The 235,489-nt window shown below is 43.6% G+C and overlaps 3 protein-coding genes across 8 annotated transcripts; 2 read left to right on the plus strand and 1 right to left on the minus strand.

Moving 5' to 3' along the window:
- The first annotated feature begins 71,272 nt into the window (after positions 1–71,272).
- NPAS2 (neuronal PAS domain protein 2) lies at positions 71,273–170,060 on the plus strand. Of its 5 annotated transcripts, XM_040535913.1 has the most exons (22): positions 71,500–71,598; positions 100,808–100,906; positions 118,484–118,537; positions 123,243–123,391; positions 126,624–126,715; positions 129,868–129,957; positions 136,105–136,225; positions 137,232–137,345; positions 145,993–146,111; positions 147,748–147,830; positions 148,530–148,636; positions 149,871–150,018; positions 150,657–150,738; positions 151,426–151,567; positions 152,289–152,395; positions 152,570–152,662; positions 157,962–158,108; positions 164,159–164,353; positions 164,867–165,045; positions 166,011–166,103; positions 167,332–167,518; positions 168,990–170,060. In XM_040535913.1, exons 3-22 carry the CDS (start codon positions 118,506–118,508, stop codon positions 169,239–169,241), a joined length of 2,532 nt encoding a protein of 843 aa, XP_040391847.1. In that variant the 5' UTR covers positions 71,500–71,598; positions 100,808–100,906; positions 118,484–118,505; the 3' UTR covers positions 169,242–170,060. The 5 variants fall into 5 exon arrangements, with proteins under 5 accessions (XP_040391804.1, XP_040391814.1, XP_040391824.1 ...); XM_040535870.1 differs by lacking the exon at positions 100,808–100,906 and having other exon boundaries at positions 71,273–71,598; XM_040535880.1 differs by lacking the exon at positions 100,808–100,906 and having other exon boundaries at positions 71,273–71,598; positions 152,588–152,662.
- A 2,311-nt stretch (positions 170,061–172,371) lies between these two features.
- RPL31 (ribosomal protein L31) lies at positions 172,372–178,185 on the plus strand. The gene is made up of 5 exons (XM_040535952.1): positions 172,372–172,478; positions 173,042–173,158; positions 174,576–174,701; positions 177,479–177,591; positions 178,119–178,185. The coding sequence occupies exons 2-5, from the start codon at positions 173,052–173,054 to the stop codon at positions 178,148–178,150; spliced, it is 378 nt and encodes a 125-aa protein (XP_040391886.1). The 5' UTR covers positions 172,372–172,478; positions 173,042–173,051; the 3' UTR covers positions 178,151–178,185.
- A 469-nt stretch (positions 178,186–178,654) lies between these two features.
- Positions 178,655–227,124, minus strand: TBC1D8 (TBC1 domain family member 8). 2 transcript variants are annotated; one of them, XM_040535927.1, is made up of 20 exons: positions 226,886–227,124; positions 215,175–215,285; positions 211,070–211,188; positions 208,655–208,883; positions 204,971–205,211; positions 197,333–197,540; positions 195,936–196,130; positions 194,573–194,755; positions 193,990–194,140; positions 192,890–193,104; positions 191,918–192,035; positions 186,406–186,691; positions 185,768–185,897; positions 185,352–185,450; positions 184,728–184,796; positions 183,111–183,351; positions 181,790–181,855; positions 181,085–181,174; positions 180,820–180,920; positions 178,655–179,634 (listed from the first exon to the last, which is right to left on the minus strand). In XM_040535927.1, exons 1-20 carry the CDS (start codon positions 227,010–227,012, stop codon positions 179,176–179,178), a joined length of 3,438 nt encoding a protein of 1,145 aa, XP_040391861.1. In that variant the 5' UTR covers positions 227,013–227,124; the 3' UTR covers positions 178,655–179,175. The 2 variants fall into 2 exon arrangements, with proteins under 2 accessions (XP_040391861.1, XP_040391872.1); XM_040535938.1 differs by lacking the exons at positions 178,655–179,634; positions 180,820–180,920; positions 181,085–181,174; ... (4 more) ...; positions 185,768–185,897; positions 186,406–186,691 and adding an exon at positions 189,013–189,367 and having other exon boundaries at positions 226,886–227,098.
- Between the last annotated feature and the right edge of the window lie 8,365 nt (positions 227,125–235,489).

Below are 235,489 nucleotides of genomic sequence, written 5' to 3' on the forward strand. Positions count from 1 at the left end.
CTGAAGACACACCTAAGCATAATCAGTGGGACTCAGAACTGCAAAGATAAGTCAAATTTAGTTGCTGCTGTAAGATTTTCATTGCAAAACTCAGATGTGGAGGAAAAGGACACCGAAATGGAGTTAAATATTCACATAAAAACCCAAATCAGGATTTTTTTTTTTTCAGATAGCACATGTTTTTTCACAATTCTTCTTGCAGCCAGTTTGACAGTGTACCAGTGCAGAACTAACGCTGTCAGAGCCAACTACGTGTACAGCAGCATACAACAAAGTAAGGCACTACTGTGAGAAAGTTTGCCTCAAGGCTGTGTTTCTAATAGACATTAAGGCCATAAGATGGAAACAAAAATCTACGAAACAAGCATTAAAGAAAAGTATTCATAGGAGGAAAAAAAAATAAACTGAGGGCAACATTTTCAGTGCAAGCAAGGGAGAATACCAAATGCACTGCACTGAATCAGGCTTCTGGTGTTCCTTAGCTTTAGCTATTAGTCTCTTAGCTATAATATCTTTCTGTGAGCTCATTTTCTAAAGCCACCCTTTCCCCCTCCCCGTTGCAGGGCAGAGCTAAGAGCTTCTTGATTTTCTCTTCTCACCCTTCCCCTCATGTCCATACAAGAGCAGGCTTCATCACTATGAAGTACTATTGCAGAATAACTAGTTTATAGTAACATTATGCTTCTCAAGATACAGAATAAAGTCCCTGCCCCAAGGAAATGCCAGACTGTGGAAACACAATGTGGGAAATCAGTGGAGAGAGAAGGAAAGCCACGTGAATGTGCATAGAGGGGACAGGAAAAGAAGAAAGCTCCCCAGGGCCCAGCTAATAGGGCTATATTTTGGTAGGACAGATGCGTCTTTCCTCTCTTCTTCTTTCTCTCACTTTCACACAAACACACTGATTTAATGATTGCGGGCAAAGACAAGCACAGCCCTTCTTGCAGGACCAGATAGAAAGAAGAGACTGATTATGAGGATGCTATTGCTACACCTTCGGCTATAGCAAAAGGAATAGTGAAAGCTGCTGGCAAAATAAATTGCTTTTTTGCATCAAAGTTCCCGTATATTAAAAATGTCCCACTGTGCAAATTCCTCTTTGAAAAGAAAGCAAGAAAGACTGAGGCTGGAATTAGCTCTGGTAAACTGTAAAGAACTGAGGCTTTCCAGAATTCAAGTGCTGAGGCGGATGGCAGCGTGAGAAGGATTATGCTAAAAAAAAAAAAAAAAAAAAAGCAAAGAAACCCACTTTCAATCTAGCACATTTCAATTACTGAAATTATTTAATATTGAACCTAATTTATTTAAGCTTCTTACTTTGACAAGAAGTTACTATACACCAAAAGATTTTGAGCGTACAGTGTTCCTCATGCAATGACTTTGTGTTCGTTGGTATGTGATATGAGGAGCTTCCCATGCTCCCTTATCACTGGGAAATCCACTGGAAAGGAATCATTTTTCAGACATAACTCTCCACAGCAGAAGTGAGATCAGTCTCTGTATTTTGGGGCTGTAGTTAACGAGCAGAATTAATTGCATTAGTCTTGTAAAGACCTCATCTTTCCCAACCTTATATTCACACTTTAATGATGTTTTATGATGTGAAGTCTTCTGATCTTGAATAGCACCGCAGTTAAAAAAAATCCTCCTATTATCACTCTAGCTGTCAGATAACTGCATGCTCAAGACACTTTCACTGGGGAGAAGAAATTGGGGAAGTGATGATAGAAATAAATTATCTGTATGGATGTCACTTTGCCTGCTCGATTAGGTACCTGTAATAGAAGAGATGTTGGGGAGTCTGTGCTCATACATATTCAGACAACTTCATGCTTCCTTAGGAAGTAGAGCTGAATTTCAAGGGTCAGGATAAACTGCATGGGTTCAAGGCACAAGGCTTGGTAGGGTAGGAAAGCCCTGTAGAGGGATCTAGATAGGCTAGATCAATGGACTACATCCAGCTGTATGGCATTCCATAATGTTAAATGCCGGGTCCTGCATCTGGGTAACAACAACTCCATGCAGCAGTATAGGCTTGGGGAAGAGTGGCTGGGAAGTCACACAGCAGAAAAGGACCTGGGGGTGGTGGTTGACAGCTGGCTGAACTTGAATAAGCAGCATGCCCAGGTGGCCAAGAAGGCTGATGGCATCCAGGCCTGAATCAGAAATGGTGTGGCCAGCAGGATGAGGGAAGTGATTGTCCCTCTGTACTTGGCACTGGTGAGACTGCACCTTGAGTGCTGTGTTCAGTTTTGGGCCCCTCACTACAAGAACATTGAGTTTCTTGAGCCTGTGCATGTAAGAGCAATGAAGCTAGCAGAGAGACTAGAAAACAAGGCAAATGAGGAGCGGCTGAGGGAATTGGGGCTGTTTAGTCTGGAGAAGAGGAGGCAGAATGGAGATCTCATCTCTCTCTACAACTACCTGAAAGGAGATTGCAATGAGGAGGGTGTCTGTCTCTTTTCTCAGGGGACAAGTGATAGGACAAGAGGAAATGGCCTCAAGTTTCATCAGGATAGCAATTTTTAGATTGGGTATCAGGAAGAATTTCTTCATGGAGAGGGTGGTCAGGCATTGGAATTAGCTGCCCAGGGAAGTGGTGGAGTGCCCATCCCTGGAGGTATTTAAGAGATGTGGATGTGGCACTAAGGGGCATGGTTTAGTGATGAGACAAGGTAGGTCAGGCTGGTGGTTGGACTTGGTGACCTCGAAGGCCTTTTCCAACCTAGATGACTCTATGATTCTACAATTCTGTGATTCTAAGCAACCCCGTCAGTCTGGATTGGATATTGTGACAGTTCAGTGCATTATTTTTAAAATTCAGCATGTGTATGGCTTTATGTACCTAAGTGCTTGGCTAAATCAGGGTACCTTTGCACAGCTCTCACATTCAAGGCAAGATGAGCCTCAGAGCCCCAGACAAAGCCCCAGAAGGTGAAGGCACTAGTGACTAAGAGACAAATGCTTTCTGAGGCTCCCTGCTTTCCCTGGTGATCTTGCAAGACTGATAAACACTTTTTTTTTTTTTTTTCTTTTCCCAAGGAGGTGGTATGCAGCCTCTCCAGCCAGCTGGCAATTCACTGGGAACAGCTGCATGTGGCAGCCCTTCACCCCACGCCACAAGGAGGTGGAAGAATGTGCCAGGTAGTCATTCTGCCCACATACAGATGAGAGATGGAGGATGATGGCTACCACTGCTCCAGTACGATGCCAGGTCACCTGCAAGCAACCTGTGAAGGGCACACATGCAGATGGGTGTCCCAGCAGGCTCCTGTCCTCATGACTGCCTTGTGCTCTCCACTTCTTAGCAGGTCTCATTAGCCAGCTGTAGCCTGAAGCTGAGTGGATTCCCCTTATCTTTCTGTTTACAAACCTCAAATTTGCTGCTATAAAGGGATATTGCAGGCTTAGATATTACAGGCAGGGATATTACAGTCCAGACAAAACACGATTTGTTGGACCTCATGATTTAAGATCCAGAACACCCAAAACAGAGAACAACATATGATGGTCATGGATGTGGTGAATGGGGAATGCTGGCAGGGAGTGAGGATCCAACTACAGCTTGGGCAAAATCTAAGAGGAAAAGCACAGCGGGCTCCTGCTATCCATGGCTGCAAAGCCTCCACCTCTTGCAAAGCCAGCAGAAGGAGATGTGTACCAAGCCAGAGCCATGGCTAGCATCCCTGGTGCTGCCAGCCACCAGTGCAGGAGCAACATGTGGCCCCTGCAATTCAGGGGGTCTCTTCCTGCAGCTGGGGAGCAAGGATCCCCTTGTCCCAGCACTGGTTGCCCCTTTCAGTATGCGAGCAACAGCTTTTGCTAACTGTGAAAAGCCACAAGCCTCTCCGATCTGCAAATATCAGTGTACCTCCTGGCTACAGCACAGAGGTCACTTTCAGAGAGATTTCCCAACATCTCTCAGTATCAAGGTTCATTTTTATGCTTTTTTTTTATTATTTTTCCTTTTTAAAGAAGATTGGAACAGTTAAGAGCTTCATCTGAGCTCAAAATGAGCTGGAAACAGAGGAAACAACCAAGCAAAGTTCAAGCTGTGTTTTATTCTGTATCTAGAAGCAATGTTTTCCAAGGAAAATTAAGATGTGTGGAAAGCTCATCTCACTATTGACAGCAGAAGCCTCTGAGGCATTTCAGGAGCTTTATAGTTTTCAGTTAACTCAAGCAGGGGAAGTTAACAATAAAACTGTGGCACGCAAATGTTAAGAGTGCCAAACTCCCCCACAGAAATGAAAAGAAGTTAACACAGCGGGACATACAGGTAGTTCACAGAAGCTTGCTGTTGCTGTAATGCTTGTTCTAACCAGATGAAGGGACACAAATATTTCTTGAAATTGTGAACTGGAGAGGTGAAATTTATCTGTACTTGAATCACTTAAATCAGTAATCTTCATAAAGATGTCCAATGAGCATGAAGTATGTTAAGGTATGGAAGATGTCAATGACAGCACTGGCTGCTCTGAGGTATCAGTGAGAGCAAAGCCTCATGGACTGTGGCTGCACTTCAGCATGGGAGCATGGTGCAGGCTGGCATGCAACTTCACAGCAAGTGGGAGGTGAGATGTCAGAGCACGCCGCTCTGACACCAAGTCTCTGACACCAAGCTCTGACAGCAAGTCCCCTCTGGCTCCTTCAATGGCAGGGAGAGCGAAGAAGTGGTAACATCTCAAGCTCAAGATGTGCTGTTTCTCAGGAAAAGCAGTGGAGGTACTGATTTGGTGAATATGCACCTTAATGTCTGCTGGGGAACCAAGGAATGGGAGATCTTTGGTCTCCACGAATGAGGTGTCTCTGACAGGTGAATTACATTCTCTTCCAAAAGACAACATATTCAGTTTAGAAAGGAGAAATAGGAGTACAAAGCAATGCCTGCCTTTATTTATGGAGAAAGCCGAAAATGGGCACATGTCTTGAATAGAAACTGGGCAAAATCAGTTCCAGAAAGCACAGAATATATTTTTTTTTCAAGTACAAATACAGGATTTGGAAATTGAATGCAACCCTGGAAGAAACAGGGTAGCTGCAAACATGCTGTCCAGAACGTCATTATCCGTAGTTTTGAAGAGTACAAAGCTGCATGTTGCCTTTCCTGCCTACCTAAAAACAACCCCCAAGAGCCTCAGAGGAACACCTTGACCTAGTCCATGGACAATGACTATGGAGCATTTGATAAAGTTGCTTCAGAACAGTCCAGAGTTAAAAGTTGTGAATGTGAAATATAACCTAAGAAGACAGAAGAGCCACAGGCCAACACTACTGTGAGGAGGAAGAAAGTCATAAAGTACTTGGACATCCTGCCAGGATGTGTATGGCATTCTTCTGCCCTCCAAAAGAAAGCTTTCAGCTCTTGAGAGAGCTCTACTTAGAGATGCCAGGATGTTAATCCCCTAAGTATCACAGGAAATTGTGTTTAAAAAAATGCTAGGGGTTAATTTAGAGCCTTAAAAATCTAAGATACAGTTCTAGTGGATAGTAACACTTAAAAAATCCACTGCTCCCTTGGAAAATGTTAAGCATAGATTATTATTTTTGTAATTGTCTGGAAAAAAGTACTTATTCTAAACTATTTTGCTCACTCCTTTGATTTGACTTTACTAGTGGATATTAGAGTCCAAAAGACTTCTTTACATGCCAAGTTCATTGTCAGTCGACATGTCTGATATGTTGTTTAACAACGGGTTACAATATAATGGCATGAGTTCAAGTGGTTTGCAGTGGAGCAGTGGTTCGGACATGAAACCTATGGTCTGTATCACATCAGCCCAGGGGGGCGGTGAATATGGAGTAAAAATAAAGCACCCGGTAAAAGATGGCAGGATCAACCACTGATCCATATTTTATGTAGTAGAATTACAGGATGTTGCCAGTGAAACACACTCTGCCATAAGCTGATGATTTATTTTACAGAAAACTCAGGGTCAGAATGCCTATAACATCAGAAATTCATGTCAGAGGAACTGGTATTTGCAAGTGTACAAATAAACAGATTAGGACATTCAAGGGAAATCATGAGTGGGGGTCAATAAATTTGGGCAACTGTCCAGGTGTAACTGGGCATGGACACTAATGTTTGCAAAGAGAGACATGGCTGTTTGGAGACTGTAAAAAATTGTCAGCCTGCTGGGACATTCAACAGCAGATGACACTTCTCCTTCTGGAGAGGGTCTCTTTGGATGGCACTGGGTCAACCCTTCCATCTGGAGGCTCAGACAAGAGCTGTTGCATATGGCTAAGGACAAGAAGCCCTTGGACAAAGTTCTGGGTTAACTGCCTTCAGCCCATAATGTATGAAGAAAGACCCAAAGGTTCACTTGACTATGTAAGCCACCTCCAAGGTTAATCTGACCCTGTCAGTGAGTTTGGTGAAGAGTTTGTCTCTGAGAACTTGGCAGGAGTTGTTATAAACCTTGTTGCCATTAATATCTTGCTGGGAATGGCAGATGTAGTGTTGCAAACAGCAACTTCAGAGGATGAAAATTTGGAGACAAGAAGGGGAAGGGCACAAGGTGTCTAGCATGTGCAGAGGCAGGCAGAGGGACATAAGCAGAAGCACCCCAGGCCCAGGACACATCAGACCCTCAGCACCCTCCAGCACAGACAGCCATAGTGCTGTGGGGCTGGGGGCTTATTAGGGGCATGGGGGCTTCCCATGGGGGTTCTGGGCAGGCCCTAGCGGCCAGACCTGTCCCACCACCGTAGCCAGCAGCAGGGCAGCTGGGAGCACCATGGCAGCCCTGGCTCTGAAACTGGGCACCTCCCTGGGGGTGGGCCCATCCTGGGCTAGGACATGGGGACATGGGGAAGGGAATGGGGATGGGCCTGGCTGGGAGGGAGCCGTGGCCCAGCTGTGGCCTCAGTGTGGCAGGAGCTGGTGGCCCCAAGGCTGATGTGTGGCTCTGGACCTGGGGAAGGCCTCGGGGGCTGAAATGGAGTGCTGGAGGTCCTGGTGGGGCTGGCCAGTGACAGTCAGGCCTGGTGGTACCTTCAGGGCAAGTGACTGCTTTCTACTTCTCAAGTAACAGTGGTTCTTCTTCTCACGTAATATTATGTTGCTGTACAGTTTTTTCCTTTTATTTACTCTTTGTCTGGCATGCGGTCAGATGGGTTGAACAAAACCTGGAAGGTCACCCCAGGTTTCTGGTCCCTTTTCTCCCCAAGACTAACATTACAAGTGCTGCCATGCCAGGCATACTAGCACAAGTCAGAAGCCTGTTTGTACTTTCAAAACCTGAAAATCTTTGGAAGAGTATTCATTTCTTGTGGGTTTACCAATAATATAAAATACCAAGGACAAGTCAAACAGCAAAGCATGATCTATTTTATTTCTCCCCACTTTCTATTGCTAAAAGAGCATGAGAAACACTCGAGGGCAGTTTGTGGAGTGCATCTACCATCCAATATGACAAGTAGGTTAATTGGAATGAAGGAAAATGTGACCCTTGACTACAACTGCCCCTTAAGGGTATTGAGTTTAATGTTGTTGTTATTGTGTTCTGAAACATTGTGAGGCAAAACACAGTGACGGGCTCTTCTCTGCATAGGAGCCGTTCTTAACAAATAGAGCTGCACCGAGTGACTCGGATTAAATTTGACTAAATCTTGCCCTGAGAAATCTTTCCGTAGAAAATCCTGTAGCACTCACAAATATTTTAGGAGTGACAATGCTGGGTGTCCAGCTCAGCGGAAAAGCACAAGTGCTATAAGGGAGCAACACAATATGCATCTGCTAGGCATGAGAATGCGCGTATCACCTGCTGGTTCTGTTGCTGGCTCTGCGTGCAAAGGAATCAGCCCTGTGACTGAATGTTGAGGGGGAAAATAGCCTCTTTTTTTTTTTTTTTTTTTTTTTTTTTTTAAGAGGGAGAAGGCATTGAAAGAAAATGTGTGCAAATTAATGTTAAAGAATAGTGATTTTTAGTCTAATTCACTTGAATGTTCTGCTTTGTTGAATGCAGACAGTCTCTATGGAAATTCAGACAGTAAGAGTTGGGGCTACATGCATTCAAATTTGAATTGGCCTCATTACAGCTCAGTGTTAAAAGCTGTTGCTAATATGGTTGGAGCTTATTCACATAAATTGGCCCTCCAGTTTCTATGGGACTACTCCTTGGAACCGGATTTTGAAGAAGGAAACAAGTTGCACTCACAGAGCTGGAGGTTGCTGCAAGCCTTGCTGGAATGCATGCAGAAATGCCAGTAAGCACAGGGCAGATTTTGCTCCCTGGCTGAGGCCCACTCAGGCTGATGCCACTTCTCCTCCAATCTTGCCCCCCTGCAGCATCAGCGCAAGGAGGGCTGCACTGGCCTGGTGCTTGGTGAAGGAGGATAGTGGAAAGTGGGGTACCACTGCTTTTGCCCCCAGACCTGAGCAACTTCACTTGGTCAGGCTTGTAATTGAGGTCTGTTCTTGGCTGTGCACTGAAGACCACTAGGAGCCAGATCTCAGCTCTGGCAGGAGACCCTGCCTGGAAATGCCTTTCTGTGGCAAAGGGTCTGGGTGAGGGCACAGCTGTGGATAGAAAAGCCTCATGCAGGGATTTAGTATTCCTGGGGAAAAAAAGAAAACAAAAAAAAGGAAAAAAAAAAGGAAAAGAAAGCTAGGTGAAATAGCAACAGGGGCAGTATTAACAAAAGGAAGAGAAAAGACCATGGTCTTAGGAGGTCCTGAGATCAGCTGGGCTAGGTATACACAGATCTAGCCAGATTGGGCCTGATCTGGAACTGCTAGTGGGATCTTATTTTTTCCAAGCAAAGGCTATTTTTAATTGGGGTTTGTGAATACTAATAGAATATATGCGTTAAAAAAAAAAGTCTCAAGAGCAAGTTGTGGGCAAAACTGAAAAGTAAGTTTGTAAATAGAAATCAATCTATTTTAGGTATGATTTTCTGTATTGTGCCTGCTATAATAATCCTTAACCAAAACTGAAAAAAAAAAGATTGCTCACCTCTGCATAGGAGATGCCAGAAGAAAAGGAAGAATGAAATTCCCTTTGAAATGGGCATACCTGTGAAGACCTGAGAACTGGACTCAGGGAAAGGGAAGCATAGTCCTTGTTCCCTCTCTTAGTAACAAAGCAGGATTGACCCAAAACGTGTTTTTATACATCCATTTGCATATTAGCTATATTATTTCACCTTATACAAAATCTGTTCCATATGTTCAGTCCTACAGGTGCCACTGGCTTCGTTGGGAGCAGGATTGGTTTCCTGTCTTGGACTATCTGAACAACAAGCAATAAAACTGTGAGTGTGTCCTAGACCCAAATCTGTTCTCTAGTAGCAGAGAAAGGTTTCAAAAGTCTTCAAAAAGTGAATTATTAAGTGAGAGGAAAGCATTTTTCAAACCATGGTAGAAGTTGACCTGTGACCTAGTGAATGGTGATTTGAATATTTCAAATTATCTGAACATTTTTTACATCATTCTTGGGTTTCTTTGGGATTCATAAACCACTTTGCTGAAGGGTGCAATTGCAGAGGAATGTTAGTAAAATCGCAAAAGGCACTCGGGCACTAGCCACCTGTTGAAATATTACAGGAGATGCCGGCCTTTCCTCGACGCAGGTTTTAAGGGAACAGACCAGAGATGCTTATTTTTCACACCTCTATAGAGAGCAGGCTGACAGCACAGTCTGATAAGCTGTTCATGTTGTTGATGTGGGTTACCTCTTCTGCCCCGCTATAGCTGTATGTTACTCCTTTACTTTCCCGGCCGCACAGCACCTCAGTTCTGCTGCTGTAGCTTTGCCCAATCACTCTCTAAGCCCATTCTGTTCAACGATCCTGTTTGCCTTTATCAAAAGCAAAAGGAATGCCCTTTATAATAGGAGGGGGCTTTTAAACTTGAGTGTTAATGATGCTATCAGAGGAATGATTAAACCAGAAGAACTAATTTGGCAGCAATATTGGACGGTGACTGGAGTAAAATAATGACTGAACTCGTATCACCAGTACTCTACTCTGTCTATATGGGATCCCAAATATTGTGGGTGCTACAAGTGAAGTTGTTCTTGAACTGTTTTCTGCTTGCACCTTAGAATCTGTCTGACAGTACATCTCTGTGAGCTGTTCTACCTAGCTGTTCCAAGAATGAATTTTTGGTTTGATATTTGCAGCATACAAATTGACTGGAAAAAAAGAGTGCAAAATAAACTGATTTTTGCTGGTTCCTGAAGAAAGCAGAAAGGAAATAAATGTTATTGTTCTTAGATAGACCTGAAAGTAATAGCTTTGTACAGATAAAGAAATATTTGGAAACACATTAGTACTACAGTATTCCAGCTGGGACATGGAAATAACTTGTCTTGTTGGTGCTCATTTTCAGACAACAGAAATGAAATCATGTCTCCAGCACGGAAAGGTCAGCCAACAAGATTTTGCTAAATTCATCAAACTGTGCTCCCCACTGAGTAGATACCACTGGTGTGCACTAAAGTAACAGAGGGGCTGATGGTGTGTTCACCCAAACAGCACAATGTGTCCAGAATAGAAGCTGAAAAAAACGCATTGATCTTTTCATTTCCTGTGTACTGAGAAGTAGGATTCCCTAGCTGAAACTTAGCATATATCTTTCTTTCCTCCCCCACCTTTTGTCTGGCAAAAAAAACACATAATGGCTTCAGAGAGAAACCATTGTTCCAGCCAACATCACCTGGCAGTAACAAGATGCAAGAAAGTTCTCCAAGATTTCAGTTCAGTATTTTTATTGAGCAATAAAAGTCCAACCTGCCTCTTCTCATGAAACAAAGAAGAAAAAAACCATTCAGTACAAAATTGTGTAAGGGTATCTTTACACGTTTCGAAATTGGTTCAAAGCTACAGCCATAATTGTCACAGCGTCCGCAGATTAGATGACATTTACATCAGTTTTTAATTAAATTTACTTAATTTAGATATTTATCAGCCAGAATCCATTGGCATACTTTCTTCAAGCTTTTTTAAAGGTTAAATGAGCAATATGTGTAATGAGGTCTTTAAGGGAATACAAATTGTGTCAGTCTGAAATTATCCCGAAACCCAGTGCTGTGCTGAAGGATTTGTAGAGTCCTGGCAGAGGGGAGAGTGTCTCCTGTTAACTCTGCTCACTCTGCTGACACCAGAGTGCAGTGTCTGACCTTCACACTGGCTGCTCCTGTCCAGGTCGGAGTGTGTGATGTGATCACCGCACTTCTCTGTGGCTCCAGGATAATAACACATCCATGGCTCCAGCTTCTCATGAATGGCACTCATATTGCTGCTTCCGGGGATCTTGAAGATGCTGCGAGGTAGTGGTTTTGTTAAAAACTTCCTAGGAGGCACTGAGCTGGGACAGGGCCTTCTGAAGTGTGGCAGAGTGGCAGTAGTGAAAGAGAAGTGCAAGCCTGGCTGGCTGGGGAGGTCCCTTGCATCTCTGGAATAGCTGAAGTGCTTTGGTGATGTCAGGTTCATGGGGAGGAGAGCAAGGAAAGGAATGTGCTCTCTTCATCCCCAAGCTGAACACCAGTCCTCCTCTTCCTTTACATCATAGTTGAGCTTTCTGCACGCATCTACTGCACCATTCAGCGTGGCACTGCTGCACCTTTTAAGGAGTATATGGTGAAGCGTGTCTTGGAAAGAACATTATCACAAGCCGGCACAAAGCAGAATGAAATGCACTACTCTGAAAAGGGCAATTACAGCGAAACTACATATGAGAGCTGCAGATGGACGCAATATGTAGTTGAATGACTAACAAGGAAACACAGTAGATGGCCTCCTAACAGCACATGGACCATATGGTATAGCAAAACTTGGGGAATCATTCTCATCAATGTGGCAGTTTTATAAACGCCAAGGTAAAAAAACACATAAGCTCTTTTGAAAATCCCACTGAGTATCTCATCTCAAGCTGACAGATTTTTTTCAATGCTATCCTTATGGGTTCAGACACTACAGCATTGAATACAGTAAGAGTAAGATAGGAAAGACCAGAAGACTCCCAATGAAAGTCCACACAGGATGGTAGGCTTCCACTGAGTTCAGCATCACTGAGTTTACTAAATCCAGCATCAGCACTGTTTAGGTTTTGGTCAAGTTATTTGCAAATTAGTTTTTACTTCTTCACACAATTTGGTGACAAGTTGCATCTCAAAACACAGGATACTTAATTACACTATATGCAAAAAATAATCAACCCTGATTCTTTCTGCCTGGCAGTGTATTGCAATTGTGGGGACGATTGAACTGACCTTGAGAGAATTAGTGGCAAAGAATGACTGGGGAAAAGTGAACTTTCTTTTGTGTTACCCATCCATGGGTAAAATCAGAATTATAGGTTTCTGGGCTTTTTAAAGAAAACTTGCAGGCACAATGGAAAGAATATAGATGACATATCCTTGTTTTGGTCCCAGTTGTTGGTCCCGTAATGAGTGCTAAGCAGCTTTACTTCCACTCCATCTGCAGAAAGTCCCTGGAACAAGAGAGAAGCATTCATTCATTCCTTAAGACTGGTGTCAGTAGGATATGATTAAACAAGCAACACATGCTGAAAACTTACTTCTACATTTCTTTTGCTGGGAGTTTTCAGAACTGGTGGTAGACCTGGGTCCTCCAGCACATGACACCAGGCTGATTTACGTGCCTCTGCTTGGGCATGCAGGCTGATTGCTGTTGTTCCTGACCATATCTCGGTGGCAGTCTGTAGGTGTTATTGTCTGATAGCAGAGTTCTCAGGTGGTATCGGGAGCTTCTTGTCAAAAGCTGTGGCTGAAAGATATGAACCAGATCTTTGTGGTGGTTTCAGCAGTGCTACCAAGCATCTAAGTCTTTGCTCAGCTTGTCACTTGTCTTTGGCAGTGTCAAAACCACTGATCTGAGATCTGAAGTCCTGAGCACACCGTGTGTGTCTTATTTGATCCTGATTATCTTAAACAGTCTGACAAGACACTGGGAAATGGAAACATGACATTTATTATTCTGCAGAATGAAGGATTTTATGTTCTAGCATATTTTTGGCAAAATGCAGTAAAAGAGTCACATTTAGGGATCTAGCAGACAGCTCTTAAGCAATATGCTAACTTATTTCTTTCTGTCCAAACCGTAAGCTATATGACAGCTGCCTTTCTAATGAGAAAAATGCAGTAATCATTACTTGTGTGTAGTAGTTGGCAACAGTTGTTTGAATTTCTGGTGAGCATAACTCTCTGATCTGTTTTTCTTGTGGTAGTTTACATACAGTTTCTAAAGTTTGCATTGTTAGTCATACCTATATTTAGAACTTTCATTAGCGATGACTCAATACAAGCAGAAAAAAAAAATAAGGAGAAAAGATATGACTGTAAAACTCAGTAGTGGTGAGAAAAAAATCGTATCCTAAATTTCACTCTGTGGTAGCGTGCGTCTTGATTTCCAATTGGAATTAATTTCAGCAGTCAAAAATGTTTTTAAAATAATTGGCAATGCAGAGAAACTCATTTATAAGCTGATTTTTATACACTGATTTTTGCTTTAATTATTGTAAGTGCTTTCTTTCCCTGATTAAAAAGGAGCTAGGGTAGCTTAAGGCAAATGTATTCAGTTATTTACTTTGAGTAAAGAGATCAAATTTTTCAGGTAGAAGGGGAGATGGGATGTCGGTTCAACTTATCTTCAGAGAAGGGATAGTAAGTAAAGTCAGGTTTTGCTGAATTGTCAGTTTGGTGGTGGTTTTGGTTGTTTTTTTGTTTGTTTGTTTGTTTTTGAGAATATGTAGCATTTGCATAGAAAAGAAAATGTATATTCTTCACCCCTGCTCTCCTGAATACTCCTGAGAGTGGCCTTTTTACATTGGCTTTGGAAGGCCAGGAAGGTTCATGCTAACAGGTCCTTTCCATTGCTGTCCCAAATATCCCAGCAGCATTCAATCTGAATGAGCCAACGTGTATGGATTTCCACTGTGATTGTAAAGAAACTGCAGGTGGGATGGCATGGCTGGCTTTGGTTGGCCTGAGCCCTAGTTCGTTGCATGAAATTGGGTGCCCTGTCCAGAAAACTGCCTGTGATCATTGTTGCTATCCCTTGCCTTTCCAGAAAAGCACCACGGTCCTCCCTGTGGTTGCACTCTCTTGACTCTCCTGTCAAGAGCTGTGACCTCCAACAGATAAATGAAACATAGGTGGCTTAAGAAAAGGTTGCAAAGATCTCTCTTGCAGACTCCCAGTCTTTATGTAGCCACCTGCATCTTTGATCTTCTGCATTTCGTATTAATCATCAATAAAGTATACAGAGCGGTTATTTTATTGTTTTATTTTATCCAGAAAGAAATCATCTTTGAAGGGAAGGAAAAAGTTACCGTGAAAAGAAGGGAACAAGCAAGGAGAGGAAAGATAGATACCGTCAAAAATACTGTGTTTCCCTCATCCGTATCTTGAAAGCATTGTGGATAAATTATAGTTAGCAGATGATGTAAGACACTGACCTAATTCTGCCCTCATCTTTATTCCAGTAGTGCCCTTTGACTTACTCTGTGAGGGTGGAAATGTGAATTTTCAGCCAATTTCCTAAAAAAGGAGTTCCCCAATTTCTGCATTATTTTGAGGGTGGGAATAAATTCAGTTGGTTGGGTAGTGCAAGGTCACTCGTAGACATATTTCACAAGAAAAGATGAATTTATAGTCGGTCTAAATTAGTGCAGCTTCAGTGAAGTCAATTGAATTACTCTTACTCAGTTCGGGTCTTGTAGTCAGATTGCCTCTGGAATACGAAGTATATCTTGTCTACTATCAGTAGCAAAGCAAATTTAGTCTTTCTGGGTGATAAAGAAGAGAAGCCAAGCCTTTCTTTCAAGAGGTAAGAAAAATGAACATGCATTTGGAGGTGCACTGAGGAATATTTAAATGACAAAATCCTGCAGAAAACACCGTGACACTGATCTAAGGAAAAAAATGCATCTACTCAGATACCCCAGGGCAGACAATGGGGGCTGGAGGTGTTGGTTAGCTGGAGGGCAGCAGTACCTGGCACTGGGCTCTGTTACTGTCAGGAGGTGCAAGGGGGCAATTGACCTCTTCTCTGGGCAGAAAGCTCCCCAGGAGTGGGAAGGGGGAGTGTGGACGATCACCAGCATGGTCACAAACATGCTGGTGCAGAGCAGCGCAAGACTCCGTGGCCTTTTTTTGACCCAGGAAAGTATATTTAGAAGGACGTGCTCTCAGGCTCCCCAGTGATTTGTTCATGCAGCTAGCTCAGTTTTCAAGCACTCTTCTCATAGCTGAGGACACACAGTAGACTTGCAAAAACTCACAGCTTATGGGAGGTGCCCGAAAATTACCCTTTGCAGACTATTTCTTTTAATGAAATGTATCTGCAGCACAAATATCAAAGCACCCAGAGATGGAAACAGTCGTTATCCATCTACCCATCAGCAAATTCAGCATTAAAGGGGGACTAAAGGGTTGCATATGTATGCGCACACAAATCCAGACACAGATGTGAGTGGTGCCTAGCTGAAAGTTCCCAGCTTGACATGTATTTTGCTATCTTAACAGAGAAACAAACACTCTGGGGCACATGAGTGTACTTTCCTGAATATTTTCCTGATCAACTCAGTTTCCTTGAGTGCTAGGCTTTAGTGAAATACCATTTACTCACCAAGTGCTCTTTGTGAGGGCTGTGTGGCAGAGAGGGAAAACATTTTCCCTTGCATTTATGTATAACAACATTTTCTGGAGATTATGAATGGCTTCTGATACTTTTATGCTTATTTCCCTGAGATGGATGAGTGGAACGTGAAATAGTTCCTCATTATAATTTAGTATGTCACTCCAGAAAACAAGCCAAAAAAAAAGAGGGTTTGCCTCACTTTTGAAAAGGCTTTAAGACTACCACAGTACACTGCGTTTGCCAGGAAAGGGTACACAAAATAAAAAAGCAAGAAGAATATGCTAGAAATTATTTCACAACATCTAACCCATCTGCAGGAAACACAGAACGGGCCAAGAGGGTGCCCTGTTTCATCATGACGTAAACCTCGCTGTTGTGAATTAAATCCAAATGCCTGTGTTTTCATATGATACATTGCAATTAAACAAAGGAAGAGGTTTTGTGAAATGCTGCACCCAAGGAAATAACTCTGAACAGGAATTTAATGCAAATATCAAAGCTGCCTCAGAATGTGTTTTGTCCAAAGTATTTATTTCTTGTGGAAGCACTGTAGGATTTTGACAGTGTTGGCAAATCTCAGATTTTGATTTTGAGATCCAAGAAGTGACTAATGAAATAGATAACAGCTGTACATTTTACTACGCAGACTACCATTACCATTCATTTGTATATTCAAGGTGGACGTTATTTACCCAATAAGTTTCAAATCTCTTTAAAATACAGTTCATATTAAAAAAAAAAAAAAAAAGAGGACTTTTATGCTGTTATTCTGGGGCTTGTGCCATTCGAATGATATCTAGCTCAAATATATTTTATTTACCAGCAAGAGAAAAAGGTTTCTAGCTGCCAGCCTGGACTGGGAGCAAAGTGGTGGCAATGGGAGAGTGCGTGGGTCACCCCTGGGGTCGGTGGCACGTGACAGCTCTACAAGGAACTTTTGCCCCAGGGTAAAGGAAGAAGATAAAATTCTCAGTTTGTGTAGTTACCAACTTCTCTGATTCCTGCCCTTTGTTTTATGCCGTTTCCATGCAACATAGGATTCAACAAGCTAGAAAGATGTTGCTATTGAAGTGCCAGCCCTTTTTTTCAGCAAAGCCACTGGGTGAAGGTCTTTTGCTCAGCTAGTGGTGACTGTTTTTTTCACAGACATTAAGAAAGAGATTCTTTAAAAGAATAACACTGTTTCTCATTTAGTATTTCCTTAAAAAAAAAAAAAAAAAAAAAAAGAGTTTATTCACATTTACCTCTATTTCTGTGTCACATTGCTTGGCTTAACCACACTCCATGTGCCAAAATGTCACCTTGCACTGCTCTGCTGAAAAAAAGGGTGAAAAATCAAACCTACTCTCTACTGAGAGACTCCGAGTGTATCTTTCTCAGCAACAGGGAGAAGGTTCTATCAAAGCAAATCGCATCAAACACCAGCAGTGTTACCCTTGCTAGACTTACAAGGTCCTTTCAATCCCAGCTGATGAGAGCACCTTGGAGTACATACTGATACGTGCCAGGATACCTAGAATGGACTTAAAAGCCAGAAGACTAAATTGTCCCTCAAAAAAAAAAAAAAAAAGGCACAAAAATAGGGTAAATCTCCAAAGAGACAGAACAAAAACAATCACACCTCAAGAGGTATTAAATGCCTCTGCAGGTCTGAAGAGGCTGTGTCAACCCGTGTGGGCTCCTGGGAGCAGCCGGTGCTGACTGCTCCTCCTGGGGATGGCTCTGGGATTGGAGCTGTTTTTCTCTTTTTCAGAAGAGAATCAATATCTGATTTTGGTACGAAGTGGGATGCCTTGGCATGACTCCAGCCCCATGTGTGCTCCCCATGGCCCTGGCGCAAGGCCCCCATTTTCAGCACTGAGCTGGATGCAGGGGCCAGGGCCACCATCACAGAGCTATGCCACAGTCGTAAGCCTCCAAAACAGTGCCACCAGACACCATCAAGGCAGCTCCACAGCTACTTTCCATGTCTGGTATAAGTTGGCAAGGAGGGGGATGAGAAATTGGGACTTACATTTTAGCCAGCTCAGGCACGCAGCTACCCTGTGTTGCAATTAGCCTTTCCCTTTAAAATCCTTCCAGGCTCCACTGGGGCAAGAGGCAAGCCACTGTGCTGCAGCACGCAGCTGCTGGGGTGGTTTTGGCACATAGCATGTCCCAGAGCTGAGGTCTGTGGGAAACTCCTTTAAAATCATGGGTTTTTTAACACAGCAGAGCTGAGACTTCTGGCTCCCCTGGTTGAACCACAAAAGCGAGGACGTGCTGTTGCTGCTCACGCAGCGCTGCAGCCCCGCTCGGTGCAGGCAGGACCGCGTTCCTCGCTTGTGCTCCCAGACAGGGTGCCTGTCTTTGAGTGCGTAATCTTTGCTGAGTGCCTGGTACCGCTGAATCAAACTGCAATCATGTCTCCCCACTGCGTCTCCGCAGGTTGGTAGCCACAGACCTCGATGCAACGAGGCGTTGCTAATTAGGATGGCTTTCTCCTCTTCAGGCTTAATAAAAATATGCTCCATCCGCGAGTGGAGCTGAGAGAAGCACAGTTCAAGTGGGGAGGGGGAAATCTCCCAAACAGATTTGACTACCTTCATTGGAAGAAAAAAAAAAAAAAAAAAAAAAAGACAGAACAAAGCCTAGGTAATTAAAAATTGCAAATTAGAATGCTTTGAAAGGTGTTCGTTTCTTATGGACTTGAACCCACTTCAGCAAGCCAAGAGGATAATATCTCCTCTTCTCCCAAACTTCTATACATTTGGCGTGTGTCACTGCATATCCAGGAGTGGGCTAATTAAAATTGTTTTGTTGCTAATGATAGTGCATCTTCTTTCACTAAAGAGTTCAAACGACAGCGTTCCTCTTGATCTGCTGTGAGATTTTTTAATCTCTAAATTAGAAAAAAAAAGCATATGCCCTTTTAATGCCTATAAGAATTTGAGCTTGTTAATGCAAGAGGAAAAAAAAAAGTAGGATTTCTATTATAGCTGTTCTTTAATTATGGAACAGCATGTGCGAGAAGACTCTTTACTCATAACTGCGTCCTCAATTCTATTACACATTTTAGTGGAGAATGCATGTAATAGAAAAACAGCAATGGGCTGTGGAAATTGTCCAGAGCCCTGCTCTCCTAGGGAAAAGATGCCAATGGTATTTTTGTGCTGCTGCTCCTCAGCAGCCTCTTTGCACTTTCCTCCAGGTTACATGCACAGCATGACTCACTGCCTGATGGTTTCATTGAAACAGAAAAATATAGACACAGTAATGATTGCAGTCAATCATAGACTACAATCAATACAGCAGAGTTTAAATGTTCTGTGCCCTAGTAGGCCACTACAGGGTCCCCCCCTTTCCCAATCTTATTGCCCGAAGAAATGATTTTTCATTTCTAAAGGATAACAGTTGTTCCAAGTGATCTAGCAGATGTAGCTGAGTCTCTCAGAATGAAATATGTAGGTCAGAGCAGGAGGCATTCATTGTTTTCTTTGATGTACCTTCATGTCAGCCTTTCTTTGGATGGAAAACCACTTCGCAATACTTACGGAGTGCCTTGCAGGAGTCCGACTGGAGGAATCCTGCAGTCACCCCCCCCACAAGGTTCATCCGGGGGCAGCGGGTGGGCAGGGATATTTGTGTTCAAACCAGAGACTCCGTGGCCCTTTATTTATGGACACTGGGGCGTAAATCTCAATCTGGTTCTTGAGTGAACATAATTATCTCAACAAAATCTTGTGTGTGTGTGTGTGTACATCTCAGCACCATTGCAGAGTTTGGCAAACCCACAGTCTCTGATGAGGAACTACTCCCAGGAGAGCCTGGTGAGACACAAAGTGGGACGGGGGAGAGGGGGGAAACACAGCCAGGTCAGGATGCAGAGAGCCTCTCCCGGAGAAATAACACACTTGACTTTTGGCCTTTAGAGCCATCACACATCCCATTGCGAATCACGATTCCCTGGACGAAATATCCTCTTTTCAATGCCGGTAAAAAAATCTGGGTTAGTGTTCAGGATTACCTGCTTTTTTGCAGTATCTTGAAATGAGGGGAGTCCAAAGTAGTCTCGTCTTCCCCACAATTCTGGTGCTGTAACGAAAAGGCACGGCTGCAGCATCCCCTTCCCATCGCGGGTCGGGAGGCATCCCCCACAGTGCTCTGATTCGCATCCCAGCAGGCTCGAATTCCACCTTTCTTAATAACCACACTGCACTAGGAGCTAACAAAAAAAGGTTTTCCCTTTTCCTGTTAGCAGTGGTAACTGCCTAAAGATGAAAAATAACTCCCAGAAGGCCAGTATAAAATGAAATCATGCCAACAAACCCTAAATAAAGGTTGCAGTTCCAACGTGTCTTCTGTTACACTTGGGATGTGCGGTAAGTGACAGCTGAATAAATCAAACCCCTGGAGTTCCATCATAACGATCAGGTTAAAAATGTTATTATCTCATTTTAGCTAAAAGTTCTGATTCACACTTTTTTTTTTTTTTTTTTTCTCAAACCTGGGAGATCTTGGATTGTATGCCACTCGTATTAAAGCAGGAAAAGGACTAGTGTAACTTTCTAAAAAACAGCCTCTCTTTTTTTTTTTTTTTTTGTCATAAATCAGTGTTCCTACTTCCATTCGGCTGCCTGTCTCCCTTTCTTCCTCTCCCCCTGTTTCCTCCTCCCACTCGTTAGTCTGTTCAGCACCTTCGGTGAGTCACACAGAGCCGGCTGACAAGTGAAGTCAAGTTCGACTCCACATAAAGTTACTGCAGAGCCCTTCTGCCGCGAGGTCTGCTGAGTGCAGCTCCGGCTCCTGCTCCCTCCTCTGAACCCAGGCTGAGATGGACTCTGAGGATGCTCGTTTGGGACCACGAGTCCCCGGCCACACCTGGAAATCTGAACTGTGGGCATCGGTGTGAGTCAGCTAGCTCACGCAGAAGACTGTACGTGGAAAGCTGTAATTTACCCCCCTTGCCAAAAGGCTGCGAGTATGGGTTGAATTATGTCAGGCTAATTTAAACCTGAGGGAATGAAGGAAAAGCCCCGGTACTGGTTAACTCTCAACTCCTGTCTCTCTCCCCCCTAGCTGAATTATATACCCTTAAAACTTGCAGAATGGATCTTTCCTTGTGACATGGAATGTCAGGACAGGGCACGATATTTAGGTCACGATAGCTCACTGTACAACAGTTCCCGAAGCAAGGACCAGGAGACACGTTCTGCAACCCCGCTTCAACAAGGTCTGTAAGTGTGTGCCTAACCTTAGGCACACAGTGATCCTTAAAAAAGAAAAACAAAAGGCTATGCCAATCCTTGTGCTAATAGATGAGAGGTTTATGGCAGCTTTACTAGCTGCGTAGAGCTGTCCTAAACCAGATTTTAGTGCATGAGGCAGACTCCATAATTCTAAGTGTCTGGCTTAGATTTTGTGGTGTCTCAGCAACAGTTGCCTGGCCTCAGGGGAGGCACCTAGACTGCCCAGTTTGGTAACTGGCAATCTGATTCTGCCAGTGGGGAGGGTAACTGGTGCTGAGGGGCACTCCAGAAGTCCTCTCTGTTGAGCAAAGAGCTGCCACGATGCAGGCAATGGTCGAGAGACCTCCTCTATAGCATAGGGACATGATTCCTGACCAGACTTACCTGCCCCTTTGCCTTGCAGTCCTCTTTTACATCCAAGGCACTGATTTTCTAGGAGCTGGGGAGGTGCTACCCCCTTCATGGTGGTCATAGGTCTCATCTGGGAGGGTCTTGCTCTTTGCACCCCGCATGTTTTTTTTCATGTGACAATTAGTGGGGGAAATCAGAAACAGTCTTGGGAGCAAGTCTGGGGCCTCCCTTCTGCCCCTTTTTAATGCAGAAGCCCTTACACAAGAGTTACCTACCACAACATTTTCCTATTGTATTTGCTCTGTTTCCTCTTTAGCCTGGTGCTAAGCCAGAGCTAGTGGGTTCAGACCTTTATCCTGGTAATGAAGCAGTCTGGATCTTGCCTTTAGTGCTCAAGCCTTAAACAAATCTAAGTCTATTCTTTCTGCTGCAGAAATGGCAGTTAATCTTCATTTCACTGTTAGCAATGATGTAATTTTATGACTCCTATAGGTACAGCTATTAACAAGGCTTAGAGCAGTCTTAAATACACTCCTTTTTCCACAGACTGGGTAAAGGCTGGTTTGTTACCAGGAAAATAATCTTTTAAGTCTGGGATTGATTACTGCTCGCTCTTTTATGTACATTTAAGTATTAGGTCAGTTCTGAAAGATGCATAAATTACCGAAACCAAACTGTTGAGTTAATAAGAATGATATTTTCAAACTCTTATGGTTCCATTTTAAGTTCCCATGCTATTAATGCCAGCTGAATAGCTTACTGCAACTGAAATGCACCGCATTCAGGGCTAAATTATGCTAAAATAGGTCAAGCAGCAGAGAAGGCAGTTATTTTGACTGAACTAGGGTTAACAAGATGCATGTAACAAATGCCTCAGGAGAACAATCACATGCGCTTGCTGCACATGATACCACAGCAGGATACCCATAGCTTCAGGTTCCAGCTAAATGGCATCATGGTGTGCTCTTTCGGGCAAGAAAATAGTTTTACAATTGTTTGAATATGATCCCCTCCGTTTATGTGATGTAACCTGACAGTTTAAAGGGTCCCGTAAGTACGTTTTCACTGAAGCCTATGCAACTTCTACATACTCAACTAGGCTGTTTTTAACATAAAGCAGAGGGAGAGCAAAGAAGTAATTAATGAAAGAGCTGATACCTTCTGAGACTCCTGGCATGACAGCATGCCCAGCTGTCTTTCCACTTCCTTCTGAATAAGGAAAGAAGAAGTCAGGAGGCAGAAATTAGCCTGAGGTATTAAAATTGGACACAAGCTGAAGTAGTGCATGTGAACACCCTTGGATTTTGTGGTGAAAGTAATGAAATACACATCTAGTATTAGTCAAGAAAAGAAAAGAAAAGAAAAGAAAAGAAAAGAAAAGAAAAGAAAAGAAAAGAAAAGAAAAGAAAAGAAAAGAAAAGAAAAGAAAAGAAAAGAAAAGAAAAAAGAGAAGGTCTTTTCCTGTAATTTCTTTGATTTTTCATCAGTCAGTTCTATACAACACATATGGAACAATCTACAATGTATATCTTCCCTTCCCTTCCCTTCCCTTCCCTTCCCTTCCCTTCCCTTCCCTTCCCTTCCCTTCCCTTCCCTTCCCTTCCCTTCCCTTCCCTTCCCTTCCCTTCCCTTCCCTTCCCTTCCCTTCCCTTCCCTTCCCTCTTGTTCCTCTTTCCCTTTCAAAAAGCCTCTATTATGAATAGCTGCACTTGCATTTTGAATACTTTCACCACATCTCTATGTTAGGGAACAAATACCTTACAGTGGAAAAATGAAGCAGAGAAAAACACATAGACATATTGATTGAGTCTGCTCTCACCAAGCACCTGGGCCCGAATACTTGTATATATACACTCTGTGCATAAAGAAATGCTGCATCTAATATGCCAGATGCACATCCTTTTTCAGAAAGTTGACATGTACACTGAATATTAAATTTAGGAACATTTATGAATTTGCTTATCCAAGAGCACTGGATGTTTTTCTGTAAAGCTATTTGCTGATACTAAGTGCCAAAATGTTAAAAATTTCCAGTCTTTACAGCTGTGTCCATTTTTATGAGGGGTTCTGAATTTATTATCTATCTCAACAGAGAGACAGAGGAGACAGAGAGGGAACAAACACATACTCTAGAAAAGTCTCTTAAAGAAACTGATTATACAAAGAAATAAGCTTTCTACTGTAACCAAAAAGATGTTTTAATCTATTTTCTTCGCTGAGAGTTTCTGTAGCTTTCTCACATCTGGCTGGGCTGCTTATAATACAATGTATAGAGAGAGCAAAGAAGGCATTGGTGAACAATCCTTCCAACTCCAGCTTCAAGTGATGAAAATCAATTTCTAAAATCCAACATAACTGTTTTCCAAATAGAAATGCCGACTTTCGGACAAGAGGGGAACTCCACGGTTTGGACACAGGAAATTCAGGAGGGTGGTTACTGCCTGTGACAGCTTTGTTTAATTTTATTGTTGAAAATAGTTCAGAATGAGGGTTTCAACATTTCAGTCTAGGATCAATTCAATATTTCAGTCTAGGATCTTGCAAAAGACCTTTTTTCTTTCAGTTTAGAAGCTATCTCAGTCTGTCTTTGATAAACCAAACTGGATTCACCTACCTTGAGACAAAATTTCCTTTACCATAAATGAAATGTGCAAATTATCTATGATAATTAGACTTGACCCAGTTACTGGATTTGGGAACATCCTTCTACCTTGCCTGGAGCTGAATGTCCCTACAGAAAGCAAACCTCACTGTTAGGATAGGGTATAATCAGGGTTAAAACCCTTTCATTGGAGACACAAGAAAAGACGTAACTGAACTAGCACTATTCCGTTGCCTGACATTGTCTGTTGCTTGTTTTCTGCACAGTGAATTATTCATTACTAATGATTTTGTTATCTGCATGATGACAACTCCTCACACCTCCTGCCCCATACACACCCTGCCATAACAAGAACATTTATGACAAATAGTGATGTCACATCCTTAAACTTATTTAATAAGTATCAGCTGTGAATCAAAGGGCTCAACTAATCCTTTCTCACCCGTCTTACATCTTCAGTGAGTTGCAGGGTATCAATGGCTGGGTGTCACCACCTTCGCTGGGAGATAAGCCCTGTGTACACAGCAGTGTAATAACGCCTGATGGGAAACACATGCCCAGGAAAACCCCCACAGCAAGATTGCATTGTACTAAGAAATTCCATTTGTTGGCTGGCTGGCTTCAGAAATGTTATTTATCCCTTTTGAGCTTCCAAGTCAAAATGCAGGGGCTTATCTGCTGGGAGCGTAATCTAGTACCGAACCAGCGAGACATTGAGATTCTGTTGAACTCTCTGAGAGTTTCCATCGTGTTCTTAGCACAGACTTAGGGATTAGCTGACGTATGCTCCCTGAACTTGCATTTTGGGGGGTCAATAGAGGAAAGAAAGCAAATATTGCTGTGCTACAAAATAAGTTTTTTTTTGTTGTTTGATTTTATTTTGTAAGAAAACACCTAATAAAGGATAAAATGCAGTTTCTTTCAGTACAGTATTCTCTGGGAGTTGCAGCAAAATACTAGGATTCTGTCCAAAACTACAATATTAACGGCCATTGGTATAAAGCGCAGGTTAGGGACATCCCTGTGATAAAATATAAATATTAGTAAATCTCCTACTCTATCTACAGTTCCCAGAGGCAAAAATGTGCTTTTGCGAATAGAGTTTGCATCAAATTTGTGATCAAAACCAAAAGGCACATCTTCCAGGAAAAAAGCTGTGGCTATGGAGTGAGATTGTGTCAGCACATGGATGTACCCATGCTGGCAAATCCTCTCTGGTGTGGACTAGACTTGACTCCAGAACAGTGTAGCGCAAGCAGGTTTTTATTTACCTATTAATACAACTTTACAATAAGGAGAAAGTGAAATAACTCATCTTTCTGAATTGGAAATTTAATGGTTAGCCTGAAGGAGGGAAAAAAGAAATGTGTGGTGAAGCTCCTCCAGGCTGGGATGGGTGCTGGGAAGCTGAGACAACCCACTTTGTTCAGCCAGCTCTTACGCCAGATGCTTGGCATTAGTACACTCTCAAAAGTACAGTTTCAAGCTAAAAACTCTATTTTGAGGCTGTTGAAGTAAGGGAGCCTCTCAACATTTTTTTTCATTTATGATTTATGAGGGCAGTTGAGCCCTTGGTACAAAATTAAAGGCTGAATAAGAGAAACTGGAAAGAGGCAGGACAAATGAACTAAGTTCATGATGAAGTGCCAGAAACCTCCTGAAGCCTAATTCCCCTTTTATATTAACACGTCACTTGACCTTGGGCAAGTATTTACCTTGCAAAAGTTTCTTTTATTTGCTGATAAAATTTGCAACACTAAATATGCCCAGGAATGAGGATGCATTCATTTCAATGTGTAAACCATTTTGAAAGCCAAGACCACTTTTTATGTGTATTATGCAAGTATTTCAGTCCAATTCTTTGTATAGTATTTGAAGAATCATAGGCTTATAGCAACTAACCCCGTCATGGTGCCACACTGCAGTAAATTAGACCAAGGCAGCAGCTTGGATCTCCTTTTCAGCTACCTGACATCCTTGCAACCAAATGAAAATGCCACAAACTAATTCATTTACCAGCTGGAGAGATTAATGTAGGAACAGTGATGTCTTTATGCATTAAATCAGGCTGGAGTTTGTCTGTAGGGTTTGAAAAATCTGTGGTCACTGCTTCCATTCCTGGTTTTAGGAAGCTGGAAAAAAAAAATCGAGGTAAATTAACAACACTTTTCCCTTAAAAACACATCTCTAGGTCGCTTTCTTTGAGGAGACATTCTTGGAAATTAACTAAATGGAGCAAGATTGCTGGAGGTATGTGTTTTTTTCCATGAGCAATTAGACTGCAAGCCACACATGAGGCTGGCTCTGCAGCTAGCCAGGGCTTGCCTTCGGGACTCCTCTTTTCCCCAGTCTCCCCAAGCAGCATCCAGCACACGGGGGTGACAAACCATGCCACCCAGGTGCTGGTTGGCAGTGTCAGGATCAGGATCAGCTCCCTTCCAGACAGATGCCCAGGTGTTCAGGCTGTGCTGCTGCACGGCCAGCTGGTGGAAGAGAAGCCAGGCCCTGCCATCAGGCGTAGGCCCGAGCTTCTCTCACTGCAGGCTTTTTTGTTATGAATGCAGTCACTTGGACTTTTCAGCTCCTGGGCTTTCCCTTCTTTGAAATAATCAGAGCACCTTGGTTCTTTAAATATTGGTATTTATTCCCCCAGCTGATTTGAACACCTCAGGAAGGTGCTTCCCTGGGACAGGCTGGGCACTCGACTCCCAGGAAATCATACTCAGCAGAAATACTACTCTGTGCCTTACACGGTCAGGCTCTCTCTCCATCCCTCCTGCAAGGCTTAGCACATGGCAGGACCCTCATGCAACCCCTCTTCCCCCCCACCCCAACAAGGAGCCATATAGCAGCTTCCTCCTGCCCTCAGGACCCCTCAGGTGAAGCCTCGCTACACTGACTGTCTGGGAGTGACAGATGAATGGAGAGTGCTTAAACCAAAAGAAAAGAAGTACAAAGCAAAAGATCATTTACATTTTTTCATTCAAAATGCAATTAAAAAAAAAAAAAACTCATAGAAAACATCTATCAGTTAACTACATCAAACCAATTGTCCTTGAATCCTTTAAAAAACAAACAAACAAACAAAAAAAAAACAACAAAAAAACCCACAGCCCTCTTTGCTTTTAAACTCCTGTCACTGGCAGGAGAAAAATGATAGGTTATATAATCTATGTTCTACTATTTAACAGATACTAAATATAGTGCAGCAACTCAGAACAGTACAAAACATAATGTGAGAAGCGATGCCGAAGAAGAGAATACTGCCATTCTACATAGAGGCATTTTTAGTGTTATGTTCCTCAGGAAGAACATCAAATATTTTTCTGAGTGACCTAATTTTCTTTGTCTGATCAAATGTGCCAGATGCTTCCTTATTCAGAGTTGCCACTCTAAGTGAAAAACTGTTTTCTGGCAGCCACTTGAAATCTCGTCTTCAGTTTTCTGTTAGGGATTATTATACAATCATTGCCCGGGCAGACTGAAAGCATATGGTAACGGGGCTGACATTATCTCTGCTATTTCAAAGTTCCCTAAGGATGTGTGGGCACAGCTACAGTCTCAGGTATCAGCCAGCCTCCCCAGTGCATTCAAAATGCCACCCAAATTCAGCAGTGACCACACAAGCTGGAATGGAGAGCTTGGCAGCCTGGTTTCCATCCCCTCCCAGGGGTGGAAGGTTTTTTCTTCCTTTTGCAGGTATGTCCATGACTTGACCAGGAGAAAATGATAAGGGAGGCTCAGTTAACGTGCAGGTCCCAGGTATAATTGTGTCCTTTGCAACCTGGTTGAAAGGCTATATTTTGGTTATAGCCACTCAGGTCTTACATACTGTATTTGATTCTTGCTTTAGTGATTGACTTTTATTGTCTTCTTTCTTGGCGGGCTGTGATGATTATAAAGATTGATTTAGCATTTCCCAGTATTCCTGATGCCTACGACAGGGAATCAATACTTGTAGGAATAAAGAGCCAAAAGGCTGTGAGCTATCCACATGCATCCAAACTCATGCTGATGAATTTTCCTGACACACAGGTTACCTGTGGTGGCTTCCAGCGTCCTCTGGACCTTCCTGAGCACTTCTGGCCCTCAGAGGGGATGTCTGCACCACTAAATAAGATGTACACAGGCTGAACTCAGGTACTCAACTTCAGTGTAGATGCTCAACAAATACCTTCAGCTTGTTGCACACCAGGAAGGCTACGTTCATGCGTGCAGATGAACGAGCTTGCACATGTCCATACATCAAAAGGTAAGAATTTTTATTTTACTGTTGTTGTAATTTATTTTGTGCTACCTTGTCCCTGGAGACCCCAAACCCCAACTGCTCAAAAGGCAACCCTTAAGGTTATATCTACTTCTGACTGAGAGAGGACCAAGAGCAATGGGCAGTAGCAGAGGGGCATACATTCCCAGAAGGGTTGGATAGGGTAGAGGAGGTAAAACCTGGTGCTTTCTTATTCATACTGATTTTGAGGAGCAGACCTTGGGCTGACTGGTCCCCCAGTTACAACAGCTCAGCACCAGGCCATGGAGCAACCAAGCAGTCAAGCAGCCTCCATGACTGGGATGCTCCAACAAGAGGCACATGGCTACACACATCTCTGGAGTAGTTTAACTACAGGTGTAGATTTAAACCAGCATAGGCAAGGGACTAGAACTGTGGATGTTCAATAAACACTTAAGTACTTAAAGCTACTTTATTTCTGCATGGCTAAGTTGATTAGAAATTGATCTAAGATATAAGAAAATGAGTTGCTTTTAAATTGTATTATCTACATAGCCAATACATTCCTCTAAGAAATCAGTAAAAGGTTGTGCATTGACAAAGCCGTCATGGAAATTATGTTTCCAAGCCATTTAGATTTTAGTCTCTTTAACTTACTCTGAAGTATCAACTATTAGTAGTATCTACTGTCTCAACAAAAACAAGTGGATCAAAATCCAATCTCATTTTGTGAATTCTATGCACAAATATAATTCAACATACATCCTTTTTTTTTTTTCCTTTCTGACTCAAATTAGCACCTATATACAGCTCAAGGAGCCCTGCAGAATTTTAAACAGGCAGTATTGAAATAAATAAATCTGTGAGATAATGCATTCTACAATATTCACAGCTGAGATTGCTCATTTTCTTCTAGACAGTCTGTAATTTTACTGTAACTTAATCATGACCCAGACTGTAGTACGGTTTCTTAACACATCACTACAAGTTGTCCTATTCACACCCCAAATGAAAAGAAAATTCATACTAAAATGCCAACAACTTGGAACAGAGACATCATCTCAGTCATACCTTTAGCATCACCAGGATCTATGAGACAAAGAGAGGAGCTACAGAAAGAAATTTAAAATCTAAGAAGTTCCAACAGTGCTGGTTTTAACAAACTCTATCCCAGGGCAGGAACCCTGGGAGCGTAATGATTTTAATTGCCTAGAAGCATATTAATGGAATTATATTAATAATTCCACTCAGCCCATCAGGTATAATATGAAAATCCTAATAAATGCTTCCCAACTGTGAATTTGCCATTTTGCTGTGCCAAATTCCTTACTGGTGAAGGCAATTGATTTCCATTTCTCCCCTCAAATCTGTCACTTACTTCTGATACCTTGGGGCCTTACTCAGTGCCTCAACCACCCTTCTTCAGTACCAAGCAAGCAAAGAAAAAGAATCAAGCTGCTCCCGAATGTCACTGCTAAACATCACTCCAGAACTTTAACAAAGTCATTTTCTTTAAAATTACCCATCATTAAAAGTGGCTCTTGGGGTTTATCCTGATTAGCCAGCTGTGCTGCAGAAGCTTGCTGTTACCTCAGCCTACTCCCAGCTGCCTCCTTCCCAAGGTAACATTATCTACATGGAAGTCTTCGCCAGACTTTCTGTAATTATTAGTAATTTGCAGTGCTTTTCTCCACCCAGTGTTTGTATGAGCAGAGGATGGCAGGGAGGTCTTGGAAGACTTTTTCCCTTTTCAGATCATTTATTTTTCCAAGTTCAAATCCTCATTCAAATAGCTTGGTGTCTTTTTTTTTTAAACAAACAAAACAAAACAAAACAAAACAAAAACTTGGTGTGTAAAATGTAATTTTAGAGAGGAAGCTGCGACCTGCACAGATACTTTTCTCCTTGCTCACCCCAAACCTATACTCTTGGAAAGCTCCTATCATTGTCCTACCCACTGCTTTCCTTTCCATGTGTTAGGCATTCCCTGTAAAATCTAGTATTGTCTTTTTGCTATGTGCTCTGCCCTGTGTTTCATCCCTACTACCTGCTCTTTCCAGCTCCCCTATCAGCTGTGAATCCTCTGTCATCAATAATCCACTACTTTAACTGGCTTAGAGTTTCCTTCTCTCTCTCTCCCTGTCCCGGTCAGATGCCAGATTAGAGCCAGCAGAAGCCTGCTACTATCTCTGTTGTATGCGTTAATCTTCTTACAAGTATGATCTGTTCTGTATTTAACCTCTCCACTCCGTGTAGCCAGGTGATACCAAGAGCTCTAGCAAAGTTATTTTCCTTTGCATATTAATGAGTGAAGAACCCATTAGTAACACACAACTGTAATTTTATATAATAGGTTTATCTGAAATTGCTCAAGCCACTAATCCTGGACTACTACTCGGTCTGTTCTTCTCCCAACAAGCATTGATGCTGTAGGCATTTGAATGATTTGTTTGGTGCTGTGAAGCCAAAATCCATCAGGTGAGCGATTCCTTTGAAATCAGTGAGTTATCTTGCTTAGCCAGGGCAGTAACATTTGACTCTGTGTCTGTGCTGCAGAGCAGTACGAAGCTGCATTAAAAGTGAGATAAATCTTTGATTTTGGATTTCCTTCCCCACGTGGATTTCAGCATACAGCTGGGGATGTGCCTAGTGGTAAGAGAGCAAGACCAGAAACTGGGAGCCCTGTCTTCTATTCCTGGCTCAGCCCCAATTCGCTCTGTGACTGTGCGCAAATCGCTTAAGCTGTCTCTGGGATAATAATCGACACAGCAATTCTAGGACGCTTAATTTTTAAAGTGTCAACTCATATATTTTCCCTGATGTGCCTCAGGAGATGTCCTTTTCCCTTCACTGGGAGCAGGAGCAAGGCCTTAGTACTGACAGCAAGATTTGCAACCCCTGACCCCTTCTTCCCCAGTCTGCCATAACTACTTCATACAAAATGTTTAATAATAATAGTAATGCCAGAAACGCTGTCCTGGAGCTCTGAAAGCCTCTTATTTTCTCCGATCCTAAAGTACAGTGTACAGAATCCTGTGTGATGGTTTTCTTTTCACTACTTTTAGCATTAATTCTTCTTTCTAGTTATGTCAGCAGATGTGTAATTCTGCTGCTGATATTTTTGGCTTCGGTCTTGCTGATTGCATGGCATAGTCACAGACCAAAAAAGTTGGATTTTGTTTTTTTCCAGTGTGTTTCTGTGTGCCTGAAATCCTAAACTTGCAGAAGTGGCAAGTGATGGACTGTAGCTTCGTTGGGGTAGGGATTGCAGTTTACATGCTCTTCTTTGGGGAAGAGCCTACACTGCACGTCCACCTTTTAAAAAATCTACTGTCTCAAAGTGGAAGCCCAGGAAAGACTAATCACCTCTGAATATCCAGCACATGGTAGACTCCTCTCAGTCCTCTCAGTTTTTTTACAGGGTGATTCAAATTCAACAGCAAGATATGTAATAGACCATCTCCCCCCATATGGACTATATCTCCTTCTAGTCATGATGGCATTGGATCCCTGTGGTAACTATGATAAAGCAATTATTATCACGGGTAAAGAGCAGTTGGAAAGTATTTGGTGTGTTTCTCTTACTGCTATTTAACAGCTGGAGACAAGCGAAGGGAGTGGAAACTCATCTCCCTGCAGTTTCAGCAGCAGTGACCAGTGGAGCACAATTTGGAAGTTGCCCTTCTGAGCACCTAGAGCAGGACGGACGCCAATAAAGTCAATGGAAAAGCAGTCATTCAGACTTTGTCAGGGTTTGAGTCAGATCCCTGGATTCAGCAGCAAAGATTTGTATTTATGTAGTTTGCTACATCACAATATGGTGTCTCAAAATGTCTGCTACCACTCACTTTTAAAGCGTACATATAGCACATACAGTCTTGTTACAGCTGACACCTTTTTTTGATTTTGCTACATGAGAGTACTCTGTTGCTGATGAATCAAGCTGTTTTCAAGATTGGTTTATTTCTGAATATTTTGGGGGATGAAAGCAAAGGAAAAAGACTATTTTTCAAAGAACTATTCCCATCCCTATCTTCTGAGCATTTTTTCTATCAGAGACTTTTTTAATAGTTATAAATGCAATGTAAGCATCCATTCTTCTGATGATTTATGAAGTAAAAAACTTTACAGCCAAATGGCTTGGCTCAGGAAAGCATCCTTCTTTAGGACAGCATTTAGTATAGGCCAAGTCCATCAGGTCTCAGCTCAAGGGAAGAAACGATGCAGTGCTTTATCACCCAGAGTTGGAAAGAGCAACAAGTGGTCACCCCCGCCATCACCCCTGGCCCATGGCAGTCCCGGTGACATCTCTGTCACTCTTTTCAGAAACATGCTGAGCCCATTTGTCCAGGCCCCAATATGCTCATCTGCCAGAGACATCCCCTTCTTTGCAGGACCTGTCTGCAAAGGCATCAATTTAAGCTATAAGAAGAGTTACAGTTTCAGTCTTTACAAAAAAAAAGGAAGAAAAAAACTCTGCAGGTCATCAATGTGCTAAATAATTTAGGCATGTGTCCCTCTCTTGTTGCAGAGCACTACTGTTAGCAGCAGCAAGTGCAATATGCACACTGCAAGAAGAGAAGAGGCAGGCTAGGCCAAATTCTGCCCTCAGAGGCATACGCACAATTTCCAATGACATCAGTGGGAATTGTGTGTGTGGATTGAGGGCACAATCTGGCCCTTTATTTTCAGCTGCTGTATTATGATCATGACATGCTAATTTCTAATTTCTTTAGCAAAAATAACACAGGAAGGCTTAAATATTAATGTTGCCAAATGTCAGAAACACCTCTGAATACTCTTGAGCAAATTCATGAAAACAGATTTCAGGAACCATGGCCATGCTCATTATTGGAACCTGACATCTTCAATCAGTTAAAACTCTCCTTATCTTCACTGGGGTTTTGCCAAGCTAAGAACTGAATAAGGGCTGCGGGATTTATCTCAGTGGTAGCTGCTTTGGACATCGGTCTCCTGACAGCCATGGTCACAGCTTCCCACTCAGAGGGATGGATGTGAAAGCACAGATGTCATTGTGGGATGCTAGACATCGAAGTAGGGCACCTATCTCCTCAAAAGCATAAGCAGAAATCAACCAAATGCAAACCGATAAGATGAAAAGTGCTGGTGGAGATTTACTGGAGGAAGGAAAAAAGGAGAGCTTAGCCCCTCATCAATCCCCAGCACCATTTTCCTGGCCACTGCTCACATTCATGGGGAGAGAGAGGAGGTGCTGGAGTTAACAGGAAGGGTTGAAACCTCTGCAGTTGTGAGCCTGCTGTGTGGGGCTGCCTTTGGCAAGAGACCATAGGTGAGTGAGGACCCCAACACCTGCATCCTACCCCTGCCCATGTGGGAAGGTCACATCCTTCCTGGAGAGATGGTGAGTGCCTGGGCCTCCAACAGCAGGGTTCACTGTGTGAAATGAGCTGCTGAGGTCCCTGGGAGGGGAGAAGAGGCAAAATGATGCACCTGAGCCTGGCGTATGTCTGCAGGGAGTTACTCAGCTGGGACAAGTTCCCCGTGGTGTCACAGGACCAGATTGCAAAAGAAAAGTGGCTTCTTCATCTGAGGGAAAACGAGGTAGTTTGCAGGTGCTGCCACTTGGTGTGGCAGCCTGAGCTGTGCGTTACTGTCTGTTTAACCTTACACTGACAGGAAAAGATCTCTGTGGTCTTTGGCCCCTTTTGCTGCTCCAGTTTTGGTATCACCACAGGAGCACATCCCTCTCTGCTTCTGCAGCCTTGGGCAGGGCCCTCCTGTTGGGCTTACGGTATAGCGAGCTGCCAGGTGAGATGGGCTAGAATAAACATGAATAGTCAACATAATGAATAATGAGATAGAATAAAGATGAATGAATGACATAATTTTCCTGGAAAGGTGATGGAAAAGTTCATTCTGGGTGTCATCTCTAAGCATGTGGAGGAAATGAAGGTGATCAGGACTTGTCAGCATGGATTCACCATGGGGAAATCGTATTTAACCAATCTGATAGCTTTCAACAATGAAATGACTGGCTGGCGAAACCAGGGGAGAGCAGTGGATGGTGTCTACCTTGTTTTCAGCAAGGCTTTCGACGCTGTCTCCCACAATATCCTCATAGGCAAGCTCAGGAAGTGTGGGATAGATGAGGGGCCAGTGAGGTGGATTGGGAGCTGGCTGGATGGCAGAGCTCAGGGGGTTGTGATCAGCGGTGTTGGAGTGATCGGGAATCCAGCTGGAGGACTGTAGCTGGAGGTGTCCCCCAAGGGTCAGTACTGGGCCCAGTCTTGTTCAACTTACACATCAGTGACCTGGATAAAGGGACAGAGCACCCTCAGCAAGTTTGCTGATGGCACAAAGCTGGGAGGACTCACTGAAACCCCGGAGGGCTGTGCTGCCATTCAGAGGGGCCTGGACAGGCCAGAGGGCTGGGCCGAGAGGAACCTCATGAAGTTCAACAAAGGCAAGGGCAGGGTGCAGCACCTAGGGAGGAATAACCCCGTGCACCAGTACAGGCTGGGGGCTGGCCTGCTGGTCCTGGTGGACAGCAGGTGAACCATGAGCCAGAAATGGGCCCTTGTGGCCAAGAAGGGCAATGGTGTCCTGAGGTGTATTAGGAAGAGCGTTGCCAGCAGGTCGAGGGAGGTGATCCTGCCCTACTCAGCCCCGGTGAGGCCTCACTTGGAGTATTGTGTCCAGTTCTGGGCTCCCCAGTACAAGACAGACATGGAGCTACTGGAGCAAGTCCAGAGGAGAGCTACAATGATGAGTAGGGGACTGGAGTGCCTGTCGTATGAGGAAAGGCTGAGAGAGCTGGGACTGTTCAGCCCAGTAGCCTGGAGAGGAGAAGGCTGAGAGGGTTCTTATCAGTGTATATAAATGTCTTGAGGGGGGGTGTCAAAAGGATGGGGCCAGACTCTTTCTGATGGTGCTCAGTGACAGGATGAGAAGCAACGGGCACAAACTGAAGCACAGGAAGTTCCAGCTGAATATAAGAGGGCACTTCTTTACTGTGAGGGTGACAGAGCACTGGGACAGGTTGCCCAGAGAGGCTGTGGAGGCTCCTTCTCTGGATATATTCAAAATCCACCTGGATGCCATTCTGTGCAACGTGCTCTAGGTGACCCTGCTCGGCAGGGGGCTTGGACCAGATGATCTCCAGAGGTCCCTTCCCACATCAGCCATTCTGTGATTCTGTAATTATGCTGATTGAATATGCTGCTGAAATGTGCAGAAAACTGTGGAATGCAGACCAGCAAGCTGGATTAAACACAGCAGAAAAGGGGCAATAAACCAAAAAGGTCAGGGAAATCAAGCGGAGGGGAGGGCAAAATGAGGGATACCGCAAGACCCTGCTTTTGAATGTTGGTCTAAGTCCCATGAGCCCTGCCTGTGACCTGGGAGCCTGCCCTCGTTTTGCTCTCGACATCCTGTTTCATAAAGGCAGTGAGCTGCCTGCAGCACGGCATGGCCAGGAGCCCTGCGTCTCCAGCGTGAGCTCACAACAGCACTGCCAGCCTGCCATCGTCCTCCAGGACCACGCAGCCTGTCCCTGCTCTTTGCTGGATGCTAAACTGCTTGTTATAAATAAACATGGTCCTAATAATAGCTTGCCTGACCTGACTCGCTGTAGGAAATGGCCCCAGAAACGAAAAGGATGACTTTCAAGCATAAGAGTTGTAATTTTACATGAATAAAAAATGAAAAGGGCAGCTCAGGATAGGCTGGGAGAAAAATGTAGGGAGTTACAGGGAGTTACACAGGGAGTTAGAAGTACAATCCCAGGGTGTTAACGGGCTTGTTTGGTTGCTAAATCTGATGCTGTCTCCCCTTGTAAGTTGGCTAGAGTTTGATGGATGGATGTGGAGAAATATTACTTGAATTGTCAGATAACTGTTAGTCACCCAGATTAAAAACAAATTCCATTGACATTGTGTCATACCTTGAGAGCCCAAAACAGATATTGATGTTTTCATCTTGTTGCAGGGAGGAGGGAGATGGGAGTGGGTAAAGTAAGAAATCAAAATTGCCCAGATAGAGCAAGTCTTTCAGCTTTGGTTGAAAAATGACACTGCAGCTCAGTGCACCAAGCTGAGGGTGAGAGATAATGCAATCCAGCCTATCTCTCTCACCCTCTGATGAAGGAGAGACAAAGGCAGCATTATCATTAAAAAAAAAAAAAAAAAAAAAAAAAACTACAACAACAAAAACGCCTTCTAATACCTGCGCAGAATTTTAAGCAAAAGTGTAGAAAACAGAATCAATCTGTGCATGTTGCAAGATCCATCTCTCAAAGCACCCTGATGCTAGTGGGATGCATGAGGGCTCAGCCCTCCACTCCCGGAGGAGGAATGAAGTGCTTTTGCTCACCTTCAGAAGATGAAACAGTACAACTCCTGTGCGTCAGCATGTGGGGCATAAGGAGCAGGAGGAAGCTGGACTTACTCAGCCTGGAGGAGAAGTGGTTCAGGGGGACCTAATGGCCCCCATCAGCTAGCAGGGGTTGTCAAGAAATGGAGCCAGGCTCCTCACAGGATTGCACAACAAGAAGGTGAGAGATAATGGGTGTAAGCAGAAAAAGAGAGGTTCAGGTTCGATATAAGGAGAAGATTTTGCCCATGAGGACAGCCAGGCAGTGGACCTGGTTGCTCCAAGAGGACGTGCCATCTCCCTATCTGGAGGTTTTCAAAACCCAACTGGACAAAGCCCTGAGCAACCAGGTCTGAGCTCAGGGCTGGCCCTGCTTTGAGCAGGAGGTTGGACCTGAGACCTCCTGAGGTCCCATCCAATGTGAATTTTCCTATTATTCCTACAATAAATCCACAGGCTGTTTCTGCTCAGTTGACCTCAACGGTGGCTATGCTGATTTACATCCACTGAAGATCTGGTCTTGAGTCTGTAGTTAACTTTCCCAGAATCAACAATAACACAGGGATATATTTTGCATTAATTATTAAGTGGTATGAAAATATCCTGAAAGGCCCCTTCATGGCATACTTTTAACAGCAATGAAATGATAAAATACGCCATATACATCTTGAGACAAGAGAGATTTGAAATGATCTTGTCTTTGGTCAGTGTTATGTGTATGTACAGTGCTGACTAAGTCTTATGCAAGCTGCAAAGTTCTGGGAGGTGGACTGAGCCTTTCTTGACGTAGAATTTGGCATCCAAAATTATACATACATGTCTGGGTATGTTTTTTATGTGTCCATGCATGCTGTACATACATTGTAGACGTAGATATGGGTAACATGCACATAAATGCACTTTTTACACAACTTATAAACAATATTATACCACCATTACTGGCTTTGCAAAATCGAGCTGTCCAAATTTTGATAATGCCTGTTCAATCTCAATATATCTCACTTAAAAGTGATATGACAAAGTTGTATACTAAAAACCCATTGGGTTATACCAAATATTATATTGTGTTATAAATGTTTGCATACCTTTTTTGTTTTTTTCCCTATAGATCACAAGATAGCTGAGCAGATAGCACTTGCTCAATTAAAGAGAAGCTGTTCTGAACCCTTACAGTCTTCTTGTTCAGTCGGTAGCTCTTTTTCTGATTTAGTGAAAATTTTTCAAACTTCAATATGCATGTGATGTAGGAACAAGTTAAAATTCACCATGTCCTCATGAAGTGATCACAGACATACCAACAAATGCGTAAAGAGGCTACAGTGACAGCTAATTGGAGGGGGGGTGATGGGGGGTGCTCAGTTTCGTTAGCACAACCCCATAACTTTGGTGCCGTCTGATGCTGCTAGTGCTCAGTGTTCCTGGTGATAAAACCTCAGGGTCTCAAGTCAGGGACTAGGTGACCACCCAGAGGGGACTTGTTTGACTTCTCCAGCCTTTAGCAGGCTCTCTGAGGAGTCAGGGAGAGAATCCCTGTCCCAGGCAGGACGCAGCTGTCTCGCTCATGACAATCTTCCTCACCATATACAAAATGAGAGGGAAGTGATGTCCTGTATACCACTGATTGTCCCTGGAGTGGGTTTAATGTATACTAAATGATGCAGGGACCAGAGAAAACAAACAGTGGCTGATCACATAATTACAGACATTATTGCTGTTCATACTTACAAGAAGTCCAAATTAAATTTGCACAGGGGACCGTAATTGTAGTACTAACTTTTGGTTGTTAGATGCTACACCTTACTAATATTCTTTCTCTACAGTGTGTGTAGGTATGTGTTTTAAATTTTCTAAGTTTATAAAAAAGTCAAAGAGGAAGACTGAAATTCCACCCTGGGACATCATATTGATTACAACATGGTTCAGCGCCGCAGTTTGAACCGATACCCCACACGAACACTCATCATTTGAGATGGCAGAGAAAAAGATATCAGAAGTGACCTGTCATCCAAACCAGGTCCTCATTCACAGATTCACCACATCCTTGGGGAAAGAATGACTTGTTGTTATCCAGTTACCTGAAATCACACTTCGCTCAACACAGGTTAAGCTAAAAGGCAAATACTGTCATTTATTCATAACATCCCCAGCAGGCAGCACCATTACAGGTGCATATAGAAGAGGCAGCCAAGGAAATGAAAGAGGAAGGGGTGCATCTGTACTGGGAGGATGCCCCTCGGCCAGCAGACCCAGCAAGTTTGGCTGGGGCTTCAGATGCTGTGCGTGTCGCTGTTGGGTGCCTCTGCTGGGAGGCCTCCGAGGGACCTTGCCTGGGGGACACCACAGAATGGCTTGGGTTGGAAGGGACCTTAAAGCCCACCCAAAGTTCCAACACCCCCACCATGGGCAGGGACACCTCCCATCAGACCAGGTTGCCCAAAGCCCCATCCAGCCTGGCCTTGAACACCTCCAGGGCTGGGGCATCCACAGCTTCTCTGGGCAGCCTGTTCCAGGGCCTCACCACCGTCAGAGTAAAGAATTTCTTGCTAACATCTTATAGTTTAAAACCATTCCCCCTTACCCTATCACTATCTGCCTGTGTAAAAAGTCGCCCTCCAAGAGCCTCCCTTCACCTCAATTCACCTTTCCTTCACCATCAAGTCACTTCTTGTTCACAGTCACATTAGCTTGTATGTTCAGACTTCATTTTGAGATCTTCCAGGGTCCAGGGAGGTTTAATCTTTCATCCTGAAGCTGACATTATTCCTTGCTTTAGCAGGCTGCATTCTGGCCACCTCATAAGTTAAATAACAGATTCTCCTGTCTTAGATATGGAAATGCCTCTCTGTTAGCTGAGAATCATCCCCTGCATTTAACTGGCTAGTGAGCAATGTTGTGTCAGCAGTCTCCTTCCCTGGGTGGCTGCTTGGCATTTCTCTGGCCATTATATCCTGTGGCACGCTGTTTGTGTAGCAGGAGCACACGACACAAACACCTCAACAGGATAGCTGCATACAGCTCTCTGCAGGCTCTTGACTGAAACCAGACACAAACAGTAGTTCGTCTTGTTGGGATGCTGACAAATTTCTCTCTGTTAGTCTGGGATGACTTTTGAGCAATGCAGAGTTTGATTTTCTCACTAGGCTCTGGCAGGGCTTGGGAAGGGTGACAAGAAAATACAAAGTCTCTCCACGCAGAAGAGAGCAGCAAAGGCTTTTCTCAAGGTGGGGTTCAGGTGGCTGTCTCGTGCTATCAAACAGCCAAGAGACAGCCAAAAACACAAAGGCTGGTAGGTGAATCCAAAGCAGAAAAAGACGGTAGGTGTGAAAATAGAATAACTTGTTAAATAATTGAATAGTTCCATTAAATTAGGTGGAAGAAAGATGTGAACGTTTATCTTTCATGTTACCAAAGACAATAGTTCTCATTTTCTGTTGGGGCACAAGGCAAACAGCAGCAGCAGCAGAACTGTGACATACCACATACAACTTCAGCTGCAATGTGAATCCCAACAAATTCAAAACTGTTGTGTGGCTCCAGTGTGTGTGCTTGAAATGCCTGCCTACACCATGACAACTGCTTTTCAGGCTAACTCCCTGCCTCCTTTTTGTCTCAGTTTCTTGTTGGAGCTGGATTGCAAATTAAAAGGCAGGCAGGCTACCTTGCCAGATAGCCTTGACTAAGTAACACAGAGAGCAGAGCACTTTTTCCTTGCTTTCTTCTCAAAGCAAATCTGCAGCATCCCCATAAAGGCTTTGCATTGCTGAAACTAATCAGACCTCAAGATGTTTGGCACCCGTTAGTGCCTTTAAAGTCTCACAGAGACCCAAGCAAATATCATAGAATAGAGAAATCACTCCTATATATCTCGTGCACATCACACGTCTTATCTTTTTATTATTATTATTATTTTATTTTTTTTTAATGGGAACCAGGCTGAAATCTACTCTGTAAGTGGACATGAGTGTTCTGCCACCAGCAGCGTTATGAAGATATTTCTGTTTGAGCACGGACTAATCACGCTGAACTTGGGGTGTTGGAGAGATCTAAGATGGAGCCCCTGGGGGGCTTTCTTTATAGCCAGTGGCGAGAGCTGGGCACTCCCCCAGGGCAGCAGCTCTGACCTTGCATTAAACACGGACATGGGGATGAGCTGAACTGCCCTCTGCAGGTGTCGGCCCCTTCCTTAGACTATAAAGGGAGCCTGGGTGACTAAGTCAAACTTAGATGTTTGACTTTCAGATGCCTGAGCTACAGCAGATGTATCCTGCCTAGACAGGGCACGGCTGGAGGGAACCATATAAAATATGTTGGAAGCTTAATAAGATTTAGTTCATTTCCAAATTTGGAGCTCAAAAAGCCACAGTGGTGTGTGTCTCCCTGCCCCGGTAGCAATTCATCTTGAGGTAACGCAACTCTCTCTCTTTTTCCATGTTTATGTATCTTGTCATTCTATATTCAGGGAGAAACGCCTTGGGTTTCTTCCATAGTTAGAAGAATTTATGAAAAATAAGCGTATTTTTCCTAGTAGCTGAAGTAAAACAGACTTTTTGGAAACAAAATACCTGACTGCTGGCAAATTCACCTCCTCCTCAGGAATTTCAAGGATCGTGGTCCATGTTAGATGGAGATCGCTTGGTCAATCAAGGAATAACACAGTATTTTCTTTTCTGTGCCATGGGTATAAATATTAATTGTCATAGCACACATTCTAAACACTGACTGTAATGATAAATAAATATCACCTGAGGGCCACAGGAAAGGCCTTGGGACATGACAAAATGTTCCAAGTAAAAAAATTGAGGACAAATATTAATAATCTCCAAATCACTATTATTTTTGTACCTCTGGCAATACGTTATCCAGCTGTATCCGAAGAAAACAGTCGTCTCTTTTTATTAAACTGCACGATTTTTAAACACGAGCACTGTAAATCTTATTTGAAGAGCTCTCCAGAAGGAAAATTTTGAGCTGCTCTGAGGCATTTGTAAACTATTTCGTTTTTAAGCCAGACGATAGCATGGTTTTGTAACAGGTCACATGAGCCTGGTCCGGCCACGGGAGCGATGCAGGCGTGTGGTAGATGCTCGGGCACCGACCATGGGTGGCTGAAGGTGGGAGCAAAGCTCAGCGTGTGGCGATGTGGCGGAGGAAGGAGCAGCAAGGCAGCGTGGGGAGGGATGGAGAGAGGTGAAATTGCACTGCCCGCATCCTGTCACCAGCACCCTCCCTGCCATAAGATGCATCCCCCTCTGTGTCTGCCTACACCGCCTGGTGAGCAAGGTCCTCGTTCAGGGATAACAGGCGTTCGCATCCCTTCCATGCATTCTTGGATTAGCTATGTTAATACATGTCCCAGGAGCATTAACAAAGTATGCTTGTCGGTCCCTAGAAATAACATTGGGGCCACAGGAAGGAATTATAAGCAGTTTCAGGGCTTTAAATCCAAGCTTACAATCACAGTTTGATGGAACAGAAGTTCTGTGACTGCCAGCCGGAGAGGTAAGCATCCCTCACAACTCAAAAATCATTAATTCAGCCGAGAGTAAAGATAGCACCATCTTCCTTCATTATCCCCTAATTTAATTGTCACAGATTAAAGCCTGGCATAAATCTGGGCACAGATTCCTGTTGTCAGACTTCAAAGAGAGCTCCTGAAGTCTTCTGCCAGAATCAATGATCATCGCTATATCCTTTTCTCATGCAGCATCTGTATCTTCCCTAACATTAATGAACATTATTTTTGCATGCTTCTGAGCAGACTGAAAAATACACTCTTGAATCACATTTCCCATGTGAGGGGAAAAATGAACCTTCTACATTTGTTATTCTCCTCTAACAAGGATTAAACCACAGTGTGGATACTAATGAGTGACTTGCAGTTGCCCGCCTCTCACTTTAGTTCAGTCCTCAGGAATATTGAAGATGAAATTTCTCAGCTGAAATCATAACGTGCTCTATGGATTAAATGTTTCAGACCTGTTCTTATAACAAATAATCAAGTTTTTGAGCCTGCTTGCTATGCGGACTTCCAGGCCTCTCAGGTCACTGTTGCCAAGGAGTAATTTTCTTTAAAGTAGACTCGCTTGTCCATTTTATGAAAAGGGAAAACAGAAATAGTGGGTTTCAAGGAACTTGGTGCGAATGATACACATTAATTTCACATCAATTTGCCTCCTCTATGTGCTTTTTCAATATGCACTGTAATTGCTAATTACAAAGAGAATTAAGCTCCAGAGCTGAATTAAGGTAGAAAATACCTGGAAGAATTTCTGATGGAGCTGTAACTGACGATAACCTTGCTTCTAAAAGTATGTCTATTTCTGTTCTCATGGCTATACAACAGTGAAAAGTCAATTACTGCCATATTATCATTGTAAAGCAGAGGTCACAGAGATGATTTTCCAGTGTGTATACGTGTATGCATATCAGTGTCAAGGAACTACAAGATAAATTAATATCTTGTCTTTTTACTGCCCTGTTGCTATTCCCCTCAGTACTACAGCAAAGCTCATGCATCTTTATTCCTTTTTCATCCAGTACAGCTTTATTTATGGGGTGGTATATCTACTTCAGTGCCAAACTGGTTGGCCGCAAGGCAGAGGCTATAAACTAAGAGATGTGATTCATTAGACAAGATGCTTTATGCCCCTTTCCAAAAAAAAAAAAAAAAAAAAAAAAAAAAAAAAGATTTCCAAACCTGCAACTGGCTAGTTAAAGGATCTACTCATTCAGTATGAAATAGCGAAAAAGATCCATTGGATGCAGGTCACTCGTTTCTCACCAGTCTGCCCACTAAATGGGAGAAGCATGGTTCCTGTGGTGCCAAGCTGTTCTCATTAGATCACTGCCTTCCGAGGCTCCAATCGCCAAAACAACCAAACCTCGCTTCTCCAGCAATTAGACGACAGGAGCTAGGAAAACTCTCCAGGAACTTTTTACATTTTTCAGGAGGACATCTATAGTAGCAACAGTGCAACTGGAGGAAATCAGCCACTGTGTTCCCATCAGAACAGAGATCGCTGGGCTCCTTTAAAGTCATGGTTTCTGGGAAAAGTGGCTCTTCAAGAGGATATCAGGAGATCACAAGATCAGCTGATGTGCTCTCTAGGGTGTGCCAGAATTTTTTTCCCTTCAAGGCACGGTCAAAGGACAGCTGAGGTCAGATATGGAGGGGCAGGCATCCCTGGCAACTATCTGTGAGGGACAGCTCTGGTATAAGGGCACGCCATTTCCCCTCAGAGCTTGCCAAAAGCTAGAAACACCTCTGGAATAAGACAGCTTCTTCCTGCTTCAAAACCTGTGGCTGACTTCTGGAAAAAGGACTTTGGATCAAATTATAATTCAGGTTTCATTTAATCTCCCTACCGGGGTTATCCGCGTGTTGGTTTATGACTACCTAAGAACTAGTTTGCAAGCCACAGGACACTGTTAGCATTCAGCCGACCCGTGACTTTGTCATAAACTTGCAGAGGTGCTGCCATGGAGATGCACTTGCAGAGGTGCTGCTGTTGGAGCAGAGGTGTTTGGGCAAATAGGCAAAAGGGGCAGGATCCTGGTCGCACAATTCATAATGAACTCGAGGAGCCCATTACCAGGGACTGCCGCAGGTACTGGGAACCTAGCACAGTGTAAAAAAAGCAGAAAATACAAACACACATGTCTCAAAGGGGATTTAAAGCACATAGAGACAATGAAAATGTCAGAAATGGAAAGAGATAAACTATAGGAGAAACAGACACCCTCAAAGTTTAGCACATAAGATAAACACTGGAAGAGAGAGTTTCCCTATGGTAGGTCTTTCCATAGTGATCTATTATGTGGTTGCTTATGCTTTCTTCTGAGGTTCATGTTACCATCAGCATGATCCTCTCTCTTTTTTACATATGAACAAGCAATTATGTGCAGATTTCAAATGTTCCCTATGGGAGGATTCATTAAGCTCAGGATCCATCTTTAGTTTTCATTCTTCCTCAGGTGTTGCATGAAATAGATGAAAATAAATGACAATCCCATAATGATACTGAAAAAGTGAACTAAAAGTGCTCACAGCTGGACAGGGTATTTGGAGCTGTTTAAAAAGCTAGGTAATAATAAAAGAAACCAACAGGTCTTCCCTGTGTCTTAGCTTCTAATGTCCACATAACAGTATTCATATCCAACAATTTCTACAAGTAAATATAGTCACTTGCATTTTAGCACCAAAATAGACATATCCAGAGACTACAGGAAGTCTGGGCATGATTCAGTTAGATAAGGCAGTCGGTCAAGGTCACAGGAAGCCAAACATTCAATAGAATTACTCATAAAACTGCTCGATAAGGTGGAATGCACAAATAAACTGCCCCGATAACCCATAGCAGCTGAAAAGGATCTTTGCCCTTACCTCAAAATTATCACAATTAAAACACCAGTTCATAAGAAAAAAAGACCGTATTTTTTAAATGAGAAGACCCCAGAGAGAGGATTCTTTCAGCAAAATTTAAAGGGAATATTGAAGAAAAATTATAATTGTTTCTTCGTGCGTTTTGTTTCTTCCCCAAAAGCTTTCACACTTTCCCACTGCAACCTGCTGAGATGATGTGAGACAGGGCTGGTTACCTCAAATTCGGTATTCAGCCCCATAGAAGAGTGCATTGTAGGAGCTGCCTACAATGCTCAATTGCCTTGAGCACAATTTATTAATGTTGTCCTTAGGGTTAAGTTGTGTTACATGGTTCGTGCCAAAAGAGAAGGACTGAGCCATTGCACATTGGGGCATCTTGGGAAAGGGATCCTGCGCGCACCAAGAGCAGGTTTCTGTCTGTGGCTCCCTGGCTTTCCTCCCCAGCAGTCTACTTCATAGTTTTCTGTCTCCTTTACAACTCAGACTGGTGGATGCCTTTATGGGGGTCATTCCCCACCCACTGATATGGGGATGAGCCTAATGACACTCAGTATCTGTTACTTTGTGCAAGAATAATAGGGAGGAAATGACCAAACCTCCTGTAATACAGAGAATGATTAAACCTTAAATACCAGCGGAAACGCTAAGAAAATCATAGTGCTCCAGTGCTGCTTAGTTGTGGGCTCATTGGGAAGAGCAGAAGGCTCAGACCTTCCCGCTGCTGAGGGTCTCCTCCGGGAAGCCCAGGGCCTTGACTTCCCTTGCTTGACTGCTCCCATCCCAACAGCCCAGCGGTGAGCACGGTGCTCGGCTGAGCTCTGAGCCACGTTATGGGAACAATCACCAGGAAAAGTTTTCTGCTCCCGTGGCCGTCATGAGGCTGAGTGCATTTTGCCATGGGAGAGGGAAGATTTATCTCTGGGCAGTCAGAAATACTCATGCTGGACTACATACATCACCCACCGGGATTTAGAGATGCAGCGAGTGCTGCTCAGGGACCAGAGGGTGTGCCAGCACACACAGGGCTCCACATCCCACAGATGTGGGGCTGCCACATCTGCTCCTGCAAAAGCTGGGGAGGAAGAGGCTGGCACTGAGCGAAGGACAGCTTCGGCAGAGACTCAGGGAGGAAGGGGTGGAGGAGAAGAGGTGTGTTTCTATTGCTGTGCTGCACGTTAATGTGACCTGATGGCAGGCACCATTCCTGCTAATTCTGTGGCAGTGGGCAGGGGCAAGTAGGTTGTGCAGCACTTCACCAAAGTGCTTGATCGCTGCTGCCCTCCTTCACGTCAGCCAGGGTGGTAGGATTCCAGTGACATGATTTCAGGTCTGGGATCTGGCCCAGCTACTCCTTCAGTTAATAATACAGCGTCCACTGGCTTCAGTGGCTGCAATATCGTGCTCCAGATAACGCAGTGATTAAGTAAAACTCTGCCACCCAAAAGTAGGCAGGTAACAACTTTCCCTTCTGGATGATCACTGGAGTTAGTAAGGAGACGAAAACCATTTTAGTAAACCTTTCTGCCTGTATTTATTTTGTTTTTTTCCTCTTCCTTGTCTTTGCAAGCAGAGATGGACTCTCCAGGTCCTGGTGATCACGGAGGAAACAAACAACCTCCTTGAGAAGAGAAGGTGCAGGTTTGCATAACAAGCGTGGTTTGGCTTGTGGCGTAGCATGGTGCCTGCCAGACCTGCATGATGAGGTTGCAAACCTGCCTTCAGTGTGTTTTCCAGAGTCCTTTAGGCAATCTTTGTAAACAGCTGTAGCTGCTATCTAGATCCGAGGCTGCAGGCACCTGACGTGGATGATTCCTGCCTCCTTAGGACCTGTTATCTCTTCTCTCCTATCCAGCACCATTTATAGATTTGGGGGCTGCTGGAAGGCTGGGAGCCAAAGGTTGCATCCGATGTTGGCTGCTAAAAGGAGGTGGAGAGGGAGGGAATACAAGTCACTGAGCACTTCTGCTCTCTTTTCCCATGGCACCTCCTTGGAGAGGTTTCTCTCACTCTGGGCAGCCCACTGTGCAGAGAGAGAGCAGCCACAAGCACCGGGCTTTCGTTATTGAAAGAGTTATTTCTGACCCAGAAAGAGGAGCATTTTCTGCTGTAGCATATCTCAATGAGTTCACAGTGCTTCCTGAAATCTTTTTTTCTGGGTAGAGTCCTGTGGGAAGAATATGCAAGTTCCTCCGCCTCAGCTCTGCAGTTTTATTACAGCTCAGTCAAAACACCGCGGTGCCAGTTCTCTTCCATTTTTCTGCTAATTGTTAAAGGAAATATCTTAATTGTGTAGAAGAACGTGCAAGTGTAACATATGACTTATTATCGAGAACCCATTTTTTTATGCACCGTAAAACTCCATCTGTCCTGTCATCTGGAGTTGGCTACTTCTCCTGTAGCACACAAATGCAGATCAAGAATAATAAGTTTTAAATATCCAGTGCATTAACCATAGCAGGCTCTGATTTTATTTAACAGAAAGTGTTGGAATAGCAGTTTTATTGCTGCGCTGTGAGGGTAGCACGTAGGAGTTTCTGTTCCTGATGTCGAGTAATTTAACCCCCAAATTTGTGAAACTGTGGACAGTTCTTATGGGATACACGAGATCCTTTGATCACTGGCCGGGCACTTCAGGTCCTCATGGTCCCACGTCTGCGCTGCTTGCTGTCCTGGCCCATATTCTGCCATGGGAAGGACCACGTTGACTCTGTTATTCGTAGCATCTTCTAAAGTTGTGTTTTTAGCAACGCAAGCTCTCTTGTTGCACGCAGGTTTTGATCAGCTGTTAAGGGTTAGAGTGACTTAGATGTACGCGAAGGAGCCAAAATACTGCCCTTCCAGGAAGATCCGTTTAGTCTTGTTACACCATATATTCTCTGATAGGAATCTGAGAGGGAAACAATGGGAAATATTTAAGAATAAAAACAAACAAACCAACGTATTTATTTTTTTTCCTGAGGCCGCACATGTAACACACCTGAAAGACAGGTAATTCTTCTAGTGTAAGAAAAAATAGAAAACAAAACAAGAACACAAAACCCAACAACAGCAACAACAAAACCATAAATAGATTTGAGCAGTAGAGTACATCGAAGGAAATGTTCTCTCTCTTCAAAGCCGATGTGAGTTTTGCCACTGCTTTTTACCCTTCTGCTGCTACCCCCTGTGCATGGCTGACTTGGCCGAGGCTTCTTGGGTACAGGCACAGGTGAGGGGACCTCCTCCTGGTGCCACCTTGCTCTCACGGGACAGCTCTGGGCATGCACGGCAGCAGTGCTGGGGGGGTCCCAGCAGGAGAAGTGACAGTGGTGGGAGATGTAGGAGATCCAGCCAGCCAGGCGTGTTTGTACATATAATAACTATGAGCAGAAAAACAAGCTATTGGGAGAGAAGTGATGTAGATGGTATAAATACTTTTTTCCTAGAAGGCTAAATATAGAAGACAAAGATACCAGGGCTAGCAAGGAGAAATGCACCCTCTTTCTCCAAAACGAAGCAAAGATGCATTCTGCACAAGGGGTGTGAATTCTCAGACAGACTCAAAAAGGAAAAGTGATGAGGTCCCAGCCACCACCAGGCAATTCTTGCCAGCACAGCACGCTTGTGCTGCTGCTGACGGTCGCTCCACCACTGGACACCAGCCTGGTGTCTGGGCAGGCTGGCTGGGCTAGGGCTTTTTGCCGTGTCCCAGTTTGTACCAAGGGATGGAGGAAGGACCCTCTGAGGAAGGAGAGGATTTTCAGGGATAAAAGAAAGACAAGCAGAACTGGAGAGGAGTGTATAAATAAGCACCCGGCGCAATGAAACCATGAATGCAGGCAGTCCCTGGTGTGGAGGTTGTGGAGGGGGCCGGTGAACGCCGGCTGCCCCCGGATTAAGAGCAGCAGGGATCCGTAATCCCACGCAACTCTCACAGTCCCTGCCTGCTGGGGTCAGCTGAGGACTGCAGCGGCTGGGAAGCACGGCCAGCATCGCCAGGGTAATTCCACCTTCCTCCTCCCTGCCATCACTCCGGAGGCCAGGCGGGTCTGCGTGCCTCCAGCCGTGCACATTTCGGGAGGTTCGCCGAGGAATAGGGGAATTCGGAGGGAATGCATCGGGATTCGAGCTGCGTGAGAGCGGTGACCTGCCACAACCCCTTCCTTTTGCTGCTGTCAGCTTACCGAGCGCGGCTGTCCCCTCGGTTGAACTGACACCGTTCTGTCAGATTTGGGGCTGTTTGATCACGCAGATGTGTGTCCTCGGGATGCGCCCAAAGATCACTCTTCGCTCGCGACTCAAAGGCTTTCAGGAGGAAAAAGAGTGCATTTGAGGCACTGTGGTGCCTAGCTCTTGCTCTTAAATCTGGGTTATTTGTGCTGGAGTGAAACGCTTGCTATAAACTCGAGCAGAAGCTGGATTTGGTCAGCTGGCCTGCACCACACATGCACACGTGTATGTGGAGGTTCCCAAATGCCACAGGATCGCTATGCAGGGAAATACAAGCAGCAGAGAAACATTCACAGGGGGAAGTAGCAATCATGGAAAAGAAACAAAATGCAGCTTCCTAATTCGTAAGCTCAGTGCTAGCACTAATATATAAATTGGCCATAGCAGGGATTTTTTCTTCTTATTGAGAATAAATGGAGCACAGTGGTGCCAAATCCCATCATTCCCCCTAGGGGTAGCACCCAGCTCTTATAGGACTGCCACAATGCAGAGGGTAAGTTTGCAGCTCAAAACCTGCCTCTGCTCATTTGATTTGCTTTTGCGTTTCCTCCTTTCTGCCAATACTGCCGTGCTGCGTGGAAAGAAAGAGCTAATTTAACATGGCGCTCAGCCGCACGCTGCCTGCGGAGCCTGGGGGAACGCTTTCCTGGGGGGGTTCTGGGGAGGTGAGCCAAAATTAAGGCGAAATGGTGTATGCTGCAGCACAGATTCAGCACGGTTTTCTGCCTCCTAGCAGCCACTCGCAGGGTTCAGCTGCCGGAATTGCACAGGTGAGGGGGATGGAGCTGCCTTTGATATTCTGGAATAAATTCTCTGGTGTTATTTTCCCAGCCTGCCCTTTCTCCCTTCCGAAAGGAATCAGCAAACACCACGCTCACGGTGCTCAGCTGTCAGGAGTGGTTTTCCTGCGGGCTCAGGGATGCAGGCAGCGCTTTCATTTGGAGAAGAACAGAGGTGTTTAGATGGTAGAGAGACCTTGGCACTGGCTGCCCAGCTCGTCCCTCTGCAGGGAGATGATCCTGCTCTGCTCAGAAGGAAGAAAAGCAGAAATTCTCATCATGTTGGGGCCTGCTACGTGCATTCTAGTTTTTAGTCCCCCATGGCTGTCCCAGCTCTTATCTTGGGTATGTCTCCTTCGCAAAAGGAAAAAGCATCAGGAACAACTGTCAAAACAAGGCAGAGTTTTGCCTGCAGGAAGATGAGTGATGTTGCTGCAACCCACGGTCTGAATGCCATGTGAAATACCAGTTAAAATAGAATTGTTTGCATAAAATAAAGCACAAAGTTTTCCTAAAGCCTGATGTTATTTACAAATAAACATTCCCTGAATGAAAAACCCTGGGCACATATGATTTGTAAAATGACAAAAAAGTCAAATGATCACACAAGCTTATTTTTCACAGAGGATTTTTGGCTTGCTCGCTGTCCCGAGTATTAAATAGCACCTCTGTGCTTCTGAATGTTATCAACAACTACTGTTTCCTTGACAAAACCATAAGAGAGAAATAAATCTCATAAAGAGATTGCTAGGCAGCTGTTCGCCAATGGCTAAATGCTTGCAAGAGTTACACGGTATTATCTCTGTGTTCGTGCAGCTCAGCACTTGACTAGGGATCGGGGGATCTGAGCTCAGCTTCTGCAGACCACCTGGCTGCCTAGCAAATTTTGGTGCATTTACCAGCATTAGATCCCATTTTGAATGATTTACATCACCTGCACCAGCATACAAAACCCAAATCCTTCTGTATCAGGGGAGGAAAGAAAAAAAAGAAAAAAAAGAAAAAAAGGACACAGCTAGTAATATGCAAGTGCCTTTCTGTGCAATAAATGAATAAATTTTATTTGGCATAAAACTCTCTATGCCTACCATGGAAAGATGCTACACACTTTCTGCTGTCAAGAAGCTGATCTTCCCTCCTACTACCCAGAAAATACATAGAAACAAGTATAATAGGGCATCTTTTGGTGTGGTGGTTTTTTTTTGGTAGCACTCACGAATAATGCCCGCAGAGCTTTGACAATGCTGGCAGTGAGGTGGGACTGGAGAGCAGTGCAGATGTAGACGCACCAGTGCTGATGGGCTGCAGTGCCCTACAAATGGATGGGGACAGCAGGGCACTCAGCCCACCTCCGATGGGGAATGTATCCCCGCTAGCACCAGTGCTGCCGGCAGCAGATCAGCCTCACCACGCACCATGGAGCAGACCCATACCTGAAGGGGACATCTCACCTCCAGGCACAGCAGGCAGCCTGGCTGCAGTCCCACCGTCACCTCAATCTGCATCACTGCTGCCTCGTGTGAGCTGAAAGTGCTTGTCAGGAGATGCTGGATGAGAGGTCACCACCTGGGGCTCAGCCTCTCCATCGCTCCATGCTGACCCAAGCTGGGGATGCTGCCCGCAGGGCCATATATCCCTGCCCCATCCCTGGCAGCAGCACCAGTGTGTGGGTGGCCGGCAGGGATCCCCGTGCAAAAGCAAACCCCACTCACTGTGCAGCCCCCTGGAGCTGGTCAGGGGACCCGGGGAGAGCACATGGCCAGTGAAACAACACGTTCGTTCATGGTCGTGAAATTGCCCCTGCTAAATGAGGTTGCCAGCTCTCATTGTTAATCCAGTGATGGTTGTGAGAGGCCTGGATCTACAGTGTCAGATTGGGATGCTCTGCATGGGGATGCTGTGAATCCCCCTCTTCAGAAAATGTTAAGAGCAGACTATACAAACCTCTGTTAAGGTTTGTTAAATGGTTAAAACACTGAGCTGCAGGGTCTACCTACGGTGGAGCTAACCCCATCACGGGACTAGAGGCAAGACTGGATGTCTCTTATAGCCATTCCTTCTATGCTGGAGCCCAACAAAATGTTCATAGAAACAGACAGGGAAGGAAATCACTGTACAAATAATTGTGGTGTGTTACTGTTCCCTTAAAAGCATAGCTGCAAGAGGAGACTTCAAGCAGATTTGGGTTAATCAAGTGAAGCTATGCCAGTCTCATGCTTGACATATGCATGCACTCAGGCATGACTCACCTTTCAAACAATGATTCATCATTAGTTTTTCCTGTGGGTTTGTATGTCTTTTGTCCATCCTCGTTACAGTCTCTTGCCATCATCTCACAAATGCAGTGATGGTTAAAACAACATTAAAATTAGACTTCTAACTGGGGCCGTCTCTGCAGCACACGCAGTGAGGGCAGAGAGGTCGCATGCCTGTTGTTCTGATGAGAAAGGGGGAAGTGGGCTGCAAGTGATCGTTAAAAATGGGGAAAAGGGAGAAGGAAAGGGGCTGGGGCGGCTGTAAAAGTGGTGATTCTGGAAGGACAATGTTGCCAAGCAATGTGATCGTACATTCAGTTACTGCATAAGGAGCTGCAGCAGTTGGGTGAGCCTGTGAGGAGTAATACTGGTTAAAAGCCTCAGAGTTTTGCATGAGCATGAGTTTGAAGAGCTGAGGGTCACACCCTCTGCCCCTGCAGTGCTCAAGTGCATGCCTGGTAAGACAGCATTAGATATGTTGAAGCGTTTGGCTTATTCCTTCCTCGTCACAGCACAGTTTACAGCCTCCTGTGCTGTGCATGGCAGGAAGGAGCAAGGAGCCTTCCAGGGAGCTTGCAAGAGGCTGTGCTGCCAACAAGCAGATCTTTTGGGCCACCTTACCACTTGAAAAAGAACTTACCCTCTGCCAAATTGTTCAATAATCTTCCACATGCCACTCTGAGGTAGTAAACAGAATACAATTCTGCATCACAAATAGTGAAGATCAAGGAAAACTATTTTCTTTTTAGGTAGACTTTGCAGCTCAGTGTTTTAGCCATTTGTACTTTGGCAATTGAAATTTGGCCAGAAGATTGAGGATCTCTGCATGGAAAGAAAGAAAATACAAGTCTCCTTTCATTTCAAGCACCAGGTCTGTTTGTGTAAGCAGAGGATAAGAGTTTATAGTGGATTACAGGTCATCATTTGTAATGGCATTTGCTCTTAAACGGTTACCAGCTTTATTATCTGTACCCATTAAAAGCGGATTTGAAGGAAGGGATATTAACAGTAATGCCAGACTATACATATGTTTCGTTTCATACCGTAGAGTTCTAAAGGGAGAAATGAGCTTGGCAATAAGAATTTTTTTAATCCAACTTTTACTTTTAATAATGTTTTAAAACTACATTACTTGCCCTGTTTCCCTTTGTTCCACCTGCTTCCTTTTTCTACTTCATTTTCTTTCTCTCTATATGGTTTATGCCTCTTCTTTTGTATGTCAAGCTTGTAATGTATTTAACGTATTTCTTCAGAATCCAGTACTTTTCTCCCTTTTGAGTCAGTCTGCTCTCATCTCTCTTTCTCTGCAAGGAAGTCTCCTCTTTCTGATTATGTCTTTCTTTAGCTGCTTGTTCCCCATTTCTTCCCTATTTAAAACATTGCTAAGACTTCCCTTTTCTTCCCTTTGTTAAATGTCTCTCTTAAGGCACTGCTCCTCTTCCCGTGCCTATCTGTGCTCATTCCCTCATTTACCTGCTCTTTCAAAGAGCTTCTCCCCTTTGTTCTCGGCTTTCCATCCCTTCCACTCCTCACCTCTCCTTTTTCTCTCCTCACCCGAGTCTCTCCTTCCCCTCTTTTCACCCTTCTTTTGTCTCTTCAGCATTGCATACACTCTTCTGCCCATTTCTCTACTTTTTTTTTTTTTTTTTCTTCTTTCAGTCAAGGGGATGATCAAAGCCTGAAGACTCTATTTCTGACTCCCTGGGGACTGTTGGGGAATAAATCTCTCTTTCCAGGAGACCCCAAAGAAAGAAAAACTGGGAGAGATGGTGGGATCTTCATTGTATTGCCTGGGACCCCAGGGGAGGATAAAAACTTTCATGGCTTGCAGGGAAATTTTCTTCTCTAGGTCTGTGGTCTGCCAGTGCGAACAAAGTCACGGGCTTCACTGGGCTAGCCTCCTACCCTGTGAGAGCACCCTTCTCCACAAACCTTGGCCATCCCCTCCATGCTTCCCAGCCAGTGAGGCCAGATCCTGATACCTCCCCTCCCGTGGTGTTGGCACCCCACAGACATCCTTTGGCTCTATTGCTCTTTGAATACTATGGTGTGTGTACACCAGCACCTGTCGTGCCCTGAGCCCTCCTGTGGGGACCAAGCCACTTCAGGCCCATCAGCTTGCTCATTCCCAATGTCTCTTCCAGACTCTGGTCTATGTCTGTAGGCTGCTGGGAGGAAATCTGATCCCCACAGGCCTAGGTCCTTTCTTCAGGGCAGAGATAAGGAGAGGGAGACCTCAGGTTGTCTTGTGTTTCTGTAGAATCACAGAATGGTTTGGGTTGAAAGGGACCTTAAAGACCAGCTGGTTCCAACCCCCTGCCATGGGCAGGGACACCTCCCATCAGACCAGGTTGCCCAAAACCCCATCCAGCCCGGCCTTGAACACTTCCAGGGATGGGGCATCCACAGCTTCTCTGGGCAACCTGTTCCAGGGCCTCACCACCCTCTGAGAGAAGTATTTCTTCCTGATACCTAATCTAATTCTACCCTCTTTATTTTATAGCCATCATCCCCTGTCCTGTCACTGCCCTCCCTGATAAAGAGTCTCTTCCCAGAGAGCTGAGGTCTGAAAACAAAGCTGGCAGACCTCTGGGTGGTAAGGCCCTGGCAAGTGGACACTGGCTCCTGCTCTGTGCTCTGTGCACATGGAGTGTAAACAAGTCTTGGAAGTGTTTCTGTAGTGGTAGTAATCAGTAATAATTGGGAAAGCAATTATTTATCACTGCCATGCTGCTAAAGAAATTTACCACACTGAAAGCTCCAGAAGGGACCGAAGAGCAGGAGGGGAGGAGGACCATAGGAGGACATGGAGAAGGGAGGCATGTGAGGACGAGATGTACAGGGCACCACTGGCAGAAGGGCACCAGGCCCTGTCCTGCCCGGCCTAGGAGAGACAACACGTGTTAAGACCAAGCAATTACTGCAGGACTGAGCCAAGCATGACATAGCGTTTAGTTAAGGCCAGCAGTCTCTGGTGCCTGGTGGGGCCTGGAGAGAGCCCTGTTACCGTCTGTGCAAACTGGCCCTTCATCACTGGTGTCCTGGTGCATTCAGCCCTTTGAGAGTGGCTGGGAACAGTCCTGTCCCCTCAGCGGTTTTCTGTCAGGCCTGGTGTGAATATTACAAATTAAGCAGAAACACGCGATGAGGTTCCCTGCAGACTCCTAATCAGCCATTGTGTGGTGGCATTTCTCATCTGACTGCTCGATGTGATGAACATGCTGCAGCAGGGCTTGCCCTTGACAGGCTGTTTGTGGGGTACTGCCGGTGCCATCGGGGCTGCCCTTGCCCGTGGTCCCCTTCCTGTGCCACCACCTGCTCCCAGGACAGGCTGAAGGGCAGAGGGTGGCCCACAGGTGGCTGAAGGAGAAAAGCCAGGTTCTTCAGAGTCTTTTTGACTTATGGGATCAATATTTGTGTAATATTCCTGTCAAAGGACTAAATGTTTGTTATGGGATTAAATATTTCGGCGCTGCTGTAGTGACTTCGCTAGCCTTCAGCGCCCGGGGCTGCTGGTAATGAGCCGGAGTTGCACACCACGCTGAATTATTATTGCTAACACGTTTAGATGCAGCCTCGTACCTGATGAATGACACCTGCTGTGAAAACTGAGCGATGCTATTTTGGGAAGGTATTTATCTGGTATTTGGAGGGTAGCTTTAGACGTATGCAATTCAAACGCATTTCTTCAGGTAGGATAGTGATTCTTACATTATCATATTCGATAAAAGTGTGTCTGCAAGTATGTCTTCTGTATGTGCCGTATGTGTGCAAAATATGTATCCTAGATACCTAATGGCAATGGCAGATCTAAGCTGTAAATAAACTGATAAGTCAAATGCGTATTATTGGGCCCAGATCACTAAAATCGGTAGGAGCTGAGTCTGGAAAGGAGCGCAAGATTGGATCACCCATAGTAAAGAAAAACATTATTATTTCCTTTTTGGAGATTAAAGCAATATTACAGATTTAAAATTGGATGACATTTTGAGCACCATTTGGAAAATCATGTTACAGATTTGCCAAGGCACTTTCAGCTTAAAAATGCCTTCTGGAAAAGTTCTTGGTATTTCTTTTGAAATCTGCAGGTACTTTCTGCCTCTCCATTCTCCCTTCTTCTATTGCCCTTTCTCTTTCTAATTGTACTCCACAAGAAAAACAAAATAAACTGATAAAATATTTATGGACAGCATTTACTCCAGCAGGTTTTTTATTGTTTTTGTTAGTCTGCTTGTTTGTTTGTTTTTACTTTTCCTGACTTGCAGATGAAAGTAGGAATTTATAGAGGGTAAAAGTGTGTTTGCACATCTGTCTTGCTTGATCCTTATTGATGTAGACGTTACCTGGACAATATTTAGAGAAGGCTTGAAGTTAGATGATGCACATGGCTTTTGGGATTTCTTTTGTCATGAGACACCACCTTTTTTCCCAGTAGTGTCACTTACCCATTCAAAACAAACCAATGAAAAAAAAAAACACCTTTCTCTCTTTCTTCCATGAAAAACAACTGAAGTTTCCAAACAGTGAGGTTTGGCGTGTCCCAGGGCTTTGTGGCAGGCACATGCATTGCTGTCACTGAAAACATGACTGGCACTGCAGTAAGCAGTGTCCTGCTCCAGGACGAGTCAAGGAAGCACCTCAGACCTGCAGCATGCAAGGGACACTACCAGGACTGCACGCTGGGAGGACTATGAACTAAAGCCAAAACAAAGCCAAAGACTAGCCTGGTTCTGAAACTTCCATTCCTTGTGGTTGCATTCACGATTCTTCTGCCGATGTCCTGCAGCACATTTCCCAGGCAGGTGCCCAGCTCCTAGGCTGGCTCCCTGGAGCAGTGGAGCTGAGACAGCCGGGTCTGGGTAAAGCTCTTGGGCTCCTCTGTCCCTCTGTCACCAGACACACCAGAGCCACCCAGACTGTGCAAGATGAGAGTGCTGGGGGTGGGAGGGATGTACCTGTGCTGTGCAAGAGCATCTCCCTGGCTTTTGACCGGGGCTGCCTCTCCGCTGCACTCCCAAGAGCAGGCAGAGCCCCTTTGCCTGCAGTGTGATGTATAGGTGCATGTTTAAACCAGCTGCCTGAGGCCATAGTGCTGGCATCCCAATCAGAGCCCATAGTTCTATGCCTAGCAGACCACAGGTTTGTTCTCAGTATTTTACTTGGTAGCACACTTCCACATGAGTTAGAGTTGCTCACGGACTAAGATTCATCAGCATGCTTTTGAGATGCACATGGTGCTCTTGCAAATCTCATTTCCCTTTTTCCCTCCAAAAGGCAGCTAGACTTTTAGTTCCTTTTTTTTAAAAAAAAAAAATCCCATCAGCATAGCTCAAGATAATCACTTTCCTCTTCTTAATTAGCAAATTACTTACCAGTAAAGTAAAAATGATTTTACCCAATTTTGTTGCACAATTTCTTCTTCTTAACTTCCAAACTAAATACCTTGCTTCACAAAACTCTTTTTTACAATACCATAACGGTGTATTATGGGATCTCAGATTTCTCTAAACAGCCTTAGGTGCTTAACACATATATTCTTTAAACAGCGTAATTTTGCTCCTCACAGTGGGAAGCAGGCATCATTCATAAAGTTCCTATTTCCTCAGGAGATCAGCACTGACTAATGCTCTGCACAATTAAGCATTTTAATTGTATATATGAAATGTTGAACCTGGAGCTTTTTCCAGACCAGGTCTTGACTTGAAAAACTATAAGGAAGGCAGGTGCTTCAGGAAGCTAATTTGTTTAAAATGGTTCATTTCCCCATCCCACTTAAAATGTATTGGATAATATAGCATGTCCCAAAAGAAAGGGTTCAGCGAAAAGCTGTGATTCACTGATAGACTGAACATATGCACCGCACTAGGAGTCATGTGGGAAAAGCAGGGCTTTCGCATTAGCACCCAGAGTTTGAGATCCCAAGTTTTTCTTCAGACATGATAAGGAATCTGCTCTAAAGCAAAGTGAGTTCTCTGTAATTTATGTTACATTTATTGGTACTAATTTCTCATGCTCATCTATCAGTTTCCAATCTTCCTCTCAGTAATCTGCACTCAATTTTTCAGTGCATATTCCTGTTGATGGTTGAAATTATCTCTCATAAGTACTATTCAGCAGATCTATTAAATACATAAAGAGTATTTACTGTGAAATTCATCTGAAAATCTTCTAGTTAATTTCCCCAGGTTGCGTTAAGCAATGTGTGAGTAATACAACAATAGAAGCAGAGTATCGTCTCCTTATTTTATCACTGAATAACAAAATTACCTACTAAAATGACCTAAAATAAGTATACTTCCATCAACATATTAAAAAAGGCATGTATACCCTCTATCTAGAACTGCAAGGTAATGACCATTAGGGTTGTGCATTTTATTATGGCTGTATTAAAAACTGCTGTTAAACATGATATTCTGTGATGACTGAAATACTTGTTAAGGCTTTAAGGTAACATGAAATATATAGACAAGCTTTATCTAAACTAGGGGTTCACAATATACATTTACAAATATTTATATTTTAAGATGTACAAATATTCATTCCTAAGTAACAAAAACTGAAGATACCCCTAATAATGCATTTGACTTGAGGGGTTTTGTGAATGGTAAGGATTTTAAACTTTGGATCTCTTGTGAGAATTCAAACAAATGGAGAAAGAGATTCTGATCATCCTACATCTTATTGTTTTACAGGAACTGACAAACTCATGTACTAAGAATGTCTGGCCAAATCAAAGGACTCTGTTGGGTGAATAGCCAGTATTAGATCTCTAAAAAAAATTTTTTTTTCCTTCCCAGATATTTTATATTCATTAGGGACATCTTCCCACACTGAGCTCTCACTCAGGTTCCTGCAGCTGATTCTCGTATACACTAATGTCTCTTCAAACATTTGCAACTCATTATAAATAACATTTGTTCTGGCAGAAATAGAATACAATATAAAGCTATAAAATCAGAAAAGTGGTGGAGAAATGAGTCCGGAATGACACTTTACTATTTCTCATGATGCTAGAACAAGGAGATACCTCTGAGAAACACATTTGAAGCAAACCAAAGGAATATCTATTTTTCACAGATTAAATTGAAATTGTGGAGCTTACTGTCACAGCAGGAGGTCCTGAATTTCACATCTTGAAGAAACACATGTTGAGACCATCCAAGGGATGGACAGATTCCAAAAGGGTTTGAATGGCTTCATCAAGGAGGGAGCCCACAGGGACACTACAAAGAGTTTCTGGGATGTGCCCAGACTTTTGATTGCTGGAAGTTGCAAAGGGCACAGAAAGGGAAGGATCACTTCCTCTTGAACTATTTCCTAATCGTCTGTGTTGAAAACTGGGTGTGAGGTTAGATGGACCTCGACTCTGGCCTAATTCAGACTTCTTAAGCCATTATGATACATGATGGTGCCAATCAGCCCCACTATTTAAGGCAGGCTATTTCAGGATCATTTTCTTTGGATGGTGCATTCGGGTATTCTGTAGCACATTTAATTTTAGTTCTCAGGAGTCTGAAAGATCAAATACGTTTCATCTATATGAAGCATATTCTGAAGCAATTTATTCTGTTTTGAGACCTGTCACTTCAATGTTCAATCCTGACGGAATGAGAAGTTCTGCACTGAAGTAATGCACGCAGAACAGAAGGCCAGACACCTGCCCAGATGAGTTTGACCTAATAAGCCTGATAGAGAGGGATTTAATTACTGATACAGACACCTAAATTTAGGGGACTGGAGTAAAGATATCTGTACATAATCTAGGTGTCTAGGCTCCCATTGTAGTCAAGGGAAATTAATCAATAGGTAATGGAGTTTAGAGAGACAATTCTTTATAGGGTCATATAAGACATTATAAGATAAACTCCCACATTTTCCTAGCTGGGTTACCTCAGGCTCAACTGACCTTATCCATTAGATGTCCAGTGACTATAACAGAAGCTCAGACATCCAGCTGACATGTAGACACTGAAATTTGGAGCTGTTACTGGGAAGACGGACTCATTCATAATTTCACTTAAACCCTGTGGAGTTATAAATAATTAATCTGTGCTGAATGGATTTGGTATTTTCAGGAGCCCCAGACCTCCCTCATACCAATCAATGGCTCTTTTTTCCATGGAAAGGAATGGTTATTTCAGGAAAACAAGGTGCTTTAAGATGCATATCGTTCATTGGATTTCTTCTGTAACAGCAGCTAGGAGCCTGGGTTAAACTCCCCCTTCTTGGTAGACAGAGGGGCTGTACCTTGCCAGCTGGAAGCACCAAATGAGTTCTTGAGATTTGCAGGTAAGTCTCTTTTTCTGACTTTTTAGAAGATTTTCAAAGCAATGGATACTTTCTGAAAGGTGATACATTATGACTGTGTCTACATAGACAGCTTGCAATTTCCAAAAGGCTTGGAGTCATCATCTCAATGTCTCCAAAACTACTTAAGACTTGACTTGCAGCCTTGATATCCACCTCTGAGGGGATGTGGGTGAAGCAAGCAGGACAGGAGTGCCACTTTGTGGGGCCATTTGAGTGGAGACGGTGGTCACGACTCGAGGCTGGGACTGCAGCACTTCCCGCTGGGCTGTGCTTATTCCACACTCAGCCTCTGCAGCCACGCTTGTGCAAGCAAACTAACCCCCTGGTGCGTGATAAACTGCATCGTCACAGGCGTGAGATGTGAAAACAAACGTGAGTATATCCGTGAGGACACAGCCTATCTGATTTTAATTATTATAACAAAAAATACTCACAAAGCAGCTCTGGCATGTGTTACTCCTAGAGCACTCTTACAGAGGCCGCTTGGCTCCCTGTGCTCTGCCCTATCACACGGGAGGGGATGCTGAACGCCCTGCCTTTCTTTAGCAGCCAAAGACCAAAAGAGCTGAGCTTTATGTAATTCAGCTGTCCTACATTTATCTCTACCTGGCAACGACTTTGCCGTGCTGGCTGCGTGCTGCACGTTCTGTACCTCATCCGTAGCAGCTTTCTCTTTGCATTTAGAGCTGAGAACATAACGATGTCAGATCTTCTGCTTAAGATCTAGCTGAAGGGAGCTGACGTCATCTCTTCTCTTTCCCCTAAACAGCCTAAACAGCACAGACTCATCTCGCCTTTGTCTCAGACTCGGGCTCTCTGTCCTCATCTTTCAGTACCAGCACAATTTATCTTTCCTTCCTCAACTCTTGGCTCTTCATCACTGATGCTGATTTGGCAAGCAGTGTTTGAAAGAGATGGGGTGAATATTTGAGACGTGGGGAGGTGAAGTGACTTGCCAGAGGCAATAAGGCAGCTCCCTGAACGTCAGACTTACCCTCAAGTCTCCAGGGTCTCAGCAAAGTGCCCACATCACTAGGGCACACTGAGTCCCTTAAGGTAGTAGCCCATACCTCCCACCAGCCTTCTGCATCTCATGCTGACTGTTCTCCTTCTCTCCATGCCCCATTCCAGGCATCTGCTGGTGGCTTCTTCACCCTCACCTCATGCCTTGCCAATATAGCACCCATACTCTTCTCTCTACCTGCCTTTTCAAGAGTTTCCTTCTCTGCCAGGTAAGAAGTGGCTCCATGCCATCTTTCCATGTCCATCTTGTATTGTTGCAATTCTACAACAGGCACAGATTTCTGTTTGAATAGCAAACTGCTACTCAGCTTCCACTGTGAATAGTAGCTGCCTAGGGCAGGCATGCTCACAGAAAAGATCTTTGCTTTCTCTCTTGCTAAAAATAATCAAAGAAAGGGAGAAGTCAAAAGCTCATCGCACCCCAAAGAAATGTCTGCATCACCATGGAAAACTTTCAAATGTCTAAACCAAGACAGAGTGGCAGGGTAGGAAATTTACAGATCAAAGGTTTAGAAAAATGCAAAATTCTGTTTGTGTGATGTAGAACCAGAGCTGTTTGCCCTCCTCAGAAGTAGTGAACAGGCCAGTACACTCCTGCCAATATCATGTTGCCATCAGCGTTTGAAAGCTGAATGCCTCTCCTGCTTGTTGCAAGCAGAGCTAGGGCAGGGATTATTTTAATTGAAATGAAGCTTTCTGGCTGTTTTGCTTACTCCCATAAAGCAACTGGGGATACTTAGGCATAACTTTGGAGAGGCATTTTAATGTACATGCTAAATATTTGGCCTTGCATACAGCAGCATGGGTCCCCTCATATCAAATCCTCATCAGTGCATCTCCATCACTTTTTTACAGGCTTTGGTTTCACCAGGCAGAAACTGAGACGTGCTCCCCATCACACTGCCAGACATGTGCTGTGTGTCATGCACAGCATGCGCTCCACAGCATTTTGGTGGTTTGTTTGGTAAAGCCCAGTGAGAAGTATGTTTCCCTGGAAGGAGAAAAGGTCAGACTGAGACAGCTTAGGCCATTGCTGCTGGTTTTCTGTAGCACCATATCAATCTTACTTAATAGCACCAGCGCAGATTTGTAGGACATAAAGTCATATACCTAGCAAGGATTGCGAAATCAAAAGGAACTGGGTAATTATGATATTTACAACAGTTTTCAAGTAATACAAACATCTGACTACATCTTTAAGGGCAAGGAGGATATTTTTAAATAAACATGCTTCCTTCCTGCAACTAATAGATTGCAATAGCAACTGAAAGAAGGACTCATCTATTATTTTAGTTGTCTTCATGGTTTCATGGGTTTTAGCTCTAACAAAAATATTTAAAAGAAGGTAGTACCTTCTGTTGTAGGGAAATTGTCAATGTGCTTTTTATTATTATTATTCTAGCATACGTTTATTTTCGGAAGCCCAGCACATTTTGAAACATTTCCCTTTGCTGTTCAAGTTTTCTGTGATGGATTCCCCTTTCCCCTTCAGAAAGGCTCTTTTTTTTTTTTTTTTTTTTTTTTTTTTTGTGTACATATCTTAATATAGCCCCTCCAGAAATTTTGGAAGTCACAATGAATAAGAACACATTTTCTCCTTAGCAATCCTAGCCATTCCTTTCTTTCCATAAAGCTAAATATGTAGATAAGTTATAACAAATTCATATTATTTTGGGTTGGATTCAACAGGGTTATTGAAAAAAAAGAAATCTTGGGCTCATGTAGCTGAAATGTACCATGAATCTGAGAAGATCTTAAAAACACAAGAGCCATTGAACCATATTAGTAATTATTAGGGAACGAAAAGAAAGTAAAACAGAGGAGAAAAGCAGTGAGGATGATCAAAAACATGGAGGAGTTTCCATATGAGGAGCAAAGAAGGGGAACTTTGGCTCTTCAGCTTGGAAAAGAGATGATGGAGAAGGGATATGACATGGGTCTATAAAACTGTGAGTAGCGTAATGAGGGTGAAGAGGGACTGAGTATTCCCCTTCCCTTCCAGCATGAGAATGAAGGGATGCCACATAAAATGAGCAGGTTCAAAACGAGCAAAACCAGATGGCTCTTCATAAAGCGTATAGTTAAGCTGTGGGGTTCCCTGCAGGAAGATATTGCCCATGGTGGTTACATGGGCATAAGGGGAGCTCCTGAGCATAAACAATTGATGGCTGAGAGAGCACCCCAGGGAAGTGCATGCCTGTGCTGTTCTTACTCACTCCCTCACACATCTCTTTCTGGCCACAGATAGAGGCAGCATACTTTGGTCTGGCCCTGCATTGCTGATCTTATTTTCATAATTGCTTCCTGATAGAGCTATCTAAGTCCCTTTCTTTGCCCCATCTGCATGCACAGTCTTAGGAAGGGATAGGGCTGTTGTCACAGATATGTCTGTAAAGAGGTGCTGATGTCAATGATTTACTCAAATACACATAGCAAATCTAATCAGCAAACTGCTTTGGCATTAAGAACAGGGGAAGATGATAAGAGTGTCAAGAACGAGGGAACAATTCAGTTATTTTAGGGTCTTGCAATGACTGGCACTGCAATAACACAGTCTGTGAAACTCTTCTTTTGGAAAGACAAATTATTCTTTCCATGTGAAGCTCAGGCCTTGGCAATGTAGATAATGGGCCGCTGTCTTCTTCAGCCCATGGTGGCAGAAATATGCACTTGACCAATGTCAGTACTAAGAAGGGTGAGACTCACTCCTCATCCAGACCACAAAGGAGCAGATTTCCCTGCAGTGACCTGCCTCCAACACAGAGCCTGTACATAGCCCTTTGGAAAATATTTTGCTGTATTTAGCATTTCATTAAATGCATTGTGTAAAATGAATTCTCCATTATGCTGTGCTGTTCATCTGCATGTAATACCGATGGTAATTGATTTTCTGATGATGCGTGAACTACTAATGTAAAACCTCTGCGGAAGACTTACAGGTGAAATCTCTTTTCCCTACAGACAGCCTACTTAATCTGGTTTTATAAAGGAGAAGGACATTTAAAGGAACTGGAGGGACTACAGGTTGGGCATCACAGTTCCCCACACCTGTGGGGTGAGTTAAGACCCTCTGCACAGGATGCGGCCCCAGCCAGGCACTGGTACCAGTTCACCTGTGGCCCTGTCTTCATGCCAGCCTGTCTGATGTCATCGGTCAGGCTGATAATGTCAGAGTGAACCTGTGTCCCTCCGAGGGGGAGCAGTACACAACCTGGCTCCCAGACACGTGGTACCCACAGCACCACCGGGCCGCAGCTGGGCCACGAGCGAGAACCCGCCTCGAAGCCTCTTTTCGAGGCCTCTTTTCAACACGTTTTTTCAATACGGAGTTGCTAACACAAACTCGCGGGCAGCTCCGTTAGCTGCATATTCTTCCACTTAGGCAAGAGAAACAAAAGGCGCTGTGTGTTTGTGTCCACACACAGCTGTGTTTTTGTCTCTCCGCCTGCCACTTCCCCGGGCTGGAAGCAGCCAGGCCTGACGCTGCTCCCGCTTCCAGTCGCATCGACGGCGGGGCGGCGGGCTCACATCTGGGTGTAATTACTGCAGCAATGTCAGGATCAGGCCCTGCATGCTGAAACAACTTCGCCTGCTTCTCTGCGAACGCAGCTGAGGGCAAATATTGCCTACAGTATCTGCTGATGCTGGAACACTGCAATTACTTCTGAAATCTAACCTAATTACAGTTGCTGAAGAATTTTCTCCATCCTCTCTGGCTCATTTGCAGCTCTCCCACATTCTCCTTTATGTCTCCTTTCTTTGAGTCAATATTTACCTCCTCAACGCTCTCTTCCTCTGCTTCCTCCCCTCCCATAAGGCTCCGTGCGAGCAGAACAGCCCAGCCTCTCCCACCAGCCTGCACTGACAGCCGCCGTCAGACACGTACTCCAAGGTTTAAGAGTCAAAGCTTTTGACTTTGAAAAAAACAACAGAACACCTCACCGGATTTCACATTGGCGAAGTTGTTTTCTAAGGTTTTGTTTGCGTATCAGCACTGTCCCGGAGTACTCACAGTGAAAGCAGAACTGTGTGTTGCATGAATATCACGGAGAGGAGCTGACAGTGACAAAAATGAAGGAACAGTCCATGAAGAAGCTCGTTGCCATTGACAAATAAAAAGGAAATGAACTAGTCCAAAGGAAAAAAAGAAGTTTTGTAATTTGTATATATATATACATATATTTATATATATACTGGATGACTATGCTCAAACCAAGTTTAAAAAAGCAAGGTAATTAGTTTTTAACTGCATGTTTAAATTCAATGTATTTGTTTTGTTTGTTTGTTTGTTTGTTTTATTACTACCAAGAATTTAGCCTCTCTTTGGGCAGGAGAGAATACCTTGAGGAACATTTCTGTTGCCTCATTGACAGTACCTGCTGGCTTCCGCAGTATAGGCAAAACCAGTCAAAATATTGAAAGAGATGCTGAAGAAATGATGCTGATTTGGATTTTTTTAAGTCAAGACCAACATCTTTTTAAAACAGGCTTCAGGTTAACAATACCTGATACCTGACCAGATGCACTCAAGAGAAATTCTGTGCCCTGGAGGTGCAGGAGGTCAAAATCAATGGCCACAGTAGTCCTTTCTCACATGCAGGGCCTGTATAAGAGAACATAATGAGAAAGATCTCAGTGTGTATGCTATAAGCATTCTGGAGCAAAATCTTCTGAGCTAATTTTTTTCAAGTTAAGCATCTAAATTCAGGCTAACACATTCTCTTGATACTGATAGCTTCTTAATCCTTTGAAAGTCATAGATGGCAGCATTTACATACAAGGGCAGGTCCATATGCCCCTAAGTCTGAAGATTTTTTTACTACTTCTGTTATTTACTTAACTTTCACATTTAAATTTTCCATAGTTTTACTAATTTGCGTTAAATATTTTGAGCTGAAGTTAAGTGCAAGATCAGAGTGCTGCACAGAATTAAAGAAAGCTGAGAAGAATTTGAAAGAACGAGCGTGGCGGTAAGTAGTGTGCCAACAGGGTTGTGAGAAGTACGGTACTCAGAAAAAGGAAAAGGGAAAAAAAAAAAAGAAAAAAAAAAAAAGAAGAGAGAGCACTTAACAAAGAATTTGGGAAAATGTTCAGAATCCTGAAAGTGATGATGAACTACAGGCTTAATCCATCTCCTCCTGAAGTCAGCTGAGAGGGGAACCAGGCTGCTGTTGCAAGGAGAGAGGCAATGGTTTGATGTACCTTCCTGCTGATGATCAAGAGCTTCTGGAAGTGGTAGAAAGTCTCTTGAAACCTGCCCGGAATTAAAATATTTGTACAGATCCATAGATCCATTAATGTGGTTGCTTTTCTTAGTCAAGGTAAAACTGAAGATGTTGCGTTTGCATTGAGGCTTTTCCCAGCTGTTCTTAACTCAGTTGTGGTGCTGCAACCCTTTATCTTCTGTCTCACTGAGACTTCCAGAGAAAAATAACAGATCCTTTACTGCCAGCTTTGAGCTTGAACTTCATTTTCTTGAACAGCTCTCAAAGCCAAACAAGCTTGATCAGCCTGATTTCAGACCAAAGCCTTTCTTCCAGGTACAGCTGTAGGGTAATTCCTTGTTCATATGAACCAGCACAGGAACAGGACTTTGCTGCAAGATGTGCTCCCAGCCCAGCACGAGAGCCTTGTGTGGGCCAGGAGGAACCAAGGCCACTGCCAACCAGAGGATAAATGGATCATCTTGTCTTTCCCACACGAGGAAGAATTATTTCCACAGCCTTGAGCTTGGGCTCTCCAGGCTGACACACACACGCCGTTTGCTCTGCAGCAATTGAGTGCATGTGTTCAGCTCACACCGTAGAACAGTTTTGCTTCACAAGAAGGTTGCAAATGCTCAGCCTCAACATTGCCAGGCAGCGGTAGGCTTTAGGGCTTTCTGTACATCCAGCAGCAATTTCAGCCCTTCCAGACATGAAATCTACTCAATGTATAGTCATGTTTTTCAACCCATGCCTTTTTCTCCCCTCCTCCTCGCATTAACCACTTCAAGAAAATCTGCACACCCTCCTTCGAATAAGCTGGAAAAAATCAACCCCTCAGGAAGGTTGTACACAAGGCTGAGTTCTTCCATGAAAACCCTGGGCATGGATCCAGTAGGATGCATTTGTAGTCCATTTCTCTGTGGCATCTCTCTGCCTTCCTCTGCTTCAGCAGCAGTGCTGCTGGTTGATAAGTATGCACTACCTCTCCCTCCCTCAGCCAGTTGTAAGCCGTGGAATGAAAAATAATGCTGATCCTCTGAAGACCATTCCTCTCTGCAGAAATTTCTACCAAAATTGGTTACAGAGGTGTATTACACAGAGAAGCAGCTCCCCACATCTGCCCCTGCGCTCCCACCAGGTTTAGCTGCTGTGCAGTTTTCCCTGTTGCCGTCTCTTTCAGCACAGAGGGCAGGGAGATAAGTGGCCCAAGGTCTGTCCTGCCCCTGAATTAATACAGGGTAGAAATAATTAAATTAATGCTTGCCCATCTCCTTCTTACTGGAAAGCTTAAGAGAATAGCTTCATATTCAGTGTAAATTGGTCTGTTCTTTGGGGGTCCTTTATTCTTTTCCATAATGTCCCCTCTCCCACCATGCCACCCAGGACTGTTGCATCACTTCTGCCATTTATGTTGATAAGAGGATGATTATTTGGCGGATGATTATTTCGGGACCGCTTTTTCCTCCTCCACAAACGCTGATCCAAATGTAGGTTTTACGTGTAAGTTATTGGCTGCAAACTGCATCCTACTTCCCCACAACGTGTACTTGCACCCACTAGAGGTTAAAAGCACTGGCATTGCAGAGGTGATGCCCGTGCTTCTGGGGTGCGGTGGCCGGGCTGTGGCTCTGGAGCTTCTACTCCTGCCTTGAGGGTTGCACCACGAGGTGGTGGTGGCACTGCATAACCCGAATCCCTGGCAGCGAGAGAAAGCAAAGCCAGCGGGGTTAAGCCCAGCACGCCCCAGCTGAACTCACACCCAGCCCCACGGCCCACCCACCGGCTCGCCACAATGGAGCAGTGGGGTCCCGGGGGAGACACTGTCCTCTCCCGCTCCTCACCGCGGCCCTCCGCCCTGGGAGGCACCTATCATGTGGTCGGCGGCCCATTGAAAACCCTGGTGTGGCATTTCTGAGCCGCGAAGGTTGGCCAGCCCATTCTAGTCGAAACAAAAGGCATTGCGACTCCTGATGCCTGAGAAGTCATTTACCAGTATCTTGCGATTATAAAATGATTTCATTTTTAAAATTGAATGCTGGACTCTTTCCCTAGTGCCCTTGTGTGTGGCACCCAGCGTAGTCCTTTGGTTAACTTCCAAGCCAAGCGCGGCACTGATAGCATTCAGTTATTTTCCATTCGCCACTGGACTGGAGGAAGGTCTGCGCGCCTCGAGAGGCTGGTGTTTCACAACGGGGCTCAGGTATGCGCTGGGAAAACCCTGCCTCACCCTCAGCCAGCCTGCTGGTTGGTGCCCTAATTAAAGTTTATGCTGGTAACCTAGGGAATGAATGAAGAAACACACCTCAACCAGCTTCACTTGCCCACTTGTGCAATGGAGTCCTTGCACATTCACAGGGAAAGCGTGAAAACATGGTACAGATGTGGTTTTCCATGCGCGTCCCAGTGCCTCACCGATTGCCCCTCAGCTCAGCGTTGTCCTCAAGGCAGTCCTCTCCCCAGCTTTTGAGCCTGTGCTACTGTTTCGGGGCAGGGTTTTGGTACATTTTCAAAAGGGCTGGACTATCAAATCCTGTGGTATGTAATCATGGGAAGTTCCTTTTCTCTAACCTTACAAGGCTTGAAGATTTGATGTTATACTTCATTGTGCAACACAAGAAAAATACCTCAGGAACAGAAATGTCTTTTATTCCACTCCCCATGTATCTGATGCTTTATTCCCTCGGGCACTACTTGTTTGCCAGAGGATTGTTTAACCACTGTTTGACAATTTCCAAATGGGGAAAAAAAAAAAAAAGAAAAAAAAAAAAAAACCACGCTGGGTTTCATCCAAAGGAAGGGAGGAGCTTTGCGAAGTTTTGTATTTAATCTTGCTTAAAAGTAAACAACTTTACCCTTTCAACATTAGTCACGCCTGCTGTATAAAGCACAGCGTAAAGGCACTCAGCAGAAGATCGCGACGGTTTTCCGTAGCCTGTAATTATTAATTAATTATTCGCAGTCGGGATTGAATGCTCCCGACTAAGCAGCTGCTTGTGTCGCTGTGCCCGGCCGGGATGGAGCAGAGGGGATGGTGAAGAGAGGATGGAGAAGAGGGGATGGAGCAATAGGGATGAAGCAGAGAGGATATAGCAGAGGGGATGGAGCAGAAGGGATGAAGCAGAGGGGATGAAGCAGAGGGGATGGAGCAGAAGGGATGAAGAAGAGGGGATGGAGCAGAGGGGATGAAGCAGAGGGGATGAAGCAGAGGGGATGGAGCCGTAGGAATGAAGCAGAGGGGATGGAGCAGAGGGGATGGAGCAGAGGGGATGCCCACAGCAGCCTTCAGCCCACTCCTCGCGAGCCCTCTTTTGTCAGGGCTTTAGAAGGGAGGCAGGACGGACGGGAAAAGCCCCTTGCAGGTGGCAGAGGAGCCTGCTCCCGGCGTAGCAATGGGACAGGAGGTTTTGGGGCCGGGGGCAGCCCCCGTTTCTTGCCTCCCTCCCGGATCTTGGAGCCCCCAGACTGCGCTGCGAAGCCGGCAGCAGCGAGGCGAAAGCAGCAAAGGGCTGCAACACGCTGCCTCATCTCCCACTGGCTACTCTTCAGGAGGAGAATTAGGGGAAAAAAATAAAATAAAATAACGTAAAGTGGGGAATAAAAGGAATGACCTACTTTGCAAAACGGGAAAAAAAAAAAGAGAGAGCGAGCTGTGTGTCGAGGCTCTGCTCTAGTTGCCGGTGTGGCGTTGCATAACCGAGCCGGGAGGTACCGCCGGTGCCCGGCGAGGCCGGGAGCCCGCTCGGGGGTCGCCGGGGATCCCGCTGTCCCCGCACTGTCCCCGCGGGCCGTCGGGCGAGGCCGGGCCGTGCCGGGCCGTGCCAGGCTCCGCCTGGGCGCTGCCCGGCCGGGGGGGACCCCGGTGGCTCCCGGGGTGGCCCCGTGCAAAGCCCCCGCTGCCGGCTCGGGGCGTTGTGCAAGCAGCCCCGATTTCGGGGCTGGGTTTTTCGGTCGAGGTTTTATTTGATTTTTTATTTGATTTTTTTTTTATTATAATTTTTTTCCCTGCTTCCCCTTTCGTTCTCTTTCCAGCTTCTCCTTTTCTTGGATCCTCGCCTGTCTCCTCCCACAGAACGAGAGAGAGAGAGAGAGAGAGAGAGAGAGGGAAAAAAAAAAAAGGTCACGTATGTTTGGAAAAATATGTAGGTCAGTGGAACATTCCCTGCACTTGTGCAAACGGAGCCGGGGAGGGAGAGCTCCTCCGCAGCCCTCTCGCTCCCCACCTCCCAGCCCGGCCCTCCCCGAAGCCCGGGCGCTCGGCGGCGCGGCGGGGAGGGGGGACCCGGCGGCGGGGGGTCCCCGTTACCCCCCCGGCTCCGCTCCTCGGCGAGCGGCGGAGGGAAGCCGGAGCGGGCGAGGAGCCGGGGCCGGGGCCGGGGCCGCCCATGGGCGCGGGGCTCGGGGCGCGCCCCCCCAGCTCCGGCGGCTGAGCGGCTCCGGGGCGGCGGCGGGGGCGGCGATGCGGGGCCGCCGGGGAGGATGCCCCCGCCTCGGCCGCCGGCCTCCAACTTCGCGGCCAACTCCCGGCCCCGCAGCCCCCGCCGCCGCGCGGCCAACTTGATGCCCCAGCGGCAGCCCGAGCCGGCAGCCCCCCCGGCCCCCGGCCTCCTCGCCCCCCCGCGGCAGCCCGGGCTCCCGGCGGCCTCCCGCTGCCGGCGGAGCCCCTGGCCCCGGAGCGCCCGGGTCCCGAGGCGCCCGGGGCGGCGGCAGCAGCGCGGCATGCGGCGGCCCCGCGCACCATGAGACGCGGCACCGGCACCGGCTCCGGCACCGGCACCGGCAGCGGCTCCCCGGCGGCGGCGGCGAAGAGTTTGCCGGCTCCCGAGGCCGGCCTCCTGCGCGGCTGGAGCAGCGGCGGCCGCTGCCGCAGCGGCACCGGCAGGCACCGGAGAAGCGGCGGCAGCCAGACCACCGGCACCGGCACCGGCACCGGCGGCGGCTCCCGAGCCCAGGTGGCCACCGCGGACAGCAGCAGCGGCAGCACCGGCAGCAGCACCGGCGGCGGCACCGGCGGCGGCGGCTGGGGCATCCCCGCCGCGCTCCCGCAGCAGCGGCAGCCCAGGTAACGCGCGGCGCTGCGGCCACGGCCCTCCCTCCGCCCCGCGGGGCGCCCACCCGCGACCCCCCCACACCCATAGGTCCCCGTGGCCACGCGTGACCCCCCCCCCCCGCGCTCCCAAAGTTTCCGCGTGGAGCGTGTGCGGGGCTGGCTGTCCCGGTCCCCCCCCCCCCCCCCGACGGGGATGTCCCCTTTGGGGACACGCGAATGTGTCCCCCCCCTCCCCCCCCGCCCGGCCTCGCCTTGGTGCGGCCGCAAGGGCGGTGTGGGGTCTGGGGATGGGGAAGGTCCCCGGGGGGAGCAGAGGTCGTGACACCCGCTGGAAGAGCCCTGCTGCTGCCGCTGCTGCCGCAGCCCCGAGCCCGGCTCCCGCTTGCTCCCCGTGCTCCCACGAGGGGAGGCTCGGCTGCGCTGCCCAGAGGCAGCTCGGGACGTCTCCGGCGAGGAGTTGTGCCGCCGTGCTTTCCCCTACGGTCACCGGGCTCGGCTGTCAATTAGCAGGCACGCTCGCCCATCATAAACTTTCCTCCGTACTCCTCGGCTGTCTGCAGGATGGCAGTTTACTTTCACTCGAGTGACTCAGAAATAATTAGCGGTTATGAGCGCTGCAGCCAGCAGAGGAACTTTCATCCTTTCGCCGTGCTAAATCTCCGGGAGGGCTGCAGGGCTCCCCAGGATGGACACGGCTCACCCCAGCTTTCCGTGCCCGCTCAACAAGTGGGCATATTTCACCCTGCCTTTTCTCGAAGCAGAAAATGATCGCCCTCTCCCCCTTGCACGAAATGTTCCTCTGTGTCCCATGGTTTTAGTTTGTTTGGTGGTACCGAATAATTAGTGTTCACGCTTTCCAGGCGTAGCCGGCTCATGTGCTGAGCCGTGGCTGATTTCCGAAAGCTGGCAGCTGGCGAAGGGCCCGATCCTGCACGCACTTCTCTAGGTGAATGTTGACACGGAGTCGCTCCACAGGGATGGCCTGGGAACAGGGAATCTCCAGGGGATGTGATTCCTACACGATACACTATCTCCACTGAACATGTGAAAGGAAATTAAGGTTTTTCCTGATCCAGGTATCCGATTCCAGGGTGATTCCCCAAGCTAGCCACACTTCTGTGCCCTGCCCCAGATCGTGGAGGCAGTAGGCTTGCCTAAAATTGCTTTCCCTCATGACTAAAGGCACACAGGATTGAACCCATAGACTGCACTTGACAGAATTGCAACTGTTGTCCCATTTTCTAGCCCAGCACTTGAAGGCGTTGCTATTTTATCCTCGGCAGAAATGTTATCTACGGTTAAAATTACCTAGTGCTTTCGAATACAATGCTCTGCTTTCAGGTGCTTATGCATTTGCTAAGCTTAAAACTGGGCTGACATTTTCCGGGTTGAGTATTTGCTGAAGACAGAATCTCTTTGGGATGTTTCAGATAAAATGGTTCAGCTGTTTCTGAGAACGTGGTGAGAGGAAAATGTATTCTTTGGCCACATATCTGACAAAGATGGTTTAGGTATATTTCATCCTGCATAGGGAGACCTCAATCTTTGTTTTTCTGTGAATCTGCATTTTTTGGCTCCGTTGAAAACACTTTCATTGAGACTGTTGAATTCTTGTGGCTTTGTGCTTTGGAGCAGGAAAAAGATACTTGGCTTGGGATCAACCTTGTGGCAGGGGTGTGCGTTACGTTGAGCCTACGAAAACCTTCTAGAATTTGCCTCAGTTATCATTTCATCATGATGCTCAGGTTGCATGCTCGTGGTGGTTGGGTGTTGATGGTTTGACCGTAGTACTCATACAGAGGATGCTGAATGACCCCACTGCTACATGCTGAGCTCATCCTCCTGGGATGAGGGGACTTTTCACCACAGGTCTTCTGACACGTTACTGCTGTGGTGAGCCCCGTAGGCAGTGAAGACTATCTCGGCTGTGTCCTTGGTGGCTGGGTGTGCCTGCTGGCATGGAGACAGTGTGGAGAAGGAAGAGGAAATGGCTTAATTCGCGTGCGTTGGGACAAGAAATGGTGGGACTGGAAGGGAGAAGCGGCAGTGATGGAGATGCGGTAAAAGTGAAGGGCAGGGACTTTGGGTTAAGTGAGAGGACTTGAGGGGGTCATTATTTGACAAAGCTTGGGAACAATGTGCAGGGGAAGGGCTGGAACTGTAAATAGAGGTGGAAAACCCAGACCAAGAGAAAGAATGGTGGGCAGAAAAATGTGGAGGGAGCCTTGTGGTGGATAGGGGCAGGAGATCTGAGCCTGCAAAAACAGCAGTTTCCAAGCTTTCAGCAATTGAATCGTGGCACTACTGCTTCTTCATCCTTCCCATCTCCCCCCTCACACTGCCTTCCACGGTCCTCAGCCCCTTCCTCCCCTTCTTCACCCCTCTCTCCGCTCCCCCACAGCAACTGTCTTCATCTCCTTGCCATGAGGGGCAATGTTGATGTTCCAGTTGTGCACCTTGGACCTGGAGAAGGGCCTGTGGAGCCCAGGAGTCACTGTGAGCACATGTGGCTGTTCACCTCCTCATTCTCTACCCCACCAGCAGGCGGCACCCCAGGGACCCATCCTGCTGCCTGCCCACCTTTTTCTGGCACTAGCTTTGCCACAGAGAGGTGGTGACTTTATATGCCCCACTTAAGTAACACAAGACTTTTCTGCTGTGGACCTCAAGGAGTCAACCCAGTTGGTGACTCCTGCCGGAAGCTTATATGGGTTTTCCACTTTTTTTAACTGGAGGGGGAATTTATAGCTCACTATATTAAGAATAAATCAAAATAGCGAAGTCCCGTGGAAAAAAAAAAGTAAATAACCATGTAGCTGGTGTTGCATCATAACTCATTTGCCTAACGTAGGAAAATTAAGATCAGCAACTGATTGCTTGTAGCTCTAGCATTTTTTAAGGATAGGACATTTTGCACAGCAAACATAATAATTTAAATAGTTGCCTATGTTCAGCCATAAATTTTGAGCAAACAAATTTCGTCACTATACAATTGATAATTGGTAAATACAAAACAATTGAAAATGTTTATTTCAACTGTTTATTTTATGAGTACTTCATTTCTTTCCTTCTTAAGCTGGATGGTATAGAATTTAAGTAACTTTCATTTGTTTATAGTTTTGCTTTCAGGCTCTTAGGGCAGATGCACTTGAGTTGCAAATTTTGTAGAGATCGTTATCTGTATAAAAACCAGTCATTTTCCTGTATTTAGCTTAGCTTTCTGTTGATCCTTGGTCTTATTAAGACTTGTTTTAGAAAAACTAGGCTGAGGCCATGCAAATATTTGTATTTTAGCAAACTTAATTCAGGCTGCAAGTTTAGGAGAAATCAGCATCAGCTGAGACTGGCTTTCTGGTTATGAGACTGATACCAAAGTTTGAAAAGGAAATACCATGCAATACTATTTAAGCAGAACATACAGATGTTTATGTAGCAATGCTTTTGACATTACAGAGTATGTTTTTTCTGTTTGTTTATTTGTTTGTTTGTTTGGGGATAGGGGGAGGCAGGGGTAAGATCTGCTATGTGCCACATAGGATATATATCCTAATATATCACCATCTGAATTCAGAAATGCAAGAGTTGTGGTGCAGGAAGGACAATGATGTGATGTGACCCTGTAGGTTTGTGTTAGAAGCATCTGAGAAACTGGAAGCATGGTTCACTCTCTGCTCCTTGCATTTATCTTGTGGTGGCTCAGGGATCTCAGCAGATGAGGCTGGGGGGTTTGGGGGGACACCTCTATTGGACTCGCACACATAAATTCCATATACATTTGGGTGGGATGGTTAAGTGCTGTTTTTTATGCTTCACTTCTTGCGTCTCTTCCCCTGAAGGCAAACCATGATGCACACCTCAGTCCAACCCAAATGTTGCGTTTAACAACACTTTGGTAAAGACACTTCTGTTCCTTTATCCAAGGACCATGGCAGAGACCAGTGTTTCTTGCATGCTGCCTGCCACAGCTGGGAGGAATATCCTTAGGCACTCCTGAAGCTAGGCTGAAAAGCATCAGCCTGACAATTCACTTGTGGCTTCGGAAGAATAAAGCTCTCACAACAGTTAGGTCACCAGTGAGCTTGGACCTTTGTCACTAGGAAATAGCACTGCCACACACTTTGCTCTCTGCTCTCTCAGTACCTGCCTGTTGTTCCTTGTCCTGTTCTTCATCTGCAAGCTCTTCGAGGCAAGGCCACTGCTTTATTCTGTGTATGTACAGCAGGTGCATGCCCAACTCCATACCAGGAGCTTCAGGATACTCCAGAAATGACCTTGTACATGGTGCATACAGGGAGGTTCGCTCACCTTCTCCTGCTTGGGCACAAGTGTGTAAAACAGGTGGTCTTCTGCTAGCCTGATAATGACAGAAATTGTGTTTCATCTCCTTAACACTATTCTTAGGGATCTGTGCCTCAAAACCACAATTGCTAGACAAGTCAAATGATGATATGGAAAAAAAAAATCTAAGGATGTTTATGCGGGTTTGAGATCAGAATGGAAATTTGGAAGTTCAGGTATGAACCCTCTTTGTCATTTCAAAACTTGGAAGAAGTGCCAGCATGACAAAGTGTCATCAACCTGGACATTTCAACCAGCCTTTCTCTTTGAGTATCTTTGTGTCAGGTCAATGTAATATGCATTGCATTCATACATAATGTTTCATGCTGGAAGTTAATAAAGTGTGTGTTACTTGAGGCAAAATCATAGAAATTCATTGCTACAAGTCACTGAAGATGCAAAAAGTTAGATTAAATCTTCTATAAACAACTCAGAAAATATCAATGCAATGTTCAGATGTGGGTTTAGGGAAAAAAGGGGGGGGGGGCAAATAGAACATTAGGAGTTTCTAAGAAAAAAAATTGAAATAATAAAAAAAGGAAAATCATTATTTCAATGTATTAACTATGGTATACCCATATCTTCAATACCATGTGTTGTTGATCCACTGATTTCAAAAGTGTATGGAGGGAGAAGATTCAGGGAGGGGCAGCAAAAGTGACCAGAGGAACAGCAAGGCTTCTGCACGAGTAGCGACAGGGCTGATAAGGCAACGAGGGGCAGGAGAGGCAACAGAAATCCATAAAATTATGCATAGCGTGGAGAAGGCAAGCTGGGGATGACTGCTCACAGAGAGGACATCGGATGAAGTAGGCAGTTGTCGGGACTGAAACAAAAGGAGGTGGCTCTTCATGCAGCGTGGCCAGGCTGCCGAGCTCCTCGCCACAGGATGTGGATGCTCAGAGGTTACATCAGCTAATGAGGTGACTGGATGAGTTCATGGAAGAGAAATCCATCACGGGCTATTAAATACAAAACCACTGCCTCTGGCTTAGGAAGTTCTGAGCTGCAAATTCTTGGAAGCTTGGTGAGTCTCCTGAGGAAATATCGCTGTTGGTTTGCCTTATTCTTGTATGCGCTCCTTGGCACCCATGGCTGGGCAAGAAGGTCCCTGTGGCTGTGTGTGCTCTGCTAAATGAAGTCTGTCAGGGTCTGGCCCCCGTAGGCTCCCCAGTCCAAGTGACTTGTGGTGGCGTGCATCTTCGTGCTCAGGGCTGGCCCCATTATAGCATATTTGCCGTGGAAAGAGCTGGTTTGAAGAAACTAGTTGAAATGCTCCAAAGCAGAGCCAGGGGATGAGCTAAAGCTTACGCAGTGATGGAAAAAGCAGGGTACAGGGCTCAAGCTCGTTCCCTGGTGTCCTATTATTTATCCGTGCAAACATGCCAAGCATAGACAGTCTTATCTTCTTGGGTTCGAGTAGGTTCAGAAAGCAATTACGTTCACGGAAGCAATCCCACCAAGAGGCATTGAATACTGAGCTACAATGCCTGGCTGAAGAAGTCTCTGCTGGGAGACTGTAATATTGCCACATGCCTACCCTCTTCGCAAAACCTTCCCAAGCCTTTGCTGCTGCCTGGTGTCAGAGGGAGGATATGGGGAGAGATGGTTGTTTTTCCTGACCTGGCAATGCTGTAGTTATGGTTTTATCTGTCCATATGAGAGTAGGCTTTGAAATTCCAAATAGAAAATAGGACTGTGTCTTGGAAATTAATTTTCTTCAGCTATCCACAGTACTTAAGCACTGGTTCAAACAATAATGTCTTGTTGGCTGCTAGTTACTAAACTAGACAATTTTTTTAATCACCCAAGAAGCAGATTTAAACTCCCTAGATCGTGAGCACCATGGCTGTTCTAAAGCAAAAACTGTGTATTACTGATCGCTGAAGCAATGGTCAAAGTATAATGTATTTACATGTTTGTGTGTTTCCTTGCTAGCTTTTAGATGAGATCTAGTGATGTTAAAACAGCAGCAACAATCTGAAACTCAGCAATGTGCAAGTCCTTATGATAATTTTTTAAAATTTCTGCATGCTAGCTGGTAAGAAACTCAAATGCAGCACATAATTGAACTGTATGAATGCCTATATGTATTTTAGGTCTACCTCATGCAGTCAAATGGCAAGTCCTTACACTGAGTGTGTGAGTGGTGTTGCATAAGCAACATAAGCCCAGGGAACCAACAGGAGCTCCAAGAACACTCCTGGATCCTGCAGTTCTTGCTGGATCTCATTTAACATTATTTATTAAGCAATATTAACCTCTCTCCCCAAGAATTATCTTGGAGCAGTGGTACTGATTTCATTTCCCAACAAGCCTTGCTTTTTAGAAACATCATCAAACTTTTCAGTCAATTGAGCAGTCTAATGTCCTGATAGCCTTGAATTTTCTGTAATCAGCACTCAATCAAGTTAAAAATAAAAACACATTAAAACGAAAACCTTGAGCAGGAAAATACTTGTTTTTCATTCTCGTTTCTAATTCGGTAGCCATTCTTAAAGCCCATCACTATGATTTGTTCTATCTTGGGAAAAACAAGTTATTATTCAAGCGGCTTTTATTTTCTTTAAAAATAGACAATGCTGTTCCATCGTTAGGAAGAAAACCAGAACAAGAAAATCAACTTTAACAAGCTTACAGATGGCAGTGAATTTCTTTAGCATAATTTTAGTCCTGCAGAAAACAATAATTGAGTTTGATTATTTTTTATCGTTCTGTCATTGATGAACCAAACCAACCATTTTTCTCTTGATTCACTCTTAGGTGTGTCTAATCGTTAAGATGGAGGGCTCTTTTAAGAAGGAAGCTCCCACCTGTAATCTCTAAATCAACAGGTGAATGTGACCGTGCAATACCTGAGAATTCCTGGCTGTCTGTCCAGTCAGCAGCTGAATGAATCCAGCTTTGAACACGTCCTGGACTTATTGGTTTGGGTGGGATGACTCTTATTAATATGTCAGGGAGAATTGATGCAATATTTCCCGTACTGTGGATAAGATTGGTATTCTTGCAAAGTCTTTCAAATAATAAGTATTATTACTGTATGCAATGTGATCAAGTGGAGTCAGGATATTTTTCTGCTATTCATAGTTCTCACACAAAATATCTGCTTTGTTGTTTTTATTGGTAATTCTTCAGATTTTACTTGTGGTATTTTGTCTGTTCCCGGTTTTGACATCTAAAACAGTAAAAGGTTTTAAACTGGAGGCTTTGCATTTGACATACCCACAGTCCAATTATACTTCCAGTGAGAGCTCCTTTAATTTATGATTTATAAACGGGAAATCAGTTATGTGATTTCTACATGGACCATTAAGGCCACTACTTAGACAAAATCTTCATCCTGTTCACCAGATGAGCATCTAGCTTTTAAAATTGGCTTTATTTTTGCTACCAAGGTCGGAAGAATATTTTCAATCTAGTTATCTTATGCTTGTTTTCAGTATTTTAATACGATACCTGTGTAAGATACTTTCTCTGTCTTTCTGCCTGAAAACAGCCTAATCAAAGAATACTTCTGTGAACCACATGAGTGCATTTCCAACAATTTCAGCAAGAGCAATACAGATACAAAATAAATAGGTCACTCATATTCACTGTTGTAGTGATAGTATTTTTTTTTAATAAGAAGGACTGAAGAATCTTATTTGTTTTCTGAGCCATCACTGAAGTCAATGGAAACTTTCCTGGAATAATTTTGGACCTTTAATTTGATTATTTGCAAGGTGGCATGAGTCTGTTTTTTCATCTTTTCTCTTTCTTTCCAGCACAAAGGGCCTCATTGTCAGCTGATGCACACTGATGTATCTCAGCTGGTTGTGGCAATTACACTTACACTGCCTGGACCCTAATATCCATATTCCTTCAAAAATGCGGTCTTTTTCAACAACAGAGTATCTTGCTATACCTTGCTGTTATTCAAGTATAGGAAATAAAGCTGCATTTGGTGCCTATCCTGCTGTCCTCATTAAGGCAAAACTCCTACTGAAATCAAGGGGAGTTTGGCTTGACAAAGAATTACTGGCTTGAGCTTTTGAAAGGACTAAACTTTCTCCGTCCCTTTTTATTTTATTATTATTATTTTGTATCTCACCTTGCACTTTAGCTGTTCCTTCTCCTTCTTTTATATTTTTTCATCTGTAACTTTCTTCATAAGGGTCTTTTTTATTTTTTTCTTCAGTCAGATCTTAGGACCTTTTGGTTATCACCTTTCCCTCTCTTCCTTTCTTCTCCCCTCTCATTATCTCATTCTCTATTTCAGTTGTCCTTCTGTTATCCCCACATTCACTGACTAGGGTACCGTAAAAAGTTGGTATACATCATGCATGTGTCAAGGAATTTCATTGGCTTCTTTAGGCTACTTCTACGTAGAGGTGCCTATATCAAGATACTTACCTTAGGGTGAAGAAGCAGATTGGTGATTTAGGCAGAGGTTTATTTGCACAAAATTTATCTCAGTAATCTTTCCTTGTTTTCTGGGCAGGATCTTAAAAGTTTCTCTGAAGCATTTGTGCAGGGTTTTAGCAGTAAATTGGGTTTTGAAGTGATAAAATAAATATTTGGCACAGTATCGCAGTCAGAAGAAAATACTTCATGATTTTAAAGTCCGTATAAAAAGGGTTTTGTTGATGGCAACAAAACTGGAAATCTCAAAAGAGATAGATTTTGTTCATAATTCTTCTACTGTGCAAAGATAAGAGCTTAGCCCACATATACAATATCTTTATGCATCACTCCTCTGATTTACAAACTAGGGCAGCTTTACTGTGTAATGTAAGCTCTGATCAGCTATGGGTGCCATTCAGAGCCAGGTATTTGAGGGGGCACTGAGCAGGAGACTCTGGCATGCTAAATACGTCACTGGCAGAAAGAGGAGTCACAGTGAACCCTTTCCTGGGTGTTGATCCAGGTGGTTAGGCTACATTAGGAACTTGTGAACTGCGGGGATGTTGCTTCCAGCTACACTTGGGCTTCCCTTGGATGCCCAGTCCCCACTGGTTACCTGTCTAACCTCATGCTTTCCCCCCTGCTACCTATTAATTGTTCTCGTTTTTAAGATGGAAGACATTTTGAAAGTGCTAAGTAGTGCTATTTTCTAGCAAGTTTGACTAAAATTCAAATTCTTTTCCAGAAAATCTTGTTCATGCTTGCAAAGTAAATAGTAAACGTGTGCCTTAATGGGTGGCATAGAATTTCAAAATAATGTCACCAGCTTACAGATTATTAGCATCTGGATCCCTCCAGACATATTTCTTAATGTAAAAGGCATAATGCTAACATTACCTATTCTTTCTTAAATAGCAAACATCTTCTCTTTTTGCAGTAGCTACAAACATTGTTTCAAAGAACAATTTACACTACATCTGAACAATAGATTTGTGTTGCTTACCTAATGGGAAATTTGATAGTCTTTTCCACATCCATTCATATTTTTCGGAGGAACTAAGTTCAGTTTTTAACTTTGAAATACACTTTTCTTTTTTTTTCTTTTTTCTTTTTTCTTTTTTCTTGGTCTGTAATATATATATTTTCAAAGTCATAATTGCATTAGATTTGCCATAGTTTTCTGAAGATTTTTTCCCACTGTGAAACTACTAGAGGGTCATCATGCTGGTTAATGAAAGAGTGATGACATTCTTTGTAAGTTGTATTTAAATATTCTTCTATGCAAATTTTTCCTTTTCATGAAAAAGTTAAAGAGACATCTTAAAAGAAATCCCTTCGAGTTTGAAAAATGCAGGTTAGATTCATTCAAAATCTAGATATCCAGCGGTGGAGTAATGAGACATTTCAAAATTGCTACTGTGTATTGAGAGGGGATTCCAGACATGAGATGCAAGCATAAAAATTGGGTATAGCTCTTCACAATGCTACTCATTTTGCAGCTGAATTCCTCAGTACTGTTCTTAGAGTGTATAATCAGTTACGCTTGTGCTGATTTAATCAATTATTCTTGTGCACAAACAAACAAACACAAAATCTGGCTAATTTCAGGCTGTCTTTGAAACACCAGACCTAGAGATTTAACTTACAAAGAAAGAAATATTATTTTCAAGCTTCTAGAGTGATTTTAAAAATGGCAAAGTTATATTTGGGAAGTACCATACTTTTTGGTACCGGCAGCTGTGTATCCTTATGCAGAAGTGGATTTGGCTGAAAGACCAATTCATAAATATTGTATCCAAAGACTGCAGCAAGCTTTCATATTTGCAAGAGATAATGTAAAATGTGCAACATTTTTCTTCACCCGAAGAAGTCTCAGCTTAAACAGCCTGGTCTCCCAAGTATAGTGAATAATGGCCAACTAACAAAAGTATCCATGGCTTCTTGAATCACATAGACTGGAGACAATTCTGCCTGCCTCCCCGGTGAGCCAGCACATGCAGGAGAAAAGGTCAGCCTGCGGAGGTTAGTCTGAAATCCCCCCTGCACACTGGGAATCTGTGAAGAGGCTTGGAGGGTGGAGATGTCAATAAATAACTTGACTCCTGCACTCGGTGACTTCCCATCTCTCAGTCTATGAGCTTCCAAGCAAGCAGCACTCGCTGTGTTACGGACTGCTCGGGGAAAACAAATGGGAGATGGGGTAACCTCTCATTGCTCCTTTAGAAAAGTCCCTTTTTTTCCCCCTTGTTCCTAGACCTTTGCTTTAATCTGTGGCCTGGGGAAGCGAGGGATGTAGGGGGGAGGCAGGCGTTATCTTTGGTCTTATGGCTCCTCTCATTTAGGGCTGCTCTCCAGGAAGAAGTTTCCCCCTTGGGAACACAACAGTTTCATGGCAGGGGCTCTGTGTGAAAGAATGCCAGGGAAGAGTCTGAGCGTGCCTGATGTATGCTTGACATCTTAGCACAGATTCAGCAGAGCAGCTTTATTCAGGTAAACACTTAGGCACATGCTTTTCATTACCCATTTGCTCAGAGCTTCATCCGTCTTTTCCTGAATACGGAAAGACTTAAGCACATATTTAAGGGCTGACTAGGTCCCCAGTCTGACTCACACATATACTGCAGCGAGGATGGGTTGGATGGGAAGGAAGCAATCATCACAGTGGCACGGCAGCTAAGAAGTGAGGTGTACTGTCTGAAAATCAGCATGCTAGCAAATGGCCTCACTTTGGGAGGCACTCTGTATCTGGATATGACCCCAAAGAGACAACCTAGCCTGGACTTAATCTCATCTATCCATTTGTTTCCCATTTGTTTCAAATTCCTCTGCATATGGCTTGGATGATCCAAAGTAGGTTTATAATTAAAACTAGTTTGTTCTGCAACCTCACGTTCAGTAGTTTTAAAACTCACCCACCCAGCAACCCAAGGAGAGGACAGTGTCTTCTGCAGAATACTTTGGGTCATCTGTATGTAAAGCTTTCCAGGAAAAGGTGAGGATTTAAGATAAGGATCACTTAGACCGCATGAGCCATGGGTGCTTTCTGAAAATTATTACGTATTTGTCAGCACTGAACACGTACCAAATGCTTTTGGCTCTTTCTAGTTACTGTATTCATGAAAAGCTATGGTTCACAGTTTTGCCTGCAAAATTTAAACTGATCAGGCACTGATGTGACCTTTTTGCTTCTTTTGAATGTTCTTTTGAGAATTGTGAATCTACATTAACATTTTGCAACACGGAAAAAAGGCACTGAAGAGCTAGTTCACAAATGCTTCTGCAGGTGGATCACTTTTGACTAGGCGGGCATTGTCTGCTGTTAAAGAGCTTTGCTGAAAATAATACGTGCAGAGGCACAGTGGTAAATTTCTCTAGCAGAGATTGCTAGCAGAATTTATTACAGTTTGTGTGAAGTTCCTTTACTGGCAGAACTAACCTTTTTTCACAAAGAGGATAAGCTATCCCAGCAAAAAGATGTTTGAGCGGGAGCGTAGTAGTGTCAGCACCAATATGTTTCCCACGTAGGGTTCATTAAAGTTTTCTATATTCCTCACTGACAACACCCCTTGAAATCTGTAATACAGGCTACACCTAAATCGAAAATGGATAATCAGTTCCAAACCTGGTCTGATTAATAGTCTTAATTGTTATTTCTATTCACACTTTAATCAGGGTGTGTCTATGATGGAGGTAGCATGTGTTTTTTAAAGATTATAATGAATCCAGAGTAGGAAGGAGCTCAGCTCTGGCCAGCCTTTTTTCTGCATTTTAATCTGGAGTTAATAACTTGTTGGATGTTCTCTCCTAGTCTTCAGCTAGTCCTCTAGGTTTCTTTTGGAGAAGTCTGTTCAAGCGAAACCTCTCTTACTCTGCCAGAATGCAACACCTCCTGCAAGACAGTTGTCTTAGAGAACAAAGTATAACTGGGGATTTGTGAGATGTTTTCTGGAATGAACTCAGGCAGCACACCAGCATAGCATATTCTTCCATTTAAGACCAATTTTCCATTGCTTTATCAAATGTTACCCATTAGTACTAAAGCCATGGTTGCAAGATTGCTTTAATCCGTGTAAGTCTCTACTGCTACTGCAAAAGATGATCCTGCCTTACTTCCAAGTCTGGACACTCATTTCTGTTATTTCCCTTGTCCTGGAGCAGTGGGCCAGACCAGGAAGCTGATCTTGCTGAAATTTAACCTTTCTGTGTGTGGATGGGTTAATTTTCAGCTGTTATGTTTTCCTAAGCTGGTTGATGGTGCAGCCATACTAATGGTAGTGGTGGCATTAAAGGAGGAAAGCAGGATTTTCTTTGGAGCTGATGTGGGTTTAAGCCACTTTACAGTGTTCAAAGAATGTTTTTCATGTGAATGTCCTGGAGGACAAGAGAAGTGAGCTGGGTTTTGTCTTGCAGGGAGCTGGTGAGTGAAGAGATGAAGACAATAAAAATATGATAATCAGAAGGAGAGGGAGTGCAGAGACTGAATGAGGAGCAAAGGAGACCAGGAAATTTGAGCTGCAAAGTGTGTCAGTGGGGAGAAGTGTGAGAGGGGGGGTGGAGAAAGAGCCCCCAGTATTAGATGGGTTGAAGAGAGGGTTTGTGGCTAACTGGAAGAAGAAAGAGGCTGGAAGAAAAGCCACGGAAGTCTTTCGGCTGAGCAAAGACTGGAAGTGAGGTTGGAAAGCAGAGTTGCTTGGGAAGTACTTGGGATTTGGAAAGCCAAAAACAGAGATGAGCACATGCTTGTCCTGAAGTGCAAGGCTGGACTTGGGGGTCTGAGGTGTGCAAAGAGCAGTCAGGCTGGAGATCAGAGGGACAGGCAGGCTGCTTGCTCACATAGGCACCTGGGAGGAAAACCTGATGATGGCAAATTTAGCACACCTCCACTGCCAGCAAATGCCCACAAAGCCCACAGGAAAGCATCTCATCCCTGCATCTCACAGCTTCCCCTTGTTCCTACATGCAGCAGGACCCTGTGACCACTCCAGAGCTTGTTAGCTGAAGTGACTGGAAGTCTGCTGATATTTTGGAAATGCCAGAACAATGCCAATAATGATTTTCACTTTTTGAAAGACCTAGCAAAATCACATACTCACAGAAGCTGCATTAAACGCTAACCGCTACAGATGCAAAGTCGAGCACTCAGAAATTAGGAAATAGTATAATTAAGTCTGTCTGTGTAATTTTAATTTATTCACTTCCTGCATATTCATTATGATTCACTACTTAATGATTTAATGATCACACTACGCTCAAATAATTTTTTGTTTCTTGTTACCGGTCATTTTAAGTCAGGTTAATTTGCTGGCAGTTCCCAAGTTCCCTGAGTCACTGCTGGCATAAGCTGGGGGAAAGGGAAAGCATGGGACCACTTTTGTGACGGCAATGCTGACTTGTCCTGGCCTAAAATAATTCTGAAATGATGACATTAATCTGCATGCAGCAGGGTAAAAACTTCTGTTTTATTAAATGTCGGCTATTCTGGGCCGATTTGTAAAGTGGGATATTGTTGCTGCAAAGACCAAACACCTGCAAAGCAGGATGGTCAAACTTTTCTAAAGAAGATAACAACTCTCCTGTTTAAACTCTTTTGGCTGATATCAGGAATAATTATAGTAATTCCAAGGCAGACACCAGATTGGAAACTTTCAGCCCATGTGGTTTGATTGTGGAAATGTTTTGTGTGACCAAGAGAGGTTCTCATAGCTGGAGGAATCAAGCAAGGCTTCTTGGCCAGCACTGTCCCCAAGTCATTCTCTAGAAAAGGCAAGAGGTGAGGGAGGTCTGAGAAGGCTAGCCCTGAATAAAATTTGTATTTCCTGCAGCCAGATATATGAGCCTTAATAAAACCCTCAAGACTTCTGACGTTCTTCTTTTCCTTCTCTAGATGCATTTACTGAGCAAAGCTTTTCTTAGATGAGTTTCTCCCTTTTCTCTTAAAATTATTGCTTCTGTATTTGGGGGGGGGGGAGGGGGTGAGAGTTAAAAATGAAAAATTAAGCTCATGCGTTGTTCTCAGTTGCAAAACCTACTGGATACAAGTGGTTATGTACAAAAACGGGGCTAAGAAGGGATATTTTATGCACATCACAGACAGATTGTGAAGGGTAGCGGCAGCGGCAGTGTACCTAACACAGGTAGGGAGGGGGAACAATCAACAGCCACCACTGCTAGCAGCACTGTCCTGTTCAATTATTGTGGCTGCTGACAGGCCCAGAAGATGATTTGGAAGAACAGGATGTGTACCACATAAAGATATTTCTGAGTCATGGCCAGTTCCCTTACATCCTCAGTGCAGTAGCAGGAAGGGGAGGTGGCACATGGTGGCTGGCTGAGCTCTTCACACCGGGGCATTTCGAGTGACTGTCTACTAGGTTCGGATCTACTTTGTACCAAGCAGGCAGCAAAAAGCACATTTCAGATGAAATGCTGACCCCTTGAGCTCCAACGTGGCCAAAATTTTGCCTTTGTCACCCAGAGTTTTGGGGCTGCAATGAGGCTATTAGATGTTGTTGCCTGTCACACTCTGCTCTCTTCAAAACTTTCCACTACTTTGACTCAGCACACATAATTTTTTGGACTCTTTATCTGCTTTAAAAGTGGGGTCTTTATGGTTCAGCAAGCTTGAGGTAGGTCAAAAGAGAAAAAAAAATCATTTTGTTTAATTGAAAATATTTCCCTGGAAACTTTGTTTCTAATAGGTTGTACAGCTAAACAGGCAGTTTAAAAGATTAAATTTGATGTAGGATTTCTCATTTATACTTTGAAATGTATGTAACTGAGAAATGATGAATATTGAGCCCACAATGCTACTTTCTTGCTCATTTTCAGATGTTTCTGATGCTGTGATGTGTTGTGGTATGGTTAAAACAGCCTTTCAAGATTTTAAATTAAAAATGTTAACTGGTTTAAATAGACTAATAAAGATTTTTTCTTACTAATAGCTAAAGTCGTCTTTATGACTACCACGATGATACAGTTCTCATTTTATAGAATTATGCACTATTTTTATATCTGAGAAAATATCAGTTGTACATGTTCAGAGCTATATAAGCTTCAAAAATTCTTCTGATATGAATTATTTCCAAAATTGTCAGTATGCAACCAAACTCTTGAGATCAAACAGGCTTTTTAATTAGTTTTCTGATCTTCTAATTGCATCTTTTAGGAGCAGATTGACAGGCATTATTGAAGCTTTTTATGTATATTTATAATTTAATCTCTACAAAACCTTGTGCAAAAGGAATTTTATTGTCTATTCATAAACTCCTTAAGGTAAGAAAACACAAACTTTAAGACTCTTGCTCTAACGAAGTTGCTTCTCGCTTGCTGAGCTGGAGTTACATGTGCTGTTCTGTATTGTGTCTGTAATTCGATAAGGTATAAAGCTTAGGCTTCGCTTGGAAGTTATTTTTGTTGTTGAAGTGACTTGATTACTCTCATGTATCAATGTCTTCAGGAGCATAATAGGTCCTGTTTCTATCATATATTTTTATGCTCCAAACCTATACGCATGCAAAATATCATCCTTTAGTTATGAACTGTTTAAGAACAAAGCCTTACACAATTTATTTATTTATTTATTTATTTATTTTCTGTGTAAGGCTGGAAAGCTCTGAAAAGAATAATAACATAAACAGTAAGAATAAACACCTTCATGGTGTCTATGCGTCACATCCTGTCAGACTGATGCATTAACTTGTTGGATTACGGGCTTCAGTCAGCAAAGCACAAAGCGAGCTGATAAATAGAAGTTTGGCCTGTTTTTCATATAATTAAAAGAGTTGGTGGATTTAAAACTGATGGAAGGCAGTGGGCATTGCTGAAAGAACAGGTGAGATTTGAAAGCAAATGCAAGTTACCTGTCAACTCTTCAGTCAAGAGAATCATTCTTTCATTTACTGTGGTATACGGAGACCAAAGCTCCCCCACGGACTTCCAAGGGACCCAGCTGACATCTGAAGTCCATCCATTATAGCTACAGTAAATACATTGTTGTCATGGTAATGCAGTGATCAAAGGCTGAGGGAAAAACTCAGGCATTTCTCTGGTTCATAGTGTGGGATGAAAGGGAGGCCTGACAAGAAATAAAATAGAATTGATAAGTGTTTGCTTTAGGTTGGCTTCGCAACCCTCCAGAAAGATATTATGATTTTTAATTTAAAATTTGTCTATTTCAATGTATTGATTTTGTATAGCTATTAGGATATTGTTAGTACTGAGAATAATGCCGTGAGAGTCATCAGGGTAAAGTGGCTGTATTTGTCCCCAAATCTGTTTCCAATGATATGGGGCAAAATTGACAACTGCCCCTCGTGAAGCCATGCAGGGAAGTAGCTGTGAGCAGCTGGGATCTACTGAGGGGTGGGAGGTGAGTTTTCACAACAGACTAAAGCTCATTTAAGTGCACTCTACCACCACGTGCCCTTAACAGTAAAGGACTGCTCCTATTTGCACCCTTAGTTGCAAATGGCCTTGAGCCAACTTAGTAGTTGGCCTTGAGCACCCAAGATGCAGAGCCTGGATTGCTTACTGACCGAGCAGGAGAAAGGCATGTCCCTGAGGAGCATAGCGGAGAAGGGTGGCTTGAAACCATACCTTACTTAGGGCCATGCATAAGATAGGAATACAAAGTGCCAGTGTCTTCTGCATTTAGGCAGCAAATATTTCGCTCTCAGTTGTGAATCCTCATCCAAGGCGGCCCGCTTTCCCCATTATATTGCCTGGGAAATTGGGACACCACTTTCAGGCTTCTGATTTCCACTCCAGAAAGAGCTGCTTGAACATCAGGCCTGGCTGCACATAATATTACCCAGCTCTGATCCCTTGTCAGAGGAATCATCTCCTTTGCCAACATGCTCACAATGTGTTTCTAGCCCAAGTCTAATATTACTTGCTCACAGTGAATATCTCGTTGTTCCAACGCTGCGTCCTTCACTTCAGTAGTGTAGCTTAATGGGGTATACGCATGCATGCCCATAAATCTTGATGGATCAAGCTGTGCAAGCTTTAGACCCAGTGAAAGGGGATGACTCACCTGATGAAGTGCTCACTAGTCAAAGCAAAAGCTGCACAAAAGAAATCTTAAGTGTTAAAATAATCTTTTGTCAACAGGGACAGATTCTGACCTTCTTAATCACAGTGACTGCATCTCACAAGTAGTCCCAGTGAATGAACTGAAACTACCTACAGAGTAATAAAGCAGCTCGCCTGGGAGAAAGGGTACCGAATTCCAGCTATAGGTCATCCACCTTGTGCTAAAGTCTCGATCCATTTAGGTGATGTCTCACGGCTAATGTTCCATAACGGCCCTTTAATACACAAGAAAACAGCTTAATCTGAGAGAGCCCTCCTGGCATGTTATAAATTTCATCATATTGAAGGGACCATTGAAATTACAATTACAAAAGAAGATGTGAAATGTCATGTGACATGCTGATGATAAAATGCTGATCTCTCTCCTAATTTATTTCCTCAACACTGGAGGAGGTCCACAGCCCACTGCCCAACAGGCTGAGCTAAAGGCATAAATATGGAAGGAAAGGCAAGCACAAGAGGAGATTCAAGGGAAAATGTACAAAGCTGAAAAGGACAGTAATCAAGAATTTCTCTTCCAAAGCATGTGGTTATCTGAACAGAATTGATCAGAGTGTTGAAACCATTATGGTGACTTCCTTGCAGGATCAAAACTGCTTTCACTGTGTTTTTTAAACATAAGCAGTACAAAAATTAGGTGCATGTGAGCCATCACAGATCAAGCAGAAGACCTGTATAAACACCATGACTACAAAACTGGAGCCCTCCCTGTCTTTTTAAGAAAAATCCCATGCAGGAAGGAACGGCAAACTTTATATTATTTTATTCAACAATTACAGTGTCAAAAAACAATTTAACTTTGCAGACCTAAATAATAATAAACTCTTTGTTTTGAGAATATTACTGTCTCATGCAATCTTTAACCTAAACAAAGTAAATAGAAAAGTAGTTTTCTCTGAGTAAGGGCTTTATGATATGCCCCAGAGGAATTAAAACTCCAGGAAAGGAAATGGAAAAATCCAGAAAATGAAGAAAAGCAAGTACTACAATTTAATAGCATGTTTAAACCATATGCTTATTTTAGAACATGTGCTTAACATCTTCCCTTATTGGGTTTTCAGTAAGTACAAGTAAGTACCAGCTGATGTATATTACTAAATCACAATGGAAGGGTCAATAAACGAATCCGCAAAACTTGCATTTTTTCCTGGACTGCCGCCTGGATATACAAAAAAAATTAAAAGGAAACAAGGAAATGAAAGTGATAAATGCACTTTTTCACCTCCAGATAGACTGTAAATCAAGCATACAGAAGTTTTCATCAGTCTTAAGGCAGCTCTTGGCTGTATGGAATATCAAGTATCCAAAGAAAAGACCATAACTTCCGAGATGCGCTCACTGTTCTCATTTGTAATTTATCCTGTAAAAGCACAGCAGCAGAATGCTAATGCTCTTTGGTTCAGTTTTTAAAACTAGAGAAATACAGAAGCCAAAGGGACATTCTCAATCTGGCAGCCTGCTATTTTTTTAAGAATGAACTCAAAGTGACTTCAGAGACTCCTCTTACTCCTGAATGGCTATCTTGTGCTTGTACAGTTCTGCTTCTGAGTGTTTCATATGTGTTTTTTTCTGTCTGTGTCTGTTAGGCCCATCCAAGCAGAGAGCAAGACCAAGCTAAATGAGAGGCCATATGTATGAAAGAACAATAAAAAGGTTATCCGGATATACAAAGTCAATTTTAAAAATACACTTTTTTCCCCATCAGGGAACTGTCATTGTACATTTTTGGAGGTGAAGAGAAGAACTGCTGACCTAGACAAAGTGGCTGAGGGGAAAGAGGACAGAAGAGGAATTCAACAAGGCAAAGAAAGAAGCATGCACGTGAAAAAGGCTGAGCAAAATGGAACCTGAGAGTCAATGTGATTGCTCTCCGGAGATGTATGAGATGATAAGGAAACATGAGGAAGAAAAGTTATTTAAGCTAAAGCACATTACCCAGAGAGCAAAATGGTTTAAACTTTCAATGCTTAGATGAAGAAAGTTTAGGCTACCTGGCAGAGGAGGTCCTCTAGCCTTCAGCAGAAAATACTGGAGCAGTTTCTTCCATAGGGTTCAGGGTGGAGAAACCTAGCTAGTTATAGGACGGCACCTGTAAAGTTTCTGACAGAGATGCAGTTACGTAGTCTCCTGGGATAGTGGGGGGCTAGAGAGAGAGAATGGGATTAGCCTGAACCTGCTCCTTTGCTATCAGTGGGCACTTCTCGAGCATGATGTATTTGATTGATTTTGATAACCCTCTTAAAAATGGGTTACTTGTACCCTAAGCGTTTCTGTATCTCTCCACTGACTACAAAGGCAGTTTTGACAGTTATCTCTGTTGTCAGCATCTGTACTGTGAATACCTCAAGTTAGGTGAGATGAATCACAACCCAACTAAAAGTTAGATGTTGTAACCTCTAATTTTTTTTAGTTTGTAAATCCTTGCAGGATCTAGTCCTGAAAACTTGCCTGGATTGAGTTAACAACAGTGCTTTTTTTTTCTCAGTTTCTTAGGGGAATAAGGATTATGTGGTCATGTTTTTGTTTGTATGTGTGGTTGTGTCATGCCTGTCTGGCTATATTTTGAACCTGCTGGCCAATTTCAGTTAAGTTTGAGAGAAAGGTAAGGATCTAAAAGCTACGGAATATCTTTAAGCTTTGTGACAATATATATCTGCCCTATAGATGCTGGATAACCTACGCAAGAGCTTTCTGACACAAACCAGTAAGAAAATTGGTTTTACTGCCCACAGAACTTTTATTATGTCCTTTTGGGTCTGGATTAAGTGGCTCACATCTGCAGTGAGTTGTTCCATACCTGTAAAATTGCTCCTAATGTCAGATTTAGGAGTAAAATGAAATGGAGATGCTTGCTGCTAGTGCCTGCGTAAGACCAAGAGTGGCTTTCACCCTGGTGTTGCCACCACGTGGGCCAGCTCTTGGACCTGTGCAGGACTCGTCTGTGTCAGGCTGCAGGCCAGTCTGCACTTACGGACGTCATGCCTAGGAACACCATGTTTTCATGCATTTAATTTTAAAAGATAAACATTTTAAAAAGAAAAAGCAATCAGGAAAGAAATTAAATAGAAGCCATTTGAAAATTGGGAAAGGTGAATGGGCTTAGGGCCAGGTTTCCTGAATTCATGGTGGTTGCTCCGGAGAGCTCTTTGTGTGGTGACTGCACACTTCGTCCCCCCTGGCCACAAAGAAAAGAAATCACAAGTGGGAGGGATTACTAATGGGAAATAGTGTATTATTTTCATAGGTCTCATAGATGATGTGAAAGGGTGAATTGTCAGGGGAAGCCAAGATCATTCTGAACACTACAGCATTTAGACCTACACTTGCTAATTGCTGTACTAGAGATGTACAAAAAAAAAACTAGAAACATGGTGCTGTTGATTACATCAGCAGGATCCACTGATGTGGGGGCTCACACACAGCCAGCTGGCTTCTTTTTGAACTTCCTGAGGCCAGCTTTGCCCCTGGCATGTGAGCTGGGTGCAACAAGAGAGACAGGAAATCACCGTGGAAAGGGAGGAGATAAAGAAACTGCCTGCTGAGCACCAGGATTGCTGCTTGCAGATGAATATCTCAGATTTTATCTGGGAGGACTGAGGTCTTCCCTGCCATGGTTTTGTAATTTTTCTCCTCCTCCACTGCTCAACATTACAGTGCCTCTCAGAGCAAGCAGGAGCCGGCTACTCGGATTGCCCTAGATGAGTCACTCCTCCAGATAAGCCTGACTGGCTTCAAAACTAAAGTTACTCTGCATCAGGTGTAAAACACTGAGACAGAAGAAAGCAGATTGTAAATGAGGAATTGCTCCTGCCAAATCCCAGTCCCTGTCACATAAAGCCATACTACTTCATGTGTGAGGTGAAGTGCTGTTTTGAACTGACTTCAGCTGATCGTAAAACAAATGATGTTGTAATTGTCACATAAAGGCTCCTGACATAGCAGGGGAGAAGACTTCAATCTGTCACAACCTGTTCTCTTTGAGGAAGAAAAGGTGACTGAGAGACTGTTATTTGGCACAGAACAGTGAATCAGAAGCAGAAATATAGTCCTCTTTCATTTTTTGGATGCATTTACACTTGCTAATATGCCACTTGGTGCTCTTAAAAACTCAACTCTTCTATCCTACCTGGCAGCAAACTAAGAATCTACTTTCCTAGAAACGTGCCAGAAAAATGCAGCTTCTTCGCAACCAAAGATTTCAGTCAAATGTGCAATACATAGGTTGAGACAGTGATTCTTTCACTGCCCTGCGGGCGGGCTGCTCTCCACATGGGATGTTCCAGTCAGGGAATTCCTGCACAGGCCCAGAGCAGAAATATCACCTTTGCATTTTCCCATCTCTGCACTCCTAAAAGTATCCAGTCTGTTGCCAGGAAGCTAGTTTATGTGGCAAACAGGGCTCAAGCAAGACATAAAGGTGGCTATTCAGACCCTCAGACTTTGGCTGTAACACCTACTTTATCTTTAGGGAGGCTGGGGAATGCCCACATAGGACTGAGAGTGAATATCCATAGGAGCCTCTTGTCACAGAGCAATAGCGGTGTACAGCCCCGGCAGTCAGACAGCACCAGGCAGCCACCTTGCCATGAAGGATTTTCAAAGGAATTCTCCAATGGGACAATAACTAAGTGACATTTATTTGATATTTTTGCAGACGAAGAAGAGAAATGATCTGTATAAAAAATCTCTTTCACATTCTAAGCATAGCCATAACCAGACAACAGCATATCATTCTGGATCAGAGGGATAGTAATAAATTTAGCTCTTCAGTCTCTGTCTTTACTAATCCTGAGCACAGGCCTATCCATAGCCATATGGCCTTCACCCTCACCATGAACCTCTTACAGCATGTCAGTGAACATAACCCACTGAACCCAAACGATAAAGGCAAGAGGGGCCCAAGTCAATAGAGCATACCATAGAGAAGCTACTATCAGCCCTTTTCTACACCTGGACCAAGTCCTTCTGCTCGGCCTTGGGGTAGAGAAACTTAAATCTAGGATTAACATTCAGGCTGTTCTTAGAAATCACAGGGGCAAGACACTTCTGCTTATTGCTACAAGAGATCACTGGTATATTCTGTAATGCTGGGTGAGGAGAGCAATGATTCGTTACCGACTGAAGCCCATTTTTGGTGCTGTAGGTGCAGAGCCAGCTGTAGGGGAAAGGAGGAGATACCAAGCAACTTTTACCCAGTGTTTGTGGTAAAAGTTGCAGTTAAATATTAGATGTGGAAAGGCCAAGTGAGGACAAATATTCCTGGGTTGCACAAGGCCAGAAGGCTGCTATGAAGGAGGACTGACAGGACTAAATGTGTTAAGCTGAGTTTTGTCCCCAGGAAAGTTGCTGCAGGACAGGAAAAGAAGGCTAGGGGTACATGTAGAGTGAGGCTGAGTGGTAAGAATTACAGAGATGGACAGTTTAGTTTTATGCTGGATCCCACATCTGTGGGGGCATTGGCAGTTGAGGTAAATAGTTTCCACTGGATTTTTTAAGGGCTAGGAGTTTTCAGGTGATAATTACAGCCAGGCTTAGGATGAGGCTTAGGGTTAAATGCAGCTGGGCCTGAGGTGCTTGGTCTGAAGCTACCTTCATGTGAATCCTCATTATCTTCCACATGCACACAGCCAGTGCATGATAGGCCTCACCAGAACATGTATACTTGGCGAGACAGGGAATCCATACTTTTTTCAGGTCACTTTGTCCTGATTTTGTATTGAAGCTTTTGATATCAACAGCAGTTTCATTTCAGTAAGCTAATAATAGCCCTTAAAAATCCTGTGTATCAGCAAAAAGACTCCCCACAGCTGCAAATTGAATTGAAGAGTTTATGCTGCACAAGGTGAGTAACGAGGAAGCCTGTGCGTTGGCCCAGCCTAAGGCACAGTCCTGGGTTTACATAGGAGGCCGACAGCAAGTTTTCACCATTGTCTGTAATTGGGATCGCAGTAAGTCCTGTGAGATCCAGTAATAAATTCAGCTCTCTGGGTCTGAGCTCTAGTGTTACCCATGGCATTAAACCTGAAACTAACATAAACTAGAGTATATTATTCCCATCTTCTCAGGCTGGTCATGCTTTACTGCACTCCTACTCTCTGAGCTTCCTTAACCTTGTTCTTCCTGGCAGTACCACTTGCTTTTTATCTCCAGCAGTCCCCTGCCTTAACCTCAACTCTGGCTCTGTCATCGGCAGACTGGAGCTAAATCTGTAGATTTAGTGAATGTCAGCCTAGATCAAATCACAGACCTGCAGGTCTGGAGGAGCTGTAAATATAAGCCAGGAATACAGCCCTGAGTTATAAAAATCCTGTATTATTTTCTAGTTCTTTTTATGCAGCATCAACTGCATGTATGAATCATGAAATGTTTGTGGATAAAGATTTTTTTCTCAATGTCCCATTGTAAAATGGACACCTCACAGCACAGATATAAACTTCATGATATTGTTGGTATTTTGGCACTGAGTCTGAGAAAGTGAGAATGCAGTTAGTTTAGTCAAGGTCATTATAGTGGTTCCATTAAGATGATGCACATTTTCCTGGGCGAATAATTGTAGTACTATTTATCTCTACGCTATGTTTTCACAACAGAGCTGAATCAATGTATCTGATTCCAGTTCATGGGCATTCATTTTACTTACCAGTGGAAACTGATATTACCAGTCTTTGATAAGCACTTAAATTAATTCCTTCCAGGCATTTCATTTAATGCCTTTCATCCTGATGGAGTTAAATTAGTAGCACTAACTACTTAAGAGTACAGAAAAAAGAAAGTAACACATTTTAGGATTAGATATTTGAGACAGCCTTACACATTAGCATGTTAAATCCATACAATACAGGTGTTAGAAAGGACTTCGGTTACCCCTTAATTAGAAGCAAACCTTTGGTATGAGCAGAGCCAGCACATTTCAAGACACAGGCTCCCCAAGTGGGTGGGAGAAGGATACGTTGCCATTATTTATTTTAAATAGCACCATAATACTATTTTTTGTTGTTGTTGTTTTTTGGACAAAAGGGTGCATTCTCAATGTAAGTGAAAGTGTAGCAGTATTGTATTCCTCAATTTGTTAAGAGCAGTATTCAGAGCTTCTTTGCCACTCTTCCTTGGCAGGACCATTTCCCTGTGTGATGCTGGGATGGGGCACCACAGACATGGTGCTGGAAGATCTCCAGCAGCACCAGGGAGGTCAGGTGTGAAGCAGCTCCACTACGTGACTTTACCAGGGCTCTTTTACTAGAAAGTATGGGTAAAACACCTCAGCATCTCCTGACAGTTCAGGGGAGAAAGCCCAATAAAGCTTTCTGACTAAAAATGTGAGCAACCACTCAAGGTATCTCCATCCTTTGCTGGTCTCCAGAACCGGGAATCTGTGTGAGCAGATAACAGGGGATAATCCTTTGTTATATTTAAGTGTCTCACTGGTAGTTACTTTTTTACTGAAAAAGTCAGACAATCTGAATTATTCCAGTAAGAAAAGATGAGTTCTGGTTTTCCATAAAGCCAGTATCCCAAAGATTTCTTTAAAGGGTGCAGAAAGTGTCTCTGTTTTCCTTAAAAATCAAAATATACAATTTTTCCGGAAGAAAAGGCTATCACATGATTGGCAGTCCTCTCCTTAATCCATGATTTATAAATAACACTTCATACTAACCTGTGTTTAAATGTGCAAGGCCTAGAGTTGTGAAGATTGGGGTACAGGTAATGAAACCTTCAACAAAAAGATTTATCTCTGCTCTCCATTCTGTCCTCTTTTTTTTTTTTTTTCAATGCAAAGTAGAAAAAACAAAATTGGAAATCATGAGAAAAGCTTGAATGTATTTGAGAGATATCTTTTGTCAGAATGAGCAAAAAAAAGTGCAGTGTTTGAAATAATTGCTGAAACTTTACCCTTCAAAGTACTTTCCACATAATAAAGTATTTCCAGTTAGGTTATTATGAAGTCACTATGCTGTGTTAGCTATATCCTGCATACAAATGTTTAGTTTGCAAACATTTCTTCTAGAAAGATGGGTTTGTGCTGTATGGGTTTGTGCATTTTGACCTTAAATCTGCTTACGTAGTATCTCTGAAATCTTTGGAACCCTCTTGCTAATGGGTTAGTAATGGTGGTAGTCTCTATTTCTGTCTTTCTAGTTATTTACTTATTCATTTTACTGCTTTAGAGATATGTCAACTAGCCAGAAATGTCAAGAAGTACTTTGTGTGCATTACAGCTCTGTCTTTAATACCAGGCTTTTTTGATGGTGTTCAAAAGCCAGGATTTTTTTTTCCCTTTTTCTCAGAGAAAATCTAGAGAATTTTATATATGCAAACAAAATTAGGCATAATACTGTTCTTATTCATAAAGAGGTAAATAAAAATAAGTTTTAATATGAAAACTATAGATGTTTCAGTTTTACCTTAAAGGGAAGAAATGCCCAGGAAAATCTGTTGTGTTTTCTATGTGCAGGTATTTCCTTTAATTTAAATTTCCTTTAATTTAAATCTCTGGTTAGGTTACACTTGTGTAGCAGAAGTCAGAGAGTGCATGGGGCTGGACATGCTGTGGTGGGAGTGTGCATTTGGTTTTGGGAACTTTTTGTCCAACTGTACAAGATAACATCCCTTAAATATATATATATATTTGTATGTGTTCCCCTTAGCATGCATCTCTGCTGGCCTGTAGAAAAAAAATGCACGTTTGAGCTCTTTCTAATGTTCCCAATTTTCTTTCACGTCTGTTGAGAGTCATCCTCCCTAATCTTCTAAAACATGACGAATGCACATCAGCATGCATAGTGCATGGCAGGCACAAGGCAATTTAGGGGTAAAGGAAAAAAAATCACTTCCATGGCATCTTTGTCCTGCAGGAACCCTATATTAAAAACAAGTACAAAACACCAGGGGAAAGTGGTACGATGTCACAGAACTTACTCTCTAATCCTTTCTGAGCTTTTTGCCTTTCTGCTCTTTCTGGTGAGGAAGCACTCATCACTCAGATTTGTTTATTTCCAAAAAGGGTCAGAATCGTGCCTGTGTTTGCAGCTAAGGAGCATCCAGCATGCCTTAGTGAGAGGATCTTACAGCAATTCAGATGCTGATTGATCTCTGGTGCATACAGCAGCTATTCCAAACAGGCTTTGATTTACACCAGAGACTGACAGCCGGCAGGAGCCCAGTTGCAGTTGCTTCTGCCCTGGCTTTGCTCTCTGCCCATGCCCTCAGCAGCCGGCACACACAAGAGCCATGGGCTGCTCTCAGAAAGAGAGCAGAAGAGCCTCAGAAAGCAGGACGGGCAGAGGGGGCTCCTCCTCTGTTTGTGCCATCCTCTTGTTTTGTTTAAAACTTAGCATTCCTCTGAAATGGGGCAAAATGCCTAATTATTTCTCAGTTCTCCTGAGGTTGCATGTTTCAGTGATGGCATTTGCCACCCACCTGGCAGGAGGTAAGACAGGGGCAAGGGAGGCAGTGCTTGAATTAGATATTGCATCAACTGAGGTGCTAAAGTTGCTTGTGCATGCTTAAGTAATGACAATGCTGAAGATAGTGGAGATGAGTCCCCCAGGAACAGAACATGAACATTAATTATAGGGGGGAAAATGTATTATTAACATCAGACCGCACACTACAGGAGATCCCAGTGTGACTATTAAGGGAAATTAATTACCACCTCTCTTTACCTTTCAGATCAACTCTTCTTTATAATGAGAATAATTCCTTCATTGTTACCACTAGCATTATCAGCTGTGTGAGAATAGTTTTTCCTGGTACTCCATTCACTGGCATTGTGTATCTGTGTAGTTTGAAAATAAATACTTGCAGCAGATGCATTGCATCCCCTCTGAGGGGGAAGTCCCACAGGCTCAGTCTCAGGCTCTGCAGAACAGAGCCACATGCTGAAATCCTGCTTCCTCTGCACTGGTAAGTGTGAAATAGCATCAAAGTCACACTGTGTGGCAAAGCCAGGAGCGGGCTTCAGGAGGTAGCATGTCAGCACAGTGCCAGAGACCTCTTTCCCCTACCTGCTTCTCTCTTTCCATCAGCCACATGTGGCTGTCATCTTGGGTTTGTGAATTCTGGGACTGCGGATCCCTAGAAATAAACATCCTTTCAAAAACAGTTAGACTTTGGTTCCTTGGAGACCAAGTTAAAACAATGAATTTGAAGATTCTCTGTCTAAATTATATATGATGTAGCCTGCTGCCCCAAAATAGAGCAGTTAAAAGCAAGGCTATACTCTTTTAAACTAATCGTGCTTCACAACCCCTTTTACAGATCCCACTGTGTTTTCCAAATACATCTTGCATAATCTCATATGAGAAATTTTTGCTGGTAAAGTCAGAATTGAGGTCAAAACTGGCCTAAAAGAAAGCTCATTACAACTTTAACATCCGTAATCCACCCTGAGGAGAGAGATGAATGCAGTGAGCAGGCTATGCATGCATTGTTTCCATTGTACTCTTGATTAACTTATAATTCACAAGTGAGGGAGTGTGAAGGAAACTACTGAGTGATGGAAGGTCACCAATTCCAAGAGGAAATAAATGATATATAGGCATCCCATTCATCAATTTATTTGTGTAACAGCATTTTGGAATCTGTCTCTCTGGGGCAAAGCCCATTTAAAATCTTTTAATATTTTGCAAAGACCAGGATGGAAAGCTTGTGTAATCTTAGCGACAAAAGAACCATATACAAAATCCACATCATCCCAGAGCAGCCAGTGCCTTTTTCCTTGAAGAGGACACTAATTCCCCAAATTCTTCATGGCTGTCCTTGGACGAGGGTCAGTAATGATCATGATTCTTTCACACAAAGATCTGCCATCATCCTATTATTTCTTGTATAATAACAATCCTATGCTTTGCTGTAAGGTTCACTTTGCATTCCAAGGAGCATTGGCTTCTCGGAAAGTCCTGATTACAGCCATGGCTCTGATTAGTGTCAGGTTCCCAAATTCTGATATCAAGAAATATTTGAATGTGCATGATCTCCTCTTCATATCCATTATCACACCCTCAGTTTTTATGGGCATATATTTATTAATGAACAAAATGATGCAAAGAGATTGCATCAATTGCTCCCTTCATTTGCAGAAAAGCAGGTACCCCTCAAATATGCAACCAGTTCCTGAACCATTATTTCATTTTATAACATTGAAGTGGAAGCAGTGTAGCGGTAGCTGGTCTAAATGTGGAAGCAGTAGAAAGAAATCAACATAGTCCATTTGTAAAGGCTATAGAGGGTTTGACTAAAATGAGAATTAAAACCAAAAAGTGGTTTTTAAAACAGACATCTGTGCCAGACAGAGAAAAGACCTGTGCATATATTCCTATACTTGCTTCTGCTGTTAAAGCAATACTATAGCAATAGGACAGCTGGATGTGAATGAAATGCTCTCACACTTTATTTTCTTCCACAGTTTATTACAGAAATAATAAACACACTGTGCTGCACAGAGTCAAATTGACGCATGTGATCATCTGCATTATTGGTGGCTAATACGGTTGCTCTGGAGCAGGTCAGTGCGCATTCTCACTTTCAGTTACTTTGGACAAATGCAAACTAAGTGTACCATGAAAAATTTCATCACATAACATGGCGCCCAAAAGATGATGTATGTCACTACAGTGATATTTTTATTATGCCTCGGAGAAAACCCATTTTAATGCACGGTTGCAAAAAGAATCACAGGTCTTAGAGCAAAAAAGACACGGAGTAACCAATGTGGACTAGCGTTTTCTTTCACAGATATCAGCAGAGCTGTAAAAATGCATGAGAGAGAACATCAGCAGCTTCTTTCCACATGCATTTTTTTTTTTTTTTTTGCAGTGGGAGACAGGCAAATTTGGGTTGAATTAAATGCTATTGCCAGGTTTTGTAATAATGCCTGTTGGGACGGTAGTGAATTGCTAGACAGAGAAAGAGGGGAAAGCTATGGCATGCATATAGGATCTTGAGACATGGAGGAATCAAAACATGATATTTAAATAAATTCTTAAACTCTGCCGAGAGTTTCTTTCTTCAACCCACAAGTACAAGCCATGGTATGGCAGAAAATCTCCAGTCAAATTGTCATGTCTACAACACGCAGGATGGCTGGAGCTGTGCGAGCGGGCAGACTCCTCATCCGAAACATGGCTCCTCATCAGCAGGAAACCTGTTCGTGGAAGGGCAGCAGCTGCTGCGCTGTCTTGTTCCAGCTCTGTTTTAGTGGCTCGGTGTATAGTGCTAGTTTGTAACTCCAGGTCAGGTTTACAGGGCTTTAACTCCACTGGTTTCAAGGAACTTACTGCTGCTCCTCACTGATGTGAGTGAGAGCAGAGAGTGGCCTCGTGTCTGCATCCCAGCTGTGTGCTGGATGGGGCCACATCTGGATGGGGCCATGCCATGGAAGGATGAGGAGGAGAAGGAAGAAGAAGAGAAGGAAGAAGGGGAAGAAGAGGAGGAAGAGGAAGAGGGGGAGGAGGAGGAGGAAGAGGCAGTGGCTCCCCAGTGAAGAGAGTGGAGGAGAGGGCAGGCTGAATAGCTTCGTGCGCACTGGAGTGGGACAAAATCCAGGCTGAGGCAGAGATAATTGGTTTGATAGTCTAAGAATAAGGAAGCAGCAGATGTCTTTGAATGCATGATAAGAGCAACAGGTCAGAGACTTGGCTCATGGTGATTAGGTTTTGAGAGAGCAGGAGAAGAAGCTTGTCTTCTGAAACTTGGCACAAAGCTTGAGTCTTTTTTTGAACATCTCTTTGGGATGACAACCTATGATCCTTTTTTTTTTTTTTTTCCTCCTATGGTTTCCACATTACACTGGCTGCTTCAGTCTGCAGTTAAGTTCCTTGGGAACAGACTAGAGAGGGCAAAGCACCTGCGTCTATGAAAAGTACAATATGGGGGAAAGGGTCAGAGAGCCTCTGTTTCCTAGGGAGTCTTCTAAATGTGCCTTACCATTGATTCAAAGATAGATTCCTATCCATGGCATAATCAGTGTAATTCCTAGCAGCACCTGCATTTTCTTTCAGGGTTTCTCATACAAGCTTTGCCCAGCCTGTTTTTACTTATCCTGTATGACTGAAAAACATCCCAGCAGCCAGGGAATTGGAATACAACACAGAATAGCTGAAAGCTAGCTATGAATTTAGGAGCTGTGCTAGCCACTCAGAGATTTATTTATTTATTTATTTATTTATTTCTGGGTAATGGGCAAGTTAGAATCTTTCAATATTTCAAAAAGAGAGCAGTAGAAAATATCCCTGGGGACAGGCTGCATAAGCTCTGATCCTGTATCCGAAGTCCAGTACCAATACTTTTTCTAATGAAAAAAGCAATTCATTCAGCTAAAAGAGAGCGAGTTTGACTTTGAAAGTTAAAATCAATGCTTTAATTCAATACACATACAATTACCAGCTGTCAAATAACATGTAATGCACTTTTACTAGGGAAAAAAAAAAAGAAAAAAAATCACACCACCACCACAAAAGACCAGAAAGGAGGCTTTGACAAATGTTAGTATTCTCATAATGAACATTTTCAGTGGTTTTGAAAGCAACATTGCAAAGTTAAGCACCGCAGATGATAGGGCATTATGCAGAGGGCATAAAAGGACCAATGGTGTTTTTCAGAACACATATCACTGCTTCCTGTAATGCTCTGTTGTCACAAATATATGGTGATTAGCTATTTATCAGAGTGAAAGCACATCGTAAAACATTCCACATATCATTGAGTTTCTAATAATCTGTGTCACTGTAAAGATTAATACATTAAGTCAGTCCACATAACTTCACGAAATACCTTCCTTTGCCAAGATTTGTGTTGGTTTTGGCAAACAGCGGATGAAACACTGATGAAATGGGAACATCTACATTTGTTGACTGGTCTGTGAAATAACAGACTTGCTTTTTTGCTCTGGGGCAACACTTTTTTTTTCTGAGATGGCAATAAAAATGTCCCTGGTAGCATTGTCAGCATCTGAATACCTCACCGGCCTGCTTTACTACAGTAAAGCAGTCCTCGTTAGTCTACATTTTGGGATATGACTTGTCTGCATTGGACCCTTGCAGATCTTTTTGCCATGTTAAGACACACTGAAGACCAGCACTGTGTATCGAGGCCAATATTTTCAATTTTGGGTGCTGAGAGTTCAGCACTGAAATCCATATTTAGTCACGTAACTACACTTTCAGGCATCCAGATGTCCTTCAATTCCAGTGATTTATTTCTACTTGCGTTTCCACCAATGCTTCCCCAGAGCCCCATGGAGTCTAAGAAGACAGTAGGAGTTGTATTTTAGCAGAAAGATAACTAGTGTTATTACTGTTTCTGGAAGGAAAGAAGGAAAGAAGGAAAGAAAGAAGGAAAGAAAGAAGGAAGGAAGGAAGGAAGGAAGGAAAGAAAGAAGGAAAGAAGGAAAGAAAGAAAGAAAAAGAAAGTAAGAAAGAAAGAAAGAAAGAGAAAGAGCGAGAAAGAGAGCGAGAAAGAGTGAGAAAGAAAGAGAGAAAGAAAGAAAGAAAGAGAGAAAGAAAGAGAGAGAGAGAGAAAGGAAGAAAGGAAGAAAGGGAGACAGAAATAAAGGAAGAAAGGAAGAAAGGAAGACAAATAAAGGAAGAAAGAAAGGAAGAAAGAAAGAGAGAAAGGAAGAAAGAGAGAAAGAAAGAAACGAAGAAAGGAAAGAAAGAAGGAAAGAAGCCAACCTTAACATTGCTAAAGGACAATTGTTTCAAATCACAGAAGACCTCTGAAAATCCATCTGCATATTCAGGCAGCTAAACATACTCCCATCACTAGCTTAAAAACCCCGTGTTTGAAAATGTTATCCTGAGCCCACTCAGAAATACATGATTCGAAATGAGATTAGTGATGAATCCAAGGGAAATATAACCTTCTCAGGTTGGAGTGTGACTGATGACGTGCAGCCCCAGTTCATGGGGGAAAGTGGGAGTTCATTTAGATTGATTCATTAATGTTTTTCACAGAGTCAGTAAAATACTTGATAATTAATGGAAAGAAATATGAGTTCAGCTACAATCCTCCATAAATTAAAAGTATTTAATTTAATAGTAATTTAGAGGATTTTGCAAAGTGCCAGAGCCAGATAACTGCATTTGCAGAGGAAGCAAGATTGAGAGAACTGCCTGCTGGACTGATGCACATAATATATCTTTACAGCGATGCGGGTCAGAATTCAGCAGCAATATTACTATCCTTCCCATCAATATCTCCATGAAGAGAAAGAAAAAAATATATCAGGAAAAACATTATCTTGCATTTCATTCCTCGCTCTTTAGCTGACTAAAAATTTACTGCACGCCTCACAGTGTAGTTTAAGACTCGGCATTATTTCTCAGGCTAATGTCAGTTTTAAAACAGCCTGGAATTAGACACTGGACAAACCGAAGATGCTCATTCCAGTGAAACGTTTCCAAGTTATGAAGAGATGGGAGCAGATCAAAGGGGTGCCAGCCTTTTATTGGCTTTTCTGTTGGGGTTCCCTTCACCAGCACCAGCTCAGACCCAGGCAGCCAAACTCCAGCTCCCCATGGCCAACGTGTACGTCCAGCTTGGAGTGGTGTAGCAGCACTCACGGGCTCCCAGATACCCATCTCCAACACACGCGATGTGTTATTTATGGCAGTGCTGGTGCACAGCCTCTGAGACACGCAATGGGCCCAGGGCAAGAAAGGGGAGCAGGGATGGTACTGCCTGTGGAGGGGAGAAGGTGCTGGCCAGTGGTGTTGGGTCCCAAATGTGCATCTCAGCCCTTTCAGCTGCCAGGGGTTGGACCAGACAACAGGTTGGTTAGACATTGATGGAGCAACATGTAAAAGGGTGGGTGATATAGGCACTCAGAGTGCTCATTAACATTTCTGCGCCATCTTCCCAGGAACTAAGGGAATGGGAACTAAGGGAATACGGAGTGTTTCACTCAGCAGAGGTAGGTTTCTTCTTTTCCTGCCCCATGTCCTTGAGAGTGAGGACATTAAAAGCAAAAGATGGGGATTTTCAAAGGAGAGAGCTACAGGGTTGGGACTGAGATTTGGATGAGGATCTCCCTCTTTTTCTCATACCCGTTTGAAAAAGCCCCACTCCGCTCTGGGGGATTTGAGAGACTCCCTGCTGCCAATTTTAGGAGTACTGGAACACATTCAATCATGGACAGAGAGGATAAAGTGTACTTAATTCTCTGCACTTTAGGTGGTTTACATTGGCACAGTCTGAAAGGTTTGGAGTTCTGAAGTTTACACATTCACAAAGTCTTGGTGTTCAGATTTAACATCATGTACTTTTTCTTTAACTTGAAGTAGGAAACAATAGGAACCAGCAGAAAAGTTTTTTCAGGAGCTTGCCTTTTGAATTATCCAAAGGCAGGCAGACGAAGGGGGAAAAAAACACCCAAGGGGAACCAAATGTTGTTCTGTTTAAAGGAAAAAATCCCCATACTCAAATACCCCTATAATAGTGTGGCAGTAAAATGTATGATAATAAAGTGAAGTGCTGTGGTATTGGAGTTTATGGTATTTTTGTCACAGTTTCTATAAATTGTCTTTTCTGCAGACACTAAAGTTGCTTCAGTTTCTATAGACACCCTTGAGACTTCTTGAAACCCACCAGACAAGGAGCAGCAATAGTATCTCTCTGACCAAACATCCCAATCCATCCCATGACAAAAGCTTTTCCTCCTGTGGTTTCCCAAAATTGCCTTCAGGATACCTTTTTATGTGGATTTTGGGAGCTTTCCCTTTTCTCCCCATCTTGAGCCACAGGCCTGCGATTGCCTCTCCCGGGTGTTTCACACGAGGCTGTGAGCCAGAGGGCCTGACCCAGCACCAGCCACAGCACAGGACCCGGCCAGGGCTCCCTGCCAGATGCTTCCTTCTCTTTTCCTCTTTTTTTTTGGTGGTACTGCGTAAATATGTAAGCCAGCAGACCTACACTGAGCCACCTTCCTGCCTCACTGATTGTTCAAAGCCGGATCAGGTATGCTGACAAGAGCTGAAGTCACAGCAGAATAGATACACTGTAAAGTACCTTCCTTTCTGTATAGTAGTTAATTCTGATTTTTTTTTTAGATTACCTGCAAAACTCATGGTGTATCGAAGGTTCAAGTCCTATTTTTTCCATCTGTGGTGCTCCAGTAATGGCCACAGCACTGTGTTTGAACCAAAATGTGATTCAGCATGAGTAGAGATCTAGAATTGTGTCATTTTCCCCCCCTCATGTTTTTTACCCCTGGTAATTAAGAGTGATGTGTAGCAGTGTGCAACGACTCAGGCTTTTTGGGACACGTTCTTAGTGTGTCTGTATGAATATTTGACACAGATGACAAATAAAGTAATACATCACCCTGTCATTCTGACAGCAGATTTTCCTAGAAGTGGAAAGGGTAAATGTACATTCAGAATGGAAAAAAAAAAAAAAAAAAAAAAAAAAAAAAAAAAAAAAAAAGCACCCATTGTAGCCAAAACATGCTTTCCTACCATTTGGCACAGAAAAGATATATTATTTTGCAATTCTAACTTTCACAGTACATGAGCATGAGGTGAATCAGCATATTGCTGTTTCACTATGGTTTTCAGAGTGCCTTTATTCTTTCTTTTCAAAGTTAATATCTGGCAGAGGCATAATTTGATGCTTTGTTATGGGGCTTTTAATGGCTTCTGTGTTTCTGAAACACAGCAGTTGAGTGAATATGCTAAAATTTAAATGCACTTTACACTCTCTGGACTATGTCTTGCATTTAGCCTGTGTTCAAGAGGACATTAGGCTGAGACATTTTGAAACCTCGATTTCATTTTAGTCGATAGCGAGAGTTTAATATACAATATGAAGTAGGGAGATGCTTGAGTATGAAAAAATATAAACAAAAGCAGTTATAGTTTGCTCTCATTCCCATTTCATCAATTTAAAGCTGTTTTTATGCTAAGCAGCACAGGGACACTGGAATGCAAAATCAATTCTTCCAAGGTATTTCCATGTATAGGATCCACAGGAGGATGTCACAGCTTCTGAAGCCATTTTGACTGATCCTAAATAACCTGATTCAGGACTAGCTATGTATTTAAATTAATTATTTCAGGCTCTGTGTATATATTGAATACACAACTTGACCTGTACACAACTCGAATTGTGTATTCGAGTCCTGAGTGTCGCTCAGGACCCCCCTTTCCCAAGTCGCACCCCCCAGAAGAGCTGCCTGGAAGGGGGGCTATGCCCTGAGCACCCCGGGAGAGCAACGCTGACTGCCTTGCAAGCTCCCTATGCAGCACTGCAATGCCACGTCACGCAAGGCAGAGCTGTTCCACCACAAAAATAGAACATCTATCAATTACGGTTGAGGAGACAAAACCTCCCGACAAAATTCAGACAAAATCCCCTGCCAGTGGTGAAGCCGGTAGCAGGAAAAGAGACGCGAGGTGCAGTAAGGTTTGATGAATTAGAAAATTTCCCATGCAGGAAGGCAAGGTTGCCCAATAAAGCTGGCCTTCCACCGTAGAATGATTATGCAGAGATTTTTGCTGGTTCTGCACAGGCTTCAGTCTTTTCTCTTCTTTGTCTTGTTTGTGTTTGGTTTGAGGGTTTTTTTGATTGTTTTTGTTTGTCATGCTGACCCATAAGAGTTATCATTACCCACCCCCAAAATTAAAAAAGAACAGGAAATGTGATATGTTCAGTACAGAGAAGATTTGAATTTTTCATCTCTTAACATTTTGTTTTTTAAATCACTGTATTCCCAGTAGCACAGCAAAAATCATTTGCTTTAATGCAATTGCTAATAACGATGATATCAACACAAACCTCTGTTTGTTCATATGTTGAGCTCATTGAATAAAGAAGCTTATCATTTATCTGTGTAGAAGCTTTTAATTAGTTTTCTGAATTTACTCCAGAGATTAATGGGCAGATAATATTTAATACATGCTTTATTGTTTTCATTTCTTTATTGAGATATCTGAATTTGCATGCTGTTCCACCTTTGATCTTTTACTCTGTGTCAGTAACTGTAAAATATTTGGCTGCAATCGGACATAAAAAAAAATCCGCTAGTCCATTGCAACTGGGTGGTAGTGGGTGGTTTATAATGTAGGACACAGCAAATTCTCCTCTATCAGGGATTATAAACTGCACTCAGAAAAGGCCATTTATACTGGTGTCACTTGCTGGCACCTTGCAAGATTTCCAGCAGCTGGGTGGGTAGGTGCCTCTTCCAGCTCACGCACTGGATGAATGGTTTGTGGACTTAGGCATTCCTATTTTACTGAGATTTCTTTTGACCCTTCCCCTCCAGCTGCCACCTTTTCCCCTGGCTCTGACCATCAATTAAGACCCACAGCTTAATGAAAGAAGACGAAATAGGTGTATCAGGCTTCAGTATTAAATCATACCCCTGCAGTGCATCTGGCTTGCTGATGCTGGCCAATGCCAGCTGCTTTCATGGAAGAGGTGAGGCATTTCAGAGCATGCTGGTTGAAGAACTTGATCCAGGCCAGGCACAGGCAGGGCTAAACTGGCTCCTTGCAGAGGCACCATGGAAAGTGAAGGGCAGTGGGATGGATGTGGTTGCCAGCAAGGTCCAGGTGGGCTCCCCGTGGTATCTGAACTCCTCTGATTTTTCACTCAGAGGGTGGTGAGGCACTGGAACAGGCTGCCCAGAGAAGCTGTGGATGCTCCATCCATGGAGGTGCTCACCTGCTCTCTCATTGCCAGGAAGAGAAACTGAGCCCAAGCTGCTGAGTTCATCTTTACTGCTCTCCTTTATTCCTTGCGTCCTGGGAGAAGGCACGTGTTCAAAGTGCAGATAAAAGGGAATGGAAGCCCTAAATAAACAGTGCATCATTTTTATTAAGTAGTGCCCTGTGTAAATATAGAGTTCAACATTATGGTTTTGTTGGCCCAGTAGGAGAAGGATTAAAAATGCTTATTAATGGGATTTAAAAGCAGGAGTTCGGTTATATTAGCTACAAAAATATAATTATCATAATTAAGATTGCAAAGCACTAATGAAGCCCTTTAATAATTATCCCTTTTCCTCAGAGATTCATTTTGTAAAACCTGATTTGAATTTTGCATCACGCTGGAGAAACTTTATCGGTGTAGAAATGGGAACCGCTGGTAGCAGGAGCAGGCTGAGAACAGCGGTGCTTGGCACATCGTTGGGGACATGCTGGCACTGGGGCTGGAGCATGGCTCAGCCCGTGGTAGGAGAGGCTTAAGGTCACAAAGGCAGGTGATGGTGTAGAACATGGATGCAACCTTGGTCTGATGCTGTGTCTGAACTCTCAGCAGGCTTACGGACTTGGGCATGAAACTATGGGACTGCAACTGGAGTGTATCCAGCTACAAGGTCCATGCGACCAGGCAGAGCGTGTGTCTCTGGCCTCTCTGTATCTCTAGGCTTAGCAGTGCCCAGCCAGACTGAGCTTGGTCTTGTCAGAGATGACCTTAAAACCCGTCAGATTACATGGATCACCTGCAAGGGAGACAGCAGGCGGTACAGGGCAATAGCCTGTATGGTCACAGGCTTACAAGGTCCCTCCCGAGAGAAGAGAGAGACAGCAAGTTTTCAAAATTAAATTACAACAAATCGTCCATTTAAAAATATCTCCCCCAAACAGCTTTTCATGATTCATCTCCCCAGATGATTAAATATTTAGTTCTGCTGACAGGAATATGATGGTTACTACAGAGCAGAAAATTTAGTGCAGTGTGTGAGTTATAAGCAGATATGTTATCAAGCTGTTAACACAAAAGTGATGGGATTATTGGTGTTGATATCTGTATTTATTTCTTCATATTATGCAGGGATATTTTTCCCCTGTACAGCAGCAGATTTAGGCCACAGCTTTGCATTGACACAGGGCAGGGAAGCTGTTGCTTCCTGCATGCTCTCTGCAGTGGTGGTTTTGCCACATGCCTCCCACCTCCAGCCCCCATCAATGGCAGAGCAGCTGAGTCCCCGTGGGTGTCACCAGGCTGGGATGTCCATGAGGTTGAGGCCAAGGAGAACACTCACTGCCTGCCTTGAGTCCTAGTCTCCGCCTCATGGAGATGGCTCCACTGGTTTTTGATGGTTTGGAAAGCAAGCAAGGTGCTATCAGGGTAGGGAGAAGACAAGGCCACCAAGAGAGGACAACCCTTCACCACAAGTCCTGCTCAGTGGAGAGGGAGCTGCTACATGAGGTTAGACACCTAAGCCTAGAAAGAAATTGGATTTCATGTTTAGTTTCTGGTGTATTTTCCCCTTTCTTTCTGAAATCTCCACAGAAACAAGTGGCCTCATAGTTCATCATCTTATGTGCAGAGGGGACACCATCGTAACCAGTGTAAATTTTGACAGTGCTGTCACAGGTTCAGAATTCTCTTCTGGAGTAAATTTATCCTCTGTAAGTAAAATTACACCTAGGCCCAGAGCCTTTAACAGAAGAGTAATTTGTTTTTTTGAGAGCCATCCCTACATAGTTAACAAACAAACAAAAAATTAGGAGGGATGAGACCATCCTATTTCAGCTCCTGGATATTTTGCTTTACACTGTACTACAACTGTAGCCTGTTTAATTGGATGGAAAAGATTAAAAAGATCTTGTCAAGGCTATTGCTGGTGGAAAAAAAAAATAAAAAAAAATAAAAAAATAATAATAATAAAAAAAGAAAAGACAGCAACTTTGACAACAGACCCATCGAAAAAGGCTGATTTTCTGCTTGTGTTAGTTTTTCTCAGGTAGTTCATGCCAAACAAAACAACAATCCTTGAGATTTTGACAAATAAATCTTTAGTGTTATACCCATGTATTCTGCCAGTTTGCCTGCTTTGGCTGAGCGTTTGACCATCAGAAGATCATAGGTCAAATGTTATATTATTCTACTTAAATATTTGCAGAAGCAAATAAACTTTAACAGATTTTTACAACTGAGAATATTTTATAACTGAGTCCATTTTCAAGGGAAGGTCTCAGGGCTTTATTTATTTATTTTTGTAGTTTTATTTATTGCAAAATAATCTGTGCAGATCTACCTCTACATTTAGGCCTGGATTTTGCAAAGATACACATCCATGAGGGTTCTTCTTATAGCAGTGTAGAATTAAGTACATGCTGAAGTCTTTGTACATTTGGGACTTTTGATACTGTGAGGATTAAAGTTTTATAAATACCTAAAACAGATTAAGAACATGAGAAGTAGAGAGAGAGAAAAATAATTTTTTTTTCAGTCAAGGGCTGTTCTCATGAGAGGCCTTTTTCTTCATTTTTTTTTCTTTTGTAATTCTATTATAAAGTGAGTATTCTTTTAAATCGATGTCTAAAAATGACATGACAGACACATGACATACAGACATGCAATGTTAAGATGTGTATCTCACATTTTTTTCTCCTAGATGCCAGGTTTATGAAGCAGGAGAGATGTCAGTGTAGGGGAGACAGTGCACAAGCTATTTGTAGCACAGAAGAGCAAAAACATATTAAAATAGATTTCTGGAACATATGTTTTATAGGAACTTATTCAGGGGGACTAATACACTGAGGATGTTCCAGGTGGTAGCCAGCTCAGTAGATCCAGAATCGCAGGACAGTTCAGGTTGAAAGGGACCTCAGGTAGAGTCCAGTCCAACCTCCTGCTCAAAGCAGGGCAGCTCTGAGGTCAGGACAGATTGCACAGGGCTGTCCCGTCAGGTCTTGACAACCTCCAAGGACTGGGACAGCACAGCCTCTCTGGGCAGCCTGCTCCACTGCCGGGTTGTCCTCATGAGGAGAAGTTTCTCTTCTCTTCTTTCAATTTATGCTCATTATTTCTTGCTCTCCCACCCTGTACCACCATGAAGAGCCTGGTTGTAGCTCCTCATTGACTCCTTGTAGGAACTAGGGGCCTGTTAGATGCCCCAAAGCCATCTCTTGTCCAGACTGAACCAGCCCAACTCCCCCATCCTCTCCTCACGGGGCAAGTGCTTCAGGGCCTACCATCCTGTGTCCCCTGATAGCAGCCCTGCCTTTGAGCATGAAGCCAACATAAATGACATAGACCGCTCTGTCTCCATCTTCAGATCCTGTCAGTTATAGCAGGCAATCAAGTTGCTCAGGCATGATTTACACTTGGTAAATCCATTAGTGTTTTTTTGTTTGTTTGAAGGATGGGCATATCTGCCTTTCTCCAGTCATCAGGGACCTCCCCTAGTCTCCACAGCCTCTCAAAGATGAGAGAAATCAGCCCAGTTGAGGACACCACCAGCTCCGCCAGCACCAGTGGAGGCTGACCACCAGGCCCCCCCCAACTTGTATGGGGCAAATTTCCTCAAGCTCCCTCGAGTTCCCTCATCATTGCTGGTTCTTCTGCTCCTCCATGGCCCTGCCTCAAACACATAGGCCTGGCTGACCTTGCTGGTGAAGGCAAGGACAAAGAAGGCATAGGTACCTCAGACATACCTGTTTGCTTTCACTAATCCACCCACCACTCCAGTTCTGTAACCGTCTTTCCTTGTTCAACCTTTTACTACTGGTGTAGCAGAACAAGCTCTTCTTGTTGCCGTTGATGTTCCCTGCAAGCGTCAAGGTGAGCTTTGGCTCTCCTGACACCATCCCTACACACCCAATAAAGTCAACACAGAAAGACAATACCTCCGCTCGATGATTTACCATCCAGTGCCACTTTGCCTGAGCACAATCTTCGACAAATGTTTGGCTGTGCACCCCCTTTTTCTAAAAAATGACTCATTTTTCCTACACTTATGGTGGTAACACACTGCCTGACTCTGCACAGTTTTATAAGAAGAGGGAAATATGCATATGCCGAACTAGTAGTAATTTAGCCTTTAACTGCCCCATGCCTTGGTTTCCTTGTTAAAACACACATCAAATCCAATGCACTGTCCATTTTTTGCAAAGCCCCCATTTCTATAAATGTGTTGTCCTTCTATAAGGGTGCTGTCCTTCTCCCTAGACAAACAGGCTTTCCCTCCTGAGGACCGTGTGCCCCACGACGAGCCCAGGTCCCACTCCGCAGGAGAGCGAGCTGCGAGCAGACCATTACAATCACGTCCTCCGCTCATCGCACGCAGCAATGTTACCAAACTGACCTACTTTTCCCATCCGCCCACGGAAGGCTAATCCTGTTTAGCATTGCTGGAAGGGGACAGGCACGCAGAGAAATGCTCGGAGTTATACAGATGGCAGTCTTTGCTGATTAATGTTAGTTTAATTTGTTTGCCTTTCTCTTTGCAGCCGTGTGAGGGGAGAGCGGAGCGGGGTTGAACCCGGGGATTCACTTAGCCTGCTCACTGAAGTCTGAGTGGCTTTCACCATTCGGTAACGATCATAACAAGGAAGATAACGAGCATGCATGTACTGATCTCTGTCAGAGACGTCAGGCTCTGCACAAACTTTACGCCTTGCTCACAAGCTAGAGATAAAGGGCGCTTCGCGCTCACCCCAGCTGCCCTCCTTGCATGCCTTGCTGCTGGCATTGGCAGCGTTACTCCTGGCTCAAACAGATGTGAATCATGCCATGGCCATAGGGATTCATGTGCTGCACACCCCCAAAATCTAAGCACCACCAGGGTAGTGGGGGGAAGCTCACAGAAATAGGTGCAACACTCCTGACATTCAGAAAAGGATACCTTTTCCCACTAAATGGGAAAAATGTAATGGATAAAACCAGAGTACATTATGAGCTTTTACTTCTCATTATAATCTCGTAACACTCAGTTGCATTACCTGTGAGCAGTCTCCTGCCAGCCCCAGCTCAGAAGAGCAGAGCATTAATTTCTGTCAAATTACATCATTTTCATTGTCTACATTTGGACTATTTTTTTAACGTCTGTTTTGCTTTAAGCCAGGCACCAGCTAAAGATTCGGTGAAAATGTGTATGAAACATGGAGAAGCGCATGAGTTTCATGAAGTTTATCTTTTCAAAAAGTTTTCTTCTTTTTTTCTTTCTGTCCTGTACCTTTTTGGGAAACTTATAAACAACCTCTTCTCTAGTATAAACAAAATGTAGTAAACCACTGAAGGCACGAAGACTGAGCTGCACACTGTCAGACAAAAGCAATCATAACTCTAAAGGTAGACACCATGATACTGGATTTCTCCTTCGCTCATAAAAACAGCGATTCCCGTAACAATTGCAGCATAACATGACCTCTTGTAACTGCAGACTGCCTTTCTTCCACTCAAAAGGCACAGTCCCTTCTCAAATAACAATGTATATCATAGGGAGAGAGGGTTTTTTATTATTATTTTCTTAAGTTTTCTTCAGGTTACTCTGTTTGCATTTTCATAAATCAGTTTGGGGATGGGTGGGATTGTGCTGTATTTAGCTATAGGCCCTAGCATGTTCTTGTAACAGCTCAGAGGTTTACATATGAAAAATAAATGTGGAGGGGTGCATATAAGTTTGATGTGCCTGTGAATGTCTCAATTTATTCTGATTTGATACAAATCCTTCCTGTGTGTGTACCCACCATAACCCTCATGGTGGGTTGTCTGAGTGCTTCATACATGTTAAAGAAACGTAGAACAAGACATTTTAAATGTTCAGATAGTCACTTCTTGCCTGTCTCTATTTCCTTCCCATGTGCTAGTCTTTCTCTTTGCCCCCCCAGCAAAGGAGATTTACGTCTCTGTCTTCGTCATCGTCAACAGAGAGATTGCCTTCAGCTGAGTTAAACAAAGGTGATTGAAAATTCTTGTTAAATGTCAGGCTGATTTGCAGGAGCTGAGATTAGCTGACCACGTGGCAACTTATTGGGAAATCAATAGCTGCTTACTTGCATTTGAGTGTCAGTCATTTTATGGTGTATTCTCATGAGCAGTAGGACAGTAAGGAGGGAAACCAATATCCCTGACACAGGAGAATGATAGTTTAACTCACTAAAAGCCATGTTTCCAGTGCAGCATGAGGTGATTGGGGCCAGAAGAATTTTACAGTGCAAGCTCTGTGTCCACTGGGAATAGGCTGTATCAAAACAAACACATGCAGCCTTTCTTCTGGGGAGTCCCCGGAGTAAGCTGGCACCATGCTTGAATTAATCCTTCCCCAAGCAACTCTTCATTGTATGAATGGGGGGGAGATGTTCGTGCTGTAATTCCCCATCTGATAACTAAGCCAGGGGTGCATGGTTTAAGAGTTTTAGCCATTCTTTTGTTTCCAGAATGCCACATTTCCCCGCTAGCTGAAGAAGCACTCATCATGAAAAACAGAGAAAAAATATCCCAAAAAGGAAGACATATGAAATAAAGTATTTCTATACATGTTTCTGTACAGAAGGGGCCCAGCCATCAGCCCATCCAGATGTCCCAGATGTGATGATGGCCTTTATTGCCTGCCTTGTTTCTCATGCTGTACATTCCTACTTCTTAAAATTAAGCTCTTTTGATGGTAGGAAGTTGTCTGAGGAGCACTTCAGGCAACAGCTGAAAAACTTGTCGTTGGTTTGGTTTGCTCTGCTTGTGGGTGTGTGTCTTTCTGTGTGTCTGTTTGTCTGAGCGCTGTCATGGTAGGAGTATGTGAGCTTTCTCCTTCTTTCAGGTGTTTCCCAACTTCAGGACTGATAGCTTCTTCACTCTTTGTTGATAATGATGATGCTACTGATGAAGCCCCAAACATAAATGTCACTGTTAAACACTCTGTTGGCAGGAGTTAGGTAATGTGGTGCCATTACCTGTAGGTTTTCTAATCCTCTGTTTGCATGAAAGGACTGTTTTATGAAATCCTGGTGCTACTTGTTTTTTATGTCATGCCTTTGCAGGGGAAGCGTGGCAGCGGGCCCTGGAATTCGCTGCCTCCTCCGTCACTGCAGGGAGCCAGCATTGCCTGCTCAGCCAGGCACTGACAGGGATGAAAGAGGAGATTCCCAGCTTGCCACTTGGGACCCTGCTGGCTCCAGGACTGGGAAGATAATGCGAAGCAAGCAGGCTGCCCTAAGCGCATTCTTGAGCTCCATGGCATGGGTTCCTCCTCCTGGTGTTAGCCAGCATCTTATCAGGCTCAGGAGAGGTGTGACAGCACTGGTTTGCAGCAGTTGTACATTCTGCCGGATCTATTTTATTGAGAGCAGTTTTAATTTCATATGGTACATATGTACTGGCAAACACTGCTAGCGATGCTTACAATGCTCTGGAGATTTTGCCGTGTGAGCAAACAGAAGTGAAATGACAATTAAATATTGTCTAACACTAGCAACAGCACAGCAGGTCCAGAATTTCATGTCAGTCAGTGAGAAACCTTGTTTACTGGAAGCCGGCCATGCATTGCTGTACAGATCTAGCCAAATCCCTGGCAGAACAGACCAGTTAGACCTGTTGCTCCCTGGTAAGGGTAGAGGCTTCCCCCCAGTGCAATTCCTTGACAGTTTGTGGAGTGCAGCTGCAGGAAGCCTCTTTCCATAGGTCTGCCATGCCTGGTGGAAACAGATAGGGCTGAGCAGCATCGCTCCCGAGTGCCCCATCTGCCCCCAACCCTACTCAGAGCCACCCAGAGCTCTGGTCCCTGTATTCCTGCTTTCTGCTGGGAATCTGTTGCAAATAGAAGGGCCTCAGAGGAAGATCTTCGGTGATTCACAGAAAGCGGCTTCCTCTGCTGACGCTGCCCCACCTCACATGTCATATCCTGCATTCAACAGGAATGCATGCTATGGAGCGTTTTGAGCTAAGGTCTAGCAAAGAAAGATAACAAAATCCTAAGTGCCACCCTTTAACATACTACTGATGCTTTCATTACTCTCAGATAACATAACTGAACATTTCCATTTCAGTATGTGAGCAAATAGCAATAAAAAACACTGAATTTGTCATTACACTTTTTCCTGAATTATTTGAAAACTCACTTGTTGGGCTAGCAGCCCAACTCTTCGGCTGGGGGAATAATCACCTATAGCATTTGTAAAATGATATTGGATTTTTATGACAAATTTAACTGGGTCTATACACATTCCTAGTCTAAAATATAGATTGCTATATGGCTGACTTGCCTGTTTTCAAGTCGAAGAAGTATTTGGAAAAAAAAAAAAAAACTACATGGTGTTATTTTTTATTTTGTTCTGTATAACAGGATTCCTTCAGCCTTCATATTTTCTATTTATGCTCCTCTGTCAGCACATTGAGTCTTGTGAAGCACTAGCTTTACCCTCCAATCACTGACCTGTAGCTTTAATTTTTCATTCCTCTTATATTTGATAAAAAATTACAGGGTAGTTGCATGTTCTTAGCTAACTGTTGAGTAATAAGCAGGTGGAACATGACTGTAAAAGAGCCACTGACAGAAGGAGGGAATTTATCCACTGTTCTTAGCATCGATAACTTTTCACTCCTGTTTTTTAATAAAACATTCCTTAAACAGGCAAATTCCTGTGTGACTCATATGTGGAAAATACCATGGACTTAAATAATGCACGGCAATTAACTTCCCTCCTCCCCCCTTCAATTTTCTTTATGTCCTACATTTTGAGGAAACATTAAATGAAAATCTGGTTTTTGAAAACGAGCATTATCATGGCACGCTGCTACACCGTCACTTTGGAAATGATGCTTTGACCATGCCCAGGGCTCACAGCAGCATTGTGCTGCCCATTCGGAAAATATTTGTGTGGGATGCAGCAGGATTGCAGCTCCTGTGCTGTGGCAGAGGTGTGAGATGCGGTGAGGGGCTGGAGGAAACATGCAGCCTCCTCCTCCTCCTCAGGGCACCGGGTCTGCTCAGCCCCCCCAGGCTCTGTACCAGTCCAGCCCGTCCGTTTTTGGGGAACGTGGGAGGGCTGAAACTGCCTCCTCAACTTGCTCACACCCTGGGGTTCATCTGGCCTGCAAGCTGGCAGGAAGTAACCTTGACACTGAAAATCCCCCAAGAAATGTCTGTTTTTGTACTGTGCTGGCGCACAGTGTTGTGCCTGGGAGCCTTCATCCCTGGCTGCAGCCCCTACAGCTAGCGTGATGCTGAGGAATAATGTTATCTGCGATGGATGTTCCTTAAAACCAAGGACTGTGGCACAGAGCACTGCTGACACATTTATCTGACCTGGATATCATCACTCTGTTATTAAAATGGAATAGCATGACTGAGATTAACCTGCAAGTAGAGCTAACAACATGACGATTCATAACGATTCTTGCATTCCTTCAACAGAAAAAACTGCTTAGACAATCTAATGGATGAAGATGAGAAAGACAGGGCAAAGAGGTGAGCACTTCTTCTTTTATAACTCTGTTTAACTCATGGAGAGCTTAATAGTGTTTGTTGCTGCAGAAGCTGTTTTATCCGTAATCAATTAATCAAAAAGAGAGAGGAAAAGAAAGCCAAGCGCAACTTGAAAAATTGCCATATCACAGATTCCTATTCCTGGCTACCCTGTAAGAGGAAAATAACTTAGCAATGTTTCCTGCAGAAATTGTCAAAAAAGCAAAGGCATTGATCGTTTTTTTTCACAGTACTGCAGACCACAAGGATTGAAGAACCAACAACATACTCCTGCTGCTATGGCACATCATCCTAGCTCCCAGAGTGTGTAAAATGTGTGTTGGTTTTGGTTGTTTTTTATAAGAAACATCTTGCAAAAGACAAGTAACTTTAAAAATGTGTTTTTTTTTATATAATATGATGGTCATTTATTCAGCAATGCTTATCTAACAGTGATGAAAACACCCAGAAGTTACTTTCCTACCAGATAAAGACCTTTCAAAGTGCTGTGTCAGCCCTAAAGTGGCAGAAACATTTATTCACATCTCTTCTTCACTCCAGGATAAAGTCCCAGCTGATCCGTGGGCAGGAAATTGTTGTGAGCACTTTGTGGGCAGGGGAAGGGTGTGCTTCAAGGCAGAAGAACCGTGGCAAACAAACGCTAATAACTATCCAATCTGGCTGGCATCTGCAGTGTCACTAAAGCTGTTTGGAAGCATTTGTGGTTGTTGATTTTTTATTTTTATTTTTTTTTTTCTGGAAGCATTATCAATACTGCAGCCCACAGTCCAATTGCTTGAGAGGGAGCCGTCGGCTGCATGCCTTTTTTCCCTTTGTTCCCCCTAATGAGAGTATTTCCAGTCCAGGCACAACTAGTTGATCCAGTTTCATCTCCTTTGATTCCTTCTCCGCTTCTTCCCTCCCTGCAGCTTTTTCTCACCAATATAGGTCAGCACACGCCGCTACCAAGCTTAACTGCTCTCCTTTGCTCCTACCTCTAATTTGTGCATGCTCCTGGCCCAACAGTGGCCGATAGAGAGTGCACGGGGCCCCAAGGAGTGTAGGATGCTGGTGCGGGCACCTGGGGTCAAGGAGGTGGTGAGCAGGAGGCAGCCAACTCCTGCAATCAAGCATCACCGCTTGGCACACTTAAGTCCTGCCCGTTTTCAAGATATTAGCATTGTTGAGGAAAAAATGCGCTAAATGAATACGGAGAGGACAAAAATAGGATAAGGCATATCCTCACGATCGGCGATTGTCATCACCATCTGGTGTGATTTTCGTGCCGCTTGTTCGAGGAGGGAATTTTTGTCGTGCCCTGGGGCAGGTCTCCTCCAAGGTAGAATAAAAAATATATATAACTTTTAAAATGTAAAGGGGAAATCACTTCTTTAGATCATAATTTAAGTACATTTTGGTATTTAGAAATAAATCTGAATTGGAAATTATGTTTAAAATCATGAGAGGCTTCACAACAGTCTAAAGTTACTATAGTATACTAGAACCATTAAGATTCTTTTAAAAGCTGCAATGTTTTCTTCCAAAGCTTTAAAGAAAGTCAGACATGGGAGAAGCCAGTGGCTGAACATTATTCTGTTGTGCTCTAAAAACTAGGGGCTCTCATCTCGTCTGCGATGTAGGGGAAACAGAGTCTGTTTTATTCTATTCAGCATGAGGAATGGGTTCCTCTAAGTGGAGAAAGACAAGAGGGGGCAAAAAAAATGCAAGGAAAATTGCTCTCTTCTTCCATTTCTTGAGTAAAAAGTAGGTGAGACTGGAATTTTCTGGACGTAACTCACTGAGGGTGGTCCCAGGCCAGGAGCTGGGTATCTCAAGTGAGAAGTGTGAGTAGCTCCCCCCATTTGCTATCAGCTTCAGTTTATTGGCACATACAGTCTGTATTACCCAGACATCCCGCCCATGCTGAGAAGAGTGGCCATCCTCTCCCGAGGACAGGCATCTGCATTCTCACCTCTGGGCCAAGTGTTTCATATTTGGCTGAGCTGCACAGCTCTTCCTTCAGGATACTGGTTATTTTGAGCCCTGTTCTGTGCTGCCTGACTCCCTAACCTCATTCCAAACACTAAAATGTGGATATGATGGCCCCAAACTTGGCAGCATTGAAGACCTCTTCAAGATGTTTAGAACATCCTATTCTATTCTATTCTATTCTATTCTATTCTATTCTATTCTATTCTATTCTATTCTATTCATTTCTAATTATATAACCCATTGGACAGCAAAGAGGAATGTGAAATTTAGTGTAAAGTCACATTTCATTGTAAATCAGCGTAGTGCAACAGCTACTAGTCAACAAGTATCAGCCTCTCTTTAAGACAATAAGCAGCAAACATACAAGAATAAAAATGGCTATTGAGAACACATTTTAAATTGGTGGTTTTGATCTTTCTGAATTCAAGCTGTCCTGTATTGCCTTTAGCTGTATTCGCTAAAAATCCAGATTTTATTCATACCGTGTCTCCTTCTTCCCCTTGGATATGCCATATATTTTTTTGGAGTAGCGAGGAGGGAGGAGAACTGGGACAAACAGTATGGAATTAAGACACAGACTGTTTTGGCTTACTGTAAATGATATGCCCTAGCAGTGAAGTAAACAAGGCGAGGGAATAATCTTCCAAGGGAAGTGTTGAAAACTGCATTATTTAAGACATTTACAACTGGACTGAACAAAAGCATTTACAACTGTACAGGGATAGTTTAGATGACCTAATTGTGGTTTTTTTCTCTTTTTTAAATTTAACTGCGATCATCGATTCAGATCTTGGTAGAGTTATTTCCACTAGAGGAGGTTTTTTATTTCCTTTGTGAATAAAAAGTCAAGTGTTAAAAATAGATACTTTACATTTCTGTCAAGGCATCTTTATATTTTGGCAAAGCAACATTTTCCCTATAGATGGTTGGTGCTTTATTTTATTTTTAGGAGGATCAAGACCCTTTGAGCTTAAAATGAACTGAGGATTGAATTATGAGGAAGCAAAATGTTGATGTTCTTTAAGTCCCCTTGAACTGTACAGAAATAGGATAAGGATGGAGCTTTTCACATCTTGTTCTGACAGCCTTTTGCGCTGTAATAAGAGCAGGCTGGAATCAGTCAGGCAGCATCCACCCAATCTCTTGTGTTCCATGCTGTAAAATAATCAAGTATTGGCTTCTATCCAGTGCATCTACAAGTGTGTTCAGGGTTGAGAGCAAGACAAACAAAAATTACCCCTCTGTCAGTAGTAACATCCAGAAGCCTCTGCAGTGATTTCTCTGCTGAAAATGTTTATTGCCATACTGGTCCTTGGGGGGACGTAAATGCCGGGCTAAATTCTGCTCTGATTTTCACCAGCATGTGTGCAGAGCTCCTTACAAGGTACAGCAGATTTAACTGGGACCAAGACACTCAGAAGGAGAACCGACCTCTTGGCTTTTCTTTCCTGCCTACATGCAACCAGATTTTTAGATCTTTATGTAACTAGCAAAGCAAATATTGTCTGCTTGAGGACCTTTCAGAAGAACAAACAAACCTTCTGGGTCATATTTATTTCTATTTTTGCATGGCTACAGAAGTCCAGGAGATACCCTCCACGTAGAGGGATTGTTGTATTCATAGGGACCATTCAGAAACCTTCCCTTGTGTATAGCTTGATATATATATTTAAAAAGAAAAAATAAAAAGAAAAAATAATAAAAAAGAGCACTGAAAAAGCTGAAAAGATGATCAACAGATTAATGATAATATTATGAAGGTGCCAAAACACCCCAGATGAAGTCGGGTCCTTTCTTTCTATGAGCTCTTGAAATACAGCAGCAGACGTAGGCTTTCTCTGAGGAGTCAGCAATCAAAACAGTCAGGACTGGCAGAGAAAGTTGCAGAGTCCCCATTTTACACCTAAGGAGTCGGGCCATCATGACCGTAAGCAATTTGCCCAGTGCCACGCAGACATGGGCAAGAAGGGGACCCCTGCTAGCACTTCTGAGCCCCCAGGTCTGGATACACATCCTTGCCCTCACGACCTTGGAAAGGAGACTGAGCTAGGTGGCACATGAACCAGCTGGCAGCTGCAGCAGCCTCTGCTGAGGTCCTTGATCTGAATGACTCGGAGGCAACAGCCCCATGGCTCTCCATAACCCAACTTAGACGTAGACAGAGGACCTGTGCAAAGCAGGCAGGTTGCTCTAGGTGGACCCCTTTCCAGTGCAGTGGCTGAGCTGCAGGACTGGTGTCTCTCTCTCTCTTTCTTAAAACTGCACAGATGGGTATGCCCCACATTTTAATCAATCTCCACTCTTCTCCTTTATGAATGGTTTACCCAGCTGATAGTGTTGGAGCAGCCCTCTTTCCTCTTGCTTTGTGTGGACTTTCAAGATGCTGTGTGTGCCCAGGAGACAGACAGAGCTCCTTCACCTGCAGGCCTAATGCTGACCTGATAGGCTTGTCCAAACAGCATCCAGAGGCAGCACAGAGGGGCGAGCATCTCTCTGCTAGGCTCTAAAAGGGGCCTGGAGACAAGAGCAGGAGGTGGGAACCGTTGCCTCCTACTTGTCTCTGCAGCTTTGCTAGAGGCCAGTGTAGATCTTCACATGGTGAGGCACGCAGCAAGCTAATTTCCATGTGTGTACATTGCAAAGAGGAGGTGCATGAGGATTTTTCTTCTCTCTGCTCATCTTTTTTTTTTTTTTTTTTTTTTTTCCCTGTCTACAGGGCTTCGCGTAACAAGTCTGAGAAGAAGAGGCGTGATCAGTTCAATGTTCTCATCAAAGAGCTCAGCTCCATGCTTCCAGGCAACACCCGCAAAATGGACAAAACTACTGTGCTGGAAAAAGTCATTGGCTTTCTGCAGAAACACAATGGTAAGAGTTACTGCAGCTCGTCACGCACTTGCCAAACGGCATTACAATATTGTTTTCTTCAGTGATTATCAAAATGGCTCGAGGGGCCTAAAAGTGCCAATGTAAGGTATATATTTTTCTATCTCATAGCTTCTAAAAAGATAATTTGCAGGCACAGTGCTGCCCAAATCTATCTCTTCGGCTGCTCGTTAGTTGAGAATGGCTCTCAGCCTGCTAGGGGAGGGGACAAATGTCAGGAACTGAGGCAGCAATGCCCTGCAGCATATGTGAAGAAGAGAGATGCTTTGGGAAGAGGGGTCTGGGGTCAGAGGGGAGATTGCCTTCCTTGAAAATAGCCATATTGAGCAGAACAAAGCATTCACCTCAGCTTCTCCAGATAAAAGTGCCAGGAAGCAATCTGATCAGCCCCCTGCTCCTCAGTGGACTGTGTGGGACTCAACTTCCACAGACAGCAGAAGATTCAGACCAGAAAAGCCCCAGTTTTTTGAAGTCAGTGTCAGCAAATTGCATGCATAGGTAGCTGACATGCTTTACCTGGCTTGCCCAAGCAGAAAGCTATCTCACATCATTTGCGCACTGTGCAGTTGCAATGGTCAAGTTTGGCCTTGGAAAACCAGGAGCTTATTTTAAAATGCACAGAGCAGTGACAGTGAAGTGTCTTAGAAAGCACCCTCACCGCAGAGGACATTTCTGCCCCTCCTGCTCTAATCCCTTTGGTCTAGTTTCCAGTAGGTCTGAGAAGCACATGCAGCAGGCTCCCTGATGCATTAACATCTTCCAGCAGAAAAAAAAACAAAAACAAACAAACAAAAAAAAAACAGCTGAAGTGCTTCTTCCTTATAAATCAGGGCACTGGTTTAAAATGGGGCCCTCTTGCTCTGCTCCCTTGAGGAAGAAGATAAGGTTTCAGCAGGTGACTGCGGGGAATGTCCCTGGTCCCTCAAAGCAGAGAAGGTTCTCATCAGCATCAGCTGGCTTGCCTTTGCTCATCGGGCATCTCCCACCCTGGAGATGCTCCGGGGGAAATGGAAGAGAACATAAAAACTCTTGTATCATGACTCCCAACATAATGGAGTCGCAAATGTCAAACTTACTGAGGAAATAATTATAGTGATTCTGTTGTTAGAGCAAAGTTTCTCTTTAAATGATTTTATTTTTGCCATAGACTAGGTGATTTTATATGGGAGGGCATGACTGGGACATCTCAAAGTCCGATAATTGTATATACCTATTAAAAAGAGACAGTAATAACATATCTTTTTTTTTTTTTAGCTGCCCAGGGCAGAGTAAAGGAAAATGTGAATATGTTCAATTAGAAGAGCCAGGCAAAGAACAATCACACAAGGCTTGAAACATTGTAGAAAAGTGCAGCTGATAGCCTAAATAATTTATGCCAAAAGGCACTTCATTTCTAGAAGAACAACTAGGTAAAAGAAATCTAACAGTCACAAATCCTTCCACAGCAATTGGGTCAAACTATGACTGGTTTTGTGCACTTGCTAGAAACAGTAAATATTGTCTATTTTTAAACTAGATTAGTAGTCACACAATGTAATACAAAGCATCACAGTTTAAAGTTGATTATCTTCAGAATAGTTTGGATCTGGTTTATTCAGTCATATTTCCCTTTCACTTAGTAGGCTAAACCAAGATTTTAGTTATAACAGAGGAACAGGTCGATTTTTAGATTTTTTTGTTTCGTAAACAGTCTCTTTCTTCATAATCCACAGAATCTCCCAAATCTCCAGCAATTCTTCCAGCAGCTGATGTTTTGTGTATATCAGCTTTTCCAAGCTATGGCCCTGCCGAAAGCATCCTCTATTTTGAGACTACATAATAAAAGTCCTACAGGAGCTGATCACTCTTTTTCCTTTGTCTGGTTTTGAAATCTCCCTGTAAAACCATCCCAACAGTGCCGAGCCGCTGTGCTACCCGTGACAGCCCCCAGCAGCACAGAAAGCGAGCTGAACAAGCTGCATCTCCACTCAGAAAGCTCAGACGAAGGCTTTCGTTTATTTCTAGGGGATGACATGCACAGGCACTGTTATAAATTTACCATCTTTAATATCATTGAGCCACTTTCGTTTCTCCGGCCAGTTTGCCTGTGTGCTCAGAATAGGGAGCATTGGGTATTACATGCTCTGTAAGTGTTAATCAATAGGATTAATTAGCAGGCGGCACTGAAAGGAGAAGACAGGCTGCTCTCAGCATCCCCTCACTACTAGCGCTGAATGAGGAAGCACTTTTGGAGAAGCAGAGTGAGCAGTGAACGAAACCCGTGCCAGCCTCCCTAAATTATAATATCTGCCCCCATAACGTCGTCTGACAAGTCTGGTAATGCCTTGCTTGGGTAAAGCTAACACAAGTCACTGTTTTTTTGGAGGAAACGGCTTACCACAGTGCACCCAGCTCTCCCTGGTACGGTGCCAGGTTTCACTGCAAACACATGATGTGTCACGCCGGCGTGCCCACACTCCTCCATGGAAAGCTCTCAGGCACTAGGCGTCCACTGGCTGCTGCTGGCCAGGCTTGGCCGACAGCTGGGTCATCCTCGTGGGCATCCTCCATGAGCTCACGGAGGACATGGAGGATGCCCATAAGGGCATGAGTACAGGAGACCCCCTCCAGACAGGATTTGAGATGACACACTGGTGCTCCATCCCTTCTCCACAGTAGAGAGTGGGGCAGCAGCACCATGCAAGGCTGGCACCAACACCCAGATATCACATGTATTTTGGAGAATGGAGAAATTAATTTGCTGTTTGGGGTTATGAAGCTTTGGGGCTTCTCTGAATGAGGTTTCCTGCTGCTTCTCATTTGGTACAGTAGCTGCAGGCTGAACTCTAGCTCTCTGGCATCCTAATCTGGAAAAATCAAATTGTAAATACCAATTTGGCATATGCCAATCCTTGTCTTAATTTTAATTTTCTGCAAACTGTTTTTATCTTTTGATCAATCCCTAAATAATGCTGATAGAGGCCAATGGCTAGGTGAATACAACCTCCCACAGAAGTCAGTTCAAGCCGAGTTGGGTAAAAACAGAGAAAATGCTTCAGATTTGGGCCCAGCTTAGACAGTCATTATTCTCTCACTCTGTATGCAAAACCTGTACTTGAAAACTGCAATTTTTGAATATAGAGGTGATTTCTATCCTTTCAGCAATTTACATATAGTCTTGCAAGATATAATTTTCTTTGAATTTAAAAAAAAATGAAATGTTTTATTTGTCTAGAAGTCTCGGCACAGACGGAGATTTCTGAAATTCAGCAGGACTGGAAGCCTTCATTCCTCAGCAACGAAGAATTCACCCAGCTGATGTTGGAGGTGAGCATGCGTGTAGCTTTGCTCATTTTGTCTAGCCGTTGTGGAACAAAGTGTGGTTGGCAGTTCCAAGAGGGCAAGTTTCAGTTATCCAGGTACTTGACCATCAAGAAAAGCCGTCACGTCAGCCAGGGGTTAGAGTTGGCACATGATGTTGCTTTTGACCCTTGTACCAGCAGCGCCATTGCACCGTGCTGCCGCGGCCTGCAGAGGTGCAGATGGGGCTCCAAGAAATGCAATCCAGAAGGGGGATTCAAAGCACACTTTACATTTTGTTTTTTACAACTAGAGGTGAGGGAAAGGGCAGGCGGCAGTTTTTCTCCTGTACTCGTAATGCATTATTATTGCCTAATATTTATGCAAGAGTAGCACCTAAAAAGCAGCAGTGTCACGTCCTTTTAGTGCTAGGTGCTGTCCAACCAGATAAAAACTGACAGCTCCTGCTGGCTCGATGCGGTTAATACTACCTCTGTAACGAATTTCCAGGCCCTTATCAAACACTTTTTATTCTAATAGGGAGCAGGGTTATTTTGCAATGATAGGTTTTAAATTATCTTTAAATTACACCATAGGTGCTTTTAACACTAGCTGTGATTTGAAGGGAGGTGACTCAATGGCGTTTATGCACGTTCGAGATGAAATGCAAATGAGCTGCTAAAATGTATTTTTCGCTCCTGGTAACAGCCAGAACCTTCTTCAACAATGATCATCTCCCATCCAAAACAGGCAGAGGTTGCCGAGCCCCCTCCCTCAGCCATTGCATTTGGCGGTGATGGGACACCCAGGTTCAGGGCTGAGGGATGCTTTGCTCACGCTGCACCCACAACCGCTGACTCCCATTTCAGTGCACACGAACCTGATATACATCACTCCTTCAGTTGGCATTAAAACATCTCCCTCAGAAAGCAAGACAATGGCAAATCTCTTGACTTTTGATTCCACACAGTTTTAGAGTAAAACACTTGCTTTTAGTTTCCTAGTTTATAAGCCACCTTCTTATGACTGTGATTTTCTATGCCCTTCATGATAACATTGAGTATTGGGATGTCCTGTTGAGCCAGCTGTTCATTATTTGCTTCTTCTTTTTGCCTTTCCTCTAATCTTATTTTATTAGCATTTGGACAAGACTGCTTGAAGTTTTTCCTGTCCTGTTATTAAAAATGGGAAGGAATTTTTCAAGCGTTGATTCAAAAGAATCAAAGCATATTTAACCACAGTAATAATACAGCAGCTTTCCTGAAAACAGCGTTTTCTTCCTCCATGAAAAGGCTGTCATCAGATTGTATAGGAGTGGGTACTAGGATCTGTTTGTCCATCTACAACTGTTGCAGTAGTGAAATCTCTGATGAGAGATCTGACGTCTTAGTGTTGGAAGGACTAGTTGCAAGTAAATAAAAATAAAATTATGTACGCATACATTAACTTGATTTTACCACAGAATTCTGATGTGAGTCACTTTGTATAATTTGCATTGGATATGAAATAAAGACTTGATTTAAAAAAAAAAAAAAGGAAAAAGAAAGAAAGAAAGAAAAACCTTCACCATAGTAACATGCACAATCCAGCTGCCTTGTGAAACCACTGCTCTCTTCTATGGGTTAACAGCTACCATGCTTTTTAGAAAACAGCTTGAATATACTATACTAAAGAAAAAAAAAAAACATATCCTGTGCACTTAGATTAACAAAATAAAACTAACTATAGCAGCTGGAGGGTTTTCAGAGATGCTAAACACACACTCTTCTGCTGGGGTATAAGTTATTGACCTGCTTTTCAAAGGATTGTAGCACCAGCAGATTCCCATTGACTTAAATAGTTGCGGGTGCTCAGCATTCTCTGGAAAAAGGAACATATGTTTGTGTCTCTATTCAAGGCTTTGTGCTTTCCTTTTTTTACGAAACAATTAGCGTTTCTAGTGTTCTCCGAATTCCTGCCCTTATTGAAGTCAGCGGGGGAGCAGGATGCTCTGCGGCTCGCAGGATCAACTGTTAGCCCTGCTTGGAGGGATTCCTGGATTCACGGGCAGGTTTTGTAACTCCATGCCAACCCAGCCGGGCAATACACCTGTCTTAGGAACAGGTATTTCCTCTGGAGCATACCCGAACCCTCTTCTGCTTCAATCGTGCTTATGGCGCTTAGCTTATAGCTCATATAAACTCATATAAGCTATAAGCTTATAGCTTATAGCTGAACTACTGCTCAGCTGTGATAGTCAACACCAACTCTGGGGCCACCAGCAAACCAACAGAAAGGACACAGACCTGCTCCACCTGAAGGCACTGGGATCTTCACCTGTGACTCCTTAACTGCAATGGGAAAGTTTTGATATCACCTAATATTGCCTTTGATTTTTTATTTTTATTTTTGGGGGGGAGTGCGATTCTGCTCTGAGATGTAGCTCGAGATCTGGAAGTCTACCTAGATTTAAATTTGAACAAGATTTAGCTCAAATCCTGGTGGCTCAGAATAAAGAAAAAACTAATTTTGAAGTGAAAGCATTGCCGTGCAGAGCGCTGTCACTCACTGCAGTCCTGGGTGTGAGAGCGCTTACTGCAAGGTGGGACCTAAGCAAGGAAGAAGCTCTGCAGAACGGGGAATTTCTCTTTGAATGAGTAATCCAATACCATGACCTTTAAAATAAATCACTCAATTAAAAGGCAGGCTAAGGATTATTTGATCATTTGCATTGCTTTTACTTACATGAAAGCCCAGCCATATACAACGTTACATTAATACAAACTGAGATTTATGGGTTTTGCAGAGAACTACCATTTTGAGATAGGGCTGCATCCTTTCATCGTCCTTTGATATTTACACAGAGCTCAAATGTTCATTTTAATAACTTCCAAGGGATCCAGTCTTAGTCATTTTGCATTATTAAAATGTGTGATTAATTTAAAAACTGAGACATGAAATGTTCCTGTGAGCCCTTTGTTGCTTCAATAGTAGGTTTTACTAGACTACAAAGAACGTTGTAAAAGTTAAATCAGACTGTAAAATCAGAGAATTACTGTTCTGCAACTTGAGATAACATTCCTACGACTCAATAACCACACGGCGCTGAAGTAAAACAGTTTTGATCAACATGCAGCGAGACACGCTGTTTACACCCCTCTTTCCTCCTAAAGCACTCTCCGCTTGTATGTTTTCCTTAGGCATTAGATGGCTTCATCATCGCAGTAACCACAGGTGGGAGCATCATCTACGTGTCTGACAGCATTACACCTCTTCTAGGGCATTTGCCGGTGAGTAACTACGGCATAAGCTTTTCTACTAAAAACCATGGGATTGGGCCCTGCAGTTTTTAGAAACGGACATAAAAAAAAAAAAAAAAATAGTGGGGGCTGGGGCGGGAAGGATGTTTTCCTGCAAATCCGGAGAGGGTTTTTTGTCCCTGCGTTATGCCGGTCGCTGCTGTTGATCAGCTCTGCTCCCTTTCAGTATGATTCATGCACTTCAGGTTTTTGTTGCTATGAGGCACTTGGGTCTGAATAGAAAAAGCTCTGCGGGAATACTCTGGCCAGGGGAGGGATGGGGTGACCTGGCTGATCTTTTTCCATCTCTGATTTCTGAGCTAGTGAGAACAGCACCAGTGCCTCTGGCAGCCTGGTGAGGAGCTTGGTAAGGGCTTTATTCTGCTCCAGGGAGGCAGAGGACAAAACCCCGCTGAATTCAGAGGGGTGGGAGTTAGCTGGTGGCTGCTGCTCATCAGGGCTGCTCCCCCAGCTACACTGGGTTTCCCCAGGTGAGCGCACCCTGCGCCCAGGTGATGCTTCATGCTGGGGTCAGGCGCACACAGCTGCTTTATCTGTGGGTCTTGTTCTCGGAGACTGTGTCTGCTGGGCTGGGCTGCAGGAGCAGCGCAGAGGGACTGCTCTGGACCCTGCTCCTGTTGCTAAGGCTGCTCTAGGAGAAATGGCACAGTAATTAAGGATTAATGCAAACGCTCATTTTTTAGTAGCTTGGTCTCAAATAAATGCATGCCCAGGAGAAAAAAATAGCTGCCAAATCATTATTGCACCACCACCACCCCCATGTTCTTAGGAAAATTACAATTATTTTTCTCTCGTTTACTTTTTCACCAAATACGTGCTATGTTTTCCACCCAGCCAAATGTATTTCACACACGCTACCTTGCTGTAATACGAACAAAAATTATTTTCTTCTGAGGCGAAAGGAACTTGATGAAAGGTGGCAGCTCCCGGTAAATGCAAGAATATTGCTATGCAACAACAGATTGAACTGAATCTATCTATTTCAGTTTTCTTTAATCCTCAACAGTTGAGAAACCCAGTGGTTGACTATTTTCTGACATTTGTCTTCACTTCAAAGGCAGAGAGAGCCCTGTCCTGCATGCAAACTGCTGTGTTTTCATGTGCTTTCTGATTTCCATGGAATTTCTTTGGTTTGGCTTGTGTTTTTTTCATGGTTTGGGTGTTTTATGCTTCCTTCTAAATATTGATCTTAGTGGACATGGTAGATCTGCTCAGAAAATTGCTGCTCTTCAGGAGGGTCACTTATTTCAGACCCTGTCCCTGAAACTGCAAGGTTACCTCTGTAACTGCTTCCAACACATGGCTAAAGGTGGATGGATTCAGGTCCATAATTCCTGAGTTGAACCATCAAAAACTAGACTGGTATTCCCTCCCAGAGCCATGCCTCGTGTGGTAATCTTGCCCAGTATCCAGCCCAAAACGGTAACAAGGATGAGCAGGATTATCCAGTCATGCTGAAGAAGCTCATGGCAGCCTGAGTCAGGGACCACCCTGGAGGCAGAGACAGGAGTCCCCACAGACCTGCTCAGAGCTGATGGAGAAATAATGGCCAAGCAGTGCCCCACCAACTTGTGGAGCACGTTGTGCATCCCAGAGACAGCACCTGAGCAAGCAATGATGGCTTCTGCCTGCCCGAGGTGTGCAAAAGCACTATGCCCATGGGCAGAGGCCCAACTGAGCATGCAGTAAGGTGCTCACTGGGCATTTTAGTCCTGTGCTGTCCTTTCTACATGTCTTCTTAAGTTTTAAAACTGATCAGAGTGTTATCTGGAAAATTTTTATCACTTATTTTGTGTACCTCCAGGATCTACTTGGAAGCTAAATTCAGTCACTGTTTCAGAGACAAAATACCAATTCTTTCTCCTCTGTGACTGCAGGGAAAAAAAAAAAAAAAAAAGAAAAAAAAAAGATACTCTGCAAATCTGGTGCTTTGAGCACTGAAAGGAAAGCATAACTGGGCAGAGCATGGAGCAGGGCTCTCTGAGGGCCCCTATCAAGAAATCTGATGTATTTTCTTTCATTAAAATCATGAAAGGCTCTGGTGCTGAGAACAAATATATCCAATTCTCTTTAATACAGCTTCCCTAAGTTCCATGGAGCATTTTCAAACACCGGCTGCCTCTGTGGTAATTCTAAATAGTCTGTTATTACAAGATTTGGAGGCTACTCCTAGGGTCGGTTGATGTAAAGAGAGGTTTATCTCATGTGGTAAGACTGACTTTACCTAAAGTAAAGTGAACTCTTGTAAATCCGGTCACAACTCATAGCATTTAGCAGTCAGATGACATGTTACACTCCCAAAACCAGGCAGGTCTCTGGAGGGGGATCCTCCCTCTCCCCTCTTGCCTGCCTGGCTCAATGAAACAATTAAACACAGGTGTCAGAGTGACAATTTCCAACATACAGGAGGAGATAGCCTTCCCATGGACATTGCCTGTCCATGGACTCAGGCAGAAGGTGCTGCATCTGCTTACAGACCAGGACAGTGGTGTCCCTCTCACCCAGCTTTAGTCCCATAGCTGAGGGATCCTTGATGTTGGCCAAGAAGGTGATAGTGCCAAGGCAGGAGTCCTGGCAGGACTGAGCTCCTCCCGAGGGCTCTTTCTCCCCATTGGCTCCCAGGTGAAGTTCAGGCAGCTGCTCTGCTATGGTGGGTGCTTTAGTTAATTGTCAAAAGTGGAAAAACCCAGCACCTTATAGTGTACAAGACTTTTGTACGCTGTGCTGCTGTTAGATAGGGCAGCAATGGGCATCATTGCAAGATATATGGGTTAATATAGCAATACACGAGGTCAAATCCCAGCACAAAAGAGAAGAACTATCTTGATTTTTTTGGTTGCTGGGAAAGAATCTTGTCTCATTTGCAGCCTTCCCGTCTCATTTGCAGCCTTCCCATTCCGGTTGTGACCCTGTTACAGTTACCCTATGTAGTGTTTTTTGTTTGTTTGTTTGTTTTTTTCCTGCAGCAAGGATTATTCATCATATTTCCTCCTCGTCCCCCTCCAAAACAGCAGTGAAAATCTGAGGAAAGAACCCCGTTTTGGAGTATGGCTGTTTTGTTCAAAGTACACAGACATTTAAGCTGTGCATCAAACGATTGCAGAGGTTGGGGCAGATTTATTGTGTATTGTTTTTGATGACCAGCACCCATTTACACAAAGGTGGTGTTTCTTTTCTGCCATAGCTATCAGGAATAAATTCTCAGAAGTTTCTGTTAGCAGGATCCATAGATTTGAAGGTGCAGTGAGGATCCAAAGCTTAGCAGCATAAATATGCATTAATGTAGTTCATGTAACCACTTTACCCACAGTCACTGTAATTTATCATTTATCTGCTTTGCCTGTCTCACTTGGCAACGCTTTGTGCCTGTCTGTTGATGGGGCAAGAGCTGCCCAGAGCAGAGGAATTAGATAAAGCTGCAAACTGTCCCCCTCCAACTGATGCATTTCTGTCCATGGCGATCAAATGTTGTCCACCTGTCCTGTCACCTTTTTGCCACAACATCAGATGGCTGCTCTTTGGGCTTGGTGCAGAATTAACTCTGATTAGCTTGCCTGACATTTCCTACAGCTCCAGTGAGACTGTGGAATATTTACTCCCTTCTTTATATTTGATATGTCAATATATTATTGATTGGCATATTGATTCAAGAATATTGTTGTATTCCTGAGCTGTATGAGCCCCAGAAATTGTTTTGTGCATTGCTCTACAGGTGTGCCTAACCTCTGCAGGGGTAGAGTTGTGAAAGACATGAAGAAGTAGATCCCAGTTTCCTACCCACAAATAATAATAATAAAATAAAAAAGTTGGCATTTTCCAACAGGAAAGGTGAAAATAAATAAATAAATAAATAAATTCTGGACGTAGTACATGATGGAGGCGAATAGTATAAATGCCAGGACTTGCAAATTAGTGAAATCAATGAATAGATGGTGCTCCTGGCAGCAGGTTGCTCTGATGGGTGGGTGGAATGAAAGCCTCCTGCAACTCCTACTGTACACAGAGTCGCAGGCCCCTATGGATATGATCTTAAACAGAAGAGACACTGCAAAACTTGGTCGCAATATGGAGACAAAAGGCAGCGTAGAATCACTGAACCACAGAGGGGCTGAGGCTGTCAGGGCCCTCTGGAGGCCACCAGGCCCAAGCCCTGCCCCAGCAGGGCCACCCAGCGCAGGCTGCCCAGGCCCATCTCCAGGCGGCTTTGGAAGGCCTCCAAGGAGGAGACCCCACAGCCTCTCTGGGCAGCCTGAGCCAGGGCTCCTCACCTGCACAGCACAGAAGAGCTGCCTGGTGCTCAGAGGGAGCCTCATGTGGCCCTGTTTGTGTCCATTGCCCCCTGTCCTGGCAGTGGGCACCTCTGAAAGTACAAGCTCAGGTGACTGCCAAAGTGATGGTGAATGTGAGGAGCGGTGACAGCTCACATTGGGTGCAGAGGAGGCCCTGCATACAGCTGTGAGCAGGTCCTTCCAGTCCTCCTGCAGCTACTGTTGAGTGGATGGGAGATTAATTAACCCTCGTGACACTTGTGTGAAGCTGGTGGATAAGCACCATTATCTCCCATTTACAGGTAGAAAAGGATTGGGAAGGAAAAATTACTTTTCTGATACTGTGCCATAAGCCTTGAACTGCACTCAGCACAGCAGTTTCCCTTCAGGTGCTCTTTCTTCATATGTCCACAATTACATGGACAATGTAATATATTTTGTATGAATATAATGTTGATACATATATGTAAAACTGAATCACACACAGCATCAACTGGATGCATATTAAGTTATATACAAAAGTAATGAAAATTATTTTCAAGTATTCTTCACAAAGGGGATATTCACGTAATGAGCATATGTAATAAATCCTTACAGTTGAATAAAGTAATATATTATTGCATCAAGGTCAGGGTACTAACTGTCACACTCTGATTTTCAAAGCATACTCTCCACGTCTCCCCAGTCTAAATAGGAAATCCACACAGAACGGCAGGCTTGAGTGGAAAGCAGAGGGAAACCGAAGTGTAATCTTAAGTAAATACATAAATAAATGATGATGATTAATAACTTGCCAGTCTCATACAGAGCTAACACATTTTCAGCATGAACATACAGTCTGAAAGCAGCTGCTCTGATGACACATGAAGCTGTGTCAGTATGCCAGCTCAGCCCGAGGTAGTCTCCAGTGAGATGAATGCGAGTTAATGCCATTAAAGGGTTACTTTATCTGAAAACTTCCTTTCCGACATGCTTTTCTAGCATTAGGTTTGTCACTACGCTGAATACAGGTAGACTTTTTTCTTGCCAACCCAGTGACAGACTCGTCTTCTCCATCATGGGCTGGTCATGGCCTTTTGCACAAATCATTCTCCTCTTTCTGTTCCCATATCTCAGTACCAGCAGCATAGCTCCCTCCTAGATGTTGGAAGCATTTCAGGTTCCTACCAGGTGGCTGCGAGGTGGGAGGCACCTGGGCATTCAGCCCACAGCTAGCCAGAGGACTTGTGCTGATGGCACCATGAACTCCCCATACCAGGGGAACGCCACTGCTGCAAAACGATGTCTGGAGCAGGACATCACCTTCTCCCTGCTCCCACCTGGCTGCCCTGCCTCCTAGGATGCAGAAAGGGGAGAGAAAGGGCTGCTGCCCCAGGCTGCAACTGAGGGCATCCTGTATCCAAGGGCATCCTGCATCTCCAAGGGCATCGTGCAACCAACTGGCAGACAGGATGGAGAGCTGTGAACTCATTTCCCAGCTCACTTCCAGGTCCTGACATTGAATTGTACAGACATACTCCATGCACCTGATGGTCTGAGAAACTTTACAGGAGCGCAATGCTGAGAATTAAGCAGGGAACCAGGCCAGGGAGAAGTGGCCACGGGGTAGACACAACAGTTCTCTTGTTCTAGGCTTTGTCAGGTGGCCCTAATCAGTGGACCTAATTTCACCAACCCCTGTTGGCCAGCCACCACAGGCTGTGTATCTGCTCTGCTGTGTGCCACTGCATCTCCACACAATCTGCCGGTATCAGCCAAGGGAGGAAGGAGTCGATACGTGATGTGAATGCCGCTGCGCTCTCTGTCGTGACATTTCTGTTTTTTCCTCAAGGTCTCTTTTTCTTTGCAGTGTGATGTCTTGGATCAGAATTTGTTAAATTTCCTCCCGGAACAAGAACATTCAGAAATTTATAAGATGTTATCTTCCTGTATGCTTATGACAGATTCTGCCTCATCGGATTACCTAAAAAGTAAGTTTTATTTTATCTTTCCCAGTAAATCAAAAAGTATGGGCAGGATACAAAAAGGGTTTTTTTTTATGTTTTGTTTTGTTTTGTTTTTTTATGTGACATGCAGTATAAAACTTATGCTTGTAGCATTTCAAAAAGATCTCACCACCTAGAATGACCCTTTAGTACTATTTTTAAATGAAACCCATTGCATTTATTTTACTAGGCTAAGTCTACTTGCAGTTACGTTAATTATTAAATATTGTATCTTTTGAGACAGCAAAGGAAAATAGGTTATCCAATGGTAACTGAGAGTTTGCCTGAGACAAATCACATCTTAATTGATATTTCAGCCCATTAAAGTAAGATGCTGTTCAGAGATATGCTAATGTTGCATACCTTTGTTTTGCACTAGAGTTGAAAAGTAGCTGTAAAATCATTGTAATTCTTTTTCAAACTGAATTTTATTTTTCTTACAAATCCTTTTATTTGCCTCATCCTTATTCAGTCTGGGAGGTAAGATGTAGGAAACTAGAGAACACACAAATATAAGATGTACAGCTGCTTAATCTACTGTATATATAAAACCTGCAGCTGATAGCTAATATGCCAAAGTTAATTTAATAGATATTTTGAGGTAATTAGGCATAGTTTTCCAACATGAGATGTAGAACAGCTGTGAGTCATGAAAAGCCTAAACAGGAAAAAAAAAAAAAAAAGCTGTAACTGAAGGATCCAGTTCTCTGCTTCAATACACCAATTTTATGTCAGCGTAACTCCTACAATGAAGACAGTATAAGAGAACAAACCCATGTGAATTAGCTGTGTGCAGACCTGTGCATAGCCCTGCACAACCCAGATCCGTGCCGGGCACTCTTGCAGAGGTGCTGACCCTGCCATTTAATGTACCTTGATGCATAGGGCTCTGACTCTGCTTCCAGTTGCTTGGAATGATTGGGGTTGGAAGGCGCTGTTCATTGTGTTTAGCTTAAATAGTATATTTCTTCTTCTTCTTTTAACAATCCAGCTGACAATGAACTGGAGTTTTATTGTCATCTTCTGAGAGGAAGTTTGAACCCAAAGGAATTTCCAACATATGAATACATAAAATTTGTAGGAAATTTTCGGTCTTACAGCAATGGTAAGCTTTAATTGTTATATAAATGTTACTTTAGCTATGTAAAATAAACTGTAAGTGTTGTTCCACTGAACGAGACAGGCTTGTAACTGGAAGGGCTACTTCTAACATTATGGGGTAAATTTCACTTCCCGTGGATCTAACAGCTGATTTGCAAAAGCTGGACGAGTAGTGGTGAAGGCTGAAATTGTGTTAGCTCCTATTGTCCATGCCTTTCGCTTGCCAGCAGATGCCCCGGATACTGGGTAAGTTCGCAAACACCACCAGGAGGCTCAGTTTGTGCTCACTAATACTGGGTGCTAAGATGATACCCATTAGCTAAACAAGAATAGTGGCACCCTGTCTACTGGTTTATGAATTCCAGCCTGTGCCAGTGCTGATAATCTACCAGGCCACCACGGCCCCACGCAGACCCACACAGCCATTTCACATTCCTCTCCAGCACCACAGTGCCCAATACCCACAACAAAAGGAAAGAAATACACTCAACACAGCCCTTAATGCAGCACAGTCATTCTTAGGAAAGCATCTTTCAAGGGGCGAGAAGCAGATTTTTACCTCGTGTGTTCCCTAACAAACAGATTGCTCCATGGCTATTAGTGTCAGAAATGAAATATTCTTTTATTGCTTTCCCTTCTCCTGCCTGCCCAAGTTTGCTTAAGTTACTTGCCTGATTGAACTCCGGAGTGGCATTTCAAAAGTTGCTGGTATTGCTCCAAATAGGTCATCCTCAGCAAAAATTCCCCACCGTGCTTTCCAGAAACCGCACACCACACTGTGAAGAAATGTCCCTGTCCCCATTTAACTTTCTGGTCTTGATCCACGCGACTAGAATAGAAACCTACGTGCAGTATGGAGGCATGTATTTCTCGCTTGGTGCCATACGGTTTGAGGCTTTATTTGTATAAAAATGCAACCGCCTGTATGCTTTCTAGTTTGAATGAAGTGAAATGCGACCGTGTGGCAGACGCACACACCAAGCTGTTCTGTTTTCTAGAGCAGAAACTGGATTTCAGGTGCTGACTCATAAGGATACATTTCTACCAGGGGAATTTCTGATCCATTTTCTTCAAGGATTTTCAGCCTTTTATTTTTGCGTGACCTTAAAATTGCCCTCTTCCCTGTTAGGATTTCACATCCCAGCATTTGGATCAGTGGCTATTTCTCAGAAGAATGATAAAACTTACATTTTCACTCTGTTGCTCCCGATATCTCCCCTAGTTTAATGCATACAAACTAAGTGGAAACATATTGATTTCAGAAGACACCAAATCATTTTCCAAGGACCCCAGCTTATAGCTTTCAAATAAGACGTGCTTTCTGCTTCAAGATTTTGCTTTTTCTTCCGTGTGCCACTTTCCTCTAAATCTTCCATTTTATGTGATCTCTTTCAATTTCTTCCCGGCTTGCTGCAGCCAGACCCTTTGGTCATAATTTTGTGCATCCATTGCTCTCTTTTTACATTACATTTACATGACATAAATACCTGTTCCCCAGCCAGCCCCCTGCTGGATGTGAAGCCAGCACTTCTGAGCCAGGTGGGTGAGAAAGGCAGCAGTGGGAAGGGAGGCAGGGAAGAGATGCATCACTCAGGGCAGTGCTCTTCCTATGTGTTGTCCCCTGCTTCTGCTTTTCGGAGGTGTTTGTGGAGGAAAGAGGCTAAGCCCGAGGTAAGAAAAGAGTTAGCAGATCACACTGTGGAGGGAGAAAGACAGAAATTGCAAATTAAGCTTAATTAGCAGGAGATGTTCATTATGGATGTATTCAGGAATGCTTTTCCCTGTAGCTTTTCACAGCAGTGGAAGTGTGAGCATGTTTTTACGCATGGGAGACGAATACAGGATGTTCCTCTCCAAATACAAATCTCAGCCGTTCCTTTTTAGCCACCCGATGTCAAATTCTACCTTTGTTTTCCACAATTTGCTGTGTGTTTCCTAAGCCAACTCTCCCTGTGTGCCCTTGCTACACCAGCACAGGGTCCCCCACATTAGGCTGTGCCTCCCCAGAACACTGACCTATCCCATTCCCATTAACCAAGTGTCGTGGCAGTGACAGTCCTAATGGCAGCCCGAACCTTTCCTTCTCAACCTTCATCAAACATTTTGGAGTACCGGTAGGTCCATTTTCGGCCTCTTTTAACAGAAATGTCACTAGCTTCATTCTCCTTCCACATAACCTTTTACACAACCTCCCCTGAGTTCTCTTCTTCTCGGGCTCATTTTATTCTTGTTCGCTGCTGATATAGAAGCAGTGCTTAGGGGAAGAGAGTGATGTGTGCTGGGGTCCCGGTGTCCTTGTCCTCTCCCTCCTCCCTCGTACCTCCTCTGTTAATCGCATTGTGACTTATGGCTGAGAGCATCATATAGGGATGGGTTTGAATGGATTAATTTGAAGGACTGAGACTTAGGAAGTCTTAGGGGCTTAGCTGCTCTCCCTAACTTCAGCAGGAGCTGTGGGGCTAATTTCCCCTTCAGCTTTAATATAACACTGAGAAGCCAATGAGAATTTATTTATTTATTTATTTATTTAACTAAAGCAGGACAAATACCTGATATCTACAAAGGTGACTTGTCACCAGGATTGCTGTCAGGGATCTCACATGGCCTACACCGAGCCTGTGCTGCCCCCCCGGAGGAGCAGTCATTGGCAGCTTTTCCCCATCTCAGAAGGGAGATGGTCCAGGGCAGGGAGATGCATTTGCAACCCCCAGAAACTGCCAGAAAAGTTCACATTGCTCACGGCATGTGTTCAGTCTTTCAGAAGATCACTGTCCCTAGAGCTCCTGGGCTCAGCTATAGCTGGAGGCGAGAGGAGCTGCACCGGCCCCGAGCCAGGGTTAGCAGCAGCTAACCAGCCTGGGCTGGTCCTGAGGATGGTGCAGTGCTCTGTGACCCCTGCTGCAAAGACATTTCTGCAGCTGTATCTCCACCAGGGACGGGGCACGAGCTGCCTGCACATGAGTGAACCCCCCTCGAGTTAGCTGTGCCCAGGCAAGAGGGGCCAACCAGCGAAGCAGCAGTGCAAGCTGTGCGGAGCAACTGCATGAGTCACTGGCTGTGCTAAATCAAATACAAGAGATTTGATTTTCCATTTGGGAGGATTATATAATCATCATTAATTAAGCTTCAATGAGAAAAGCGGGACTGTAACCTGACAAGAAGACTCGGTACTCCCTGGAGAGGAGGAGAGATGGTCTCCAGGCCACTCAGAAGAGGAGGGTAGAGTTCCCTCCCTGTTTTGATGAGAAATGCCTACTTGCTCACAAAGCAAGAGACCTTTTATTATTATTATTATTATTATTATTATTATTATTATTATTACTATTGTTTGTTTCAAATAGGAACACCTTTCGATATTTTTATATATTTCAGGATATAAGTGCCTTAATAACAGAATTACAGAATCGTTGATGTTGGAAGGGACCTTCTGGAGGTCATCTTTCCAACCCCTTGCTCAAACAGGGCCACCTTCAGCTGGTTGCTCAGGACCATGTCCATTCCAGTACCATCTCCATTCAATTAATTGAAGCCTTTTCTGTAGTCCCAAATTTAACAAGGGAGCCGAATACGTTCAAATACCTGAGGGAACCAAGTGCCACCACTGCACCTGTTGACCAGTAGTATGGGATGTGGGGCAGACTCACATCAGCATTACCAATGAATAACATAGTGGTTCCCAGCCAGTTTCAGCTGAGGGCTGAGGGGAGAGGAACACAATAAATGTAATCCTCCAAAAACTTGAAGGAAGTGTTTATCTCCCAGTGTGAAATGCCATATTAAGTGAGAATAAATTATTTTACAAAGCTGCTTAATAGCTCACTCTGATAAGAAAAGATAAGGTGGGCTGGATTTATCCTTCCTGTAAAAATTGTTTGCACACTTGTAAACAGAAAAAGATCTCTCACATTATATAACCAAATATAGGCTTTGGTATCATATTCCTGAAGTGACATACTTGTTTAAACACTCCTGAGAGGAACTAAGTCCTGCCTTTCAAAGTGTTCACCAAAAGAAAAAAGGAACAGCAGCATCTTTAAAGGGGCAGATTTGTCCTTTTATCCAAAATGCCTGAGGTTTTACTCTTAAGGGAGGAGATAGCTGTTATGTGAAAGGAGTTCGCAATCAAGTAATATAAATATAATTAAATATTATAGTGGAATTTAAAACTGTGTGTCTTTATTCCCAGTTATATGGAAACTTGGGAAGTATCTAGTTACTGGCTGCAGATCATAGCAGATAAGTCTACTGTTAGCTGATGTGTCTCTTAAGATAAGAATAACCATCAAGGAAATTATTACACTGAGGAGAAAAAAAATATTCACTCCCAGAACAATTAACTGAGTCTGAATTCTCTTTTAAAGGAAATAAACAGATTTATGCAGAAGATCCATTGATCTCGAGTCTCCACAAGCATATGCAGAAACATCTGATAACAAGAATATCTCAGTCTGAAATGAGTGTTTTGATCAGAACTGACAGCCATGTATTATTATTTACTATTAACAATATAGCAGAATCTGCTGCTCGCAACCTACACCGCTTATGCCGGGCTCTCTATGGGCCACCACAGCACCAAGCCAAAAGGCACCACTCCTGTCCTAAAGGGTCTGCATGGGGTTCATATCCATGTAGAACGGCAGGAGGAGGAAAGAGGGGAGAGTAGATCCAAATCGGCAAGTGATGTACGGACACTATCAGTGTTACTCATCCACAGCTATTGAGTGCAGTCTTGCTTGCCATTAGCACTTTAGAGTTCTTCATTACATATATTAACCGCTGAATGTCCTGTTTATCTGGGGTCTGAGTTTACTTATATGAAACACTCTTGGTTTTATTCTGGTCTGTTTGGCTTGCGTTTTTTGAAATGGCCATTCAGTTTGTTTGTCAGTCACTAAAGCTAGTTCTTTAAACATTAACATTTACTGGCAAAATAGGAAGGAGGGATTTCTTCTCTCAAATCACATAAATGAGAGGTTGCTGCTACAGGAAGACTATGTTTTAAACATCCTAAGTTAAAATAAGATGACCAAGCAACTGAAGGCTGTACTATTATTAACTGAATACTGTCATCTGTTTGTTTGTTTGTTTTGTTTTTTTTTTTTTTACACGTTTTCATTCATTTCATGTGGCATGATTTGTATCCCTAAGGACAAAAATCTTTTTGCATATGGTGTGCTTGGTTCTTTATATATTACTTATTTTTAACATCTTGTCCTTAATATACCTGGTCCTTTTATTTTTAAACCCCCTGTATAGGCAAATCAGTTTCCTCTATCTTGTTACATTTTAGCAGGTAATTTAATACCTCCTCTGCAAAAGAATCATGCTCTAGGAGCAGCAGATCTGATAGGTAACCACGAACACTATTAAAACTCCTGCTGAGGAGCATGATCAGCTAACTGATATATATGAGACAACTGTTTCACCTTTGACTGTATCTTTAGCTTTCTCAGACGAGCTTATAGTTCCCTACTCAGGATGTGTTATCTAGATCATTTAATTGTGAAACACACATGCCCTCCTTCGCCTGACCCATCTGGTTATAGCCAGCTCAACATTTTCATCAGACACCTTCTGGCAAAAGCACTCCAAGACCTACATTTGACTTACAAAGGTAAATATCATCATAGCCTTAGACTTCATCCTATATTTTGCATTCGACTGTTTTTCTGTTGTGCTCTCAGAATATTCACTACTGATCTTTTAACTTAAAGATGTTGTGTGTATTTTTTCTTTCAAAGGGACTTCAAGAATCATATAGTATGATTTTTCAGAAGGCATGTTTAAAAGATTACGCCAATATATATATATATTTAATTCATGTACTGATCTCTTTTTTTAACTGCACTTTAAAGGTATCAACAAAAAAGTTGGAATTTGCTGACCAACTGCAAGAAAAGAGCAAAACAGGCTGTGAAGATAGACCTGTGGAAAGAACAGATATCAACAAAATAAGTCAGGCAGCAAAAGTAATTCAGAAACAAATCACGTTTTTGTTTCTTTCACTCATTGCAGTTGTTATTTTCAGATCGAGATGTACATTTCAAGGTGGTGGTTACCTGCCTGCATTATGGATGCTTTTAATCCTTTGGACTTTGTCAAAGGCAATCAAATATGGAGATGGCACAGGATCAGTTAGAAGACTCGATGACTTTCGGTCAGGCCAGCTCTATCTCGTCTCCTCAGGCTTATTCTCTCACTGCCTCTGAGTTTGACATTCTCAGAGATTAAATCCCAAATATGCTACACTGCTATACTATATGACATTTATTACCCTTTTAGTATTGCATTTACCTCTTGGAAATATAATCCTATTTTCTAAACGCCACATTCAGGGATGTATTTGGCTCTCTTCTGGGAATACACTGTCTCAGAGTCATGTCCATTTACATCAAACAGCTTACGTCAAAAAAAGCCATCTGCTCTCTTTGGTGCAATTCACTCTCCATTCAGCATTTCTTCTGGAACTAGTGTCATTTGCAAGCCCATGGGTTCAATAAGTAGGTTAACTTATCATACCTGTATTTTGGAGGCTGAATGTGCTTATCTTATTTCTATTTCTCATATTATAGAGTGCATTAAACACAGCACAGCCAGCTGGTCAAAAGAAGTGATTCTCCCACTATATCTAGCATTGTGTGCAGTTCTGGGCTCCACAATATAAAAGGATGCTAAGGTACTTGAAGGTGAAGGGCAGCAAAGCAGGTAAAAGATCTACAAGGCACGTCCTGTGTAGAGAGGCTGAGGACACCTGGGCTGTCCAGCCTGGAGAAGAGGAGTCCGAGAGGCGACCTCAGTGCTCTCTGCAGCAGATGTCTTTAATGTGGGTTTATAGCCATACCATTACTTTTTAAACTGGTCTGACTACAGAAATTAACAGACTTGCAGGAAGTAATCATACCAGAGCAAAAATAATAACTCTTTACTCAGATTTCTCCCATTTCCTGCAGCTTCTAACTCTTTCTTCCTTTTTCCACCTCTTGTATTAATAATCCCATAGAAGCCCTCTTATGTGCACATAACCCCAGGATCAGAACTGGAATACATATTCCTAGGAAGTCCCCAGAGCGAGTGAGCTTTGCTGGTGAAAGGAGTCGAATTTTGCCCATATTTTTTACCTTAATATCCAGTCAGCCATGCCCTCAAGACTCAACCGCAAGAGAGGGTTATAATCTGTGTGGATGCTCATGCCTGTGCTGCCTTCTCAGATGAGAAATCTTTCTGCCCTTTCTTGGCGCAAAGTATTGTGCACACAGTGGTCTAAGCCACTTAATCACAGTTGTGAATTCTCCTCAGAGCACTTATTCTTCTGTCTCATTCTTATCCTTGATATCAGCTAGGTATTGTTATGCTAAAGTTTTCAATAGGTTTCTGGGTACCAAAAGCACATGGGATAGGTAAATCGAAACTTCTTCGATCTCTACAATTTATGCCAGTGAACTAAAGCCCAATGCAGAAGCACCCCAGAATAAAATTTGCTAGTGAACTCCTCCCCAGACAGATACAAAACTCTTCATTTTCACAGGAACTGACATGCTTATCCTTGCTTTGCCCCATGCAGAAGAAACAAACTGTAAAAAACTTCATAAAATTGATTATAGGGGCCTAATGTTAAGGAAAGATAGTTCCATGGTAGCATTAATCACCATTAGCATTAGATTAACCACTGCTAGTGACATCTGGCTACTGGATGGGACCCTCTCTGCCTCCAAAGGAGACAGTCAGCTGGGCAAGTCCAGTTCCTACTGCAGCTTAACACAGTTTTCTTTCAGTCCTGTGCAAGTGGGTTTACCATCTCTAAACAGCTCAGATTTGGATGAATAATTTGCATTATGTCATTTTAACGTGGGATTATGGACAAGCTTAAGGCAACGCATTCTTTTGGCAACATATCTTTATGGCAGGACGTCCTAGCAGGCCCTCAAAGCGACACAAGAGCCAAGCGATTACAGAAGACAGATAAAAACCATACATAAAAACTGCAGCCATACTGCACCCAGTCTTTCCTTCTGGCTAGTGTTTCAGGAGACAGCAGGCCATGTGCACACCCATGAGAGACGGCAGCTAGTGCCATACACCGGATGCTCTTTGCTCTTCTTCAGCACAAGCAGAAATCAAGCACACTGGGGACAGTTACTAAACGTAGACCAGGAGCACACGTTTGGGCAGCTACAAATCACAGACAGGCTCTGCTAGCTCGATGAAGCCTTGCTGGCTTTGGTCCTCAGTGTTTTGCCACTGATGGCTTGAAGAACTGCCTCCAGCCTCTTCCCTTGCCAATCTTTTTTTCACTGCCTCACGGGAGGAACACGCTAGGCATGCTGCAGCATATATTTGTATTGTGAGCGGTGAAAAAGAGCAATTGGATGCGTGGGGTTTCTTTCCAGAAAGCTGGTTTATGCTCTGTAATAAGGTTTGGCCTTATTTTTATCAGGATTAACCTCTAAGATTTGTACGTGGAGTTAAGCTCTGATGCCTTTCTGCCTAACATGACTGACTTGGATTTAAATATATGCATATCAGCTTTAAAAGCTTCTAGAGCACTTTATGTGAATAAAATTAGTATTAGTACGTTTCAAGTGTGCAAAACATGTAGGGAGAGCAAATCTCATACGAGGCATGACTCCAGGTCCCGCTTTTTCCCTGCCTAGTGCCTAACTCCACCTGCAATGGCTTCGATGATGCTGTCCCGAGGGCTTACCGAACATCGCCAGGAAAGCAGATCTGCTTTGTCGCTACTGTTCGTTTGGCAACGCCTCAGTTTTTAAAGGTAAGAGCATGTCCTGGGTCCCACTCACTCCAGAAGTTCTCGAAACACTTTCAGACTGGGTGACGCTCAAAAATCTTAATTTAGCTAATTGAATGGATTACAGATATCACATTTCATGCACAGAAATCCAGTGAAGAGGATTAGCAGGGTGAGTCGGGATCTGCAGAAGTGGTGTCACTCCTGACCCCCTTGCACTGGAAACCCGAACTCTGGTTGCACGAGGAACAGCGATGTCACTTTGCAGATAGCTTGTGCATCTTCTGCTCCTGTGATGGGACAGCATACAGATGGCTACCCATGCTTTCATTTGTGCCCCTTGGTGTCTTCAGGTGACTGCTCCTAGTTATCGTCCTCCCAAACGTGGATAGTAAAATAGCTGCTTCTGGGAAAAAAAAAAAAAAAGGATAGACAACGTAACCTTGTGCTTGACATTGTGGTTCCCTAATTAACAAATGTGAGCTACTGCATCAGGTGTCCCATCCCCAGGGGTTAAGAGATTAAAAAGCACAGCCGAGACACAGACTGGATGAAATCACTGCCCTTTGGCCTGGCTCCATTACTGCACAGGGCCCTCGTGGGGCACTCCTGACTGATTCACAGCCCCAACAGGCAAGCAGGGTCCCTTCTGCGGTACGTGAGGACACCTCTCATTAATCTTAACCATAGTAGTCACGCTAGAAGCAGAGGTTGGAGTCAGAGTTCTCTGGGAAAATGGGAAGCAAATTCCCCCACGTGGGGTAACTAGCATCTCAAAGCAAACATGACAACAAGCGAGCCACTGCGAGGGAGACAGCAGCTGCTGAACCACCGGGGGAAGGTTTTAACTGCCAGGAAATCCTAAACACAGATCTCTCCAGTTCACCTGGATGAGTGACGTAATGCCTGGTCTTGGCTTTGTCCTCTCAAATGAAGGCAGAAATATGTATCTGACTGGCTAAGCATGGCAGAATCAGCATTTTGGTTTTGCATAACAATGTTTGCACATTGCACCTGAGCAACTCCTGACTTGTAGAGTATATTCTTGGCATCAGCATGGATTTAGGTGTAAAATGGAGAAGGAAAAAGAGGAATTTAAGGTACGCATGAAGCCTTTTGCCACTGTGCAGCCAGCACATGAGAAACACAGGGAAATGGGAACCATGGACACCTCCAAATCCTGAGCGCTGATGCTGGCAAGTCCCGGGCCAGGGGTCTACAGGCTCACTCTAGGCAGCTAGAGGAGCAGTTGAGCCTTGAAGATGCCTGTCTGACCACGGAGGGATTGCAGGGCACCTTCACTCACTGTCTCACCCCCTTCTTTCACACTTGAAGTTAGGAAGAACCCAGGCCTTGTTTCCTCCTCAGAAATGGGGGACAGATCAGAGGCAATAGGCAGAGGGAGCTTGAGGGGAGAGGCAAAGGCATTGGGTATGCTGGACAGGGTGGGAGGAATTGGGGTCAGATGTGACCCTGATGAGGGGAAAGGGACCAATGACACAGGAACAGATGCAATAGATTGCTCTTTGTAATTAGCAGGAAATGTATGAATCCTCTGTTTTATCTCCTTATGTACTGTGTATTTATTGCTAACAAAAGCTAGATGAAGTAGAAAGGTGAAGCTGCACCTCTCAGTAAGTCAGTTTTCTTCACCACACAGGAGATGTGCATCGTGGAAGAACCTTTAGAGGAATTCACGTCAAGACACAGTCTGGAATGGAAATTTTTATTCCTGGATCACAGGTTGGTGACAAGAAAAGCACTCCTGATTGTGTTTTGTGCTTGTTTACTGCTATTTTCATAAGTGCAGTTCTCTCAAATGGTGTTATGTTTCACATCTAAATCACATGAACAGGAGGACTACCACTAAAGTTCCTACAAAAGCTGATGTTTACTATTCTACCTTGCATTTATTTTTATCCGTCTTCTAAAGAAAGCTATACTGCTTCTCAGGCAGAATTTGTGATTACCTTGTTCTTGTTTGTTTTAAAAATATCAATGGACTGAAACCTGTCCCACAGCAAAAACATCTCCTTATTATACAGCTGTGGAAATCGTTCTTTCAAACTCCAGCCCATGACTGCGTGTGCAGTTCCCACTGAGTTACAACTCCTTTGCCGCAGGTTTTCACGTGAAGGCCCCATAGAAACAGAGCTGCTTTCCACCAGCATCTTTTCCTTGAAAAGAAGGGTTTATCACAGGTTTTGTGCTGGGAGGAAGGTGCCCACAGGCACTGCTGTGCTGGTACTGGTCCCAGATGCAAGGCAAACCCCAGCTGGGTATTCCAGGCACAACAGGGCAAAGTCAGGATCCTGTCCCCTGGCAGCTGGGACTATATGCCTATGAGTGAGAGTAGATTTGGGCTTTTAGCATATCCGTGTCAACATGCAGAGACACTGTTTCCTGGTTGTATGAATTCACTTATCTTGTGCCTAAATGCAGAGCACCACCGATTATAGGATACTTGCCTTTTGAAGTGCTGGGTACTTCTGGCTATGACTATTACCATATAGATGACCTAGAGCTGCTCGCAAGGTGCCATGAACACTGTAAGTATTGCAGAACCCACATTTCCATTAATTAACCAGGATACCTCTTTTCAGTAAAATGTAGTTTCAGTTAAAATAGGTGTAAAACTCAGAAGGTGAGGTTCCAGCCTTTGCCTCACAGCCATATGCCTTAGTGTATTTATAGCAGATCGGGTGCATTGCAGATGATCAGCATCTGGGCCATGTTCCTCCAGCTCTGAAATGAGCACTTTCACCTCCCCTATTCCCAGAAGTAGTCAGTGAGACTCACTGAATTGATAAAATATGCCAGATTTGACCACTGCTCTATTAGTGAAGAATATGCAGGAATAGATCAAGCAATTTCTGAGAAGATTGCATTTTGTAAAATTCTTGCAGATTATTTACTGTAATGTTGCTCACCAAGTATTTGGCATTGACATTACCTGTGACTATTTAAAGACAGACTATTAAGATTTAATTGGAAAGCTCTCTCACTAAGTAAAGAAAATGAGGCAATCTTTTTTAAATATTTACTTATAGACTTGACTGGAACATCTCAGTCTTACTGCCTCTGGGTGGCCTGAAAATATCTGGCCAAAATTAGTTTTTTATATGTTGACATTAAAATATAGAAAGGCTAAATATGTGCATCTTTGGGATCCCCTTGAAATCGCTGGAACAAAAAGCAGACATTAGTTTTGTCCTTGAATCTTTGAAACTTATAATATACCGCAGTTTACTGTACTTCAAATTCTTGTCAGTCTCGGAAATTTTCTTTCAGTTTCAAATGATTTTTGTGTTTGCACAATGTTATCTCGTATACTCACTTCATTCTGCAGTCACTAAAATCCATCCATACGGAATACTCATCTTTTCAAGTATTTTTATCCTGTACTTTTCTGCTATAGATCTTCAGATGATCACTCTTAGAAATTAATCCCAGATGCCTCATTAAGCAGTATGTGAGCAGCACATAAACCAGGGAAAGATTTATGTTTAAGTTGTAGCAGACATTAATGCAATTGTGTCTAGCGTTAAAGTTAATTGTACTGTTAAAGAATGTACTGTTCAAGTTGTCAGAAGAAGGCACCTACGGATCATTATGATCATCTCTATCCTAAGATTCACAGGCCCACACGCTCAAAAGGTACTTGGGCTCTGATCTCCCTTGGGAACCAGTGGGGCCGTGGACACCTTTGTAACACTGTTCATATTTCATGTCCTTCTCACGCTGATAACCGTGTGACCAGCTGTGTGTACTCTGTCCTGACAGTGATGCAGTTTGGCAAGGGGAAGTCGTGTTGCTATCGGTTTCTGACCAAAGGACAGCAGTGGATCTGGCTCCAGACCCATTACTATATCACGTACCACCAGTGGAACTCCAAGCCAGAGTTCATTGTGTGCACACACATGGTGGTAAGGTATGGAAACTGTCATCAACCAGCGGGGATGTAAAGGACAGTAAGACAAGGGCATCCTCATGACTGCAAACGTTTCCTCTTAGAAACGTGATGTGTCTTTTATGCTACAGAAATGAAGCCTAAACTCTCTGAAGGAAATCTGTGCATTGTAGAAAAATACTCAGACTAAGCCTTGCTCTATTCTATGCTTCATTTATTGACCACGAGTTTAGGGGCAGAGTAACTATTGCATTTTTCCATCTTGTGCAAAAATAGGGAATAGACATCTCCCTCTACTATTCTGTTCCTTAAATCCTTGGTGTTTTTTTTTGTTTTTTTTTTAGTTTTGTTTTGTTCTGTTCTGTTTTTTTAAGAGATGTGTGGAAGCTTATCAGTGAAGCTGCAGAGTAGTTTTAGGATGTGAACTTGACCTCTACTCTTTAATACACTTCTTGATTTCAAAAAGATAGGTAGAGAAAGGAATGAAAATTAAACCATAGTCTCTCAAATGTTGTGCAATTGCATCTGACGTGATTTTTTTAAGCTGTTCATTTAACCTGTAAAATTTCACAATATTTTTTTTCCTCTATTTGCTTGAAGTACATTTCGTGAAATATAACAGTACCGTGGTGATACATAGAATTATACTTTACATTCAGTTACGCAGATGTTCGGGTAGAGCGGAGACAGGAGATGGGCTTGGAAGAAGTGTCCTCAGAGGTTGTGTCCTCAGCACTAAAGGTACAATGAGACAAGTTTTTTTCATAAATACATGTAGTAATTGCAACTATTTCCTATGTTAACATCACTGAAAATTTCAGCATTGTCTTTCTGAGTGGATTCCCTAACAAGTTCAGAATTCATTGCTTGCTTGAATAATTTTAAAGTAAATTAGATAAGTTCATGAAAGGATAAACCTGGAGATTACAGACAGCCTTAAATTAAGTGGAGCATGGGCAGGGGCAATGTGAGATATCTTCATGTTTCCTTGGCAAAGTCCTATAGTTCTGAGATTCATCTGGACGTGTTCTGACAGTCCTTCTTGGCTACATCGAGGACATCTGCTGAGTGAAGAAAGAGAAGTTCCACACAGCTGAGTGTCTCACAGAGGTTGCAGTTGCTGTCAAGTCCAACTGTATGCAAAACACACATTCAGAAAAACATCTGAATGTGCAAAAGGACTCTGGCAGTAGCTTCCTATTTATTTCCACCTCAGTGAAAGTTCACTGGAAAGAGGATTAATTAGATGCTATTTGGAAGGGACATCGACACTTGTGCCCAAGTCTTCTGCTGGCCTACCTGGGATTAGTTCTGCTCAAGTAATTTTAGGCCAGCCAAAGAACTGAGTCTGCAAGTATTACTAGGTGCATTTCAAAATATTTTTACCCTGACAGGTGCAATAGCTATTCTCTTTTCTGTTTGTTTTAGGACAGTAGCTCCAGCTTGGATCCTGAACAGCACTTTAATGCACTTGATATTGGTGCCTCAATCCTCAGTGCTAGCCGGACACCCTCGGTATCATCCAGGAGCTCACCAAAATCTTCCCACACACCCAAGTCAGACCCAGCATGTGAGTGGCATTCCTGGGTTACTGCGTTATTTTGCATTTAGCCAAGTTACAGAATGTGTGTCTATATACCACGGCTGCAAATTAACATGAGGTACTGATATGTGTTTGTCAGTGGCAATGAGGTGCATCATCTACAATGGTAAAGTACAAGATGGAAGGGTCTAGTTCGACCATCCATACACTGGAAAATGGGTAGCAGAACCAGCCATGAGACCAGCTGTTTAGATCTGTTATGAAAATAAAGACTTCTATATTCAGATTTGAGGGTGTCAGTATGAGCAATGAGAGGCCCCTCCTGACTTACCTGAATAATAGCAGCCTAAGGGTGGTAGCTCTTCTGGCCAAGATTAAGGATGTTCCAGCCATGACTTGAGCACACCTTATGCACTCTTTCTGCTCCCTGATCTGGAAGAAAAGCCAATGAGCTAACCAAAATTTACAGTTATTTGGTCCATGCAAGGGAGTTCCAGCTGCTCTAGAACAGCTCTTGGGTCCTTTTGCTCTGCTCATTGGAATCATGATCTATCCCTTTGACTTTTATCTTTGCCCAGACCCTCCTTATCAGTTTAATTTTGCTCCCATTGAAGCCAACAAGAACAGCCTCGACTCCATCTGGAATTCAGCCAGGCCGTAATCATTTCTAGCCAGGTCTCGCTGTAATCCTGAATTCCAACAGCGATGATTTGCAGTTTGTGAGAACTCACCCACACTTTTCTTGCAGCTACGCCAACAAAGCTGACTGCAGAGGCTAGCACCCCCTTGCAAAGGACACCCAGCACGCAGCAGGACTTATCAGCACACAGACTCAGCCAACCTACCGCTCTGCAGGTAACTCCCAAGAGCCACAGGAATAGGCAGAAGGTATAAGGCATGTGCCATGTAAGCAGTTTAGCAAATCAAAATGACTTGCACAAAAGCCAAGGCATTAGAAGAAACCTAGAATTTAAAGGAGACAAACTTACAAATAAAGTTTTGTTTTGTTTTGCTTTGTTTTTAACCTAGGCTTCTTTGCCTTCTCAGCCTTCATGTGAGCTTCTTCCACAGCAGTTACTGCCTCAAGCAACTTTGCAAAGTCAGCCTGCACCACTGGCACAGGTTAGTTGGGGGTTCGGAAGTGGAATAGGTCACTTGCTTCTCTCCTGGTGTTTTCTCCCTTCATCTAGTAAATGAATTAATTATGAGACTCCAGGTCTTTTGGGGTTTTTAGGTTATTTCTTTAGTAGATAAAATCCCCAAATCCACCAGCTCTCAAACTCCTAAAATGTTGTAGGAAAGTAATCTGAATTGTACACTTGTGTGTTTAAATATTTTTCTGCATACAGACATTCACAGCAGAAGCCCAGCTGTGAGTAGGTTCAAGTGCACACACACATCTACTTCACAGGAGGACAGAAAACAGAGATGGAAAGTCAGCTTTCAACTTTGCTTCTACAGAATCAGATCCCTTCAAAATCAAGGCTACAATGAGAATTAAAAGCAAAAACTAACAAAGACACTCCTAAAACACCCGTTTGGCTTTGCTGAAGCACAACTAGCCAGCAGCAAAAGGCACACAAGTTCCACAATACCTATTCTGTGGGTGTGCTAGCAACAACGACGATGTCGCTAGAGACAAAATCCTCCACTGAAATCTGTGAACCCACATCTCAAGTGTGGGTGATGGCCCAAAAAGCCAGTGTTTCATTTGCAGTGGATTTTGAAGGAGTAAATTTGAGTACCGTGTTCTCATCTCATTGTTTCTGCCCTGTGGTCATGTTGTGATGAATATCTATCTCATCATCCTCTGATTTTAGAAATGATAGAGTCCTGGACCTAAGCTGCTTCTACCTCTTGTACACTGTACTCCCTCGCAAGATCTCAGAGTTTCTTCCTGTAGCATATAAAACATAAAAAGTCCTGAGGATCTCTGCTTTTAAATAACAAATTCTCATTTATCTTTTGTGCTTAATATTCTTTTCACGACTCCACACTGGCATGCAGTGAAGAAACAGCATATCAATTATCTGCTCTGAGCAGTCATTTTCTTTTACAGATATTCCTCTCCTTTATTCATTAATGCATTTCCAAACATCAATTAGTTTATTTATTATAAACCTGTGCATGTTCTGCTTGACTCTCTTCTACTTCCCTCCCTTCTCTACCAAAGCTCTTTCTGGAGAGATGCTTTCCAGTTGTTTACCAAAAACCCTGCCGCCCCACCCCTTCCCAATAAAACACTTGCTGGTGCTCCAGCTCCGTTTCTTCCCAGTGCCGTTCAGTTGCATGGCCAATCCCCCAGCAACCCTCTTCTTGACCAGCAGCAAAGCTCGGTCACTCAGCAGTGACTTGGAGAAGCTCAAGCTGGAGCTCCACTTCTTGTGAAGCAGGAAAACAGCACCACAAACCCACATCCTGCAGCCCTGTGGGAAGGGCACGCCGGTGCAGGAAGAGCCACAGAAGCTGCTGCCCGCTGGCTTTTTGCTCCTCACCCTCAGGTGAAGGACTCACCAGACACACAGATGCTTGAGCCTGTGGACCTTTAGGGCCCCAGCACGCTGATGAGAGTCCTTGTGGCAAACATCCCAGCCCCGGGCAGCAGCATCTGCAGTGAGCAGCCAGTGCTCGCCTCGGGCTCCATATGCTTGAACTTTGGTTTTGTTTCAAGCAAATGCTGTGTGAGTTTTGTCTCAGCCAAAATACAGTTTTAGACCCCGACCTGCCTATCTGAACGAACCCTAAAGGACAGTTCTAGGTGCTGCCTGAATGTAAATGGTTTGCTTTAAACCAAGTGCTCCCTATTAGAATATTTGTTTGTTTGTCTGCCTCATTGTAATAAATTAAAATCCCCTACAACACAGCGGATGTTGATGACTGAATAATAATCAGCACTAATAATTCTGTTTGGGATTGCGCAGGTGTTATTCGGAAAACAACAACCACGAACAAGTTGTTCAGTGAGCTGCAAAACTAATGAAACCTGGTTTCCCAGGGGCTGGCGTGGCAGGAGGGGAATGAGCGGGTCCCTCTCGCCGCTGCTCAGCTAGAGCTTTCGTGGCTTTACGGCAACCTGGTGCTCTTGAGGCTCTCGCAACTCTCTCGCATGTCTCTAGCACCGGCCAGAAGGATCGGAAGCTGGAAGGCAGAAGGAAATGAAAGGTTCATTTCTTTAGGAAACCGAGCTAAAAAATAAATAGGGTCTCTTGCCTTTACCCAGCTACCTATTTTCTTGAAGCTTGTAGGAACAGAATGTCTTCAAGGTGCCCAACTCTCCTGTTGATCACATCTCTGATGGGGACCGTGCCAAGTGCTCACACCCAACATGTGCCAGTCCCACTCCCTGGGCTGCATGAAAAACTCATTTTTTATTTTTATTTTTACGAGAGCAGACTAAAATTACTGCTTTGTTATTATTATTTTCCCTGAACTAACACACCTTGGTTAAACTGGCGATCCTCTGCAATTATAGGTATCTCACCAGTTGAGTCTTTCCAGTTTGTACCTGGAAAGCTGAGACAGCTATAACATGCACTTTTCTGAGGATCCCACAGAAGTTTGTAAATACCTTAGTGAGACAAATATCAACCTCATCTGATGCTAATGGCAGACTTAAAGCTGTGCAGTGTTTTCTGTGGAACATTTTGAGTCAAGCTCTTTTAATGCATTATACAATTACAGATTTCTTCCTTAATTGGTAAAACAGTTAATGATCTTGAGATAAATACTCTCTTGTGCAGGTCAGTTGCTGTTACTGTCTCATTGTACAAAAACAATAGAAGCTTTGTAATCACAGGGGTCACTGCTAGAGTTATCAACAAACTTTGGATTCAGAGAGGAAAAGGGAAAAAAGTAAAAGAGAGTTCCTCATCCTCTTCCTTAGCAACTCTCATTCTAGTAGACCATATAATTGTTGTTGCTGTCAAGTGTATTAATATGAAAGGAACATGAAGAAGAAAACACAAAGACAATACTAGGTTATATACTGAATATTCAGTATACATATTCAATACTGAATATGCTGAATATAAGAAGGTGATAAAAAAAATCATGGAATAATGATCTAAAATCAACAGCAATACATTTTTGTGTGCAATATTGAAAAGCAAACTCATATTTAAAACTAAGGCTTGGACATGGAAATCATTTCTTATTGAAGTATAAAATTATTATAAAATTTTCAGCTATAAAATTCCTTACATTCATTAATTGAGGAAAACCAGGTTCCTTTCCCAAGGTCTCTTCAAGGACGTCACATGTTAACGAGAAGTTTGCCATCAGCAAGCCAGGCAGTCCAAATGAAGCTTTTGGCTAAAATTTTTTAAATTCCTTTCTGATAAAGACTCTTTGAGTGACTTCAGAGTAGACCTCAGTAACAGAGTTAATACAGAGAGAATTAGGTTCCAAGACCTGGCTTTCTAAAAAGTCCTTCTGTACAGACCCACATTAAAGCAGGACATGGCTGCATTTAACCTAGTCAAGCCATTGTTACATTGCATTATTCCACTCCTAAGACCAGGGTGCCCAGGTCTCTTCTGAAACACGGAACAGGGCTCGAGCAAGCAGAGCAGGCAGCCCCTTGGAGTCACTTACCTCCATTCCCAAACATCAGAGGTTTCCACTCATCCATTACTCAGGTTAATGCTTTCTGCGTGGAATAGAGAAAGAGCAAGAACCAGCTCCGAGCTCTCCCCTTTAACACCAGTTAGAAGCAACACCAACTTCCCATCAGGAGCTTTGACACTGCTCTGGGAGAGGATGGGGCTGCAGGTGACAGTGCTGCTGACAACCGTGCCAGAGGCAACATGCTCACATTATATCCTTGGGTAGATCATGCAAGCTGCAAGCACTCGCAGATGTCTTTCCCACTGAAGTGGGCTCTGGGGGCCTCCAGAGCATCGGCATGTGACACCTTGGTAGCCCTCCTCTCCCCTAACCAGTGCTGGCAACCAGCCTCCCCTCAAAGTGGCCACACGAGGAAATTCTTTGGAGGGTGACCTCCTGAGCTGGGCTGGAAAGACACCTTCCAGCCGTGTAAATATAAATAAACCCACTGAAGTTCTCTTCCTTTCTCACCTGAAGGACATTTACACAGAGATTTCAGCTGTTTTCCGGAGGGAATGTGAAGGTACTTTCATGTATTTAGCTGTTGCAAAGCAAGCGGTTAGCTGATACAAATCTGACGTGTCATATTTAGATTTCTCTAAGTACCCAGAAATTTCATTCATCTGTACAGTGTTGCTAGCACCAGAGCGCTCCTTTTTTCCCTTCTTGTTACCATTTTTGTTTCCCTATTAAAAAAGTGAAAGCCAGAAATGGTGTAAGCAAGTGCAACTCCATTAAGCAGGAAGGCTCCAGCAGCTTGCATCATTTCACCCCCCAGAACAGAGCCACGAAAATAACCACAGGAACAATATGCCGTCTTCAAGTCATGCAAGTCATAGCAAAATGTTTTCTTTTATTTATTTTTTGCCTGGATGCTCCCAGAACTGCATGTTTCCAGAGGCATCTTGGATGCCCAGATTACCGAAATGCTCACAGAACTTTTTTGAAGTATTACACCATGCTTTTTTCTTAGTGTGTTTTTTTACTTTTGGAATATGAGATCATGCAAAGCAGTGATTCCAAAGCCAATTAAAGTAATAATTAACTTTGGTGGACTTTGAATCATGGCTGTAAATACCAAATAAAGCCAGGAATTTGTTGCCATGCTAGTCCCCTCCATGCTTATGGAGTGATTCTGCTTCGTGCGAGGCATTGCTGCTACTGGAGGCTGCACTTTCTTCTTGACCCTTATTAGCAATCTCCATTTTGTATTATTATTTAGAATAGCCTTTCTCCCACTGGGCTGGGCTATTTATTTTATGTCACGTATAAAAATAACTTAATGAGTATTTCTCGTACCCTGGCCACTACTCAGATGCAGAAATGTAGAAAATATTTACTGTGGTCAGCTGTTGCGTGATCACGTAGTAAGTAATCAGCAGAATAAACCATTGCAGCACTGCTATTTCTGTGAGGAAAAAGGAAAGTGTTGATAAAACACATTTGGAATACGCAGCTCTGCCATGCTAAGGACTCCAAACTTCACGCTAATAATAATAATGCTCTCATTTGCCACCGAGTTAAGATGCTCTTGATATTTTAAAGCAGCATGCTCTCAAAAACAGGCATTCTGATAATTCTCTAACAGAACAGGGTCAGTTGTAAGAAGATCACTATAACTGAGGCAATGTAATATATGTGCGTAAAATTGGAAATAGAAAAGATTTATCTCTGCCTAGACGTTACTATATTACAAACGCGTACTTTATTCCTTTCACTGTGCTTTACAATCAAGAAACCAATAACTTCTTTCAAAATAATGTCATACTGAGGCCCATTTCTATTATAAAGACTGATTTTTCCCTCTTTTTTTCAGTTCTCAGCGCAGTTTAGCATGTTCCAGACCATCAAAGACCAGCTAGAGCAGCGAACGCGGATCCTGCAGGCTAACATCCGCTGGCAGCAGGAGGAGCTCCAGAAGATACAGGAGCAGCTCTGCCTGGTCCAGGACTCCAGCGTGCAGGTGGGTTACTGCTGGGAGGGGCAGAGCATCCTCTCATGAAGCACTTGATAGGGCTGGCATCTTAAAATTAGCTCCAGGGTCCAGGACATGAGAAATCTGGCTCATCTGAATGGGGATTTTGCCCTCTGGAAGCCTCTTGAGTAGCCTACATCAAGATTAAGAGCTTTTTGGAAGAAGAGAAGGAAGAAATATCTCAGCCTTATGGGGGTGAGAAGATTTTGGGTCATTTACAGAAGTATTTTAATGCTTTATATACTGCGTCTTCAGAATGAGCAGCTGTAATGGAACAGTGTTCACATTTGGACTCAGCACTGATTATGTCTCTCCAGTTCATTAGCTTCCAGCCATTCACTGCATGCTTCGTGGGGGCGTTGCTGATGCTCAGTATCACGTCTGTCCAGCTCTCCCTTAGCCAACAGCTCTCCTTCAGGCACTCTCCAAGTGCTCATCTCTTTTAGATCATTCGCTCCCTGTTTTCCTGGCCTAGACACTGAGCACAGGAGATGAATTCCCTTGTCATGTTAAAAAAAAAAAAAAAACAACTCTGCTCAAACCTCTGTTCATTTGTTTACACCTGGGAGGCATCTGAATTTGTTCTTCACAGGACCAGCTCAAGCCTTTAGGGTGAAGCAGCCTGAGGCTGCTGTTCTTGTGTCTTTGATACCTTCTACACAGAGCTAGTACAGTACCTGCCTTGTACTGCCCCGATGTCTACCGCACCCCATGAGTAACAGTGAGTGCAATTTAGCACATCTCAGGTTTCATTTAACGACAAATGGAGAAATCATCCAGTTTTATGGAAGTTTTCTAAAAGCTGGGTGATTACTGCTCTGTTCCTCATAATGTAACTATAAATACCGGGTTAAATGACCCTTGCCAGAAATGTTGCACTGGGGACCCACTGTGAGCATTGTACTAACAAGATTTTTTAGAAGACAAGCTCTGTCACATAAATGAATGTCTCAAAGAACATTTTAAGCACAGGATGAAAACCTGGGACCTGCTGAGGCCAGTGGGAATTTTGTTCCCGACTTGCACAGAAACAGAATCTCACCCATCATCGACACCTGTGAACACACAGTTCACATATTAAAACAAATTTGGATTGTACGTTTAGGCAATTAAGGGATCGGTGAAGCCAAATTTGAAACTTTTCCACCCAAGTTGCTGCATACGCACTGCTATAAGACAGCACAGCAGTGGTGGGTCCCAAAACCAGGACTCCCTGTTCCTGGTACCATATAAACATATAGGTAGACCAGGTTTAATTTCAGTGTATTTCTTCTACTGGTTCTGCACTGACTCTGAATAACGGAAAGGGAAAGTCTGCAATTAACTGCCCTTCAGTTCAGAATCATGGTATGTGTCTGAAAGCTATTATTGTTATTATGAATATCAAGAGACGTGATATTCCCACTTCCTCTCCTTTTAATTGGGCAAAAGCCATTACTCTCTCCCGGTGAAGTCTTCAACATTCAGATACACTGATCCCCCCAACCCCCCCTTTTTTTTTTAAATACTTCAGGCAAAAATAGAAAGCCAGAGCACATTCTTATATGCGGGAAAGGGATTTTATTTTTATATAGTCATCTTCCATATGCATTAATAACCCAAAGACCATGGGACAGATCCTCAGCTGTGCTCACGGGGAGCCCAAGCAGAGAGAAGAGGCCCAGTGGGTAAATGGTAGGCCCTGTACTGCCTACCCCCTACTGCTTTGTAGCTCTGAGATTTGGATCATTTGGATCATTATTTGGGTGATATGCTCCCCCACAAGGACTGTGCCAGGTTGGACCAAGGAGAACATATTTTCAGAGCACCGCAAGATCTCTGATGTCAGTAGTGATCATTTCCCTGCAAATGCAGCACTGAGAGGCAGGGGGGCTGGAGGGCAGCTCGGAAATGTGGGGGCTGCCTATCAGCCTGAGGGGGCAAAGCTGGATGGGGAGGATCACTGTCTGTCATCTAAGTGCCTTTCAGCCACCCCAGAACAATCACACGAGACAGTGAGCTGTAAGAAGTCACGCTGACTTGGAGTGGGGCCTTTTCCTTCTCCCGCTTTCTCTAGATTAAAAAAAAAAAAAAAAAAGAAGAAGAAAAGAAAAAAGAAAAAAGAAAAAAGAAAAAAGAAAAAAGAAAAAAGAAAAAAGAAAAAAGAAAAAAGAAAAAAGAAAAAAGAAGAAAACCAGAAATTACTGTGCCATTACAGGAAGGAGTGAGACCAGGAATTAGCTTTGTCTTACTTGGCTAGAGGCAATTTGAAATAAAGCCTCACATTTTCACATGTAGCACTTTTGTGACTCACAAGAGGTTAGGAGTAAACTGTTAAATCAGAAATCTAACCGCATGCTTTGCTGAACAGATTTCATCATTCAAGGAGCTGGATGTCTGCAGACATCGATCTGTGTCTATTATCAAGGCTACAAAGCATAGTGGCAAACAGAAGAGCCTTACTATTGAGCGAATTTCTGGTCCTTTTAATATTCCGCGTAGAGAATGGGGCTGTGCAGGTTGTAAGCATGGGGGAGTGCCGTGTGCTGGCTGCAAAGGGGGAAGCATTCTATCATTTTCCCTCTTTAGCTCATTTATTAGCATATCTTTCCCCCCCCCCGGCTCCCTCCCTTCCACACAGAAGTGTACAGGTAGCTCTGTGGAGAATTGAGCCCCATTTCCATTTCCTTCAGAGGTCTTCAAAACTGTAGTGCAGCAGTCCACCAAGAAACGCTTTCCCAACCGGACAGATGTTGAGCACAGTCGTCTGCATTTGTCGCTATTTCCAAGAGCCTTGCGTGATGAAAGACCAAACTAGCAGGAGGGCTGTGGGCCCTGAAGAAGAGTGTTCAAAACCCCATTAAATCTCTGGTACTGCTTTTCCTGACAAATGAAAGCATTAAGGGCGGCAGCACCAAGAGTAACCTCAGAAGTCTGAAGGATGCCGTGTCTGTGCCAGATTTGAACAGTCTAGCTAATGAATTGCGGATGGAGAGGAAAGCAGAAAGAAGAGCTGAGCCTGACCAGCTTGCAAGAGCTGCAAATGATACCGTCCATTGCCACCCATGATTCACAAACCAATCTCCCTTCGAAGTCCGTGAACCTCAGATTCCCAGTGCTGGTATTTTACATAAGGAGTCTTCCCTTCTCTAACGATGAGCCTGAAGGTTATCACCACCTGATTACCCAAGGAGCAGGAAGAGTCAATGAGCTGTCTCCCCCACAATGTCTTGCCAATGCGATTCACCCATTAGCTGCAGGGACCGTCTATCTCGGGATGAGGGGGCAGCTGTGTCAGAGGGTCCCTTCCCTCCCTCACAGCTTTGCTGTGTATCTTAACAATCTGGCCAATTAAAAAATATTTATAAGATGCTTCACTGGCCTTGCAGTCCACAAAATCAGCTGTGAGACATGTCGTTATCGGCAGCGCAGTTAGGGGGCTGCTAATTTATCTGCTTGGATTTGCTCAGACTGAGAAAGATTTTTTTCTTTATTATGGGGTTTCTGTTGCTATTTAAAGCTTCAACATTTTTGTGCTTCAGAGGAATTCAGGCAGGACTGTCACGAAAGAGACACATAATGAAAAAACACTGTTTTGTACAAATGAAGTACATTCTTGCTTTCAGGCTTACTTGCAGGTAGCGACTCCCCACTTCGATCCTCTCTTAGGTTAACTCTTTTCTTGATTAGGCGTCTTGAGCCTTCCAGTTCTGTGGGGACATGGGTTAAATGGCACCATTGCTTCCTGCCCTGAGCTTGTTTTTCCCCGACATTTGTGTTCTGACAGTAATAATGCTGCTTTGGCCATTATAACGCAATGGAGAGCGTCCCTAGATATGAAACGCACGTAGGTCTCTCAGGGTATGAACACATAAATAAAAGGAATTGGTTTACTGTGATAAACTTGGTTGTAAATTTATAGCATGCTAGCTGCCAACCATTAGCCGTGCGCTTTCCTACCCAGTGGCACACACTGGTAATTGCAAAGTAGGTTGCTCTGCTTTCTTTCAAGAATAAGCTACTTGGCCTTTGCTTCAAAGTAAGGCATGCACACAGGCAGCTCCCTGCAGAGTAAGTCATTTGCTGCAAGTCCCCACCCTGCCCAACATTTGCATTGATGGATGTTGAGTTTGCATTGGATGAACTTGTTATTTCGCCAGCACTGTGTGCCTTGTACAGGGAGGATGCTTAAGATATTGCTCCTTACGGTCTTAGTTTATGCTGATCTTCCAGAAACAGTGGGCTCACATCCCACATGACATTTTTGAAGCACACCACTTGCTTTACCTGTTCTGAATGTTACATTAAACATTTCATATCAATGGAGACCAATTTCATTGCTAGAGCTAATCAGGTTCATTTACCGAACATGTTCAAAACTTAGCTTCTATATACAGAAAATAAACAAGAAAATGAATTTTCATAACTTCTGCCTTTGATTTATTCATAATAAGACCTATTTACTTGGCAGAAGTTGCAAGACCATCTGTCTTTCTGAAATGTAATGGCTCCAAACTCTGTGAGCACTGTTTTTAAAAGAAAACACTCAGAGCTAGTTTCAGACCTACTGCAAGCAGACACAGGTCTGTTACTTGACCCATTTATTTCTATCAGACATCTTTGAGGTGTAGTTAGTCTACACACCTGAAACAAGACATTGCTTTAGGTCCATTAACATTTTCATTAATTGCCCACCTCTCTCTGCTGATTAATGTAACTGATTAACGTGATCTTTGTCTGTAACTCAATTCTGAGTCAAGTCTTGGCACACAGAGATTCATTACAAATTTATCATAGTAAATTAAAAACTGTGTTTTAATAGCTAGATATATAAGCACAAATATGATGGATCAGCCCATGCTTCTGTGGAGAAAAGCAATGCATTGTGCCGGTTCTTTAGAGAAAGGTGCGGGGTTTTCTTCCAAGAGAAATTACAGGGGACATGATAGTTTAGGGAATTGCTAATACAGCAATAAGTTGCGGAAAGGTGTACTAATTACTGGGTGTACCTCAGATGTACTGCTAGGCATGAGACTGATGGATGAGTAATGAAGAAAATAATTGTGATTCTGATTTCATTTAAGCCTTAAGTAGCTCCACTTAAAATAATGGAGTTCCACACTTGTAGAAGTGGTGTGAAATCAGAACCAGAGCCAAAAATGCCTTCAACTACCTGGGAAGTGTCGCTTTGTACAGTCCTTGGTGGCAAGAGAATAGGTTTGAAATATTGCAAAGATAGCTTGTAGCATTAATAATTAATAGTTTTAAAATATGCCTTTTTTCTTTTGTATGGCTCTATTGAAAGAAATAGCCTCTAGAAAACCAAAAATATTCCAAAGCCCTGCAACTTTTAAAGAAGAAAGACTCTTCTTGCAACGCAAGAATGGAGAGCGTATCATTTACAGAAACACTAACAGAGGGGCTGCTGGCTCTTTTGTACAAGTCAAACACAAGGCCTGATTAGGAAGAACACCAGGTGACAGCTACCTGACGGGAAATCAGATAAATGACAGTGACGGTCTGTTTACACATCTTCTCAATGATAAGGACACAGCCATTCAACACGGTCAACTCTGGCCTGGCTGTGGCCTCATTAAATACACTCAGTGACCCAACTGTATAGAAGGTGTTGAATTTTCCGAGACAAATTCAAAAGCAGCCTTGCCTGAAAGGCAGCCTGGTTTGTTGAAAAGAGAAATGAAAGGATTGAAAAGACATGGAGTTACTCCCAGCTCTCTGGTCGGGATGCCCCAGAACACGGTGAATGTACAGCGAACTGCTCTCACGAGGGCTCTGCCTGCCCCGTGGAGAGAGGGCTTTTACCTTCAGGACACATTTCACAAGTAATGAATGCATTTTCAGATGAAGAAAGAAAGAAACCAGAGACAGAAGAACTGTTAACGTAGGAAAGAAATGTGATTTCCAATTAACAGTAAATGTGTGGTGAATTCCGAGCTGTGATGATTTTATTTTAGAACATATCTTTGGATTTAATTGTAACCTTCATTATCCGTGACAGCTGGGCTATGTCAATAAAACGTCCCCCTCTTCTTTTCCAGATGTTCCTACAGCAGCCAACGGTGTCCCTGAGCTTTAGCAATATTCAGCAGCCAGAGCCGCAGCAGCTACAGCAGAGGCCAGGGGTCATTTCTCAGCAGCAGCTTGTCCCCAGTCCTCAGCTCCCCGGGCAAATTGCATCTCCGCAAACACCGAACCAGCAAGTACTGAGAGAAGCAAGTGTGATATCGAGCCAGGTAACCACTTCTTTGACTAGAGGAGCATTTAATACGGAAAGAAGACACTGAGCTGTTACTGAACAAGCTAGTGAAGTCATGTCAGTCCTGCAAATGTGCCTTTCCCTTTCCTTCCCTAGGAAAAAGTTTGGGTTCAGGTATTTGTAAATGAGACCTGTGAAAGCAAATAGGCTTGGCACAGGATTTTTGTCTTACTGCAGGCTTCTTGGCATTTCCAGTCTTTGCTCTTCCACCCACCTGTTGTGCCTCCCTTCTCAGAAAACCTAGCTCTTATTTCTGTTGCCTGGGCATGTGGCGAATGTAGCGGCACCATTAGCTTCAGACCCCTCAGCCGTAGCGTTTAACCTCCCACACACCCGCATTAGCATGACTATTAAAACAAAAAGTGGACAAATAGGAAAAAAAAACAAAACACACAGCTTTTCCTTTTGTAGGGTTCATTGCCATCACAGGGCTTTCACAGCGGGGCTAACCAGGCCTCACCCCAATCCGCCTCTCCCCGCTCTCTTGCAGGGCCCAAAAGCGGTGAGGAGCACGGAGCTGGCACCGGGTGGTGGCCGTCCTCTCCGCGCCTCGGTCCCACCGTTCGGCCCCGCCACGGGCCCTGCAGCCCCACCACCCCGCCGTGGCCCCGGCCCCGGCCCCGGCCCCGGCCCACCCGCCGCCGGCTGCAGCCACGACCAGCAGCTCAGGTAGGGCGGGACACGGGGGGGCGCCCAGGTGGCCACCATCTTGGGCTGCCCTCAGTGGGTGGGTGAGGGACGGGGTGAGGAGGACGATGGCATCTGCACCAGCATCAGAAATGGTGTGGCCAGCAGGACGAGGGAAGTGATTGTCCCTCTGTACTCAGCACTGGTGACACCGCACCTCGGGTGCTGTGTTCAGGTTTGGGCCCCCCACTACCAGAAGGGCGTGGAGGTCCTGGAATGCATTGAGAGTAACAAAGCTGGTGAAGGGACTTACGAGGAGTGGCTGAGGGAGCTGGGGTTATTTAGTGTGGAGAAAAGGAGGGGAGAACTCATCGCTCTGTACAGCTACCTGAAGAGGTTGCAGCGATGAGGGTGCCGGTCTCTTTTCTCAGGAGACAAGTGACAGGACCTGGGGAAGCAGCATCAAGTTGCTCCAGGGGAGGTTTAGATTGGATATCAGGAAGAATTTCTTCATGGAAAGGGTGGTCAAGCTTTGGAGCAGGCTGTCCAGGGAGGTGGTGGAGTCACCATCCCTGGAGGCAGTTAAGAGATGTGTGGACATGGCACTAGGGGACATGGTCTAGCAACGAACTTGGTAGTTTAGGCGGATGGTTGGACCTTGAAGGTTTTTTCCAACCTACATGCTTCTTTGAACCAAAAAGATGACAGATACTCAGGCAATATGAGCCATTCCCACTGAAATCAGCAGGAGCAACAGAAATTTCCCTCTCCTGAAATCTAGCAGCTCAGAAGGACACCCACGTGACCAGGTCTGAAGGGCACGGCCCCAAACCTCCACCCAGCGGCGCCCAGGAGGCATCTGCTACAGCCCAGAGCTGAGGTTACATCTCCTAATGCTCAGTCTTGCGCTGTGCCTCCAAAAGCATCCTTTGTCAGTTTTCAAAATGTGGCATGTGTATGGTCCTTCTCTCACAGCAGTATCACTTTTTCTTTTTTCCATGTGCAAGACTGTTGCTCAGCCAACCTATTCAGCCAATGATGCCCGCGTCCTGTAATGCAAGACACCCTTCAGACCTCAGCATGGCTGGATCCCAGGCTAAGTATGTGACTTGTCAAAAACACCAAAGTTGCTTTTGAGGGGAAATAGCGTTTTTTAGTAAGACAATGAAGTAGTTATAAATACAGGAGCACGTTACTGGGCCGAGCCTGCCTTCTAGTGTCAGGGTCAGCCTCATCTTTATTTTTTCTTTTTTTTTGTCTCTGTCCTTAATTGTGAACTGCCAAAATGATAATGTTTGACCATCATTAAAGCGATTCTGTATGTTACCTCAGGAATGTAAGTATTCAGCACTTTTCTTTTCAAACATCACTGTTGCTGCTTAAGATTACCTTGAGTTAAAACCTCCAACTTAAAACATACCGATCTGCACTTGACATCTGCTTTTAAGCTTCTAAATAAAAAAAGACTGGAATTTCAAAGATACACCTCCCGTTCACATATTCTGCCCGACTCACAGGATGCTTTTTTTGGAGCTCACATGCTTGTATAAGTACCCAAATCTTACCATTTCTGACCAACCCCTAATTTTGAACAGCTGTTTAACAAATGCACACCACACTATGATCTCATCACCCTTTACAGGATAAACAGAATTAGGCTGGGTTGGCAGTAGCTTCCTTGTGGTTTTACCCACAGCCTTCCACAAAACAACAAATATTTGGGTTTTGCTGTGCAAAAGTAGACTAGCAACAGAGGCTGAGTATTTTGTTTCTGGCTCATCCCCCAGCCCAGAGGACTTCTAGAGACTTCTTCTGGTCCTACAATGTGGGTCACAGCTATGGGAACTGCTGACCGTACTTGGCAATGTCTACGAGGAGCTTAAAAAGTAATCAACCCTAGCCATCCTGCAGGAGATTACCATCCCCACAGGCAGTCGTATAGAAGCACAGGCAGCAGAACGGGGAACGTGTCTACTTCTCAGCTGCTGCAGTTCAGAACTCAGCTTATTAATACAAAATCAAAGGCCATGTGTTTTAATGAGCCTGGGATGTGAATCTGTGGCTGAAGAGAAGACATGCATAAACCAGAATCTGTAATGAATCTAAAATGTGGTCTGGGTTTTGAGGTGAGATGTATTCTGCCCTCCAAGTCCAGCTCATGCACGGTGTTAAGCCAATGCTGCTGGTTTTCATGCGTGCAGGTCTGATGCCCTGGAATCCTTTACTAAGAATTATTTATGAAGACTATTGATGCCCACCCCATATCCTAGGAGAAGGCCTTTGTTTCTACACGTTTGTTCTTGATTGTTTTACTTCTTTCTTCCACAGATACTCTCAAAACCAACAAATGTTTCAAAGTTTGGAAGTGCAGACTTCCAGCAGTGGCTCTCCAATCGTTCTGATGGGACAAGCAGTGTTAAACCAAGGGTTTGCCATGACACCTCCTTCCCAGCCATCCTCTCTGCCACCTATGCAACTCCAGCACCAACAGCATCAGCAACAACGCTACCTGCAGGTAGGGAAGGACAAAGAGGACAATGTATAAAACATAGTCACAGAATTATAAGGCAAACGGGCTGTGCAAACGGGGCCTGCAAGCCTTGACAAGCTGTAAGTTTCAGCGGGAGCCTGATCATGGCGGAGATGGCCATTTCAGAGATAACTGAAATGTGCAAGACACTGATACGGTGTCGTGTACCCTTCCAGTATAGCAAGGGAGCAGTGAGAACAGTCAGAATATTTCAAAGGAAGTTACTAATCCTGTACATTGGAAACATAATCAGATTATCCTGGATGTATTTAAAGTGTATTTCTAGATGGAGAAAATTGCTGCCTTTGGATTTATTCTGTACTCTTTATTAAGTACAAAATTTGCTTAGTTTACAAGTCAAAAGATGATTTTTAATTACCAGCACCAACATAAAATAAGATTGGGATCAGATATCCATATCCCTTCCATAAATTAACGTATTTCCTCAACTCCACAAGGCAAAGAAGATGAATTGGAGCAGATCACCTGGAAGCACCAGGTGATTTAAAGATATAAAAATACTGATTTTTTTTACCTAATTCAGCACACGTAAAGCTAAGGGAAAGGGGGGAAAGGAGGTGTCTATTAACTCAGAAGGAGCTGAACTGAGTCTATAAAACCTGATCACATCTCCACTGGAATCACTGAAAGAGAATCATCGGCTTCAAATGATCACACCGAAAAACGAAATCCTTATCATAGCTGAGAATTAATGAAAAAACATGGCAGACACCATTCCCAGGCAAGCATCTGCAAAATTCACATCGACTTCAACACTACAATGTCGCACCCTACTGTAAACTCACAACAAGAAAGGGCTAGAAGGGGCCTCATGAGGTCCACTAGGATCCCCTGTGTTATTTCTACTTCATTTCTGTCATCTAGCCTTGTCATTTCTGACATATTTGCTCAGCCTGTTCTTAAACAGGCTTTTCAGAATAACCCGCAAATCCTAGGCAGCGCATTCCTACTAGAAAACCTTTCTCAATGCCTAATTGTAATCTTCTTTGCTGCAATTTAAATCTGTTCCTTCTAGCATAGGTAGGCTAACCCCATGCCTAGCACACAGCCCCAGAGATAAAAGCCAGCAAAAAGAGTAATATTTTTAAGCACGCTACATTGAGGACGACGAGCTCTAACGTGAAAGAATCAAACAACACGGTGAATTTTATTTTATCTGTAGGTGCAAACACCAAGTTCTTTGCACAATGAGCAAACCGATTCTTTGCTCCTGCCACCTTACTCACCACAGCAAGGAAACATGGGGTATCATCAGGCACAGCAGCAGCAGCAGCAACTACCAAGAAGAAGCAATAGCTTATCAGAATCATCAAACTTACCACAGCCACTGCGATAGAGTCCCACCAGCACAATCAATGCACGATTAGCTTTAACCAATGGGCACATGGGGCAGGAGAGAATGACTCTGTACTTACCGTTTCGGCTTTTGCACAAGCCTTTCTTTCAGAGCTCTGTGACAGAAGGATGCCACAGGGCGCAGACTGCCGCACGCAGCGCACTTAGGGCACGCAGGATCCAGTTGGCGCTGTCTGGTGAGCGCAGTACGCACTGCGCAGAGCGGAACGAAGAGGAGCACCGTCCTGTGCAAACTCCACCGTCACCGGCTGCACGGGAGGAGGAGTTCGAGCTCGGCGTGCCGCTCAGAAAGCTGTCTGGCAATTCCAAAAGACTGTTGACAGACACTTGAGGTACTTGGCCTTCACTGTTTCAGTTCTTCTTTTGTGTATGAAAAGCACTGCGTCAAAGGTCTATTGAGGAGAGAACAAGAGATTATTTTTATTATGATTATTGTTATTATTTTGCACAACTGCACAGAGGACAAAACCTAGGCACTTTCTGTAAAGAGAAGTTTGTTTCCTTATTCTTGTGGCCAAATTAGCACATCCAATGGAGAAGAAAGCCTGGTCATTGGTGAAGATGGTCTACAGCTCATAACTCTTGATTTAGAATCTGAAAAGTATTATGCAGCTTATCCTAACTGTTCTTCACAACTAAAAACAAAACAAAAAAAAAACAAAAAACACTGGACTGTTTTATATATACAAATTGTGATTGCAAAGAAGAACTCAACTTGTAAGCACAATCATGCAACTCTCCCATAATACACGATGGATCCTTCTTCAAGCTAAATAACTCACTCACTGCAAGTCTCTGAGAAATATGCACTGTGTTTTGGCCCACTGACTCGGGATGCTGCAGACTATTACATATCTCTTTCATTATAACATTTAGGATTGAATTTTCCTTTGGGGGGAAAAAAAAAGAAATGCACTTTTCGCTTTTTTTGTATGTTTTCTGTTGATATGTTTCTAAGAAAGATTTTATGTAATTATTAAATAAAAAGTAGTGTATTGTACAGCTGTTGTAATAATGACCTATTTCTATATAAAATAAAATTATATGGAATTATGTGGAAATTATTTTGTATATGAAATATCAACTCATTTCACAAGTATAAAGATTGTGCTTGTGCTTTTTTGTGAGTGGATATTTTGTAATAAACTAATGAATTAGAAATGTTTCTGTGAAGGGTACTACTGTTTCATGCTATATACGACTCAAACTATTATTTTTTTCCATATAATGATGGACAGTGTCTTTATTTGTAGAATAAAATAAAATAGCCAAAAGGCTTTATTGCAGGACTTGCACACATTTTCCTGTGGCTGTTCAACTACGTGATTCACCTTAGATTTTATAGTATGAGCTACAGCTTTGCAAGGTGTTTGGCAACCAATTAGCTAGAAACAAATATTATCCTACAGGATCTGTGATATGGCATAGGCGATGAGAACACTAGCTTAGGAAATTAAATAAGCTGCTGACCCAGACAGCTCATTTCTCATTCCCTTAAAACTCTGATGGTCTTAGGCAGCTCTGTACTTCCAACCAGCCAGGTTTGGACTGGGACAAATATAAGGCACAACAGACAGTTTAGAGTGGTTTGACCCAGCGTATACCAGGCCTTTGACCTGTGTTCACGAAGCAGCAGCTTCACAATTTAAAGACATCGCTGTCCTGAGTTTTCTGATACTCCTGTGCTGGATTTGCTAACATGCCCCCACCACAGAGAGCCAAGTTCCCACTTTGGCATCTTTGTGCAGACACTTTTTCACGTTAAATTCAAACTGACTGCAACTAAATGGAGCAGCCAATGTACAAGTCTGCTTTCCCTCTGCTGACTTTCTGGCAGAAGCAGCAGCATCCAACAGAGAACAAGGTGGATAACCGGGTAACGTGTTCATCCGTCACAGCAAGATTGAAGGGATGGCTTCCAGAAGCCCCTCAGGGCATCCTGCAGCTGCCTGAGACATCCTAACCTTGAAGAGAGTGCAAACCGTACTGTCCTTCTCACACTTCTGTACCAAGGATCATTTCACAGGGCTGGTTTCCATGCCATAGAGGAACAATGGAGATAATTGGGCTGGGAGCTGGAAATGATGGAAGTAAACATTCAGAAAAATAAAAAAGGTTCACTTCAGAAAACTGAGTTCTGAAAAAAAATCTAAAAAAAAAAAGCTAAAAATCTCCCAGAGAAAACCTGCTGGTAAAATGACCCTGCTGCTTTCACAGTAAGACTGACTGGTAACACTGATTGGTACACAGGTATTTCAGTCCATACAGTCCTTTTATTTTATTGAAGGAAAATGAGGGGATCGAGTATCTGGTCTCTAAGAAAGTGTTTCTGCCAGTAGCTTTAGGCAGCTGTCTTAGATACCTGAGTCAGCAGGCTCGTCTTTAAGTTCTTACATTCGGTGAAGCAAGAGTGACCCCTCCAGATGAAGATTAAAGAGCTAAACCCTAAGGTGCTCTCACTTGATGTCTGAAGCAAATTCTCTCTTCCATTAACTATAGGCAAACCTTAGCACAGACACATCAGCTTAGTAAAGGCTAATTTCACAAATGCTGTTCACTTCTGTACAGACTTAGTTCAGGAAAGGGGAAGGGAAATCTGTCCATTTGTTCATGCAGGCAAGAGATGACGAAGGCACCCGAGCACCTGAGAAGAAATACCCACGGCAGTAGCACTTTGTGGGTCTCCATTACTATGATCGTGGAATCATTAGGGTTGGAAAAGCCCTCCAAGATCACCTGGTCCAACCATCCCCCTGCCACCAATGTCACCCACTGAACCATGTCCCTAAGCACCACGTCCAACCTTTCCTTGAACACCCCCAGGGATGGTGACCCCACCACCTCCCTGGGCAACCCGTCCCAGTGCCTGACTGCTCTTGCTGAGAAGAAATGATGGAGGCCACAGGAAGAGAAACCCCCTTGGAGAAATCGTTTTACTCCCGGGGATGCTTGTGATACACCTGCATCTCTCCTGATTTTCAGTGGCTATGTCCAAAACAAGCTTAGCCTTGGGGCAAACACTTTTCTAAAGCCAGTGGTACTGTAAGTAGTTATGAGGGAGAAGCTGTAAATATGGGGGGGGGGGTGTCTTCCGATACCACGTTTTAGTATGTTGTGTGTAAGCATTTGGTGCACTTGTGAGGGCAGATTTAGCTCAGCATCGAGTTTTTCGTGCTCTGCCTCACTTCTCTGCACACTTATTCCAGGTTTAGGTGACTGCGCTCGCTCCCCACAGCGTGCACACAGCCTGTCAGCGCAGTTTCGCACCCAGGGCTGCCCTGTCACCTCCTTTATCACACCACAGCACAGCCCCGGCCCCTGCCAGAGGAACCCGCAGGCGGCAGGAGCCGAGCAGGCGCCCTGAGACGCCTCACAGGGCACCAACGGCCGCGCCACGCTGCGCGCCCCCGCGGCGCCACGCGCGCCCCCGCTCCCCAAGGCGCGCACCCGCACCCCCCCCCCCCGCCCTTCCTTTAGCGCATGCGCAGTGAGCGCCTGCCGCCACCCGGAAGTGCCCGTGGCTCCCAGGCTGCCCCGCGCCATCCTTTCCGGCCCGCGCCCGGGCAGGGTAAGCGGCGCCGCGGGGCCGCCCGCCGCCATCCGCCGCCATCCACCGCCGTCCGCCCGCCGCGGGGGCAGCCCCAGGGCCGGGACGGTGCCGGAGGCGGCCCTGGGCGCGGGGCGGGCCGGGGGTCCCGGCGGGGAGGCGGGGGCCGCCCGCATCGGGCCTGCGGGGAGCCGGGGGGGGGGGGCTGCGGCCTAGCGCCGGGCTGAGGGAGCCCCGCCGGGTGCGGGGGGAGGCGGCGGGATTTGAGGGGGTTCCCGGGCACCGGCGTGTCCTGGCGGGCAGCCTGAAGGGTTTGGGAAGGCTGGGGCAGGAAGATGGGGGGCTCAGGGCGCCGGGAAGGGGCTAGGGAAACTCGGGGGGGGGGGGAGGTCGCAGGCCTGTCACGGAGATAGGAAATGGGCTGTGGGGCTGGGGAGGCGCTGCTTAAACTGTGAACGCGATGAAACTCTGCGACCCCATCCGGGTTAATTTACCGAGTGTGGGAGCTGTGTGACAGCAAGGAGCAGGGGAGTGTGGGAGGGATCGTGGCGTGTTTGACGTGTTTCTGCGCGGCTGCTTTTCAGCGTTGCTGAAATGGCTCCTGCGAAGAAAGGTGGCGAGAAGAAGAAGGGACGGTCTGCCATCAACGAGGTGGTAACCAGGGAGTACACCATCAACATTCACAAGCGGATCCATGGCGTGTAAGTTCTTGGGTTTTATCCGTGAAATAAAGTGGCGTTTGGGAGTGGGTTCGGTGGGTTTTAAACTGCAGAGGACTGGATTTCCTGGCCTTAATTTGCAGGTAGAGCTATTTATTTCTGCGCCCAAGTTGTCATTCTTTCCCAGCTGAAGTTTAAAATTTAGCCCATTATAGTAAGTTTTAGAAATTAAATACTGTTGTAATCAAATAATTGGATTTGCGCTTAGCTCTGCGTTGTGTGAGTTGTAAATTGGGGTATGATTTGAGGTGAACAATACTTGCTGGGTTTTGTGTGCGTTTGTGTAGGTGAGAGTAACTGACCCTGACAACACGCTGAGTCTTGTACAGCCGCGTAGCAGCAGCACAGTGCTTGAGAGGAGTTGTGAGAAACTGCCTTGCCCTTTGATTCTCTTAACGTGTGTATGGTAAAGTCACGTGGAAGAAAACTATACCCAAGTCAAACCAGTTTGAAATTGCTGAAATTAACTTGGAGCAGGAGAGAAGTGAGACAGTGGACTGTTATAAAACCGTGGGTGAGGATGGGAGGCAGCGGCACCCTGACTGCTCATCATGCTTATCTTGATGCTGATGTTCCTGTTCTCAGGCCCTCCTGTGTTGGGGAAGCGTGAGATACTGAGGGGTGGAATACTTTTTATGTGTAATCCATATCTCGCGTGTAATTACCCAGCCCTGGTTAATATCAAGTAAATACCAAGAGTTGTTTCTAAGTAATGCTGAGTATAGCCCACTGTGGGGCCTGAGGCCCCGTTGACCCTAGTCGTGTGTCCCAGCGGGGGTGTGTACAGCAAAACGGTCGCAGCGCAGCTCTAACCTTCCCCGTCACTGACAGTCTCGCAGAATGTGGCAGTTACAATATGCACGAGACGAGCCGTGGTTGCGATACAGTTCTGGTGGGGCTTCTGGTGCGGTCCTTACGTGAAGAAAATAAACATCAAATCCCATTTAACAGAAGCTGTTCCCGGGAATAGCATCAGTTTTATTTTGCGCTGTTTATTTCTGTGCTGATAAAGTTACTTCGAGTTTGTGTGAGCATTGCCGTGCTGCTTTTTTTTCTAGGCCTTTTAGTTACAGTCTCAGTGAAAGCTCTGATCTCTTCAGTGGTTGTGCAAGAAGCGATAGTGTGAACATATTAGAAATGAGACTTAAGATCTGGGTGGTCTTGCAGCTGCAAAATTTTACTGAGCTCATTCTGTGTAGATGTGTGTGGCTTCTGTTAGGCATAGGCCTGGAGGTGAGCAGCTACCTAAAGGTCTGGTCACGCTGTGATGCAGCCGAGGTTGCTGAACAAAATGACTTGAATCGTATGTTCAGAGAATATCAGCGTTTGACTGCTGCAACGAATGTCCAGTGCTGACAGATCCCTGAAGTTCAATAAATGGCTCTCCTGTTTGCCCTAGGGGTTTCAAGAAGCGAGCACCGCGTGCTCTCAAGGAAATCCGCAAATTTGCAATGAAAGAAATGGGTACTCCTGACGTTCGCATCGACACCAGGTTGAATAAGGCAGTCTGGGCTAAAGGAATAAGGTACGTCTCGGCGGCTTTCTGCCTTGGGTGAGGGAGGACTTTAAGGGGTAGACGAATCTGTAGCCTTCTTGCTGTGCGTGCATTTTCTTTGCAGATGCTTCCTTTCTTACAGGGTGTGTGCTAAGCTAAGCTTTTAGTCACCTCCGCGTTCTGGTCAGCTCCCTCAGTGACCTTGTAGCAAAGCTTCAATAAGTTCTGGAGTTGAAAGACCTTCACTCCGCCTCTAGTAAGAAACCAAAGGGAGAAGGAATGTGGGTTTTGCACCAAAAAAAAAAAAAAAAGGGATTGGGGGTATTGTAGTACTGCAGTATCCCAATCCAATTGGGATAATTGCAGCAGGCAGGTTTTAGAAATTCGGTGATAGCTGCAGTCCCAGGCCGGGTACCTGGGACCTGTGAGGTGCCCGAACAGAGTTAGGTTTGGAAGCGTGGTGAGTTGGCAGATGCTGTGCAGGGAAATAACGAGGTGTGTGTTAAATAGGGCCGTTAACCTTGTTTTGAAAGCACAAGTGATAAGGTGCTTGGGGACCAAAATAGTACAGCTGTGGTTGATTTGCTGCCACAGAGGCAGCTGATTCGGGAGTTGACGTGACGTGTTAAGGTGGCCCAAAGGGTTTTATGAAAAGACCGGGAGGAGTGGGACCTCTTACGCCATAATACAAAGTTACGTGACAGGGATTCCTACTGTAAGTGATGAACTGAGCACCCACAGGCCCTCGTTTTAAACCACGTGTTGTAGGAAACAGATGCCTAGGTCTAGCCTGTGCCATATGCAGTCCTTATCTGGGGCTGTGCGCCTTGGCCAACCTTTCTCGCAAAAACAGAGCGGGAAGACGGGCCCAAATCGGGTTGCTGTTCTCTGTCCTTGCTGCGAAGCTGTTCTGGTTCGTGCGCAGAGAAGTCGCAGTTGAGCCAGGTGACAGCGTACTCAGAGCTCAGCAGTGAGGCAGCTAACTAGGGCTTCTTTGCACTAACTTGTGGGAGCGCCTTCTGTGGAGCAGGAAGTCACCACACCTGTCTTCCCACTGTGAGTTGAACTGCAATTTTCACTCGTCTGGAATCGCTAAGGTATGCGAAGCAGAACATCTTCCTCTGGGAGGGTCAGGAGAGGCCAAAATCACAGTGTCGGCCAGCGTGGCGGTCAGGGATCCAAGCGAAGTTGTGAGAAATGCTTTCGACTTCAGAAGGGGGTGAATTGAAGCAAGTTCCTGGGTCTTAATGTATGGATAAAAACGCTCTGTGCTAGATCTGATTTAGTAAGCGTGCTCCGAGAAGGTACAGCAAGGAGCAGTTTCCTTCTCAAGTTGTGTGAAGTACTCAGAGCAAGACTAGTCCAAAGCCCTGAGCTCATCTGAGGTAGGAGGTTACTCTAGAAACGGTGCAGACAAATTACTTGGTGCCTGCCCTCGGCATCATGTTTTGTACGGTATTAGGGGAGGACGTGAGGCTGTGACTTAGTGTCACAAAACCATCTCAGCAATTCAGTTGTGGTTCCGTAGCTGTTGTGAGGAAGAAATGTTGATCAATTGCATGCCCGTAAGTAAGATCTTGGTTGAGCTGTAATGTTTACTAAAATTGCACCCTGACTTCTGGCATACAGGCTGGGCAGTACTCTGATTCTTGACAGGGCACACAGGCTTTCAGGATAGTTGTGGGGTTATTTTTTCCCCTCCCTATTCTCTGTTCAGGAAAGAATGCCGGGCACAGGCACAGACAGGAGCCAAGTGGCTGGGGAACAGCTCCTCAGAGAGGGCCCTGGGGGTGTGCTGGTGGCAGCAGGCTCAGCAGGAGCTGGCAGCCAGAGGGCAAACCCCATTTTGGGGTGCATTAAACACAGCACAGCCAGCTGGTCAAAAGAGGTGGTTCTCCTACTGGATTTAGTGTTGGTGCAGCCTCACCTTGAGCGTTGTGTGCAGTTCTGGGCTCCACAATATAAAAAGGACACTGAGGTACTTGGAAGTGGAGGGCAGCAAAGCGGGTAGAAGGGCTGGAAGGCATGTGCTGTGAGGAGGCTGAGGACACCTGGTCTGTCCAGCCTGGAGAAAGGAGGCTGAGAGGAGACCTCAGTGCTCTCTGCAGCGTCCTGAGGAGGGGAAGCGCAGAGAGAGGAGCCGGTCTCTGCTCCCTGGGCACACGGGAACGGCACAGAGCTGTGCTGGGGGGGTCAGGCTGGGCATTAGGGGAATTTCTTTCCTGTGAGGGTGCTCAAACAGTGGAATGGGCTTCCTAGAGGGGTGGTTGATGCCCCATGCCTGTCAGAGTTCAAGAGGCATTCGGATGACGCCCTCCAGCCCTGAAGTGGTCGGGTAGTTGGACTCGGTGGTCTCTGAAGGTCCCTTCCAACTGAGCTGTTCTGTTCAGCCAACGCATGCTTGTTAGTAATGGCTCCTTGCTGATCACACTCATGCTGTGCTCCACGATCACCTTCACGGTGTATCTCCTGGATCAGTAGTAGACTGATGGTGCACTCCTGACTCCACGCACCCACTATATTGTGGATTCATCTAACTCAAGGCTCGGTTAACTCTTACCTGCTCGCTTGAAAATAAAGAAGAAAGCTGCTCTGAGGCAAGCAGTTCAAACTGCAAGGCACAGGCTTTCATTCTTGTTATGGTGCTGAGACAGAAACAGAATTGACTCATTGTCTTTTCACAAATAAGTGAAGCTTAAGAAATCAGGGAAGTTTGTAGCCATGGAGCAAAGTCCTTTTTTCTTCCCTATTAACTAAAAAAAAATCAGTACTTAATTTATTGAAAACTAACGTCATCTTTGTTTTAGGAACGTTCCTTACCGCATCCGTGTGCGTTTGTCCAGAAAACGCAACGAGGATGAAGATTCCCCGAACAAGCTGTACACACTGGTTACCTACGTACCAGTCACAACATTCAAAGGTAACGTTGCGTGCTGTCTCTTTCTCCGCACCATGTTGTAGTGGGCAGCTAGTGGAGTGGGACAGCTCCTCCTGCAGTACAGAACTGGGATGAGAAGCGTGCAGAAGGGGCCAAACAGCTGGCTTAACTTGCTCTGCTATAGAGAACAGGACTGCTAGCTAGCCTGATCAGCATTAAAACCCAAATAGCGAGTTTAGTGAAATAATAGAAACGCGTAAATTTTGAGAGAATAAAAAACACTGACCGTAGCTGTTAGAGTGGTTTAAGGTTTGTGTTTTCCTATGTGAAGCACACCTGATGTTGAAAGCTCAAGCTGGTTGAGCCTTTCTGCTTGTCAGCTGAAAAGTATCCTGTTTGCAAAACAATTTAAGATGAAACTTTCATTTGTGCCTGTGCAGTTTGTTTTTCCAGAAGTAGATCAGCAAACTAGCTTTGAAACTGTAGGGAGACTTCTCTTGGGAAGACTTGCATATACATAAAGGGAATTGTCCTGGGAATAAATAATGATACAATTTCTTGTTCTGCAGGCCTACAGACAGTCAACGTGGATGAAAATTAAACTCATTTTAGTTACAATAAAACGATAAAAAGAAAGTTTAAGTCTTTTTTGTGTGTTGTCTGGTCTCTTCAAGCTGTCATTGATAAAGCGTTGAATTGAACAGGTGTCAGGCTCTTCAAACACCTTACTTCACTGGGGCGTGTACATAATGGTGTGATTCTGTTTTTTTTAATAACACTAGAATTCAACATGTGAATGTAATATGGAAGATAAATGTGTGGGTGGCAGAGTCCTAGTGTTTTGTTCCTGGGGGAATAAAGAGCCATCAGACTGGTATTTTAAGAGTACTTTGTGTATGTAACCTCTCAGGATAAAATCTGTGGCTGGTCCCCTGCTGGTCTTCTAGACAGAACAGGAGGCTTCTCCCAAACACGGCTGCACCACACTGAACCACGGGGTTCTGACCAGTCCACTAAATGCAAACGCAACCTCGGGGAACTCGTTTAATGGAGAGGGACTGAAGGCACTCACCTGCCGTAAATCAAGAAGTACTGCCAATGCAAGTCTAGTACAAAAAGGGTTTATTGAAAAGTGCATGTTTTCACAGACCAACATCAGAAGCACAGTCCATGTACACTTAACATGTCAGCAAGACATACAAATTGGAATAGACTCAAATATATTAAAATAGTTTCAATTACCAGCATTGAAACGGTTTTCAGTATTAGTGCAAAAAAGGCAACCCAAACAAACTGCAGACGGTAGCTGAGAATTTTTTCCCCTGTTTTTTTCTTTTTTTAAAAAAAAAAAAATGATGATGAGCCAGCCTCTGCTGTACTCCCAGTACGGAAGAGGACTTCAGTGTCTTCATGCTGTAGACAGATGTTTCCTTTTACATTCAAAACAAGAACATAATAAATCAATGGCACAAAACAACTTGTACACTCTTTAGCTTTTAAAGCTATTAAACTGAAAACCACAGACCAACAAATTGTTTATCAAAAGTCCACTGCTAACTGAAAGCCTTTTACAGTATGTGCTTTGGCATAATGTCAGTGCATTTCGGTTTTTTGACAGGTTTGCTGCTACTGTGTGCTTAGTTTTGTCTGTTCGCCCCGTGACTGGCAGCTCATGCCGTTTGTTTTGAGACTGTATTGGTGTAGTTTTGCGTTCTCAAGTTTTGGTTTCAGTTCTAAGGGCTTTTCAAAGAAATTAACTAACGACTGTTCGGTCAAGAGGGACGCTAAAATATGTTCAAAAGAGACAGACCAGTCCCCTTCGGTTACCGGTGACGATTGAGAGTCTTTGTGAGGGGTCTTCGCAGTGTCAGTAAACACGGCGTCCTGATCTGTGGCAGCGGCCTCAGGCTGCAGGTCCTCAGTGAACTCATCCGATCCGCTCCCCAGGCTGATGCTCCGTTGTCCTACTTCGCCAATCTGCAGTAACAGTGTGGTCACGGTGGCGATGGCTTGATACAAGTCGTTCTCCTCTGGATCTTCGTGGAACATGCTGTACAGGGTTTTGCAGAACTGAATGAATTCCCTCTGTAAAGGATGAGAAGCTAGAATCAAAACTGCTGAGCAGCCACGCTGCGGGTGACCGTAGGAGGCAGGAGAGGGAGAGGGCACGGTACTGCAAAGGAATCCAGAATACTCTGTGCGGACTTGTGCGTTTTTAACTTCTGCTTGCTTTAAAAAAAAATGCTAGCAAAGGGATTTCAATTTCCACTGATGCTAGGAAAGATCTGTACTGCAAATCAAAAGGGGGACCAGAACAGAGAAGCATTGTGCTCCCTCGATCAGAACAGGCAATAAGGATGTCACAAATGATCAAAGGCAAATGAGGGGATGCAAACTGGTGGAAAAACCGTGGTTGTTGCACAGGATCACAACCAAAGTAGCTACCTGTAGGCCTGCAAGCAACTTCCCTTCTGCTATTTCTCTCCATCTCTAACCAGCTCTTTTTTTTTTTTCTTCTAATAATAAAATGCAGGCTCCTTCCCCTGCTCACACATCACAGATGCTTATCAGGCCACGAGCTGATATTTTACTACCCTGTTAGGCTATCTGTCAGCCCGGAAGTTTCACACAAAAATAGGTTAATTCAAGCTGGACGAGCCCTCAGGAAGTTCAATCAAATGATGCCTTCGTGCGAGATGAGGGGGTCCTGCTGAGCTCATGAAAGGCCGAGTACATGCCACCCATTTAAAACTGCTTAGCAACGCCATCACAGAAGGGACTCCCGGTATGTTCTCATCTTTATATGGCCAGACACGTGTTTTCCTAACAGAGGACCCCCTTCCTCCAGTAGACTTCCATATACCAGCACCTGACGTTCGGCAAGTCTCAGCTGGTGATGAATCAACTAGGTTACCCCGTTTGGTAGGGAGGAGGTGAGGAAGAACACAACAGCAGTACGCATTCTCAGGAATTCCTGGGGATTGAGGAGGGCTTTTTTCCAGCCCGCTACACTGCAGGTGAGGGTGAGTCTGAAACTCTTCTATTCACCAGGCAGCCTGAGGAGAGGAAGCTGCTGGGAAGGTGGCTGAGTTTTTAAATGAGGTGCCTTCTCCCTGGATCAGAGTAAGCAAATCCTAGATATCTAAAGGACTGAATCTAAACTTGGGCTTAAGTTACACTTAATCAGGATGAGTTCAACTGCTGTATTTAGTTCATTTGTGAATGCTCTCCCCTTCTTTAAAAGCAGACCACAGCCTCTATTATACATACCTGGCTCATTTTTGGCAATTCTTTTTCAGTTTTAGTATCCTTTTCTTTGGCGAGATCCTTCAGCATCTGTTTCAACTGCTTTTGGTAATCTACTGCATCACCTTTTACAGAGTAGACAGAAAAAGGAGAACTAGTTTTCAAGTCGTTGCAGTAAATCAACATTTCAAAATAAAAACCAGAGAGCGAAGATAATGGAGCAGGGTTACCAAATGGACAGTTGGTGATCTCATTATGCACATGGGTTAGAGAACCATTTCCGACGTACCGTTTGCTTTTCCAATGACTAGTGGTCTCGAAGTTGACAGCAAAGGATTCTTCAGTGGTGACTGGCTGTCTCTTTCATTTTCTGTGAGAGCTAGCCAGAAATTGAGAAGTGTAATGATTAGTCCTTCAAATGCTGCACAATGGCTATGCTTTTAACATTCACATACTTGAAGAAAGCTAAATAATAGGGCAAAGATGTTCTTAATCAGTTACTTCATTAAATCATAATGTAAAATTATCTTAATGTAGGTAAGGCTGGTGCTGCGGGGAGAGCATATGACATTTGCCAAGAATGGCATATTTAATTTAAAACTTTGCACAGAGAAAGTACCACAAAGTTTTGTCACCTAATCAAAAGTGGATCAGGATGTGATACGGACATTTCTATTGTAAATTGAGTACAGCCATCCAAAAATTTATCCCAGTTCATATTTTGCCTAGAAATAACCATAGAATTGGCTACAGAATATCTCAGGAGGCAGCAGATGTGAGCCTTAACACTGTGTACCTATAAATTTCACTCAAAAAGGTTTTAACTGAAGTCGTTTTTGAAATGCAGCAAGCCTAATTACAAATGCAAATCCTACACATACTCCCAGCTGAAGGAAGCAGAACAGGGTTCTTCGTTAAGCAGCCTATTCCCAAAAGCTTTAAGCAAGAGTTTTTGGAGGAAACTGAGGTATTCATTCCCTTTCAAATTTCTTACCAGGCGGGATATGGAGCTTGTATAGTAACTTTATCTTCTCATTCATTTCTCCATTATACATGACATCTGCAAGAAAAAAAAAGAAGAAAAAAAAAAAAAAAGAACAATAAGGAAGTGGACTAGAGCATTTATTTTCACAGCTTAAAATAAATCAGCCATCTCTATGCACAAAAGATAATTGTTTGCACGGACAATGTAAGAAAACATATGGCCAGTATATTACTTTGAAATATTTTAAGTTGTGCCTGTTAATGAGGAACAGCAGGTGACAGCCATCTGTTTTGTTCTTTGTTCTTGTAAGATAGACTGGGAGTACCGAACCCTGTGGAACTTCATCATCGTTTAAAAATATCAAGGAGAACGGTAGGGAATCTAACAAAGACTGTTTGTTGCCACAGATAAACAGGAACATGAAAGGGGAGAGACAGAAAATGCGTTTCCTTGGGGGCCATCAGATTCTCAGTGTTTCTCCCCTTCGGCCCTTACTGCTGATCTATATAGAAAAAGCCCCGAAGAGATAACTGCTTCACGTAGAATATAGCTAATATTTTCAGTGACCAGGAGAAATGAGATTCTAAACTTTCAAAGGGACTGAAAAACTGTGAAAACTTTTTTTTTTAACTGAAAGAATATGAGAAGTAAAATCACATAATACAATATAGGCTGGTTTGGTTAACATCAAAAAAAAATAGCTTAAGTGGCAAGAATATGGATTTACTCAATTTATTGAAGCTCTTGACTATTGAATCATTTTTTTCAGTTGGGGTCAGGCAACAGTTGAGATGCAGCACTATTCTTCAGCCAGATTTTGGGATGGAAAGCCTCATCTCATTAGCACAGCCGGTGGCCTCAAGCACCACGCTCAGTCCTTTCTGGTCAGATTTTATTTGTTCTGCTTATTGTTAACATGAGGCAAGCAGCAATCTTATATAATCTTATATAAGAATAAAGTAAGTCTTGAGGAAGCAATTACAGATAGTATACTGCAATTTCAAAGGTATACCGAATGCAGCAATCTGGCAGAGAGCATTTCCTAGCTTTCCACACAGCTCCACGTATGATTTTAATTCCTAGAATATTTTCAACAAAATTACTATTACGTATTTTAATACAATATTGAATCATGACCTTCGGTTGTCTTTTAAATCTAATTACTTCATGTGATTGGAACACTAAATATTAATAAAGGCGACTGCTTAGGAGACTGACACATCCAAGAAAAACACCTGTCTGCATCCTCTTGTGCCAGTTATGTGACATCTGTGTCTCACCCCGTGCCACCCCACCCCCGCCCACCTTCCACCGTGTGTGAGAACGATACCTAAGCAGCTGGCGAGCCCCTTGAACTCGATCAGACGGTCCATGTTCTCATCCAGGAGCCGGAACGTCCTCTTGGCGAGGACATCGGTGTGCTCCCCACACGTCCAGGGCGAGACGAGCTTGTAAAGGTTCGTGAACTGCTGGGCGTCAATCCGGTACTGCTCAGCGTACGGCCTGCTGGGGTCGTGTCGCTCGACGACGGGGCTCGTCGTGTCCCAGTAACATCTGATGAGGTGTTCCCTCTAGGAGAAATCAAAGGCGGGAGAGAGGAATTGCAGTCTGCGGTATCAAAAGAGCACTACTGGCAGAAAAAGGCATTCACATCAAAGTGTGCTGGAAATACTCAAAATTCTCTTTGTGTGTGGTGTTATGATGATACTGAGACCGTTCCTGTGAGGAAAAGCAAAGTATGAATCTTTAATTAGGGTATCCAAGGGCTCTCATCATTTCCAATGGATAATTAATCAACTTGAAGAGAAACTGGACAGATTCTTGGAAGAAATTTACTGCTGCTGACACTCTGTTAGCCACATCTGGCCCACGATGTCTCTAACCATCCAAAGGTACAGGGGACCATAGAAAATTTTGGCTGTTACTTATGCCTGACCTGCTCATTTATTCTCTCCCAGACCTCTCTGCCTGGATACTGTTCCTATTAGTCTTCCCCTAGAGACACGTTGATGCAAAACAAAGGGTCCTAACAAAATGAACTGCCCCAGGGAACAAAGGAGATAACGAAAAAAGGAACCACAAAGAAACCAAGTAAGAAACAGGAAGGAGTGCAAGCAAGTCGGAGATCAAAAACAGCAGCAAGGAACAGGAGGGAAGCACTACAGAGCAAGCTCCAGCAGCATCCTCTTGCAACCACTAATGGATCAAGGATACAGCTGCTCTTATCCACAAAGCTACATGGCACTAAGCGCATACCACAATAATATTCTCAGTGCCTAGTATTTGTGGATGAACAATACACCTAAGAGATGTCCATTAGAGGTCATAATTGCATACTTGGAGCTCTAAATCAAGTATATCTGCATAATCTTAGATGTCCCTCTCTCCAAATAACTTTTACAACAGCTCTTTCAAATACCATCCTGACACAGAGGAACTGAAACAGAGACTGCTTTTGATGTAAAAAAATAAAACTATTAGAAAACTGGGAACAGACAGCGAAGACATAAGTTTCTGTTTTTTTTTTTTTTTTTTCCCCATGGAAAACAGAGAGTCTTACCTTTAAAGAGCATTAAGAGAGCAGGACTACAGAGCTCCCAGTGAGAATATCTACATATTAAGTCTAGTCTGCATGTGGAAATTACCAGAACCTAATTTCTCATGGACCATTACCTAGCAGCAAATTAGAAAAGAAATTCTGAAGTAGTTCTCCTTTGAATGATCAGGACGTTAATACATCTCTTTAACAACTGGACAACCACAGAAAAGACGAAACGACAAGGTCCAGCTTCAGATCTCATCCAAATAATACACCCGGGCAGACAGAGGACCTCTCCCAAAAGTCCCAGACACAACATCTGAGATAGCTCCACTAAGTGAAGGCTGCAGGTTATACCCAGAAGCTTCACTCAACTACCTTCATCCCGTACTTTTCAGGTACACCAACCTTGAACAAGTCATACAATTCCTCTAGATCTTCGGGAAGAATTGAAACATCTGGGATGACAACTCGGAGCTTAAAAAAAAAAGAAAAAAAATGCATTAGTCATAATGCTTGCTACTGTCATCACTGACATGGACAAGCACCTGAACCCTCCCAGTGACGGTACTTATGTGGTACAACTGAAAACCGGAGTATTGACAAATCTTTTCAATTTTTCCTCCTTTAGGTTCACTGGTTGGACAAATCCATGAAAAGAGAAATCCCTCAAGGGCTATTAGAAACTAAGACAGGAAGTCCCTAAGCTGCAGGTCACAGGAGGCCGGGGAAGCATCACATCAGGATCGCTCTGTTCTTGCTCTCTTCCCTGGGCATCTGCCTATGGCCACTGGCATTGGGGTAGACTGTCCTGCAGTTGTTCTTTATGTTATAGCCACCCCTGAAAATAACACACATGGCTGCAGAACAAAAACATCAGCATCCCAGAAAGGAGCTTCCTTCAGAGTCAGTAATGAGCCTTCCATTTTTCATGATTTGACACCTTTAAAAAAAATGAAAGCTGGCTGCCATATGGCAATGAGGGTGAAGCGAGATGTTGCACTACCTCAGCCTAAACAACATTTTACTCACCACATTTTGCTTGGTTGTATCTTCGTGGCTTTGCAGAACACGAATTCTGTGTTTGTAGCGCATGTGCTCTATCTGTTCCACAGAGTGGTCTCCAAATTTCTAGAACAGAGGAACAGAAGTTTATATTTTATAGTATTTTACTATCTTTGTATTTCCAATAAAGTGTATTTCCAGTAGATTGGAAATGCAACTTTTAGTGTTGTGACTCCCTAAAGATCCCATGGATTAAAGCATATTCAGTCTCTGAGCTGTCCATTTAGGTAGTTATACTACACTCAACACTGTGCATTTAAGCACTTATTCAAGGAATCCCTAAAGATATGTATTAACTGTCAAAACATCCATGTTGAATTTAAACCTTTTTCTTTTTTAAAATTATGACTCAACTGACCAGTAGACACCAAGCTGTATTTTACCTCGTAGGAATCATGAATCAGGTTTGCGATTTCAGTCACCGGAGTGGCTTCCTGATCATCGCTGAAAAATGCATGGTGATTACCAATAGGTGGCAGAGGGCTCTCCTCATTTTTAACGTGCTCTAAAAACCTACAGGGAACAAATACAAGCAATACGGATTACTCTGCACTATACTTTTCTCAGTATAAGCAAATAAGTCCTATGGGTCAGACTTAAAAAATAAATTTGTTTTTAGGCTGCTACACTTTTCAGAAATGCCTTCAATATTACTCATTCTAGGAACTGCAAATCTGCCAGATGAACAAATGCTGCCCAAGGAAGAAAACTGTCTCCTTGAAGTCTGGAGCAGGAAGCTCGTCACTCTAAGGAAGACACTAAGAGCAACAGTATACATTGCACGCTGACGCAGTCCACGCATGTCTCAGCACCGCCAGGAAATTTCACAGGACACGGATTTGTCAAATTTACAAAGCCCATTGTTTAAGGCAGACACTGCGAAAGCAGCAGGAGCAAGTTAACACGGAGGGTACTGCCTGTGCCTCCAGTTGTTATGACAACGGCACCTAAATGCCTTTGTTTTACAGCAGAATGATCTGCGAGGGAAGCGAAGCTCCCGCAACCAAATGCGTGACAGTACCTGCTCAGAATCATCAGGGCCTGCCCGTCATCCTTGCTGTTACACAAGTCCACCGCATTGGCTTCAAGTATGGCCAAGCCTAGCTGGAAGATGGCTTTGATCCCATCATAGAAAAAGCAGTCGACGACATTCACAGCACTTTCCAGAGGCATGATGCTCAGAAAAAGGGTGAGGAACCACGAAAGAGAAATGGAAGCTAATGTAGTCAGATCCTTCATATGTTCAGCCAGTTCTGGAAGCTGCTCTTTTATCAGCTCTTCAAACACCGACTGGTCTACCTGAGCACCTGCAAGTCATAAAAAACAGTATTAACCAGGACCACTGCAGGCAAAATTATTCTTTAAAGTTAATGATCGCTGTCAACTATCAACTGCAAGGCTTCTTTGAAATTTAAACTGACAAGATATGCACGCACCTACAATGAAAAATCCCATTATCTTCCTGCTGTGATCTCAGCCCCAACCTTTAAGTTTGTAATTCTTACTAAACAACTTTCTGCAAGAAGACCATGTTGGTTCTGCTAAGTGCCTTTAGGGTGCAATAAAATAGTAATAGCAGCAGCTGTTGTTTTTGGCTAAAAGAGCACATAATAGTTAAGTGATAGCAAAAGCAATCTTAAAGCATTTTACTGTTCAACTTGGGATCTATGCAATGAAAATAAAGCAGCACATATTCCTCTCCAGTGTATGTACTCAAGCAAGCAGGCAGCAGAGCTTTCATTCCAGGTAACAAAATATAAGAGATGGCTACATATACTAAGAAGAAAAATATTTACACATATATACATGTGCATATATATATATATTTATATACAAAAATATACACAAATATTTATACATATGTAAGTGTAAAGATACTTTTTTTTTAATAAGACAAGCTTTCTGCAATGCCCAGATAACATCTTTCCTAACCATCCCAACCAGTCTTTCCAAAGGAAGCAGATAAGGGCCCTGTTCCTTCTGTTTCCGCTATTAGATCAGGTACAGTCCCACAAGTGCCAAGTACAGAGGGACAATCACGTCCCTCGTCCTGCTGGCCACACCATTTCTGATGCTGGCCCAGATGCCATTGGCCTTCTTGGCCACCCGAGCACGGTGCTGGCTCGTGTTCAGCCGGCTGTTGACCAGCACCCCCAGGTCCTTCTCTGCCAAACAACTTTCCAGTCACTCTTCCCCAGGCCTATCCACCTGCATGGGGTTGTTGTGACCCAGGTACAGTAGCCAGCATTTAACCTTGTTGAATGCCGTAGAGCTGGATGTGGCCCATCAATCCAACCCATCCTGATCCCTCAGCAGAGCTTTCCTACTTTCAAGCAGATGCAGGAAGATATAGTTTCATATCATTCACGTAGCCTATGTCTACAAACCAGATCTGACACATCAAGAATCACAGAAAATACTGAGTTGGAAGAGACCCAAAAGGATCATTGAGCCCAAACCCTGGCTCCACACAAGACCACCCAAAAACCAGACCATGTGTCTGAGAGCAGTGTCCAAAGGCTCACTGCACTCCGTCAGGCTCAGTGCCATGACCACTGCCCCGGGGAGCCTGTCCCAGTGCCCGACCATCCTCTGGGTGCAGAACCTTTCCCTAACCCCCAGCCTGACCCTCCCCTGTCCCAGCTCCATGCCGTTCCCTCGGGTCCTGTCGCTGTCCCCAGAGAGCAGAGCTCAGCGCCTGCCCCTCCGCTCCCCTCGTGAGGGAGCTGCAGGCCGCCATGAGGCCTCCCCTCTGCCTGCTCTGCTCTGGGCTGAACAAACCAAGGGCCCTCAGCCCCTCCTCGTATGTCTTCCCCTCCAGACCCTTCACCGTCTTCATAGCCCTCCCTTGGACACTCTCTAACAGTTTTATATCTTTCTTATACTGTGGCACCCAAAACCGCACGCAGTACTTGAGGTGAGATCTCACCCGCAGAGCAGAGCAGGACAACCACTTCCCTCTACCAGCTAGCAATGCTGCGCCTGACGCACCCCAGGTTACACACCCCAGGAGCTTTAACCAAAGATGCTACAAGTTTAAAATGTTCCTTAATACAAAATTTCGATTATTCTATCATTCCTTTCAAGTTATTTCAGGTAGCTAGTTGTTCTTTCTCATAGTCTGTATTCTACAGGCTATGCTAATACTGGAAGACAACTTCATTTGCCTTGATCCTGATACATATATATCCCTAGCTCTCAAAACTTCTGCTATCCAAAAGCAGAAAAGATCCTGGGCAAACCGTGGCAGAGAGCCAGCATCTTTTGGTTTTGAATCCAAATCATGAAAAAACAGGTAAGATAGTTCTCTGCCTTAGAACTTTTCACATTAAGCCACAAAAAGCTTCTGCCAGTCAGTGAACAAACATTTCAATACCACAAATCGAAAATAAGTACCCAGGGACATGCAAAGAGCTTTTACGAAACACATCAAGCACGCTTTGAAGGGACAGCCTCCTCACATCAGATGATCATGAATAAGAAGGATAAAGAAAACAGAAGAGAAAACAGACTGCGGTTACTCAACGGAGTGCTTTTGTTTTGCTTTAACAAGCTATTTTTATTTTTTTTTAATTTTAACAATTTAATAGCCACAGCTAACAGATGAAAAAAAGCTACAGCAGCTTTTAGCAGTATTTGAAGGAATCTAGAGACAGATAGGCAGACACATAGAAAGATCATTCCAGCCTCAGCATGGAAGAGACTGACAAAAGCAGACATTTAAAGGGAATAGGCACTGCTAACCAGATCTTTTGCAGAATATCACATTATAATTAAATGTTGACATTGTACATGAAAGTCAAGCAGGTGTATTCAAAGTTACTTTTATGCCCACCTTTTCATTAGGCTCCCAGAAACCATGATATCTGAGCAACTGAATCTCTAGTGTATTAAATCATGAAACCATAATGAGGTAGGAAAATACCAGGGTATCCATTCAAAAAATGATGACCCAAGGTGCGAACTAAATGACTTCCCCAAGACTGAAAAGGCAAATCAGAGAAATGAAGTGAGGTTTTCACTGATTTAAAAATCATAATAGCAACACGATGACAATCTAAAAGATAAAGTGGAGTAAGATGGCCTGCTGGTACATGGAGAGGATGGAAATGTCTTGGTAACATGAGAAACAGGTATGTATGACTCTTGCCTCCACTCTTGACTCAAGTAAAACTTGATTCTATCTTGCAGCTATCTGCTTATAATTTCCTCCATGCACTGCAGAAGGGACAAGGACTGAGAGAATTCCTGAAGTATGAGATAACGGGTACCAATCCTGCCTATTTGCAAGCAGTGAAATGATGAAAATGCTTGTTAAAAGGCAACGGTCACAGCTGGCAAAATCGAAGCAGGGAGATGGTCACATGATAAAAAGGTTGAGTAGGACTGAATTGCCTAAGTTTTGAAAGCAAACATTAAAAAAAAAATTAAATGATATGGAATGTCATGAAGAAAAGGTCCAAGAAAAGATTGAGCTATGGAGGGCTGGAATAACCAAGGTCATTAATTCAGTAGCTGTTCTGCCTGTACAAATGACTAACTCACACTTGAAGAGGAAAAGCACAGTGACGGGTACCAAGGTCAGAGATTACCGAAGTTATAGAGAGATCAAAATCTGGACAACATTTTTGGCAGCATGGATAAAGAGGAAAAGTTGGGTCTTGGAAGTGTTATGCAGGAAAAAACAAGACAAAGTTTAGACAAGAGCTGGTTAGAAATCAAAAAAAGAAAGTTAAATGAAATGTGAAGCCAAAAATACTAACTCAAGCAACAGGAACCAGAGGAGGCAGGGTGGGGAAGATCAGTAAGCACTGATTTGGCCACGCTAAGGTCTAGGGTAAATCAAAGCTGCAGAAATAACTACTCAACAAAGCAACCATGCTGCAAAACTGCACGGCTGCTGTTCTACTAGGGGAAGAATAGGAGGTTCTGAGCTGCCCCCTGGTCCTTTGCTCAGCAATATTTCTTTTAGGGTATGGCACTACTTGTCCTTTTGTGTGGGTGCAGAGGACAGGAAAACAGAAAGGCTGTACAACCAAGACTATCAGCCCTCACACAGCTCAGTCTGTAGCCATAGTGAGTAATGGGCAAGAGAAAAAACTCAAAGTTAAGTACGACTCAAGGTAGCAATATGGTCATCCATGTGGGACCATTCAAGTTTATTTGGGTACAAAGAATTCTACTTTACAGGCAATTGCCCAGCAAGCACTGAAGGTATCAGGAAGTCAAGACAGGCCCTAGGCTGATGATATCTAGGAATGCAGAAGGACAGATAAAGCTGTGTGGTGTTTTTTTTCAAATCAAGAAAAACGATGCACGAACATGGAAGTAAGTCATCAAGATGGCAGTTCAAAAACATGCTTGGAGGCAAGAACTGAAGTCCTGACAAGTGGGAGAGTTACAGTACCTGATCCACTAGTTGAAAATATCAATGACATTCAAAACACCACAAAACACCCTAAGCATCCAGCTGACTTTGGAATAATTCTGCTTTAACTTACCGTATCTGCCAGTTTCGTGACACGACAGTGACTGTGCTGTGGCATAGCACCAGGAAGTATTACAAAGCCCATCCTCCAAGAAAACTATTAGAAATCTCCCCAGACATCTCCTCCTGCTCCCCAGGGAAGCACCGGAGTGCCCACACCATCTCTAGCTCCCAGAATCACTACTGCCAGGACCTTCCTCCTATCCCCACCTCCTCACAAGAGACCAGATCCCTCTCTGCTACAGCAGTGGCATAATGGCGACCACTAACTAAAAAATAAGGTTAGCACTGAAGAGGGAAAAGCTATCAGACATTTCTGTAAGAGGAGGAAGTAAAGTGACTGCAAAGAACAAATGCTTTTTTCTTGTATGCCTACCTGCAATTATTGTGTCAAACAGTTCAGCCTCTCTTTCTGTGCGTGAGGCAGGCAGTTGCAAGTTACATGAATATTTTCACAAGTCTTAAAAATAGCTGCGTTGCAAAGAAGCAAAAATATGCCACATTCAGTACAAGGCATGCACTTCAGAGGGACTGGGGTTATTTATTAACACTGCATCTCATGTTCAGAGATCTAATATGGCTTTGTAACACCACTCATTAGAAAGAGCCATTTTAGATGCGAGTCTATAATTACTCTAGTGGCCAGGCAATGCAGACACATCAGCTCAGAAATAGCCCAGCAAATCTCTCCTACGCCCATCCGAAACAGCTAGAGTCTCTAATATCAAACACTCCTAACCAAGACACACAAGCTCATCTATTTTTACCTAACAGGCAAAAATGCTACCTCCTTCTGACCAACAGGAAGAAAATAACAAACTATAAAAGTTGAGCATATGTTTATAGATCTTGCAGTTCAAACCCTTTGAACCAGAAATAAGACTGGAACCACTGCCGTCTGCACAGCATGCAAGCAGATGGACCACTGTGCCCGTGGCTTCTGGACCTCAGAAGAACTGTGAGCACTTACTTGTCCCAGTGCCATGCAGCTGCCCCTTCCCAGTGCAGCATGTTAGCAAGAAGAGTGGGAGAGAGATCAGCTCACCTATCACCCGGTGGTTGAAGTAGTCTGGCAGCATTCGCTCACACACAGCAACCAGCAGCCAGAAGGCTTCTTCCTCTTTGGCATATAACAGTAACACGGAGGTCAAAATATTCATCGACTTACGAGGGCAAAGAAGAAAATTGGGATTTATTAGCAACAGCAAAACCTACTGACAAAAGATAAACGACAGCTATTTTAAAACTAAAAAGTAGCCTAACATGATTTAAACAACTGACAAAAACAGCAAGGGAAAGGTAATAGTGAATGCATAATTGTAACCCTAGAAAGACACAAAGGCATAACAAGTTTTTCAAGCTTACGTATGCTGCTTTTCATAAGAGCAATATGAAACAACTGAGAAAATCGCAGTACTGGATTTGCCCAGATGCAAAGTAGGTAACTGACAGTGCAAGATGTTTTGGGGCTGCTTTCTCCCCTCCCTTGTTTTTGTATTTCAAAAAAAGATAGGGGATCAGGAACTTTTGTGAACTTAATCATAGTTCAGAGAGCTGCACAGAATGCAAAAATATTAATTTAGGTGACAGCTGGGTAAAGTACTTCATAATTTGTCATCAGTTTAGGAGGAAAGGTGCAGAACTTCATTAAACTTCTGTCCCAGTGCTCTACATGAATCTTGTCTATGCAGGCCAGCTCCCTTTGCACTGTCTCCAAGTATTGCGCAAGTAACTCACCTTAGAAAAAGCAGAAGCAGCAGAAACATTTTTCCCTTCTCTAACTCTAAATGCGGTTTGCAGAACGCTGAGGGAGTACTTTTGTTAGGCCAGCGTACTAATCTGCACGCTTGTTTTTCAAAGTAAACCACATTTAATACTCAAAGTTATGCATTTTCTGTAACTAAAAGACATTAATCATCAAAACCACTGTTAAATAAACTCCCAAGAGGGCAATAAAACTGAGAAAGCAGAAAGAAGGAAAAAAAAAGGCATCATTATCCCACTAGGAGCTTTTCACCTGGCAGTATCCAATTTTGGGGTTCCTGTGCGCGTACGCAGTCAGCACCCTCCTGAGCGCCGCTATCCCTGTCTCGCTCTGGAAGGCCGGGTGTTCAGGCAGCGAGCGGTGGAGGTCGCGCTCGATCTCCTCCGTTGCCATACAACACTTGCCCATGGAGGCCTCCACTAAATGTATGTAGTAACCAGGATGGGAGGCGAGATCCGTCACAGCGTCTAAAGGCAGCCGTAAGAGAGGAAGAGGAGGATGGATTAAGACAACTTCAAACAGCGTAGTGAGAATTGCTGCTCAAAAGGTTGCCAGAAAAATGTTTTTCCCCAAGGTCCATGAATTCAGATAATCTCCAGACCTAAAAGAAATAATATCCCAGCAGAATCCATGTCTTGAAAACCCAAACAATTATTTGCAAAGCCTATATGATGCAACAGAATTTGAAACACCTTAATACTGACATTGACCAGAAAAAATTCCCAGGCGAAAGTCCTACTGGGAAAGATGTGCTCAGCACCATGCACACCCTCCAAAGTGAAAAAAACCCACAGGAAGGACTACATTTTACAAATGTTTGAACATGTCATATGCCAGATTGACTAAACTCGAGATCATATTGTAGGAACTTTCTGGCTCTGCCAGATCTGTGGACAAAATGAGTTGTTTTTTTCCATCTTTAGTTCTATTATTCCTGCCAGCATTCAACATGAAGCAGAAGCAGAACCGCCGACTTTAAGATGTCATTATTTTGCAGTTAATTTGATTTGAGTAGGCTTAAATCAATATTTATGCTACAATCTAATTGTTCCTTGAAGAAGAATATCATTTTATGAAAACATGACGTTAATTTTAAATTACACAGATGAAGCAGATGTTATTTAAATTTTTCTGCACACCGTGTCATCATACCCTGAGACAAAATTCTTACCAATCTACCTAGGTACTTACTTACTCTACCTATTTCAGTACCCGATCAGCTGTCCTTTATAAGCACTGTGATAGGCCCCGTGCAAAAGACATTTAATTGCCATTGGGAGATTTCATGCCTAAATGTCTTGCCATGTTCAGAATCAGATATGGCTAGAGCCAGAGTTTCTAAGAGTGCCCACCTGAAAAGAGCAGCCAGAGTTTGCCTCTTAAGGATTCAGGGATTCCCATAGCAACAAGTTTTCTGATCTTCTCTGTGCGAAACATGCACACTGTTCTGCCATATTCTACAAAATGGTCATTCCACAGACTCTCTTTGATTTGCTCCCTAGACTGCGAACAAGAAGGTATCTTTTAAAAGAACAAATCACATACATGTGAGAACTTGTAAACAGAAAGGTCTTACATGCTAGAAATTTTGCAAGATATTTCCATTACCAATGGACACAGGAAGTGTGCTTTATGAAGTAAAACTTTCCCCATTTTGCATATGTGATTCACCACACAGGGAAGAGCAGAACTGATCAGACAGGGAGAAAAATTATAAATATTCACCAGAAAGGAATGAAGGGATGGAGAAGAAAAAACTCCAAGCAAATTGAAAAGCAGCTATTCCCTATTTAGTGCACATGTAACTTCTCTAGCCAATATGGAGTTCGTTATACTACTGTTACCTGTTTCAATGTCACCACAGTTTTTTTTCCTTTTTTTTTTTAAAGAAATAAAGAAAAAACCCTCCTACAACTTTCCCCAAATTTTACATACCTTTCCAAAATCAAGGCCTGCCATTCCCGACTGATGAAAGTCTGATCTCAGTGCTTCTGCATTGAGCATGTAACTGCTCTCCTTGTCACATTTGCTTCTGTCCTTGCTTTGCACAGCCTCTGTGCCCGGACCCTCGGGCTCACAGTCCCCGAGCACACAGGTGGATGCGAACTCAGGAGTGTTCTGCGATGCAGGACCAAGGAGGGCAAGAAATAAGAAAAGGTTAAGAACTGCCTCCCAAACAATATTCAAGACAAGTAGCAGCCTGCCTGCTGGGTTAACCTTTGCCTGTTGCATCAAAATGTTTTACACCTTTCAGGAGGAAAGGCCTTACTTTATTTGTATTATCTCACCATTCATTTATATGCCAGAAAAAGGGTTGTTACTTCAAAACAGCAATTGTTAGAAAATTCTGTGTCCTTAGTAACAAGGTACCAATCTTCTACTTTGGTTAGGATTTGGAAAAAAAAAAATCACAAAATAATTTAGGTTGGAGGTGACCATCTTTTTCAACTCCCTGCTCAAAGCAGGGCCACTCAGAGAAAGTTGCTGGAGTTCATGTCCAGTCAAGTTCAGAGCATCACCATGGAAAGGGCACCCACAGCCTCTCTGAGCAGCTAGGTCCAGCTCCGCCCACCCTGAAGGGGAAATCTTTCTTTTTTTCTAATCAAGTCCCCATTTGCTAATGGTAGACAATGACTGGGTCCCCCTTACCTTCCCTCTTCCACGCTGACCAAGCCCTGCTCCTCAACCTCGCCTCATAAAGCACGTGCTCCAGCCCCGGCCATCTTGTGGCCCTCCACTGCACTTACTCCAGTTTGCCATTTTTTTTCTTGGGGCAGTCAAAACTGGGCACAGTATTCAAGACCACCCTCAAAGCTGCTGAATAAAAGAGAGCAGTAATATCCTTTGACCTGCTGTCTACACTCCTGCTGGTACAACCTCAGAGGCTGTTGGCCCTCTTCACTGTAAGAGGGCACTGCTGACCCTGATGCTAGGCCCGGTGTCCACCATGACACCCCGTGGCTTTGCTGACCAGCTGCTCCCTAGCCAGCCAGCCTCGGCCTCTCCTGTTGCACGGAGTTGCTCTGTCAGACTTCACATTTGCCTTTGTTGAACTTCATGAAGTCCCTGTCAGCCCATTCTTCCAGATTGCTGAGGCCTACGTGAAGGGCAGTCCTGTGCTCCAGCATATCCAGTGCTCCCCTCAGTTTGGTGCTGGCCCCAACTGCTCCCTCCACACCATTGCATCGGTCATTAAGGAAGGCATCAGACATCACCAGACCAAAACTGACCCCTGAGGAAGACCAACGGATAAACACAATGCATTCATAACTGAAAAAAAAACACAGAAGTTCAGTACCTGCTTCTTATTCTGCAAGTTGTTACACTGCACTGGGTTGCTGGAGTTCACTTTTTTTAGCCTCTGGAGTAAGTTCTCCACCAGCATATCCCGGTCCTTCAGCTCAATGAACTGAAAGGCAGTCTTACTCCTTATGCTAACAATGATGGGATTAGGAAGAAGACTTGTGTCCTCCATCTTCTCTATACTGATTACCTTTTCCAAAAACATGACAGAAAACACATTATGCATCACATTTACAGAAATGTCTCCAAAATTCTGCAGGTACACAATGCACAAAAATGGCATTCACTTGCATGCACGTTTTAAATGTGGTTATTCATATTGGCTTTGCTTGGTCAGACACATCCTGCCACCCAAAGTTTATGGTATCTTTACAAGCTCAAAGCAGGCAACAAAACGTATCCCAGCTGTTTATGTTTTGTTTTGCTTTGCTTTTATTTTGACTTTGCCACTCACTCAGCAGAGCAGACTGAGGGCAAAGATAGGAAAGGGGAGTGATGGTTAAAATCAGATTTAGAAAAGGGTCAACTTGACTTGGAGGGACAGAGCGGAACATTTACATTCACACTTTTGAAAACAGAAGAAAACAGTTGTTTTGTTGTTTCTGATTAGATATATAACAGTGTTCTCTTATTGTTTTCTATTTCTGTAACAGTGGAAGATAAGTTGCTACAGTTAGGATATATATCATTTGGATGTTACTCTGTTATTAGCTGAGGATGAAAGGAAAGCTTTAATTAAGAGATCATAACAGCCTTGTATCCACAGCAGATCAGGCAGGTGTTTACTGACAGCTCCCTTCTCCTCCTCTACTCCCACCATCTTCCCATGCATCCTCCCTTTGTTTAAGTAAGTCTCTAATTTCATGGAAATTTGGCAGCTCATCACTGCCTCCAGAATATCCCCGTTTTCCTTCTGCCCTACAGGTTTACAAAGTACACACAGGTTTACTAGAGTCTGTCTGTGGAGGGAGAGCATCAACACTTCTGAGCATTGATCCCAGTTAAGGATGCTTTCATGTTGCTAGATTGGGTCTGAGCTGAAGTCTCCTTCAACATCGAGTTGGATGCATGCATTTGTGGAGCTGGGAGGGGAGCACTGCTGCAGTCTTGGATGGATCAGACTCTGGCCTTGCAGTGCTCTGTCCTGCTGCATTACCTGCCCATACTTCATTTTGAGGATCATGGTAACTCCCCCATACATATTTCTAGGAACTCATGCCATAATGAGTCCCAGAACAAACTTTAAACAAACCTGTAGGCATCATATACGTAAGCATCCTACTCTTTTTCATCAAATGATAGTTTGCAGATGAATCAACTGACATGACAGTGGATGCTTAAAGCAGAAGAAGGCAGATACAGACTTGAAATTAAACAAACAAGCAACTCTACCTCTCTAAGTGGGATGATAACATTGCAGCAGCCATTTTCTTTGCTGGCAAAACAGATATAACTGTCTGAAGTATACATTCTTCCTGCTGTGTGACAGCGACTAAATGGTGTCCAGAGAGAACAGTCTACAACTTCATGCAGCTTCTCCTTCCTGGGCAATCTGAAGAAGGCCCGAAAGAATTCGTTTTGTGCTCTGGCTTCAAGATCCCTTAGGAAAAAACATCAAGAGCAAATCACAGGACCCTGAAAATCAAGGCACCAAGTGCGAGGTTCTTCTTTTTATTCTCACAGAGACCAAGGGATACAGAATAAAATCAACATGCACAGAAATCTTCACTGCCTACGTGAGCAGATCAACAAAAGAATAAGTTGGAAATAAAAAAATAATCATCATCAACACTTTTTTGTTTATCAATAGATCAAAAGCACCTACTTGAATGACTAGAAAATGAAAGAACACAAATTAATTTAAATCAGCTGGCTTTGTTATTATTATTATTACTTAGCCATACATTTTCTCTGGCTGCTGTACGACTTTCCAGCCTTAAAGAGTTACAGATTTCAGTGCCCAGCAGATAACTAAATCTTTCATCTGATGAACACACGTTGAGCAACAGACATTAGCTTTGTGTTCCTTCTTTCCCTTCCCAGTAGCCTTTCCAACATCACCCCAGGGACTGACACCTGCATTCAAAAGTGAAACATTTGCTCAACAAGTACTACCAAAGTGGTCAGTAAGAGAATAGTTAAGGATTTACATCACTGCATCATTGACTTGCAGAGGTATCAGCCTCAGAACAGTTATAAATGCAAAACAATTACAGGTTACTTAGACTCAGGAGGGAATAACAGCATCAGCTACAGCCAGTTTGGATTTGGCTTGCTTCCATTCAATTATCCACATTTACGTTGAGAGAAAGAAGAAAAAAGTACATTAAGCTTTCATTGCTGAACTATGGTAACACAGACTTGGTTTGGGAGGACTTTTTACCCCTCCATTTTTCATGAGGAATTCTGCAGTAGTTCATACATTGAGCTACGCAGTTCCCTTAGAAACAGGCCATGGCTATTAGCTCAATAACAGCAGTTCCAGAAACTTTAGGACTCAAATACTATCATTTTCTTTACAAGTAAATTTTTCCAAGCATGACTCACCTTAGGGGGAAAAAATAAAAATAAAAAAAAAAAGTATATATATAAAAAAAAGAAGTTTGACTTTGTTCCACTGCAAGAATTTAAAGCGTGGGCTGAAGTGCAGCAGGGAGTGGTACCTTGTAGCTGTAAATTCCCTCTCTGCTCCTTCCTTTGCCCTCCTCTTCTGCAAACACCCTCCCCCTACCCCATCCCTGCTGTTTAAAAGCAAGAAGTTTACACAGATGAAGCCTCTGCTTCAGCAAATAAATCACTTGCATGTTTTATTTCGGTTTCATCTGCAAAGAAAGCTAAAGCTGTGTGAAAGAGGGAGAAAGGCGATCGAGAACAAACTGAGAAAGGAGAGGGGCAGATCTGTCTGTGTGACCAACAGAAAAGACACACCACTTGACCAGCGTTCAGCTGTCGTTTCCTTCTGAAGCATTATCTTCCTTCATAAGATTATCCAAGGAAAACAGACAAATAGCCTCCTGTTTTTCACAAAGAACAAAGAGAAACACTCTTTGTGAAGGAAGACAAAAAGGCTGCTCCAAAGTTAAAATTCCACAGCAAAAGAAACTCTGATAAGTGCCTGCAGAGATCTGCTATTGTGACAAACCTAGATCAGGATATGCCTCCTAGTTAACTCAGCACAAAAATATTTTCCATTCCTGCACAGCACAGATGAATGCTACTGATAGCATCTGCAGTCAGGTCTGCGTGGAGCTGTTCTCTCCTGCTATTGTGCTGGGAAGGTGAGACCCTACCAGAATGTATACGGTTGTTGCAATTTCCATACCTTCATGCTAAAAGATGCATTATACACAAGGACGGAAGCTCCGTTGAGACAGAGATTGTCTGTTACTTAGGAGTTGACTCTAATGCTCCAAAATCTGCAGCTTCTGTCCAGTTCTGAGTGTTTAGGATTTTGCTGCATCTCTTGAGGCTGCAGGCTCCTTTCTGACAAGATCATCCCTAGCTACTGGTTTTTAAACTGAAGCATGACACTTTCCATATTTGAAACCAAGTAAATTCATCAAGCAACTTTCACCAGGGCACAGCATTCAACCCCACCTGCCCCAAATCAGCTAATGGGGGAAGACTGCCAAGCCCAGCATCCCCAGCATTGCCTGTCCCCCATGCCTCATGAAACAGGGTCACTTCAGAGACCTCACTTTACTCATGGCTGCCCCTGAGAAAAGTGCTGAAAGAGGGGCCAGCCTGCTGCAGGTTGTGTCCCCAGAAAGAAAAATGGTAGTTGAGGAATGAAATAGTGTCAGCACTTACTGCTGTGGGCTCAAATTAAAGGTTTGATTGGAAAGTGGCACACCATGACAATATTTCCTGTTAGGCAGACAAATTCTAGGGGTTATCGTAATCGGTTGCCTTCAGAAATGGACAAACAACATTAGGGCTGGTTAAAAAAAAAAACAAAAAAAAAACACTAACAACATTTGTTCCTAAAACAAGACATCCAATTGTTTAAATATGATACAGCAAATTCAGCCCATGTCCCATGTCACCGGGTCCCACAACTTCCATTTTGAGTTTCACAACACCTGCAGCACTGAACAGAAACACAACTTTTCTACCTGCTGCCCAGCCTATCTGAAATTTTGTTTCCAGCTTCACAATTTTCAAGGTGGTTTGGCTTTTAAGCAAATGCAGTGTACTCAGCTGTACCTAGGAAAAGAACGAAAGCTATCCTCATGTAAAAATATGTTGATCAAATGTTTATACATGCACCAGAAGAACAAAAGGCTAAAGGATGCAATCGCTTTGTTCCCTGCTTTTCAGAAAAAATCAGCAGTTCTCTCCGAATGCAGTTCCTGACTTGCACACTGTGGGGTTCTCGCACGGCCTCCGCCTCCAGCACTTCAAAGGGACTGCAAGTCTGAACTGCGATAACTCCTCGTGTGTGACCCTTCCAAGTTGCCTTCCAAGAGTTTTAAATGAAAGGAAATAACACACAAAACTAACAAAATGCCCAAAAGTATCAGGACACTTGAAATGATGTCCTTGCTGTCGCATGTGTTTTTTTTTTCTCTGCTTTCAATCCAGCAGAAGTCAACTTGGCAGGATTTTAGCCCTGCTGAGTCACTCGCTGCCTGTTGCCAGCCGAAGAATTATATGGCATAAAGTTGAGCAACAGAAACAAGGAAAAAAAAAATCTGAACACACTAGTTGACCTCCTGCTTTTAGAGAATGATTGCTGCCCTGCTCTCACTATTCAGACTCCAGAAAACTCTTGTGATTTTGAAGGCAACACAACCAGCGATACGCACCTTGTTTATTGGAAAACCCACTAAATTCGTGTGGCAAGAAAGGCTTCTCACAAGCAAGGTAGGAAAAGTCATCTGACAAATGCCGACGTGGACTTGTCAGGACAAATGTTAAACCAATGTAATTCCCTGATGGAGCAGGAACACTGGACTTGTAAATGGAGATGCAACAGATGTTTTAGCCATGCTTTATGAAACTCTTGATATTTCCTCACACAGGAACTAATAAAACTACATTCTAGTGAAAAGCTGTTGTACCAAGCCAGTTGAAAAAGAGTACCCAAAAAGCAGCCCTCAAATGCTCACTGTTAAAGTGGAAGGCTGTATGGAGAGGACCTCCTTGGGAGTCTGTCCTGGATTGGCTTCTGTTCGGGATTTTCATTAGCAACTCGTACGATGGAGCAAAGATCATTGTTATTACACCTGCACATGACATGGGCCTGACAGAGACAAATGAGCAAAAGAACAGGATCAGAATTCAGGCTGGTGCTCATAAACTGAAGGGACGGTGAAGAAAAAAAAAAAAAAAAGCAATGTAAGTATTTTCAGCTGTAGATGTGCACTGCACAAATACAGCCTGGGAACCAACTCCACCGGCAGCCATTCTGGAAAGAAAAAAATAGACAGAGGAGTTACAAGGATTCATGAACTGAACATGAGCCAGCAGCCTCATGCTGCTGAGAGGAAGAGGACCACTGCACCAGGCTGCACAGGGAAGTGTTTGGCTCCTGAGAGGCAGCAGGGCAGTCCTGGGGCTACAGCAGGGACAGGGGCACTCCTGTATCCTGCCATTGCATGCCTGAAGCCCTACAGGATTAATGGCAAATGTCCAGAGAAGAGGAACCAGAAGGGCTAAAGACAGGATGGGTGACAAACATCGGGATAAACTAGAGCAGTGCAGCTTAAAGAAGAAAAGCAAAAGGAGATGCATAACCAATCTGCAAATGCACAAATGGTTGCTCTAAAGAGAGAAAATCTAATCTCTTCCACAGTACTGGATAGGACAAGAAGCAATGGACTCAAAAACCCACAAGAAAGATCCAAGTTAGACTCCAGGAAAGCTTTTACGATGGTATAGCAGTGAAATACTGCTACGGGTTCTGGCATTTATGTTTCTGGAAATCCTTAGAAACAGGTTAGGCAAACATCTGTCAGGAATGACATGCAAAGATAATCCAAACCCTGCCTTTGCCAAGCAGATGGAATAAAATAAGGTTCTTCCTCAACACGTCTTCCGTGTTCCTCAAGGTTTACAGTGTTCATGGAATTAATGCAGACTGAAGTGATACTCATGATTCAAGATACTTCAAACAGTTTCTGTTCAGCTTAGATCAGTATTAAAATCCTTCTTTGCTTTCATATAAAGCAAAGCCATCCTTACTGGCAATTCAGTGTCAGACGTGAAGAAAAGAAACCAAGTTGGTTAGAGCCTGTAAAAATGTATTATACTTTTGAAACCTTACTGACACCAGCATTAAGCTTTTAAATCTTGTGTTCTGCTCTGGCCAATTTCCTCTTTACATCTGAGGAATGCAATGAATATTCTTATGTCCTGAAAGAGATGGAAATAAGAAGTACAAGAAAAGTATAGCAGAGTTTTAATGACCTTCTTATTAGAAAGGAAAAATAGTTACTTCATATTCCAGCAAAACTGCATGGCATGTTTGAATATGTCTGCAAGAAATGGCATATATAGTTATCAAACACCTTTACTTCATTTCCTATGGCAATTAATTTAATTGCCATTAATCCCTATGTAATCCATTGTTCCAAGCCTCATTCTTTCATCAAGCTGCATGGAAACTTGTATGTTAACTTCTTTGACTGTGGCCATGATATGATTTGTGTCACAGACTGCTGGCCTGATCTGCCAGCCTCTCGGAGTCTCGTCCTTGCACTGCTCAGCAGAATGACCCCAGGAACCTCAGGGAGAGCAGCAGCTCTGTTTTTCAGAATGTATAATATACAGTCCATAATGACATTAAAAATGTATTTTTAAAATGAAGATACTGAGATGAGCCTCTTGCAAAAGAAACCCTAGCACCCTAGCAAACAAAAGAAATCTAAAGTAACTTCATTAATGTGACACAGCTGGAATAATTTTAATGATGTGTGCATTACTGCTTTCATTTTAATACACTACTATGTGCTTCCTAATCACGCACAAGAATTAGCAAAGATAATTATTAGGGAAAATGTCAAGTGGAAAATAATTGTTCTTGTAGTACTACAATGGTTTCAGAAAAAAAGAAAAACCTCACACACAAAAAAACCCTCCCCCCTAAAAAAAATGTTAGTATTAAAAACCAGTTTATCTACTATTCAAACTACAGTCTTGCTTAATCACATCACATCAAAGCAGGTGCTGAAGTGTGACAAAGGGCACCAGAAACAACAGCTTATCCAGCCACTACCTCTCTAATTCCTACAGAGGAAATGGGATTTCAACATCTTCCATGTTCTCCTTTCTGTTACCTTTAGTTACAGCACATCAGTGTGGTTAAGAAAAATTGCCCTGCCATTCTCCAGCAATCACATTTTCATCCTCTCTTTTCCTCTTCCCCATGCCTCTCCTCTTTTTTTTTTTTTTTTCCTTTTAAGTTGGAAGGAAAGAAACAAACCTGTTTGAATAAATGTGTGGGATGGTTTCTGTTGCTTGTTTGCTAATAGACATTCTACTTTCCAAAAATCCCACAAGGCACTTACAGGTTGATTCCCTGAGAGCCCCTATATTATTGCAGTTATACTTTTCATTGTAATTGTAACTTTAGGCTGGTGTTGGGTTGGGTTGGTTTGGTTTGGTTAGTTTTCCATTCAGTTAATATATTTGATTCAAAGACTTTTTTGGGAAGAGACAGCAATGAGTTAAAATCAGTAGATGCTGAAAACATCTCCCCCAGATTGTTACATCTATTTTGGATTTACTTTCCGTCTTTCATGGTTCTAATTTTTCAGCCCAAAAGCAGGAAGGTGTTGTAAAGCATGGAAGTGGGCTTCAATACAACCTATTACTCAAAGTCATATCTGACACTACTCAAAGAACATAAACTGCATTTCTTTGGCCAAAAGCCTGCAATGTTAACAATATCCAGTTACACATACATGGTGAAAAAACAATGACAGCCCTTGTGTTTTAAAGGAGTCCTAGCTATGAAAAAAGCCTGTGAGGAAGTTCATGGCTGCTCACCATTGTATCAGTCTAACAAATACCTCGAATGATGGTGTGTCATGGATGAAACACTGGTGTCAGTCATTTTCCTAACAGTGTGTACGTATGAAGTTACAGGGAAAGTAAGTCTGATTGCTTTAAAAGCCTTTATGAACCTTTGCAGAACTGTTTAGCTGAGACATACGTGCAACACCACTGCAAAAATGCCCCTCAGAAACAACATAATGGCTACTGGACATGTCTGTTTGTTGGAAATGTCACTGTGCATTCCTTATGTTTTACCCTGGAAGGAACACCTGGTTAATTCCCTACACACCTCTGGCAGGATAGGAAGGAAGAGCAGGAAATGGTATGAGTCAGGAGTGGATAAGCACTCCAGACACACTCCATTCAGAAAACATGTATTTTAGACTGGCGTGTTAACACTGGTGCCCCAGGCAAATTCCAACTTCGTATATTACATTCTGCCCACCTAAAATTCCTCCCTGCAGTTTCCTTTCACAAAAATACACAACCCTCTGTCTTGTGCTACTGCCAGGGAAACAGTTACTAACCTTCTCCCTGAGCACCCAGTGCATTTCTCCAGTGGGAGGGGAATGCAGAAATGCATTTCAGGGATGCATCGGGTAGAGCTGGCATCAGCACATTACTCTGTTGCAACAGCCTGGGTCTTTCTGGGTCCTACAACTGCTTGCTAAATCAGCTATGGCAATCCTAGTAGGATTAGTCCTAGTAGGATGTCCTAGTAGGACATTCCATGTATCAGGTATCATAAAAAGCAATAATTTTACAATTACTATCCCTTCGACAAGAAATAGTACTTTTAAACCAAATAAAAACTACAGTGATTTTAAAGGAAGAAAACAAAAATGGGGGAAAAAAAGTATTTTGCACACAAAATTTTGTGATATACCGCAGTACATTCTAAAATCTGTTTTGTTTTTGTTTTTTTTCCAATCAGGTAAGTCTTTAAAGCTTTACCCAGCTAGCAACGCAATCCACAAAACCCATTACTGAACCTCTGCTCACAGAACAAAGAACAGTTTTGCTTTTTACCTCTTGGTAATCTGAGTAGGATCCTGTAGGCCTGGATCCAGCTCAAAGATCTCGTTATCCAGCAGCCTTCGGAGTGTTACATCTGCCAGCTGCTCCATGATCCGGAATGCCTCAGCTATGTTGAGGAACGTGGAGAAATCGCGTTCTTTGTTCGGTGTGGTGACCCGGACGGTGTCGGTCATGAAGACGTTGGAGGTTCTTTCCAGCTTCTGGACCTCAACCCAAGGAATGATAAGTTTCACTGCCATTGCAGGAAGACCAAAAGTGTGTTAGAAATTCTGTTTAAATTGATCGTATTTGGGAAATACACAGATTAAGAATGAAATGCAAACAACAGAAGAGGAGAGAATCATCTTTAAAGCCCAAGGAAAAGATGAAACACCTGGTATTACTCTATATTCATTTGCCTTCATCCCAAAAGACTGCCTTGCTGAGAATCAATCCCCCCCCTCAAAATTTCACCTATATTCACAAGAAATGCTAGACTGAGGAGGTCTGTCTCTGTTGAACATCTGCTGTACGCTTTTGCTTTAAACTTCTTAACAAGTCATTTCTGCAGCTTTCTTCTTTACTACCAGAAGAAACAGTGGATTTCAAGAGTAGGAAGAAAATAGGGAAAGGGTCTGTAATCTTCCAGAAGTGATGTTTTAGGCAGGTGGCAAACCTATTCCTATTACATGGACAGTATTTTAAATTTAAAACAAAGGTAACTTCCATACAAAAGGAAGTTTTTGCAGGGTTTTTATAGTTGTTTTTTATAGTTTGGGTTTTTTTTTAAGTTTTTATAGGGTTTAAGACTACTATAAAGTGGTCATCAAAGAAAACCACATAGGCATTGGGATCTTCTCGTTCTGATCACTTTTTACTTAAAAGGTGCATGGGCAGACTTTGCCCTAAACTTTAAATGTAGTCAGAGTTGTTTATGGAAAAGAAAAAGTATAGGACACTGTTCTCTATACTTCAGCAAATCAGATAGACACAGACAACTTATTTTACATATCCACTAAAAGACGTGACCTTCCACTCTCCTATGAATCTCTGGACAGAAATTAGGCTGGAAAAGACTTAAAAAGACTTAGATTAAATTTATACTTGACTGTTGGATGCTTCCCAGTATTCTCTGTGCCAATAAACTTCAAGACTAAACTCCCTAACATCCCTGGCTGGTCTCCTGATGCCAATAAAGTTAATAAAAAGACAGTAATAACAAGCATTGTCATCTGTATATGACACTTATCCGTGATCATTAATTTTATAAGCAGCTACCCTCAGCAAGTTTTTCTGTATTACAAGAAACACAGCTATCAAGATTATTTGCAGGTTAAATTTCTTCTTTCTTAAATAAAGCACAGCTGCGTCAACACACACAAACTGTTGTGAATGGTCACAGAGCCATCTGTATCGGCACAGCCAAGGGAAGAAAGATTAACCAGCACTGTAGCAATAGCGCTATTGTTCAAGCAGGTCAAAAATGTATAGCCTGTGCAGTGTTTGTCATAGAAACAGCACAGCACGCTGGAATGGGCCCGACTTCTGACAAAAGGTACAAAGTCTTCAACGTTTGAAAAAAAACACAGAAGTTTAATGAAAAAAAATGCAAAGAAACCCTGGCACGTCCTTGCAAGAAATCTGACATTCTAATCCACCCAAGTTCTGCAAATACTTCGAAGCTTAGATAAAAGGGGACTTGTCCTGAAAATATGTTCCATGTAGTCTATGCTCACATAAATTTTATGACAAGCTGAAAACAGGTTCCAGCATTGCATTCCAGGTCATTTCAACATAAAATAAAAACAAGGAGAAGGCAACAGACTTGCCAGAAGCAGGAGACTTAACACTTTGCCTATAAAGAGATTTCAGGCTACAATTTGGGGGAATTTTTATAGAGTTAAAGCACATAAAGGAACTGTTTTTATTGAAACTCTCATATTGTGGTAGGTTTTTTTTTCCCAAAAAGAAAGGGAAAGAACACAATACATGTGATTTATTAACAATATTCTCTAAACCAGGTCTAGCCAGATTTAATTTGTGATTACTACCTGAAAACAAGAAAGATAATAAATCATTTGTTCTACATATGATCAGTAGCAGCTTCTCAAATAGCAGTAAACAGAACTATAGTAAATCTGGATTATTCGATGTAATACAAGCATTTCATAAATGTAACAAAATACTGGGTTTCAAACAGAAGCGATCATCTTTATCAGAAGCAGGGAGCTGGGAAGCATCTCAACGTGTAATGCTTCCCAGCAAGCTATGGAATTTTTTTGGATTTCACATTTCCATGAAAACGCATGGAACACAAAGGCAATGCCACTGACTGCAACAGTGAATGAACAGCTTTTTTTCCATGTTCAAAGTAAAAAGTTGCAAACACGTAGTTGTTTGGGCTTTCATTTGTGTTTTCATAATGAATTATTATTGAAAGGGATGAGAAGCAATTTCATCTTCCATAACAGAGTGTGGTGCTTTACTTCCAGTATCATTTAATGATCTGTGATATTGCATAAACAAAACTTCTGGAACAGTATGAAGGATTTTTCTCCCTACTTCCTCCTTCCCCCATTATCTTTCACTAATAAGCATTATTTTTGCTTTGTGTGCTTTGGCAGACTGGCTATCTCCGGTTTAATGAGAAAAAGCCTGCAATGATAACAAGGAGAAACAATTCACAAAGGATATTATTTGATACTAAACAGAAAACAAGGAGATTAAAAGAGAACTCAGATATCTAGTATGTATCAAGAAACTCCACTAGTCTTGCAAAAAAAAAGATAAAGCTCAACTTCTGTATTTATAAGGAATAACAAACTTATCAGTATTTTCAATCTAACTCTGCCACCTTTTGCAGATATGACAAAATAACTGGCCTGAAATAAAATAGGAAGAAAGAACCTCTAACTCTAGACATGTCCTTGTATGTTTTAAGTCCTAGAAATTGCCAGTTACTATCTTTCTTACATTTACATTAGTGCACTTCATTTTTAAATCTAGTTTTGTCTAGCCAGCCCCATTTTAAACCGGACCAGTAAATGGTAATGTTTTCCTAACTGCTATAACTGATTTATAAATTCTTGCTACATTCACAGTAATATAGGTTTATATTACCGTCCTCACTGAAGTTGCAGCAGGATGAAGAGGACTCAGAACAGCACCAGTGTCACTGCTGTGCTTCCTGTTCTATTTTCAGTCCCGCAGCTAGCCTCACACATCTCTAGCACCACGCTCTCTTTCCCAGCTAGCGCTTCCTTTTCTGCCTTGCAGCCTGTCTCTGCGCTCGCAGCGGCGGTGCTGACAGCGGCTGCTGGTGTGTTCCCATCAATGTGGGAGGGACGGTTCCTGACTGACCGTTTTCGGCACTAAAACTAGCTGTTGGAGAAGATGTAGGAGGGCTGGTACATTTTAAGTCTGCTTCACGTGAAAAGAAAAAGAACTGGAGAGCAACTGTGTCTGCATGTTCCTGTATTCTCGTTTTTATTACTGGATTAATGCTAAAATGTAAACATAGAGGATGAAGTGAAAACCAAATTAAACAAGATCTTTCATCTGAACAATGAAAATCTCAGAAACGAAACTTCAGAGCAGAATTATACTTCTCATAAAAATCCTAACTCTTTTTGCATTTAAAACCAGTTATGTTTATCTCTCTCCATAGTGTTAGATTTCTTACATATTTACACTTACGTTCTTTGCCCAGGAAGAAGGAATAAAAACAGAGATGATTGATACTCAAATAAAGCCAGCCTTGCCGAGGAACTTTTCCTTTCCAACAGCAGCATGAATAATAGGTGATCAGTTTCTCTGCTTCGGGAAAATTAAATCTGGACTCAAATTTCACCAGGGCTTCTCGGAACTTTTCAGGGTCTTCCTCCTGCTCAGCAAGCTTACTGCTCGTTTCCTCTGCAATCAGAGCCTGATTCAATAACAAGATAACATATGATAAATCTACAGTGTTCACATTCAAGCAAGTTACTACAAGCTACTCATTCAAATTTTAATAACACAGCACTTTCTGAAAAATAATTTCCAGACGATTTGCAAATTTCACAAATGGATACTTTTCTGCAGTGGTTGCATCTCATGCATTTTGAATGCGTCCAAAACAAGAGTTTTAGGATTTTGTTTTATTTTGTTTTGTTTTGGGGGAGTTTGTTGTTTTGCTGTTTTACTTTTTCAGTCTATCTGGCAAAACCACATATTTACAGTTTCATTACAAATTATGATTGCTGTTTTTTGCTGTATTCAGAGAAAAGACACAGGAACATTTTTGTATGCTGACCAGCAGTATTTTGCTATGAAGAAGCAATGCAGTAAGACGTCAGTAACTTGTAACATTCTCTGAACCATTAAAAATGACTTCAAGAGCATCTCCGTGGATATTATAACTAAGTGTTTAGAATTTTAATAGCAGTATTATAACAAAAGAGTTAGGCACAGGACAGAGTCCAAAACCTGGGCTTAACGTTAAGTAATGAAACCTGAAGAATTTTAAATATCCGCTGTGCTAGGTAATCAGCTGCCACAGCACTATTGAGAGAGATTAATTTTATTCAAGCCTGTCAGTGCACTTAGACACGTTCTGTGCCAAGAGCAAGCCGCTGCACCACGAGCAGAAGCAGGCACAGCAAGTTTAACCTTTCAGCAAGGTGCAGCATGCCAAAATTGTTTTTTAAGATAGCAGGATAAAAACTAAGATTTGCACAGTGATGCTTTCTGTCTCCTCCCCAACTTCAGAACCCACTGAGATCATAGCAGCAGGGTTGAAATTTGCCAGAAACATTTATGTTCCCGTATATTTTCTGGACCAAAACAGTGGGTATAAGAGTGGAGAGCATCTCACTGAATGAAACTCTTACCAAGGAGAAGCCTGCAGCAGGACCTGACTTAGAGCAGTCCCCAGGAGACTTGCATCACTGCCAGCCATTGACAAGTTCCTCTTGGATCATGTGTTTTCTTAGAAGCAGAACACTGGAGGCCACGCTTTCTAAGTTTTACTGCATGTGCTGTTATTATTTTAAGCCTTGTCTTCATCACCCAATTCCCCTAAAATTTTTAAATTCTACCTTTACTCTTCTAAAAAGATGCTCACTCAGGCACTAAACAGCTAGCCAGCAGCCTCGGTGCAGTCCCCATCCACAACACCAACACCCTGTGAAGCCCGTAACAATTTCTGTGCCAAACCCTTGGGAAGACAGTCCGAGAGGAGAGTGGCACAGCAGCCTCCCAGCTCCAGCCTGCTGGGCAGAGGCCACCTCTGCATGAGGGACCAGCTCTCCCTGTGCAGTGGGGACAACCTCACCATTCACAAATGGGTCAGACACTTTGGCTAACAATGTTCTGAAGAGGTGAAGGAGCTGAAAGTAGATGCTGAAGAAAGCTCACCTGCACACCACAGCCTCTTACAGGGAAGAGAAGAGCAGTGAAGCTGTAAAGGGACGGGGAGTGATAAAGACTAAACTAGATAGTTCAGTTTTGAGATCATGCAGCTTCCAAGGAAATGTGAGTGGAGATGCAAGGATGCCGGCCACATCAGGTCCAAGTGTCATGCAGAAAAACAAGTTATAACCTATCTCTAACCACTGCACAGAAACTGGCCATACATCTGGTATCCTTTTGACTGCATGACAGAAAAGGTATTTTTCACCCCACATCAGATCAAGATGAATTGGGTTTACAAGTCACATCGTGGGTGAGGTGCCTGCTCAGATGGGAGGTCCTCCTGCTCCCCGTGGAGGCACAGCTGGCACTGTGATGCCAATGGTAAGACTTGGCCAAAAGAAGATTTAAGAGTCCTTTCTCTACAAGAAGCTGCTGCCTCTATAGTCACTGTATGAAAATGCAGTGGTACAAACACTTCCCTGCTTTATACAAGTCTGCCTGGAAACAAATCAGTGAGATCATCGATAAAAATCAAACGTGAAGGAGAAAAGTAGGGGCTTTTGATGATTAATTGCATTCGGGACGAACACAGTAGCTAGGTCAGCACACAAAAAATAACAATATTCAGATGGACAAAAGCAAAGATGAATGACAATAACTTCCTGACATTATTTCTAAAACATCACAAGTAGTTGGGCAAAAGTGAGGCAGTTTCCTTACCTTTACTTTCCCTTTGACAAAACTAACAATATCTTCTTTATTGTCAAAAACAGACAAAGTATGGAGCAAGTTTTGTTCCAGCCATTCCCAGTGCTGATTTATCTCCTCTGCAGTGGCACCTAGAAAGGTTAAAAGCAATGCATTAAAACTCATCCTATAAAATAAAATCAAAAGGAAGAAAAAAAAAGAAGTAAAAAAATGTACTATTTTGTAAGAGAACATGAGAAACTGAACTTTCAACCTCAAAACTCTTAGTAGCAAACAGGTCAAAAAGGTCTAATTTGTAACAGTATAGCCAGAGAAAAACAGAAACCGTATTGTTTTAGGAATTTAGTTCTGGTGCTTTTTAGTTTTATCTTCTCAAACGTTCTCAGCCAGCAAACGCTGCATTAAAAGTCAAAGCAGAAAAACCAGCAAAACCTCTTACTGTTAGAATACAGCTTATTTTGACATGGCATTCCTCAAGCAGCCACCGTAAACTGCTGTTTTATGTATTGTTCCCAAAAGTCCCTGATCTTCCTTTCTCCCTCCCTTTGTATGGACATGCACACACACAGCTGCCACACATGCATGGACACATGACATAGTCATAATTTGCATCCTATCTGAAAAGTTTCCTATAATAATTAAACATCTAAAAATAAAGGAGTTTGGGTCAAGAACACCTAGAACGTCTGCAAGAGCACAATTTTACAGTTTTGGGGAGAAAAACGGTGAAGAGAAAATCTCTGAAAAATAAAGATTTTCCAATTTCATGTGTTCACCCTAAGTCCAGAAACACTATTTCAGTCATTGCCTATTTACTTTGGTTGCTTCTGCTTGAACCTGAACTGCTGCTGCATCTCATTATGCCAGAAAAGTTAGCGCAAGAGAGGCAACACCGAGGACAATTAAGGGAAAATCTGAGCACTCTAGCTCTTACCCGTCAGTGGTTAAATATTATATGGGAAAAAAAAGTAAAGGCAGCCAAAGTTGTTTTTTCTTATGCCTTATTAGTGGAAGAAAGGAGAAAATTAGTTAGACGTAAGAGGCATACAAAATACAGAGGAATATAATTATAAAATGAATCTCAGATAGAAGACCTATTATCTTGAAATTTGATTTGCGTGTACATCGGAGATGCATCACATTGCTTCACAACACAAAATGATAAATTTAGCTAAGAATTTTCCACCCTCCTCTGCTCCATTTTCCATAAAGAATGCCAAGTGGCAGGGAAACTTTCCAAGCTTTAACTTCCTTGACAGGAAGGTCTTGTGATGGAACTTCATAAATATCATTAATCAAGGTTAGATTTAAAAAAAAAAAATCAAGAAAGAAGAGACACTTAAATGGCCTCTTTGTAAGGAAATCAGATTATATCAATTGTTAAGGACACCAGAAACAGTTGTTCTGTATTGAAATGGCTGCACAAAGAAAATACTGAGTTGATTCTCTATGTCTGGGCTACCTGAAAGATACCAGCTGTACGGGAGGGCTGGTGGGTTATCTCTTGGGAAATAAGAAATAAGACATCCTTCACTGTAGCATCCCCAGTGGCAGGGGTTGTCCCCCACTGAGGCTACTGCTCTCTTGCCTGCCTGCCTTCAGGTACCTCCACAAGTTGTGATCAAATGCTGAAAGATCTCTTTGTCCCTTTTATTTGGTCAGGCTAGCTCCTCAACTGTTTGGGTCCTTTCTTTATTTGTAATTTACACTTCTTGGCTTACACTTAAAGCTATCCTGTGATTTCACCCAAGCCTTGACAACCTTCTCCTTATTCCTCTGCCCATGCCAATGCTCTGCACAGCATTTTGTTCCACCTTTTCTGCACCTTCTTTATGTGTCCGTACCAAATGCGTATTCAGTCTAACCATCGCCTCAACTCCTCGTATTCCCTTCTCTAAACCCACCTGTCAGCAATCCCTTGCTCTCCCTCTCCTAAATGGTACTTCACTTGTCTGTTTTTCGTGGTTCTCTTTTGCCCACAAGCCTTCTGAAAGGAAAGACCTAAGTGGATCTGCACTAGGGCTGAGGTTAAGGGTTTTGTTTCCCCTTGCTGGTGTAGGATGATTAACCATCTGGGCTGAAACAGCTCTGCCAGAACAAGCGTGCTGGGCATGGATTAGACTTCCTAGCAGCCCTCAGAGATTTGCAAGAGTCTGTAACACAGATATGACCCTTACGCAGTAATTATCATTTCAGTCTGCAGCTCCTGGAACACAGGAGCGCCAACATCCAATTGGAAAATGTCGTTTTAATTAACTGCCTAATGACATGATGGCTATCCCTAATGCAGTTACACCGGGAGACGGGAAGGAGTTGCTAGAGCTGCTCCTTGTCTTTGCTACATAGCAGGAACTTAATTTGACTCGCTGTTCCTTCCAAATCCAGTAACAAGACCCTAACACTGTGTTTACGCAAAGCAAAGAGCTGGGCAAGCAGCGATGGCAACTTCTGTGCTGGGGCTCCTGCAGGGCCTCAGGGAGAGGAAAAGTCCCGTGCGGAGCTCCAGCTTTCTAAGAAAAGGGTCAGGTCACGCTGTTCCTCCAACTGCTGTTGCCAAAGCCCGTTCTCCCCTGGATGCTCACGTCAGGGTTTCACAACAGAGATATTATTCAGAAACAGCTCCAGCTATCATGGTTCTTAATTTCTGTGCAGCTCTGGCAGCGGCGTACGTGTCATGCCCTTACGGCATACAAAACGGATCCCTCTGCCTTCCACTCCATTACCATAAATCTTATTTTCTCAGTGGTGAGTATTCATTTAAGAGGGCAAAAGAGAATTCTAGAAAACATTAATCAAGTAAGTTCATCTCAGCAAAATCCTTAACCATTCCAGCCACGCAGGCTTTTGATTTGTAGTTCCTTCAATATAAAAAAGCTTTGGGCAAGAAGAGTGTGGACAGGGCTAGGATCAGTCCCTGAAAGGAATATTATATACATTCAAATGATTAAGAAGCCCTTGACAGCAATACTTACTTTCACAATGAAAGCCAACCAGCTTCATCAGAAGACTAGAAGAGCGTGAAGCTCTTAAATTTCTCCAAGAGGTAGCATTATTTTAAAAAATAAACAAAATAATAAGGGGGTGAGGGGTGGGGATATAAAGCACCAAGCAATTGCAAAACCAAGAAAACCTAGCCACAACAGAAATAGAGTAAGCAAACTTTAAGTAATCTTCACACAGGCACAGGAGAAAAATCCCAATATCAATGGGGAAATGCAGAGGGATCTCTGCTAGGACCAAGGAACAAATGTTAAATGAGCTTGTACAGGGGCAGGATGCAGGATACACAGATTGCCCCTATCATTTGAAAGGACTACTGTGCCAAACAGCATCAACGACATGTCAGCATGTATATTAACTAACTATTTCATGTCTTGATCCATGCAAGAAAGGAAAGGAAAACCTGCTGTAAATTTCAATGCTAGGATTTTATAGACTGAAGGGATGAGAACTGCAAACTGGTCAAACAAGGACTTTAACAAGTTCACCCGGGTGGTTTTTAACATGCCCCAGTAAGGTTGCTGCAATTCCCATCCACATCAATTTCCTGAAGATGGGTTTACTTCCAAAAGTTGCAGAAAAGGAATTAGTGCACAACAAACCCAGCAGTTAGACATTCTCCCTTGCCAACTCCATTTATCACCTACCTCATGTAAGATCTTCTAAGTGTTCCAGTTACACTTGATTATAATCAAATGTTGCAAGACATTTCACAGTTAGCAAGCAAAAGACAAGACTGATGAAAGCCAAGACTAAATAGCTTCTTGCTGTAAGGAACTTTCACTGCCATACAAAAAGATATGCATACGAGCAGAACCACACCACTTTGCAACAGATAGAAGATTAACGCAAAAACCCTCACCTAAACAAGCTCGAAACCTCATTTTACCAGTTAACGTTTTCTCATGATGAATACCTAGGATTCTAACCAAAGGTTAATTTGGTTGTTAAACGAGCTATAGCCAAGAGCTTCACACCCGCACACGACCAGCTGGGGTTACCTTGAGCTTCTTGGACATGCAGGTGCTGAGCATGCTCAGAATCAGTTCGGGTTTTTTCGTATGTGACTCACCAATAGCTATGGCCCAGTAAACTTCTGATCCGTTCAATAACTCACCACAAGCAATGGCAGAGTAAACCTGTGAGCCTGGGACTTGCAGTAAAATTCGGAAGGGCGCGACGCGCGCGTTAGAATCCAGCACGGCATCCAGGGCACCCACCAGGCGACCTGCAGCCACGCACAAAGAAAAAGGGGGAGAAAAAAGAGAGTTAGAGCCAACTTTCACTGCCGTCAGTACTGCAGCCCTCGAGTCTTTTCGCATCTAAAACCAGAAAACTAAAATAGAGAACTTAACAATAGCAGTTCTGTCCCTGGTTTGTGTGGCAATTCACACAGGCTCAAAAGGCAAGAGGCAAACCAGATCAGAAGATCAAAAGCAGAACAAGCAATTTTGTGTTTCCGGTTTTGCCTCATGTGTATGTACATACAGTCACAGAACTGCAGCGAACACCTGGGGGAACCTGAGAGGTTACCGTGCCAGCCCCTGCTCTGGAGCTGGATAAATGCACCTGTGCCAGAAATCGCATTTGTCTAACCTGTTCTTCAAAACCTCCCACAACCAAGATGCAACCACCTCCCCAGCAAGCCTCTTCCACTATTATCATTAGGTATTCTTACAGCAAAAACAAACAAACAAGCCAACCACCACAATCCTAAACTGTCTCGCTGGAAATGAATCCTGCTCCCCGGAACACGGAGAGTAATTGGCCACGGATGTTTTTGATGTTAATACTTGACATACTGAAAAAGTATCAACATCGTTCCCTGCTGTTTAATGCTTTCTCTTGTTCTAAAGAAACCCCAATTGCCTCACGTCTTCCTCACGGGTCATGTTTGTGAACCAGCTCATTGTTCCTGAGCTTATCTCTAAGTGTGACGCTCAGAACTGGACGTGATGCTGTACAAAGAGTACAAACCATCTCCTGTATCTTGCATACCCGTAACTGTATCCAAGAAAGCTTGCGGTCGTATCCCAGTGCAAATTGGCACTTGACTTACAGAGCGGTAAACTAATTTCTGAGAGTTGGAGCAATTGCAACCACCCAGAAGACTCCCAGTCCGGAGGCCAGCTGGAGTTGCTGGCCTTTCCCCTTCCCTCCTCCAGCAGGCAGAACCAAGGTATGCACGGAAAAGTCATCCAAGTGCCACGATTTGCAAGCTGGCATGTTAAAGTAACTCAGCACTGGTTATTGGCTTCCATCACTCACAAAAATTGATTCGTTGTATCTACAACTTTTCTGCAATACTGCACTTTTTCTTCGCACGTTTTATTTTTTCCAAGCTAAATGCTGTATTTACAGCTGTATTTTTGTTCCTTCGCCATCGATCCAACACCAAATGAACCGGCCAGAAGTTTTGCCAGCCCTTGGCGTCACTTTCAGTTTTTATAATTGCATTCAACCAGCCCATTATCTAAGTGATTAATGGAAACAATAAAATGAGACCTACAAAGGCCTCATCTGAAATGCCTCCTCACTTGGACAACAAGCCACTGGTAATTAATTTGAGCACAGCACAACAAAGCAGCAGTGTTACCACTTTCTGGTCTGGGAGGTATAGGAGTCGCACATGGAACGGCATCAAAAACCTTCCAAAAGCAAAGATGATTACATCACCTACTTCCTCCTTGCATTCACACACCCTGTTCATGCCTTCAAAGCCAGGCAGACGTTGGACACGAAAACGTTTTAAAAGTATACCGTGAGATACTCAGCAACAACTCGCTTCTCAGCTAAATGCCCATCGAGATGTAACGCCCATCTGTTCAAAATGGAGACCGGAATTTGGTGACCAATACTTTATATGATACCAGAAAATGCCACATGCCCTTCTGTCACTGCAGCACAAAAGAAATCATCCAAGTATAAAAGGTAGCAAATTATCTGTGCTCACAGAAAACACAGCATCAGTCTTCAAAATAGCTGGATGAAAGCCTGTAGGATAGCATCAAAGCATGCAGAGCACAAAACTATGGTTTACCTTCCAAATTTCAAAAGACGTGAGACATTACAAGAAAGAAAAAGAAACTTACAAAGTGCTGTTCATGATTTCCCCGATGATAGATCTAGGAGAAAGGTTTCTTTTTAATTTCACTAAAGTCACTGAAAAAAGTCAACTAATACTTAGTGCTATGAAAATCCTATAAGAACACTTAATGAACATCTGATTCGTGAAGAACTTGTTTTCAGAAATTACGAAAAAATGCATCAAAGTACAGAAGGAGCTGCAAAATTTGTTTTTACTTCTTAGCCTGTGCAAAATTAATTCCCTTTTCTGTTCCTGAATAACTGACAAGAAAAACCAATTCCTCTTCTCATTGTTGACTTCTGCTTACAATTTCCATCTTGCTTATCAACTATTACCAAAAAAAAAAGAAAAAGCTTCCTCCTTCAACCAAGAACCATGCAAATAAAAAATCATGTCCCTTGCGTAAACTACCCATAGCTAAAAGACGAACCAAGGTCTGTGCTATTCTGCTGCTTCTGCGTCCAGAATAGAGCCCAAGCAACAAGCTTGTTCAGTACAGCCTCGTGACTACAGTTTAGCATCCACACTTCTACAGCAGGTCAGCCCCGTGTGAAATTGATGTACGAGTGCCAAAACATAAAGGAGAGACTGAGAGAAGCGGAGTGGGGGAACAAGACCTTCCAAGAGAGCATTTGCAAGGGCATAAAAAGGATTTAACACTAATTAATACATCCAGGCTGACCATAATTGAATGGAAGCTGAAGTAGAATGAAAATGACTAAAACTAGAGGCAAAATTTTTTACGTGTGAGTTGTCTCCTGTTCACTTGGAGTCACACTGAAGCATTAAACAACCAAAAAATCCCTGGACAAACACGCAAGAAACTTGACACAATACACTGACTTTGAAACATGCTTTGAAAAATACCTAGCATGTGGGCAAGCACCTTTCTCAAACAGTGTCCTAACAGCTTCTTCCATGGAAGGGTCTCTTGTAAGATATATAAAGGGTCTCTTGCTCACAGATACATATAAATTATACAAAGTTTTTTTTCTGGTTTGCTTGCTGATGCCTTAGTATGCCTTCAGCTAGGGTGAAGCAGACCTCTATCACAAGTGACAGTGCAACCCGTTATATCTATATATATATATACATATCTATAGGGCAGTCAAAAACTAAAAGGATTCAGAAGCAGAGGGCAAAAGGGGAGAAAGACTGCTACACGGGTTTCTTTCCCAAAGCTCCCATTGATTTTTGTTTTGTGGGAGAAGGCTTGTGGCAGGAACCAAGTACCTCTTTCCCCTTACATGCCACTCTACCAACTTCTCGTCAGCTTTTTGAGCTCCCAAGACACAGAACTATTTCAGGGAAGCAGTTAACTGTGTATGGACTGCATTTCGGGAAGCTGCAGACACTGGTTTGAAAGGACGTCTGCTAGCAAGTACCAAGAAAACATCTCAGATTCCTCAAAACGTGCAAGGAACGTCACACCTAAAGAACACTCCCAGGATAAAATTCCTACATAAATCTCAGGCTTAACGTATGCTTATAAAAATATGGAGGAGGGGGCAGAAGTGGAAAAGGAAATACCCTTATTGAAATGACATGTTTTGCCTCAATATATCGATCGCTTCGGCTGAAAGCTGGATTTCAGACAGAGGGAACATCTGCCTATATTTTTTTCAGAAGCAAGCCTCTCAATCAAAACTGAAAAACTTAAATAAACTCAAGTTTAAAAATTAGCAAGGAACCAGGGGATTCCTTCCCCATTCTGTAACAGGTAGGTAGTGTCTCCCTTGTACAGAGGTCAATCTGTAACTAAATGGAATGCCAGCAGGATTTTGTGCACCGTATAATCAGATTTTGCTATCCAAGTAAATACCAACTGAGTGATGTAGAACAAACTTGTTGAGCATTTTTTCACAGAAAAAAAAAAAAAAGTCAAGGTTATTTTATAAAGAACTGGTTCTCAAACGCATCAACAAAAGTGCTTCACACTTCTTTTCATCTTTAAAGACACATTTCCTTATACCCCCACAGAAAGATAAGAGATCCCATTACAAGCTATTCTATGTCACGCCCATAACTAATCTAGACAAAGGAACATCCATACAGTAAATTAATCTAACTGGAACTGGTTTAGGAAAAAAATCACAGAATCACAGAATGGTTTGTTTTGGAAGGGACCTTAAAGATCATCTAATTCTACCCTCCTGCCATGGGCAGGGACACCTCCCACCAGACCAGGTTGCCCAAAGCCCCATCCAGCCTGGCCTTGAACACCTCCAGGGATGGGGCATCCACAGCTTCTCTGGGCAGCCTGTGCCAGGGCCTCACCACCCTCTGAGTGAAGAAATTCCTCCTTATATCTAATCTAAATCTACCCTTTTTTAGTTTAAAACCATTACCCCTTGTCCTATCACTACACTCCCTGACAAAGAGTCCCTCCCCATCTCCCTTACAGGCCCCCTTTAGGCACTGGAAGACTGCTATAAGGCCCTATAGATACAAAGGCCCTACAGATATAAAATACAAGATATATAGATATAAAATATAAGGCCCTGTAGATACAAAATATCTATTACTTCCATCTTTTAGGACAATGCTCAAGAGACAACCCACGACACTAACAGTTACGCCTAGCTGAACAGCACACAAGTAAAGGTACCCCCCAACATAGAACAAGGAGACCATTTCTGCATACTTCCATCATACTTTCAAAACCTTACAGGGAAATTTTTCAGAACTACTCAAATGCCTTCCCATACATGGGGTGGTCACTTCAGCAGTAAGACTGATCATTTAGGAGTCTAGGACCCATATATTAATAAAGTCCTCAAAAAAATCAGGCAAAAGAGCAAAGCCACTACTATTTATTTGCAAAAATAAATAAATAAATAAATAAATAAATAAATAAATCAGAGTTAAACTGAACACTAAGTCACAAGGAAGATAGCAATATCACCATACTGTGCAATGTTACCCTTGAGGTCCTGGTCCCCAAAGCCATTTGCTTAACACAAACTTTGACATCCATCACAAAGCATGGGGTGACATACAGTGTAGTTCAAAGGCAAAGTAATACACAGGATCTCCAGTTGGCTGGTAAGAAACTCTGATAGTGCTTTTAAAATGTAGGGTGCAGCATGCACGTGGCAAGGAGGCACCTCTTCCACCCATGTGCCACAGCCCTGAACCTCCCCAAAAGCAGGTGCTTACACCCACTCTCCTAAAACCAGACAGGTCACACAGCAGCCAGGGTCCAACCTGCACTTTCAGCATTTTCATTAATGGTTTTAGCCACCCTACAAGCAAACAGGCCACTGCCAAAATTTGAAGCAGAGAGAAAAGTGTCCTTCCAGCTCTCCTTGGTCTGCTTGAAAAAAAAAGACTTGAGGTTTCCGTTGTACTGGAAACCAGCACAGCTGGACAGGCATGCTTTAGTTTATCTGCCAAATCAAGCCCTCCAGAGAAAATGGGCAGAGGATCATCATAGCACCCGGACCCAAATCCTCCTGCGGAGATGCCCAGCTCCTCCCCAGCGGGTGTTCCTCTCGGCTGGAGCAGAAGCTGCAGGCAGCTGGGGCTCTGTCGGAAAAATGATAACATAAGACGTCTCTGGGGACTGTGATGACTGGTGGCTGCTCTGGAGGACCACTCAGAAGAGCAGTCTGCAGCTACACTTACCTATATTATGTCAAAGACCTGTGTTAAGTACTTGCTCTCTTTATTGAATCAGGCTGGGTTATTTTTGTTAGACACAACCACCACCGATGCTGGATTCAAGGATTTACAACTACACCGACAGACCCTCACCCCAGCACAAAGCTTTAAAGCATGATGCATGCCTCTGAATGCATCCTCAGGAGCTCAGCACTGCCTTTTACTGCTGCTCACTACCTCTGTTCCCCCATCAGAAACATGAAGGCTGCAAGAAAAAGAAGCCTGGGAAACAAAAGCAGCAGCTTGGCAAAATGCATACCCTACTCAACAGGATGAAGTTCTTACAAAGAAGTGGAAGGAGCTAATGGTGCAGGTTGCTTCCCAGCAGACGCAGCTTTGCACTGAGAGTTAATAGCTACAAGTGGCACTCTCAGCTGCTCAGGCATGAGAATTTGGAGGGGGGAAAAAAAGGAGAGAAAAAAAAAGCATCTGTATCAGAAGGGTAGTTTCTTGCCCATGGCAAGACTAGGAGCTGAGATGCCCTGAGGACCCCCTTGGCACATCTTCACCCTGATCTCCTGCATCTTGGCAGGGCACCCACTCATCCCGTAGAGGCTGGACACAGCCCAGGACACTGGGTAGGGAGCTGCTGCTTGCCAGAGGTGGCTGCTCCCAGCAGAAACATCTGGGGCCTTCTCTACATCTTGATACGATTCTGAAGTTCAAACCACAGGTGTTTAGCAGGTTGTTACTTTCACTCAGGCCTCCCTAAAAGCTATGTTTATGTTAGATAAGAGCAGCACGAGTTGTGAAGGCCACCAACTGGCTTAACGCCTTGGCTCGACACCGGACATTGTCTTGTTGGATTCTGCTAAATTATATAAACAGGTTTTGATACAATGCAGCTTCCAGACAGAGCATCTCTCAAGAGGCTTTCTTCCACCCTCCAAAATAAAAGCCACACAACTTATTTGTGTAAGCACGTAAGAAATTTCAGTGTAACGGCCTACTGCTCTGAGTAGTTATTAACCCAGTTATTAACTCGAGCCTTTCAGTTACTTTCAGTCTGTGCTTTGTCAGATCAAACACTGCCACGACGTAATTTTTCATCTTCCTTTTTTTATTATTACTTTATTTTTAAATCTTGAACACAGAAATGAATGGAAGCACATACTTTAATCGCCGTCCCCAGCCTGCGTGCTGGGCAAGAGCGTGGCCTGACCTGGCTCTTGCGCCATGGCGACGCAGGCCGCACTCGCAGCAAGCCCCGCCAAATGCCTCGCTTCTCTCCTTGCAACAAGTGTGAATGGAAAGGGCTTTCTACCTGAAAACCTACAGGAATTGGGACACGCAAGCTCACAGCTCCGTAAATTACCCGACACGACATGGGATGGGACGCTGCTCCAGGCACTGTGATAAAAAGCCATGCCTCACACTGTTGGCGAGTGGTGTTAATAACACTAAAGGGAAGGAGCCAGCGTTACTAAAACTCTGCCACCAGGCACGCTCAATGATTTTCCTGTCTTTTTGTGGTCCATTTGGACTCCACAAGAGGAAAATAAAGAGCTGCTGTAGCTGTTGACTGGCTTACAGCACTGCACAGGCTGGTGGTCTAAGCAGATGGGGCCCAAATCCCCCTCTCCATACGCAGGTGCATCCTCGCCTTTAATACAAGGAGGCTGAAATACAGATAAAACAGGCAGGCAGAAGGAGCCAGAGCAGCACATACAGAGTCCGGAGCAAAGCTGGGGGTGAGAAATGTGAGTGTTGAGCTTTGCAGGATGAAGCCTGGCCTCCCCATTGCAACCCCTGCTGCAGGAGGCAGCCCCCAGGCCAAGCACTCTGCTGGGAAGAAGCCACCTGCACAGGAAAAGAGCTTATAACATGTTACTGGAAACGCGAGGAAAAAAAAAATAAGAAAGGAAAGGGTAGAGGGAAAAAACCTGCCGATCTGAATTCCAGCTGTGGGCAAGGCTAGATAACATTTTGATGAGAGTTCAAGCTTTCAGTAAACTATTTGCATTTCCCCCGTCCTTGTGCAAGGTTCCAGATAGCTTGCCCTTAAAAAACAAAGTCATAAATACAGACGTTGGGCACTAATAACTATCCTTTATTAACACGGTTGATGTGTCATCTTCCTTTCCTCAATCTACTGCATCCAAAATACAAGTTTTTTTTTGTAATTAGAACTCAAATTTAACCTTTGTCTATCAGTAGATACCAACATGCTCTGTTATCTTACTCATATTTTAATCTGAAAAGGCAACTTTCCCTGATGTTGGTAGATGGACGGTTTTGAGGGCTATATCAGGACAGATCTTTTAATAAGCTACCCGCTTTGCCTTTCACCCCTCCAGAAGGTTAAAAAATATATATAATGCATTTGCTTTCTCTATTAAAAACCCAAGCCTTGACTGCATTTTGACCCTCTCCTGTTAAGAGTGCAGCAATAGATGAGAACAATCAAGATGGGATTCCTGCCTTAGCCATGGGAACCTTCAACTTCTGTGGTCTTCCTGCTGCCTTTCTCTGAATGTACGATTTATTTATTTTTTAGCCTGACCTTGGGAGATGAACAGGACTAATAAAAGCTGATGTATGCAAGACAATTACAGTATTATTTGGACTGATGAGTATGAAAGAGCAGCAAAACATCTTTTGCTTTTTAATTCCCACCTCCCCTCCCCCCCTGAAAAAAAAGGACATAGAGCTTACCAATAGTCATCTTGTTATGTGCATTAAGATTTCAAAATCCAGTCAAGGGGAAAACAAGGAACAGAGCTCTTACCATGTAATTAGTCAAGATCTCTACTCACAAGCAGGATGCTCTCTATAGATCAGTTTGAAAAACAGCATCCTGCAAGAACGCTATTTAAAAGAGAAAATAAAATAAAGATGGGGGGGTTGCTCAACTACTGGCAATAGCTTAAGTGTATTTATTATGCCTACCACATTTATTTTTATTAAAAGAATAAGGTTCATATTCACATACAGAAGATGTCTCTTTTTGCCAGGGTATTATTTGATATTTAAGGTTGAGAACTGTAAGGGCTTATAAGATCTTAAGGAGAAACAGATTTCTCTTTAAAATGTTCATCTTCTGAGAAACAAAAAACATTTAGGACCACATCCATCTTGGAAAATGCCCTAAGACGAAAACAGTTGGAGGTTGGAAGAATATGTGCGGGAAATATAACTAAATTTAAAAAAAAAGGTAAAACAGGAACAAAATATAATTTTTATTGATCTATTTCAAGCAAGAAGTTGAAGAAGCACTGTATCTCAAAAAATAAAGACAAAAAGCTGCTTGAAACAGTTTACAGACTTCGGAGTTTATTTTAAAATTTTATTTAGCATTATTTATAAAAGGAAAAATTCACAATTACTTAGAAGGATCTTGAGTGCTTTTTATATACTAAGTGTGTGCAATGTGAAGTACTGTGTAACCAAACCGCAAAGTTAGCTGCTTGGAAGGAGTGAAAAGCTACTCTTAATCTGGTGCCCACAATGAAAACATTCCCAACAAGTTTCAGAACATGCAGCTTTGCTGTCAAAATGCACAAAATGAATCTGATCAAACAGGAGGGTGAATGAAGCTTTCAACACCCCCCAATAAAAACAGAAGTAGTGATTCACTTACATGCTAAGCCATCGTGCACTATTCTACCATAAAGGATTTGACTACTGATGGCATCTGAAGCTTATCATTAACACGTAACCTTGAGCCAACAACACTGGCAAGTACCAGATCCATCTAACTTAGACCTATTAATCGTGGCTAAATGACAAGTCTTTTTGTCATTATATAGGGAGGTCTCCACTAACGGCCAAAAAAACCCCAAAGCTATTACCAACATAAATTAATGAGCTAATTATTTTAGGAAAAAAAACCCTCTGATTTAAAATTAAATTAAAAATTAGTTGCTAATTAAAAAATATAATTCAGTTTCTACAGAGTATTTCTAAAACATTAGCAATTTCCTTCTTGAGTCTCTAATCCAACAAAGGTCTCAAGTAGAGATCCAGGCTAACTGGCAAGTTAAACATTTACTCAAAAAGCATATCCCTCGGGAAGACAGGAAAAGAACTGCACCGGTCAGGTAATGAACAGTTAAACACTGCCTCCATCATTTTTTGTACCTACTGTTTGCAGACCTGCTGTACACTCAGTAACTGCCCTAGAAGACAAATCAAATAACAGTAGCAAATATAGTCTCTCTCTTACCAACATCCGCTCAGAGTCCAAGTGAAACACACTACTCAAAGAAAGAAAGGCAGATATGGAAGGAAAGCACTTTCCTGTGATAGATCTCCTCTAGTCCATCCTTCAGGAATTAAATCCAGATAAAATACACCCTGGAGCTGTGCTAACTTACTCCTATGTAATGGATAAAATGCCCCACGTAAGGAGAGAGAAGCGTCCTAGAGAAAAAAAAATGCAACCATGAGAATAGGGCAATAAAACAGATGTCCTCTCATAGGTTCAGGGAAAACATCACGTTGCAGGAACAAGTAGAAGGGCAGCTCAGGTGTGGCATAATCCTGGCACTGCCATTTCACTCTGCTTAAAGCAAATTATGTCGGGTGGTCCACAGCACCATCTGCACACTCTACTTATGAAATCTAAGTCTCCTCATTGTGTTTTTTTTTTTTTCACCCTGTTGATCCTGGACGGACTCTGAGTGAAACACAGCTTGAGCATATGCAGCCTCAATGCAGGAGCTGAGACCCTCTCTGATGGAATCACCTGTTTTCATGAAACATACAGGGTCTTTACCTCTTTCAAACATCTACCCTTCTGTCAAATCTAGCTGGAATTGGCCAAGGCTCAAGTTACTGAAGGGAAAAGAAAACAGATAACATTCTCACTTAAGCTTTGTTTCACCAGCAAAGCAAACAAAACCAAAGTTATGGCTCTCCAGCTTGGCAGACCATATTCTGGAATACAGTAATATTTCACTGACCTTCGTCTCTGTCGTTCTGGGAAAGGCAGGAGGCAGGTACCAGTAAGCTGTCTCTACGTTCACGTAAAGCAAGAATTGAGACCCAAGCTCGGCACCAAAAGGAAACAGACTTACCAGCCAAGCCAAACTGTTTCTCAGTACAGGTCTCCATTTTGATTGTCCCAAGTAAAAAATCGGGAAAAAAATAAAATAAAAAATAAAATAAGCTGCCTACCTCCAGCTATGCTTAATGCGCCTACACACTTGCTCTTTTGTTACAGGACTCTAATTTCTAATCCCTTCTTAAATACTGATATTTCCAAACTGTTTCAGAGACTGTCAGAACTTACAGTTCCCTTAGAAAATGTTTTCTAAGGCAGGAGCGGCTCGGCTCTGCCAGCCAAAAGAGATTTGTGCAAGCCTGTGCGCTGGAGATTCGGCAAAATGATTCACCTGAAAGCAAACCAGAGAGCGAAGCGGTGTGTTTTGGTTTAAGCTTGCAAGCCTCTGCCGCGGAAAGCTCGGGCACGAGGAGTTAATAGTTGTGGATCTGAAACTCATGATCGTCCTGGACCCAAATCAAGCAGCTGTAAAAGGTTATTTTTAACTCTGGAAATTAATCCACGTCGCCCTTACGATCACAAAAGGGGGTGGCCTGCGAGTTCCTCGCGGGGGGCCGGGGAAAATCAGAGGGCAGAGGTTTGCCTAAGGCTCCCATCCACTTCACCAGGGCTGGCATTTTGTTAGCAATGCAGGGGTAACGTGGGACCTAGGAAGCCCAAAGGAAGTTTTTAGGAAGCTGCGCCCGGGCTAAACTGCTATAAAGTAATAGTAATAGTGCGGGAAGCGGTGTAAGGGGCAGCGAGAGGTTTCACTAACACCAAAATGAGAGCTGATAACGCAGGCTCTTTCCCTCGCCGCGTACAACACTCCCTGTGCACACACCAGACCAGCCCCCCGGACACCCAAACCGCCCTAAAAGTCCCGATTTCTCCCCGAAAGCCCGAAGCAGCCTCAGGCACGGGCTGCACCACCGGTGCCTCAGGACCCCCCCGCGCCGAGCCGAGCCGAGCCGAGCCCGAACAAAGAGGCCGCTCCCGCCTCCCCGCAGCCCGCCCCGGCCCCGCCGGCACCGGGCACCCTCCCGGAGCCCCCTGCCCGTGCCCGGCGCCCCCCGGCCGTGCCCCGAGGTACCCGTGAAGCGCCCTCCGGCGTCGCCGTGCCCCCGACGGCGCTGCAGCACGAAGTAGCCGCTGCTCTTCTGCGTGACCCAGAGCTTGAGGGCGTTCTTCAGCAGCACCTCCTCGGGCTTCAGCCACATGGCGACCCCCCCGTCCCCGGTCCGGGACCCCTCGGCTCCGAGACCACCCCCCCCCCCCCCCCGAGCCGCTCTCACATCGCCCCCCGCGGGCTCCGCCGCGCCGGCTGCCTCCGAGCGGGCCCGGCCGCCGGGGAGGGGCCGGAGGAGGAGCCCAGGGGCCGGGGGCGGGGACCCCCGGTTCCATATCCATCATTTGGGCAGCTGGGACCCCCCCCCCCCCAGCAAAGGGGATTTGGCCGAAAATCCTACACCTGAGAGAGCTCGGGAGGCTGTTCTGGGAAATCTGATTTCCCGAGTTCCCTGTAAGAGGATTCGTGCAGGCAGCGGTGGCTGGGCTGTGGGAGGTGGACGCGTGGATTCGCGTCCGGCTGCCAGTGGAAATATTTAGCAGGCAAAAGTGTCGCTGGCCGCAGTCTGGTAAACACTGCGGGATCTGCGTCTTTTTACGATTTCGGCGTGAAGCGATGTTTTCATCTCCATAGCAAGCAAGCGTTGTGAGCGTCCTACTCGTCGGATGTAAAAATAAAGGCTAATAAAAGGAGGAGATGATGGGCGTCCACATTACAAAGTCTTTAAAAATTCATGAGAGTGTAAGAAGGGGTTATTTCAAAGGCTCTTTCAGGATAAGAATAGCTCAAGAGTTTCCTGTTCCCCCAAAATGATCCTGAAGACATGTAAGTCTTGGCATTTCAATGTTCAGTGAGGTGTTTCTTCCCTTTTCAGATAGTTGATTATTAACTTCCATTCTTGTTTTTCGGAGTTTTTTTACATTCAGCTCTGTTTTTTGAGCACACTGGTTTGAGTCCTATGTGGGAAGAGGACCGAGAGGACTGCTGACCGTTGAGGTGCTTTAGACCTCGAGAGTTACACAGCATGTTTCAGCATCCCATCACGCACGTTGCCTTCGTTAACGCCGTCGTGAGATACACTGAGCCCAACCAACAGCACTTCTTCAAAGCCACAAGCTCTGTAACCACATCAAAGTCGGCCTGACAATCGTTCAATCAAAGTGTTACAACTCATGCTTTCTATCTGAGCAGTTTCTCCAACACATGGCATCTGTGGAAGGAGGTTGGCAAAGAACCTCTTAGAGATGGCTTTGGAGAGGGAAAAAAGGGGGTGGATGAGAAGAGGGAAAACTCATCCTGGATGACAGAGTAAATCAAAGCACTCTTTAATATATGATGTAATAAATACTTGGCATACATTGGAAACAGGAGTGTACATCTTTCTCAACACGGCATCGCGTGCAGATTTCCCTTTCTCAGGGAAGCCAGCAGAGCATGCCGATGCTCCCGAGCCACTCCAGCCTGAAGTCGTACAGTGCTCACCACCTGCCATAAACTGCCAGCTCAGGTGTTTTGAGCAGTTCCTGGCCCTTGTTGTAGCACGGCCCAGGTTTGTTCACACATGCCGTTCCTTGGGCTCTTTCCTGCCTCTCATAACCTCTGGCAGAAGGGCAGCCGCAGACATGGGGAAGCAGAAGCACAGCCGCCTTGGCACTGAACCGGCGCCAGCAACCTCGAGGTCAGCAGGGGTGGCGGGAAGGAGCTGAGCATGCTTATTGTATTATTTAACCAAGAACCTGCAAGGAAAAAGCCCATACACATATATGTCCCTCGTCACCAAATGACGCAGCCTCTACCTGCTAACTGGAGAGCCTTTGGGAACAGCTGGTGGAAGGTTTGTGTCTGTGGAGAAAGCCCTGCAGTCATGCACTGGCTGTTTCCATTCTATGTGAACTGGATCTGGACCTGAGGATCTTCTGAAATCTCACACGGAGAAATAGTTTTATAATGTTGGTGTCTGGAGAGGTAAACAAAACCAGAGAGGATGGGCATCTGATAGATTATTAGACACAAAACAGCATGCTGTGAAGATATACACCTTGCTGTGTATTTTCTTACACAGTCTAGGAAAGAACAGAGCTATCTCACACTGCATTACTCAATTTCCCAAAGGTACTTAAGCTTAGTAGGCTGAAAAAATAACTTCAGAAATAAATTAAGATGTAACTGAAAGGAAAGAACTGAAATAAAATGAGGTTTCTGGCCTGCATTCGGTTTATTTATAATGCTGCGTATCACTGCTAGATTTAAGCCACAAATAGCAAAAGACAGGGAGTCTGCCTTTCAGACTGTACTGGAGCAAATAATCAATCGCACCTGAAATAAACTGCAGTTGCAGAGGGGGCATCGTAAACTGCATAGCTCACGAGGGTCTGAGACAGCGTACAAAGGGAGCAGAGGGAAGTCACGGGGAAGACGTTACCTTCTCCTCTTGCTTTTTTCACTGATTTCTTTCCTAACCCCTCTTGGTTCATCTCTTTCATCCATAAAGCACATGTGTAACTTTTCCTCTGAATATCACCAAGGTGCTCGGAGGAGGTGGATTCCTCACATGTATAAAATGAGTTGTGCATCTATGGGAAGGAAACAAGTAGCCACAACGGTCTGGCTCTCCCGTCTGTCTGGCCACTGCGGAGAGTACCGAAGCCTCTGAGACGGCATTGGTGGGTGCTGGCTCTGGTAGATCAGTTGTCAGCAGGCATCAGTGCACCTACTTTTCATAGTCACGTGTCCCCTTGAAGCCACACGCCAATTTGGAGGTCCAGAGCCCTGTGGCTGAAACCATTTGACTCCCTGACAGCAGGAAAGAGATTTTTCTAAAGATCTGAACCACATCTCTTCAGATTCTCTGTATTAGTACTTGGCTGGAAAGTACTTATGGAAAAGACCTTATCTCCCAGCCACACTGATATAAGGAGCAGGCATACACACTTGGTCAGCACCCAGCAGCAGTTTTAAGCACTCAGCACCGTTAAGTTCTCGGGGTCACCTTCGAAAGGACCCTCGAAATCCATCCCCACTGCTAAGACTGCCAGGCTTTCCACGTAAATTGAGATTGTATTTCCTGCGTTGTAGAGCCAAATGGCCCTCACAGACCAGGCAAATAGCAATCCTCTTCTATCAACGTCTGAAGGGACCATGCTTGATATATCATATTAATTTCAGAGTACTTCAGTGCTTGAACGACGTAGATCTAGTGGAGACAGTTTAAGAAAAGAACAACAGAAATGATTAAAGGTTCAAAGCTGCCTTGTGAGCTCAGACTGGGTGTGTTTGATATATGTGTACCTTGGCTGAAAGTGACAACTGAAGTGTAGCGCAAAATAGCTGCCCACAATTATCAGTGTGTTAAACACAAAGAAAGAAGATGATGTATTTCCTGTGTTTAAAAAGTAATTCACTAAGGCAGTAAGAGAGATGTTTTTTTTGAAAAGGAAAGGTTAAATACTATGAAAATCCCGTGACCATGATTTTTATTTTATTTTTTTTACTGTGCTGAATAGCGTACCAAGGAACCAGAGTAATTTTAGAAATAGTAAAAGATGGATCATTCTCTCTAATGTAACTCAGGGATCAGATAGATTAGGCAACTGACTAAATGCCTCCCGTGCCCAGCTAATTACTTCCTTCACTACGAGAAATCCCCTACAGGAGGGGATTTTTTAAGGTGCTTTGAAAGGCCTCTGCAAGGTTTTTCTCATCAGACACCCTCCCAGACATTGTCCTGTCGGAAAGGGGCCATGTTTGCTTCTCACTTGCAGAAAGCCCACTTCAAATTTGGCAGAAACAAGAGGGCCCGAAGGGAAATCGTGGTCATTCACAAGGAGCTCCCAGCTCCTGGCAGCAGGCCTCCATCAAAACCATACTGCAAAGCCCTTTCCTTCTAGACATATCAGACCCTGGGAATCTGCAAAAATAATTATTGAGCTTAGATGCATTAAAAAGATTCAAACACAAGACACACCTGAGTTTGAAAGGATCCAGGAGATGGCAAAGGTTATCAAGGTCTTCTGCACCAAGGACTGTTGTGGAAATGCTGGAGCATTCTCAGCTACAACGTCCTGTAACAACGGGATTGCGAGAGCCTGTTAATGGTTACGAGTCCACGTGTTTTTGTCTTCCCACCTCTTCTTGTAAAGTAACAAACTGTTATGGCCTGTAATTAGAGGTTTCATTTATTACCTCTGATTAAATTAATGCCCGTGAAATAATGAAGATATAAGAAGATGTACACACTCTCAAGAGCAAGTGTAATTAAGCTACAGGCTACACTGCAAAAACAGATTAGAGGTCTTGACTCAGAGTTCTGTGCAATAATATCTCATGGCTTTTTCCCTGTCAACAACATCACAGGGAGCATTTTTATATTTCAGCTGGCCAAACTCATTCAAATACTAGGTCTTTTGATGAGCAACTTAGGACAAAAATGCCCAACATATTTTTGGTGCTGATTACACTTCTTGTTTTACTTCCAGCTTTGCTCCCTGACTTCCAGTTGCAGATCCCACTTCTGCAATTTAGGACTGCCAAGCCTCTTCTGGGAAGAAGGTGATTGAGGGGAAACCCAAGCAGCGGTTTCACTACACCCCTTCTGCAAAGGAGAGCACAGAGAGGATCTCTCTTCACCACAGCTTGCCAAACACCGTTGGTAAATGACCTCAGGCAGCCAAGAGAAGAGGCAGTCAGTGGTATGATGGAAAGAAGAGGGTACTTCTCATATTCCCACCCAGGACACCCTCCTCGCCTGTCCTGCAGGGGCCCAACCCCTTGTCTCAGAGTTATTTTCATTCCCAAAGACATAGCTATGGATATACCCGTCTTCACGAGACTTTTCTATGTTGCCCACTTTGACACTGAAATAAGATGCTGAAATTATGCTGGAACAAAAGGACAGGCATGCCCAGCCCCAAAAAAAGAAACTGCATTCCAAGAATACCATTTGCTTTTGGCACATGATAGTCACTGTATTGCAGTGGGAAGGGGAGAGCTCGCCTCCCAAAATATGTCGGCACTCCTTAAGGAAAATGAAACAAGCAGAAAATATTTTTGATAAATAAGCAGTGCTAAGGACGAGGGTGGCAGAATCAGAGGTGAAGGTGTAAAGGCTCTGTAAGCTGTGACAAGGCGAAAAGCCCAGAGTGGAAAGAGCAAAACTCCATAAACTGTGTTTCTGATTGCCATTTTTCTAATTGAAATTTTCTGTGTAGCAGTGGTGGTTTAGCTGGGAAAGCAAATGACCTTGATATGAAAAGGTATTGCTGAGCTAACACGCCACTTGAAGTGTGGCTGCTGGCATTCACTCATGCGGTACAGTCTCAAAGGAAGCCTGAAGTGGAGAGGCCAGGCTTAATAGCAACTTCCTCCAAGGCTGTTTCCTGATCCAAAATCCCTGTACTGTTTCAGCGTTCAAGATCAAAAAGTCTTCGGGGGTTCAGCAACAGATAGGTGGTTCTGGGAAGAAAAATAAAAAGCCTCCAAAAGTACGCCAGAATTGTTCATAGTGCCAAATCTTGTTTTCGTATGAAGATGGGCAGTGGTATTTCTGCCATAGCTATCTTTTGCTGGACCTGGGCACAAGCTGTCTGCACCAAAAGTCTGGCCTAGGGAGCTGGTCGAATTTACGTTTTGATTTGCTGCACTCGGAGCCAGAGGCTCTTGTTGCTTTCAAGATTTCCTTTAGGTGCTTAATATATTTTTGCTTTGAACATGCACACTCATGTGGACAGTAGAGCTTTTTTGAAGCCTTGAAATAGCCGTGCCTTTTTCTCAGTCAGCAATGACTCCAGGCACACGATGGTTACAAAACTGGAGGACATGAGAGCTTATGGTCTCATTTACAGTCACTGTGGTCTCAGTCCTGCCTGTACCAGCAGGACCCGATGCCGCACTACCCCATGGGATTTCTCATCACCTTGTGGGAGCTGGCAAACAGCTTTAAGACTGGCTAAAACTCTACTGCTTTCCATTTTCTCTGATCCCATTTGAAAGCCGTGGAGGAGACGGTATCTCCAGCGCAGAGCTCGACGCCTTGCTACAACCCGAGTAATCCCGGGGTGACCGTGGTGGTAGAAGCCACAGCTTTTGCTCACCCCTGAGCATTTCAACACACCTGTGGGGAAAGGCAGCTGCAAGAACAGCAAAACTGTGCTGCAAAGCAAACCCCAGATCACACAAGTGTCAGTGCTCTGCCACAGGCTTTAAAATGTGTATGTGAGTGCCTTTCAGATACGCTTTGAGGTAATTTTTCAGGCAATTTTTCCTCGCTTTCGCACATGAGGGGATCCCCAGAGGAGCATTTCTGTTTTGATTCTTACATCCTCCACTGATCTGCTATGACATCTGAGGCTGTGCTGAGACTTCTCGCAGCCCGTGGTTAATATTGCTGGGAAGGAAGCGTGCTGCACAGGCCTAGGACGGGGTTTGAACCGGCTGTCTTTGATCAGCACCATATTTCTGCTCCTATCTGACTGAGGCTTTTCTTTGCATGAAAACTCTGTGATTTCCTCCTGTTCGGGCTGCTGACTAATTTAAATGCTACTCTCTCCATTTCCACAGAACTCAAGGGTCGGCAAACAAGACATTAGTCTTCGAAGGAAACGTGCACAAAGCAATTAAAGCTGAGAATGCATAATCCCAATGAACATAACTAACTCTCTCTTCCTTTTTTATTATACTGCTATAATTTTTGTCTTATACTGCTATTTCTTTTTTTTCCACTGGATTTCCAGTTCCCATCATTTCTAATGAAGCCCTGTGTTATTTCCTCCTCACTTCAGCAAAGCTAGTAACTATATACACTTGTATGTCTTATATTCTTCGCAGGAATAAAATATTCATCACACACTTAGAGAAATGCATCCAAACCGCCTGCCTAGCCTTTATGGGAGATGTAGAAAGATCTGAAAACATGCTCTGCTTCCCTTCCCATTTGCACAGATGAATGGGTTCACTTGGGAACTCTTTTCTTTTAACCTTGGTTCTTCTTTGCCCTTTTTGTAAGCACCTTAAGCCCACACAATCTCTATTTCCATTCTTGCCACGGTGCAATGATGACAAATTAAAATGCTTTCATATATGTATTTCTCTCGCAAACCAGTGTATCCCTAAACATGTTGGGGAAACCCAACAAGCCAACAAAGCCTGAATCTTCAGCAGCTATTGTTGCTTTGAGCCCGCGGGTTCAGGCCTACCTTTGCAGAACTAATTGGCGTCCCGTTGACAACAATGGCAAACGAGCAATCAATCCCTCTGGAGTTCTGGTGCTGAGCAGCAAGTGGAGCTCTTAAAAGTAGTTTCTGCTTTTGAAAACTTTGGCTTTCAGCCAGAGCTTTCATCTCCTTATCTATAAAAATGGAATGCGGCTTAAATACCTCTCCAGCAGCTCGTGAAGATTCGTTAATGTTTATAAAACGCTTGGAACTGAAAAGCACCGAGTATTTCTGATTATTTATTAATTCCTGTTGTCTTGCACCTTTGCATTCCTTTCGCACGTCAAAGGGGATTTTGCAAGCAGCAGAACCAGCAAAACCTGTAACAACCTCCGCTCTCCTCCACACTTCCCTCCCCGTAGCCGTCTCCCTGTACCCTCATCCCCAAACCCCGCGTGGCCTTCACATTGGCAGTCCCCCCGTGCTGCAGTGCCTCCTGTCTCCTCTCCTTCCCCTGTGGTCCAGGGCTCCCTGTCAGGCCCCGTGTGGGGGTAGTGGATGCAGGAGAAGTGGCTGACCCGGGAGGCCACGCAGCAGAAGTGACGGCAGGCCCCTCAGCACGGCCCTTCTCTGCCCAGCCACCCGCTGAAGCGGTGGGCTTGGATCTCTTGAAGCTGGGTGTCCTGCGGGCCTCTGTCCCTCTCTCCCCTTTGGGTGAAATTAGCCCCAGGTGGAGGATTTAGGGGGAATGGGCAGGGGGAGGCTGCTATAGGGCTGTGGGAAAACAGAGCCGGTTTCTTCCTTTGTCTACAGGCATTTGAAACGCTCCGAATTTTCAGGTCAGAAATAAACTGTGCTGAGCAAGCTCACTTTTTACAGTTAAAACTGTTTATCTTAATACAGGACTGGCATTTCCAGGTGCTCCTTTTTGCAAGGCAGTAGTGACAGTGATACATGCATGTGAGCTGATACGCCCGTGGTGCAGATTTGGCCTTACGAAGGACACCGTGGCTTATCGCAGCAGCGTCTATATTCTCCTGCAACAGGAGTCGTTGTGAACAAAAGGGCAATAGGCAGATCCCAAACATTTTCAGAAGCATCTTCATGCCATCAGGCTGTTCTGTAGTAACCCTCAGCCCGTCTTCCTTTGTGCAAAGGGGGCACGAAGTTTACTCTGCAGGAATGGCCTGAGGAAGCTGAGGCAGAGTAAACCTCATGTCACATTTGCACAAGGGGAAGGATGTGGTAGAGTAAGGAGCTTGCTGGGGCATGCCGTCTTCTAAGGACAAAGGATGTACCTACAAAACTGTGGGTACACATACATGTGCACAGGTATTTCGTACGCCTGCATGGACAAAGCAGCGAGCCAGCTGGGGAGGTGCAGTGAAGCTGGCCGTGTTCACGCTGTGCCTGTTTTTGACCGAGGAGCAGCCCCAGGACTTGGGAGACCTGGTGCTTTCAGCCCTGCCACGTGTCTACA

The sequence above is a fragment of the Cygnus olor genome, chromosome 1, assembly GCF_009769625.2.
Source record: "Cygnus olor isolate bCygOlo1 chromosome 1, bCygOlo1.pri.v2, whole genome shotgun sequence".
NCBI classification, from domain to species: domain Eukaryota; kingdom Metazoa; phylum Chordata; class Aves; order Anseriformes; family Anatidae; genus Cygnus; species Cygnus olor.

What these genes read in the sequence shown, in the direction of transcription:
- NPAS2 (XM_040535870.1), top strand. Translation starts at nt 71,276, where the DNA reads ATGAGACGCGGCACCGGCACCGGCTCCGGCACCGGCACCGGCAGCGGC. An exon ending in GAGAAAGACAGGGCAAAGAG is followed by an intron (nt 118,538 to 123,242) that starts GTGAGCACTTCT and finishes CCCTGTCTACAG; the next exon opens with GGCTTCGCGTAACAAGTCTG. An exon ending in TTTTTATTCCTGGATCACAG is followed by an intron (nt 147,831 to 148,529) that starts GTTGGTGACAAG and finishes GCCTAAATGCAG; the next exon opens with AGCACCACCGATTATAGGAT.
- RPL31 (XM_040535952.1), top strand. Translation starts at nt 173,052, where the DNA reads ATGGCTCCTGCGAAGAAAGGTGGCGAGAAGAAGAAGGGACGGTCTGCC. An exon ending in GTCTGGGCTAAAGGAATAAG is followed by an intron (nt 174,702 to 177,478) that starts GTACGTCTCGGC and finishes TCTTTGTTTTAG; the next exon opens with GAACGTTCCTTACCGCATCC. An exon ending in ACCAGTCACAACATTCAAAG is followed by an intron (nt 177,592 to 178,118) that starts GTAACGTTGCGT and finishes CTTGTTCTGCAG; the next exon opens with GCCTACAGACAGTCAACGTG.
- TBC1D8 (XM_040535927.1), bottom strand. Translation starts at nt 227,012, where the DNA reads ATGTGGCTGAAGCCCGAGGAGGTGCTGCTGAAGAACGCCCTCAAGCTC. An exon ending in CGCCGGAGGGCGCTTCACGG is followed by an intron (nt 215,286 to 226,885) that starts GTACCTCGGGGC and finishes GCGTGGCTGCAG; the next exon opens with GTCGCCTGGTGGGTGCCCTG. An exon ending in AATTGCCAAAAATGAGCCAG is followed by an intron (nt 179,635 to 180,819) that starts GTATGTATAATA and finishes CATCCTTTACAG; the next exon opens with AGGGAATTCATTCAGTTCTG.